The sequence below is a fragment of the Hemitrygon akajei genome, chromosome 12, assembly GCF_048418815.1.
Source record: "Hemitrygon akajei chromosome 12, sHemAka1.3, whole genome shotgun sequence".
Taxonomy (NCBI): domain Eukaryota; kingdom Metazoa; phylum Chordata; class Chondrichthyes; order Myliobatiformes; family Dasyatidae; genus Hemitrygon; species Hemitrygon akajei.
The window spans coordinates 67,345,874-67,589,535 of record NC_133135.1 but is presented as its reverse complement, the minus strand read 5'-3'; the positions used below and the strand labels follow the sequence as shown (position 1 = coordinate 67,589,535).

The 243,662-nt window shown below is 40.4% G+C and overlaps 9 protein-coding genes across 14 annotated transcripts; 5 read left to right on the top strand and 4 right to left on the bottom strand.

Annotated features, from left to right (window-relative positions):
* The first annotated feature begins 18,268 nt into the window (after nucleotides 1-18,268).
* Nucleotides 18,269-30,931, top strand: cdcp2 (CUB domain containing protein 2). Its single transcript, XM_073063362.1, is given in 8 exon segments — nucleotides 18,269-18,311; nucleotides 18,314-18,373; nucleotides 18,376-18,453; nucleotides 18,895-19,242; nucleotides 20,576-20,917; nucleotides 24,922-25,275; nucleotides 26,370-26,548; nucleotides 27,243-30,931. Coding segments are annotated over 8 exon segments (1,725 nt in total). The 3' UTR covers nucleotides 27,564-30,931.
* A 20,206-nt stretch (nucleotides 30,932-51,137) lies between these two features.
* On the bottom strand, nucleotides 51,138-57,359 carry tceanc2 (transcription elongation factor A (SII) N-terminal and central domain containing 2). The gene is made up of 4 exons (XM_073063363.1): nucleotides 57,147-57,359; nucleotides 54,259-54,400; nucleotides 52,927-53,120; nucleotides 51,138-52,369 (listed from the first exon to the last, which is right to left on the bottom strand). The coding sequence occupies exons 1-4, from the start codon at nucleotides 57,234-57,236 to the stop codon at nucleotides 52,178-52,180; spliced, it is 618 nt and encodes a 205-aa protein (XP_072919464.1). The 5' UTR covers nucleotides 57,237-57,359; the 3' UTR covers nucleotides 51,138-52,177.
* Nucleotides 57,360-57,565: 206 nt separating this feature from the next.
* Nucleotides 57,566-110,663, top strand: tmem59 (transmembrane protein 59). The gene is made up of 8 exons (XM_073063355.1): nucleotides 57,566-57,780; nucleotides 70,064-70,169; nucleotides 81,592-81,686; nucleotides 82,275-82,424; nucleotides 83,963-84,044; nucleotides 95,404-95,527; nucleotides 107,187-107,304; nucleotides 109,869-110,663. The coding sequence occupies exons 1-8, from the start codon at nucleotides 57,595-57,597 to the stop codon at nucleotides 110,019-110,021; spliced, it is 1,014 nt and encodes a 337-aa protein (XP_072919456.1). The 5' UTR covers nucleotides 57,566-57,594; the 3' UTR covers nucleotides 110,022-110,663.
* A 1,121-nt stretch (nucleotides 110,664-111,784) lies between these two features.
* Nucleotides 111,785-144,244, bottom strand: lrrc42 (leucine rich repeat containing 42). 2 transcript variants are annotated; one of them, XM_073063354.1, is made up of 8 exons: nucleotides 144,146-144,244; nucleotides 141,820-142,297; nucleotides 129,945-130,076; nucleotides 126,392-126,510; nucleotides 121,397-121,485; nucleotides 120,613-120,726; nucleotides 118,945-119,020; nucleotides 111,785-112,273 (listed from the first exon to the last, which is right to left on the bottom strand). In XM_073063354.1, the coding sequence occupies exons 2-8, from the start codon at nucleotides 142,284-142,286 to the stop codon at nucleotides 112,020-112,022; spliced, it is 1,251 nt and encodes a 416-aa protein (XP_072919455.1). In that variant the 5' UTR covers nucleotides 142,287-142,297; nucleotides 144,146-144,244; the 3' UTR covers nucleotides 111,785-112,019. The 2 variants fall into 2 exon arrangements, with proteins under 2 accessions (XP_072919455.1, XP_072919454.1); XM_073063353.1 differs by having other exon boundaries at nucleotides 143,883-144,175.
* On the top strand, nucleotides 143,450-147,728 carry hspb11 (heat shock protein, alpha-crystallin-related, b11). Of its 2 annotated transcripts, none has more exons than XM_073063360.1 (6): nucleotides 143,450-143,559; nucleotides 144,152-144,385; nucleotides 144,808-144,914; nucleotides 146,149-146,217; nucleotides 146,326-146,369; nucleotides 147,470-147,728. In XM_073063360.1, the coding sequence occupies exons 1-6, from the start codon at nucleotides 143,540-143,542 to the stop codon at nucleotides 147,575-147,577; spliced, it is 582 nt and encodes a 193-aa protein (XP_072919461.1). In that variant the 5' UTR covers nucleotides 143,450-143,539; the 3' UTR covers nucleotides 147,578-147,728. The 2 variants fall into 2 exon arrangements, with proteins under 2 accessions (XP_072919461.1, XP_072919460.1); XM_073063359.1 differs by having other exon boundaries at nucleotides 143,502-143,563.
* Nucleotides 147,729-147,823: 95 nt separating this feature from the next.
* On the bottom strand, nucleotides 147,824-156,813 carry dio1 (iodothyronine deiodinase 1). The gene is made up of 4 exons (XM_073063361.1): nucleotides 156,433-156,813; nucleotides 153,699-153,842; nucleotides 152,180-152,379; nucleotides 147,824-149,065 (listed from the first exon to the last, which is right to left on the bottom strand). Exons 1-4 carry the CDS (start codon nucleotides 156,761-156,763, stop codon nucleotides 149,000-149,002), a joined length of 741 nt encoding a protein of 246 aa, XP_072919462.1. The 5' UTR covers nucleotides 156,764-156,813; the 3' UTR covers nucleotides 147,824-148,999.
* Nucleotides 156,814-157,081: 268 nt separating this feature from the next.
* yipf1 (Yip1 domain family, member 1) lies at nucleotides 157,082-184,959 on the top strand. Of its 3 annotated transcripts, none has more exons than XM_073063356.1 (10): nucleotides 157,082-157,208; nucleotides 158,055-158,131; nucleotides 159,282-159,442; nucleotides 159,949-160,029; nucleotides 160,551-160,638; nucleotides 165,662-165,778; nucleotides 171,450-171,616; nucleotides 174,860-175,042; nucleotides 177,132-177,244; nucleotides 184,458-184,959. In XM_073063356.1, exons 2-9 carry the CDS (start codon nucleotides 158,101-158,103, stop codon nucleotides 177,234-177,236), a joined length of 933 nt encoding a protein of 310 aa, XP_072919457.1. In that variant the 5' UTR covers nucleotides 157,082-157,208; nucleotides 158,055-158,100; the 3' UTR covers nucleotides 177,237-177,244; nucleotides 184,458-184,959. The 3 variants fall into 3 exon arrangements, with proteins under 3 accessions (XP_072919457.1, XP_072919458.1, XP_072919459.1); XM_073063357.1 differs by having other exon boundaries at nucleotides 157,153-157,272; XM_073063358.1 differs by lacking the exon at nucleotides 157,082-157,208 and adding an exon at nucleotides 157,705-157,756.
* Nucleotides 184,960-196,859: 11,900 nt separating this feature from the next.
* Nucleotides 196,860-201,450, top strand: LOC140736592 (uncharacterized). Its single transcript, XM_073062412.1, has 2 exons — nucleotides 196,860-197,119; nucleotides 200,478-201,450. Exon 2 carries the CDS (start codon nucleotides 200,491-200,493, stop codon nucleotides 201,304-201,306), a length of 816 nt encoding a protein of 271 aa, XP_072918513.1. The 5' UTR covers nucleotides 196,860-197,119; nucleotides 200,478-200,490; the 3' UTR covers nucleotides 201,307-201,450.
* Nucleotides 201,451-213,140: 11,690 nt separating this feature from the next.
* Nucleotides 213,141-243,392, bottom strand: ndc1 (NDC1 transmembrane nucleoporin). Of its 2 annotated transcripts, XM_073063351.1 has the most exons (18): nucleotides 243,261-243,392; nucleotides 241,557-241,677; nucleotides 241,366-241,467; nucleotides 240,394-240,568; nucleotides 240,141-240,276; nucleotides 238,856-238,964; nucleotides 237,961-238,012; nucleotides 237,044-237,176; nucleotides 233,222-233,314; nucleotides 233,058-233,139; nucleotides 231,809-231,967; nucleotides 230,686-230,964; nucleotides 226,714-226,829; nucleotides 225,292-225,342; nucleotides 220,152-220,215; nucleotides 216,078-216,178; nucleotides 213,720-213,880; nucleotides 213,141-213,538 (listed from the first exon to the last, which is right to left on the bottom strand). In XM_073063351.1, exons 1-18 carry the CDS (start codon nucleotides 243,321-243,323, stop codon nucleotides 213,475-213,477), a joined length of 2,061 nt encoding a protein of 686 aa, XP_072919452.1. In that variant the 5' UTR covers nucleotides 243,324-243,392; the 3' UTR covers nucleotides 213,141-213,474. The 2 variants fall into 2 exon arrangements, with proteins under 2 accessions (XP_072919452.1, XP_072919453.1); XM_073063352.1 differs by lacking the exon at nucleotides 225,292-225,342.
* Nucleotides 243,393-243,662: the final 270 nt, after the last annotated feature.

Below are 243,662 nucleotides of genomic sequence, written 5' to 3'. Positions count from 1 at the left end.
AAAGTTGAATTTCCCCATGGGGATGAATAAAGTATCTATCTATCTATCTATCATTTAAAAAAAATTTATATAACCATATAACAATTACGGCACGGAAACAGGCCATCTTGGCCCTTCTAGTCCATGCCAAACGCTTACACTCACCTAGTCCCACCAACCTGCACTCAGCCCATAGCCCACCATTCCTTTCCTGTCCATATATCTATCCAATTTTACTTTAAATGACAATACCGAACCTGCCTCTACCACTTCTACTGGAAGCTCATTCCACTCAGCTACCACTCTCTGAGTAAAGAAATTCCCCCTCGTGTTTCCCTTAAACTTTCCCCCCAACTCTCAACATGTCCTCTTGTTTGAATCTCCCCTACTCTCAAAGGAAAAAGCCTATCCACATCAACTCTATCTATCCCCCTCATAATTTTAAATACCTCTATCAAGTCCCCCCTCAACCTTCTACGCTCCAAAGAATAAAGACCTAACTTGTTCAACCTTTCCCTGTAACTTAGGTGCTGAAACCCAGGTAACATTGCCCATATAAAATAAAACTTAGTATTATTTTTAAAGTTTTTTTTCTCAGTTAAGTTTCCTTTCAACATCACATTTTCCCTGAAAGGACCAATGCAAGAAATAAGATCAATGAGGCTCTCTAGGAACTAGGAATTGGTAAGTACTTCTGTTTGCAGGACAACAATACACTGTATATACTCTCTTCTATATAATAATCTCTACTTTGCATATGAGATTCCACATTATAGGATGTAATCATATATAATCAATTTAAAGTAACTATCAATAATATGATGTAACTCAGTTCTGAATATTATCTCTACTATATGTAAACATTCTTCCAATGCAGGAAATAAGCAGTTTTTATGGATTCAAAAGTATAGTGGAAAATATATTTTTCAGGTAGTTACTCTGAATTAGGAAGATTTTAGGATTAATTTACACAAAATTAGCTTATCTCAATTAGAATAAACCCTGGAATAATCCTTTGTGGCTGTCTGGGGAACAGAAATTGTTGGATACTACTCCAAAGTGGAAAATTCTAGAAAATATATACGTGGGTAATTTGCAGTCTGTGCAATAGGAGACAATAGGTGGTATTTAGAAGATAGAATAGTACAACATAGTACAGGCCCTTTGGCCCACAATGTTTTAACCTGCTCCACAAACAATCTAACCTTTCCCTCCCACACAGCCCTCCATTTTTCTTTCATTTGTGTACCTCTCAAAGAGGCTCTTAAATGTCTCTGATATACAACCACCCTTAACAATGTGTTACATGCACCTTTAAAGTGTGTCTTTCATATTAGCATTACCACCCTAGGAAATAGGTGCTAGCTGTCCACTCTCTTCCTCCTATCATCTTATACACCTCTATCAAATCACCTCTCATTCTCCTTCACTCCAAAGAGAAAATCCCTAGATTACTCAACCTCTCCTCATAAGACATGTTCTTTAATCCAGGGAGCATCTTGGTGAATCTCCTAAGGCTTCCACATCCTTCCTATAGAGAGATGCCCAGAACCATAGGAGATTCACCAAGAGGCGATGTAACAAGCATATGGTTTGAAAGGTCATGCTGCAAGAGTGGTCCAGAGTCTTATAGAGCTGAAACATTACCTCACTACTCTTGATCTCAGTCCCTCAACTAACAGAGACTGACACATCATACGTCATTCTTAACCATCCTATAACTTGCATGGCAACTTTGAGGAGTCTATGGATTTGGACCCAACGTCTCTCTGTTCCTCCACACTGCTAAGAATCCCACTGCTAACTTTGTACTCTGCCATCAGGCTTGACCTTTCAAACCACATGCTTGTTACGTGGCTTTTTAAAATTTTAAATTTTATTATAAGAAACAAAATATACAAACCCCATTTCCAGAAAAGTTGGGATATTTTCCAAAATGCAATAAAAACAAAAATCTGTGATATGTTAACTCACGTGAACCTTTATTTAACTGACAAAAGTACAAAGAAAAGATTTTCAATAGTTTTACTGACCAACTTAATTGTATTTTGTAAATATACACAAACTTAGAATTTGATGGCTGCAACATACTCAACAAAAGTTGGGACAGAGTTAAAATAAGATTGAAAAGTGCACAGAATATTCAAGTAACACCGGTTTGGAAGACTCCACATTAAGCAGGCTAATTGGCAGCAGGTGAGGTATCATGACTGGGTATAAAAGTAGCGTCCATCAAAGGCTCAGTCTTTGCAAGCAAAGATGGGTCGTGGCTCACCCCTTTGTGCCAAAATTCGTGAGAGAATTGTTAGTCAGTTCAAAAGGAACATTTCCCAACGCAAGATTGCAGAGAATTTAGGTCTTTCAACATCTACAGTACATAATATTGTGAAAAGATTCAGAGAATTCAGAGACATCTCAGTGCGTAAAGGTCAAGGTCGGAAACCACTGTTGAATGCGTGTGATCTTCGAGCCCTCAGGCGGCACTGCCGAAGAAACCGTCATGCTACTGTGACAATTATAGCCACCTGGGCTAGGGAGTACTTCGGAAAACCATTGTCACTTAACACAGTCCGTCGCTGTATCCAGAAATGCAACTTGAAACTATTACGCAAGGAGGAAGCCATACATCAACTCAATGCAGAAACGCCAGCGAGTTCTCTGGGCCCGAGCTCATCTCAGATGGACCGAAAGACTGTAGAACCATGTGCTGTGGTCAGATGAGTCCACATTTCAGCTAGTTTTCAGAAAAAAAGGGCGTCGAGTTCTCCATGCCAAAGATGAAAATGACCATCCTGTTTGTTATCAGCGAAAGATGCAAAAGCCAGCATCTGTGATGGTATGGGGGTGCATCAGTGCCCATGGCATGGGTGAGTTGCATGTTTGTGAAGGTACCATTGACACTGAGGCGTATATTAGGATTTTAGAGAGACATATGTTGCCATCAAGGCGACATCTCTTCCCGGGACGTCCATGCTTATTTCAGCAGGACGATGCCAGACCACATTCTGCACGGGCTACAACAGCGTGGCTTTGTAGACACAGAGTGCGTGTGCTTGACTGGCCTGCTGCCAGTCCAGATCTATCTCCTATTGAAAATGTATGGCGCATCATGAAGAGGAGAATCAGACAACGGAGACCACGGACTGTTGAGCAGCTGAAGTCTTATATCAAGCAAGAATTGACAAAATTTCCAATTGCAAATCTACTACAATTAGTATCCTCAGTTCCAAAACGATTAAAAAGTGTTATTAAAAGAAAAGGTAAACATGCCTCTGTCCCAACTTTTGTTGAGTGTGTTGCAGCTATCAAATTCTAAATTTGTGTATATTTACAAAATACAATTAAGTTGGTTAGTAAAACTATTGAAAATCTATGCTTTGTACCTTTGTCAGTTAAATAAAGGTTCATGTGAATTAACATGTCACAGATTTTTGTTTTTATTGCATTTTGGAAAATATCCCAACTTTACTGGAAATGGGGTTTGTACTTAATCTAAGAAATGAAATAAGAAACAAAATATACTTAATCTAATTTATATTGTTTCAGAGATAAAAATGTCCTGGCAATAACAAGTATCTTTCTCAGTGGGAAGCTTAATTTATTTGGAAGTTTTCCTTACTGTAATTAGAATTAACACTGAAGGCCACTAAAATATCACTGGAGCCAAGAATTACTGAAACAAAGTATTAGAGGCTGCCAGATATTTTTGGCACAAGAAAAGAAACAGAATAAGCCAGAAAAAGCTAACCAGATAACAACATCTTAGTATTTTTTAAATGCAGCAATATCTATTTAACAAAACCAGAGAAAACTTGTATGGACCCTCCAACCTGTATCAAAGGACAAGCTTCATACTTTGAAACTTTCATACCATTGAAAACAAGACCTGACAAGACGAAATTGGACAAATGGCCTTATAACACTGTGGACTCTCTATATGGATGAGAGTGCAGACCCCTGCAGGTCCACGTTTACTCTTGCCTTTAATAGAAGAAGTACACATCTCTCACAGTAGCAGAAGCAGTTTGCCATCTAACAAGCGTGTGGTTAAAGCAGCTGTGGGATACTCCCTGCTGAGAACAATGTCGGGCAATCTGAAAGCAGTTCTAGCACAATATCTTCTTGCCCCTCACTACATTATCATAGCTACCTCCATAAAACAGAAATTCTGGAAGAACTCAGCCAAGTAGGCAGAATCGGTGAAAAGAGGAAACAGTTATATTTCAAGTGGGTAACCTTCCCGAACTGAGGGAGGAATGAAAGGTTTCGGGTTTTCAAAGCAGAGCTGAGCAGAGGAGTAAAGTCTTGGATAAAAGACTGTTTGGAGATGGGTTAAGACAGATCAGTTGATCTCATTGACATAATTAGTGCTTTCACGCTGACCATTAGATTGCCAGTATACGCAAAAAGGGTGCGAACAGGATATAAGCACGATAGTGGAAAATGACAAGAGAGGACTGTTTACCAGAACTTTAAGAAATAAATTCAGTAAGGCAAGAGCAGGCTGAAACAATAGGCACAATGTCTGCTGGAGGCTGGAGGCTGAAGAAGATGGCCTGTTCTGGGGACTGTGCATGTGAGCCGGGGGGAGGGGTGGGGGGGGGGGAGCGAGGCTTGTTTTGCTGTTGTTGCTTTTCTCTTGGCATGTTCTGATCTGTTGTGCCCTGTGTTGTGCTGCTGGACATTGTGAGGATGCTTTGTTGGCGCTGGAATGTGTGGTGGTGCTTGCAGGCTGCCCCCAACACATCCTCGGACGTACTGCTTCAATAGATACAATGCATCTCACTGTACGTTTCAATGTACTGCACATGTGATGAATTAATCTGAATCTGAGCTGCAGTAAGAGTGAGAGTAAGCGTTCAGCACGGACTAGAAGGGCCGAGATGGCCTGTTTCCGTGCTGTAATTGTTATATGGTTATATGGTAAGGCATCAGCTCTGAGTTCTCCAGCAATCAACAAACGCCATGTTACTAATCCAGCTGAGAAGCCGGTCACATTAACTAAGGCTCAAACTGTGTATCTCGAAGCAGTTTTATTGATTTTATAAACATTTTGCACAGCATTTAAATTTAATAATTAAATGAAATGTAAAACCTTTTAAAGATCATTTCTAAAGACCCTATGTTCAGGCAAGGAAAATAAACATGTATAAAATAATTTTTCAGGTCCAAATAATTTGCTAAAAAGTAATTATTATAAACTCTCATCCCTGATTATATGTGATGTAAATAAGTTTGTGCGCTACTAATGGCCAATTACCTAGTAAATATGTTAAATTTACTCCCATTCAATCTATTTCCCAAATATTTGAACAGTGCAGACTGTGTGGGGACACTATCACTGACAACTTTGATCTTTGCGTTAAGATTTGTATTTGCAAAAATTCTGAAGTTGCATTTAGTTTTACAGAGCAGTGATGGCACTTGCCAATAGATTCATTATCATTATTATAGTGAATTCTTGCTTCTCATATTGCAATGTACTCCTACAAACACTATTCAAAACAATATGTATTTTGATTAAATATCTAAATTTAGAGTTGTGAAAATATTGTAAATAAGTACAGTATCTGAACCTGTGTACAGTTTAGAGCTTTGAAATTACAGACAGTGCTTGGTGCTACTTTATGATTATACTATTTCCCACAAATTTTGGCAATTTTATTTATTGATATGAGCATCAGCTGTCTATGAGCTGCGTGTCCTTGGCGCCTGATCACTTCGAATAGTAGGATTAATAACCATGACACAATTATTGCAGTTCTTCAGGGAATCAGTCTGTAGCTGATAACCAGGAAATGACGCATTGACTAAATGTTGTACTCTGTTACACAATCCTCCAAATCAATAGAAGGCTCTTTGTCATCCCTGGCTGTTTGCCATCAGTTTTCATTGATCTGAACTATAAACGAGAGCAGCTTTTGAGCTCTGAAATAAAAGTCAAAAACACTGTAAATACTAAGCAATTCAGACTGTATCTGTGGAGAGAGAAACACAATTAATGTCTCAGGTTGATAACCTTTCATTAGAACTAGAAAGTGTTAGAAAACTAGCATGTTTTAAATTGCTGGGAAGGAGAGGACAAAAGCACTGAATCATGACAATGGAGGTGGCAAAGGCTATTAAATGCAGATGATCTGACTTTCATTAATTGCTTCACATTCCTGCAGCAGTTCCTCAAGGGAGTCTCCCAGCCTGAATCATCTTTCACTGCTTCGCCTATCACCTTCCTTTAATTACAAAACCAGAGGTGCTAATGTTCACTGATGCGTTGTCCGACATTCATTTACACTTGCAACTCTTCAGCAAGCGAAGCAGCCTATGCTACATGCAGCAAGACCTAGAGAACACTCAGGCATGAGGGAGCCCAATGAGACAGGAGCTAACTACTTACATAAACACACGCTTCTGGCTTTTTCCCTTTTCATCTCCAATTTTGATGAAGGACAGCAGCCTGTACATCGACTATTTATTCCCCTCCACAGACACTGCTAGGCTTGTTGAGTTCCTCCAGCATTTTGTGTGTGTTGCTCCTAACCAACTATCCTTGACATTCAATGGCATTGACACTGCTGAGACATCCCATGTATCTCTATCCTGGGGATCGCCAGGGATCAGAAGCTCAACTAATCCCACCACATAAATTTTGTGGCCACCAAAATTTGAGTATCTAGTGGCAAGTGATTCATATGCTGGCATCCTGAAATCTTTCTGCCATTTGCATGGCACAAGGCAGGAGTGTAATGGAATTCTCCCAACCTGCCTGGATGAGTGCAGATCCTACAACACTGAGGAGGTTTGACCATGTCCAGGATAAAGTTGTCCACATGACTGCTACTACAAAACTGAGGAGGCTTGACTCGATCCAGGATAAAGTTGCCCTCTTGATTGGTGCTCTATCCACCACCCTGAATATTCATTGCATGCACAGTGTTTGCACGTGCAGCCTCTACACAATGTACTACAGTCATATTCCAGTAGCATCTCCCAAATCTGTGATCTCTATCACAATGAACAACAAGGGTTTCAGACGCACAAGAACACAGTAACTTGGCCTGGGAATATGTCATTCTTTTATCAACACCATATCTAAATCTTGGAACATCTTCAGCACTGGGGAAGTACTTTCACTAAAAGTGGTTAATTAGATTGCCATCAATCTCAAGAAGCAAATTCCGGAACTAACTAAAACCGGATTACTAACTACATAAACACAAGGAAGTCTGCAGATACTGGAAATCCAAAGCAACCCACACACAAAATGCTGGAGGAACTCAGGAGGTCAGGTAGCATCTATGGAAATGAATAAACAGTTGACTTTTTGGGCTGAGACCCTTCTTCAGAACTGAAAAAGAAGTGATAAACAGGTGGGAAGAGGCAAGAGGCCAGAATGGGAAACAGAGGAAGAGATGAAATGATTTTGTACATCGCTGCTTATCGTCAATACGAACAAAGTAAATTAGTATGAATAGCCTTGCTTTGTGCAAGAGTGTGGTTTAGCATACCTAATATTATTGCCTTGAAATTCAATTAGAATATTAGAAAGTTTTTGACAAGAACAGACCATTTGGCCCAACAAAGCTTGTCAAATTCCTATTAACACAGTGTGTTGAAAATACTGTCAAGTTTAGATTTGGGAGTCTCTAAGGTACTTCTCTCAACTCCACAACTAGACAGTTTGTTTCATGTGTCCACAGCTCCCTGTGTAAGGAAATGCTTCCTGACGTTAGTCTATTTCCCGTTAACCAGGCTCCACCTATGGCCCCGTGTCCTTGTTGATGGATTAATTTTGAAGTAGTAGCTGGCATCCACTCTTAACAATTCTGAACACTTCTATCACGTCTCCTCTCATTCTACGTCTACTTAGGCTAAAAAGATTTAATTCTTTCAATCTTTCTACATTGCTCGTACCTGCAGACCTGGAATGAGTCTAGTCGCCCTTCTCTGGGCTGTCTTCAGTCTTCACACCTCTCACACAGTATGGAGACCAAAATTGAACGCAGTACTCAAGGTGTGGCCTCACAAGCGCATTACACAGCATTACAGAGAATGTCTCTAGACTTGAACTCCACTGAGTGCATTATATAGCCCAATATTCTATTAGCCTTCCTAACCTCTTCTTTGCAGTGTCTAGACATTGATAGTGAAGAGTCTACCAGGACAGCCAAATCCTTCTCATACAGTGCACTTTCTAACTCAAGATCTCCCATGGTATCTAATATTATATCTAATATTTCTACTTCCTCTATGTAATATTTTACATTTTCTTATATTAAATTTCATCTGCCATTTATCTGATGACATCCAGATTTTGTTTAGATCTCACTGTATTGATTCTGCTGCCTGAATGTTATCAGCCCACCCCTTAATTTTGTGTCATCGGCAAACTTTACTAGTTTACTTGTTATGTGCTTATCCAAACCATTAATGTAAATTAAAAACAGCAGCAGCCCCAAAATCGATCCCTGCAGAACCCCACTTTTAACATTTTCTAATTGTGAAAATGACCCTCTCACCATAACTCATTGTTTTCTGTTTTTGCACCCATTCGCGCACCTTACCCTGAATCCCTACCTCTTGTAATTTGATTATTAACATCTTGTGAGGTACCTTGTCAAAAGAAATCCGAAAGTCCAAGTAAATGATATCAACTGCTCTGTCATTGTCATAAGTTACACAATTGGTGTTAGTGAACAATGTTGGCCTAGAAGTTTCCATCAGCATGTCCTTGTGCTTGGTCCTTTCTATCTTCCCTATCTGATACTCCACCACTACCTCCACACCCCGATTAACACTAATTCAAACCAGCATTCTGGCCTTAAGATCTTTCAATACCTACTCAATCTGTTTGTCTAATTGCCCGTGTATTTGTTGTTGCTTTCAGTCAGCCAGCCTAGAATGCAGCCGTTCATGGATAAACCATGCTGTTTTAAGGCTCCAAGACTCAGAACTGCTTAATATCCGAGAACTATCTGTAGCCCTTTAGTGGAATTGAACTGCCTTCTATCAACCAGACTCAACAAGCATTGCAAGAGAATAGTATGTAATACCCTGGGAAAGGTTTCACTGCTAATGTAATGGTCTTTCTGTAAAGCCGTGTTTGGGTTATGGCTAGAGATAACGGGTGCTTTGGAATGTGAGCAGTCCAATGAGGGAGTGTGTTTTCGTGCTGTGTGCCAGCACAGGTCTTTTGTTTGGTAAGAGGTTGAGAGAGAAGACACCAGAAAGGAGTGGACTTGGAGTGGAGCCAGGAGTCAACGAAGCCCGGGGAAATCGATGGAGGATCGGCGAAAGGGAAACCACGAGCTCCAGCCTGTGCACATCACACTGTTTCATTAAAACGGGCCCTTTTCTTTTTTTCTTTACTAACCCTTTAGTCAAATTAAGAATTATAAAGCTCAATTGTTTAATTGTATATGGTGTATAGTCTGTTATTTCATGGTACCGATTTGTAACAGGAGAACAGCATCCACACAAACGGGAGGTTTTGCACTCAATCTCACACATTTAGCGGGACCAGAGATTGTCTTCCCTGGACTTACGCAGTGGACAGAACCTGAAGATTAAAAGTAGAACAGGCAACATCCTGCAAAATTTCAGTGCTGAGAATTTGCACAAGAGTGTTTTAAGACTGTATGTTTAACCCTAGAAATCTATTCCTTGCAGTTCAGGAATGAGACACGGCAGAAGTGTTTGAAACAAAAGGCAAGTGTACGACAGATAGAAGTGAAAAGCAAACAGGAACTGGAGATTATTATCAGCAGCTGTCACTTTGAACTGGTATTCGTAAATGATGTAGAAGTAGCTTTGCTGTCCAAATTGCGGAACAGTGGGATTCGCAGTAATCGTGGGCTCCTGTAACCTGCAAAGAAAAGTAAAGGTGAGTTGGTGCTAGTTAAAAAAATATGCCAGATATTTCTGCTTCTCTGCCATGGTCTGCTTTATAATAATAACGTGACAAAATGGGCAAACGTGACAAAATGGTTCTTCTTTCCACCTGGAGAAATGGCCTCCTTTAATCTGTCAGGACAGAGCAATAAACATTAATCATGAAGAGTGCAGGTATTGAAATCAATTGGAGGGAAGACAGTGATTATAAAAAAAACTAATGACTGGAATTAAAGAGTCATCAAAACTAGTGACCATTAAAAGAAACCAGCATGGACACAGAAAGAAGGCAAAAATTAGAGAAGGTATAAGTAGAAGAGATGATTAGTTAAGAAACACTACAGGAGAGAAATAGAAAATAAATTGGAACTCATCTAAATTGGCTACGTGGAACAGTCCATGTTCCAAGCCCTCCCTGGTAATGCTCCCCAACTCCTTCTGGGCTACATTGACAATTCATGCATTCACCAACTTTGCCTCCAATTTCCACTCTGACCTTAAATTCACTTGGTCCATTACTGACACCTCTCTCCCTTTTCTCAGTCTCTCTGTTGCCATTTCTGGAGTCAAACTGTTTACCAATATCTTTTATAAACCTATCGTTTCCATGGCTATCTTGACTATACTTCTTCCCACGCTGTATCCTGTAAAAAATTCCATTCCTTTTTCTCAGTTCCTTTCTGATCCCACCTGTTCCCAGGATGAGGATTTCTTTTCCAGGACATCAGACATGTCCTCCTTCTTCGAAGACTATTCCTCCTATTGATACTCACTGGCATCTCATCCATTTCCTGGACTTCCATGCTCACTCCATCTTTCTGCCATCTTAACAGGAATAGAATTCCTCTTGTCCTCACCTACCACCCCATGAGCCTTCACATCTAGCCCATCATTCTCCCCAACTTCCACCATCTTCAACAGGACCCTAACACCAAACACATCTTTACCTCCTCCCCACTCTCAGCTTTCCAAGGGGATTCCCTTGTCCATTCATCCCTCTCCACTAATCTCCCTCCTGCACTTATCTCTGCAAGAGGCTGAAGTGCTACACCTGCCATTCACCTCCTCCCTCACCTCCGTTCAGAGCCCCAGACAATCCTTCTAGCTGAGGCAACGCTCCACCTGTGAATCTGTTGGGATCATCTACTGTATCCAGTGCTTCCGATGCAGTCTCCTCTACACTGGTGAAATGCAATGTAGACAGGGGGACTGCTTTGTCAAGCACCTCTGCTCAAAATGCAAAAAACAGGATTTTCCAGTGGCCAAACATTTTAATTCCGCTCCCTATTCCTGTTCTGACATGTCGATCCATGGCCTCCTCTTCTGCCAACATTCTTATTCTAGCATTTTCCCCCTTCCGTTTCAGTCCTGATTAAGGGTCTTGGTCCAAAATGTTGCCTGTTTATTCATTTCTACAGATGCTGCCGGACCTGCTAAGTTCCTCCAGCATTTTGTATATGTTGCTCTGGATTTCCAGCATCCACAGAATCTCTTGTTTGGAATTCAATTCCACTTCTGACCTTTCATTGCCAATCCAACAGTGGTTCCCGTATTTTGTTGCCATCTAACTTTAGCATGGAAATTTTAGCATTGATCTTTAACTGTATGAGAAACAAGGGAGATAGGACTGAAGACCTGAGCAGGGAAAAAAACAAATAGAAGGCCTGACAGGGTGAAAAGGCAGGAGGATCAAGTATAGGGTTCAACAATTTCAAATAATAATTGTGTTCTTGTGGCGACCCACTTCCCAGCGCACTCGAACCAGCTCACAAAGCAGCGCGCGCCGGCATTGAGGCCGGTCCCAAAGAGGGCGCCAAGCCTGCTTCACCAGCAAGGGGAAAAGCCCGCGCGTGGGATGGGACTGTGAATACGCGCCCCCCCCATAGCATTCCCGCCCGGGGAGGGCGGGATCAGGAAGGCTTTAAAGCGAGGCCGCGAAGTTTGAATAAACCTCTTTCACAACTGCAGCTCACCGACTCCGTGCCGTTATTTCAGCGTTGCGTGTAGCACACCGCTACACTCTTTTCTTTCTCCTAGAATCATCTTCTGTTTTTTTTTCTTGTTCCATTACCATTCACTTTTGTCCAGCCTCATGGTGAATTGAAATGAACAGTGAGTTTCTTAGCTTGTACGTTGTATTCTCAGAATAATCAAACTGCAGGAGAAAATGGTAAACCAGTGAAAGGCCAAGTGTAACTGAATATTTCTGGATCCGCAGATATGAATTTTGGTAAACATATTTTAACCAAACACACTTCATTTTTCCTTGTCAGAAACGTGCAGAGAGAATTAGGATATCAAAATTCAGATTCAGATTCAGTTTATTGTCATTTAGAAACCACAAATGCAATGCAGTTAAAAAATGAGACAACGTTCCCCCAGAATGATATCACAAAAGCATATGACAAAACAGACTACACCAGAAAATCCACATAATGTTTGGCAAACCCCAATCCAGAGTCCGGACAGGCTGCTGTGTATTAATATCGCGCTACCATCTAGCGCATTTCCCGGAAAGGAGCTCCAAATCCACCAGACAAAACAAGACCAAAAACTAAAGCTACAAGACCTGCACAAGACCACATAATTAAACATATAGTTACAACAGTACAAACAATAGCATAATTGATAAAAAACAGACCATGGGCACAATAAAAATAGTCCAAAGATGTTAAAAGACTATAAGTTCAAAAGAAACCACCACACAGTTTCCACAAATCCTCAGGGTCCCGAGAGACTCGTCATCCCACGCCGGCGGCAGAAGGGGATACCCCCGCTATGGACTTCCACGGCGCCGCCCGACTCAGCCTCTCAGACGCAACACACAATGAAAGCTCCGTCGAACCCAGCCTCGCAGACACAGCACACAGTGAAAGCGACCTGACTGCAGCAGACTCCGAGTCCGTCGAACCTCTGAGCCTCCGACCATCCCCTCCGGCACAGCTTCTTCGAGCACCATCCACTGCCGAGTGTATTAAGACGCCCCACCAACGGCCATCGGCAACGCGATCCTAAGGACTGGGGCCTGTTCCTCCCAGCAGAGTCCCAGATCTCACAGCAGCAGCAGCAACGAAGAAGGTCTTCCTGGAGATTTCCAGATGTTCTTCTGTGCTCCCACGTCCATTACAGAATTCCCAAGGGTCAGCTGCGTTTACAATGTTTTATGGTACCACAAATCAATTTTACCTTCTGCTGAAGCCAAACCAAATCCATTCCCTTGTCGTCTAGATTACGTCTTATCCTTGTCAACACTTTGTACATACACCAGTCTTCATTGAGGTATCAGTGGTGGAAAGGGTGAGCAGCTTTAAGCTCCTGGATGTCAACATCTCAGAGGATCTATCCTGGGCCCAACACATAGATACAATCATGAAATCGGCACACCAGTGACTCTATATAATTTGGAATTTGAAGAGACTTGGCATGTCACCAAAGACTTTCGCAAACTTCTATAGACTCACAGTGGAAAACATTCTGAAGTGGTTGCATCATCGCCTGGTACGATGGCTCCAAGGCCAAGCAGAGGATTGCAAGGAGCTGCAGAGGGTTGCAAACTCAGCCACCAGGTTACTGCTGCTGGTCTCAGAATCAGGTTTGTTATCATCATCTTATATGACATAAAATTTGTTGTTTTGTGACACCCTCCCTACCAACGAGGATGTCATGAAGAGGAAGGCATCATTAAGGACCCTCACCATCCATCACAATCCCTCCTCTCATTACTAACATCAGGAAGGAGGTAGAGAAGCCCATGTACCTGCAATTAATGGAAACCATATAACAATTACAGCATGGAAACAGGCCATCTCGGCTCTTCTAGTCCGTGCTGAACGCTTACTCTCACCTAGTCCCACTGGCCCGCACTCAGCCTATCCAATTTTACTTTAAATGACAATATCGAACCTGCCTCTACCACTTCTACTGGAAGCTTGTTCCACACAGCTACCACTCTCTGAGTAAAGAAATTCCCCCTCATGTTACCCTTAAACTTTTGCCCCCTAACTCTCAACTCATGTCCTCTTGTTTGAATCTCCCCTACTCTCAATGGAAAAAGCCTATCCACATCAACTCTATCTATCTCCCTCATAATTTTAAATACCTCTATCAAGTCCCCCCTCAACCTTCTATGCTACAAAGAATAAAGACCTAACTTGTTCAACCTTTCCCTGTAACTTAGGTGCTGAAACCCAGGTAACATTCTAGTAAATCTTCTCTGTACTCTCTCTATTTTGTTGACATCTTTCCTATAATTCAGTAACCAGAACTGTACACAATACTCCAAATTCGGCCTTATCAATGCCTTGTACAATTTTAACATTACATCCCAACTCCTATACTCAATGCTCTGATTTATAAAGGCCAGCATACCAAAAGCTTTCTTCACCACCCTATCCACATGAGATTCTACCTTCAGGGAACTATGCACCATTATTCCTACATCACTCTGTTCTGCTGCATTCTTCAATACCCTACAATTTACTAGGTATGTCCTATTTGGATTATTCCTACCAAAATGTAGCACCTCACACTTATCAGCTTTAAACTCCATCTCCCATCGTTCAGCCCACTCTTCTAACTGACCTAAATCTCTCTGCAAGCTTTGAAAACCTACTTCATTATCCACAACGCCACCTACCTTAGTATCATCTGCATACTTACTAATCCAATTTACCACCCCATCATCCAGATCATTAACATATATGACAAACAACATTAGACCCAGTACAGTTCCCTGAGGCACACCACTAGTCACCGGCCTCCAACCTGACAAACAGTTATCCACCACTACTCTCTGGCATCTCCCATCCAACCACTGTTGAATCCATTTTACTACTTCAATATTAGTACCTAACGATTGAACCTTCCTAACTAACCTTCCGTGCAGAACCTTGTCAAAGGCCTTACTGAAGTCCATATAGACAACATCCACTGCTTTACCCTCGTCAACTTTCTTCGTAACCTCTTCAAAAAATTCAATAAGATTTGTCAGACATGACCTTCCACACACAAATCCATGCTGACTGTTCCTAATCAGACCCTATCTATCCAGATAATTATATATACCATCTCTAAGAATACTTTCCATTAATTTACCCACCACTGATGTCAAACTGACAGGCCTATAATTGCTAGGTTTACTCTTAGAACCCTTTTTAAACAATGGAACCACATGAGAAATACACCAATCCTCCGGCACCATCCCCGTTTCTAATGACATTTGAAATATTTCTGTCAGAGCCCCTGCTATTTCTACAGTAACCTCCCTCAAGGTCCTAGGGAATATACTGTTAGGACTCGGAGATTTATCCACTTTTATATTCCTTAAAAGCGCCAGTACTTCCTCCTCTTTAATCGTCATAGTTTCCATAACTTCCCTAATTGTTTCCCTTACCTTACACGATTCAAATTCTTTCTCCTTTGTGAATATTGAAGAAAAGAAATTGTTCAAAATCTCCCCCATCTCTTTCGGCTCCACACATAGCTGTCCACTCTAATTCTCTAAGGGACCAATTTTATCCCTCACTATCCTTTTGCTATTAATATAACTGTAGAAACCCTTGGGATTTATTTTCACCTTACTTGTCAAAGCAACCTCGTATCTTATTTTAGCTTGTCTAATTTCTTTCTTAAGATTCTTCTTACATTCTTTATATTCCTCGAGCACCTCATTTACTCCATGCTGCCTATATTTATTGTAGATATCTCTCTTTTTCCTAACCAAGTTTCCAATATCCCTTGAAAACCATGGATCTCTCAAACTTTTAACCTTACCTTTCAACCTAACAGGAACATAAAGATTCTGTACCCTCAAAATTTCACCTTTAAATGACCTCCATTTCTCTATTACATCCTTCCCATAAAACAAATTGTCCCAATTCACTCCTTCTAAATCCTTTCGCATCTCCTCAAAGTTAGCCTTTCTCCAATCAAAAATCTCAACCCTGGGTCCAGTCCTATCCTTCTCCATAATTATATTGAAACTATAATTCAGGATTCAGGAACAGCTTTCTCCCCTCTGTCATCAGACTTCTGAACGGTTCATGAAACTGTGAACACTACCTTATTATTAACAAGAGAAAATCTGCAGATGCTGGAAGTCCAAGTAACACACACAAAATGCTGGAGGAATTCAGCAGGCCAGGCAGCATCAGTGGAAAAGGGTACAGTTGGTGTATTGGGCCGAAACGCTTCAGCAGTTCTGAAATGTTGTCTGTACTCCTTTCCATAGATGCTGCTGGCCTGCTGAGTTCCTCCAGCATTTTGTGTGTGTTACGACCTTATTACTCCCTTTTTTCACTATTAATTCTGTACTTTATTGTAACTTTATGTCCTTGGACTGCACTGCTGCCTCAAAACAACAAATTTCATGTCATATAAGACAGTGAGAAAAAACCTGATTCTGAGACTAGCCTGGTAACCTGGTAGCTCACAGTTTCTTCACTCTGTGGCTATACACTGGCGCACTCCAATAATTGGCTGCTAATGTGATAGTGCAGAGCATCTGTATGTTGAATCAACACTCCTGGTGTCTGCACCACCCTGGCAGAGCCCAGCAATGCTCGGTAGGTCAGGTGTCACGATCTGTGGTAGTCTGCATGGCTTTGGCACCATGCAGTGGGCAGCTGGAGACCAAGAGCATGAGCGGGGAGGACAAAACCAAGAAAGACTCTTTATTTCCTGCGGCTGTTCTTGAAGAACTGATCATCATGTGTGATATCAGTTATGCAATGATAATCCCTCACATTGTGCTGATTTCTGACTGCACCGTGGGAGGAAGGTAAAGCAGTGGCATTTCCAGTGTGATACTGAGGAACACTGTCTTTCTGAGAGTGTCCAACCCATTAAATGTTCAGCACTGCTCTAGGGCTACACCTCAACAATACTGGTACTTCAGGGCATGACAGATTGCTCTACTATTAGACACTGCAAGTGCATTAGTTATCTGTAATCAAAAGCCATGAAAGCAAGAGCCTGTAATTGCCAGTGATGAGAGCTCTCTTTCACTACAGTACTTAGATCCTGAATGGTTGCTGCCTGTGCTTATCACTCCTGATTATGCCACACACTTTTGTAAACTTTGTAAGAGGGAAAATCCATTTCAGAAAAGAATATGGTTCACTAGCATTGGAGAACATTCCACATTCCACTTGTGGAGAATGGAAAATATAGAGAGACCAACATCGTAGTGTTGAGGAGTAGCGTACAAAGGTGCAACAACAAGATTATGCTGAGTAGGATCCTCAAGGCCGATAGATGTATCATCAGAAAATGTTAGAATAGAACTTCTTTGGGAACTGACAACGATCGAATTAGTTGGAATCTATCAAGCGATCATTAAAGTACATGACATGGAGTGAGTATGTCAGTTACAGCTAAAAGTTAAATAATTGAAGTAAGATTAGTTACAAGTGGATATCGTATTACATTTCATCTTTAATTGAAGATACTGTGCTCCATTATTCGAAGACATTTCAATGGAATGTGGTAGATTCTCTATTTAAATATACTAATTTCAGTAGTAAAATATCTTCTGCTAGATTAAGGAAGCACAACAGATTGCCAACTATTGCCTGAAAAAAAAACTCACAGATTGTAGTAGGGAACAATCTACTCATTTTATCTAATTTAATAAACAAGAAATATTTCACTATTAAAAATTATTAAGAGAGCTAACTTAAATTGCAGCACTTTTTTAAATCTTTCACATTACTTGCTTGTACTTCACTATTTTTCTGGATGACAACAAATCTTTCTTTTTCAACTGAAATAGATCTAGCCCAAATATTCTTTGTGCATGGGTTTAGAATATGAGTGTCAGTAAACTTCTCAGCCATAAATTTCTTCATAACTAAACAAGATCCTAAATGTCCCTCCATACTCTCTCATGTAATTTAGCTTTGAAAAGATTAGGTAATTTTGAAATTCAATTCAATGACTTCTTGAGACAAATATTTTTGTTTTTCAATATAATTGATGTAAACTAGTTAAAAACAGAGAATTCTGGTGTTGGGAGCTAGTGAACAAAGAGTCTATTGATATCCATGGGCTTCTAGTTACAGTCCTTAAACCATGCAGCTTTGTAGCTTTCAAAATCCATTTTGGGTTCTTTTGTGCGTACTAGTTTTGAACTGCCCCACCATCTGTTAAATGCATACATTTTTAATCTTAAATTGTATAAATTTCTGTAGAATAATTAATGAATATAGGACCATCCCTAAATTCATGAAGGAATATTTATGACTTTAGCAAATTAAATATTTAGATCATTTTTTGCAAGAATGTATAACAAGTTGTATAGTGCAGTGTGGAGAATGAAGACATTGGATCCAGCTCATTAATATTTACTGAAAGGAACCAGAGATGGGTTAAGTTACTAATTCAGACTTGTAGTGAATTATTAATGCCACTATTAATTCTACAACCACTGTGTGTTACTTCATATGTCACTGTAAAGGATGATATAATTTTGCCTTCTTGTCTGTTTTTTTTAGTTTTCTTGAGCACTCAGCATGCAAAATATAGTAGGGCAGGCTGCTGTAGGAGTGCTGTTTCTGTGGACAACCTGCAGAGTCACAGCCAGACCAGGTAAAGCTTCTATTTCTGTGCTTTTAACTGATATATTTTGCATGGGTTACATCTCTCTTTTTCTCCCTCTCCATGCATTTTCAGGAAAGTACCTTTCTGAACATTAATAAACCAAGTTCTGCTTAACTTACGGCCAATGGAACCAAAAGTACAAATTTTAGAGTATATTGACCACAAGTGTATGATGTCAAGGAAGATATCCCAAGCATGAAAAAAATAGATATAAATGGAAGTTCTTTTCATTTGATTGTAAAAGGAATAATGTCTGTTAGTTGCAATAAACCAAACTGAGCACAGGAAAAATGAAGGAACTTGCAATCTTCTGAAAGGCTTTGATAGCAATAGCACTTGGCCATTTTAAACATGATTATCATGCTTTGTTAACGTCGAAGCAATTTGTGCGCATAATTATATTTTTTTGCTTTGTTTTTGTCCTACCAGGAGTTAAATGTGGTGGGATCCTATCCGCAACAAATGGGAATTTCTCCAGCCCTAATTTCCCAGGATATTATCCATATGAGACCGAATGTACTTGGCTGATTGTTGTTACAGAGGGCTCCTCCATTCTGCTCACATTCCAGCATTTTGACCTTGAATTTCACACTCACTGTGAATATGATTACCTCAAAATCTATAATGGAGTATCTGGGGATGAGGGAAATCTCCTGGGCAAATTCTGTGGAAAAGCTTCTCCTCCTCATTTCTCCTCTTCCTGGCATGTGATGTCGATCATTTTCCGCTCAGATAGGCATGTGGCCAGCCGCGGATTCACTGCTTCATACAGCAAAGGTTTGACCAATTTGTTATCTTATTTGCAATGTTTAACTTCTAGATTTAAATGGTGAACATGTCTTTTGATCTAGTATGTCAGAATTTCAACTACGATTTTGCTAGATGGTGATATAGTGAACATTAGACCAATGATATCCCAGAATTTACTGAAAAACAGATGTTATGAATGTGTGTTGCTGATAAACAGATGTTGTTATGAATGTGTCTTGCCAGCAATCTGTGGAAAGGAGAATATATCCATTGAACTTCAAAATTGCACATTGGTCCAGTATCAACTATTCTGCTATTGACTTTCTGAACTTTCCTGTTATATTTACACAGTAATTTGATTTTAAATCTAGCGATTAATAGGTAAGATCACTGTTAACAATATAATGATAGTTGACAATTTAAATTCAGAGACACTTTGTGGAGTCTCATTTCATCAGGTTATGAAGATATCCTAGAATTGTTTAGAATGTCAAAATTTACATTTGCTGTTTTTTCTTACATTTGCTTTCCACCTCATTTCCTTAAAATCACTTTTTCCTCTTGTAAATTTATTGATGCATCTTAATTTACACATAGTTCAATGTAGCTTGTATCTCAGTTCATCCTTTGTTTATTTCACAGTCCCTAAATTTCATCAGTTTCTCATCAAAGATCCCCATGCCCCGTTCCCCTTGCTATGCTGTGGTTTTTCACTTTTCCAATAATTTTACGGACAAAATTTGTTCTGATATGAATGGTGCAGAAATGAATCAGATTATGAGATGTTTACACCACTGGCCAGTATCTAGTGACATGGAGTAGAAGGATCTAGTTTGAAGAATTTACTCTGCCGCTGGACTCCTGTCCACAGCACTACTTTGTAGGGTGCAGAGTGGAGCCCAAAGAGCAGAATTAGTCAATCTTAGTCTTTTATGATATATTTAACGGGAAATTTTAGAGAAGTAATTTGACTGTTACTTATATCCACACAAACCCAATAAGTAAATCTTTGAGTAGGTGAGACCTTTTTGTCATTTCCTCTCTCCAAACATGCAGAATTCCACTCCAATATTCATATAGTTTTAGCAGTTCCTGATGTTGGAATGCCAATAAACAAAAAGGTGGACTACAAACCTACTGCAAATTACAATCAGGTGTCCAAGTTCTCTACCCTTGCTCCTTGGGCGGAACCAAACCAAGCATTCAGTTGGTTATTTCTCCAAGACAGCAGTTGGATGGGGCCTTGATACGGGATTGAGATAAAATATCAGGAAATGATTTGCATGAACAAAAATGAAATATTGAATGAACTTTAAAATTTCTTGGATTCACATTGATGTTTCAGTTATGCTGCTTACAGATGTATGCGGAGGAGTGTTAACGGGTCTGTCTGGAGTGCTGTCTAGCCCGGAGTACCCAGATAATTACCCTAATAATGCAGAGTGCCGCTGGGTTATTCGCGTCTCTAATCAATCAGTGATCAATCTGATCTTCTACGATTTTCATCTGGAGAGTAATGAGGATTGTAGCTTTGACTATGTGGCCATGTTCGATGGATCCAGCATGAATACCAGACACTGGGGTCATTATTGTGGTGGGACAAAACCTCCAGCTATCATTTCCAGTGCCCATGAACTACTTGTTGTTTTTAAATCAGACTTCAACATTGGTGCAAAGGGCTTCAAAGCATTTTATTTTTCAGGTAATATGTATACTGTATATAAAAATGATAGTTGTATTTAAGAAAGTTTCAAACTATTTTGATAATGGACCACTTTTTAGTATTTTCCTTCTTTTCAAGTTCATTTTAAAGCCTGTTTAAGAATTGCCTATTGAAGGCCTTTAGAGTGATTATTAGTTCCCTTTCCTTCTTCCACTCTATTTCCACTGATGTTAGTTGTGCTTTGAAAGCTCAACATAATGACAAGTTTTAACGTATGATCTTGTCAACATCTACATTTTTAGCATCCCTCAATATTGAGTGACATATGTAACTGGAGTAATATAGTAAACACTGGGAATTTAATCTATAACTAGGGGCAAACCAAACTAGCAGTAATGGCATGAAGAATAAATTTATGGAGTGTATATAAGATAATTTTCTAGATCAGTATGTTGATGGACCAGTGGAGTAGGTGCTGTTTTAGTTCTAGCATTGTGCTAAGAGATAGAGTTAAATAACAATAGCAGCTAAAGGACTTTAAGGTAATAGTGATCATAATAAGATACAATTTTAAATAAGGTTAAAAGTGATTTACTTCTATCCAAAACCACAGTCCTAAATCTAAGCAGAGCAAACAGCAAGGTAGTTTGGCTGTACTAGATTGGAAATCTGTCCTAAGAATATAGCAGTAGAGAGGAATAGTTAATATTTAAATAAGTAATAATCTGAAGAGATATTGCAGATGCTGGAAATCTTGAGCAACAGACACAAAATGCTGGAGCAAATCAGTAAGTCAGGCAACATCTTTGGAGTGAAACGAACATTCCCTGTTATGGGCGGAGATGAAGGCTTTCATCCCAAAATGTCGACTGTTCATTACCCTCCATAGATGCTGCCTGACTTGCTGAGTTTCTTCAAGATTTTGTGTGTGCTGCTAAAAAAGTAATACATTGCTTATAGCAAATATATATCCTTTTAAAACACAAAAGAAGAGGAAATGTACATCAGCCACAGGTGACTGGAGATGTAAAAAAAACAGTTTAGATTAAAAGAAAAAGGTTATAATGTTGCTGAAGGGTCTTGGCCCGAAACATTGACAGTGCTTCTCCTTATAGATGCTGCCTGGCCTGCTGTGTTCCACCAGCATTTTGTGTGTGTAAAATGAGGAAAATGTCAGAATTCAACAGTGGAAGGGAAAGGTAGAATATGAGAATAATCCAGTGAGAAACATGAAAAGGGACCATAAAAGCTTCATAAATATGTAAAAGGGATGAGATTACTGTAGGATAATGTTGATCCTTTGCAGAATGAGAAAAGAGAACCTTATATTAGAAAATAAGGAAATAGCAGAGCACTTTTGCATTTGTTTTTATAGGAGACATTAAAAACATGGAAATATTGGAAAACTACAGGGCAATAGAGAATGGGAGGTAAAATAAATCAGCTTTAGTGAAGAAAGGAATGGAGAAATCAAAGAATTCACATCCCTGAATCCACGTCCCAGAATTCTAAAAGAGGTTGCTATGGAAATAGTGGATGCATTGTTTGTCATCTTCCAAATCTCCACAGATTCTAGAATGTTTTCCACAGACTGAAAAGTTACCTTGCTACTTAAGAAAGAAGGGAGAAAGAAAATGAGAAATTGCAGACCATTTAGCTGACATTGGTGGTAGAGAAAATGCCAGAATCCTTTAAGTCATAACATTCAGCAGAGTCAATATAAATATGTGAAAGGAAAATCTGTTGAATTTTCCTGATGTTGTGACCACCAAAATAGCCAAGGGAAAACCAGTGAATATTATTTATTTAAATATTCAGAAGGCCTTTGTCCAGGTACAAGTGATTATTAAACAAAATTAGTGCAGCCGGGGGATTGAGAATTGTACATTAGTCTGCATTCAGAATTGATTAACCAATGGATAACTGAATGTAGATGGAAATTGATTATTTTTAGTATGTTCTTCTGTAACTGATAGTACATTCCAGGAGTTGGCATTCATACCCTGGCTAATTATAACATACTTAAGTGATTTAGATGAAGGGTCCAAGTGAAATGTATTCAAGTCTTTGCCAGCAGAGAAGCGGAAAGGACATTGGATAGGGACGGTAGATGGAACTCTTCAGATATCTTTCATTCATAAAACCGCCTTTCAGCAAAGTTGATTCTTGCCTTCCTGATAAACAATTTTTCCTTTAAGATTTCTTAACTCAGAACAAAATTCATTTATCAGTTCAACGACAACTGTTCCTGCTTTAGAGAAGCCTGTCCTAACAACTCTCTCAAATTGTTCAAAAAATATGAGGAGTCTTGCCTGTTTAGCAAACTTTTCCAACCGTTCTCCTACTTTTTCTATCAAGTTCTGCAAGATATCAGAAAAGAAACATATTTCTACACAACTTACTGCTACATTGAATCTTCGCTACAGTAAGCTATTGAAATAAACTTAATTTCATAAAAGAAAATTTAAATACTTACATCCTGTAGTATTTCTTTCTTCTTATAATTTCAGGGTTTTAAGATTTCTCACCTCTTGCTGTATTGGTATTACCCTCAATAATTTGCTCCCACATTTATATTTTCCAAGGCTACAAGGAATGATGCCGTGAGAAATTTAAATGTGACTTGTTTCTGGGAGTAATGTACCGAGGTTATTTTTTTTTCTCAGCTTTTCACAGTAATTCTGGAAAACACCAGCAGAACACAAGGAGAAATAGTGGAAATCCAGCTTTCAAAAGAGTGAACATTCCTCTTTCTACTTTGAACACGATGACCTAACCAAAAAGTGGGTTGGAACTTAAAAAAGGTTTGGTAGCATTAGCTCCTTGGGATCCAATGCACATAAAGCAGTTTGCAGCATGAGTGAGACACACTAATCTCCAGAAGGTCAGATATTGGATACTCTTGGAGAGCAGAGACAGGGATAGAAGATGGGTGTCAACAGGTTAGGCCAGTAGTTAAGACCTTCGAAGAGATCTGTATGAATAACGTATGATTGTAATTGGTTTATTATTGTCACATGTAACAAGATACAGTAAAAAGCTAATCTTTCATCCTGTTCATACAGATTACACAGTGCACTGAGGTAGAACAAGAACAATGCAGAATAAAGTGTAACAGCTTTACAGAAAGTTCAAAGCAGGTAAAGGATAAGGTGCAAGGTCATAGCGCGGTAGATTGTGAGGTGAAGAGTCCTTCATACTGTACAAGGGAACTATTCAGTAGCTTTTTAACAGTGGGGTAGAAGCTGTTTTTGAGCCTGGTGGTACCTGCTTTCAGACTTTTGTATCTTCTACCTGATGGAAGTAGGGAGAAGAGAGAAGGTCTGGGGTGGGTGAGGTCTTTGATCATGCTGGCTGCGTTACTGAAGCAGTGAGGAGTGTAGACCATAAGACAACAAATCAGGATGGCTGCTGTATTCAGGAAGCTGAAAGGAAAATGACCAGAGGTCGACGTTGGGATGGCAGGGAAGGAGTGGAAGGTAATGTTGTGGTCAAAGGATGTAACTTTTGGGTTCCAATATCTATACAACCTCTTTTTAGTAAAATTCCTGCAGGGCCTGCCTGATCACTTGGTGCTCCTCTTCCTCTCCCTGACCCTTATTCTAATGCAGGCAACCTTCAGGGAGTAACAGTGAGAGGTAGCAGAACTGGATCATCAGAAATAAACAGTTAGGCTACAATACTTGATGCTCTAAAAACATATAGTGCGTGATACTTCACTACATGACAGTAAAGTACGTGATGCTTTACTGCCCTACTGTGATATGCAAGTCACAGGACTAATTTCAATGTTGACATAGGGAGTTCATGCTGGGAAAGCAATTAACCTTATTTAAACAATCCCTTACCTTAAAAGTTTACCAACCAATGGCTCGTCATAGGGCTAATCCTTCCTATTCCCAGATACAACAGTTTACAGTATGTCAGTACCAGGTAGTAGCCAGGGTCTGGTTTTGTTCAGTGTTGAAGTGTATAAAATGATGATTTATTTGCAGTTTCTATTTTCTAACATTTATCATTTATGTTTGTCATATTTATTCCAGGTGAGTGTCAACAGGTCTTCACAGCCATTAAAGGGAATTTCTCCAGCCCTCGCTACCCAAACATTTATCCTAATAATATCAATTGTCACTGGACAGTCCAACAGCCTCTAAGTTACAGGATCAAGGTTCACTTAATTGATTTTGAGCTGGAGGACAGGGATAGCCTGAGTGATGCCTGCGATTATGACTTTCTGGCAATCTTTGATGGAGACAGTGAGACTGACACACTGCTGGGAAAATGGTGTGGTCGTAACTCACCTCCTTCTCTGTTGTCCAATGGGAACAGACTTTTGTTTGTGTTGTCCGCTGACAGGAACACAGCTTCTCGTGGCTTCCACGTATCCTACAGTGGTGGTAAGTTAGGAGTTCGTCATGGCACAAAGTCGTTAGCTGTGTGCAATCTGAGTTCTGATCCAGTATTTCTGGCTTGTAGGTTTACTTTGCAGTCGAGACAATCAGGCATGGAAATTTTTGGTGACACTCCTCGGCACCTTTGTTGTGATGTGTATATTTCCACAATTTAATACAAAATACTGTAAATGATACACTATGATGTATAATAAAAATGCACTATGATTAGTTTTCTTGGTTACAGATTCAATCTAATTATTATTGGGTCTGCAAACCTCTAAAAAAGAGTCCCAAATTTTTACAAGCAATAAAGCTGTAACAAGAAAAGAAGATACAGTAGACTAATACTAATATCTCTTGAATCCATGGGAACTGGTACACAAAAGTTAACAATAATAAATTACATTGTATCAAGTATTTTCATGTCTCCTTATCACTGCACCTGTGGCCAACACCTTTTTTTCATATTGTACTCAATTGTTTGAGTTTTTGAGGCTATAGTCTTGTGCATTTTTTAAAAGAATGTCAATGTTTTAATTTCTCTCTGCTTTTCTTCCCCATTCATGTTGTGGTATGCTCCAGCACAGGCTACCCTCATTTCCTAACCTAGGTATTCACTTTTCAGATGTGCACCTGTGGAAGAGAGTGGAAAACTTTACAACTGTGAGTGAATCATAACAGAGCACGATCTGTCCTTTCGTCTACACTTCAGGCTGCGTGTGTACGCTTTCCAATTGTACACCAAGCAAGAAAGGGAGAACTGACGACGTATTTTACTCCCTGTGCTACATTATGGAATACATTGAGGTCAAGTGTAGTGGTCCTGCTGGGTCCTGGCAGAGATGAACTGATGTCATTGTGATTGGTCCAGGGACCTTCTTGGTTTGTACAGCTCATTTGCCAACAGAGTCAATTGTCCTATTGGCACATAAAGCAGGACATTCAACAGATGTAGGTTCACTGGACAGTTCGTTTACCAACTGAATGACTGAGTATAACAGGCAGAGTCGTCTGTCTTTTTTGAGGATTATACTATGTAACAGATGCAACCATAGCTACTTAATATTAACTGACTTTTTATCTTTTACTTATTTTAGTCGTTCCCATGAACGTCAGCTGCTCTAGAACAGATTTCCAGATTCTGATAGCTGTGCAGGCTCTTCCTTCGCTCAATCGTAACAGCATTTATCTTGGAAGGCCCGGTTGCATGGCACAGGTATTCGGCTCAACATTCAAGATAATTTCACGGTTTGATGCCTGCGGAACAAAGACACAGGTAATTAATGAGAATAAACTGAGCCGATGGTCAAATATACCTTTATGTCATATCAGAGCATTGAGCTCTTTGCTAGTGAAAAGGAAGCCTTATTGAATAATCTCACTTCCCAACCCTTTAGGTATAAACCTTAAATTGGTCATCCCAGAAGATTTTTCACGTGATGAGAGTTTCTGCCTTAGGGTACCTTTTCAGGAAAGACTTCCAGATTTACACTACTTTCCTGAATGGCTTGCTAATCCTTTTACCAATTAACATATCTGTTTCCCCTAGTTATTGAAATCTCATCGAAGAGGAACAGATCCTTCCTTTTCACCGTGTCAATATCACTTATAATTTTTTATGCCTCAGTTTTAGCCTGGACTGTCTTTCTTCATAACTATCTTTCTTCTAGTCCTGTTAAGATTCTTGCAGAACTCTTCCTTCTCAAGTGTCATCACATTCTTCCCTAAGTATGGTGACCAAAGCTGTACACTGTATTGTAACTTTTACCTTACATAGCTTTAGCATGATGTCCTTACTCTTGAACTGATAAAAACAAATATTCTACCTGCCTTTCCATCTCTCAACATCTGATTATATGATGGAATGGGTTTGAGTGGCTAGTTTTTGCTCCTAGTTCAAATATTCATATCAGTGTTATCTACAGAAAGTAGTTGAAAACTTGGTCCTTATTTCAGTTTTCACTTTGCAGAGAATTAAGAATGCCACCATTTTTGTGAACATTTTGTATATACGTTTTCCTGATGGAACACGTGGTGACACCCAGGAATATAAGATGCAGTGTAATGTCAAAACCAAAGCAGCTTCGTACAACATCATCACAGACACCGAACTGTATCAACTCCAGCAGATGGCCGTGAATTTGGAGGATTCAAATTCTGAAGAATCAAAGGTGGTAGATGGACCTGATGTTTCAAGGATACAAGATACCAGTGACATTGTCTTCATTGGTATTTGTGTTTTGGCAGGACTTCTAATGTTGATTGCTATCATAGGACTGGTTCTGCTGTAGGGGTATGAGGCAATCACACGAGAAATGGGTGTGAACAAGCCTTAGGAGAGCAACCGTAAACACAGGTGCTGGAAATTTTGAGCAAGACACACACACACACACACACACACACACACACACACACACACACACACACACACACACACACACACACACACACACACACACACACACACACACACACACACACACACAATGCTGGTGGAACTCAGCAAGTCATGCAGGGTCTATGGAAGGGAATAAACAGTTGAAGTCTTGGGGCCAAAGCCCTTCATCAGGACTCATCAAGTCCCGATAAGAGCCGGGAACATCAACTGTTCATTCCTCTCCATAGATGCGGTCTGACTTGCTGAGTCCCTCTAGCATTTTGTGTGTGCTGTTCAAGATAACAACTATTTGAAATGCAAATATTAATTTTTTCTCCCTCAGAAGTGCAGGACATCAGTAATTTCCACTTTCCATAAAGCTCTTCTCTGTTGCTCATTTCTAAAATTTTGAACAATGCATAAAGAGGATGGGTCTGTGTAAGCTGCTTTATAGAGCATACTGGTTGTTTTTTAATTCTCATTCTTGTCTTTCTTCTCATATCCCTTCAATATCTCTTCCTTCAATTACCTCTCCAGATCCCTTCTGGATATGTGCTGCTTCAGGCAGTACATATATTCAAATCCTAATCACTCATTTTGAAAAAAAATCAGTTGCCACATGGTTCTTTTAGCAATTACCTTATATCTATGCCCTTTGGTAATCAATTCTTCCACCATTGGAAACAATATCAGAAACAAAACTGTTCATGGTTTTAAACTTTGCTCTGTGTCTCCAAGGATAGCAGCTCTTTGGTTTATTTCTCATTGAAGTGGGTCAATTTTTCACTCAATAGCCTGAATCAGATCTTACTGAAAAGGCAGTTAAGATTCACCCACATTGGAGTCATATGTTATGCAGACCAGGTATGGGAACAAGATTATTTTCCTTGCAAGATGTTAGTAAACTGGACAGAATTTTACAACGATCCAATAGTTTCATAGCATATGTTACAGAGACTATCTTTAATTCTGGACTTGGATATTGCTTGAATTTACTATAAATTCTCCAGCTTCTATAGGGAGATTCAAACCTGTGTCTCAAGATCAATGTTCTGGAACTCTGACCTCCAGTCCAGTGGTTTAACTACAGTGTTCATACAAACATATAACAGATACATTTGCAATTCTCCTTTTGCAAGGAACAATGAGGCAGAGTTGCAGCTATAATAATGGGATCATACTGTAAGTGCACAGAGAAACTTCTTCAGCAAGTTTATTCTGTGTGCCTTGCATTACTTTATAGCGGTCATTAAATTGCAAAAGGATTCAGGAAAGTTTAGTAGCACCTCCACATAAATGACGCTGGTCCCTTCGAACAATTGAGACTGCAGCAGATGCATTGCACTGTTACACCAACTTTTTTATTTATTCCCCTGGGGACAGGTCAGCTAACAGCCTTTGTTACAAGCTCTGATATCCACTTACTTGAAAGCATTCTGTTGTAACCTGTTTTAATCATACCTGTAAGCGGACATATGAAAAATGTATCTAACACAGGGGTGGCAGTCTTCCTTTCTGCTTTTCACACCACCACTATTTTATTTTTGTGACACCATCTGAGCTGGTAAATTTTGAATTTAATTTTGTTGTATTGAAGAGGAGGAAGATTTAACACCTTGCTAATGTTTTTTTTAATCAGAACTGTATTTGCAATGTTGTTGAAGCTTGTTTCTTGTTTTTACAGATTGACCTCCATTTGCTTTAGTTTTTATTCTCTGGAAGAACATTGCTTTTATGAAGTTTGTAGCCTTATAGAATGCACAAATGCCGTCTAGACAAATAAGATTCTGTTAACGATGGAGATCTAACGTAAATGTAAATCAAAACTAGAATACTCAGCATTTCAGGCAACAGTTGTATAGAGAGAAACAGACTTAAAGCTTCTGGTGAGACCTGACGTAGATCGGGAGAGCACTTCGCCAAGCACCTACCAGAGAAAAGTGGGATTTCCCTGTTGCCATTCACTTCCCATTCCCATTCCAACATGTCAATCCATGTCCTCCTGGATTGCCACAATGAGGCCACACTCAGGTTGGAGGAGCAACACCTTATAATCCATCTGGGTAGCCTCCAACCTGATGGCATGAAGATCGATTTCTCAAACTTCCAGTAATTGCTCCCTTCCCACCCCACCCCCATCTTCACCATTCCCATTCCTGTGTCCCTCTCTCACCTTATCTCCTTATCACCTCCCTCTGGTGCTCCTCTCCCTTCCCTTCTTCCATGGTCTTCTATCCTCTCCTGTCAGATCCCCCCTTCCCAGTCCTTTATCTCTTTCACCTATCAACTTCCCAGCTCTTTACTTCAACACCACCCCCTCCCGCTTTCACCTATTACCTACTACCTTGTACTTCTTCCTCCCCTCCTCCACTTTCTTACTCTGACTTCTCATCTTCTTTTCCAGTCCAAAACACCATCTGTTTACTCTTTTCCATAGATACTGCCTGGCTTGCTGCATTCCTCCGGCATTTTGTGTGTGTTGCTTTGGATTTCCAGTATCTGCAGATTTTCTCTCGTTTCTTAAGGCTTCCGACAAATGACCTAAAAAAATAGAGACGTGAAGGAAAGGGAAGGACCGCAGCAATGAGAAAGAGGATTTGAGGGAAGGAGACTGAAGGATAAAAGTGATTCTTAAAGTAGACACGGTGAAGGGGATGATAGTATGGCTTAAAAGAAATAAAGAATGGGTCCAGAAAAGATATAAACAGCAGAGTAAATATTTGATATTGTCGAATTCAATATTACATCAGTATTGAAAGATGCAGTTCAGTATTTTGATCTTTTGTTGTAGTTCATTGGAACAGAATGTGAGGTCAAAGAGAGAAAGGTCAGAGTAGGAGTGGGACGGAGAATTAAAAATGATGGACTGCTGAAGGTTTGGGGTCACTTTATGGTCACACAGTCCAAAGGTTAGTACACAATGAGCAGTGAACACAGTACAGGTCCCTCGGGTTACGAAAGCCAGACTTATGTAGACGAGCTTCTGTAATATTATTAAATTCAGAAGTCCAATGTATATACGTACATTTGTTCCTGTGAATGGCAGAATTATTTTTCCCTCCCTCTCCACTTCTAGTAATTATTCTCCCTAATGGGTCTTATGTGGTTTTGATGCCATGCATTACTACACTGTGGAAGTATTGTCATGTGTTTGATATTTCAGTAGTATTTGAGTACTATGGTGAATATATTGTTTGGTTGAGCATTTGTTGTCGTTTAAATAATTCATTATGTGTTATATGTAAAGGTATGTGAATGGCATCCATCACCACACCACTACATCATTAGTGCGCACCCTGCTAAAAGTAAAACAAAACTAAAACACACATTTCTCGGCTCCGTGTTTTTCTTTCAATTAATTTTATGATTTGGAATTACAAAATGAGTGGGTCCAGGAAGAAAATAAATATGGTTACCACTTTGACTGTTCTTTTCTGTCTACGGACAACATTGGCTTATGAACATCTATAAAAATGGAGCTTGTTTGTTACCTGGGTACAGCCTGTATTCTAAGTTAAATGTACAGGTAAGGGTTTTATTTTGAAAGGGTATTTGGGATCAGGGAAGGAGGAGGTTAAAGTGAAACTAATTGTACAGAATGGTGTCATGGAAAGTGAGGAGCTGTGTTTTTCTTTAAAGTCATTCATTCCCTGCAAAGGCCAACATTTTTGCTAAATGCTAATAGATGTAGGAGGCTTGAAAAATTGCATAGTTGCTTTGTTGGGATGTCCTCGGATCGATAATATAGGTCTCTGAATGCCAATCCAGTAATTTAGCCTCTATGTTATCACACTTAGAATCAGAATCAGATTTATTATATATTGTGAACTGGTTGTTCTGTGCTCCCAAGTGCTTGCAAGATGGATTGAACATACTTGGCAAAAATGAGAGCTTTACTGGAAATTTTTCTTAGTGTGTCGCACCAGACAGTCAGCCATTCTTGTCTGGTGCGTGATGTCAGGATTGGTCTCCTTTCGGATTAACTGGGTCATGGTATGAACGTTCCTGACTCGACCCTTGTTTTTTTTTAAGTGGCTATCTCGAAGCTCGACCCGGCATGGATGGACAGCGTGCTCGGGGGTGGCCCGACTTGGATTTGAACTCGGGAGCCTTCGCTCCGGAGTCCGGCACTGATGCCATTGCGCCACCAGCCGGCCACTGGGAAATTGTAAACTATTCATGTGACAGCTGACACAGGCATTATCCATTGGAAGCAAATAGGAAAAGATTGGAAAAGGGGAGAAAACAAAAATGAATTGGTACCAGGAAGAAAACAGTTTCAAAGCATTGCTGTGAGAATGGTTCTACAAGAATAATATTGCTTGTGGAGTTTGGGAAGAAAGCAAATATGGCGACATGAAGTTCAAATTGAGGTTAGAGGCAACAGACAGATCTCTAGGTGAGCTGTGAAGGAGTACCTTGACTTTAGCTTCATATATAGTCTCAGAGTCATTGTACAGAAGAGATATGAAGAAGAAACAAAGTCACATTCCCACCAGGATGTGATCTGACAAAATTAATGCCACTCTGTTAGTAGGTTTAATGTTAAATAAATATATATGTATAAATGGAGAAGTGTGAGAAATAAGTTGATTGGATTATAGCCCAATTCTTTTGAGAAATAGTACATCATGTGTATTTCAAAAATTCAGCTAGATATGGATAATTGGAAATTGCTCACAAACAAATACACTTAGGTATAAGCACAATTTAGGACAACAAACATAATAATTAAAACAGCTGAGAGATTAATTAGGAAGAAGATTTCTGCTGATTGTCCAACTAATGGGAAAGGCTTTTTCAGTTGACAGTCTTGGCAGAAAATTAAAGTATTTTAGGACAAATTGAACTGAAATTTCAGGTACAACTGAATTGATGTTTACTGTAAACTCTGGTGGTTGGTGCCCAATCATTGGATGTATGTTTGTGGAAAAAAAACTGTGTTCTTTTTTTACAATAAAATAGAAGGAAAGAATATCAGAATAATATTATTTCTGATTTAAAATAGATTGTCCGCAAGTAAAAAGGCCCGGCTAGATCATATAGAAACATAGAAACATAGAAAATAGGTGCAGGAGTAGGCCATTTGGCCCTTCGAGCCTGCACCACCATTCAGTGTGATCATGGCTGATCATCCAACTCAGAAGCCTGTACCTGCTTTCTCTCCATACCCCCCCCCCCCCCGATCCCTTTAGCCACAAGGGCCATATCTAACTTCCTCTTAAATATAGCCAATGAACCGACCTCAACTGTTTCCTGTGGCAGAGAATTCCACAGATTCACTACTCTCTGTGTGAAGAAGATTTTCCTCATCTCGGTCCTAAAAGGCTTCCCCATTATCCTTAAACTGTGACACCTTGTTCTGGACTTCCCCAACATCGGAAACAATCTTCCTGCATCTAGCCTCTCTAATCCCTGTAGAATTTTATACGATTCAATAAGATCCCCCCTCAATCCCCTCAATCTTCTAAATTCCAGTGATTATAGTTTTCAGGATGCTTGCTTTAATTTTTAAGAGCTTGCTGGAGTTGAGATTATGCCCTTGGACAGAAGCCAGAATCAAAAATTTCTGAGCTCATCAAGTTAATATGTATTATGATTAACTATGTTCTCCTGGGCAGAAGGCAGTATATCCACTTTGGAGCACCAAAAGAATAAGACTTGGTTCATTACTTTCTGCCACAGTACTTCTCAGATTGCCAACATGTTTCGAGTGATGGGGCTGAGGATAGGGCAGTTGATGTACAAGAAGAGGCAGTGTGTAGTGAGACTCAGGAACGACAGGCAGATGATAGGGCAAAACTGCAATCAGTGGAATGAGTTGCAGTGTAACAGGGGAGAAAGTTGAAAAGGGTGATGAATATAGAACTGAAGGTGTTATATTTGAATGCATACAGTTTACGGAATAAGGTAGATGATTTTGTAGCACAATTAGAGACTAGCAGGTATGATGTGGTGGGCATCACTGAGTTATGGCTGAAAGTAGATTATATCATCCAAGGATACACATTATATTGAAAAGACAGGCAGGTAGGCAGAGGGGATGATGTAGCTCTGTTGGTAAAAAATTAAATCAAATTCTTAGAAAGAGGAGACATAGGATTGGAAGATGTAGAGTCGTTATGGGTGGAGTTAATAAACTGCAAAGGTAAAAAGACCCTGATGGAAGTTATATCCAGGACTCCAAATAATAGGCTGGATGAGGGCTACAAATTACAACAGGACATAGAAAATGCCTGTCAAAAGGACAATGTTACAATAGTCATGTGGGATTTCAATATGCATGTAGATTGGGAAAATCAGGTTGGTGATGGATCCTAAGAGGGAAAATTTGTAGAATGCCGACAAGATGGTTTTTTTAGAGCAGCTTGTGGTTGAACCCACTAGGGGATCAGCTATTTTGAATTGGGTGTTGTGTAATGAACTGGATTTGATTAGGGAGCTTAAGGTAAAGGAACCCTTAGGAGTAGGTGATCATAACATGAGAGAATTCACCCTACAATTTGAGAAGGAGATGTATCAGTATTACAGTGGAGTAAAGGGAATTACAGAGGCCTGAGAGAGGAACTGGCTAAAGTTGATTGGAAAGGGACTCTAGCAGGGATGACAGCAGAGCAGCAATGGTTGGAATTTCTGGAAGCAATTCGGAAGGCACAGGATATATACATCCTAAAGAGGAAGAAGTATTCTAAAGGCAAGATGACAGAACTGTGGCTAACAAGAGAAGTCAAAGCCAGCATAAAAGCAAGGTCCTATAACAGAGCAAAAATTAATGGGAAGTTAGGGGATTGGGAAGCTTTTAAAAACCAACAGAAGGCAACTAAAAAAGGAGTATAAAGATGAAATGCGAAGTTAAGCTAGCCAATAATATCAAAGAGGATACCAAAAGTTTTTCCAGATATATAAAGGGTAAAAGAGAGGTGAGAGTGGATATTGGACCACTGGAGAGGTATTAATGGGGGCCAAAGAAATGGCGGACAGGCTGAATAAGTATTTTGCATCAGTCTTTACTGTGGAAGACATTAGCAGTATGCCAGATATTCAAGGATGTTGGGGGAAGAAGTGAGTTCAGTTGCTATTACCAGGGAGATGGTGCTTGGAAAGCTGAGAGGTGTCATGAGCCCTGCAGGGCTCTACAGTGTGCCAATGAGCACTGGACTTGTAGATTTCTTGAGCACCTGTGTTTGTTAATTATTGTTTTAACAAGAGCCATTAATCCCTTATGCTTCCTGTTTAATCTTGTCAAGTTAATTGCCACTGGTACAGGTTTTCTGCTTTCTGTGATTATATAATAGACCCGTTTAGTGCTGATTGCAGAGTCCTTGTATGGAGAATGATTTGCTCATGGTGTCATATGGTTGTGCCACCAATGCTCTGTTGGAATTCCTATGTATAACTTCTTGCTTCTGTCTCTACATGGGAGTCTGCTGTTCCTCCACATCTCCATTCAATTGATACCACTGCTCACTGTGACAGAGTCTGCAGTTCCTTTGCATTTGTGTTTTATTGTTGCCAGCCCTTACCATGACAGAGTCTGCTGTTCCTTGGCACCTGGGTTCAGTCATTGCCAGCATTCACTGTGGCAGAAGGACTCCACCATCTATGGACCCAGTGGAGATACAACAGCAGCTTGGACATCAGTCTGCAAGGATGCCTTTACTTGGTTTGTGTCCTGAATCTATGTTCCGAGTGCCCTGAGTCTATATTCTGAGCTTCTCCAGTTTACATTCCAGAATTTTTCCAAGGTTCACTAGGTCAACAAGGTTCATTAGGTCTCCTATGATATGCAATGTTTCTGGGGTATATGCAATTTTGTGACCTATTTGCATTGTTCCTGAGTTATATACCCAATGCTCCTATTATATGCTCTATTCTGAATTTTCCAGCCCTGGCTTGAGAACATCAGGTCTGTTTCTAATTTTCCAGAATGTCTCAGGTTCTACCAGCCCAGACCCAAGTTTTCCAGATCTCTATGGGCTGTCAGGTGCCAGCCTTGGGGAAGGAGGTTCTGTCAAGAGCCCTGTGGCTTGCTGTACAGTATTGGGCTTCTTGGTTTCTCAAGCACCTGTATTTACTAATTGTTGTCTTAATGAGAGTGGTTTAGCCCTTGTGATTTCTGTTTAATCTTGCCCAGTTAATTGTGATTGGCATGGGGGTTTTTCACTTTCTGTGATTATTTAATGCAGACTCTCAGTCAGCACTGGTCCTGGAGTCCTTGTGTGTAGAGTGATTTGTCCTGTGGTGTTACTTGGTTGTCCTACTCATGCTCTGTTGGTATTCCCATGTATAATCTCTTGGGCCAGTCAGCATGGATTGTTTAAGGGAAAATTTTGCCGGACAAATCTGTTGGAGTTCTTTGAGGAAATAAGAAGCAGGATACACAAAGGAGAATTGGTGGATGTTGTGTACTTGGATTTTCAAGAGGCCTTTGACAAAGTGTTATACATAAGGCTAGTTTGCAAGATTAAAAACCCATGGTATTACAGGAAAGATATCAGCATGGATGAAGTATTGGCTGGTTGGTAGGCAGTAATATGTGGAAATAAAAGGAGCCTTTTCTGATTAACTGCCAGTGACTAGTGAAGTCCTGCAGGGGTTGGTATTGGGACCACTTCTTTTCACGTTGTATGTCAATGATTTGGATGATGAAATTGATGGCTTTGTGGCCAAGTTTTCAGATGATATGAAGATAGGTGGATGGGCAGGTAGTACTGAAGAAATAGGGAGCCTGCAGAAGGACAGAAACAGATTAGGAGAATTGGCAGGGAAGAGGCAGATGGAATACTGTCAGGAAATGCGTGGTCATGTATTTTGGCAGAAGGAATAAAAGCATAGGCTATTTTCTAAAATGGGGGAAAAAAAATCAAAAATCCAAGGTGCAAGGGGACTTGGAAGTCCTAGTGCAGGATTCCCTAAAGGTTAACTTGCAGGCTGAGTCTGTGGTGAGGAAAGCAAATGCAACATTAGTATTCATTTTGAGAGATCTAGGATATAAAAACAAGGATGTAATTCTGAGGCTTTATAAGGCACTGGTGAGGCCTCACTTGGAATATTATGAGTAGTTTGGGCCCCTTATCTAAGAAAGGATATGCTAATATTGGAGAGGGTTCAATGGTGGTTCACTAAAATGATTCTGAGATTGAAAGACATCATAAGAGGAGTGTTTGCTGGCTCTAGGCCTATACTCGCTAGAATTTATAAGAATGAGAGGGAGTCTCATTGAAACTTATTGAATGTTGAAAGGCCTAGATAGAGTAGATGTGGAGAGGATATTTCCTATAGTCAGGGAGACTAGGACTGGAGGGCACAACTTCAGAATAGAGTGATGTCCATTTAGAACGGAGTTGAAGAGGTATTGCTTTAGCCAGTGAGTGGTGAATCTCTGGAATTCAATGCCAGAGGCGGCTGTGGAGGCTAAGACTTTGAGTGTATTCAAGGTGGAAGTTGATAGATTCTTGACAAGCCAGGGTGTGAAATGTTATGGGGAGAATACAAGATTGAGAGGGAAATGGATCAGCCATGATCATCAAATGGTGGAGAAGACTTGATGGGCTGAATGGCCTAATTCTGCTCCAATATCTTGCGGTCTTAACTCACTGGAGTTAATGCTATCATCTTTCATGGGCATATGATTGTACAGTAATCAGAACTTAAATCTGATCAGTCAGGTTTAATTTATAGTCTTAGAACACTATAGCACAGAAACAGGTCCTTCAGCCCATCTAATCTGTGCTGAATCATTAATCTACCTACCATTGACCTGCACCAGAACCGTAGCCCTCCATACACCTCTCATCCATGTTCCAACACAATTTCTCTTAAATGTTGAAATTGACCCTGTGCTGTCAGCTTGTTGCACAATAAGTAGCCCCCATGTTCCCTTTAAACATTCCACCTTTCACCCATGACCTCTGGTTGAACTCTCATTGAACCTCAATGGGGAAAAAAGCCTGCTTGCATCTACCCTATCTATGCCCCTCATAATTTTGTATACCTGTATTATCTTCTACATTCTAGGGAATGAAGTCCTACCCTATTCAACTTTCCCTATAACTCAGGTCCTCCAGTTCCGACAACATCCTTGTACATTTCCTCTGTACTTTTTCAATATTACAGCTTTCCTGCAGGTAGGTGACCAAAACTGCACACGATACTCCAAATTAAGCCTCACCTATGTCTTATACAACTTCAACATAACATCCCATCTCTTATACTCATTTCATTGACTTATAAAGGCCAATGCGTGAAAAGCTTTCCTTGACTCTACCTACCTGTGATGCCACTTTCAAGGAATTATGGATCTATACACCTAGATGTCTCTGTTCTACTGTACTCCACAATGCCCTGCACTTGTCTGCATTATATTCTATCTGCTGTTTTTCAACCCATTTTTCCAGCTGGTCCAGGTTCAGCTGAAAGCTTTAATTGTCTTCCTTGCTGTCTACTACACACAAACTTGGTGTTAGCTGCAAATCTGCTGATCCAGTTTATCATCTTATCATCTAGATTGTTGATATAGATGACAAACAACAATGGACCCAGCACCGATCCCTGAGGTGCACCACTTGTCACAGGCCTCCAGTCAGAGGGGCAACCATCTACAACCACTCTCTGGCTTCTTCTGCAAAGCCAATGTCTAATCCAATTTACTACCTTAGCTTGAATGCCAAGCACCAGAACCTTCTTGACCTTGTCAAAGGCCTTGCTAAAGTCCATGTAAACATCAACTGCCTTGCCTTCATCAATTTTCCTGGTAACTTCCTTGTAAAACTATAAGATTGTTTAGATGTGACCTACCGTGCACAAAGCCATGTTGATAATCCCTAATCAATCCCTGTCTATTATATATCCGGTCTGTTGGAGTACCTTCCAATAGCTTTCCCATTATTGAAGTCAGGTTCACTAATATATACTGTAATTTCCTGTTTTCTTTTAGAGCCTTTCTTAAACAATGTAACAACATTAGCTATCCTCCAGCACCTCACCCATTGCTAACAGACAGACAGGCATACTTTATTGATCCCGAGGGAAATTGGGTTTTGTCACAGTTGCACCAACCAAGAATAGTGTAGAAATATAGCAATATAAAACCATAAATAATTAAATAATAATAAGTAAATTATTCTGAGTGGAAATAAGTCTAGGGCCAGCCTATTGGCTCAGGGTGTCTGACACTCCGAGGGAGGAGTTGTAAAGTTTGATGGCCACAGGCAGGAATGACTTCCTATGACGCTCAGTGTTGCATCTCGGTGGAATGAGTCTCTGGCTGAACGTACTCCTGTGCCTAACTAGTACATTATGGAGTGGATGGGAGACATTGTCCAAGATGGCATGCAACTTGGACAGCATCCTCTTTTCAGACACCACCATCAGAGAGTCCAGTTCCACCCCTACAACATCACTGGCCTTACGAATGAGTTTGTTGATTCTGTTGGTGTCTGCTACCCTCAGCCTGCTGCCCCAGCACACAACAGCAAACATGATAGCACTGGCCACCATGTTTTGCATATCTCTGCTAGAGCTCCTGCAGCTTCTGCACTAGACTGCCACAAGGTTTGACAGAACACTTTGTCGGGCTCTGGGGATTTATCCACTCTAACTTACCTCAAGACAGCAAACACCTCCTTTCTAATCTTTTTGGGCCCATAACCTTGCTGCTGCATTGCCTCACATTTATAGACTCTGTCCATCTTCCAGATTAATACAGATCCAAAAAATCCATTTAAGATCTCCCCCATCTCTTTTGGCTCCACACGTAGAATACCACTCTGATCTTCAAGAGGACAATTTTTGCTCCTCGCTATGCGTTTGTTCTTACTGTACATGTGGAAGCCCTTAGGAAATCCTCACTTTGTTGGCCGGAACAACCTTATGTCATCTTTTAGCCCTCCAGATTCACTTTTTAAGTGCTCTCTTGCATTTCTCATGCTCTGGGATAACGTTGGTGTAATTATGTGTCCACACAGGTAATCACAATGGAATGAACATGGACAGGGTAAATACCAAGCATAATTGCACAGTAAATTCTGCCAATTCAAAATTGTAACCTTTCAGAAGTATTTAATGTATCATGATCAATATTACAAAGCCATAGTCTAAGTAAATAGATTACTAACATCCACAAATAGAATTAATAGATATAAAACAAAGCATCTTGTCTTTGTACAAGATACAGGTTAGACCTCATTTGGAATTTTAATGCATTTTGGATTTCTATTTGATCACTATAGAAAATTTGAAACTTATCAAAGAAGGGCCATGGGGATAATAGTTTAATAGTAAATCTGTAATGCCTAAAGCATTAGTTCTATTCCTTTTAGAAATGTGTATAGTTGGATGATTTAAAGGTTTTACAAAATTATTAAAGATTTGGTTGTATTATTGTTTAGGAATTGTTCCGATAAGCTGAGGATAGTCAGATATCATAAGTCCCGATGAAGAGTGTTGGCCGAAACATTGACTGTTCACTTTTCTCATTAGATGCTGCCTGATTTGCTAAGTTCCTCCAGCATTTTCTTTGTATTGATCCAGAGACCATAAGTTATATCATTTTCAGATGTTGACGAGTTCACATTTGTATCAATGAACTGTTGTGTGACTGTCTTTCTGTAATTGTACATGTAGATGTGGACTGCAGCAAATCACCATCAATGTGGAATGAGGAGACTGTGGTCAATAGTTAAAATCAACCTGCCTCTATAAATTAGTCAGAACATATTCTACCAAATATGTTACAGAGACAGCTAGATCGAGATTGCTTCCTTTGAGCTATCTCAGTGGAGCTGATTCATTCAGAAGATGTGTTAAATCTTGTTTAGAAATGTTTTAACTTATTAAGATGCAGTTAATATTAGAATTATGAACAGAAGAATAAACACATCAGTGTTTTAATTGTATTCAATGTTATCATTATAAAATTACTGTGTCTAACATGTCAAAACAAGCTTAACTCTGATAATTTTAAACTCCATTTCGTTCTACCACATGCACTGTCTATGGCATGAAGACAAAAGAGGCTGCTGATGTTATATCATCCACTCTCTATTTGGGTCCAGCTCACAGCTGTCAGTCTCCATTGCACCCACACCCTCTCTCAACCATCTATATACTGGCAATCTTGCCTCTTCCATCTTGGTCTTGATGTAGGGTCTAATCAAAGCAGTAACTTGCACTTGTTTCCTACACAGATGCTGTTTGATCCAGCGAGCTTTATGAACATTCTGTTATTTGATGCATTATCTATAGTTCATACTTCAACCACTATGTCAGCTTATCTGTCCGTTTAGCAGAAGCAAACCTTGAACGTTAAATTCAAGCAGAAGAATTAATAATTCTGCCAATTACACTTTCATTTTGTAAAACTGCTTAATTTAGTTGGGGTACACTTACAGGCACGTGGAAAGCTTTCTGGCACATTGTCCAAATAATTGTTAATACTGTATGAACCATTGTTTTTCAGTGACCCCTTGTGGAGAATGTAGATATGAATAGGATAACAATAAATACCAGTTCTCTCAAGGATTCACATCCCCGCTTTTCTGAAGGAAAGCTGTGACATTTGGATGCATTTAGCAAGCACCTCAAACCTACATTCTCCTCCCTCCTCCCCCCCACTATTTCCATAATATCTTTGATTAACAGATATTTATAACTACTAACTGCCTGAGTATCAATGGCCATTTATAGAAGAAAGTTCCAAGTTTGGAAACATCAATTTAGAAGTTTTTCGCCTTAACTTTTGGATTTAGAAGTTCTGGGTTTAAATTTTGACACATGTACCCTAGTTATGAATTCCCTTAAATAGCATAATTAGTTTATTTCTATAGTTATCTTGTCGGTTCCCTTTAATGAATTGATAGCAAAAAGGAAATAATGGATATAGTAGCAAACTATTCATCTATTTGAATCTGTGCCATCAGGAATACAAATCAATTCTGATATGGGTACAATTTTCTAGCAGGAATGACCACATCAATTTTAAATTTTCCCTTCTTTGGATGAGGGCATCAGCTGTCGGTCCAGCTACATTCAGATATTAGCTAAAACATCTTCTTATATTGAGGGATATATCAAATTCAGGTCTATATAGTGAAAGGTAATCAATACTTTGTGGAGCTAGGAAATACATTATGTTGAAAACAGTCTACTCTTCAAGTTACCTTTTTAAATCAATTATTTATGGGGTGCAGGATGGAATCTTTATCTTTTTACTCTATAGCACCGACTTTTGTTGAGTCAATGTCCTGTAATGTAATAGGTTGGTGCATCAAACACCACATACTTTATCACCAGTTTCTGAATGACCTTATCAATGCTTGAAATTCAGGTAATATTCACTCAATAAAAAACAAAGGTAGAAGAGGTATTTAATAACCTCAACAAAAACAGTTCTTGGCTGTATGTAATTCTGTTTGATGAAGCAACAAATAGGATGTAGTCTATTTTAATTGTTCATATTAACCAAATACAATGTTCCAGTAAAGTGATTTACCATTAGTAATTTAAATGATCATAACTTAACAATTGTTTGTTGATGATCCTCTCCACGCCTTGTGGACCATCTGGCACTAATCTTTGCCAATTCCTTAGCATTTGTCTGTTTTTTTTTATTATGAGGCCGAGTTGCTAACTTAGCTCAACGCTCAACCCAACAGAGAGGGATAGCATGCAAGGAGCCGGCTGGATTCGAACCTGGAACTACTTGCTTTGAAGTCTGGTGTGGATGCCACTACACCACGACCAGCTACTTCCTCTGATAGCTCCTTCCATATGCTCACCACACTTCCTGTGGAAAAACTTAACCTTCATATCTCATTTAAGTCTCTCTACTTTCACATTAAATCTATCCACTCTAATTTCCTATCCTGGGAAGATGACTATATTTAACTTATCTATACCTCTCATGATTTTATAAACCACTACGATGTCACCCCTTCAGCCTTGTTGGTTAATTATCAATTTCATTGCAGGAAGCTGGATGGGAAGGTTGTTATTAAGTGTTGTTAATTACCAACTCAGTGGTGAAAGAGGTAAAAGTGGATACCCACTAGCCACTACAACAAACTAAAGTGGTACCCAATGGAGACAACAAGAACTATGGTTGATGTGTTAGTAACCTCTTAGTCACAGTTCCTTTGTTGCTGGGCTATGGAGGGTTGGGAAACGTAACAACAGAAATGGTTGCCATGCGTAAGATGGTTCTAGAAAATCGTATGGCATTAGATCTTCCCTTAGCAATTAAGAGGGAAACAGTTATAAGCAAGGAGTGTTGTACTTACATAGACCATAAGACATAGGAGCAGAATTAGGCCATTTGGCCCATTGAGTCTATTCCACCACTCAATCATGGCTGATCCTTTTTTTTTATCTCCTCCTCAACCCCAGTTCCCGGCCTTCTCTTCGTAACCTTTGATGCCATGTCCAATCAAGAACCTATCAATCTCTGCCTGAAATACACCCAACGACCTGGCCTCCCCAGCTGCATGTGGCAATAAATTCCACAAAATCACCACCTTTTCGCTAAAGAAATTTATCTGCCTCTCTGCTTTGAAAGGGTGCCCCTCTATCCTGGGAAACATACTTTCCACATCTACTCTGTCTAGGCCTTTCAACTTTCGAAAGATTTCAGTGAGATCCCCCTCATCCTTCTGAATTCCAGTGAGTACAGACTCAGAGCCATCAAACATTCCTCGTATGATAACCCTTTCATTCCTGGAATCATCCTTGTGAACCTCCTCTGGACCCTCTCCAATGCCAGCCCATCTTTTCTAAGATGAGAGGCCCAAAACCGTTCACAATACTCAAGGTGAGGCCTCACCAGTGCCTTATAAATCCTCAGCATCACATCCTTGCTCTTGTATTCTAGGCCTCTTGAAATGAATGCTACTATGGCATTTGCCTTCCTCACCACAGACTCGACCTACAAGTTAACCTTCAGGGTGTTCTGCACAAAGACTCCGAAGTCCCTCTGTATCTCAGATTCCTGGATTTTCTCACTGTTTAGAAAATAGTCTGCATGTTTATTCCTACTACCAAAGTGCATGACCGTGTATTGTCCAACATTGTATTTAATTTGCCAATATCTTGCCCATTCTCCTAATCTGTTCTTCTGCTTCCTACCTGTTTCCTCAACACTACCCGCCCCTCTACCAATCTTTGTATTATCTGCAAGCTTGGCAACAAAGCCATCTATTCCATCATCTAAATCATTTATACAGCATAAAAAGAAGTGGTCCCTACACTGACCTCTGTGGAACAACACTAGCCACTGGCATCCAACCAGGAAAGGATCCTTTTATTCCCATTCGTTGCCTCCTACCAATCAACCAATGCTCTAACCATGATAGTAACTTTCCTGTAGTACCATGGGCTCTTAACTTGTATGGCACCTTGTCAACGGCCTTCTGAAAGTCCAAATATACAACATCAACTGCAAACCCTTTATCTATCCTACTTGTAATCTCCTCAAAGAATTCCAACAGGTTCATTAGGCAGGATTTTCCCTAAAGGAAACCATGCTGACTTTGTACTATCCAGGACATCTTTAGGGAGTGGTATCTCAGAAAGACAGTGTCCATTATTAAGGACCTCCAGCATCCAGGGCATGCCCTTTTCTCACTGTTACCATCAGGTAGGAGGTACAGAAGCCTAAAGGCACACACTCAGTGATTCAAGAACAGCTTCTTCCCCTCTGCCATCCGATTCCTAAATGGACATTGAATCCTTGGACACTGCCTCACTTTTTAAAAATGTACAGTATTTCTATTTTTGCACATTTTTTAATCTATTCAGTATACGTATATTGTAATTGATTTATTCATTATTTTATTTATTCTTTTCTCTTCTACATTATATATTGCATTGAACTGCTGCTGCTAAGTTAACAAATTTCACGTCACATGCTGGTGATAATAAACCTGATTCTATCTTGTGTCGCCAAGTACTCCATCACCTCATCCTTAACAACCGACACCTTCCCAACCACTGAAGTCAGGGCAACTGGTCTATCTCTATAATTTCCTTTCTGCTGCCTTCCTCCGTTCTTAAAGAGTAGAGTAACATTTGCAGTTTTCTAGTCCTCTGGCACCATGCCAGAGTCCAATGATTTTGGAAAGATCATTTCTAATGCCACCACAATCTCTAATGCTACCTCTTTCAAAACCCTAGGGTGCAGTTCCTCTGCTCCGGGTGACTTATCTACCCTTAGGTCTTTCAGCTTTTTGAACACCTTCTCTCTTGTAACAGTAACTGCACCCACTTCTCTTCCTTCACACACTACAACATACTGCTAGTGTCTTCCACAGTGAAGACTGATGCAAATACTCAATTATTTCATCAGCCAACTTCTTGTCCCCCGTTATTATTTCTCCTGCCTCATTTTCTAGTGGTCCTATGTCCACTCTCATTTCTCTTTTATTTTGAACATACTTGAAAAAATTTTACTATCCACTTTGATATTATTTGTTAGCTTGCTTTCATATTTCATCTTTTCCTTTGTAACGATTTTTTTAGTTGTTCTCTGTAGGTTTTTAAAAACTTCCCAATCCTCTGTCTTCCCACTAATTTTTGCTTTGCTGTATGCCCCTTCTTTTTCTTTGACTTCCCTTGCCAGCCATGCTTGTACTATTTTACCATTTTAGTATTTCTTCATTTTTGGAATACACGTCCTGCACCTTTCTCATTTCCCCCAGAAATGGACGCTATTTCCTCTCTCATACCACTGTAATTTCCCTTACTTACAATACTGCTACATCAAACTTTACTTTCTTTTTATCAAATATCAAGTTGAACACAATCATATTGCGATCACTGGTTCCTAAGCTCCCTAATTGCCTCCGGTTCATTACACAACACCCAATCCAGTATAGCTGATCTCTTAGTAGGCTCAATGACAAACTGCTCTAAAAAGCTATCCCTTAGGCATTCAACAAACTCACTCTCCGGCTCTCGTCTCTCTTTTATTTTTACACACTTGAAAAAGCTTTTTCTATCCACAACAAGCTAGCAACATTGTTTGCTAGCTTGTTTTTGTATTTCATCTTTTCTCTTCTAATGATTCATTTAGTTGCTTTTTGTAGGTTTTTAAAAACTTCCCAATCCTCTATCTTCCCACTAATTGTTGCTTTGTTGTATTTTTTTCTCTTTTGCTTTTGCATTAGCTGTGACTTCCCTTGTTGGCCATGGTTGTACTGTTTTGCCATTTGAGTATTTCTTTGCTTTTGGAATACATCTATCATGCCCCTTCCTCATTTTCCCGATAAACTCAAGCCATTGCTGCTCTTCCATCATCCCTGCCAGCATCTCCTTCCAATTTTCTTTGGCTAACTCCACTCTCATACTGCCGTAATTCCCTTTACTGTGAAATACTGCTATGTTAGACTTTACTTTCTCCCTATCAAATTTCAAGTTGAACACAATCATATTGTGATCACTTTCTCCTAAGGGTTCCTTTACCTTAAGCTCCCAAATTGCCTCTAGTTTGTTACATGACACCCAATCCAGTATAGCTGATCTCCTAGTAGGCACAATGACAAACTGCTCTAAAAAGCCATCTTTAGGTATTCAACAAGTTCACTCTCTTGAAATCCATTACCAACCATTTTCCCAATTGACCTGCATGTTAAAATCTCACATGATTACCATAATGTTGTCCTTTTGACTCACCTTTTCTATTTCCTGTTGCAATCTGTGGTCCACCTCCCAGCCACTTGTTTGGAGGCCTGTATATAACTGCCATCAGGGTCCTTTTACCCTTGCAGTTTCTTAACTCAGCCCACAAAGAGTCAACATCTTCCGATCCTATGTCGCATCTTTCTACTGAGTTGATGCCATCCTTTACCAGTAGAGCCACACCACCCCCTCTGCCTACCTTCCTATCCCTCCAATGTAACGTGTAACCTTGGACATTCAGCTCCCAACATCAACCATCCTTCAGGCACAATTCAGTGATGACCACAACATCATACCTAGCAATCTGTAATATTGCAACAAGATCATCCACCTTAACTCTTATACTACACACATTTAGATACAACACCTTGAGTACCCTATTTGCTATCCTTTCTGATTCTGCATCCCTAATGATTTGATACTCAGCCTGTTGGATGCAACTAAGTCTCATCACCTGCCTGCCCTTCCTGACAGTTTGACTGCACATGATCATTACTTTTTTACCATCTGTCCTACCCTGAGTCCCTTCAATCTTGTTCCCAACCCCCTGCCAAGTTAGTTTAAACCCTCCCCAGCAGCTCTAACATACACGCCCCCAAGAATATTTGTTCCCTCTCGGGTTCAGGTGCAACCCATCACTTTTGAACACTTTTTGATAGGTACATAGAGGTTAGAAAAATAGAGGGCTATGGGTATCCCTAGGTAATTTCTAAGGTAAGGGCATGTTCGGCACAGCTTTGTGGACTGAAGGGCCTGTATTGTGCTGTAGGTTTTCTATGTTTCTAAGTTAGGTTATACCACCCCCAAAGAGATCCCAATTATCCAAGAACCTGAAGCCCTGCCCCCTGCACCAGCTCTCAGTCATGCACTTAGCTGCCAAATCATCCTTATTCTACCCTCACTGGCGTGTAGCACAGGCAGCAATCCAGAAATTACTACCTGGGAGGTCCTGCTTCTCAGCTTTCTACCTAGCTCTCTAAATTCTCTTTTCAGGACCTTATTGCTTTTCCTTCCTATGTCATTGGTACCCAATAAGTACGAAGACATCTGACTGCTCTCCCTCCCTCTCCAAAATGTTGTGGGAACGATCTGAGACATCCGACCCCGGCACTTGGGAGGCAACGTACTATCCGGGTGTCCTATTCATGTCCACAGAATCTCCTGTATCAAGTCCCCTATCACTACCGCTCCCTTCTTCTCTCTCTTTTGTCAGTGCCTGTAACCCAGTTGCCGTGTCATTCTCCCGGGAGGTTATCCCCACAAAGGTATTCAAAGCGGTATACTTGTTTTTGAGGGGAATGGCCACAGAGGTGCTCTGCTCTAACTGTCTATTTCCATTTCCCCTGGCAGTCACCCAGCTACTCGCCTTCTGCAACCTCGGGGTGACTACGTCCCTGTAACTCTGATCAATTATCTCCTCGCTCTCCTGTACAGCCGAAGGTCATCCAGTTGCTGCTCCAGATCCCTAACACGGTCTTCAAGGAGCTGTAGCTGGATGCACTTCATGCAGATGTAGTTCCCCGGGAGACTCCAGGTCTCCCAGTTCTCCAACATCCGGCTCGAAAAACACACCACAGCCATTTAAATGGTACAGTAAGAGGGAAAAAAGAAACAAAAAGGAAACATTAACAGTTTACACACCTCTTCCAAGCCAAAGCTTCCTTTGAGCCAAAGCCCATTGCTTCTAATCTTGCCACTCCCGACAATGACCACTCCGTTTATCCCTTCTGTACTTTTATTTAATCCGTAGAGCACTGTTGACAGCGCTGATAGGCCTGTACAATGGACAAACACCCTCAAAGTTCCCTTTTTAAAATAACTGCCACCAACCTGTGAGAAATACCTCTTGGTAGAGCTCTGAAGAGTCACATACCTGAAGAGACTGCAAACATAACTAATTTAGCTATTCATATCCTTAAAGAAGCAACAAAAATCCAGCTGATGGATGGAATTTCTTTGACTGGATCCATTCAGGTCTCGGAAGCTGGGGTTACTTAACATTATGAGTCATATTATTTATAATTATGCCTCATCATAATTTATGTAATTTTTATTTGTTTAAAAGCAATCATAAATAGAATAGTTGAAACTTGTGCAAGTATACCTACTAATCTGCCTAACCATGATATAATCTTATGAATACTTTGAGGAATATATATCCTTTGATATTTCATAACCTAAGTGGTTTTTTTGGTTATACTAGACAACAAAGGTTTTGCTTCCTGAATACTTTTGGATGTATCTTATGGATTTTGGGATGCAGATCATGGAAATCACCACAAAATTTCCCTATCATGCACCATTTTGTTTAAAATCACCTACATTTGTTATCTCAATTCATAATTCAAGTCAGAATAACTGAAGCCAAGGTTAAGGAAGGCAGTTTTGTTGGTCCACAAGTCATCAATGACAGGCAATTCAAAGAACTTCCAGTGGGACTAGAGAAAATGACATGAAAGGCATTCAAGGATGTTGTTGAAAATTTTCTTGGCAACTACAGAGCACCAGACTATGTGCAGCTGATTGACAACATGCTTCACCCATGAAGTACAACATGTCACTAAAGATTTGTTTTCTGCATTTCCATTTGTACTTCTTCCCTGCAAATCCTGGTGCTGTCAGTGACGAGCATGGTGAGAAGTTTCACCAGGACATTGGAGAAATATCAGGACAACTGGAATCCATCAAAGCTGACTGATTATTGTTGGAACACTTAACCTAGAAGCCTCTGATACTGAGCGTAAACAAAATCATCAACAAAATATTTTTAACTTAGTTGAACTATTACAATGTGTCAGCACTGTTATGCAATTAAAGTAATTATATTCAATAAAAGTTAATTTCTTGTTTCTCCAAATTCCTACGATACAAGTCTGAAATTATATTTGTTCAGCTTCAAGCAATCTATCAAAACAAAAATTTGAGGAAGCAATACTTTAGAAAAATTTTGATGTCCAGCGTTATTTTATACATAATGTAGATACCACAAGATTTTCTGGCTCTGAATTTTCAGTTGTTAAGATTCTAAATATGTGATTTAGAATCAAACATATTTTCTTTGCAGTTCAACAATGATCTGCTTGTAGTCTATAATTCGGTTTTGTTCAGGAGGTGGGTTTGGGGGCTGATGATCAGTATGTCATTCTTTTTTGTGGGGGGGGGGTGGGGAGGTGGGGTTGGTGTTTCTCTCTGAATAACTTTTGTGTTTTTTCTTTGTTTGTGGTTATCTGGAGAAGATGAATCTCAGAGTTGTATATAAATACATACTTTGACAATAAATGAATCTTTGAATTATATACAAGTATCTGCTTACTATGATTCCTAGTAGGTATAGTATGCATAACAGTTTAATGTGCCTCTAGTGGCTACAAAAAGTATAATTCTGGAGCTTCTTTGTACTGCATTAAGTGAATGTTGTTCTCATTGGTTAATTTTTACTGCAGTATTGACTGAGTGCTTTCTAACTTGTTAATTTTAACTATAGATTAGAATGAAATTTTTCTTATCTCTGTGGGTATAAAACAGCTGAACGCGAAGTAGCACTATCTTAATCTTTTTAGTATCTCGTCTGTAAGCCTTCTGCTCCTGTTTCCGTTGTTCCATCAACCCTTCGTAAAATAATTGTGAAGCAATAAGTCTTGTGCCTCTTTCCAGACTTCTAAAAGAACCTTCGATTAAAACACCAAAATCCATCAGCCTCTTTTGCTCCAAGGAAAACTGTCTCAGTCTATCCAATCTTTCCTTATAACTCAAGCCCTCCATTCCAAGTAACAGCTTTGTGAATCTTTTCTGCATCCTCCTGAGTTTAATCATATCCTTCCTCTAGGGTTGTGACCAGAACTGTGGTCTAAACATTTTGTATAACTGTAACATGACTTCCCAAATCTTGTCACTGTATGTGATTATAGGAGGCATGAATCCCAAGTCTGCAGAAGACATTAAAACTGGTGTTATTTATAGCGTGGCAGATAGTCATAGGCTAGAGAATGATACTGATCAGCTGTTAAGATGGGCAAAACAATAGCAACTAGAAATTTGGAATGACACACAAGTCGGGGGGGGGGGAAGGTCTTAGAGAATACTGTGAAACAGATGGACTTTGTGTACAAATCTAGAGATCACTGAAGTTGGCAGCAAGGTAGATAAAGTGGAGGCAAGATATGCTTCCAGAAAGACGGCTGCATGCTTGTACACAGTGGCTTCTACGGGGTTAGCCAAAGGTGGTATTGTCTTTTTTAAATGTACTTTTTACGACATTAAGAACTTATAAGTACTGCAGGTTTACCCCATCAGCAAGTTGCTTGTTAGCAAGAAACTAATAGAGCTGGACTTGGTGCAGATCACGTTGCTACCTGTGTCAGGAGGTGTTGGAGTGGATACACAAAGGTGTTGTGCAATCTAAAAGCGAGTGATTGTCTTAAGTCTCTTTTCTTGTAGATTGCAAGACCTTCTGGACATTGTTAATGTGGAATGCTGAAAGTCCCATTCATTGGTGAATGGTGGGAGAGCTGCGTGGTCTCTGTCATACTGAGAACTAGGCCTCAAGCTGTGGTGTCACCTGCTTGCAACCACCCAGTAGTGAGGTGTCAGAGTTGGTGCGCTCCACTGGAGGGCCGGAGATGTTGAGGGGTGGCCTACATGCTGGAGTCTGTGCTGTCCTCTAGTGTTCATGTGCAGAAGACAATGTATTATGTGCAACTGCAGACTGCTGCAACATTCATGAACGCAGGGACTTGGAATATATTTGTTTTGTGACTGTATTTTACTGCTGTCTTATATATGCTATGTGGCCCTTATTATTAGATGGAACAGAACAAAGTTAAATGGAACAAACTGCTTTAATAGAGAAAAACATTATGATTTGTACAAATAGTTTATTCTAACTAATTATCACCAGCTCCAAGAGCTTCTTTTAAGAGAAGCTAAATGTTACATTATTATTAACTTTTTGAGATACTTTATTCAGGGCAATGCTATTCAATTATACGGTGTATTAATTATGTTTTTCCCAATTCTTAAACAGGATTTTTGGATACATTCAATATTTTTGTTCTTTGCTAGAAGTTGACTAAATTGAAATGCATTTAATATCGTACAAACACAGTACAGGTTGCCTTAAATGCTTAGAGCTGCAAGTGTTTTGGATTTTTCTGTATTTTGGAATATATAACGAGATAGCATGACACCAATATCATTTCTGACTCTGAATTTATGTGCTACCTGTAAGCAGTCATTGTCTTACACTTGTTCATCACACTTATATACAGATGCAGCCATTCAGCATTTTAGATTTCCATTGGTGACAATCTTGGCAAACTCATCAATGAATTTCTCTGCTGCTTCATGATCAGCAGACACTTTATTACCACAAATCTTTAAATATATATTTAAAGATATATATCTTTAAATGACTTTCCTTAAATTTCTGCAACCCAGTCTGCTGAATATTGAATTATCCTCAGTTTTCAGTTCGTCTTTGCTGGTTTCATGATCAGCATACCATTATGCTCTTTCCAATGCTGATGAATCCACTCTATAAATACATGTTTCAGGTCTTCATTTTCTGCTTTAAGGAGTATTTTTCATTAACTTGTCAGCACTCAAAAAAAAGTTTGGATTTCAGGTTTTCAGATTTTGGATTTTCAGATACTCAAATCGATGCAATGTCAATTTCCTAATAGTCATAAATCAGATCTAAAGAATGCTCCGGCATCTTGGTACAAATCCAGGTATTAAATGACAGTGTTTATACATTTTGACTTTGTTACTGCGTCAAAAGAAAAATTAGGTGACAGTTTAAAAAGGCAAAGTACTTCTGGAAGTTCACAATTTATGTATACACATTTCTTTAATAAAAAGTCAACATTTCTTGTGATTTTCAACAAGCTGCTTCACTGGGAACTTGTAGGTTTTAACCTGCTCTCGGATTTCTGGTTTGTGTTTTAAAGTAAAGATTAGTGCTCGTATTGTCCTCCGATATGAAATGTTGATCAAACGGGAACACTGGTGAAAAACCTCTCGTTCTAAGTTTTCAATCAGAGGATGATCCTTCTATATCAAATACATAATAAAATAATACATTAATTATTACAGGTAGTAACAATATACTCAATTTATACAAGCTAATGACCTGGATTATGCCTCTCCTTAGCCTCCAGTTCCAGAGAAAGCTGCTGGCTGACATCATTGTGTAAATTAATGTTTCCAACTACCATACATATGGAATGAAAGTGTGGAAGCTCCTGCTGAAGTGACAGATCAGCACCAAGCCCAGAGGTGGAGCTCAGTGTTCTGAGTTGAGAGGCTGGATATACATAATATCTCTGATCACCTTACCAGTTATGGCCAGTGTTTGGAAAGAACATCTCTATTTTAATAAAATAGTGGATCTGGCCTGAAAAGTGAAGACAATCTTCCAAATTATGAGTGTTCCCTTAAGCCAATCAATATTGAAGGTAGTTTATAATAAAAGTGTTAAAGAAGATAAGTGAATTAGTCTTACACATCATGATTGCCTTCAAGACAACGGACAAGAGGCTGCAACACAGTTTATGTTTGAAAATGAGTTTTACAATCTAAAACTTAATCAGCATTAAAAAAAAAAATACCTCCAGTTCCAAGACTTCAGTGAACATTTTTCGAGCATTACTCCTGAGACTCTCGGTCTTAGAATCACATCGCACCTCGATGGATGACTTATTTTTATTTTCTTTTATAAAATCTCTCCAGGTTTTAAAAATGACTTTGGCAAGCTCAGCAACTTCAGGGTCTGAGTTTTTCCGCATCCTATTTACAGTGTGTCCTAGAAATAGGAAGAATATTTATCTGAAAGCAGAATGCAATAAGAATGATTTGTACAATCTCAGACTAAATTTAAAAGAACATGCTACTACTTGTGGAAAGCAGTCTCTGTCACCCAGCACACTGAATCACATTTTTAAGGCGGAAGCATATTTCTATTTTGTCCAACAATTCACAACTAAAACTACAAAAGTAGCTCTCAAGGCTTCAACTTTAAAAACCCTTTAAACTTGAATTTTACTGAAAAGGTAGAAAAGAGAGCAACACACACAAAATATTGGAGGAACTCAGCAGGCCAGGTCGCATCTATGGAAAAAAATGAACAGTTGACATTTTGGCTGAGATGAAGGGTCTCAACCTGAAATTTCGACTGTGTACCCTTTTCCACAGATGCTGCCTCGCCTGCTAAATTCCTCCAATATTTTGTGTGAGTTGCTTTTGATTTCTAGCATCTGCCGATTTTCTCGTGTTTGAGATACATGGTATAAACTTCTTTTAAAAGCAGAAAGAGAACTGATTTATAGTATAAGCATTTCTATGCATTATATAGTTAGTGGTGAGATACTGTAAATATTCAGCACTGCTCTGGTTCGCCAACTTAAGTTCACACTGGGTACCCGCAGGTATAAGTTTCATGCCCTAGGCAATGCAAGAATGATTTTTGTTTGTAAATGAATTTCACAATTTTTAAGTTTGTCCTGGCAACATTAAATCTTTTCAAAGCATGCCCAGATTTCAAACTGTGATTCAAACCTAGGCACTCAAATACATCCATTTTCACCCCTTTGCCTGCATTCAATAAAGACCATAGCTATCCACCCTTTGCTCCCTTCCGCTTTGCCCTGAATCTTACAATTTTCACTCAAGAGAAGCCAACCTTTTCAGCTTGGTGTTATCAAATATATGCACCAAGTTGCAAACGTCATTTTCAGTCTGTAAGTTCCTCACTGTACTGTATTGGTGGTTCAATCAGACTTTGATTAATGAGTTGAGTTATGAAGGGATAATAATAAATTATTTGTGCAATGTGACTGGAGACCACACCTGAAAACAGCTCTGTTTTTGTCAGTTACAAGGTTTCCATCCTCCCGTCAGTTTGTGGCTCCATCTTGCAAATAACCATAAAGTACAATCTTTACCTATTTTTGTTGAGACTAGAACTTCCTGAGAGGGTATTTTCTTCTTTAGTTCCAGCAGTGCTTCAATTAAGTTTTCCTTTGTTTGATTAGGGAGTTCCAGAATGGATTTACATCTTTTAATATCTTCAATCACCACAACTCTCTGTTTAGAGAATTAAAACAATCGTTAATGTTCACTCAAATTGTACTTGAAGTATTACTACAAAACATGTTTAAGGTTTTGAGTAAGAGTCAAAAGAAGTATTTAACATCTCAGAAACCGTATCTTGGATTAAATTTTTAAAAAACCACACAAATGCAAGCATAGATGAAAAAAAAACCCACATACAGTGGAATACTTCCATCATCCAGTTTCCGCTACATTAAAAGACTTTTAATTGTTTTATTTCCAACTTTAACATTATTTCAATTGTTTTTCACCAATTCATATTTTTGTACTTTAAAGGGTTAATCTTTGTGATTGTCCATTGCCTCACCACTATGGTGGCCTTAAACATAACAGAATTAGCTTAGATTACTACTATGTGAATAAATGCAATATACTATGGAAACACAGCCATTGGAACGTGAAAGTTAGGTGAACACAAGGGTGGGACTTATGAAGAGTGTGATAAGAGATGGCTGGTTCTGGTTCAGCGGTCTGAGTTGGTGCTACTGTATTGATAAACTTACTGCAATGTTCCATATCAGTGCAGAGGGGATAAAATAGAGCATTTGGCTTTGGGGTAGTCCTTTGATGGGCTAGTTGTGAACAGTGCCACGGATCAGCAGAATGGGAGATGTGCTGCAGTAAGAGGGGCCTGCACATACCTCAATAAATATTTTAATGGTTGCTCTGTCAAGTTTTGTAGTTCTAAGTAGGTAACACTGGACAACAAATTTTTCCAAGAGTTGCTTCCTCAGAATTTTTTTTGTTTATGATAGACTGCTTGAAGATGAACACAAATATAAATTCAGACTGCTTGTATCACGTAGGAATTTGGAGAAACAACTAATGAACTTTTATTGAATATATTGTATTAAATTGCATAATGGTGCTGATGCTTTGCAATAGTTCAACTGTTAAAAATATTTTGTTAATGATTTTCATTTGTACTCAGTGTCTGAGGCTTCTCGCTTAAGTGTCCAACAATAATTCGCCAGCACTGATGGATTCCAGTTGCCCTGGTATCTTTTCCCCATGACTGCAATGTCCTGGTGAAATCTTTCACTATGCTCGTCACTAACAGCACCAAGATTTACAGGGAAGAAGTCTAAATGGGAATGCAGAAAATGCATCTTTAGTGACATGTTGCATTTCATGGTTTTATATGCTTGAAGCATGCTTTCAACCAGCTGCATGTAGTTTGGTGCTCTGTAGATGCTGAGAAAAATTTCAACAACTTCTTTGAATGCCTTCCAGGTGAGTTTCTCCTGCCCCACTAGAAATTCTTCAAATTGCCTGTCATTGATGACCTGTTTCATTTGTGGACCAACAAAAATGCTTTCCTTAATCTTGGCATCAGTTATTCTAGAAAGTATCTGTCTCAAATATCAAAATCCTTCATAGAAATTTTTGTGCCTGGTGATAGCAAATTCCATCTTTACAGTCCTGAACCCAATAATTATTACTAAAACCTGTCCTGCTATGCTGCAGCTGTGCCGCCTAAGCATGCCTGGACAAATAGGAAACTTACCAGCTTACATTGTTGGCAACATTTTAATTGACTTGAATTATGAATTGAAATAATAAACATAAATGATTTCAAAAAAATGGTGCATGATAGGGAAATTTCATGGTGATTTTCATGATCAGTAGCCCAAAATTCATGAGATACACCTAAAGGTATTCAGGAAGCAAAATCTTTGTTGTCCAGTGTAATTAGAGGTTGTGTCTTGCTGCCTGACCTAGCTGGTTCAGAAACCTATTGGTGTAAGAAAACAATTATGGACTGGTCTTTTACCATAAGCCTTATTCACATTTTAGTTTTACATTTGTAAACAATAATTTTGTTGTATTTTTAAAATTGGAATGACAGGTTGAGATTTTTAATTAACTAAATGACCTGGGTATTAAAAAACATGTAAAAATATGTTAACAAATATATTTTTATTATTTTTGTTTATTTAGCGATGCAGCGCGGAGTAGGCCCTTCCGTCCCTTCGGGCCATGATGTCCCAGCAACCCCCGACAAACCTGATTATCCCTAACTAATCATGGACAATTAAACTACGCGCTGTACCTTTGTACTGTGGGAGGAAACCCACGCATTCCACGGGGAATGCTAGTCTCCTTGCTGGAATTGGAACTCGGAAACACACCGAGCTGTAATAGCATCGCGCTGACCGCTGCGCCACCGTGGTACAGTACCCTCTCGAGTACTTCCATTCAGGAAATTGTGGATAGACAATGTTCTTCCTCCCAATGTCTGCACCCACGTACAACTGTTTCTCCTCTCCAAAGTACTACTAATTTCAATCTTCATCCATGCCAGACAATATTTGGATCATTTCTTTTAGGATGCTGTATAAATTTAATTGCTCTGCAACAAGAATTAACTCTTATAACTCGACAGACCCTCCTAAATTGTCATTTTAACCAAAGCAAAAAGGAAACTTTTGACTGACCATGAATTACTTTGCCTTCTTTGCAGGGAGTACGGCCCCACACTCTCAGTGACCTGGGTTCAATCTTGACTTCCAGGGGGAGGGAGGGATTGTTAGTAATTTGGAGAGCCTGAGGGGAAACAGTGGGAGATTGGAACTGATGGGATTAACGACCATGTGTCTTTAGAAATGGGCAAAGGTTTGATTAGAACTAGTACACAGAACAAAAATATCTCGAATGCCCTTAACCCACAGTTTCGCGTGAACTCCGGAAAACCCCCCACAAAGGGGAAATTCTCTACCTTCAAAGACTCTAGAGTAGTCTGACGGTAAACCTTGGGCTGGGGCTGTGCTGGGCTCGCCGCGCAGCCCCGCACTACGAACCGATCCATGGATGACCCCAAGCTCACGGCACACGACGATGGGTTCTCGGTAACGGAATACAACACAAGTCCACCGTCGACGACAGGAAGCCAGTGTCCACTAGCGCTGCCTTCACACACACAACTACGCAAACCGATGGCAACTACAAGTCCCAGCCACCCCTGCGCCAGCAGCCGGCGGTATTTTTTTTTAAAAAAGCATGATATTTACATCTAACACAAACCCAACGGCGGAAAATTTGTATAGTAAATCGCTAGGATCACATGTAAGATGAAAGTTGTATGAAAACCAATTAAAGTGAAGCAAGGTATGACGGCGCATGCGCGGTGAGGTGAGGGATTGTGGATCACAACAAACAGGCGGAAGATGGCGATGGCAGCGGGCGGTTCTAGTCGCTGCGGCTCGGTCTTCGGCTTTGCACTGGTCGCGATATTGGCTCTGTTTTTCAGTAATGTGTCGCTGGCTTCCGACGCGTTCGAAGCTGTTTTGGGAGATACATCGTCGTGTCAGAAATCCTGTGAGATGACCTATACGCTGCACACTTATCCGAAGGTAGGGCTGGCCGGCTGGTATTTTTATGTAAAACCTTGTTGTTCTGAGGCTTGAGGCTTCTCATTATTTTACTTTAACAACGCAATCTTTTTTGATTAACTGATGTGTATTATTCATTTTCAGATATCTAAATTGGTGGATCCTGTGTATTTTGTTAAAAAGCTCACATATTACATCATAAGACCTAGGAGCAAATTAGACTGTTCGGCCCATCGAGTTTTTTCCGTATTCCATCATGGCTTTTTTATTATCCCTCTCAACCCCATTCTCCTGTCCTCTCCCCGTAACCTATGACTCCCTGATTAATCAAGAACCTATCAACCTCCACCTTAAATATACCTAATGACTTGGCCTCCACAGCCGTTTGTGACAAAGAATTCTACAGACTACCCTCTGGCTAAATAAATTTTTCCTCATCTCCGTTCTAAACGGACGTCTCAATTCCGAGGCTGCCCTATAGTCCTAGACACCCCCACTATAGGAAACAGGCTCTCCACATCCACTCTATCCAGACCTTTCAATTCAATGTTCGGTAGGTTTTAATAAGATCCCCTTAATTCTGCTGAACTTCAGCGAGTACAGGCATAGAGCCATGAAAAGCTCCTCATATGTTAAACTTTTCATTCCTAGGATCATCTTCGTGAACCTCTTCTGGACTGGAATTTCTTCAATGCTAGCACATCCTTTCTTGGCTAACGGGAACCAAAGCAACTCTCACTACTCCCAAGTGTAGTCTGACCAATGCCACAAAAACCCTCAGCATTATGTACTTGCATTTGTATTCAGGTCCTATCAAAATGAATGCTAATATTGCATTTGCCTACCTTGCCACTGACTCAACCTGCAAGTTAAATTCTGTATTCTGTGCAAGTAACTTTGAACAGTTGAATCATGACGTTAATAGGTTGTAAATCATGAGAAGGGTGCAGGAAAAATATATTTGGGATCTTAATCATTATCTAAGATGTAAGTTTTCTGGCAACTATCTTGAAAGTATCAAGAGCTGGAGGTAATAGTAATTGATTTAAATTGAGAGTGTGGTTTTGAATGATGTTCAAATAGCAATGATCCGCAGGAAATGTCATAAATTTTTAAGTCAGATTTGGATAATGGAGGTCTGGATTACTTACCATAAATTAGAAAATGTTTGACCTTTTTACACTGCTGGATTTTTTATGGGAGAGAGCTGCTCAAACTATTACAATTTGTAATTTGATTCCTGCAGCATTTTCTGAGATTGTTTATGAAGTTATTGTTCCAGTCTTGAGAGAAAAATTTATGGTTATAGTTGATTGTGCTGAACTGTGGAGATTATGCCAACCTGTTTCTTAATTTTGGTTTTGGGAATTAGCATGCAATCCTGCAGAGTAAGCATGTGTCAGTGACTAGGAGAAGCTCTTACCTCTGAGAATGTGTTACTGGTTTTATCTGGAGAGCTCTAAAGTGAGTGATAGATACTGTATCAGAAACCTGGTTAACCATAACTTTGGCTTTAAACTGAATTTTGAAGTGAGATTTGTGTTCAAGCATTGATAGTGATGATTTTGAACTTGATCAAACAGTTGGCAAAATCTGTAGAATATTATTTATGTTGCCAATTTCTATGGTTAAATGGTTGAAAATTGAAGGGATTTTGTAACATTGCTCTCATTGTGATGTCACATAGGAGAAATTAAGGTGAAAGGTTGAGATCCATATTTGGACTTTGTAGAAAAAAGTCACCAGTAACAAATGTTTGTTTTTGGTATTAAAATTAGTAATCATAATTTATTTGATTTGAAAATAGTTTGCTTGTGTTTTTTCAGAGACAAGTTTAGAAAAACAACAACTTAATTTAGTATAATGGATTTTTAAAATCATTTATTGAATTCTCAGCATCAGCCTTACCCAGTAAAATATATTTTGCAGATATTCTACATTAATAGTGTTGACTGCTGATTTGGAGAATTAATACAATGCATCAAGTATTGTATTAAAGTGTTGCATCAAAATTTTGAAACTACTGGGTTTATTGTGTGAAGCAATTCTTCAGAAAATTGAGTTCTGAAATCAAAAGTCTGATGGTATAGGTAGGAGGGATGGTGTTTTTGATTTGCTTTTCAGCTGGTTTGGTGAAACAATGGCCTGTTCCCATGCTGTAGTCTTCTATGTTTTAGGTGATACAACTCCACATTGCTAGGATTGCAGGAGGGCTGAGCTGAGACAGGATTGATTGTATTGGATGTTGTCAAGTTTGTAATGTATATGACATGTATAAGCAATGGAATAAGAAATATTTTACGACTGAGAAAGCAATTAGATTTGTCAGTTATGCATGGAAACCTGTGGATTTTATCCTAGGGTGGAAATACTTAAAAATAAAAGTGGAGGTTGTGGAACTATGCAATAATGGAAGATGTTGGTCATTGTACATTGTCATGTGCTTAGGCTATGGATAAATAAGTGGGTTGCTGGGGGGTGGGTGCAGTTTGTTGGGCCCGAAGGGCCCGTCTTGTGCTATTTTTCTAAATAAATAAATGTGAAGACAAACCAAGTATTAAACATTATTGTAGGGTGTTATTTGTGCAGAAATGAGCTACAGTATATCTCAACCTTTTCTCAGGACTGAGATTAAAAAAAAAGTCAAAATAACATCCAAGGATACACATTGTATTGAAAGGACATGTAGGTAGGTAGAGGGGGGTGGAGTGGTTTTGTTTAAAAAATGAAATCAAATCTTTAGAAAGAAGTGACATAAGATCAAAAGATGTAGAAATCTTGTGGGTAGAGTTGGGGAGAAGCTGAAAGGGTTTAAAAAAAACCATGTTGGGAGTTACATAAAGGCCTCAGAACAATAGCCAAATTTTCAACAATTGGCATGCAAATTCCAATAGAAGATATAAAAGGCTTGTAAAAACAAAAAGAGCAACGTTATGTTGGTTATGGGGGATTTCAATATACAGGTAGACTGGGAAAATCATGTTGGTACAGGATCCTGAGAGAAGGAATTTATAGAATGCCTGCGGGATGGCTTTTTAGAGCAGATTATGGTTGAGCACACTTGGGAAAAGGCAATTCTGGATTGGGTGTTGTAAAAGCACCAGATTTGATTAGAGAACTTAAGGTTACGAAACACATAGACAGTGATCATAATGTGATAGAATTCACACTGCAGTTGGAGAGGGAGATAAAATAGGATGTTATTGGTATTATAGTAAAGTTAACTACAGAGAAGTTAACAAAGTTAACTACCAGATGAACTCAACGCTTTCTATACCCACTTTAAAGGGAGAATATAACTGCTGCAGTTGATGATCCCGTGATCTCTGTCTCAGAGGACAATGCTAGGCTGTCTTTAAAGAGAATGAACCCTTGCAAGGTGGAAGGTCCTGATGGAATACCTGGTAAGGTTTTGAATTCCTGTGCCAACCAACTGGCAGGAGTATTCAAGGACATTTTCAACCTCTCAGTGCTATGTGCTGAAGTTCCCACTTGTTTCCAAAAGGCAACAATTATATCAGTCCCTAAGAAGAATAATGTAAGCTGCCTTAATGACTATCGCCCGGTAGCACTCACATTAACAGTGATGAAATGCTTTGAGAGGCTGGTCATGACTGGACTGAACTCTTGTCTCAGCAAGGACCTGGACCCATTGCAATTTGCCTATTGCCACAATAGGTCAATGGTAGATGCAATCTCAATGGCTCTTCACATGGCTTTAGACCACCTGGATAACACACACACCTACGTTAGGATGCTGTTCATCGATTATAACTCAGCATTTAATACCATCATTCCCACAATCCTGACTGAGAAGTTATAAAACTTGGGCCTTTGTACCTCCTTCTGCAATTGGATCCTCAACATTCTAACCGGAAGACTAGTCTGTGTGGATTGGTGATAAAATCTCCTCCTTGCTGACAATCAACACTGATGCACCTCAGGGGTGTGTGCTTAGCCCACTGCTCTACTCTGTCTATACGAATGACTGTGTGGCTAAGCATAGCTCAAATATAATCATAAATTTGTTGATGATACAACCATTGTTGGTAGAATCTCAGATGGAGACAGAGGGCGTACAGGAGTGAGATATGCCAACTAGTATAGTGGTGTCGCAGCAACAACCTGACACTCAACGTCAGTAAGACGAAAGAGCTGATTGTGGACTTCAGAAAGGGTAAGACGAAAACACATACCAATCCTCATAGAGGGATCAGAAGTGGAGAATGTGAGCAGTTTCAAGTTTCTGGGTGTCAAGATCTCTGAGGACCTAACCTGGTCCCAACATATCAATGCAGTTATAAAGAAGGCAAGACATTGACTATACTTCATTAGGAGTTTGAAGGGATTTGGTATGTCAACAAATACACTTGAAAACATTCTGATAGGATAGAAGCTGCAGAATGTTGTAAATTTAGTTGGCTCCATCTTGGGACTAGCCTAGAAAGTACCCAGGACATCTTCAGGGAGTGGTGTCTCAGAAAGGCAGAGTCCATTATTAAGGACCTCCAGCACCCAGGGTATGCCCTTTTCTCACTGTTATCATCAGGTAGGAGGTACAGAAGCATGAAGGCACACACTCAGTGATTCAGGAACAGCTTTTTTCCCTCTGCTATCCGATTGCTAAATGGACATTGAACCCTTGAACATTACCTCACTTTTTAAATATATATATATATATAATATCTGTTTTTTGCACAAATTTTAATTTACTCAATTTAAGTATACCTTAGTTTATTTACTTATTCATTATTACTATTTTTTCCTTCTGTGTTATGTATTGCATTGAACTGCTGCTGCTAAGTTAATAAATTTCATGACACATGCTGGTGATAATAAATCTGATTCTGATCTGAGAGGAGTAGGTCAAAGTAAGTCAAGTCACTTTTTATTGTCATTTCGACAATAACTGCTGGTACAATACAAAGTAAAAATGAGACAACCTTTTTCAGGATCATGGTGCTACATGAACAATACAAAAACTACACTGAACTACGTAAACCAACACAAAAACTACACTAGTCTACAGACCTACCCAGGACTGCATAAAGTACACAGAACAGTGCAGGCATTACAATAAATAATAAACAAGACAATAGGCACAGCAGAGGGCAGTAGGGTGGTAGTCTGATGGCTTAGGGGAAAATCTGTTGCATAAATAAACAGCTGAATGGCGGCGTCCGGGATTCCATTCGTTTCTGTACTCCCACTGAGTAGTTTGTTGCCACAGATGTAGTCCCATTTAATGTCCATTGGAGAGCAGAATGGACGGGAGAGCCGGCTGGCTAGGGCTTACTTTTTTCCTGGCATGGACTCCTGCCCGCTTGCCTTGCTTCCACTTCCTCGCACACCGCTTACGACGTCCCCACCTCCGGCCACCGGCATCAGGCGACTCTTGAGGACTGTAGGCCCGATTCCCTCAGCAAGCAGACATTGGAGAGCAGAATGGATGGGAGAGCTGGCTGGCTAGGGCTTTTTTCCTGGCACGGAATCCTGCTCGCTCGCCTCGCTTCCTCGCACACCGCTTATGACGTCCCCAACTCCGGCCATTGGCATCAGGCGCCTCTGAGGTCTACAAGCCCAATTCCCTCAGCAAGCCGAGGTCGCGCAGATTTTCATGAAGGTTTGTTTTTGAGTGATCTCTGTATTGTAGCAGTATCTGGCGATGGTAGATAGTCGCTCTGTTACCAACTGGCCTAAACCCTAATTGTGCCCTAAAGTTTAAAAAACTAAATTAAATTAAAGTAAACTAAATTAATGTAGCACCAGATCTGAAAGGCCGCTGCTGCCATGTGTCGCACCACCTACTGGAGGACATTAGCAGGGATGACAGTAGAGCAGCAATGACTGGAGTTTCTGGGAATAATTCAGAAGACACAGGGTTGGTTCATCCCAAAGAAGAAGCAGCATTCTAAAGGGAGGATGAGGCAACCATGGTTAACAAGGAAGGTCAAAGATAGCATAAAATCAAAAGAGAGGGCATGCAATATTGCAAAAATTAGTGGGAAGCTAAAAGATTGAGATGTTCTTATAAAAAAAAGTAAGAGAAATGAAGCTAGCAAACTGTATAATAGAGGACACCAAAAGCTGTTTCAAATTTATAAGATTATTAGACATGAGAGGAGAATTAGGTCATTCAGCCTATCGAGTCTGCTCTGCCCTTCAATGATGGCTGATTTATTTTCCTTTCAACTCCATTCTTCTGCCTTCTCCCTGAAACCTCTGACATCCTTAATCAAGAACCTATCAGCCTCTGCTTTAAATATATCCAATAACTTGATGATTTAAAGTATATGGGAGGATGTGCGTAGGTTACTGTGGATTGGGATTGAAAAGAAAATTGGAAGTTCTCTTACTAAGTAAGTCGGAACAGGTACATCCGGTATTATTTAGCATCAGTTAGTCAAACTTTTGTCTTAGTATATAGTATATATTTTACCTTTCTATGCATATAAAACACTTAAGAACGTATGTTTCAGCGCCGGGCTTGGGAACCATATCCTAGCGCGCTCGCCATCCGTGCCTGGTTGATATGGAGGATCAAAAACCCACAACCCAATAATTAAACCACTGCGTTGCTTAGTAATAATTGTAGCTTTCATCGGGGCAGGGCCTTTCTCACTTTATCCTTTACAATTGTTCCGATCATTGACCAGTTGTAGCCTAACACATTTCCGATGACCGACGGCATTTCACCTCTTCCCGATCGCTTTATTATTTCCACTTTATTTTCAATCATAATCGTGATTATTTTCGTGAACAGAAACACTGTTGATTCAGAGCTCCAACATCGGGTCCTAATGTCCACCGCACTGAGACAGGTTAAATGAGACCTGGGGTTCCGCTGGGTCCTAAGTCCACTGCATTGAGACATGTGAATAAGGGACTTGAGCATCTGCGTTTTTTGGTATCTGCGAGGGGTCCCGGAACCAATCCCTCGTGGATAAGGAGGGCCGACTGTAGTATATATTTTACCTTTCTATGCATATAAAACACTTAAAGAAATGTGTGTATTTCAATAATTAATCCACTGCATTGCTTAGTAATAATTGTAGTTTTCATCGGGGCAGGGCCTTTCACATGCTCCATTATTCTCACTTTATCCTTTAAAATTGTCCCAATCGTCGACCTACTGTAGCCTAACCCTTTTTCAATGACCGATGGTGTTTCACCTCTTTCTGATTGCTTTATTACTTCCACTTTATTTTCAATTGTGATCGTTTTCCATCAACGGAACAGAAACACTGCAAGTGGTGGGTCCCAAGCTCCATCAGGTCCTAAAGTCCACCACACTGAGACAGGTTAAATAAAGGACTTGAGCAACCACAGGTGGGTCCTGGAACCCCCCACGGATAAGGAGGGCCGACTGTATTCTTGCAAATCACCATCTGGGAAAGAGAATGCCATGCTTTACATGCAAGGAAATTGAGAGGGCATTCTTCTTCCAATGTTTAGTGTACTGTTACGTATCCGTGACAAGTGACAGTGGTACCCTTGTCACGTGACTGGGGTTGAAGTTATACTGGACTTGAGGTAATGGTCTTGTGATGGTGGAGTGACGTCATTTTCCCGCCAGTAGAGGTCATGTGACAGGTTTTTTTTACAGGGTATAAAAGGAAGACCCACCTTGTCAGGTGGGGCAGTTCGTGGCGGGATTTGCCAAGCTGACTTCATGTCCCTGCGTGATTTAATGTGATGACGCAGTTTAGTTAAAAATGAAGTTTTATATAATGCCTAAAGTTTAAAAGGTCATTGCCAACAGTTTCTTTACTGTGGAGAGTGAAGATAAAAGTTTGGAAGATAAAAATCGAGGAGAATCGATTTTCGACGGTGGATTGGTCTCGACCTTATTTGATCCTCATTTGGAAGGATTTTGTTGACTGTTCTCGTGTTAATCTCCGCTGGGATAGCGGGAGATTGAGAATAGTGTGGAAGGAAGGTCAGTACCTTTAAGCCGTTATATTTCATAAAATTCTTCGTGGGAAAGTTCGACACCGGGGGAATCGAAGGACAACGACGTGGAAGAGAATTTAAATCGCTTTAAAAAGTCTCTCCTTTTTTGAAAGGACTGTGAGCTTTTGAACTTTCGGCATACCGCTTTAAAGAACTTTTTTTTCAATACCGCTTTAAGAACTGTTTGAACTGCAACGCTATTAAGAACTGTGAATCAACCGCACAGCAGCTGAGTTCCGGTTACGCTAGTGTTTGTTTACTTTTGGGGGGTTTGTTTTCAGTGTTTAATAAACGTGTTATTTGTTATAAAAACCCTTGCCTAACTCATATATATTTATTGTTGCCTGAATACGTAACAGTACAGTCGGCCCTCCTTATCCGCAGGGGATTCGTTCCGGGACCCCCCGCAGATACCAAAAACGCGGATGCTCAAGTCCCTTATTTAACCTGTCTCAGTGCAGTGGACATTTGGACCCAGCGGTGCAGCTCTGAATCTGCAGTGTTTATGTTCATGAAAATAATGACGATCACGATTGAAAATAAAGTGGAAATAATAAAGCGATTGGAAAGAGGTGAAACACCATCAGTCATTGGAAAAGCGTTAGGCTACAGTCGGTCAACGATCAGAACAATTTTAATGGAGCACGTGAAAGGCCCTGCCCCAATGAAAGCTACAGTTATTACTAAACAGCACAGTGGTTTAATTATTGAAATACATACGTTTCTTAAGTGTTTTATATGCATAGAAAGGTAAAATATATACTATATTTTAAGACAAACATTTGACTGAAGCTAAATAATACTGGATGCACCTGTTCCAACTTCAAATCCGACTTAAAGACGGAGTCAGGAATGGAACTTGTTCATAACCTGGGGACTGCTTGTACTTTAAAATCATCTCTAGATTACTTATAATACCCAATACAATGTAAATAGTTGTTATACTGTATTGTTTAGGGAATAATGACAAGAAAACATAGTCTGTATATGCTCAAATGACGAATGCTGGAGAGAGAACTTCCGGGTTTTCCCAATCTGCGGTTGGTTGAATCCACGCATGTGGAACCCATGGATAAAGAGGGCCGACTGTACAGACAGTCCCTGAGTTATGAACGTCCGACTTACGGACAACTTGTACTTACGAACCGAGGAAGGAGAACACCGTCCGCCATTTTAAGTTGGATCCCAACGCCGTCCGCCATTTTAAATTGTTGCCGTTGACACTGTGTTGAGTGTTTAGCTTTGTATTTGGTTTTAAATTTTCTTAGTAAGATTCACCCTGACCCCCCCCCCCCCCCCCCCCACCCTGTGGTGCAGTGAGATCAGCGCCAGGGTGGAGAACGGAGGTTTCCGAGTTCAATCCAGTGACAGACCACTCCCGTGCCGGGTTGATGTCGAGCTCACAACTTGACCTTGTAAAAGAAAACACTGCCACCTCCAGTTTAAATTCCTACGCGGAATATTGTGGAGGATCAAATACCCAAACCCAGCACAGCCCCCACTTGTCCCATTTAACCTGTCTCAGTGTGGTGGTCCTTAGGACCCAGCGAACCTCGGGAGCTGGTGGAGGTCAGGACCCACTGCCCGCAGTGTTTCTGTTCCATTGACGGGAACCGATTGAGATTGAAAATAAAGTGGAAATAATAAAGCGTTTGGAAAGGGGTGAAACGCCATCGATCATTAGAAAAGCATTAGGCTACAGTCGGTCAACGATCGGAACAATTTAAAAGGATAACAGATAAAGTGAGAATAATGGAGCATGTGAAAGGCCCTGCCCCGACGAAAGCTACAGTTATTACTAAGCAACGCAGTGGTTTAATTATTGGAATACATACGTTTCTTAAGTGTTTTATATGCATAGAAAGGTAAAATATATACTATATACTAAGACAAACGTTTGACTAACTGACGCTAAATAATACCGGATGTACTGGTTCCAACTTAGGTACAAATCCGACTTAAAGACGGACTCAGGAATGGAACTTGTACATAACCCAGGGACTGCCTGTATATATTTCCAATTTTCCGATAAAAGTGGACACTTCCCTTTTTTATCTGGATTAAATTGAAATTCTCACCCTGCAGGTTCATATTTAGAATGTTTATTTTGATTGGCTAGGTATGCCACATCTCCAAGTAGAAGTTCAGTCTTGTCTCCAAAGCTCTTGTTGACTTTGAGCAAAAATTCAACCATGGTGTCAAAAAGATTAAAGAAACATTTTAAGAGTCATGCTTGAAAAAAGTCACTGGCTGAGGTTTTTGGTTGTGAGATATTGACAAGAATTGCACAATGGACTGCAAACTGACTTGGAATTTTTTTCATAAATGCCACTAAACCGGCATGGGGACCTGTCATACATGGTGCTCCATCTGTTGCACAAGAAACCATGTTCCTAATTGGAATACTTTTATCCTCTAAATACATTTTGAGTTCATCGTAGATTGATTCTCTGTTGGTATTTGTTTTTAACTTTTTGCAGAAGAGAATCTCTTCAGAAACTTTTCCATTTTTGATGAGCCATACATATGCCATCTATAATGCCTCATTGTCTCACGCTGTTGACTCATCTAGTTGTATTCCAAGTTCTGTTGATTGTAGTGCTGTGCATAGTTCATTCTCAATATCTTCACTCTTTTCGTCAATATGAGGGACTATAGAGTTATTACTCAGAGGAATTGACATTAAGATACTGGTAAGCACTTCTGATACAGCAGGCGTTATTAATCTTTTTCCAATTGAATGAGATTTTCTGTGCTTTGCCATCATTTTGGAAATGTTATAAGATCCACTATCAAGGTAAATTTTCGCTTTCTTGGCAAATGACTCGAGTGTGTATCGCTTTTCGAATGCTTCTTTCATCTTCTGGAACTGAGCCATACCGTAAGTAGCCTTTTAGGGAAGTGTTCCTGCAATTTTGATGGTTTCATGGCTTCATTAGACAGTACAGTATTACAAATAAGACAAATGGGGTGTCGCTGATCTGACAGGAACAGTATAACCCCATACTCCACGTATGTAACATTGTATTGACGCACTTTCTGTAGTTTCTGTTTCTTAGCAGGATTAGAATTAAAGGCTTCACTGCCTTCAGGCTCAGAGATAGAGCTATATGTATTTATCTATCGTTAACGGGGCTCAATTAAAATAAAAAAATTAACACAAACTGGGAATGCCTATCAGATGTTGGCAATGGCAAGGAGTTGACACGATCAGCCAGATCTTGTGCCTCAAGTTAGGGTGTTGCTTACGCACCCCCCCCCCCCCCCACCCCGCCTCAATGTCTTCTATTTCCTCTAACATAAGCACCCCTGCTGGGAATCACTGGTATATCGGAGATTCTATTTTGATAGTATCATAAGTACAATTATTAATTATACATTAGTCCTAAGGCTTCCACTCATACAAAGATTTGCAGCGTGTTTACATTAGATCTGTTAAGTCAAATACGATTGGCGTTTCAGTTGTATCATGCATAGGACAAGGGATAAGCTATCTTGCAACCTTAATAATATGCTCAGAGTCAAATAAAGTATTCATTTTTAAAAATTTGATTCTGCATTTTTGATCAGCTAGTAACATGCATGCCTGAATAAGCAAGTTTCACTTCAAGCCTTACTTTAGAAGTCTGTCTTAAAATTGTTCTTAGCCAGTGTAATTTTATTTTGAAGGCATTAATTTGTATCACTTGTGTGTTGGCTTGTGCAATTTTAACATATAGTCTTCCTTCTTGGCCACCTGCCAATTGTAGACCATAAGATGTAGGAGCAGAATTAGGCCATTTGGCCCATCGAATGTTTCGTCATTTCATCATGGCTGATACATTTTTCCTTCAGCCCCAATCTCCTGCCTTCTTCTGTCCTCCCCCATATCCCTTCATGCCCTGACCAATCAAGGATTTATCAACCTCTGCCTTAAATATACATTAAGACTCGGTCCCCACAGCTGCCTGTGGCAACGAATTTCACAGATTTACCACTCTCTGGCTAAAGAAATTTCTCCTCATCTCCATTCTAAAAGGACGCCCCTCTATTCTGAGGCTTTGCTCTCTGGTCTCCCACCATAGGAAACATCCTATCCACATTCACTCTTTCAAGGCCTTTCATCATTCAATAAGTTTCAATTAGGTCACCCCGCGTTCTTCTGAATTCTAGTGAATACAGGCCCAGAGTCATCAAATGCTCTTCATATGACAAGCTGCTCAATCCTGGTATCATTTTCATTAACCTCCTTTGAACCTTCTCGGTTTCAGCACGTCCTTTCTAAGATAAATTATGACTTTGAAATTATATCAGTTGTTGCTGGTAGAAGTTCATTACTTAAGCATTTTTCTGTTTTTTTCCATTATGGCAGGAAGAGGAACTCTATGCTTGTCAAAGAGGCTGCAGGCTCTTCTCGATCTGTCAATTTGTGGATGATGGCACTGAATTAAACAGAACCAAGAATGAATGTGAATCTGGTAAGATCGCAAACTTGTGTGCCATGATATGCTTTGGTGCTATAGAGAACTTTTTTGATTAAACAACCAGTAATAGAAGATGACATGCACTAAGGAAGAATCTTTTGCATGGTTAGGAAATTGATGGAATCAGATATATTAGCTCACACTGCTAGAGAGGCTATTAACAGCAATGGGATAATTCTGTAGTACAGCTAACATAGTAATCATCAGTACTTTTAGCTTAGTAGAGACTATAGAGACTTGCATATCAAAGTGCAAAAGAGTTTTGACACATGCATTCATAAAGTGCATCAGGAGCAGCTTTCTCAGCTAATGCAACCAGGAAAGCAGTTATAAAATATTACTTTAGATCTTATAAAATGATAGCAATCTTATAGGAAGGGATTCTCAGTAGCATTTTTATTGAATTGGAAAGTGGAACGCTTAGCAAAACGTTGTTTGTAAAATTTAAAGACTTCCACAGGGATCCTGTTAATGCCTGTGGAGTGGCTTATAGATTTGCTAATAGTTTAACAATGACAAATCTAAGGAATAACTTCATAATACTAGATGATTATATGTTGTTTTGAGAAATGAAATTTCCATGTGGAATTTGAGTATGACAAAAGCTGCTAAGGTTTTAAAAGTTTGTGAAATTGCGGAAAAATTAGTTAGCCTGAAAATTGGAAACATTAAAACATGATCAAAAACACATAGAATCTGTTTTTATGGCTTGCTAGTTTATGTTCCTAGAGGTTCTGCATGTACTGTATGTTTGATTAAAAAGTATGTAGTTATAAATATGGGATCCTTGGAGAAATGGGAAGAAATGATCCATTGGTGGGGAGAGGGGAGGAGGGAGGAAATATATCCATTTTCATAGCAGTAGAAACATTAAAAATAAACAATGAGAAATGAACGTAAAACAGAATTGTAATAAGTAGGTTATTTTTGGGTTAGATGACTCTAAACTGTAGGGTGCAACAGGAATTGGTGATGGGCCCTACATCTTCACTGTATATTTTGATGATTTGCATAGGGGAACAAGTGCAATATATCCAAATTTGCTGTAGGTGTAAATTTAGATGGCTTTCAATTGAGTGGGGGGGGGGGGGGGGGGGTGGAATTAGAAATTTCAAGGGGCAGGCTGAATGAAAGGATGAGGTCATAGGAGATGACCATTTGGCATACCTGCACAATCAGGAGGTAAATTTAGCAGTCTGCCAGGGAGAAGCTAAAGTCAGATGTATCGGTATTACAGTGGAGTAAAGGGAATTGCAGAGATACGCGAGAAGAGTTGACCAAGATTGATTGGAAGGGGGCATGAGAGGGATGACGACAGAAAGCAATGGTTAGAGTTTTTGAGAGCAATTCGGAAGGCAGAGTATAGATACATCCCAAAGATAATAGACAATAGGTGCAGAAGTAGACCATTCGGCCCTTCGAGCCTGCACCGCCATTCTGAGATCATGGCTGATCATCTACTATCAATACCCGGTTCCTGTCTTGTCCCCATATCCCTTGATTCCCCTATCCATAAGATACCTATCTAGCTCCTTCTTGAAAGCATCCAGAGAATTGGCCTCCACTGCCTTCCGAGGCAGTGCATTCCAGACCCCCACAACTCTCTGGGAGAAGAAGTTTTTCCTTAACTCTGTCCTAAATGACCTACCCCTTATTCTCAAACCATGCCCTCTGGTACTGGACTCTCCCAGCATCTGGAACATATTTCCTGCCTCTATCTTGTCCAATCCCTTAATAATCTTATATGTTGCAATCAGATCCCCTCTCAATCTCCTTAATTCCAGCGTGTACAAGCCCAGTCTCTCTAACCTCTCTGTGTAAGACAGTCCGGACATCCCAGGAATTAACCTCGTGAATCTACACTGCACTTCCTCTACAGCCAGGATGTCCTTCCTTAACCCTGGAGACCAAAACTGTACACAGTACTCCAGGTGTGGCCTTACCAGGGCCCCGTACAAATGCAAAAGGATTTCCTTGCTCTTGTACTCAATTCCCTTTGTAATAAAGGCCAACATTCCATTAGCCTTCTTCACTGCCTGCTGCACTTGCTCATTCACCTTCAGTGACTGATGAACAAGGGCTCCTAGATCTCTTTGTATTTCTCCCTTACCTAACTCTACACCGTTCAGAGAATAATCTGCCTTCCTGTTCTTACTCCCAAAGTGGATAACCTCACACCTATTCACATTAAACGTCATCTGCCAAGTATCTGCCCACTCACTCAGCCTATCCAAGTCACTCTGAATTCTCCTAACATCCTCATCACATGTCACACTGCCACCCAGCTTAGTATCATCAGCAAACTTGCTGATGTTATTCTCAATGCCTTCATCTAAATCTTTGATGTAAGTCGTAAACAGCTGTGGTCCCAATACCGAGCCCTGTGGCACCCCACTAGTCACCACCTACCATTCCGAGAAACACCCATTCACCGTTACCCTTTGCTTTCTATCTGCCAACCAGTTTTCTATTCATGTCAATATCTTCCCCCCAATGTCATGAGCTCTGATTTTACCCACCAATCTCCTATGTGGGACCTTATCAAATGCCTTCTGAAAATTGAGGTACAGTACATCCACTGGATCTCCCTTGTCTAACTTCCTGGTTACATCCTCGAAAAACTCCAATAGATTAGTCAAGCATGATTTGCCCTTGGTAAATCCATGCTGGCTCGGCCCAATCCTATCACTGCTATCTAGATATGCCACTATTTCATCTATAATAATGGACTCTAGCATCTTCCCCACTACTGATGTTAGGCTGACAGGACGATAGTTCTGTTTTCTCCCTCACTCCTTTCTTAAAAAGTGGGATAACATTAGCCATTCTCCAATCCTCAGGAACTGATCCTGAATCTAAGGAACATTGGAAAATGATTACCAATGCATCTGCAATTTCCAGGGCCACCTCCTTAGTACCTTAGGATGCAGACCATCTGGACCTGGGGATTTGTCAGCCTTCAGTCCCATCAGTCTACTCATCACCGTTTCCTTCCGAATGTCAATCTGTTTCATTTCCTCTGTTACCCTATATCCTTGGCCCATCCATACATCTGGGAGATTGCTTGTGTCTTCCTTAGTGAAAACAGATCTAAAGTACTTATTAAATTCTTCTGCCATTTCTCTGTTTCCCATAACAATTTCACCCAATTCATTCTTCAAGGGCCCAACATTGTTCTTAACTATCTTCTTTCTCTTCACATACCTAAAAAAGCTTTTGCTATCCTCCTTTATATTCCTAGCTAGCTTGCGTTCGTACCTCATTTTTTCTCCCCATATTGCCTTTTTAGTTAAGTTCTGTTGTTCCTTAAAAATTTCCCAATCATCTGTCCTCCCACTCACCTTAGCTCTGTCATATTTCCTTTTTTTTTAATGCTATGCAATCTCTGACTTCCTTTGTCAACCACTGTGGCCCCTTTCCCCCCTTTGAATCCTTCCTTATCTGGGGGATGAACTGATTTTGCACCTTGTGCATTATTCCCAAGAACACCTGCCATTGCTGTTCCACTGTCTTTTCTGCTAGGATATCTGTCCAGTTAACTTTGGCCAGCTCCTCCCTCATGGCTCCATAGTTTTCCCTGTTCAACTGCAACACTGACACCTCTGACCTGCCCTTATCCTTCTCAAATTGCAGATAAAAACTTATCATATTATGGTCACTACCTCCTAATGGCTCCTTTACTTCAAGATCGCTTATCAAATCCTGTTCATTACACAAGACTAAATCCAGAATAGCCTTGTCCCTGGTCGGCTCTCGTACAAGCTGTTCCAAGTGCATCCCGTAGGCACTCTACAAACTCCCTATCTTGGGGTCCAGCACCAACCTGATTCTCCCAGTTCATCTGCATGTTGAAATCCCCCCATAACTACTGCGACATTACCTTTGCCACATGCCAATGTTAACTCCTTATTCAACTTGTACCTAATATCCATGCTACTGTTTGGTGGCCTGTAGACAACACCCATTAGGGTCTTTTTGCCCTTACTGTTCCTCAGTTCTATCCACACAGACTCATTTCTCCTGATCCTATGTCCCCCCTTGCAAAGGACTGAATCTCATTCCTCACCAACAGGGCCACCCCACCCCCTCTGCCCACATTTCTGTCCCTACGATAGCACGTATACCCTTGTACATTCATTTCCCAGGTCTGATCTCCCTGCAGCCATGTCTCCGTTATCTCAACAACATCATAGTTACCCATTCGCACCCGAGCTTCAAGCTCATCCGCCTTACTTCTGACACTTTGTGCATTCAGATATAGAATTTTTAGCCCATTTCTCCTCTCTCTGTTTAAATCGCTGCCTATTGTGCTTAACCCAGCTCCCCGAACTCCCATCGGGCTATATGCCCCTTGAATTTTGTTGTCCTTCCTAAATTTACTTATTCTTTCTGCACATTTAACTCCATGTTCCGTCAGACCATCCCTCTGTACATGTGTCCTCCTTATCACTTGTTCCACCTCACCTTTCTCTACTACACACTTAATATTCCAGAACGTGTAGTCCCCACCTGTCCTTTGATCTTCATCTTGAAGAACTATTCTATGAGGAAGATAATGTAACCATCATGACAAGGTAAGTCAAAGACAGCATAAAAGCAAAAGAAAGGGCATATAATATAGCAAAAATTATTGGGAAGTTAAGATTTTGGGAAGAATTTTAAAACTAAAGCCATAAGGAGGGTAAAGATGAAATATAAAGGTAAGCTAGCCAATAATATAAAATAGGATACCAAATGTTTTCTTCTGATATATAAAGAGCAAAACAGATGTGAGAGTAGATATTGGACTGCTGGAAAATGATGCTGGAGAGGTAGTAATGGGGGCAAAGAAATGGCAGGTGAACTCAATAAATATTTTGTGTTACTCTTCACTGTAGAAGACACTTGCAGTATGCCAGAAATTCAAGAGTGTCATGGCAGGAGTGTGTCTAGTTGTTTTTACTAAGGAGAAAGTGCTTGGGAAGGTGAAAGGTCTAAAGATAGATAAGTAATCTGGACCATATGGACTATACCTCAAGGTTCTGAAAGAGGTAGCTGAAGAGATTGTGAAAGCAGTAGTGATGATCTTTCAAGCATCGGTAGATTCTGGAAATTTTCCAGAGGACTGGAAAATTGCAACTGTCACACCACTCTTTAAGAAGGGAGGGAGGCAGAAGAATGGAAATTATAGGTTAGTTAGCCTCACTTCAGCAGTTGGGAAGATGATGGAGTCCATTCTCCATTGGGGTACTTGGAGGCAAATGATAAAATAGACCAAAGTTTGCATGGTTTTAAGTGTGAATCTTGCCTGACAATCCTGAAAAATGCATGTCTTCTTCCTACAAGGTGAATCCTAACATCATGAATGGCTGTGATGCTTCACTCCTAGATGAGATTAATGTGTTTTATGCATGCTTTGAAAGGGAGAATAAAACTACACCTATGCAAATCTCTACATCTGGTAACCCTTGGAGGCCGACATTAGGATATCTTTCATGAGGGTGAACCCTTGCAAGGCCTCAGACCTTGTTTGTACCTGGTAGGACACTGAAAACCTGTGCTAATCAACTGGCTGGAGCACTCAAGGACATCTTCAGTCTCTCACTGCTACTGTCAGAGGTTCCCACCTGCTTCAGAAAGGTGAAGTGCCCAAGTGGAGCAGGGTGAGCTGCCTCGATGACTAATGCATAGTTGCATTCACATCTGCAGTGATGAAATGATTTGAGGGATCGGTCAAGGCCAGAATCAATTTCTGCCTATGTGAGGACTTGAACCGGTTGCCACAATAGGTTTACAGTGGAGGCAATCTCACTGGCTCTCCACTCAGCCTTGGATTACCTAGATAATAGTAATACATACAGTTGCAAGAAAAAAGTTTGTGAACCCTTTGCAATTACTTGGCTTTCTGCATTAATTACTCTTAAAATGTGGTCTAATATCTAAGTCACAATAATAGACAAACAGAATCTGCCTAAACTAATAGCATACAAATAATTGTACTACTTCTCATCAATACTGAATACACCATTTACACGATCATAGTCTAGGTTCAAAAAAGTATGTGAACTCTGGGGTAATGCCTTCTACAAAAGCCATTTGGAGTCAGGTGTTCCACCAATCAATGAGATGAGCTGGGAGGTGTGAGTTGTGGTGGTGCCTTGCTCTATAAAAAAGATGCACAAATTCAGGTTATAGACAGAGCCTGCTCTTCTCAAGAAAGATCTGTATATGTACACCATGCCTCGATCAAAACAACTTTCAGAGGACCTTAGAAGAAGAACTGTAGAGATTCATAAAGCTGGAAAAGACTACTAAAGCATTTCTAAAGACCTGAGTGTTCATCAGTCCACAATAAGAAAGTTTCTACAAATGGAGGAAATTCAGTACTGTTGCTACTCTCCCTAGGAATAGGTGTTCTGCAAAGATCACACCAAGAGCACAACATGCAATGCTGAAGGAGGTGAAAAAGAACCCGAGGATAACAGCAAAAATCCGGCAGAAATCTCTAGAACTTGTTAACGTCTGTTCATGTGTCCACTCGGAAGAAAAACACTCAACAAGAATGGTGTCCATGGAAGGACACCTTTGAGGAAATCACTGCTCTCCAAAAAAAAACATTGTTGCATGTCTCGGGTTTGCAAAAGACCACCTGGAGTTCCATAATGCTTCTGGGACCATGGTCTGTGGGCCTGTGAGATAAAGTTAAACTTTTTGGCAGAAGCACCCGCTGCTATGTTTGGAGGAAAAAGGGCACTACACACCGACACCAAAACCTCATCCCAACTGTGAAGCGTGATGGAAGGAGCATCGTGCTTTGGGGCTGCTTTGCTGCTGCTTCAGGGCCTGGACAGCTTGCAATCGTTGAGGGAACAATGAATTCAAAATTGTATCAAGACATTTTACAGCAGTGCTCCACCACCTGAAGCCTACTAGAAGCTGGATGATCCAAAAAGACAATGATCTGAAAAACAAGTGTAAATCAACAGAAGAATGGTTTAAAAAGGAGAAAATGTGTGTTTTGGAATGACCAAGTCAGAGTCCACACCTTAACTCAATTGAGATGCTGTAGTGTAACTTGAAGAGGGCTGTTCATGCAAGGTATCCCAGAAGTATTGATGAACTGAAACAGTTTTGTATGGAGGAATAGTCTAAAATTCCTCCTCGCCATTGTACAAGTCTGATCAGCAGATGCAGAAAACGTTTGGTGGAGATTATTGCTGCTAAAGGAGGTTCTACCAGTTATTAAATACAAGGGTTCACTTACTTTTTCCAGCTTGTAATGTGAATGATTAAACAATGTATTCAGTAAAGCTCTGAAAAGTATAATTGTTAGTAGTTTAGGTGGATTGAGTTTGCTATTATTGTGACTTAGATAAAGATCAGACCACATTTTATGAGTAATGTAGAAGAGCAGGTAATTGTAAAGGGTTCACAGACTTATTCATGCAACTGTACATCAGGCCGCTAATTATTGATTACAGCTCAGTTTTCAATACCATCATATCCGCAGTTCTAATCAACAAATTCCAAAACTTGGGCATCTGCTTGTGCTATAGCAGAACTGCCTGTATTGTGAACAAGCAGGTTTGTGGGGGGGTGGGGGAGAAGGGTGTGGGTATGATTTGTCCTATGAGGAAAGGTTATGCAGATAGGCTTTCACATATTAGAAAAATGATAGGTGATCTCCTTGAAATATAAAATTACTTGTGTTTGATGGGGTAAATGATCATATGCGATGAAATATAGGGGCATAATTAAGCAATTCAGCCCATTGAGTCCACTTCACCATTCAACCATAGTTGATTTTACTTCAGCCCCATTTTTCTGCTGTCTTTCCATTACCCTTGAACTCCTCCCAACCTAGACTCTCCTGCTAACAGAAGCTTTCCATGTTCACTTATTTAGGCCTTTCGGTATCTGGAAGGTTTCAGTAAGATAGAGTCGTAGATTACTTCAGCTAAGAAATGGGCCCTTCAGTCCATTTTGTCTGTTACCAGAGTTATAGGGAAAGGTTAAATTGGTCAGGAATTCAGCTGGAGTGCAGCAGAATGAAGGGAGATCTTATAGAGCAGGACTTCTCAATTTTTTAATGCCATGGACCTATTACCATTAAGCAAGGGATACCTCTGTATACAAAACTACGATGGATATAGATGGGTAAATGCATGCAGACAGACTTGAAGTAGAAGGAGGGTTGAAACATTCAAGGGGAACCTGAGGGGGAAATTCACTCATACGGTGATATGTGTGGAAGGAGCTGCTAGTGAAGTGGTGAATATGGGTTCAATTGTAACATTTAAGAGAGTTTTGGATAGGTATATGGATAAAAACTTTGTCACAATATCATTGACCATTTAGGACATAGAAGTTTCTTCACCTTCATGTAGGGAATGAGAATTCTCTAAGATGACAATAGAGGCTTGAGTTACATAGAATAATCAATACTGACTTTAGAATTATCAGAGCAAAATGCTGTTGAATTTTAATGGTCAGCCATGATCTTATTGATCAGTGGATCAGGCATGGGAGGCCAAATGGCCTATCTTGACTTCTTGTGATGTGTGTGTTCAAAATAAAGGATAATTTTGTTAAACTGTTATCAATAGGGTGTTACAAGGATTAGCAATAGAGTATCTGCATTAAACACTTGAAAAACTTTGCTGATGATGTAAGTCTGAATGTAGGCTATGTAGATAATGCAAAGTTTTGTAGCGAGATATCTTTGCCTTAGTGTACACAGAGAGTGTGGAAATTTGTTTATTAATTTTAGTAGGAAAAATTTTAAAATCAGACGTTAAACCTAACAAATACAAGTGTACAGAGGCATCTGAGTGCGCTTATGCAGAGAATGGGAGTGTTAGCGTAAAGGTTTTCTTTTTTTTTATGGTTCTTGCTGGAAAGGCCAGCATCTATTGACTATCACTAGTTGAAGATATGATGAGCTGCCAATTTAAGCCTTTTGGTAAAGATACTGCTGTTGGGTACAAATCCTTGTCTGGGTGTAGAAGGTAATTTACTGGTAGTGATGTTCTGTTGCAGCTTTTGCCTTTGTCTTCTGTGGTATACAAGAATTTGTAAAAGGTTTTGTTAGTGTAGAGGTAGGTAAATTGGTACATTTTGTTGTTGGTGGTTAATTTTGACCTGATTATGCTATCATTCCTTGTCTGGGTAACTGGAAAGTATTATATCATGTTCCTGACTTGTACTGCAAAGTTTGTTTTTGGTATCTGCAAGGTGGGAGATACCCAACCTATGACTTGCATTTATATTTATGTGATTGGCTCATTGAATTTCTGGTCAACAATAACTGATTTTTTTATTTTAGATTTCAGATGGTTGTGGTTCAGATTTTGATGATTTTAATTTTTTTTTAGAATTATAGTGATGGTTTTGGGGACTGAGGGGAATTAGGGATCAGGATACAGTTTAGGGAGAGGGATGTGGGGAATTAGAGGTCAAGCCAGAGTCTGAGCCTCTGCTCCATGTTGAAAGGCCAGCGACACAGAGGCAGGAGGACGTCCAGTGTGAATGAGGCCTGGTGCCCCCCCTGCCCCACATTGGTGAGCTGTCGACAGGTTCCAGAGTTGGAGTTCCCTGCAAGCAGAAGAAAGAGGGTCCTATGATTCCCTGAGTATGCAAATCGGTTGAGACCGGAATTTGAGGCCTAGTGTGTTTGGGGGTCCCGTCATTAGCCTAGTGTGTGGTGATTGGCTAACGATGCTAACGATAATGGAACTTGATAATGGTAGGGGTTGTGGTGGTATTGCGGTTGAAAGTCAAGGATAGGTGATTAGACTTACTTTTTCAAGCTGCTCATTGTTTGACTTTTGTATAGGTTTTGCTCTGCCAACTGCAGCAAAAGAAGATCACATCGGCTATATTGAGATTTTTGCCATGAGTGTTTAATGCTCTGATAAGATCAGATTTGGAGAAGTTGACACAGATTTCATTATAGTACCTAAGGGACACTTGTTTCTGTCTCTCAAGGTAATCCCAGACAGCATCAAAGATGTTGCGATCAGGGCTGTGAAGGCTATACCATCTGTTCCAGAACTCCTTGTTCTTTGCGGAAGATAGTACTTTATTACCTTGGCTATTTGTTTGTGCTCATTATTCTGCTGTAGAATGAAATTGGGACTGATCGGAGACACCTCCCTGATGGTATTGCGCAATGGATGAGAATCTGCTTGTACTTCTCAGCATTGAAGATTCTATTAATTCTGACCAGATCACCACCTCCATTTGTAGAAATACACCCCCAAACCTGCAGGGAACCTCTGCCGTGCTTCACTGTTGGCTGCAGACACATCCATGTTGCGCTCTCCAGCTCTTCTATGGACAAACTGCTTCCTGTTTCATCCAAAAATGTCAAATTTTGGCTCGTCGGACCAGAGCACGCTGCTATTGTTCAGCACCCCATTCCTTGTGTTTTTGTGCATAGTTTCTTGGCTTTGCTTCTTTTTTGGAGGTATGGCTTTTTTGCAGCAACTCTTCCATGAAGACCACTTCTGACAAGACTTCTCTGGGTTGTAGGGGGATGTACTTGGGTTCCAGTGGTTTCTGTGAGTTCAGAGCTGATAGCAGTGCTGGACTTCTGATTTAGAAGGGAAGTCTCTTGTCCACTGCACTTATATGGTCGATCACTGCACTTCTGATCCTCAACCTTGCCCATTTCTTCATGTTTCTTCAGAAGAGCTTGGACAGCACATCTTGAAACTCCTGCCTGCTGCAAAATTTCTGCTTGGGAGAGACCTTGCTGATGTAGGATAACCACCTTGTGTCTTGTTGCTATGCTCACCCTTGCTATGGTTGAAGGTTCAATTGTCACACCTACCACACCCTCACTTTTTAGTTGGTTGTCCTTCACCCAGATGGATTCCTTCTAGACTAGTTTCTGTTTCAGTTAATCCTTTAAGTTTATTAAACTCATTATGCCATTAATCATTAGTACCTGTTTGCTATCTTTGTTTAATCATGCACGGCTATATACCTAGAAAATAGACAAGTTTTTATTTGAAAAGTTACTTAGTATGTTATTTTTTTTAATGAAATACAGAAATTTCTGTAACATTAATTTTTTTTGTAAATTGAATGTTTGGAAATCTCTTGCTTTTTTCTACTGATAAAGTAATGCAGAAGGCAAAAAATAAACATCTACAACAAAATTTGTATTAAACAATCTGTGGTGTATAAGACTTTTGCATAGTACTGTATGATGTTGTTTAATTCTTCAGCTGGAATTGCTTCGAGTATCAACAGCTGAACTATAACTGCCAGTACCTATCTTGTGTCACACATTTCTGAAGTGTGTAGCTTAAAGAGCACCCTGGCTGTCTCACTGACTACTCTGGAGATAAAACTTTGCTGTGTATGAAATTGTTATAAATCTGATTTTCGATACATTAGAAATGTTCTTTTTTAATTTATTCCTTCTTAGCCTGTGTTGAAGCATATAAACAGCAAGATGAGCAATATGCTTGCAACTTGGGATGTGAAAACCAACTGCCGTTTGCTGAACAGAGACAGAAACAGGTAAGGCAGAACAAAGGAGGAAACCTGTTAACTCAAAAACACAACATTACTGTTGACATCGTTTTCAACTTCTCTACCTGTTGCACAGAATTTCTTCTGGTTATTTAGATACAAGGTGATCATTCTTGTGCTACTGTGGGGTAGATAAGTGATAGCACTAGAGTAAATCTGGTCTGACTTTCCTGGCCACAGTCTCATGGAAAATTAACAGCTAAAGGCAAAGAAAACTGTTGCAGTGACACTTGGGAGGGGGGGGGGGAACACAACTCTTTTTAAAAATAAATTGAAGTAATAAGGAAATGGCAGTATTTAAAGGTATGAAGAGAGAACTAGGAAAGCATCGTAGACCAGTAAAAGATTTTTATTGCTTTTTTTTCCATAATGGAAGACCTGAGAATTTTTGGTTTTGAATTGTAGTGTACAGTTTAGCAGATAGAGAAAAAAAATCATGTTACATCAGTCATATTGCGTGACAGCAATTAGGATTTATTAACAGGTGCTCACTGTTAAGTATTGTTCCATTTTAATTTGAGTTTAGGGAATTACCAGGTTATAGTTTGGATGATAATTATCCTCCCTTTTCTACAGCTCATGGCTATGGTGCCCAAAATCCACTTTGTTTACCCAATCAGCATAATGACAACTTTCTGCAGTGACTTAATGAATTCTGCTCAGAGCTTTTTCACTTCGTGGACCTTCTACCTGCAAACTGATGATGGCAAAGTAGTTGTATTTCAGGTAACAATATTGCACATTTTGCACTTTATGTAATTAAATGTGGGGCACACATAAAGGCTAAATGATCCTAACAGGTACTACCAGCAACCAAAAGGAGGCCAATGACTTTAAATAAGATAAGATAAAACTTTATTTATCCTGAAGGGAATTATTGTTGCAAGGTTGCTCAGTGAGAAATATATACTTTAAAATACAAGATGTAAGCATTGAGGTACCGAAAAAATACAAAATGTGCATTAAAAAGTTAATAGTGCAAAATACAGATGTGCAAAGAAGCCATATACTTGTGTACTTAAGGAGGAGGAGTTGTAGAAACTTATAGCCACAGGAAAAAGAGGATCTCCTGTGGCATTCAGCGGTGTACCTTGGTGGAATCAGTCTATTACTAAAGGTGCTCCTTTGTCCAATATGTCATGGAGGGATTAGAGGGATTGTCCATAATGCTCCATAGCTTCTGCAGCATCCTCCTCTCAGAGACAACCACCAGGGAATCTAGTTCCGCCCCAAGAACAGAACCAGCCTTCCTGACGAGCTTATCGATCTTACTGATGTCAGCTGCTGTCACCCTGCTGCCCCAGCAGACTACAGTGTAGAATAGAACGCTGGCCACCACTGAGTTGTAGAACATCTGCAGCATAGTACTGCAGATGTTGAAAGACTGGAACCTCCTCAGGAAGTACAGTTGGCTCTGTCCCTTCTTGTACAGAGCCCCAGGCAAGTGCAAGACACACGAAGTGCTGGAGGAACTCAGCAAGCCAGGCATCATCTATGGAAAACAATATGGTTCATGTTTCGGGCCAAGACCCTTCAGCAGGAGATGCTAAATTGAGAAGTTGCTATTTAAAAATAAGGGATTACCCATTTAAGATGATTGGGGCTAGTTCAGAGCCTTGGAGTGCAAAGGAATGTTGGAAGCGGAGTATTTGAATACTTTGAGGAATGTGGGAAGATTCTTGTTGAGCGTAGTAGTGAAGAGTTGCCTGCTGGGATGTAGATTTGAGGTTACAATCCAGTTAGGTTTCATGTTATTTAATTAAGTAGCAGACAACGGCTGAGTGCCTGATTTGCATATACATATGTGAACATATAAAACTGGAGGATTAAAAGAGGAGGGGAAAAGAGTCCTCTTAATTTGTCTGAAAATTTCTGAAATATGAGTTTTGTAACTGGATTTTTTTTCACATTGATGTCATTTGCATAATTTGAATCTAGCTTGGCGCACGATGCATTTAGATGCAAGTGCAACTTGCTTTAAAAGTAGGCCTCTAGGGAAAAAAATTGGGCAGAAAGAAAAACCTAGATAAGGTAAAATAATTTTGTATTTTGTGCAAAATCAGTTAAAACTAAAAATGATAATGATAATTGATAAAGAATCCTAATAATTAGGTTACCTTATCAGACTACAGAGAGAGAATATAGGGAAAAAATTGATCACTAAAGTCCTGGTTAATATTTTTGCTTGTCTTTCATATTGGCTTTATGGTACAAAATTATTTATATTTACTTTCTATTCCTGTTGCTTTTCTGTTTTCTTTAAGTCTGAACCAGATGTGCGATTCATGGTTCCACAACTTGAGCTGCAAACAGACAATGTTCAAGAGACATCTCAAGCACTCTCAGGTAACCAGTTCTTAATCCGTGGACTAATGCTTGTTCCATGATGAGACGTGGAATTTTTAGGAGGGTTTATTTACCGTAGCACATTTTTTGGCTACTCAGCCTGTTAATAAAGCAGGAGTTTAGAATAGTGAAATGTTTTCTGATGATGTTCAAATCTGACTTGCAGAATTTTTCATTCAAACCCTGAAATGTAACATGCCTCAGATGAAGCAGAGGAGAAGCCAGGACCTGCAGACAAAATACCTTTTAAATAAAAATGGAAAAGTTAATAATAAACTTGGGAAGCTAGGCAGCATTTGAATGTTATAATTTTTATTATCACAACCTGTCATGGTCCGGTCTGTGAAATCTGTGTTCCAGTTCACAGTCTGGTCCGTGGACTCCAGACTCCAGGTCCCTTGTTTCATTTGGGCTTAATCATAGGTACCTGATTCTCGTCTTGGGGCCGGGAATATAAGTGGCCCTGGGGTCAAGTGTAGGTGCTGGTTCGTCTTGTCAGTATCCTGTCCTCGCCTCTGTAGGGTAAGTCGGGTCGTCTTTGCCGTTACCCTGTGGTTGGATCTGTCCCTCCCTGTCTTTGCCTCCATTGGGTAAGACAGGCTGTCTTTGCTATTACCCTGAGGCTTCCCCTTCCCTTCCCCTTCTTTCAGCAACCCACGCCTGAAGCCTTGCCTGCAACCTCGCCTGTATCTTAGCCGCTGGAGTGAGACTGGAGCCTTGCTACGCCAACAGAAGGAACTATCTATTGTTGAGCTTGGAACTGTATCTTTGTGTCCCCGTGTTTAGTGTCCGTGTATGAGTCCTGGTCCTATGTCCTGTCCCCAAGGAGGGGTCCTGACTCTGTGTAAGCCCTGGCCCTACGTCCTGTTCCCAAGGAGGGGTCCCGGCTCTGTGTTCAGTTTTCCCGTGCTCGAGTCCAAGGCTCAGTAGGCAGGCCGTTTTCCGCTACTCGAATGGACTGTGGTTATTTTGTCGTCTTGTATCCTGCTCAGTAGGCAGGTCGTTGTTGTTTGTCGTTCTGTGTTCAAATCCAGTCCAAGTCTCAGGCTCCGAGGAGGTTCCAGTCCATGTCCAAATCGTGGCCCAGGCCCTGAGTCCTGGTCTCGTCCAGGGCCAGTGTCTGTGTCCAGCTATGCCTCTCCCCACTTCTGCTTTGCTCCCCCTCGACCAAGGCCTAGTCTGAGCTTCATGTCCTCGTCCAGCCCTGGAGTCCTGCATCCTGCCCCCACGTCCAATCCTTGCCTGGATCCAGAGTCCGAGCTCGAGTCAAGACCCAGGTTCCAGGTCCCTGTCCAGTCTCTGGCTCGGAGTCCTTGTCCAGGTTCCAGGTTCCTAGTTCCTTGTCCAGGTCCCTCTTTCCTAGTCTAGTTCTAGCCCAGGCCCTGTATCCTAGTCTTGTCCAGTGTTGTTTCTCCCCCACTTCTCTTGCTTTCTGACACACCAGGTCCCACTTTCCCTAGTACTTCAGTGTCTGTGTCTTGAATTTGGGTCTGCTCTCAATGCCTACCTTATGACACAACCAATAGTTTGAATAGGTGCAGCACTTGCTCACCAGTAATCTATTCAACAACACCCAGTTTGGGTTTTGTTAAGGAAGCTCTCTTCTTCTCAGCATGGCCTTGTTCTAAGCATAGGCCAGGGAGCTGAGTTCCAGAGACAAATTGAGTGTGACTGCCTGTGTATCAATGAAACATTGCAAAAGTTAAGTCAAAAGCATCATCACTAAGGACATACTTTGCACCTAGAAAGATGACTGTGGTTGTTCGAGCTCAATTATCCTATCTCAGCATATTACATAGAACATAGAATAGTACAGCACATTACAGGCCCTTCGGCCTACAATGTTGTACTGACCCTCAAACGCTGCCTCACATATAACCCCCCACCTTAAATTCTGCCATATACCTGTCCAGTAGTCTCTTAAACTTCACTAATGTGTCTGCCTCCACTGACTCAGGCAGTGCATTCCATGCACCAACCACTCTCTGAGTGAAAAACTTTCCTCTAATATCCCCCTTGAACTTCCCTCCCCTTAACTTAAAGCCATGTCCTCTTGTATTGAGCAGTGGTGCCCTGGGGAAGAGGCACTGGCTGTCCACTCTGTCTATTCCTCTTAATATCTTTTACACCTCGATCATGTCTCCTCTCATCCTCCTCCTCTCCAAAGAGTAAAGCCCTACCTCCCTTAATCTCTGATCATAATCCATACTCTCTAAACCAGGCAGCATCCTGGTAAATCTCCTCTGTACCCTTTCCAATGCTTCCACATCCTTCCTATAGTGAGGCGACCAGAACTGGACAAAGTACTCCAAGTGTGGCCTAACTAGAGTTTTATAGAGCTGCATCATTACATCGCGTCTCTCAAACTCTGTCCCTCGACTTATGAAAGCTAACACCCCATAAGCTTTCTTAACTACCCTATCTACATGTATCCCCAGATCCCTCTGCTCCTCCACACTACCAAGTATCCTGCCATTTACTTTGTACTCTGCCTTGGAGTTTGTCCTTCCAAAGTGTACCACCTCACACTTCTCCGGGTTGAACTCCATCTGCCACTGCTCAGCCCACTTCTGCATCCTATCAATGTCTCTCTGCAATCTTCGACAATCCTCTACACTATCTACAACACCACCAACCTTTGTGTCGTCTGCAAACTTGCCAACCCACCCTTCTACCCCCACATTCAGGTCGTTAATAAAAATCATGAAAAGTAGAGGTCCCAGAACAGCTCCTTGTGGGACACCACTAGTCACAACCCTCCAATCTGAATGTACTCCTTCCACCACAACCCTCTGCCTTCTGCAGGCAAGCCAATACTGAATCCACCTGGCCAAACTTCCCTGGATCCCATGCCTTCTGACTTTCTGAATAAGCCTACCATGTGGAACCTTGTCAAATGCCTTACTAAAATCCATGTAGATCACATCCACTGCACTACCCTCATCTATATGCCTGGTCACCTCCTCAAAGAACTCTATCAGACTTGTTAGGCACGATCTGCCCTTCACAAAGCCATGCTGACTGTCCCTGATCAGACCATGATTTGCTAAATGCCCATAGATCCTATCGCTAAGAATCTTTTCCAACAACTTTCCCACACAGATGTAAGGGTCACTGGTCTATAATTACCTGGACTATCCCTACTACCTTTTTTGAACAAGGAGACAACATTCGCCTCCCTCCAATCCTCCGGTACCATTCCTGTGGACAACGAGGACATAAAGATCCTAGCCAGAGGCTCAGCAATCTCTTCCCTCGCCTCGTGGAGCAGCCTAGGGAATATTCCGTCAGGCCCCGGGGACTTATCCGTCCTAATGTATTTTAACAACTCCAACATCTCCTCTCCCTTAATATCAACATGCTCCAGAACATCAACCTCACTCATATTGTCCTCACCGTCATCAAGTTCCCTCTCATTGGTGAATACCGAAGAGAAGTATTCATTGAGGTCCTCGCTCACTTCCTCAGCCTCCAGGCACATCTTCCCACTTTTATCTCTAATCGGTCCTACCTTTACTCCTGTCATCCTTTTGTTCTTCATATAATTAAAGAATGCATTGGGGTTTCCTTTACCCTACTTGCCAAGGCCTTCTCATGCCCCCTTCTTGCTCTTCTCAGCCCCTTCTTAAGCTCCTTTCTTGCTACCCTATATTCCTCAATAGACCCATCTGATCCTTGCTTCCTAAATCTCATGTATGCTGCCTTCTTCTACCTGACTAGATTTTCCACATAACTTGTCACCCATGGTTCCTTCATCCTACCATTCTTTATCTTTTTCACCGGGACAAATTTATCCCTAACATCCTGCAAAAGATCCTTAAACATCGAACACATGTCCATAGTACATTTCCCTGCGAAAACATCATCCCAATTCACACCCGCAAGTTCTAGCCTTATAGCCTCATAATTTGCCCTTCCCCAATTAATAAATTTTCCTGTCCACTCTGATTCTATCTTCTTCCATCACTGTCCCCCAGATGCTCACCCACTGACAAATCTGTGACCTGACCTGGTTCGTTACCTAATACTAGATCTAGCATGGCATTCCCCCTAGTCGGCCTGTCAACATACTGTGACAGGAATCCATCCTGGACACACTTAACAAACTCTGCCCCATCTAAACCCTTGGAACTAAACAAGTGCCAATCAATATTAGGGAAGTTAAAGTCACCCATGATAACAACCCTGTTATTTTTGCACCTTTCCAAAATCTGCTCCTCGGTATCTCTGTTGCTACCAGAGGGCCTATAGAATACCCCCAGTAGAGTAACTGCTCCCTTCCTGTTCCTTACTTCTACCCATACTGACTCAAAAGAGGATCCTGCTATCCACCCTTTCTGTAGCTGTAATAGTATCCCTGATGTAATGCCACCTCTCCTCCCCTTGTCCCTCCTCTCTATCCCTTTTAAAGCACTGAAATCCAGGAATATTGAGAATCCATTCCTGCCCTGGTGCCAGCCAAGTCTCTGTAATGGCCACTACATCATAATTCCATGTATGTATCCAAGCTCTCAGTTCATCACCTTTGTTCCTGATGCTTCTTGCATTGAAGTACACGCACTTTAGCCCTTCTACCTTACTACCTTTACACCCTTTATTCTGCTTCTTTTTCATCAAAGCCTCTCTATATGTTACATCTGGCTTTACTCCATGCACTTCTTTCACTGCTCTATCGCTCCGGGTCCCATCCCCCTTGCAAATTAGTTTAAACCCTCTTGAACCATGCTAGCAAACCTACCTGCAAGGATATTGCTCCCCCTCGAGTTCAGGTGCAACCCATCCAATCTGTACAGGTCCCACCTTCCCCAGAAGAGATTCCAATGATCCAAAAGTCTAAAACCCTGCACCAACTCCTCAGCCACGCATTCAACTGCCATCTTCTCCAATTCTTACCATCACTATCACGTAGCACTGGCAGCAATCCTGAGAACACCACCCCTGAGGTCTTGTTCTTCAGCCTTCTGCCTAGTTCCCGAAACTCACAGTTCAGGACCTCATCCCTCTTCCTGCCTATGTCGTTGGTACCAACATGTATCACGACTTCTGGTTGCTTTCCTTCTCGTAACAGTATGTCATGCACCTGGTCAGCGACATCCCGCTGCCTTCTCACATCCACAAAATCTCCTGTCTGCTCCCCTGACTATAGTCTCCAATGACAACAGCTCTCCTCTTCTCCGTCCCATCCTTCTGCACCACAGGGTCAGACTCAGTGCCAGAGGCCCTGCCATCATGACTCACACCTGGTTGGTCATCCTCGCCAACAGCATCCAGGATGGTAAACTTATTATTCAGGGGAATGGCTACAGGGGTGCTCTGCACTACCTGTCTACTCTCCTTCACTTTCCCCCCTCGGACTGTCACCCAATGACCTGCTTCCTGCAGCCTAGGTGTGACTACCTCCCTGTAGCTCTCATCTATGACTGCCTCATTCTCCCTTATGAGTCAAAGGTCATCCAGCTGCTGCTCCAGATTCCTCACACGCTCTTCCAGATCGCCCAGCTGCAAGCACTTCTGGCAGATGTGACTCTGCGGGAGAGGGGAGTTCCTCCAAGACTGCCACATCTCACAGGAGAGGCACATCACCGTCTCAAAAGGCATTGCAAAGACTAACTGGGAACAAACTCGTCCTCCGCCTCTTGTCGTCGAAGCCTCTCGAGTCAAAGCTTCAAATCTCCACTCCTTCACAGGCCCACTCACTCACTGGCCGCTTTCCACTGTATTGTCATGTATTTTTAGCTTGGGTCTAACCACCTTAAGCTACAGTAATCAATTCCATTGCAATTCCTCAGCAGAATAAAGCAGCCCAAGTATCTAATACAACATCCAGGCATAGGCTGTTAAGTAACAGTCCCTAGCACTTTTGCACTATCTAAAATTTTCACCACCTAGCCACGACGTACACTGGCTGTATCATTGTAGGGACGCCAAGATCAATATCCTGAAGGTTACCATTAACCAGAAACTTGCATACTACCGTAGATTTCGCACTACAGAGCGCACCTGATTAAAAGCCGCTGGCTCTAATTTTAGAAAGAAAATCAATTTTGTACTTGTACAAGCCACACCGGATTTTAGGCCGCAGGTGTCCCACGTTGTAATATGAGATATTTACACAGAAAGATATTACACGTGAGGATTTTTTAACTTTTAATTAAATCCATATGGTAACATAAACAAATACATATTGCAAATGCCTTTAACTTAAAAGCAGTGTTTTCGCTCAGGTCTAATGTGCTCGGGTCTAACGTGCTCGGGTCTAACGTGCTCGGGTCTAACGTGCTCGGGTCTAACGTGCTCGGGTCTAATGTGCTATCGCAAACCGGTATTTCCCACAAGACGCGGCAAAACCGGATGTGATGTCATAGTATCCCGGGATGTACAGAAAACAAATAGATAGATAGATACTTTATTCAACTAGAAAATACTAACAAATGAATTACTAAGCGAAAATATTATAAACTAAATAACTGCCATAAAGGCAGCACAATGCTTTTCTTCGAGTGTTTTCCATGTTGATGAGGGTGAGTACAAATGACTGATTTACAATAATTTAATTGTGAAAGTGCGCTTGATTTATCGTACAATTTCATTGGACCTCTGTGAACTACTCATCAATTTTATTGGTCTACTGTTACGAGGCAAAATGTTTTTGGCGGCATGAAAAAAAATCATGTATTAGCCGTACCGTAGTAAAGGCCGCAGTGTTCAAAGCTGTTCAAAGCGTGGGAAAAAAGTAGCGGCTTATAATCCGACATCTACGGTATATTATTCTAAGAATACCATAGCCTTGAGCAGATCAGAAGCTGAGTATCCTGTGGTAAGTAACTCATTACTTGACACTCTAAGCCTTTTCGAATTGATAAGGCACAAAAATGAGATGGTGATTTTCCATTTGCTGCGATGAGAACAGTGTCAGCATCTTGAAAGACACCATTCAAGACACAGAAACCAGCGTGATTAGTACCCTACCATTGGCACATTGTGCCTGAATGTGTATCAGTTACAAAATGAGCTGCATTTCTTGCTCAGGCAAGCACCCCTCAAGCCTAGAAGCTTACTCCCATTGTCCACCTTGGTGATAAGTGGTACATCACTGTCTGCATGTTCCCTCCAGGTGCACCCTGTCCACATTTGGAAATGTATCAAGAATCTTTCATTGCTGGTTCCATATTGTGGAACTCATTACCCATCAGCACTGTGGGAGTATCTTCACTAGAAGCACTGCAACATTTTGAGAGGTGGCTTTTTGATGGTTTTTGCAGATAAATGACATCATTACCAAAATCCCAAAAACAGTCCCTAGAGTTTTTTTTAAAAGTCCATTACTAGATGGAACCTCAAAGATAGGAACAACTTCAGCATATTTATTGCAATTGATTGCAATAATTACAAACTAAAATATTTTAATTCACAAGTTCTTCATTTTGCCCAAATTCTTTGGTGCCGTCACTTTAGTAAGCTGTCTTGCAGTTTTCTTTTTCAAATTTCTTCAAGCTAGTAAACTTCGAAAATTAACAAACAATTGATGCTTCAGGCTGAGATCCTTCTTGGCCCAAAATGTTGCCTGTTTATTAATTTTGCATAGATGCTGTCTAACTACCTGAGTTCCTTCAGCATTTTGTGTATGTCCAGTAGGAGTAAAGATCTGAAGATGAGCTGATGGCATCAAACTCAATTATTTGTGCAAAATGTATGAGGCCTTCTGTATTTCTGTAGTAGTCTGAGGAGCTTGGAAATATTCCAAAACCTAACTTCCACTTTTACCAATCTGTGATTTCCTTCCCTAACAGATCCCACTGTTCTCAGCCAGATTTCAAGCAGCCCTAGCATCATATACCAACTCCTGTATGTTTCTGTTGTGCAACAATTTTATTGCTTTTTCACAGTAATTTCAACTGAAATGATAACTGGTACAAGGGAGTATGAGAATAGAGATCTAGTTGGACTCTTGATTCTTCTCTTCTGTAATCAAACTATCTACTAACATCATCATAGACTAAATAAAGAATGGATGTTCAGGCAACTGCATGAGGTCTGCTGGCATTCAGGGACCTTTATGCTGATCTCTTCTCATTTTAATGGTAGAAAGGAAGCAGAAAAATGGGGTAAAATTCTAATAATCCAACACACTTAGGCTTCTGGCGCTGAACAAGACTATCAAGATCTTCTAGAGTTTAGCCTATTCACTTTATTCCCAGCACACTTTTTTTATAAGATGTCACATTATTATAATAATAATTTTATTTATCCCAGTAAATTTGAATGCAGCATGGGGTCCTGAAAGTTTAGAAAATGTGGGAACTGGAGCTTTAAGGAGTACAGTAGGTGCGTCACCTCACAAGCTAAATGCCAAATCATTGAGATTTCTGAATAGTTCGATGGCAGATTATCAAAGTTGTGCTACACACTGCCATTTACAGTGGCATACAAAAGTTTGGGCACCCCAGTCAAAATTTCTGTTACTGTGTATAGCTAAGTGAGTAAAAGATGACCTCATTTCCAAAAGGCATAAAGTTAAAGATGACACATTTCTTTAATATTTTAAGCAAGATTACTTTTTTTATTTCCATCTTTTACAGTTTCAAAATATCAAAAAAGGAAAAGGGCCCAAAGCAAAAGTTTGGGCACCCTGCACGGTCAGTAGTTAGTAGCACCCCCTTTAGCAAGTATCACAGCTTGTAAATGCTTTCTGTAGCTAGCTAAGAGTCTTTCAATTCTTGTTTGGGGGATTTTCGTCTATTCTTGCAAAAGGCTTCTAGTTCTCTGAGATTCTTGGGCTTCTTGCATGCACTGCTCTTTTGAGGTCTATCCACAGATTTTCGATGATGTTTAGGTCGGGGGACTGTGAGGGCCATGGCAAAACCTTCAGCTTGCACTTCTTGAGGTGGTCCATTGTGGATTTTGAGGTGTGTTTAGGATCATTATCATTAACCAGAAATTTCATAGAAGCCATCCTCTTTTCATCTTCAGCTTTTTTACAGACGGTGTGATGCTTACCTCCAGAATTTGCTGGTATTTAATTGAATTCATTCTTACCTCTACCAGTGAAATGTTCCCTGTGCCACTGGCTGCAACACCAAGCCCAAAGCATAATCGATTCACTCCCGTGCTTAACAGTTGAAGAGGTGTTCTTTTCATGAAATTCTGCACCTTTTTTTCTCCAAACATACCTTTGCTCATTGTGGCCAATAAGTTCTATTTTAATTTCATCAGTCCACAGGACCTGTTTCCAAAATGCATCTGACTTGTTTAGATGTTCCTTTGTAAACTTCTGATGCTGAATTTTGTGATGAGGATGCAGGAAAGGTTTTCTTCTGATGATTCTTCCATGAAGGTAATATTTGTTCAGGTGTTGCTGCACAGTAGAACAGTGCACCACCACTCCAGAGTCTGCTAAATCTTCCTGAAGGTCTTTTGCCGTCAGATGGGGGTTTTGATTTGCCTTTCTAGCAATCCTAAGAGCAGTTCTCTTGGAAAGTTTTCTTGGTCTTCCAGACCTCAACTTGACCTCCACCATTCCTGTTAACTGCCATTTCTTAATTACATTACGAACTGAGGAAACAGCTACCTGAAAACTTTGCTATCTTCTTATAGCCTTCTCCTGCTTTGTGGGCATCATTTATTTTAATTTTCAGAGTGCTAGGCAGCTGCTTAGAGGAGCCCATGGCTGCTGATTGTTGGGACAAGGTTTGAGGAGTCAAGGTATCTATAAAGCCTTGAAATTTGCAGCAGCTGGCCTTTCCTAATGATGACTATGAACAAGCCATACCCCTAACAAGCTAATTAAGGTCTGAGACCTTGGTAAACTTTATCTGAGAGCTCAAATCTCTTGGGGTGCCCAAACTTTTGCATGGTGCTCCTTCCCTTTTTTTCACTCTAAAATTGTACAAAACAAAAATAATACACTAATCTTGCTTAAAAAGTTGAAAAGAATCTTTCATCTTTTTAACTTTATGACTTTTGGAGATCAGTTCATCTTCTATTTACTTAACTATTCACAGTAACAGAAATTTTGGGGTGCCCAAACTTCTCCATGCCACTGTATGCTTATCATAAATATGAAACCTGCTTTGTTTTCTTCAAGCTATATAGTTCCTATAATGCCTAAAAGTGTTAGCAATCTAACAGACAAAAAAAGCTGAATTGATTTGTAAAATGTTTACCATTAGATAAATAAAGTGGGAATAAAGGGCCTCCAAAAAGTTAACATTTGAGTATGATCCCTGTTAATAGGTATCCCAACTCGTGTCTCTTGGTGCTTTAACAATTTCATATGATGAGGAACAGTAACTTGGGTATACTAAAAAACATTAAGTGCAAAGCTGATTTTGCAGCGAAGTGTGGTACCTATAATTGCTACTATACAATATTTGATTTGTGACTTTTCTCTAGCAATTTTGCTTTTAAATCTTACTCTTTATAATCTCATAGTATTTATATATTTATTAGTGCATAATACAGATTTTCCTTTTTTATATCTGTTATCCTTAATTTGTTTTGCTTGTCTAATTGTGTGTATGTTATGATCCTGTTCTTTTCCAATAATATTATACAATTCTATTTTCAGTTGTTTAAGGAGAAATAAGTTTCAGCCTATTCAGCCTGCCAATAAAATATTTTTGCTTATTGTTTTTCCCTTATCGATGTGTTGGATTTCAGATCCTTAAAGTTTAAAATTCACGTTCTTGTTTAAATCCTCCTTATTGCCAACACTCTCACCTCAAACTTCATCCCTGCAGCTTTTTTGTGAAATTTCCTTCAGCTTACAAATCTTCAAACTGACATTAAATATAATTTTGGATCACTTTCTCCCCCCATTTCAGCAACCGTGCCTTCTGCTGTCCATAAACATATGGTGGAATATGATACCTTATGAATTTTTTCTCCTTAAAACCCATGTTTTTGGTCAATAACTCATGAAATAATCTTGGAGTTCCTCATTAAATATGAATGCCATTTATTGTGATAGCTTTGAAATGGGGATCCTTTTTCGTAATACACTAAATTCTACCCTTTGCATTCATGTACAGTAGGTGATGCTTTTCCAATGCCTAATTCTTTAAAATTCATGAAAATTAATTTTTCAGTATATTTTTCTATTTAACTTCATCTCTGTTATGTTTGAAACTGCAATTTTTCAGAATTTTATCTTGTTCACCTTTGTATTTATGGGATCATCTTCCCTCAGTTTGGCTCACACACTTCATACCACCATCAGAACTTATTAAAACAAAGCTATTTGCTTTATTTTAATGTCTTCAGCCCATGAGAATTAGTTCTATGAGGTTTATAATAACAATATTAGTAACAGAGCTTGAGGCAGGCCTGTATCTAAAATTTCTGTTGCTCTTATCAACAGATCACATATCCAAGGCTCTTTATGATGACACTCGCAAAGCTTTCAGAAGGGAGCCTGGGAGTGGTTTGTATTTGAAAGAGGGCCGTGAACAGGAAAATCAGAGTGTCTTGGAATGTTTGTCAAGGTAGGTATTTTGAAACTTTGACTCCAGACAGAATATTTATTTGATGCACTAAGTTGCAAACTTGTAAGGATGTAGAGTAGTCCAGTTAAAATAATTCTGTAGTTACATACTGGATGATAATGGATTACCTCATATAAGCAGTTAGTTAAGTTTTGACTGTTTTCACTACGATTTCATTTGCATTGTTTGAATGCAGAGTAACATTAATAACTTGTATAGTGACCCCTTCATACAAGATGCTTCTCAGACTGGAATTGGATTCATTTAGAATGATTTCTTCAGTCCAGAGATGCCAGCACTGATTGTAGCAATGTCCAGCCATCCAGGCTGAGATGCTTAAAAACCTGGGTGTTAATTCAGTTCTACTGCTTACAGCTGCTAAACTGCTTAAAACTGTATCCATTTTGTAATATGACAGGGGCACAAGCAACTTATTTGAACTGACAACCAGCAATTCAGCTGCATTAAATAATGGAAAATATTATCCCCATGACCGCATGCCGTGGAGCTCCTGGGCATTGTCAAGTGGTCCAGCAATCCATGGGTTCCCCCTTTTCGTGCAAAACCTGGGGGTGGGAGGGCGGGCGGGTGGGTGGCGTCCATGTGGCAATTACTGCTGCCTCAACAACGCCACAACCCCTGACCGATACCTGATCCTGCATACCTAGGATTTCTCTGCCCGCCTGGCAGAGAAAATTATTGTCTCAAAGGTGGATCTCGTTCACAGTTATCACCAGGTCCCTGTCTATCCGACTGACATTCCTAAGACTGCTGTTATTACACCATTTGGTTTGTTTGAGTTCCTCCGAATGCCATTCAGGCTGGAGAATGTGGCCCAGACCTTTCAGTGCCTCATCGACAGTGTTCTCAGGGATTTGCCATTCCTGTTTGATTACCTAGATGACATCTTGGTAGCCAGCTCTTCTAGGAACAAACATCTCTTACACTTGAGAACCCTTTTTGAATGCTTTAGTCAGCACAGTCTTATCGTCAACCTTGGACACTGTGTCAATGCAGCAAGAGCAGTCCCCCTGCTGGCTAAAGTTGAGGCCGTTAAGTGCTTCCCTTGGTCAGCCACTGTTAAGGTCCTTCAGGAGTTTTGGGCATGGTGAACTTTAATCACCATTTTGTCCCCAAAGCAGCTCAGCTTATGCACCCACTCTACAAGGCTCTTAAGGGGCAAAGCATCCAAGCACGTCGTGAACTGGGTGGAGGAGAGGTCTAGGGTGTTCTTGGACACTAAGCAGGCATTGTCCAATCCAACACCGCTGGTGCACCCCCTCCCAGACACATCTGATTGCACGGTCATCGCGCTGCATGAGCAGTCGGTTAACAACATTTGGTAGCTTCTCACCTTTTTTTAGCTGTCAGCTTCGCCCCTATGAGAACAAGTACAGCATGTTTGACAGTGAGCTTCTCGGCCTGTACTTGGCTGTGCAGCATTTCCGTTTTCTCCTAGAGGCCCATCCATTTATGGCTTTTATGGATCATAAGACCCTTAACATTCGCTATGGCTAAGGTCTCTGAACCTTTGTTTGCTCAACAGCAGCACCATCTTTCTTTTATTTCAGAGTTCACCACGGACATCCAGCATGTCACGGAGAAGCGTAACCTCGTGGCTGCCTGCCTTTCCCAGTCCTTCACAGGTGCCGTCCATTTGGGTGTGGGCTACACCCAGATGGTGGCAGACCAGGTTTCAGACTCGAGCGTGCAGGTGCTGTGTTAACAAGGTGCAGGGTTGAAATTGATGGATGTTGCTTTTGGTGAGAGTGGCGTTTCGCTACTGTGTGGTGTGTCAATGGGGCAACCCAGGCCAGTTGTGCAAGAGAGCTGGGAGCAGCGCATTTTCTAAGTGGTCCACGGGCTCTCTCACCCGGGTCGGAGGGCATTACAGAAACTGGTGACAGAAAAGTTTGTTTAGCACGGGCTTAAGAAGAATGTCAGGGACTGGGCTAGTGCTTGTTTGGCATGTCAGTGCCCGAAGGTGCATTGACACGCCAGGACTCCTTTGGTGGTCTCTGAGCGGTGTTTCAACCATGTGAATGTGGATTTGGTTGTTCCGTTGCCCCTGTCCTGCGGGTTTACTCACCTCCTCACCATCGTTGATAGGACCACGCATTGGCCAAGGCAATGCCACTGTCAACCATTTCAGCCGTGGAGGTGGTGTGAGCGATTGTTGGCTCATGGATCACTTGGTTCAGCGTCCCGTCAGATATCTCTTCTGACCGAGGGATGCAGTTTACATCCGACCTTTGATGTGCAAATGCTTATCGTCTGGGGGTCAAACTGCACTAGACCATGGCATATCACTCTCAGGCCAATGGTCAGTGCGAGCAGTTCCACCGTTCAGTGAAAGCCGCTCTTCATGTATGCCTCAGTGATGGTTGTTGGGTGGGCAGACTGCCGTAAGTCATGCTGGGCCTAAGAACAGCCCCTAGGCAGACCTTCAGTCCTCTTCTGCAGAGCTAGTTACCAGGCAACTCCTACAGGTGCCGGGAGAGTTTTCCCAACATCCACGGTCCCATGGTCTGCAACAGCGGTTGGCTTTTATGGACAGTGTCAAAACTTTCGCTCTGGTGCCCATGATGCAGCAAGGCCTGCAGGAGGCAGAATGTGTTTGTGCGTTATGATGGCCATCGGGGTCCCCTGTGGCCCATTCCAAGTGTTGGAAGCAGGGGATAAGTTTATTACGCTGGACTTTGGAGGTATCCAGGACAGTATTTCTGTGGATCGTCTCAAGCCAGCCCATTTGGACCTGGACTCTCCAGTGGAAGTGGCACAGCCCCTGTGGATGGGACAGCCTCCCATCTCCTGACCTTCTGACATTGACTGTTCTTCCTACCTGGCACCTGCCCATGAAGGCAGGAGTAGGTTCAGCCGAGTTTTGCGGGTCCCGACTTGTTTGACTTTGTCTGCTAGGGTGAATTCTGGGTATATGTGTTGTTGGGCTTGAAATTCTGCCCTGTGTTCTTTTAGGAAGAGAGACAACTAACACCGGAATATAGCAAAACGTGGCTTTATTGCAGAATTCGTAACTGGCACAGCGAATCCACGGAGTCGCTGGAGAAGGCGTTCTGTTTTCCCCTTACAATCTGCTCTTATTTATACCCCTTTTCCCCCCAGCACAACCCCGCTACATATTAGGTAATATCGGGCACTTGTGTCCATCTTATTGGCCCGCAGCCATATGCTCACGAGTTACCTGTTTCTTTTGTTTACTGAATCGCGTGACACTAGTAGTTTCGATGTAGCGGGGTCCCCAGTTTCGCTCCCCCCTCCCTCGCATTCCAGCTTCCTAACATGATGTGCGTTACGTGAGCCACTCCTGACCTGTAATGGCGGTCCCGAATTAACCCCAACACGAATTAACCCCGACACAAATTAACCCCAATACTAATTAACCCCAACACTCCCTCCCTTGGCCTCCCAGAGGCCACATCCCCACATCCCTTACAATCTTTTCCGAGGCTGCCGGGATCAGGCAGGGAGGTGAGTGTCCCCCAGCACTCTTTGACGTGTCCTCCCTATTTGCACATCCTGATTTGTCCGACCTAGGGTCACAAAATATGGGTAGGGGTTCCCTAAACATTCGCAATTTTTACAAGTAGCATGCAACATTTCAGAAAACTTATTCAAAAACAACTCTCAATTTCCTCCTTGGTATGGCCCATTCCAGTCCGTGTTCTCCCATAGTGTGTCTGCTTTCGGGAGGGCCTCGATCGCCCCTTCCACCGGGAACAAGGGTGCCTGGTACGCCGGTGGAGGTCCATCCTTTCCAGTCAAGGCTCGATCTATAGTTCGGACCACTAGGGTCCTGATGCAGGGTATGCAACAACAACCACACGTGATAAAGATAGCAATTGAAATAAGACAGTCCCAGTGCCAACTGTCCAAGTAGGACCCCCCATTCCCCAAACGTACGTTTCAACCAATTCAGCACTGGGTTATTGACTCCTGAGTGTTGCTTTAGCTCATTGGCCAGGGATCGCAATTTAGTCAAGCCCTTGGTTAGTGATCCGTCCGGGCCTGTATTGTTCGCTATGGACATACAGCACATGTCACCAAACAGGGCGCACACTCCGCCCTTCTCTGCTAAGATCATGTCTATGGCAATTCTGTTCTGCAGGGTCATTAGGGACGTCTGTGATAGCTGCTCGTGGACGGCTTCCACGATGTCCCTGGTTAGATTAGCCAGCCTCTGAACGTTATAGTGGATCAGGTTGATCCGGTTGACATTTTTATTGGTGGTGATTGGGAATATGGCTGAAAAAAGTGGAAAGCTCTCAAAGCCTGCAGCTACCTCGTCTGCCAGTTTATATTCGTCCGGGATGTTTCTAGCCTGACCGATAGCATCAATCCATATCCCATTGGGGTTCCTTTCCCCCCTTTCAGTGAGCGCCCTCTTGTTCCTATACCACCTCCCGATTTCATCAGGGATTGGGTTGAGGGTGTAGTCCCCTGGATTCTTTGCCGCAATGAAAAGAGGTACATTTAGAGTGATCAGGGTGTAGTCCCCTCCCAGTTTACAGGTAGCCAATTATATAGGACCCGTTTCCCACAGTACCACCAGAGGTCCGCTCTGCTGACAGTCAGCATGGTGGCGTTTTCGGTGCCAGTAAGACTGATCCGGGTAGAACACGCACTGTCAGGTAGGTTGCCCACTCTGTAGGGCTGATCCGACGGGGACAGATTAGTAACGCAAGTGATGTTCCTGATCGGGTCCACCCTAAAGGCTGGTGGGGTCACATTGGCCGGGGCCATGGGGAAATAGGTTTCCCAGGACTTACACCCGGCAGAGGGGTTGGTTAGTGACATGAGTTCGAGGGCACAACGGAAGGTGTCGTTTCCTTCCTCGAAGGGGCTGGGACTCATGAGGAGTGTGGGTTTCCCCGTAGCACATACCCAGCAGTCCCCTATCGCTGCCTGGGTGGTGTATTGGACCACTCGGTCAACCCAGGCGTTTGCTTCCACGTACCCTGTCTCAATTGCAATATACTCCCGGGGAGTTATCTTATTCGTGTCCGAACTCTTTACCAGAACAGGGCTGGCTGTGGGACCCAATCCTGGGTCTGTGTGGGTTCCCAGATTGATCCGGATAATTCCCCATGGGTCTCGGCCCGTCACGTCCACCCTTATGATCAGGTAGAGCACGCCCCCTGCCCCCTGTTCTTTGACCCGCGATGAGTGGAGCAGGTCTGTGACGACCATCCCTTCATACTAAAAGGGTTGTGTATTTCTTCCTTGAGTGTCAAGATTAACGGATTCACTCCCTGCTTTCTTCCCCAAACAGAGCCCCTGTAAAGGCTCACCTTCCTCTTAAACTCATAGTAGGGTTTGGAGGACCCTCGATTGTTTGGCCTCTTATCCAGCCAGGACTGGTCTGGGCCTGTCCACCACCATACATTTATCCATGCGCTACACTCCTTTACCCCTGGGTTCGGGTATCCCAAGGTGAATGGACACATGTAGACATTATACCCAGTCCAGGCTTTCTTGTCGCCCCAACAGTAGATCACATCGCACAGGTCGAACTGGAATGTCCTACCTGTATGAGGGTCCGCATTAAGGATGATATTCGCTCCGCACGCATCTCCTCCCCTTCCCGCTTCGGCCATCGGCGCCTTACCTAGGAGCATTACTCCTACCCATATCAGGGTTTTCCATGGCGTCATCTTCCTCGGCTTCCTCCTCCTCTATGTCGGAATCGGGATCAATCGGTCTTCCTTTCTTTGTCCTAGAGCAGTGCGAGAAATGGTGCCAGTTATTGTCCCCCTCCCTTCCTACCTTGAGTGTATTGTTTGAAATTTCTGTAACAGGGTACGGGCCATGCCATCGCTGCTCGCTCCAGGAGGAGCGCCCTGGCTGCCGCAGGTAGACCTCATCTCCTATTTTTAGCGGCAGCTCGGGGGGTGCGTCCTCAGGGTGGGCATTCCTGACTTGCTTAGCTATGAGCCTCACCATCTGGCCCAGGACTCTCATGTATTGGGTCATGTCCTGATTCATTGTCTCCCAGTTTTCCTCCCACCGTGGTGATGTGCGCGGTCCGGGCATGGAGCGCCCTGTCAGTATCTCGTGTGGTGTTAGAAAGGTTTCCCCATTCTTTTCTTGCCGCATGGACATCAGAGCCAGAGGGAGAGACTCCACCCAAGTGAGCTGGGTGCCTGCCATTACCTTTGCAATTTTGTCTTTTATGGTTCGATTTGCTCTTTCCACTAGGCCCTGGCTTTCTGGGTGGTAGACACTGCCGAACCGATGGGTTATCCCTAGAACACCCTCTACTCTGGCCAAGTGTTCGTTTTTAAAGTGGGTGCCATTGTCTGTACAGACTTTAGTGGGGACACCGTATCGGGGAATCAGTTCCTGGGTAAGGATGTTGACCACCGTCTCACCATCCTCCGCCCTCGTGGGGAAAGCTTCTACCCATCTCGAGAATCGGTCCACTACAACTAACAGGTATCGGTCGTTCTTGGGGGTCCTTAATCTTGCTCCCATGTCCGTGAAATCCATACAAATTTCCTGCCATGGTCCCGTGGGGTTGGGGAATTTGAGCATCGGATGAGGCAGTGGTTTCCGGGCATTGTGTTCATTACAGATTTTACATTCAGCTCTCAAATTTTCCATGTGCTCCTTCAATTTTGGAGCCCACCAGTGATTCTTTATAAGTTTTATTACCTTGGCTATCCCTATGTGGGTGGGCCCATGGATCTCCTTAAATAGTGACGGTAGTAATGCCCTGGGTGCTACTATCTCCCCTCCCTCGGACCGCCATATATGGTGGTCCGTATCTCCCATAGTGAAGTGTTGTCGAGCAGCTCCCTTGTTAATCCACCCCTGACGCTCTGCTTCCGATGCTGCCCCCTGTAACTCAGCAAGGTGGAGCAGAGCATCCGCTTGGAGCAACGGAGCGACCTGTAAACCTTGGGATTCCGGCTGGGCCAGCGGGCGGGGTGAGCCAGGAGGTTCACAGTCTGAGGTGTCCCTCCCTGACCTCAGGGTGGGCATTTGAATTGCGGCTTTCGCCGCCCTGTCGGCTGCATCATTACCTCTAGCCTCGGGGGTGTTTGAGGAGCTGTGGCCTGCCACCTTTATCACTGCGACCTGAGTCGGCAAGCGGACTGCCCTTAACAACCTGCGGAGAGGTCTCTCATGCTTCACCGGGGTACCAGCCGCGGTCCTGAAACCCCACCGGATCCAAGTTGCTCCCTCTATATGCACAGCCCCCCACGCGTAGTTAGAGTCGGTGTAAATATTGACTCGCAAACCCTCACTAAGCTCTAAGGCGCGCAGGAGGCCGTAGACCTCGGCCAGCTGGGCTGAGGCTGGTTGTGGGATCTCGGTCACCAAATGCTAGTGGCGGCAGCTTTTTTATTAACGTGTCCAGATCAGTACGGGCCCAGGGGACATACTTCACCCCCCCCTCCCTGTGTGGCCAATAGGGGACCCTGTAGACCCCGCCAGGAGACACCATCCCCCGGCGTGCTATCCCCGTCCTCCAAGGGGTCGGGTTCGTTAGCCTGACCTATGGACGGGCTGCCTTTTACCAGTGTGGCTCGCAGTCCAGACCCTGTGATTACTACCGAGTCCTCCTCAGGAGGCTCGGTCTGTCGCCTCAGCTCAGGGTCTCTCTTGCCACCTAGAATCGTGAGGGCGGCATGCTGGAATGACTGAGTGGGGAGGTTCGGAGGGCAGGCACCAGTCCGGCCAGTCCTCCCCTACCTTCGGGAGGGCGGCATGGGCTTTGTGTGCCCTCGCCGCCTCCTCTGTCAGGGCAGTGAGTTCGTTTAGTTGCTGGCTGTGCTGCGTTAGCAGGGTGAGCATATGTTCTCGGATGGGGTCCTCTACGTCAATAATACCACCTTTTATTTCCATCATAGGAGCTTGGACATTCTCCTGTGGGGCTGACGGGACTGATGGTGCTAGATCTGCTTTGGGTGGCTGGGGGGGCTCTGCATATGGTGGAGGGGCCGTTACTGGGATATTGTGATGCGGGGCATGAGCGGCGTTAGACCATCCGGAGGGAAATGGTGGGTAAAGAGGCTGGTGGTCTATGATCCACTCTGGGTCTGCGGGGTCAGTCTCGGGGTCTGGACACGTGGCTGACTCCGTTGGTGTGGGGCGCGGGAGCACGGAGTTCCCCGGCGGTTTGTCCGCATGCGCCTGGAACCGGGACAGGAATTCCTTGAGATACACATCCTCATCCTCTAATTTGGCTACGGACTTGGATTTCCCAAAAAACTTTCGTTTTGCCTCCCCTCGTCTGTTTTCCATATCATTGAGGACACGAAGTTGAAATTCAGCCAGTAAGGAGAGGATCAGAAATGGTTGGTCATCAGCTGGGAACCATCCTTTGTCTCTCCACGCCTGAAGGCTTTTTTCTAACATGTGTAATTTCTTTTCACCTTCCTTTACTGTATTGTTATGGGAGATCGAGTGTCTGACGCTCTGGAGCACCTCTCCAGTGCGTGGTCTATTTGCAGCGACAGTGGCGGGGGCCACAGTCGCGGACTCCTTTTGGGTGAAGTCTGAATCAGGGGGATACGTGAGATGGACTGCCACAAACCCCAGTTCCGCGGTTGTACTTGCCGGATGGGTGGTGCCCGATAGGGGCACGGTTGTTAAAGGTCCAATGCCACGCGGAAAGTTTGATTGCATTGATCCCTTCTCAGGCCAATCCCGAGACTCCCACTTTGGGGTCAGACTCATTGTGAGCTCCGTCTTCCATTTGTGTGGCGGGGCCTGCTTTATTCCCTCCCAGGCAGGGGGCGGATTACCTAATTTTATCACTGTTCTGGCAGGTGTTTGGGGATTCGCTGCCAGGTTATCCAAAATTTTAGCCATGTGAACGGGGTCTACAAGGGTGCGTCGAACCTCACTTAGAAGGTGGTCTTTCTGGTGGGGTGCCTGGTCTAGTACCTTAAGTACATTGTTGGGGTCCATAATGGCATTATCTAACAATAGCTGCGATGTAAGATTAGTGCCGTGGTTTAGGCTCAGTCGCCACCACGGGACACCAGGTTGTTCAACACGCAGGTGTCTGAGTTTTGGTCACTTAAAGTTGAAGTGTTCCATGGCTCCCCAGTGCACAGAGAGGATCAAAATGTGGGACAGTCGCCTTTCAAAACCTGACCTTCGCGTGGGAGATTTCTCCTCTTAACAACCGGTCTAAGGTAGGCGCAGTCAAAATCCCCGTGCACTAAGGTGTACCACGGAACACTTTCTCCTCCTCACTTCTTACCTTTTAATGCCCTGTTGGAGACCTCGGCGACAGGGTATGGACCATGCCACCGTTTTCCGTTCCAGGTGAGCTTCCCCGGGCCTCGGAGGAACACTTCCACTCCTACCTTGATGGTGTCCGACCCCTGCGGCTGCTCACTGTTAGTTTATTGAACTCGCACAGTTATCAATTTTACCATATTTCTAAAAACTCTCATATACTCTGTTACTCAACACACCAATGTCTGAGTTTTGGTAACTCGAAATTGAAGTGCTCCATGGCTCCCTAGTACACAGAGAGGATCAAATGTGGGACGGTCGCCTTTCAAAACCTGACCTTCGCGTGGGAGATTTCTCCTCTTAACAACCAGTCTAAGGTAGGCGCCGTCATTATCCCTGTGTACTACGGTGTCCGCAACTTAATTCTCCTCACTCCTGAGACTTTTATGCCCATCGTGGGCGGCGGGTACCCTCACTCAGAAGACTTTTTCACGGGCGGAGAATCTTCCTAAAAACAGATTAAGAGTTAGTACTTACCAGTCACGATTCTGCACCGGGAATGATCTCTCCCAGGGTAATTTGGGGTTGGTGAGGATCCGTCAGCAGACAAGATCTAACTCAGTGATTCAACTATCTAGTGGAAGTCTTCGATATAACAGGCACTTCCTGACCTTAGTCGAGCTTGCGGCCGCAAGTTGTCTGCCGTCGGACCCGCCAGCCTGTGTTGTCTCTCCCTCCCCACGTCGGGGTCACCAAATGTTGGGCTTGAAATTCTGCCCTGTGTTCTTTTAGGAAGAGAGACAACTAACACCGGAATATAGCAAAACGTGGCTTTATTGCAGAATTCGTAACTGGCACAGCGAATCCACGGAGTCGCTGGAGAAGGCGTTCTGTTTTCCCCTTACAATCTGCTCTTATTTATACCCCTTTTCCCCCCAGCACAACCCCGCTACATATTAGGTAATATCGGGCACTTGTGTCCATCTTATTGGCCCGCAGCCATATGCTCACGAGTTACCTGTTTCTTTTGTTTACTGAATCGCGTGACACTAGTAGTTTCGATGTAGCGGGGTCCCCAGTTTCGCTCCCCCCTCCCTCGCATTCCAGCTTCCTAACATGATGTGCGTTACGTGAGCCACTCCTGACCTGTAATGGCGGTCCCGAATTAACCCCAACACGAATTAACCCCGACACAAATTAACCCCAATACTAATTAACCCCAACAGTGTGTAGGGACTCCTTAATTTCATCAGGCAGAATTCACCCAGACTGTTAAGGGTTAAGTTTGCCGTGCATGTTGTGTTGTATGTTATTATGTTTTTTTTGGGTGGGGGGGTTATATACACGGTGTTGCCATTTGCTTTTGGGAATAAGGTGTACATTAGAAGTAATTACACTCGTGTTGATTTTTGTCAGCAGTCCTACAGCAGCAACTAAGTACAATGAAAATGGGAAATTATATTGGTTTTAAAGATGCAGGGTTCTGTTTCTGTGAACAGTTCACAAGTCAGTTATGCAGCTGGGAAGATCCCTGCAGCAGTCAGCAAATTCATACTATCTGCCTCTCAAACACTTGATCAGGTCTAAGGGCTGTGCATAAGCTGGACGTTCGTAACTATTTCTGCATTCCTTAATCTATTCCTTTGAAATTGTATTTGGTTTCTTCCAGTTACTTTGACTCTTGAAGTTGAAAAATTAACTACATTTAATCTGACAGTAATGCTGCACTAAGTCTTGCTTAATTTTGCTGGGTTGGAGTTTTAAAGGTTAGAATTGAGGCTGGTACTTATTAAATATGGATCTACCGGGATCGATTTGATTGGTAGAATGGTTCTACTTCCTGGTGATATTAAATATTAAGACTTGTCTGTTAATGCACTTGATTTACTGGGATTGCTTTCCGTTTCTCTTTATGGGAAAGTAGTAGATGTTAAAATCTTCTATGAGGAGACTGCTGGTATTGTGCATTTGAATCAGAACTAATTGGCTAGGTGAGCAGCAAAAACTAGAATATGATACCCTATGGGGATTAGGTGGGGTGGGCAGAATTTTGTAAGCACAGAACTAATTACAACATTGTTGAAGTGAGTTTTTTGATCTGTTGACTATATTACATTGAATTTATTTTGCTTCAAAATTTGTAACAATTTTCTCCTAATAAGCACCAAGTTTTGATTCCATGTGGTATACAAATTTTTACACTCCCATTACACAAAATCAGACACTGGGTTGTCGTTCAAAGGAAGGCAAACAGGATCTGTTGTAAGGATGTTCTTGAAAAATCATTGGTTAAAAACTTGAGTAGATGCCTGCAGTTGGAATGGTGTACAGAAGGATTGACTGAATGAAGAGCAGAAGAAATTGACAATCCCTTTTTCAGTAACCTATAGAAGTGCTACTGATTTGTAACATGCAGGATTACTGGACATTAAATGGTTTATTCCAGGAATGCAGGGATTCCTCGTTGGATCTTAACTACCACTCTGGTTCTTTCTGTGTTGGTGCTTCTGTGGATCTGTTGTGCTACTGCTGCTACAGCTGTGGAGCAGCACATTCCATCAGAGGTAAGACTAACTTTCTAATTCCACCATTTAACAAAAGTACTGTAGCTACAAATTGAATGTGGTAAACTAAAGGTTTACCATTTAAATGGTTTGCAAACAACGAGCCAAGGTCTCCAAGAATTATTTGGAGCCATGTATCTATCATGTTTGTACATTGGCTTCATAATGTACATCCATTTACTACCTTCTGTTTCCTCATCTGTGAATTGTCAAATGTATGATACATTTACTGCATACTGACTTTATCATCTTTTGATGCAAGTGTTGTGAAGTTGTAAACTTAATGTTTTTAAAATGTATGCATTTCTACAATTGTAAAAACTCAATACAGTGCACCATTCACTTGGTCATAATTACCTGCTCTTATACTCTTTTGCGGTCAAAATCCTGTTGCAACAGTTCTATGGACACTGATTTCCTTTATTTCCTTTTATCGTATCTTTGAATTTGCAGTTCACACTGGATAGTGAAAGCCTCTAGGGGATTTATAATGGGCAATAGCATGGAATTATACTACAAACACACTGGAGAAAATTCAGAGCAGTCCATATCCATTTAGATCACTTAGAATGAGCCTCTGGAACAAAAAGAAAATGCTAGAAACACTCAGCAGGTAAAACACCATGTGTACAAGGAGAATCTGGTAATGCTTTGGGCCCAGAATTTTTGTCAGAATTGGGAAAGAAACAAATAGTTTCAGAATGAGAGAAGGTGGGATTATCTCTGGGGGTAGTCCAAATGGTTTAATTTGCCAGTTATCAAATCTATATCCCTCTGTAGCCACCTATGACATCTTTACAATTCCATACTTATTTTTGTGTTATCACTAACTTTAGCAACTACTCCTTTTGGTGTCTTCATCCAAGTTGTGTATATACAAATTAGAAAATTTTGAGGCGCCAGAACTGAATCCTACCCTACATCACGCTTTCATCTTGCCAAAAAAAAAGCCAATTTACACCTACCCTTTCCTGCTAAGCCATAAGCTTTTATTTTCCACAGTAACCTTCAATGTGGCACATATATTATTTCCTTCTGGAAATACATAGACTACATCTACTGGTTCCCCTTAATTCACAACATGTTACGACATCGAAGAGCCCCATTTGGTAAAATATGATCCTCTTAGGAAATCACAACTTTACTAGATTACTTTTAAGAAATTTTTGTGCCCGTGATAAGTTTTTATTAATAGTCTTACCATTTCCTCAATGACAGATGTTATACCAACTGACCTGTAGTTTCTTGTTTTGTCTCTATCTTTTGAATGAATAATTTAAATTTGCTATTTTCTAATTTAATAATGTACCCTTCCATGAAACTGGGAAACTATGGAAATTTAAATCAATCCTTTTTTTTTTTAAGAACCCTGGATGAGGTCCATTAGGAACCAGAAATCTGTCAGCCCAAAACCTGTGTGTTAAGTACCATGACAATTTTCTGAATTATTCCTTCCCAATGTCCCAAGTTGGGTATCTTTTACATAGTATTGTATCCTCTTTAATGCACAGTACCTCCTCTGTTCAGCTGGCATTTCCTTTTCTATTATTAATTCACTTGACTCTATAATACCAACATTTACTTTAGCATTTAAAATATCTATAGAAGCTGTTACTATTTTTATTTAATAGTCTGTTTCCTTTTTTTTAATTCATTGCCTTTTCATTATCCAACTGACCTGTCATTTGACTTTGTAGAATAATGTTTTTCTTTAAGTTTGATATGATCTTTTAGTTAACTGCAGATAGTGGGTCCTTTACTCAAAATTTTCTTTTTTGTTGAAATGTCTCATTTTCTATGTTGTATCCCAAGAATTTATCCCTAAACTCAATTTGACAATTCGTCTTTAGCCTGAGTCTAAAGTTAACATTTGGTCATTACTTGCTAAGTACTTAATTTCTTTATACATTTGTATATCTTAATTTTCAGCCCCCCCAAGAGTATCAACTTCAGTTTATAATTTGATACAGTGCAAATACAACTTGGCAGTTTCATTGAAAACAATCATAATGCAGTCGCTGAAGTTTCTCCTGTAGCTTGGATAAACACACATTTGAGGTAGAATGTTGAATTCAGCACAGAATTGAATACCTTAACAATAAATTTGGAAGAAGGGTTTTTCTTATTTCCATCTTCCTAATTTGTTCTGAAGATTTTTGTATTGAACTTGTATATCAACACTGGTGGCCTTGCTTTAAAATACAATTAAAACATTGTTCTTTAATGAATAAGATTCGATTGTTTTGTAAATAATGTACTGGGTCACGTGTACTCTGATATTTAGTTGCTCAGCCAGTTTGACAAAGTTGCTGGGTGCCAGGACCATTTTGAACTGACAGTGACCAGATATTGCAATATTCATGCAAAATATTTGCAAAATCCAATACTGTAAATGGATTGTAGTTTATATCCATAATTGACAGATCATTCCATGGCACTTTATTAAGGAAGAATTTACAATTATTCCTCATGACCACTCTTGTTTTATTCACTAGAAGAAAATTTTTAAATATGAAGGTCTGCAAGGGGAATGACAGTTCTAAACATCTGTGTGACTTTTACAGAAACTGAGCATATATGGAGACATGGAGTTTATGAATGAATTGAAGCTAACTTCATATCCATCGTCATCATTGATTGTTATCAAATCCAAGGATGAAAAGGAAGTGGCTGGACCTTTGCCTACTAAAGTTAACCTAGACCAGTCAACAATTTAATCAATCAGGATTAAACTTGGATTCCCCTTATGTTCTGGAATTTGAAATGGTGGTCTTTGCCAAATGTCTGCTTGAGGTGAATTTTCAAACTTAAGATATCACATTCCTAGATATAAATAATTCAACTTGATCTTGGGTATGGACTGTTTTATGAAAGTTATGAGCTATAAAACAGTTGTTTGTTGCACAACAATTTCTGAGAATGTCCAAACTTATTAGCAGCTGAACTTCTCAATCACACTGGTGTACAGATTGTGTCATTGCTTGTAATGTTTAATATGATGCATTTCCTATTCAACTGTTGAAATGGACATTGATTAAAACTTCAATTAAATTTATAACTTAATGTATTGATCTCCCTCTGCATCATGACTTTACATGCTTTTTGGCAAGAGATGCTCACATATGCATTATGTAAATACTGAGTCACAATCTTCAACAGTTTAACTTAACAGTAACTCATTGATAAATCTGTAGCTCTTATTTAGTGCATTTATTTTTTGCTGAGTTACTGTGAAATTTTTACGTTATTGTAATCAAACTTAAGCTTTTGTAGTTTTTCATCCAAAAGTACTATCTTCTTCATGGGTTTTGTGGACAAGATTTTCTTTAGCTCAGAAATAAATATTGATTTGTACACCCTTTTCTGGTTATGGCATTTCCTCTTTTCTTTCACAGTAGTCAGTGAATAACCTACTCCAGAGACGAAGCTAAATTCTGATTTGTGTGATGGAGAGTGGAATTACCATCAAATGATAATAGAATATTGGAAAATGAATAAACTACCTATTGTAAAGGTAGCACAAAAGCTGCAATGACATTAAACAAGTTTTCTATAGCTAATATTCTTAGGATAAACTTTAAAGGCAAATAAAATTTCATGCACTGATCTATGAAATTATTCAAGGCCAGGACGGACTCCTAATTTGCTAATATTCAAAGGAAACTTTGGTTAGCCAGGTCATACCTTTGTAGGTTTGCCTTCAATAAATATCAGTAACAGGATGGGATGGTGATGGGCTCAGGGTTTCTGAACAATGTCAAATCTTTAGATATTTACAGAACAGTGAAAATTCAGTTCTTGTGATTTCTTTAAACAGAAGCAGATTTCCTTGCTAAGGTACCCAAAGATTTTCTACAGAAAGTAGGTATCAGAAGATAAAATTGTCATGCAGTAAAATAGTTTCAATGAACTAAATACTTAATCATCAACCAGTACCATGTTATATTGGGAAACACTTAATTTGCCTTGTGAGAATAGGTTGAATGAACTTGGCCTTTTCTCCTTGAAATGACAGAGGATAAGGGGTGACCTGATAGAGGTGTGCAAGATAATGAGGCATTGATCGTGTGGATAGTCAGAGGCTTTTTCCCAGGGCTGAAATGCATGAGAGGGCATAGTATTAAGGTGCTTGGATGTAGGTACAGAGGAGATGTCAGGGGTAAGTTTTTTTACTCAGTGGTGAGTGTATGGAATGGGCTGCTGGCGGTGCTGATGGAGGCAGAAACTGGGGTCTTTTAAGAGGCTCTTGGATAGGTACATGGAGCTTAGAAAAATAGAGGGCTATGGGTAAGCCTAGGTGGTTCTAAGGTAAGGACATGTTCGGCACAACTTTATGGGCCGAAAGGCCTGTATTGTGCTGTAGGTTTTCTATGTTTCTACTTCACTCATTTTTCTGATAATGTTTATTTGCCATAATGGATAAGTGTGTGACAAATAGAGGGATTCTCAGAATAAATCAAACACTGTGATGACATCGAACTTGCAGAACCTAAAAAAAAAAGTTTTATTTCATTATCCATACAATTCAAATAAATTTAACTCCATAATGAGAATGAACATGGTCAGAAACAGTGTAAACTGCTAGTTCAGTCAGGTGAATAGCAAGTGCTGAAAAGTTTTAAAACACATAACTGGGCTTTGCTAATGAAGGAATCTTCCAAAATCCTTAATCTTGGTTCAAGTTCTCTCTTTCTGTACAAGTTTCGGTTTCCTCTTCAGTAACAGTTCAGTAACTCCCAGTCATCCAAGGTCAGCTCAGCATGTTTGGATTTCACAGGAGGAGAGGAACAATCAATCTCATAAGTTCGGTCGGGTCCTCTCTTACGGGGTCCAATTGTGGAACAAGTAGCTGACTCTACAGAGAGATCCTGATTGGGTTTTCTGTGAAACTGCATTTTGAAGGAGTCCTTGATTTGCACTGTATTTGAAAACCCATCAGTGCCTAAATTGGTGAATTTATTCAGCCCGTCTTTAAAAAAAAAACAGAATTTAAGTATTATTGTAAAGCAAACAGAACTGCAAGCTATTTTATAAAACAAGTGAACTAATTGGTCAGATAGAATAGCACTCCAGCAGATGCTGGTTGAGGATTAGTCTAGTAATTAGTTACAATCAGAGCAACTGCCACTGTTGCAAGACCATTCACAGATCAGCCTGCTGACATTCACATCCACATTCACTGCTTAAGCCAATATTTCGCATGACTCACTCCCCCACCGAGAGTTTGTTTATTTACTGAGATACAGCGCAGAATGGGCTTTCAAAAAGCATTCATATTAATCTTATAAAATAAGATAATAGAAAAATAAATATCCATGGAAGCACTAACAAATGAAGAAGAGAAAAATATAAGCAGAGCAAAACCAATGTAAGTTGACCAAACCTTTTACTATCCAAATACTGATATGTACACCAAATCTGTGAGGATTTCAAAACGTATCATTCAACATCACATGTTCTTACAACTGTAACTGGCACCAAGACAGCATGAGACATTTCTTTGGAAACATGACACAGACTTGAGTTGCTAAAAAAAATGTTGTTTCATTCTGAGTAAAAAATCATTATGTATCATTTTTTACTATGAGTGGTGTTTTAAAATGGGATTCTCTTCATGCAATGTTCCAACAAAATTTGCTTTCACATGGCATCTTAAGCCTGCGTGCCACATGTTTGCCACAAGGATAATTTTCGCAAGGTTGGGGGAGATGAGAACTAGAGATCATAAGTTAATGGTGAAAGGAAATACTTAAGGGGAAGTTCTTCACTAAGAGGGTGGTGCAAAGGTGAACAAGAGTAAGCTAGGAAGCATCTACAAAGACCTATAACTTCAAGGAAATAGTAAATAAAACCAGTTGGTCAATTAGTAATGCTGGAAGCAAAAAAAATGTGACCAAGACCTTTAGACAGTTCATGAAACCACGTCTTCTATCTTTTTCCAATGTGGTTCTACTACTGTTGGAGCCTGTGATCTACATTTTGGTAGTGTGTTATTGAGCCTATTGAGTGATCTGGTGCTTTGCTGTCTTCAATGGTGTTCTGTGAGGCTTTGAATGAAGTGTGCAGTCTTGAAGCCAAGAAGCCTGGAGGTGGTGGTGGGGGGGGGGGGGGGGGGGGGGGGGGTTATAAGCCCATGATCAACTCCATTTATTGCCGATGTGTAGCTATCTGTAAGGAAGGTGAATCTCAGGGTTGTATCCTGCATACATACTTTGAATCTTCAGTTGAAGCTGACTGACCAACACAAGACCTTTCACCATCAATAATTATATTCACATAAAACAGACATTTATTAAGTTCATACACCACCTCCACCACCAGGCTTGGAGTCATGTGCCAGCCCTATTTATTGGTAATTGAATAAGGAGGACTGTCATATTTATTGACTCTCACTCCCAGTAAATACTACCAAGCAATGTACCAATTGCTCTAATAAAAATAGAAAAATGGAAACAAAAGATCAGTAAACAAAGTAGAAGTGAGAATATTAATGAGTTAGGATGATGTATATCTCACTCATTTACATCTGTAAAATCTATAAAGTTATTCATAGAAGACTTAAGAAAAAAAGAGGGTAGGTTATGTGGAGATGGCTTTTTAGAGCAGCTCATGGTTGAGCCCACCAGGGGATCATCTATTCTGGATTGTGTGTTGTGCAATGAACCAGAATTGATCAGAGAGCTTAAGGTAAAGGAACCCTTGGGGGAGAGTGAACATAATATGATCGAATTCACCCTGAAATTTGAGAAGCTGAAGTCTGATGTATCAGTAATACAGTGGAGTAAAAGGAATTACAGAGGCATGAGAGAGGAGTTGGCAAAAATTGGTTGGAAAAGAACACTGGTAGGAATGAAAGCAGAGCACCTATGGCTGGAATTTCCGGAAGAAATTCAGAAGGTACAAGATGTATACATCCTGAAGTATTCTAAAAGGCAAGATGACTCAACCGTGGCTAACAGAAGTCAAAGCCAACATAAAAGTCACACAGAGGGCATATAATAGAGCAAAAATTAATGGGAAGTTCTTAAAAACCAACAGAAGGCAACTAAAAAGTCATTAAGAAGGTAAAGATGGAAAACAGAAGTAGGGTAGCCAATAATATTCAACAGGATACCAAAAATTTCTTCAGATATATAAAGTGTAAAAGAGAGGCAGAAAAAGTGGACACTGGACTGTTGGAAAATGATGTTGGAGAGATAATAATGGGAGATAAGGAAATAGTGGATGAAAATAAGTATTTTACATCAGTCTTCACTGTGGAAGACACTAGACGTATGCTGGAAATTCCAGGGGTCGGGGGCATGAAGTGTGTGAAGTTACCTTCACTAGAGAGAAGGTTCTTAGGGAACTGAAAAGCCTGAAGGTAGTTAGGGCACCTGGACAGATAGTGTACACCCCAGAGTTTTGAATTAAGTTGCTGAAGAGATTGTGGAGGCATTAGTAATGATCTTTCAAGAATCACTAGGTTCTGTAATGATTCCTGAAGACTGGAAAACTGCAAATGTCACTCCACTCTTCAAGAAGGGAGAGAGGCAGAAGAAAGGAAACCATAAGCCAGTTAGTCTGTACTCAGTGATCGGAAAGATGTTGGAGTTGATTATTAAGGATGAGGTCTCAGGCCACTTGGAGGCACATGATAAAATAGTCTGTAATCAGCATAGCTTCCTCAAGGGAAAATCTTGCCTGACAAATCTATTGGAATTCTTTAAAAAATAACAAACAGGATAGACAAAGGAGAATTGATTGATGTTGCGTATTTAGATTTTCAGAAGGTGTTTGACAAGGTGCCACGAGGCTTCTTAACAAGCTATGAGCCCATGAAAAGATTCTAGCATGGATTCAGTGCTGGCTTTTTGGCAGGAGGCAAAGAGTGGAATAACATGAGCCTTTTCTGGTTGGCTGCTGATGACAAATGGTGTTCCACAGGGGTCTGTGTTGGGACCAATTCTTTTGACGTTATATGTCAATGATTTGGATTACATATTTGATAGCTTTGTTGCAAAGTTTGCAGATTATATGAAGATAGGTAGAGGTGCAGGTAGTTTTGAGGAAGTAGGCTACAGATGGACTTAGACAAAATGGGCAAAGAAGTGGCAGACGGAATACAGTGCCGGAAAGTGCATGGTCATGTGACTTTTCTAAGTGGAGAGAAAATACAAACAACTGAGATGCAAAGGGACTTGGGAGTCCTTGTGCGGGATTCCCTAAAAGTTAATTTGCAGGTCGAGCCTGTGGTGAAGGTAAATGCAATGTCAGCATTCATTTCAAGAGGACTAGAATATAAAAGCAAGGATGTAACTTTGAGGCTTTATAAAGCACTGGTGAGGCCTCATTTGGAGTATTGTGAGCAGTTTTGGGTCCCTCATCTTAGAAAGGATGTGCTGAAACTGCAGAGGGTTCAAAGGAGGCTCTCGAAATGATTCCAGGATTGAATGGCTTGTCATATAAAGAGTGTTTGATGGCTCTGGACCTGCCTTCACTGGAATTCAAAAGAATGAGGGATGATCCGAGTGTTGAATGGCCTTGACAGAGTGGATGTGGAGAGGATGTTTCCTATGGTGGAAATGTCCAAGACCAGAGGACAAAGACTCAGAATAGAGGGGCGACCTTTTAGAACAGCGATGAGGAGGTATTTCTTTAGCCAGAGAATGGTGAATCAGTGTTATTCTTTGCTACAGGGAGCTGTGGAGACCAAGTCTTCATGGATATTTAAACAGAGATTGATAGATTCAATAGACCTAAACAGTTAACCCTCCACCAACACTCTTCTCTGCCTAGCAGAACTTGTCCTCACTCTCAATAATTTCTCCTTTGGCTCCTTCCACTTCCTTTAAACAAAAGGGGTAACCATGGACACTCGCATGGGTCCCTGCTATGCCTGCCTGTCAGCTATGTGAACAGTCTATGTTCCAAGTCTTCACTGGTGACTGTACCACACTTCTCCTGTGCTACATTGATGACTGCGTTAGTGCTGCTTCCTGCACCCATGCTGAACTCATTGACTTCATCCACTTTGCCTCCAACTTCCTCCCTGTCCTCAAATTCACCTGGTCCATTTCTGACAGCTCCCTTCCCTTTCTCGATCTCATTGTCTATCTCCGGAGACAGCTTATCCACTGATGTCTATTACAAACCCATGGACTCTCACAGCTACTTTGACTACACCTTGTCCCACCCTATTACTTGTAAAAATGCCATCCTCTTTTCTCAATTCCTCTGTCTCAGCTGCATTTGCTCTCAGGTTGAGGTTTTTCATTGCAGATCGAAGGAGATGTCCTCCTTTTTCCAAGAAAGGGGCTTCCTTTCCTCCACCATTATTGCTGCCCCCAACCACATCTCTTGCATTTCACGCATATCTGCTCTTACCCCTTCCTCCCGCCACCCTTCCATAGATAGGGTTCCTCTTATCCTTACTTACCACCCTACCAGCCTTTGTGTCCAGCACATACTTCTCTGAAACTTCAGCCACCTCCAATGGGATCCCACCATCAAGTACATCTTTCTTTCACCCTCCATTTTCTGCTTTCTGCAGGGATGGCTCCCTACGCGACTCCCTTGTCCATTCGTCCCTCCCCACTGATCTCCCTCCTGGCACTTACCCACACCTGCCCCTGCATCCCCTCCCTCACTACTATCCAGGGCCCTAAACAGTCCTCCAGGTGAGGTGACACTTTACCTGCGAGTCTGTTGGGGTCACTTATTGTGTTCGGTGCTGCCAGTATGGCCTACTGTATATCGGTGAGACCCAGTGTGGATTGGGAGACCGCTTCGCCGAGCATCTACGCTTCATCCGCCAGAACAAGTAGGATCTCCCAATGACCACCCATTTTAATTCTACTTCCCATTTCCATTCTGATAATATGTCCATCCATGGCCTCCTCTACTGTTGTGATGAGGCCACACTTAGGTTGGAGAAACAACACCTTGTATTCCATCTGGGTAGCCTCCAACCTGAAGGCAGGAACATCAATTTCTTAAACTTCCGGTAATGCCCCCCCACAAAACCCCCTCTTCCTTATTTCCCATTCCCCTTCTCTCACCTCATCTCTTTGCCCGCACATCGCCTCCCTCTGGTGTCCCTTCCCCTTTTTTCTTTCTTCCATGACTTTGACTCTTTCACTAATCAACTTCCCAGCTCTTTACTTCGTCCCTCCCCCTCCAGGTTTCACCTATCACCTGGTATTTCTCTCTCCCGTCCCCCCACCTTTAAAATCTACTCCTCAGCTTGTTTTTCCTCCAGTCCTGCTGAAGGGTTTGGCCCAAAACATCAACTGTACTTTTTTTTCCATACATGCTGCCTAGCCTACTGAATTCCTCCAGCATTTTGTGTATGTTGATAGATTCTTTATTGGTCAGGGCATGAAGGGATATGGGGAGAAGGCAGAAGATTGGAGCCAAGAGGAAAATTGGATTAACTGTGATGGAATGGCAATGGGCCAAATTCTGTTCCTATATCATATGGCCTTATGTTACTTCTAAACACAAACTCTATGGCTTGGGCTGAATTACTTTAATGTTCTGAGAATTATACCTTAGAAGGAAATATAGGCATTAAAACACTATTGTAGGCCTAGCAGATTGATACTTTGTCTCCAGAGATTGTTACTAAAAGAGATCATGAACACTGAAATTGTGCTCCTGGTAAGGGATGATTTAATTGAAGCTTTGAAGACAGTGTAGACTGATGGAAATTGCCTATTTTGGCTGGGAAATATAGGACAAAAGTTAGAATCTAAAATTTATGAGCCAGATTGTATTAATACAGAGAAAAATTAAGAGAATGAATTTGCTGAAATTAAAGCCTTCTTAATGCAAATCCTCAACCATGTACTAATTGTTGCCTGGTTAATTGTTACTCAAATCTGACATTTATACATTTTGAAAGCATTTGGAATATGTGGAGTTGGGTCACATTCCCTATTATACTTCCTATGCTCGTAAAGATACTGAGATCTTAATTAACTAATATTCTCTTTGTAAAAGATGGGGAATCTTACCTGGAATTGTATGCTCTCCTGTTCAGATACAATGATAAACAATGCAGGTATCAAGAATACAAGTCATAAAAAAATAAATTAACAGTTTTTCTATAGAATTTCATGAAGCCAATTTATATGAATAATTAGAGTTGAGGTGAAGAGCCTAAATACCAAATACTGAGATATGTTGAGGGGGACATAATTGATTTTGTGGTGCTATTGGAATAGGGTGTTCTGTTTGTGATGCGTAATCACTTTGCAGGCTCTCTGTGTGGAACTGGATACACTGCAGGCTAACAAAACTTAAGTGTCAACACTTCAAAGGCAAAGCAGAGAAATCCTGAGGAAAGGCATGTATTTCAAATGTGAAGGAGACCAAGAACATGTTAAAAACTATGCATGGAATTATGATATTTTAAGCAGACTAAATGTACGACATAGACAAAGATTTTGTGAAGACATACCGATTGAAATAATGGTCACAAAATGGGTAGTGGGAATTCATCGACCAAAGCTGGATAAGCTTGTTAAACCAAATTTGTTCCTTAATAATTATGGAAGCATCGATTCTAGTCGTACAAGACAGTTTCACATCGATAGCAGGCAAACTTAAGCTGATTTTACAACGTTTCTCAAATATTGCTTCTTGCAAACAACTTACAGAATCGCTGTGCAACTGTTCTGCTGTCAACTTCTTCAAGATGTCTGTTGCATGAACGTTCCCACAGATAAACCACCTAAAATATATTAAAAGTAAGTACACCAATTGTTTTCTGGGAATAAAAGTACACAAAGCTAATTTTATCACTTTTAACAATTGAATGGCCATGGAAAAAAATCAGTGAGATGATGTAACACTATCAAATGCAAACCAGTCTGGAGACACATTTTCCCTTTCTAAAGGACAATAAAACAGACGAGTTTTCAACAACAGTCCCAAGCTATCTTTTCAACAAGAGTTCACCTGGTTATTGAATTCGACTTCACAATTTAATCTTAAAACTGCTAATATGGTCTGTGTAATACAACCACTATAACATCAAATTCTTTATGGAGGAACTGTTTTCATAAACAAAGCAACACTAAATAAACAACAAAAGGAATTAATGTTCACAAGTTGAAGAATTCCAAAGAATGATTTATGTAAAAAAAATACATCGAGTTTTAAAAAAGGTCAATCAAAATATCCGTAACTTTGTAACCAATTGATAGGAGTGAAATTGCCTTAATTCTATTTCTCCTCATGAGAAGTTCAACACTGTAGAAATTTAATCTTGCATATGACTGACACCACTCCAGTTAAAGTAAATTCAAACATTAAGGGAGAAATTCAAGGCAAAGCCTCCTCTATGCTGTTGATGGAGCCTCTAAGAAATTGTAGAAGAGTCAAATGTTATCACAGGAACAGAAATAACTTCCTAATACAAGCTGGTTCAGGTGGAGTAATAGTTTAAGTTCTGGATAACATTCCTTTTAATCTGCCTAAAACATACGTTTTAACATCACTCTGAGAGTAGAGCCCATAGTGTTATATAGCTTTGCCAAGTTCATCAAATTTATGATAACATAGCAGTAGCTTTGTGCAGTGAGCAAAACAAAATCAGGAAGGCCTCAGTTCTCATAGGACTCTGTAACCAGCCATAGCAGGAAGTTGGGTTGGGTGGCGTTAGAAAACAAAATATGAGATTTTAAAGATTGAGGCATAAACTTGAAGCTCTGAGGAAAAATAATTGTACAACCAAAAGAACTGCTGGACATGCTTGATCAAAATGTGGATGCAAGATAATTCTAATCAATAAATTTGGACACTAGATTTGTATTATTCTATATTTACACTGAGTTTTTAAAATTATTTTTCAAACTGATGTATAAAGGGAGCATTTCAAACAAATGATTGGGACAGAATTTAAACCAAGTTTCAGAAAAGTAATACAAAACATCAACCATCAGGCTCCCGAACTTCATTTGCCCCATCACTGAACTCTTCCTGCAAATTATGGACACACTTTCAAGGACTCTTCATTTCAGGCTCTCAATATTTATTGCTCATTTAATATTATTATTTTCTTCTTTCTTTTTGTATTTGCAGTCTGTTCTTTTTTGCAAATTGGTTGTTATCTGTCCTGTTGCGTGTGGTCTTTCACTGATTCTATTGTGTTTCTTGTACTTCTGAAAATGAATCTCAGGGTTGTCTACGGGTACATTTATATATGCACTTTGATAATAAATTTACTTTGAATGTTGAAAACACTGTAGTCCCTAAAAATTATTTAAATCCAGTTCATATTTCTCACATGTAGAATATTAGAAATTTTCTGCCACACTGTACCTGCTCTGCCCAGCCTTCTGTCCTGCAGCAGGAATGCTCAAACTCCTCCAGAGGTTCTCCAGCAGGAAGCAGTGACAACTTGCTCTGAATCATTTGGATCGATGAGCAATTGGGCTAATATAAAAATAAAGTTAAAACTAATGAAATGTTCAAATTAACTTTCCAAAATAGAGAAAAAAAGATGGCCTATCTATGCTTTGGCTCAACTGTGATAATATACACTCAGTGGCCACTTTATTAGATATACTTGCTCATTAATGCAAACATTTAATCAGCCAATTATGTGGCAACTCAATGCATAAAAGCATGGAGATATTGTTAAGAGGTTCAGTTGTTGTTCAGACCAAACATCAGAATGGGGAAGAAATGTGATCCATGTGACTTTGACCATGAAATGATTTTGGTGCCAGATCACAACCAGACAAACAAAGGTAACAGTTTATAGAATGCCTCTATTTCTGTGGTACTTCATATCAATAAGACATAAAGCACAAGGATGAGCTGACCCCCAAGGTAGGACATAAAGAGTGGCCAATGAGGGGCAAGGAAGATTTGGCCCATTATTTATGGTTCACATTCTTGATTCAGTTTTAAATATGTTCTTTGTTGCCAATCCACTGTGTTTTGTAATATTACACATACAGGATAGAGAATATTGTGTTTTATGAAACCTAGGGAATTTGTAAGAAATCTTGTCACAAATATAGAGTATGAAAAGGTTCAGTTTTGGTTTGAATGTCATCATGAAAGCTGTCAGATTAATGTGAAAGTTATAAATCCTCACCGAAACACCAGTCCCAGAGATATTCAATGACCTCAGTTTTGTAAAGCAACACACATACAGCAAACCACGTCCACTGATTTTAAGGTTACCTGTTTAGAGGAAAAAAAGATGCAGGTAATAACTGGTTTCTGATTAAGATTCTTACTGCAATAACTCTGAAAAGTATCTGCTTTGGTGATTACATATCTTCCTTGAAAATAGTAATCATCTCAACTATTTAACGATTTGCAGCATCTCCAGATAAAGAAGTTATTTTGGAAATCCTTAGTAAAATAAACACATATCAAGTGACAGCTTTCATTTTCAATATCAAATCATTGTTTTTAAATCAGAAGAATAATACTACACGGAAACAAGTACTTGATCCATGCCAACCAAGCTCCTCTAAGCCACTCACATTTGTCTGCATCCCACTAAACCCCACCTGTCCAGGTACCTATCCAAATTATTTTTGTATCATTGTATCTGCCTCAATTACTTTCTCTAGCAGCTTGTTCCATGTATGCACTACTCTGCGTGAAGGAGTTGCTCCTCAGTTCCCTCTTAAATCTTTTCCCTCTCATCTTAAGCCTGTGCCTTCTAGTTTTTTTGTTTCCTTTCCCTGGGATATGAACTGCGTGCATTGACCCCATCTGTGGCCCCCATGACTTTGAACGCTCTTATACAATCAACCGCCCCCCCCCCCCCCCCCAAGTCTCCAATACTTCAAGGAATACAGAATTTAACTCAGGCACTCAAATCCTGTCAACATTCTCCTGTCAACTCTTCCCAATGATGCCCTTCCATAACAGGCTGACCAAAACTTCAAACAAAGATCCAAGTGCAGCCTTGCCAATGGCGAGTATAACTGCAACAGAACACCTCAACTCTTATACTCAGTTTCTAAAGAGGCCAGCGTGCCAAGCAGATTTTTCATCATCTGTGATGCCAGTTAATGGGAACCATATACCTGTACCCTTAGGTCCTCGTTCCACAACACTCCCCATGGTACTACCGTTCACTGTACAAGTCCCAAACTTTATTTGATTTCCCAAAGTGCAACATCGCACATCTCACCTATTCTTAGGCCACTTACCCAGCTGATTAAGATCCCCCAGTAATTTTTGTTAACTTCCTTCAATGTCTACAATTCCATCTACTTTCTAACCATGCTATGCACATTTTGATCTAAATTGTTTTAACAAAAATCCCAGCACCAATACCTGTGGCACTGGGAGGTTTGCACTGGAAGATTGCCACATTGTTGAAGTTAACTGATAATATTCTAGATTTTTGCATATTCCTGTTATTGATGGGGAAACCACCCAATGTTGTGATATGGATTACTGATGCTTATTGGACATTTTAAGTTACTAGAGGTCCTTTACCTCTTATGTTTCATAAATGAGCATCAGCTGCACTTACAGGACAATGTACACTTGTGTTTTTACAGTATGACAAACTAAAAAGTATTTTCTCCCACATTGTTGGCTCTACTGTTTATCATGGTAGGGAATGAGTTATAACTGCTAATCCACAACCAATTGCTATTACATCCAAGTTTAAACAATTCCATAAGTTTACAGCACAGTTTAATGTTTGTGCAAGCACATATGCAGTAACAACTTCAACATTTAATTTTTTTTTTTTACATAGAATATGTTGCAATACAAGGAGGACATATGTTCCAATCACTCCAAGGAATTCATGGCCTATGTGACCTCTATACCACCCTTCCTCAGTTAACTGCTCAGCATAACTTGTCACCCGCTTCTTTTTCAGCATATCAAAGGATGAACTTCAAGGTACCAACTTCCCAAGCTATTGCAATTATGGGCAATGGCCACCATTAAGTAATTTCTGCACCGGTCAGAAATCTTCACAGAATTTCATTATCACTGTGGATTTTCCACTGAATTAATCAGAACGAGTCAGCTTAACTGGAATATTAGTTCATGCTACAGTGCCTATAAAAGATATTCGCCCTCACCCCAGGAGTTTTCACGTTTTACAACGTTGAATAGCAGTGATTTAATTTGGCTTTTTTTTGACATTGATCCACAGAAATACTCTTTCGTGTCAGAATGAAAACAGATCTCTACAAAGTGATCTAAATTAATTACAAATATAAAACACAGAATTCACCCCCTTCAATTCAGTATATGGCAGCAATTACAGCCTTGAGTCTGTGTGGATAGGTCTCTATCATCTTTGGACATCTGGGCACCGCAATTTCATTCCCCCCCATTCTTCTTTACAAAACTGCTCAAGCTCTGTCAGATTGCATGGGGATCGTGAATGAATGGCCCTTTTCAAGTCCAGCCACAAATTCTCAATTTGATTGAGATCTGTACTCTTGACTTGGCCACTCCAGGACATTATCTTTGTTGTTTTTAAGCCATTCCTGTGAAGTTTGGCTTTATGCTTGGGGTCATTGTCTTGCTGGAAAACAAATCTTCCCCCAAGTTGCAGTTCTCTTGCAGACAGCAACAGGCTTTCTTCCAGAACTTCCCAGTATTGTGCTGCATTCATTTTACCCTCTACCTTCACAAGCCTTCCAGGGCCTGCTGCAGTGAAGCATCCCTATAGAATGATGCAGTCACTTCCGTGCTTCATGGAAGGGATGGTATGTTTTTGATGATGTGCCGTGTTTAAACTTAGTGTTTAGTCTGATGGCCAAAAATCTCAATTTTGGTTTCATCAGACCATAGAACCTTCTTCCAGCTGACTTCAGACAAACTCTAGCTGAGATTTCATAGGAGTATTTTCCTCCAACAGTGGCTTTCTCTTTGCCACTCTCTCATAAAGCTGCAACTGGTGAAGCTCCTGGGCGACAGTTGTTGTATGCACAGTCACAGTCATCTCAGTCATTGAAACTTGTAACTCCCCTAGAGTTGTCACAGGTCTCTTAGTGGCCTCCCTCACTTGTGCCCTTCTTGCACGGTCACTCAGTACTTGAGGACAACCTGTCCAGGCATATTTATAGCTGTGCTGTATTCTTTACCTTTTTGATGATTGAATCAACTGTACTCCAAGGGATATTCAGTGACTTCGAAATTTTCTTGTATCCATCTCCATATTTGTGCTTTTCAATAACCTTAATGCAGAGTGTTCTTTTATCTTCATAGTGTAATTTTTGCCAGGATACTGACTCACCTGCAGTCTGACCTTCCAGGTACACGTGTACTTATACTACAATCAATTGAAACACCTTGACTGCACACAGGTCTTCAAAATATTAATTCCCTTATATTGTGACACATGCAGATAGAAGCAACTGTATCAACCAGTCTTAGTTTAGTAGTAAAATTGTGGATTAAAAATGTACACCAGAGTTCTAACCATATATGGATTGTGTTTGTCCATTATTGTGACTTGGATGAAGACCAGATCATAGTTTACGAGTAATAAATGCAAAAAACTAGGGAATTGCAAAAGGTTCACAAACTTTTTCTTGTACCTGTAGTTTAATACACGCACATACAGAGTCTATACCTGTCCAATAGACCCTAATCTCCAACCATCATGGACCATCTTGTCTCGGGACCAGGACATCACATTGTCACAGTTGTATGGTAATTTGTTGTGTAATGCTTACTGCACTAACTCACATTAACAAAAAATCCATGCACATGTAACTTGCATTTCTCAATATGGAGTCTGGGTTCTCCCAGTGGAGAAGAGCTGCTCCCCAAATCACAGTGTGTATTCCATCCTCTAAAGCAGGGGTGTCAAACTCATTTTAGGTCACGGGCCGGATTGAGCAAAATGCAGCTTCATGTGGGCCGGATCAGTCGGACGCGTGTGAACGCAGCTTTCGTTGCCTCCGTTTTTTCAGCCTGCTCTCATGTGTCTCAGTCTCTGCTATAACTACAAAGTGTTTCACTTTACAAATTCTGTTTCTTATGAAGAAGACTGCCGAATAAACACTAAAAACCCTGAAAACCTGGTACCTGTATAAACTCAGCATTAGCCATATCATACGCCATAGGCGCTTCGATTACTGGGGCCAGCTTTAATAGTAATTAGATATTATCTCGCGGGCCAAAGATAATTCCACCGCAGGCCGGATTTGGCCCGCGGGCCTTGAGTTTGACATATATGCTCTAAAGAAACACTGAGCATGATCTTCACCATGAGCAGCCTCAATCACAATACCTGGGAGCTGCTGACCTCACAAAAACCTTTTTCTCCATCAGTCCCTAATCTAAATGACCACAAAAATCATATGCACTTTGTCTGTTTAATTCGTAAAAGTCATGATCTTTACTGACTGTCCACAGTAGACCCAATTCTCAAAGCAGACTGGTGTCATGTGCCCTCAGCATCACAGTTCTCTCAAATTTTCCTCACTTCCAACAAAATGTCTGTCAGAGTGGAGCCACAGGACAAATAGGAAACCGTTCAACTCTTGTAATCTTCATTCCAGAACCAAGGTCACTTCAGATTTGGTTTTTCAAGCTGTAAATGTTCACAGTCTGAGCTTCATGTCATCATCCATTCTTTCACTGAAGCATATGAAAGAATTGCCCTTACATTTAACAACTAAGAACAAAGTTCCTCAACAACCCAACACTGCTCCACCCACCCAGGCTCTACTACACAAAACTGCTTCCTGACAGCACAGGTAAAACGAGATCCTGGAAAACATGTACCACTTCCCAAGCTTGGGAGTCACCTACAATAAAGGCAAACATTGAAAATTACATTCATTGCCATTGATAGCCTTTGGATATCTGGGCAAAGCACTGTTTGAAAATCAGGAACTCAGACAGCAGGCACGCAGCTCATGATATAATACTAAGTAATGATAATTGGCCACCTCCTCACCCCAACCCATATATTCCTGACCCATCGAGTTCAATGCACTGTGGAGATACCATCAGTACCATCTCTACAAAATCCTGCAGATCTGATGGGCTATTTCCTTGTTTTGGCATTGCACTTAAAGTCTTTTTAAATTCATATTGATGATGAGAAGTATATCAGAATTATGTGGACTGGCCACAAACTTACCTGACAGATCCAGCACCTCCAAATTTCCTAAACCCTTCCTCATCACTCGGACCGGTGCTGTCATTCTCTGCAGACCACAGTCAGACAGGCCATTATCTCTGAGGTATAAGAGGACGAGACTGGAAGAAATGGGGTGAAGCTCAACTTTCGAGAAGTGGAAGGGGAAAAACATATTTTGCTGTTAGAACCATTTAATTACCTTCAGGCACACAAGACCAGCTCCTCAAGAAGGGCCTACAATTAGACTTCGAACAAATGGATTATTGAGTTGGGTAAGTTGCAAATTCTGTATCAGCAGTTCCTTGAATTCTAACCAGAGTTTGATAGAGCTGCAACATTAAGTGGCAGCTCTTGAACTGAATCCCCTGGATAATGAAGGCCAACAGACCAAATGCCTTCTTAATAACCCTATAAATTTGCATAGCAATTTTGAGGGATCTATTGATGTGTACCCCAAGATCCCTCTGTTAGTCCACACCGCAAAGAAACCTGTCATTATCCCTGTAGTCTAGATTAAACTCCATCTGCCACTTCTCAGCCCAGCACTATATCCTACGAACGTCGTGTTGTAACTTGCGATAACCTTCTACATTATCCGCAACAATACCAACCTTCATGACGTCTGCAAACTTACCAACCTCCACTTCTATTCCCTTATCCAAGTCATTTATAAAACTAACGAAGAGTAGGCGTCTCAGAACAGATCTCTGTGGATCTACAATAGTCACCAACTCTAGGTAGAATACGCACCATCTACTACCACCCACTGCCCTCTATGGACAAGCCGATTCTGTACCAACACAGCCAGGTTTTCCTGGGTTCCATGCCCCCTGACTTTCTAAATGAGTCTACCATGGGGAACCTTGTCAAATCCCTTATTAAAATCTATATACATCATACCTACCTCTCTACCTTCAATTTATTTTGTCATTTCCTCAAATTCAATCAGGCTCATGAGGTATCAACTTGTCGCTCACAAAGCCATGCTGACTATCCCTAATCAGACTATGCTTCTCCAAATGCTCGTATATCCTGTCTCTAGGACATTTCTCAAACAGTTTTGTAACCACTGACATAAGACTCACTGATCTATAAATCCAGGATTATCTCTATTACCTTTCTAGAATGTAGGATTAACATTTACCACCTACCAATCCTCTGGTACTACTCCTGTACCCAAAGGCAGAGAACCTCTTCCATTGCTTCCCATAGTAACCTGGGATATTCATACCCTATCTGGCCCCAGGAACTTATCTACCCTAATGTTTTTCTGAAGTTCCAGCACATCTTTTTCTTAACACTGACATATTCCAGTATATCAGCCTGTTTTACATTGTTCTCACATTCATCAAGGCATCTTACTGGTGAATACTGAAACAAAGTATTCATTAAGGATCTTTCCTACCTCCTCTGACTCCAGCTACATCTTTTCTCTTTTATCCCTGATTGGTCCTAACTTGACCCTAGTCATCCTCCTGTTTTTCACACACATTTTTTTTTCTTAATCCTACTTGCCTAGGCCTTCTCATGCCTCCTTTTAGCTCTCCCAAGTTCGTTCTTAAGCTCTTTCCAAGTTAACTTATAACTCTGTAGAGCCCTGCCTGATCATTGCTTCTTTCTTCACCCTACCATCCTTTCTCTGCCTCAACGAGACAAACCTATCCAGAACACTATGCAAGTGCTCCCTTGACAACCTCTACAATTTGGCTGTGCATTTCTCCAAGTACATCTGTTCCAAAACTATGCCAAATTCCTGCCAAATAGCATTATTCACCCTCCCCCAAATAAATACGTCCATTTATTTGGCATGTGAGAGAGAATAGGTTATAAGGAAATAAAAAGGAAAAATGGGACTGATTCCAAAAACCTGATGGACCAACAAATACGAGGCCCACCATAGATTGGGTGATCAAGTAGAAATAGAACAAAATTTGAAACCAAGGGATTACCTTGAAATTGTGACTGATGTGACAAAGTCCATAATGCAGGAAAACACAAATACTAAACGCCACAAGAGAATAAAAGACTGAATTAACATATAATACAGGGGTGTGGCCTATGGTTAGGCCACACTTAACCCCCTCCAGTTCGCCTATCAGCCCTGACTAGGAGTTGAGGATGCCATTGTCTACCTGCTGAACCGTGTCTACACCCACCTGGACAAGCCGGCGAGCACTGTGAGGATCATGTTTTTTGACTTCTCCAGTGCGCTCAACACCATCCGTCCTGCTCTGTTGGGTGAGAAGCTGACAGTGATGCAGGTGGATGCTTCTCTGGTGTCATGGATTATTGATTACCTGACTGGCAGACCACAGTATGTGCGCTTGCAACACTGTGTGTCAGACAGAGTGGTCAGCAGCACTGGGGCTCCACAGGGGACTGTCCTGTCTCCCTTTCTCTTCACCATCTACACCTCGGACTTTAACTACTGCACAGAGCCTTGCCATCTTCAGAAGTTTTCTGATGACTCAGCCATAGTTGGATGCATCAGCAAGGGAGTGAGGCTGAGTACAGGGCTACGGTGGGAAACTTTGTCACATGGTGCAAGCAGAATCATCTGCAGCTTAATGTGAAAAAGGCTAAGGAGCTGGTGGTGGACCTGAGGAGGGCTAAGGCACCGATGACCCCTGTTTCCATCCAAGGGGTCAGTGTGGACATGGTGGAGGATTACAAATACCTGGGGATACGAATTGACAATAAACTGGACTGGTTAAAGAACACTGAGGCTGTCTACAAGAAGGGTCAGAGTCGTCTCTATTTCCTGAGGAGACTGAGGTCCTTTAACATCTGCCAGATGATGCTGAGGATGTTCTACAAGGCTGTGGTGGCCAGTGCTATCATGTTTGCTGTTGTGTGCAGGCTGAGAGTAGCAGACACCAACAGAATCAACAAGCTAATTTGTAAGTCCAGTGATGTTGTGGGGGTGGAACTGGACTCTCTGACGGTGGAGTCTGAAAGGAGGATGCTGTCCAAGTTGCATGCCATCTTGGACAATAACTCCCATCCACTCCATAATGTACTGGTTAGGCACAGGAGTACATTCAGCCAGAGACTCATTCCACTGAGATGCAACACTGAGCATCATAGGAAGTCATTCCTACCTGTGGCCATCAAACTTTACAACTCCTCCCTCGGAGTGTCAGACACCCTGAGCCAATAGGCTGGTCCTGGACTTATTTCCACTTGGCATGATTAACTTATTATTATTTAATTATTTAGGGTTTTATATTGCTATATTTCTTCACTATTCTTGGTTGGTGTGGCTGTAACGAAACCCAATTTCCCTCGGGATCAATAAAGTATGTCTGTCTGTCTATCCAACCTGGGGTCTGTGGACCCCTCAGTTAATGGTAAAGCCCCATGGCATAAAAAAGGTTGGGAATCCCTGGTATAATTAGGTGATTGATGGCTGGTATGGATTTGATGGGCCAAATGGTCTGTTTCCCTGTCATATTTCTCCATGAGTAAATAAAATTCTCTATACAAAATTAAGGATTTCTCATGCATGAAATTGGTGATTTCTAATAGTGAATACAACTAATACATACTGTACCTCATGAGGGGTTCAGATGTCAAGTGTCGTAACAGTTCATGGTCATCGCCCAGTTTACAACTTGACAGATCCAGACACTTCAAACCACGAAAAGATTGGATTTCCTTTAACTTTTCTGATACCAACGTAAATCTGAAAGAAATATTAAGGCAGCTTTGTAAAATATCACTATAGCAACTGTCCTGTAATGCAAGAGAACTGCATCACATCAGTGGCCCCGATTATAGCTCTCCAAAACCATTATCAGCATGAAATCAGCTACAATGCAGATTCAATATTAGAGTTTCTCAACCATCTTTGAATTAAGTTTTAATTACAATAGACCCAATATGGGATTAAGTGTCCCATAGGCTGTGTTGTCTATCTGGTGCAACTAGGAACTAAGTTAAAATGCAGAGCCAAAAAGCTAATAGTGGATTCCAGTTAACCGGGTCAGCCACTTATTTGAGACAACACTTAAAGAACTAAAACAAATCAAGAAAATTATTTATTTGGGACAATATGCCACTTAATCAGGGCAAGAAACTTGCCACATGTTTTCTAATTAGCGTCAGTCATGTGCATGTTATGTGGCCGGAAGACACTACACCGTAGCGTCAATTATGTGTGTTTGTATTCAAAAATCAGGCTTCCAAGGTAGAGAGAATGGAACTGCTCCAGTGTAATGCCTTTTCCACTTTGAAAATACTTCCGCACAAGTATTGGTAGTGATTTCATTTGTTCTGTATTTCATTTAAATACATAATTTGTTACTCAGTTAAACGATAGTATGTTTTTTTAAAAATAGCTTTTTTACTATTTCCACGAAACTTCAACTACTTGAGCCAAAAGGTACTGGTCCTGGTGTGTCCCAATCAACCAGAGTTCACTGAATTCTCTCGATTGACCCATGCCACATGCAAATTGGCACAGCGTTTCCAAGATCAGAGAGCTAAATCGGGCCCATAGATTGGTGTGGGAGAAGTGGGTTTGAATTTGTGGGGAAATGGCACCAGAATTGGGGATAAAAGGGAATAGTTCAGATGGTATGGGCTCTACCTGAACCATGCTGGGATCAGTGTGCTGGCAAATCACAAAATTAGGGCTGTGGATAGGACTTTAAACTACATAGTAATTTCAACAGCTTGGAAAGTATGGATAACGTAAAAGAGAAGGAAATTTTTTTTGGGGGGGGGAGAGAGAGCAGATATATCAGTACTACAGTTGAGTAAGGGAACTAAAGGCATGAGAGAGATGCTGGCCAAAGTTGATTGGAAGCAGACTCTAGCAGGAATGACAGTAGAGCAACAGTGGTTGGAGTTTCTGGGAGTAATTCAGAAGATGTAGGGTTGAAGGGAAATTGAAAATCTGGCCGAGTGGTGTCATAACAACAACCTCTCACTCAATGTCAGCAAGACCAAGGAGCTGATTACTGACTTCAGGAGAAGAAACGCAGAGATCCATAAGCTAGTCCTCATCGGGGGAATCAGAGGTTCAGAGGGTCAGCAACTTTAAATTCCTCAGTGTTATCATTTCGGAGAACCTGTCCTGGCCCCAGCACACAAGTGCAATTATGAAGAAAGCACAGCAACACCTCTTGGAGTTTGCAGAGATTCAGCATGACATCTAAAACTTTGACAAACTTCTATAGATATGTGGTGGAGAGTGTGGTGATTACTGTATCACAGCCTGGTATGGAAGCACCAATGCCTTGAACGGAAAATCCTACTAAAAATAGTGGATACAGCCTAGTCTATCATGGGTAAAGCCCTCCCCACCATTGAGCACATCCACATGAAACACCATCTCAAGAAAGCAGCATCCATCATTGGGGACCCTACCACCCAAGAGTGCTCCCTTCTTGCTGTTGCCATCATGAAGAAGGTAAAGGAGTGTTAGGACTCACACTACCAGGTTCAGGAACAGTTATTACCTGTTAACCACCATGCTCTTGAACCAAAGGGGATAACTTCACTTGCCCCATCATTGAAATGTTCCTATAAACTGTGGAGTCATTTTCAAGCACTCTTCATCTCATGTTCTCAATATTTATTGCTTATTTATTTTTTATTATTATTTCTTTTTGTATCTGCACAGTTGTTATCTTCTGCACTCTGGTTGAATGCTCATGTTGGACGGTAACTCATTGATTCTGTTACGGTTATTATTCTGTTGATTTATTGAGTATGCCCACAAAAAATAAAATTTGAGAATAAATTTACTTTGAACTCTGAAGAAGCAGGATTCTAAAGGAATGATGAGGCAACATAGCTAATAAGAGAAGTCAAACACAGCACAAAAGCAAAGAGAGGGTGTAAATGATAGAAAAATTAGCGAGAAGCTAGAGGATTAGGAAGCATTTAAAAACCAACAGAAGATAACTAGAAAAGTAATAAGAAAAGATGAAATACAACAAGAGAAGTCAAAGCCAACATAAAAGCCAAAGAGAGGGCATATAATAGAGCAAAAATTAGTGGGAAATTAAAGGATTGGGAAACTTTCAAATACCAACCGAAGGCAACAAAAAAGGTCATTAAGATGAAAAATAAAGATGAAATACAAAATATTAATATTAATACAGTAATATTAAAGAGGATACCAAAAGTTTCTTCAGATACATAAAGTGTAAAAGAAAGACAAGAGTGGCTATCAGACTGCTGGAAAACGATGCTGGAGAGGTAGTAATGGGGGATAAGGGAATGGCAGATGAACTAAGTTTTTTGCATCAGTATGGTGGAAGTTCCAGGTGTCGGGGGGAGGATGAAGTTGTGATGTTGCCACTACTAGGGAGAAGGTTCTTGGAAAACTGAAAGGTCTGAAGGTAGACAAGTCACCTCAACTAGATGGTGTACACCTCAGGGTTCTGAATGAGGTGGCTGAGGAGATTGTGAAGGCATTAGTAATGATCTTTCAAGAATCACTAGATTCTGGAATGGTTCCAGAAGACTGGAAAACTGCAAATGTCACTCCACTCTTCAAGAAGGGAAAGAGGCAGAAGAAAGGAAACTATAGCCCAGTTAGTCTGACCTCACTGGTTGGGAAGATGTTAGAGTCGATTGTTAAGGATACTTGGAGGCACACGATAAAATAGGCCATAGTCAGCAAGGTTCCCTCAAGAGAAAATCTTGCCTGACAAATCTGTTGGAATTCATTGAAGAAATAAGAAGCAGGATAGACAAAGGAGATTCGGTTATGTTGTGTACTTGGATTTTCAGAAGGCCTTTGACAAAGTGCCATACGTGAGACAGCTCAATGAGCGCATGGTATTATAGGAAAGATTCTAGCATGGATTAACCAGTGGCTGATTGGCAGGAGGCAAAGAATGAGAATAAAAGGAGCCTTTTCTGGTTGGCAGCTAGTGGTGTTCCACACAGGTCTGTGTTGGGACAGATTATATGTCAATGATTTGGATGATGGAATTGATGGCTCTGTTGCAAAGTTTACAGATGATACAATGAAAGGTGGAAGGACAGGTAGTTTGGGGGAAATAGACAGGCTACAAAAGGACAAACAGATAAGGAGAATGGGCAAAGAAGTGGCAGATGGAATACAGTGTTAGAAAGTGTATGGTCATGCACTTTGGTTGAAGAAATGGTTGACCATTTTCTAAATGGAGAGAAAATACAAAAAACTGAGAGGCTAAGGGACTTGGGAGTCCTTGCGCATTATTGCCTAAACGTTAATTTGCAGGTTGAGTGTGGTGCAGAAGGCAAATGCAATGTTAGCATTCATTTCAAGAGGACTAGAATATAAAAGCAAGGATGTAATTTTGAGAGTTTATAAAGCACTGGTGAGGCCTCTTTTGGAGTATTGTGAGCAGTTTTGGGTCCCTCATCTTAGAAAGGATGTGCTGAAACTGCAGGGGATTCACAGGAGGTTTACGAAATGATTCTAGGATTGAATGGCTTGTCATATGAAGAGCGTTTGATGGCTCTGGGCCTGTATTCATTGGGATTCAGAAGAATGGGGGTGACCTCATTGAAACCTATCGAGTGTTGAATGGCCTTGATAGAGTGGGTGTGGAGAGGATGTTTCCTATGGTGGGAAACAGCGTCAGAATAGAGGGGTGCCCTTTAACAATGGAGATAAGGAGGAATTTCTTTAGCCAGTGAAATTGTGGAATTCACTGCCACAGGCAGCCGTGGAAGCCAAGTCTTTATGTATATAGGTTGATAGATACTTAATTAATCAGGGCATGAAGAGATCCGGTGGGGGAGGAGATTGGGGCAGAGAGGAAAATTGCATCATCTGTGATGAAATGGCAGAGCAGACTCGATGGGCCAAAAAGCCTAATTCTTCTCCTATATCTTATGGTATTGTAAAGGTAAGCTAGCCAATGATATAAAAGAGGGCACCACAAGTTTTTACAGATATATAAAAAGTAAAAGAGAGATGAGAAAGGACATTGGTCTGCTGGAAAATTATATTGGAGAGGTAGTAATGGGGACAAAGAAATGGTGGATGAACTGAATAAATATTATATGTCAACCTTATCTGTGGAAGACAACAGTATGCCATAGATTCAAGCATGTCAGCAGCAGAAGTGAGAGTATTACTAAGGAAGGTACTTGGGAAGCTGAAAGGTCTGAAGGTAGGTAAGTAACTGGACCAGAAGGGCTACATGCCAGAGTTCTGAATGAAGTAGCTGAAGAGAATGTGATCTATCAAGAATCACTAGATTCTGGAATGGTTCCAGAGGACTAGAAAGTTGCAAATATCACTCCACTCTTTAAGAAGGGAGGGCGGCAGAAGAAAAGGAAATTATAGACAAGAATGCCCGACTTCAGCAGTTGTCAAGATTTTAAAGGCATTGGTGAAACTGCACTTGGGACTATTATGAACGGTTTGGGCCCCTCTTTTAAGAAAGGACGTGCTGGCATTGGAGAGAGTCCAGAGGAGGTCCTGAGAATGAAAGGATTAGCAGATCAGAAGTGTTTGATGGCTCTGAGCCTGTAGTCACCAGACATTATTTAGAGATATCCAGCGATACAGTTCCAACCCAATGAGCCGCACAGCCCAACAACTCACCTATTTAACAGTAACACCAGCCTAATCACAGGACAATTTACAATGACCAATTAACCTACTAACATGTTTGGGAGGAAACCGCAGCACCCTGAGGAAACCCATAAACTCCTTAGACTGCATTAGAATTGAACTCCAAACTCCGATGCCTTGAGCTGTAATAGCATCAAGTTAACTGCTACGCTACCTTGGCACCAAGAATAGGGGGTCGGGGGATCTCATTAAAACAAGTATTGATGACATAGATAAGAGTGGACTTGGAGAGAATGATTCCTCTAGTGGGGGAATCTAGGGCTTTAGAATTCAAGGATGTCCCTTTAGAACATATGAGGAGGAATTTCTTTAGCCAGAGGCTGTTGTGTGAATCTGTAGAGTTCATTGCCACAGGCAGCTGTGGAGGCCTAGTATACTTAAAGCAGAGGTTGACAGATCTTGATTAGTAAGGGCATCAAAATTTACAAGGTGAAGCAGAAGAATAATATATCAGCCATGATAGAATGGGCCAAATGGCCTAATTCTGCTCCTCTGTCTTAAGGTCATGTGGAATGGCAATGGAGGACAAACATTTGCAAAAAACAGTCTACTCTTTAAGAATGGAGGGAGGCAAAAGGCAGGAAATTATAGGCCGGGTAGCTTGAAGTCTGTGATTGGCAACATAGCAGAGTCCATTATTAAGGATGAGCTTTCCGGGTATTTGGAGGCACTCGATATAATAAGCCCAAGTCAGCATGATTTCCTTAAGGAGAAATCTTGCCTGGCAGATCTGTTAGAATTCTTTAAGGAGATAACAGGCAGCATAGCAAAGAAGAATCAGTGGATGTTGTTTACTTGGATTTCCAGAACGCCTTTGACAAGGTCTTGCACATGAAGATGCTAAAGAAAATAAGTGCCCATGGCATTACATGAAGATACTAGCATGGCAGAAGATTGGCTGACTGGCAAGAGGCAAAGAGTGGGAATAAAGGGGGTCTTTTCTGGTTAACTGCCATTGATTAGTGGAGTTCTGCAGGAGTCAGTGTTGGTCTGCTCCTTCCTTTACAGGTTAATGATCTGCATGAAAGAATTGACAACTCAGAGGCCAAGTTTGCAGATGATACAAAGATAAGTGGAAGGGCAGGCAGTGTTACAGAAGCAGGTAGTCTGTAGAAAGACTTTTACAGATTAGATGAATCAAGCAGATGGGTACAGCATAGGGAAGTTAATGAGTTATAGAAATCATAGGTTAGCTGTGCACTTTGATAGAAGGAATAACAGTGTAGACTATTTTCTAAACAGGAAGCAAATTCAGAAATTGGAGTGCAAAGGGATTTGGGAGACCTCATGCAAAATTCCCTAAAGATTAACTTGCAGGTTGAGTCGGTAGTAAGGAAAGCAAATGCAATGTTAGTATTCATTTTGAGAATGCTAGAATATAAAAGCAAAGATATAACAATGAGGCTTTATAAGGCAGATCATATTTGGAATATTGTGAGTGATGTTGGGCCCAATATCTAAAAAAGGATGCACTGGTGTGAGAGGGGTCCAGAGCAGGTTCACATGAATGATCCCAGAAAAAAAAAGGTTAATATACAAGAAATGTTTGATGATTCTGGGCCTGTACTCACTGAGTTTAGAAGAACGATGGGGGAAATCTCATTCAAATATACTGAATATTGAAAGTCCAAATGGAGTGGACATGGAGAGGATGTTTCTAATAGTGGGCAGTCCAGGACCAGTGGACACTAGCTCTAAAAAAGGACAACCCTTTAGAACAGAGATGAAGAGGAATTTCTTTAGCCAGAAGGTGGCTAATCTGCAAAATTCATTGCCACAGACAGCTGTTAGTACATTTAAAATGAAGGTTGATAGGATCTCGATTTGTAAGAGCATCAATTTTATGAGCAAAAGGGATTCAGAGGGAAAATAAATCATTATTTGATTTATTTGGGACAGGTTGCACCTTAATTGGCGGGGGACCAGCATTCTGGCAGGCAGGTTTGCCACTACAACACGGATGTATTTAAACTAAGTAGTGGGGGGAGGGGATGAACTGGAAATATAAAGATGGAGTTAAAGGGAAAGTGAAAATAAGAAAAGTTAAAAAGGACAACAGAATCAATGGAGCAGAAAGCTCAAGAAGAGATCATATAGTATGGCCAAGTGAAATAGGAATTGATATGAAAGGTGAGGGGAGTAACGAATTGAAAGTATTACATATGAATGCACGAAGTATAAGGAATAAGGTAGATGAGCTTGAGGCTCAGTTGGAAATTGGCAAGTACGATGTCATGGGAATAACAGAGACATGGCTTCAAGTGGACAGGGCCTGGGAAATGAATATTCAAGGATATACGTTTTATCGAAAGGATAGAAAGGCAGAGGGGGTGGGGTGGCTCTGTTGGTGAGGAATGATATTCAGTCCCTTGCGAGGGGGACAGAGAATCGGGGGATGTAGAGTCAGTATGGATAGAACTGAGAAATTCTAAGGGTAGAAAAACCCTAATGGGAGTTATCTACAGGCCCCCAAACAGTAGTCTGGGTGTAGGGTGTAAGTTGAATGAAGAGTTAAAACTGGCATGTCGCAAAGGTAATGATACAGTTGTCATGGAGGATTTCAACATGCAGGTAGACTGGGAAAATCAGAATGGTACTGGACCCCAAGAAAGGGAGTTTGTGGAGTACCTCCGAGATGGATTCTTAGAACAGCTTGTACTGGAGCCTACCAGGGAGAAGGCAATTCTAGATTTAGTATTGTGCAATGATCAGGGACCTCGAGGTAAAGGAGCCATTAGGAGGTAGTGACCATAATATGATATGTTTTAACCTACAATTTGAGAAGGAGAAGGGAAAATCGGATGTGTCAGTATTACAGTTGAAGAAAGGGAACTATGGAACTATGAGGGAGGAGCTGGCCAAAGTTCAATGGAACAATACCCTAGCAGGGAAGACAGTGAAACAACAATGGCAGGTATTTCTGGGAATAATACAGAAGGTGCAGGATCGGTTCATTCCAAAGAGGAAGAAAGATCCTAAGGGGAGGAAGGGGCGGCCGTGGTTGACAAGGGAAGTAAAGGACAGTATAAAAATAAAAGAGAAGTATAACATAGCAAAGATGAGTGGGAAGCCAGAGGACTGGGAAGCTTTTAAAGAGCAACAGAAGATAACAAAAAAAGGCAATACACGGAGAAAAAATGAGGTACGAAGGTAAACTAGCCAAGAATATAAAGGAGGATAGTAAAAGCTTCTTTAGGTATGTGAAAAGCAAAAAAAATAGTTAAGACCAAAATTGGGCCATTGAAGACAGAAACGGGTGAATTTATTATGGGGAACAAGGAAATGGCAGATGAGTTGAACAGGTACTTTGGATCTGTCTTCACTAGCAAAGACACACAGAATCTCCCAGATGTAATAGTGGCCAAAGGAACTAGGGTAATGGATGAACTGAAGGAAATTTATATTAGGCAAGAAACTGTGTTGGATAGACTGTTGAGTCTAAAGGCTGATAAGTCCCCGGGACCTGATGGTCTGCATCCCAGGGTACTTAAGGAGGTGGCTCTAGAAATCGTGGACGCATTGGTAATCATTTTCCAATATTCTACAGATTCAGGATCAGTTCCTGCGGATTGGAGGGTGGCTAATGTTGTCCCACTTTTCAAGAAAGGAGGGAGAGAGAAAACGGAATTATAGACCAGTTAGCCTGACGTCAGTAGTGGGAAAGATGCTGGAGTCAATTATAAAAGAGGAAATTACAACACGTTTGGATAGCAGTAGAAGGATCAGTCCAAGTCAGCATGGATTTACGAAGGGAAAATCATGCTTGACTAACCTTCTGGAGTTTTTTGAGGATGTAACTATGAAAATGGACAAGGGAGAGCCAGTGGATGTAGTGTACCCGGACTTTCAGAAAGCCTTTGATAAAGTCCCACATAGGAGATTAGTGGGCAAAATTAGGGCACAAAGTATTGGGGGCAGAGTACTGACATGGACTGAAAATTGGCTGGCTGACAGGAAACAAAGAGTAGCGATTAACGGGTCCCTTTCGGAATGGCAGGCTGTGACCAGTGGGGTACCGCAAGGTTCGGTGCTAGGACTACAGCTGTTTACAATATACATTAATGATTTAGATGAAGGGATTAAAAGTAACATTAGCAAATTTGCCGATGATACAAAGCTGGGTGGCAGTGTGAAATGTCAGGAGGATGTTATAAGAATGCAGGGTGACTTGGACAGGCCAGGTGAGTGGGCAAATGTATGGCAGATGCAGTTTAATGTGGATAAATGTGAGGTTATTCACTTTGGTGGCAAGAACAGGAAGGCAGATTACTATCTAAATGGTGTCAAGTTAGGAAAAGGGGAAGTACAACGAGATCTAGGTATTCTTGTACATCAGTCAATGAAAGCAAGCATGCAGGTATAGCAGGCAGTGAAGAAAGCTAATTGCATGATGGCCTTTATAACAAGAGGAATTGAGTATAGGAGTAAAAAGGTCCTTCTGCAGCTGTACAGGGCCCTGGTGAGACCCCACCTGGAGTATTGTGTGCTGTTTTGGTCTCCAAATTTGAGGAAGGACATTCTTGCTATTGAGGGACTGCAGCGTAGGTTCACAAGGTTAATTCCCGGAATGGCGGGACTGTCATATGTTGAAAGATTGGAGCGACTGGGCTTGTATACACTGGAATTTAGAAGGATGAGAGGGGATCTGATTGAAACATATAAGATTATTAAGGGATTGGACACACTGGAGGCAGGAAGCATGTTCCCGCTGATGGGTGAGTCCAGATCTAGAGGCCACAGTTTAAGAATAAGGGGTAGGCCATTTAGAACAGAGATGAAGAAAAACTTTTTCACCCAGAGAGTGATGGATATGTGGAATGCTCTACCCCAGAAGGCAGTGGAGGCCAAGTCTCTGGATGCTTTCAAGAGAGAGTTAGATAGAGCTCTTATAGATAGCAGGGTCAAGGGATATGGGGAGAGGGCAGGAACGGGGTACTGATTGTGTATGATCAGCCATGATCACAGTGAATGGCGGTGTTGGCTAGAAGGGCCGAATGGCCTACTCCTGCACCTACTGTCTATTGTCTATTATGATCAAATGACAGAGCAGACTTGGTGGGCCAAATGTCCTAATTCTGCTGCTAGATCTTACAGTCACAAGGTAGAGATTGGTTAAGAGTTATTTATTTAGTGATACAGTGTGGAATAGGCCCTTCAAGGAACACTGCAACAGCTACCCTGATTAACCCTAACCTAATCATGGACAATTTCCAATGACCAATTAACCTACCTGGTATGACTTTGGACTGTGGGAGGAAACCGAAGGACCCAGAGGAAACCCACACATTCCTCTGGGAGGATATAAAGAGACTCCTTATAGAACAATGCCAGAACTAAACTCTGAAGCCCAGAATACCCTCAGCTGCAAGTGTTGTGCTAACTGCTACGATAAGTTCACACAATTGGGACATTGTTAGTTTAACTGTTGTTTTTCTTCCATTTACAAAAAGTGGAACTGGTCACAGATGCAATGAAATGAGGGAAAGTGGAGAGGAAGGGGGAAAACAAAGATGGGAAGTTGAGAGGGGATGGAATGGAGGTGTGGAGGGGTGGTGAGCAGGAGTGCTAAATGACACAGTGGACAATAGAAGTGCGAGAGCTTATGCCTAATTTTACTTGAGCAATTTCAGCTCAAAGCCTCAATGATGTACTTCAGCCCACAACTTTTCCACTCCAACTGAAGCCATGTCTTTGAACAAATAGAGTTACAAAGCAGTCCTGTATCGTAGGTTCTTGTATGAAGGTAAATTAATTAAGACTGCCCAAACCAGGCACACCTACTGTATAGTAGTTAGAAAACACTACGTACCATTTTACAGTATATATCATGAATGAAGTATATTTTAGAAATAAAACAAGAGATCTTCAGTCTTTCCTGGACTCAAGACATTGACTACAGGTGTAAAATACCACTGCCAACAACCAAGATCATGCAGTTCCTCAGATTTGAGAGACTTGTCAGAGGACAGTGATATAACTTGCATCACAATCTCCAGTGAAGGTAACCAAACTAGAATGACATGACAGAGGCAGAGAGGGATGGGGCTATTGGCTTATTAGTCTTTCCTGAACCTTAACAGGGTGATGTTAAGCTGACATTCTGCATCTAAACAAGATCAGGGGGAAAAGAAAGCATGGAGATATCTACATGCATGTCGGAAGGGCATATCAATAGCTAGCAACCTTACAGGCATTTCATCCACCTACTCTCTCCGCTGTTAGGAGGCCTCTGGTCTGAGTGAAAACAAATGAAGTGGATAACAGAAAGGGAATGCATGCAAGTTCTTGTTAGAAGAACAAGTACCAGACTACATTAATTGTATAATTGAAGTCCAAAGAGAACATGAAGGACTATATAAAGGGGTGTTTGTAATGTGAACAAGGAAATACTTTTGCTCCAATCAACTTTAACACTTTACTTGAAAGCAAATTTTCAAATTGGGGAACTTGAGAGCTCTCAAAATTCCATCCTAAATGGTCATTCTTTATGCACCAGGCATTGGTTATCATTAGACTATTTGACCAGAGCTATGCAAGCACAATGCAGCCAAATCTAAATGTCTTCAACTGGGATCCACCTCAAACACCATTCAGGCAAAATCTCTGGATTGCAGCCAAGAACATGCAACTCATTCACAACCTCCCCCCCCCCCCCCCCCCCCCCAGCCCTTGACCAATTTCAGCAACGACTGAATATGTGGGAAACAAAGTAGTTCACCCAACATCTGTGGATGGAATAGTAAAGCCAACATTTATTCCCAAATGCCAGTCTGTTTTCATTGTCTCAACAGTATCGCATATGGCGTCTCATATCACATCAAATTAAAAAAAACTGTACCTTTCTCGTAAACACAGGGACTGGAGTACTAGACTTCCATAGGCCTCACTGAATATAAAGAGAGCCTTGGCGCTTGTGCTGGGATCAACAAATTTCTTTCTTGCTTCCACTGCAGTGAAAAGTTTCTCAGCAATCTGCTCTGGGAAGCCAATTAGTGAGTCAACATGTTGAATATTGTCAGCTATAAAAGCAAGTACCCCATCAAAAAGTGACTTGGGAGAGTAGCGAAGATTTCCTTCTTTTGTGTAAGTGAAGACAATGTGATCAGTCCGGTAAGTACTAGGCTTGTCCCCATCTTCAATGCACAGATTAACAGTGAATCCCTTTTGAAATAGTCGCACTGACTTGGATCTTCCACTGGTTACATTTAAGCTTGATGCTCCATTTAACAGACGCAGCCGACCCTGTTCACGCACATAAATAGGTCCAAATTCAAATGCAGGACTTGTACTGGTGAGCAAAGACATTGGAATGCAATCTGAAAAAATGAGAGATATTATTCTTTTACAACCTGTATTTCCATATTTCCTTAAGATACAGAAGAACATTGAGTCAATGCGAGTTGTCAGTGGTCCTATCAGTTCCATTCCACAACTTATTCCACCTACAATTTGTTCTTTCACAGTTATGTCCAATGACAGCCCTTCACTCTCCTAGCAGACAAGTAACTCACCCATCATCACATCGTTAGAACATGGAAAGAAACTGCAGCACCTTGGGGAAACACATGTAATCACACAGAGAATGTTCTATGCATAGTATTGCTCTTACTACACACACAGCAATAGAGGGCAGAGTTAAGTCTATGCTGCTGGAGTGCAAGACATTTTCAAGTTTGATCTTGAAGCACAAAGAAATTGAACCCCAAAGTTCAAGCTCAAAATTCAAGGCAAGCTTTTAAGAAATTATATCTTATCAATTTGATTCCATGTAGCTGAAACCTATTAGGAGTGGGGAATTGAGTGTCAGTCACCGAAAGTCAAGATATGATCAAGTTCCTCTAGTCTAACTACGCCATAGTGACACACACTAAAGCTCTCTCTGCAATGCTTAATAAAAAAACCTAGACCTGAATAGTAGTGCACTTTGGAGCCATGGAATGTCTCGTCTGTTCCCCTATCACTATTGCTCTGCCTTCCCTGCTGAACCTCAGATTCAGCCACAATACCATTGACCTGGCTACGCTGCTGTGCCCCGATAGGTCACCCCTCCAGCAGTATCCAACGGAGTAAACATTACTGGGAGGAATGACCAAGGGCTGTCGCTTCCCTTTACCTCTCCTGATGGTTGTCCAGCTATGAGCAGCCCGTACCTTAGGTATGATGAGTTCACTAACATTTTTGTCTTTGGACAATTCTAACTATGTCCAGCTCCAGCTCCTTCAAATAATCAGTCAGGCTGGGTGCACTTTGAGGCCTCACTTGGGAGTATTGTGAGCAGTTCTGGGCCCCTTATCTAAAAAAAAAGGTGTGCTGACATTGGAGATTGTTCAGAGGAGGTTCACAAGAATGATTCCAGGAATGAAAGGATTATCATATAAGGAGCATTTCATGGTTCTGGGCCTGTATTTGCTAGAATCTAGAAAACTGAGACGCAATTCCACCAGCCGGAGGATGGTGGTGGTGGAGGAAAACTGGTCAGGTCTATTGTTAAGAAAGAAGCAGAGAGTGGGGGGAGGGGGAGGTGAAAACATGTTTGGTGGTAGGATCCCATTGAAGAGATGCAGAGGCTTGTGCAACGGTGGGTAAGAATTCCTCTTTTCTGGAGATCTGGGAGTGGGGACGGGGGTAGCGGGAGGTGGAGGCTGGGACGGGGGCAGCGGGAGGTGGAGGTGCGGACGGTGGGAGGGTTGAAGAGTTAGGGCCCAAAGGCTAAAAGGTGCAGGAGTATGGTAAACAAGGAAGGCGATAATAAAACGGTGCCAGATGGATGTTTTGCGGATTATGTATGCGAGTATAGTAGTAGCTAGATAAAGGGAGAGTGAGGAAGTCAGGAAAATGGGGCTGGAAACGGGTTATATAAAAAATAAAAAACAATTACAGTGGCGGTGGAGTAAAGCTTACCCAAAAATGGAAAATTCAGTGTTTATACCACGGAATTGTAGACTACGCCTTTAGCCACACCCTGGCAGTGGAGAAGGCCGAGAATCGACAGGTCAGCATGGGAACAGGGAAGGGGGTTGAAATTGGATCCAACTGGGAGCACAGAACGGCCATTGTGGACGGAGCGATGGCGCCACTTCACAATCTGAAAGAAACTCCTGAAAAGATTCAATTTTTCCTCTTTAATTGCTCGCCTTGCAAACAACATTCAGGTGTCTGCTTACTTTCAGGATATCCCAAGGCCAAGCTGCAACCACGACTCCTTCTGTTAACAGGGGTCCGGAACCATCAGTCTGCTGTCGGGACGGGCGGGCAGATTATTGGAAAGGACCGGAAGTGCATGGTTGTTGTGGTAACGGCGAGAGAGCGATGAGGCAGGACTTTGGTGTGGCGGATGCGGGGACGAAGCTGGTTTTAGCGACATCAGGCGATGAGAAACATCCGCCGGAGAACATTATCGATGGGTAAGAAGTGTACTTGTCACCCTGGGAAGAGAAAACTGCGGGCAGCATCCAGGGTAAACTTCTGAGCATCGAGTGACGACTCCATCAATCCAATCTGCTGCTCACCGTCCCCGGAGCTGCACTTCGCTTGCTCTGCGTTACCTGATCGGATCTGGCCATATTCTAACCAGAGTCTCTAGCATGTATCCTTAAAAACCAAGCCAACGCCGGTCGATTTGCTTTCCTCCATGTAACTATGCAGGGAATTTTCAACCATGTTGAATTGCTATATCTATAATTTGATCTTGAATATCCTTGAAGTACTGCCTCTAGGGAAGAATCGAAGGGTAATCCCCAATTATATTTATAATTTCCTAGCAATTATTGCAAACAATAAAAAGTATGGTGTTTGGAATACCTACTATTTCTCATTTTACTTGCAGTAATACAGAAACGTTTTGGATTACAACAGGAATGTTCCCACAAGAATTCATCATACGTTTTCCCGAGGTTGTCCAAATAAATTGTGTAAAAATCCACTGTTACAATGGTAAGATCTTTATCTTAGAATCAGATTTATTATTACTGATCAATGTCGTTAAATGTTTTATGGCAGCATTGCAAGACATCAAAAATTACTATCAGTTACAATAAAAAAAAGTGGAACGGTTCAAAGGAGGAATAGTGAGGGACTGTTTATGGGTTTCTGGAGAATTCAGAAATCTGGTAACCGAGGGGAAGAAGCTGTTCCTAAATGTTGAGTGTGCGCCTTCAGGCTCCTGTACCTCCTCCCTGATAGTAGTAATGAGGAAAGGGCATTACAACTTTTATGTAGCCTCATTTGATCCTCAGAATCAGGTTTAATATTACTGGCATATGTTGTAAAATTTGTTATTTTGTGGCAGCAGTACATTGCAATATATAATAATAACTATAGATTACAATAAATATACATTAAAAAAACTAATGAAGTAGCACAAGAGAGGGGGAGGTATTGAGGAAGCTTCATTGGTTTATTGTCAGTTCAGAAATCTGAAGGCAGAAGGGAAGAAGTTGTTTCTAAAACAATGAGTGCATGTCTTCAAGCTCCTGTACCACCTCCTTGATGTTAGCAATGAGAAGAGGGCATGTCCTGGCTGATGCCGATCCTTAATGATGGATGCTACCTTTTGAAGGTGTCCTGGATGCTTGGGAGGTTAATGAGAGGGAGGTACTTTTGAAGCTTCTTCACGTACTGAGATGATTATATTTAATGCTGAGCTGTAATCAGTAAACAGCAGCCCAACGTACCTATTGCTGTTGTCCACGTGGTTCAAAGCCAAGTGGAAGGTCAATGAGTTTGCATCCACTGTAGATCTGCCGTAGTGCCAGGCAAATTGCAATAGGTTCAGGTCCTTGCTCAGGCAGGAGGTAACTCTAGCCATGATCAACCTTTCAAAGCTCCATCACAGATTTTTCTGAAATCACAACCCTACGAGTAATTTGTCGTGTGTGCTGTAGGTAATTTGTTTTGCACCTTGGCTACAGAGGAATGCTGTTTCATTTGGCTATATTTGTTTATGCTTGAATAATAATTGGACTTGAACTTGTCTGTTACCAGATGATATTTTTTGCAATGAAAAGACTATTTAACCCAAATTTCTACATGTGTGCGGTTTAGTTGGAGAAAGCTTTTAACACATAGTCCTTAACTGAAAATTAACTTTCTTGTATTTTTCATCGTGGGTGGCAAGTAATTTCAGATCCTCCAGGATAACAAATTTCAGTTTGATTTCCTATTCCAGTCCGCAGGCTTAGTATCGAGAAAAATTCAGAAAAGGATCCTGTGGACTTTGAACCTTTAGCTAAAAGTGGTAAGGGCATTCAATAAACCTTTAAGTCATTAGAGTTATGAGAATAAATTGTTCTATCCAATTCACCTGGTAGGTTTCATCTTTTGGTGATTTATTTTGTCTAAATAGAACTTGAACATGCTGAGGAACAGCTTCAATTAGAAGAATTTGCTGTAAGTACTTTTTCAAGTTGCTGTATTGCTCAATATGGAATGATTATAGATCGAGAGTTCAACAGAGAAGAAAGGAGCTGTGTCAACCTCAGATAATTTCCCTTTAGGCACAACCATTCAGGTTACTATTGTGGCATTATATGAAATTATGGGGGGTGGGGGGAGAGTTGATTTGCATGCAAGAGAGAATAGATTACAGAGAAATAAGTTCAGAACATGACTGACAGGAATGCTTTGACATAAACACATGAGCTGAATGACTTACATTTTACAAGAAAATATGAGAAGCTTATAATAAAAAAACTATAGCTCTCCCAGTGGTAGAAAGTGTAGTTTGAAGAATGCTGTACTGTGATGTTATTACTGAAATGTTACACTGTGTTGTAATAGCTGTTGAATGGTTCAGAACAATTTAAGCAAGTTCTACTGCTCACCAAGATGAGAAGTATATTAAAACAAAGATCCCAAAATCTAATAAATATAAATGACTCTTTCCCCCCCCCCCAACTTAGAACTTTGTGGCTGTTTGAGTAATACTAGCTGAAAAATTGAGATACAGGGTAAAAGAATAAAATACACTTGGAAAATATGAAGAAAGGTAAATAAACAGATGTATTTACATTTTATCTATGTCTTGTTTCTTGACATACACAGATAAAGTGGCTTTATTTTATCAAAATGTAATTTCATCCCTCAGTAATATAGGGGTACAAGAGTTGAAATGCAAAATATTTAATTGAAATACTGTTGTTACATTAATTTACAGGCTTGCTCTTAAAACCAATTTGGTTTTACTCTTATGAAAAGGTGGATTATGCTGTGCATCAGCATTCAGAATCTAGCTTCTTTTACAATCATTAGAGATAGTCAACTTTGAAATTTGTTTTTACCCTGAACATGAATTTTCTGGTATAGTTCAATAGACTGTAACAGGAACTCCTGGCAGCTTGCACTAACTAGATTGTTGTTTCTTTTGTTGTACTAGTTGTAACAAACTAATTGAACATAGAAAAGGGCTCATATGTAGTTTTCTGCACTTGACTTAAGCTACTGAAGCAGCATCTTATTTTAAAGTGAATTAAAGAAATTTTTCTTTGCAGCTGGATGGAACAAGGGCAACACATCTACGATTTGTTATTAAATCAGCTTTTGACCATTTTGTATCAGTACACAAGGTGACAGTAGAAGGTACAGAGGAAGTCACTTAAGTCCAAAGAACACAACTGTTAACTTTGTAAAGGGGAAAGATTGAATTGTGAAGTCCAGGTTTGTTAAGAATGTAAATACCTTCTATTGTATTTTAATTGTTAATTGCTTATTCTTCTGAATAAACTTATTGCCTTTATTGGTCAATCTGAATGGCGCATTGAAACAGCTTTATAATAATTTGGATATAACAACAAAATTTCACCCCTTTTAAATGATCTGTTAAATACATATATATGCAAAGTATGTGTGGAGTAATTGTTTAATAGTTCAGAATAAAAAAACTTCATCCACAGATTTAAATGTTCTTAGCCATATTTCACAACATTAGACTACAGCCTTAATTTTGGCAGCAATCTTCATAAATAACATAGCTAAAATCATCACACCTCTTGTGGCTGATGTTCCAAATTCCTTAAATGCTAAGTGAAGCTGAATAATCGTTATGATTGGGTTTTTAAATTCTATAAATTTGAAAAATGGATGGAAAAGAAACAGGAAAATAAGATTTGTTAACATGAGAAATGGGTAAAATGCTAGAAGGATGAGATAATGGGCACTTAAAATATGAATGCAATTAGACAAAGTTGGCATGGATTTCTGGAAAGGAAATCATCTGACTAATGTACTAGATTACACTGCAAACTTGTTTAAAAATAAAAAGTAAAAATAGTGGAAAGCCAATGGATGTGCTGTACATTAATTTTCAGATCATTTTTGAAGGCAAAGGTTAGAATGTAAAATTAAAGAGCATAATTATTGGAATAATGGCATGATCAAAAATTGGTTGACAAATGTCACAATTGGAATAAAATGACTGGCAATAATACGGTAATTATAAATAGCACCATGATCAGTATCTGGGCCTTAGCTCCACAATATATCAATGATTTAGAGGAGGGACAAAATTGTGAATTGCAAAGAGGCTCGAGGTGATTTAGAGTTTGAACAAGTGCACAAAGAATTGGCAGATGCATGCAACATTCATAATTCTGAAGTTGTCCACTTTAGTTAAAGAGAAAATGGTGGTGAATTATGTGGTAAGAGGTAGCATTGGGGATGCAGGGATACAAATAAAATTCATTTTCAGGAATCTTTTTTTTCATTTGTTAGTATTGTCAAATTGAATGTTTCAGAAAGCAGTAATTTATCAAGCATATCCCACCACCAGCTTTAACTGAAAATTTTCAGTTTAAACTTTTAGAAAATTAGTACAATTTATATTAAAACATAAAATCCAAAGTTACCTTTCCTCATTTTCAAACTATCATATCCCAGTCACAGCAATTCAAACTGAGAAAATTATCAAGATGGAAATGAAAACTATTCAGATCAATTTACAATTAGGCTTGATTATTTGAAAAAGTCAAAGAAATCTTTCTCAGTAGATTATACCAGTACTGAAAACTCTGCCAACACATGGTTTAACTTAGGTTTTGCAAAATTAATCGTACTTCTTCTGGTTTGTATCCCGAAGGTCCCATGTTGCCCTGAAATACATGTAAATATATGGTTATGAGAAATTAAGCACCATTACTGCCAAAGATTGACAGTGTTTTGATCTGCCTTGTCTGATTCATACCTGTGACAAATCAATTTGTTTCACTCTTCTCCTCAGTAACATTTTATTCCATGATTACTGCTAGAAACACATGTCTTTTCTGAGTCTGTAACCCTGAAATTCCATTTTATGACAAATTAATAGAAAATAATGGCAATTTAATGTGCTGGGTGGGGGGGGGGGGGGGGTGGTGTTATTGGGGATAAGTTTCCACTACCTATTAAATGCTCCTAATGGTTTGCATCCCAAATGGTCTCTGACAACTAAGTCCAGCTCCTGGCCTTCACGTGTGGCTTAGCTACGAAGCCGGGTGGAACAGTTTCTAATGGCAAGAGAAGTGGCAAAGGCGGGTTACTGGTGCCTTAAAACCAGTTGCTCTGGGCAGATAGGGCTCGTTACCCATGGTTAGCATCTCACCTAGAAGGAAAACCCTGATCTCAAACCGCCTGTGTTGTGGCTACGCCCACTCATGGGGAAGGCTTCGGGAATAAACCCCAAAGAGAAATCTGAGGCTGAGGTCCCTAAGGCAGTCCTATGTTGAGTTCAATACTGACTAACAATTCCTGTGATGCAGCTGGTGTCAAGCTGTATCAGTTTCTGCCGTTCCTTTGGATTCATCAGCTGCATAGAGAGGGGGAGCTGCTGCGTGGACAACAGCTTCCTCTCCATATTGTACTGTCCTGGCTTGTGTATCATGTAGACAGCTAGGATGCAACATCCATGGTCAGCCTTGACCAACGAAGGCCTCACTCACTGTATATTCATTGTGACAATAGCATTAACAAAATGCAAAAGCCAGTTATTCAAAAGGATTTTGAAACAGTATTTTGCTATTTGGTACAGTTTTCTTTATACTTGAGCAAGTTAATTCTACTGGTAAACTAGGATTGAAAACAAAACAACTTTTATTAGAAAAACACATGTACAGAACCACATAACATAGGAGCAGAATTAGGCCATTAAGTCCATTGAGTCTGCTCCAGCATTCCATCTTGGCTGATTTATTATCCCTCTGAGCCCCATTCTTCTACCCTCTCCCTGTAACCTTTGATATCCTTACCAATCAAGAACCTATCAAACTCTGCTTTAAATATACAAAATGATTTGGCCTCCACAGCCATATAAAGCAATAAAATTACAGTTTCACCACTCACTGGCTGAAGAGCTTCCTCCTCATCTCTGTTCCAAAGGGACAATCTTCTATTCTGAGGCTGTGCCCTCTGGGTCCTAAAGTCCCCCCAATATAAGAGACATTCTCCCCAGTTCCACTCAATCTAGGCCTTTTAATATTCGATAGGTCTCAATGAGATCTCCCCCCATCATTCTTTTAAAATCCAGTGAGTACAGTTCATCACATTTTTTGACAATTTTATTTTTGGAAACCATTGACTTTATTTTCCCCTCACCTTTCTCATATTTACACAATCTTCCCTTTTCAGTTTTTCATTCAATCACAAAAGACATGCACAAAATGTAAAATTCCATGTTTATATTTTCCCCAATTTAGAAAGATCAATTGTGAATTTTCTCAACTGTGCTATTTCAGGCTTGCTAGCTTCTGGCACCATGCCAAGTCCAAAGACCATCCCTTACCTTGCTTACATCCTCCTCTAATCAGAGAGAAAATACAATCAGTTGAGAAGCAAAGGCACTTGGGAGTCCTTGTGCAGGATTCCCTAAAGGTTAATTTGCAGGTTGAGTCTGGTGAGCAAGCAAATGCAATGTTAGCATTCATTTCAAGAGGACTAGAATATAAACGCAAAGATGCAGTGTTGAAGCTTTATAAAGCATTGATGAAGCCTTACTTGAAGTATTGTGAGCAGCTTTGGGCCCCTTTTCTTTGAAAGGATGTGCTGAAACTTGAGTTCAAAGGAGGTTCACAAAAAGGATTACAGGATCGAATGGCTTCTCAAACTAAGAGTGTCTGATGGCTGTGGGCCTGTATTCACTGGAATTCAGAAGAACGGGGTGGGTGGGGGGGGGATCCTCATTGAAACCCATCAAATAGTGGAAAGGCCTTGATAGACTGAATGTGGAGAGGATGTTTCTTATGGTGTGAGAGTCTTAAGACCAGAGAACACAACTGCAGAATAGAGGGGCATCCTTTTAGAATGGAGATGAGGAATTGCTTTAGCCAGAGGGTGGTGAATCTGTGGAATTATTTGCCACAGGCTGCTGTAGAGGCCATCTTTATATATTTTTAAGGCAGAAGTTGATAGATTCTTAATTGGTCAGGGCACGAAGGGATATGGGGAGAAGACTGGAGATAGGGTCCGAGAGGAAAATTGGATCAACCATGATGAAATGGTGGAGCAAACTCAATGGGCCAAATGGCCTAATTCTGCTCCTATATCTTATGGCCTTATCAATTTTTTAAATTTAATTAATTTGTTTGCTTAGTAGGCCTTCCGGCCCTTTGAACCATACCACCCAGCAATCCCCCAATTTAAACCTATCCCAATCATGGTACAATTTACAATGACCAAATACCCTACCAACTGGTACATCTTTGAACTGTGGGGGAAAACCACGTGGTATGAGGAGAACGTGCAAACTCCTTGCAAGCAGCAGTGGGAATGACGTGGATAAAAACCAGACTTTTTATATTTGAAATTTATTTTCATTAGGGGCAGCACAGTGGCTTATAATTTAGTGCAACACTGTTATAGTGCCAGTGATATGGGATCACTTCCTGCTGCTGTCTGCAAGGAGTTTGTACATTCTCCCCATGACCATATAGGTTTCCTCCCACATTCCAACGATGTGTCCAATTAACCACCCAACTGGGTGTTACTGTGCAGTGCGGGTTGTTGGGCAGAAGGGCCTATTACTGTGCTGTATCTCTAAATAAATAATTTAGCTGATCCAGTATTAACCAACTCCCTCAGGAACAGGTAGGGTATGAATTACAGTGCATTAGCCTTTGCATTGTACTTGGGTAAACAAAATGTCTGATAAAAGACTAGCAGTGAAGCTACTAATTTTGGATTACGGATGGATTTAACATACAAAGTAACCCTTGAGTTTCAGGATATTCAGTTACCTTGTAAATGATTTTGCCATTGAGCACCACGTATAGTCTCTCTGGCAGGGCTCCATATTTAGCACAAGTCATATTATCCATAGAGTCAACTACCATTGGACAGCGAGGCTCCTCTTTTAGCAAGATCTTTGCTGCACTGATACGATCATTTAATGTTTGATGTTTTTTAATATCCACATTGTTCTTGAATGCCCAGCCATCTGAAACAAGTAATAAAATTAAGCAATCAATATAAAGGACCTCACAAAAATTGTCATTTTTGTTTGGAGATAAAAACAGAGGATGATTTATAATGAAACATTTGCGAAGGTGCTAAATAAATGATTGAAAAGCCAAGGGTATTATTAAGGTAAAAGATAAAACAGGCAGTAATAATAGTAAGATGACAAAAAACTTGGTTTTACATTTCCACCAGTTATAGATTTCACTCACATCTCTAAGAAAGATAGTTGTGGTTACAAATCATTTTAACACTTGGACTAAAATACAACAGCCATACCTCAGCAGTGTCCCCAGCCCAACCATCTTCAACAGCTTCACTTATGATCTCCTTTCTATGAGATGGTTAGTGGAGATGATTGCTGGCAATTGTACGGTATTCAATTCCATTTACAACTTCAGTAAATAAAGTAGTTAAGATCTGCATGGAGCAAGACCTGGACAATGTGCAGGTATGAGTTGATAAGTAGCATGTAACAGTCACACCACAAAAGTGCCAAGCAATCACCATCTCCATTTGAGAGAATTGTCACTATTGCAGGGTTCCACACCATCAACCTTCAAGGGAGACTGACTAAAAACTTAGTTTTTAAATAAATTGTGTGGCTCAAGGAGCAACTCAAAGACAGGGGATCCGAGATGCCAAAGCTTTTAAACATCTGCAAGGCCCAAGTCAAAAGAGCAATGAAATATCTTACCTCCTTTGATGCAAGCTCAGTATCATACAGGACAAAGCAAACTACTTAGCTGACGTACCTCTGGTACCAAAATAGCAGTACAGTGCCATCTAAAAAAATGTTCTGCAGTTACTTGCCTAATCTCACCTGAAAGCAGCTCCAAAACATATGACCTCTACCACTAAGCTTGACAAGAGTAGCAAGCATATGAGGACACCACCTGCAGGTTCCCCTTTAGGTCACACATATCCTACCTTGGAAGTATATTTTTAAAAATGTCATTTTCAATATGCCAGAAACCCATGATCACTAGAATGGCTGGTTCAGGGAGCTGAATAATCTTGCCGACAAGTGTTTGTGTTTTCACTTTAACATTAAAATTATGTACAACTTACATTGTCTGAATCTACATGCCTATGATGCTGCTGTAAGCTTTTCACTGTTCTCGTACCTCACCATACTTGTGCATAGGACAACAAACTTGACTTGACCACCACCTTCCCAAGAGTAATTGGTGAGCATGGATAAGCAGCTTTGTGCATACCGAAGATACAGCTTTAAACTGGTATGCAAGAGTAGCAAAACACAAGAAAGGCTGTCTTTCTCTGGAAATCTATTCATACCTGTAGCATGTGCTTCTTCAATGTAGACAATCAGAAAATCAGCCACAGATTTGAAGTCTTTGACAAGTTTTTTGAACTCATCAAATTGGAAAAGAAATGGGGGTCAGGAGCAACTTCCAAAATTCAACACTAGTGGTCGATTATCTAGGGGGAGAAAGTAAATCTATTTAAAATAAAGCTCTGGACATACAATTTATAAATGTTACCTGTCAAAGAAGATCACATTGGATGGATAATATGAAAATAATACATGATGAGACCATAACCAAAGAACTCAGAAAGGTATTTTGCATTTTTCAGAGATTCAGAACAATTGGGAAATACAACTGAAAGAAAAAAGTATTTATTCATCTTATACATAATGAATTACCTTGCTCTTTCACAGTTGGCGCACAAGTTATGAAAGAATAGGACATACAGAAAACAATCAAGGTTGTGGAGAATACAGCTGAAAGTGGGATTAATTGGACAGTTTTTAAGGTGATATATTTTAAAGCATCAATTTAGAGACAAGAGAAAGTCTGCAGATTCTGAAAATCCGAGCAACACACAAAATGCTGGAGGAACTCAGCAGGCCAGGCAGCATCTACAAAAAAAAAGCACAATTGACAGGACTGGGGGGGGGGGGGGGGGAAGTTTATTAGATTTGAAAGATGGGGAAGGGGAGAGAGAAGTGCCAGGCCATAGGTGAAACCTGGAGGGGGAGGGATGAAGCAAAGAGCTGGGGAGTTGATTGGTGAAAGAGAAGACCCTAGAAGAAAAAAAGGTGGTGGGGGGGGGGGGGAAGAGGTGCACCAGAGCAAGAAAATGGGTGGGCAAGGAGATAACATGAGAGGGCAAAAAAGGCGATGGCAAATTGTGAAGGGGCGGGGAAGAAGAGGCATTACTGGAAATTTGAAAAATCGGTAGTCATGCCACCAGGTTGGAGGCTACCCTAACGGAATTCAAGGTTTTGTTCCTCCAACGCAAGTTTGGCCTCATCCTGAGAGTAGAGGAGGCCCTGGATGGACATATGGGAATGGGTAGTGGAATTAAAATGAGTGGCCACTGGGAGATCATGCTTGTTCTGGCGGACGGAGCGTAGATGCTTGGCGAAGCAGTCTCCCAATCTACGTCGGGTCTCACTGCTATACGAGAGGCTACACCGGGAGCATCGAACACAGTAAATGACCCCTACAGACTCACAGATGAAGTTTTGCCTCACCTGGAAGGACTATTTGAGGTCTTGAATGGTAGTGAGGGAGGAAGTGTTGGGGCAGGTGTAACACTTGTTCCGCTTGCAAGGGTAAGTGCCAGTGGGGAGGGACGAATGGATAAGGAGTCGCGCAGGGAGCCATCCCGGCGGAAAGCAGAAAGTGAACGTGTGGGGGTGGGAAAGATGGAGGAGGCGGTAGTTCCGGAGAATTATGTGCTGGACGCGGAGGCTGGTGGGGTGGTAGGTGAGGACAAGAAGAGCCCTATCCCTAGTAGGGTGGCGGGAGGATGAGAAAAGAGCAAACGTGCGCTAAATGGAAAAGATAGGGTCAATTTCGGTTTATGATTCCATAAGTATAAAGATATATAATCAAGCATGAGGAAAATTGCTAAAATAATAATTCCTCCAAAGCAAATCACTAAGGAATTTAAGTTATTGTAACAACCACATGCAATTACCTCAGACCTGGGTAACATACAAAAATGGAGATTTGTGCCCACAGAGTATTTACTGGAGATTGTTGCTACATATTTTATGGGCCAATTCAACCTCCATGTAATAAAAACACCATTGGCCCAAGGAGGAATCTTAAGAACAACGTTCATCTTATTTAAACTTAAAGCCTTTTTATATAATCTAACACGACAAAGTAACAGAACCTGTTCCAGTTTTAAGTGAAGATACTACCGCCATCCTTAGCTCTTCCCATTTATTTGTTCTCCTTCAACCCTGTAATCGTCCAAAATATACAATGTTTCCAATTTTTAATTCAATCGCTCAAAAACATTGATGGATCTGTCTTCAGCGCCTAAACTCTGGAACTACCACTTTGAAATTCTCCCTCACTTTCTTGCTCCAAGACATTCTCTGCAACTAAATGCTAATGTGGCTGCCTGAGATTTCGTTTGATCTTGCTCGTTTTTAGCGCCTGAAAGGCACTCGAAATACAAGTTTTTGTTTTTAAAAAAAATATAGAGCATGCTCCATTGCTCAAAGCTAGCGAAATGCAGCTTGGTTATAGCTACTGTATTCTATAGAGGGAGGAATTACTCAAGACAGCGGTTCGGCAGTGAAGAACAGGACTTTGTTGCATAAAAACACGCTGAGTAAGGCTTGTATTTTGATAAATCTGATAAAGAGAAAAGTCGAACATGGAATGGCGCACCATTTGGTGGAGCCCTGTTGGACAACAAAAGCCTTAAAGTAATTTTCCTTTCTTAAAACCAATGCCCCAAATTACGTTTTTTTTGTTTGTCCCATTGAAACGCTTTTGAACGTTTGTCTACACATAAACGAGCTGTTATTAGAAAATTCAGCTTCATGTGTTTGACTTTTGGCCACCAACAAGATACAGTTTAGATTTACGTGTTGTCTGCCCTTGGGTATTTCGAATCCAAGCCAGTCAGAATATGCTTTCAATAAAGAATTACGTAACATTTAAAATACATATTACAGAGATCAAATGCACTTGTTGAACTCTCAAAAATACATTACTGTTTTCACAAGCCTTTAATGCAATTACGTATAACTGATACAAACCCTTCGAGAAATCAAGCAGTCGATGTTCTTTGTTGTCGAAGTCAATAACTCGTGTATTGGGAGCAAAGGCGCCTTCGAAAGCTTCATCTCCAATATTTGTCAATAGATTTTTGGCCACTGCTTTCACAGTGTTGAAACTGAAAAATGTTGGACCCCAGTCTTCGTATTTGAATTTTGGATTTTGAGTCATGGATGTTTTCAACCCAAATTTCAGCATCACCTTCTTCACGGTTTCAGGAAAGAGAAGCATCATAAATTTACCAATTAATGCTTGCAAACAAAAAAATATTAGCCAGCCCAAACTCTTGGCGTACACAACTAATTTCCTCATATCTGCACAGAGCTAGCTGCGCCAGCGCACAGAAAATGCTATGAGAGCGGGTATTTATACTTACGCAAGATATGTCATTCTCTTTGACCCTGGCTGGGCGGAAGCATTTAAAGAGATTTCAAAATCTAAATCAATGTATTGAAGATCAACGAAAAAAATAGTAGAATATACTACTTCATTATAAGTAAGTTTTAAAAAGTAGAGCCCAGAAAAAAAACAGCTATTTTGTCTGTTGCACTTTGAGACGGTGCAGGAGTATTGTTCAGGTGTAGGTGGTGAATTATTTGTCGGCATATTAAAGTCTGTGAGGAGTGATTTGAGTGACACTGCCTTTAAGAAGGAGTTGACGCTGACGCGTCACTGCGGCCTAAACTAAGCTCAAATTCGACCTGCACTGCATGGTGGCTGGATCTTCTTCGGCTCGGCTCCTGGATTCCGAGCTAACGTAAGGCAGCGAATACAAATACGGTCGTTGTCAGGAGGGGACTGTGTGTGAACTTCTGCCCGCGGTGAGGGAGGCCCGCGCCCTGTCTCCATGGCAAAGGAAAGGGGTGGGGGTTGTTAGTGTCATCACCATCGTAGTTATCTTCCCCTTGAACTAAATACTTTTACGTAAATATTGGGAATCGGTGGCAATCTCTATCATTCCTCATCCATCAGTTATTCAGCTCCACAGCTGTTTTGCTAGTGCTGCTGACGTATTACTTTATCTGAATCCTGGACTATCAGGTTGACAGACTATTTGATCGTAAACGATCTTGTCACAACAGTAAAAGGCATCACAGTCGAACTGGAACTGATCATCATAAAACGCCCCACTCAATTTCCAGCATGGATTATGGATCACGGAACCAAGCCATTTACCTTCCTCATAATTAGAGGTGCCATTTTACTGAAGGGCTCCTTTTCTGTCCAGCACCTGCAACCTTTTTTGATCTGTTTGTCGCATTCTTGATCATCATTGCTGATACCGAAAATTGTCTGCATTAAGTGGTGTGGATAACTCTAGGACGTTTAATTAATTTACTATCTTATCCATTGTTGCAGTAATGCATGAATTCTTTAGCTCGTGTGCTATATAAGCCCAGAATCTTAACATTTAATCATACGTGCCTTTTATTATCAATTTATGATACGGTTAATTTTAACATTAACTTTTGTGATATTCCCTTTGATTATAAAATAACCTAAGTACTGTACATGCACTGTAAGTAACTAGATTTTGTTAAGGTGAAGCTTCATCAAGGCCTCATCTCTCACAAAGCTGATACGTCGTTTGTTAATGTTGCAGAAACTAAAGATCTGTTCATAAGTTGATAGTTCTGACAGTCACGTAAATGGCAGCTGCAGATGATTTGCAGTTCCGAGGTAATTTAATTTAAGATTTTTTTTAATGCAGAGATGCTTGTTTTAATCACAGTAGCTCTCGAATTCATCAATACCTTAAACTATTAATTTGTTTCAATTGTCTCTTTCTGACAAGATCTGCCTTTGTGCTGCTAATTTTGAAATATTTTTGAAACAATTTATTAACATCTGATTCTCTGAACAACATTTATCAATCTTGATATGCTGATTATATCTTTGACGTGTTTGTACGTTTTTCATGTGACCCAGTAGGTTTCCTTCTGGTTCTTTGCTTTTCTGTCACATATCCCAGTACTGTAACATGCCCCTAGTGTGTAGGTGAGAGGTATAATCTGGGGTAGTTGTTAGGTACAGAATTTGAGATACAAGGTGCATAATGGATGGCACAGATTTGGTAGGCAGAAGGACCTGTTTTGGTGCTGTATGACTCCCCCACCCTTCACCCCCCCAACCTACCACCAGTGCTCATGTTTTTAAGTAACTCCTTTTTGCAGTTTCTTGTAGTGTACTGTAACATAATATTTAATTGGCAAATTATAAGTAATTCAAATAATGAAATTGTTTAGCTTGTTGATAAATGCACAGATGAATTGAAGCCCTTTGCTGAAGCTAGTTTATGCCTCTTTAGACAGAATCAGAATTAGTTTTAATATCACTGACATATGTCGTAAAGTTTGTTTTGCAGCAGCAGAACAGTGCAATACCTTAAAAATACTATAAATTACGTAGAAACATAAAAAACCTACAGCACAATACATGCCCTTCAGCCGAATATGTACTTGTGTTGGAAATTACCCAGGATTACCCATAGCCCATACAATGGGTAAGATATTAAAAATTATATAAGTAGTGCAAAAATAGTGAGGCAGTGTTCATGAATTGGCTCATTGCCATTCAGAAATCTATTATCATCCATTCTCAGAACTATGGTAGAATAAATAAGAAGTAATTTGTTAATGCCTATCACAATTATTTTTGTATTGTCCCTGGCCCATTTTATTAATTTAGTGATGAATTTAGCGCAGTTAGTTTGCAACAATAATGACTATTTGTAGAGCTTTAATGTAAATAAATTTTCCAGTAACATTAAGATTATTCAGATGGTATATAATACTTTGATATTCTTTCATTCATCTGTGTTTTAATGTAGAGTTTGATGACGCTACAAACCTTTTGGCAGCAAATCCTGATGCTACAACAATAAGCATCACGGATCCTAATGATAAACCTAAAAATCAGAGAGGTCCATCAGATGAACTGGGAAAAGATGAAGACGAAGATTTGGAGAATGAAGACTCTGACAAGGCAGAGGTGAGTAATTTTGTAGTAGTAATTGAACAACAAGTTCAATATCTGTTATGTTCCCCAAAATATATAATTACTACAATAATGTGCAAAATTTTTAAAAATGGGTTGAAAAGAATATTGTCAAATAACCCCATTTTTATCATTATTAATCAACTTCAGTACACCTTAAAATTAAAACTTTCCATAAAATTTCTTATTGGAAATGCATCTAGTTGTGTTTAAATTTGTGTTATTCCCTTAGTTTACCTTTTCATTACTTTCTTGGCATCCTTTTTTACACCACAAGTGAATGTGGTTCTTATTCTATATAATATAGGCAAATTAAGAGCGGATTATAATATTGGTTGCTTTTAAATGAAATTTTAATTGAGTTATTGCATCATCCCTGTTATGTAGCAACTTCACTATTTCTTAATGAATTTTCTTACCTCTATTTTGTAAAGCAAATCTATCCACATTTAGAATATTGATGATCAAGTTTTGTGGTTAATATTTGTTGTTTTCTTTAGTTGCTTGCAGGACAAAAGAAAAGTGCTCCTTTTTGGACTTTTGAATATTATCAAACATTTTTTGATGTTGACACCTTCCAGGTAGGGATGGGATTAAGTTTCTTTACCATCTTTGATTCATATATAATAATGAAACAGCAAGACTTAATGATATTTTCTTACCTTGTCTCCATCTTGTCATTCTGGGTATCGATTTACATCATGTTTTGATTGTGGCTAATACCAATTTACTAGTATCGATGCACACAACCCCTTCTTCCCAAATGACCATTCCTTTTGTGTAACCATAACAGTGAATGGCAACAGAATTCTGCACAATCACAGAACCTGATCCTGTTTTATCTCTTGTAGGCATACATTAATGTTCAAATAATCAATGATTTGGTAAAGTAATCCAAACCTGTTTGTTTTTCCAATCTTGCACAAGCTATTATATTCAAATTTAGTATCCCAGTTGCCTTTGTGCATGAAGTCATCTATCTCAGCAGTTACCTGGGATTTTTTTTTGAACTTGCTAAGAAATTAATTAGGAAGTTGAAAATTCTGACATAGAACAATAATTAAATGAGTGTAAACTCAAATTTTTCCTTTCTGCGTTGTAGGTATTGGATAGAATAAAAGGTTCCCTTTTACCACTTCCTGGAAAAAACTTTGTAAGGTTATATATCCGCAGTAATCCGGATCTGTATGGTAAGAATATGTTTTATTATAATTATCTTAAAAGCAAAGAACCCTTAGGGTTAGGGTCCTTTTTTTCCCCTTTCATATTACACTCAGCAGCCACTTTTTTTTTAAAGGTATTTCCTGTACCTATTAAAGTGGCCACACAGTGTGTGTTCTGCTGCCTTCTGCTACTGTAACCCATCCACTTCAAAGTTCGACATGTGCATTTAGAAATGCTCTTTTGCATACCATTGTTGTAACATGTGGTTACTTAAGTTACTGTCATCTTCCTGTCAGCTTGAACCGTCTGGCCATTCTCCTCTGACCTCTCTCATTAACAAAGTGTTTTAGCAAAAGAGAGGGCATACAAGAAAGCCGGAGCTAGTGGGAAGTTAGAGGATTAGGGAGCTTTTAAAAACTTGTAGAACAAAACTAAGAAGGTCATTCGGAAGGAAAAGATGAATTATGAGAGGAAGCTAGCGACTAATATCAAAGAAGATACTAAAAGCTTTTTTAAGTATATTTTTAGTGTGTATATATATTTAAAAAATTTATTTAGTATTTTTTTTAGTAGATCTAAGTATATCTTTTTTAAGGTAAAGAGAGTCGAGGGTAGATATAGGACCAATACAAAATGACGCTGGAGATATTGTAATGAGAGGTGCAGAGATGGCAGAGGAACAGAATGCGTATTTTGCATGAGTCTTCACAGTGGAAGATGTCTACAGTATATCGGACATTCAAGAATGTCAGGGGAGTGAAGTTTGTGCAGTGAAAATTAAGACTGAGAAGGTGCTCAGGAAGCTTAATGGTCTGAGGATGGATGAATCTCCTGGACCTGATGGAATACACCCTTGGGTTCTGAAGGAAGTAGCTGGAGAAATTGTGGAGACATCAATGATGATCTTTCAAGAATCGATAGTTTCTGGCATTGTACTGGATGACTGGAAAATTGCAAATATTACTCCGCTATTTAAGAAGGGTGGGAGGCAGCAGAAAGGAAACTATAGACCTGTTAGCCTGATGTCAGTGGTTGGGAAGTTGTTGGAATCGATTGTTAAGGATGAGATTACAGGACACCTGGAGGCACATGATAAGATAGGCCAAAGCCAGCATGGTTTCCTGAAAGGAAAATCTTGCCTGACAAAAACCTACTGCAATTCTTTGAGGAAATTTCAAGCAGGGTAGACAAAGGAGATGCAGTAGAAGTGGTGTACTTGGATTTTCAGAAGGCCTTTGACAAGGTGCCACACATGAGGCTGCTTAGCAAGACAAGAACCCATGGAATTACAGAAGTTAATAGCGTGGGTGGAGCATTGGCTGGTCGGCAGAAAACAGAGAGTGAGAATAAAGGGTTCCTATTCTGGTTGGTTGTTGGTTACTAATGAAGTTCCACAGTTGTCTGTGTTGGGACCGCTGCTTTTTATAATGTTTCAATGATCTGGACTATGAGATTAATGGATTTGTGGATAAATTTGCCGATGATACAAAGTTAGACAATAGACAGTAGGTGCAGGAGTAGGCCATTCGGCCCTTCTAGCCAGCACCACCATTCACTGTGATCATGGCTGATCATACACAATCAGTACCCCGTTCCTGCTCTCTCCCCATATCCCTTGACCCTGCTACCTATAAGAGCTCTATCTAACTCTCTCTTGAAAGCATCCAGAGACTTGGCCTCCACTGCCTTCTGGGGCAGAGCATTCCACATATCCACCACTCTCTGGGTGAAAAAGTTTTTCCGCATCTCTGTTCTAAATGGCCTACCCCTTATTCTTAAACTGTGGCCTCTAGTTCTGGACTCACCCATCAGAGGGAACATGCTTCCTGCCTCAAGAGTGTCCAATCCCTTAATAATCTTATATGTTTCAATCAGATCCCCTCTCACCCTTCTAAATTCCAGTGTATACAAGCCCAGTCACTCCCTTAATAGCAAGAATGTCCTTCCTCAAATTTGGAGACCAAAACTGCACACAATACTCCAGGTGGAGTCTCACCAGGGCCCTGTACAGCTGTTGGACTCAAATCGTGGAATCGGGAACGTGAGTTCCCCGTTGTCAGTTGGGAATCCTTTTCGGGGTTATTAGCCACTCGATTCTCTAGCTAGGGGAACCAAATCATACGTGGCTCCCGAGCAGCTTCCCGTTCTTACGGGAGCGATCAGCGATGGTGTCTCCGTCTGGTGTGTCGCTGGAGTACCGCCTCCTGCAATCTCCGTTTTATCATGGCTGGCAGATTTGTAAATGTCAATCAAGGTAGGGTGATACAATCCCCACCCCCACATTGCCCGAGGGCGTCCATGTCCCTGATAGCTGGCACGTACTATAGAGTTGCAATTCAGACAGGTGCCTCTAAGAACAATGGTCAAATCCGTTGCATTGTCTCTCATTTCCTGGGTCCAAGACCCGAATTAATAGCGATCTTGCGATTCTCCGGAAGGAGGTGGCTGGTCCCGCACCCTTCGGCCCCTCAGAGCTGTGGTACATTCATAACACCTGTCAGCCAGCCAATTTTCAATCCATGTCAGTACTCTGCCCCCAATACCATGTGCCCTAATTTTGCCCACTAATCTCCTATGTGGGACTTTATCAAAGGCTTTCTGAAAGTCCGGGTACACTACATCCACTGGCTCTCCCTTGTCCATTTTCATAGTTACATCCTCAAAGAACTCCAGAAATTAGTCAAGCATGATTTTCCCTTCGTAAATCCATGCTGACTCTGACTGATCCTTCTACTGCTATCCAAACGTGTTGTAATTTCCTCTTTTATAATTGACTCCAGCATCTTTCCCACCATTGACGTCAGGCTAACTGGTCTATAATTCCCTGTTTTCTCTCTCCCTCCTTTCTTGAAAAGTGGGACAACATTAGCCACCCTCCAATCAGCAGGAACTGTTCTTGAATCTATAGAACATTGGAAAATGATTACCAATGCATCTGCGATTTCTAGAGCCACCTCCTTAAGTACCCTGCGATGCAGACCATCTGGTCCCGGGGACTTATCAGCCTTCAGACTCAACAGTCTATCCAACACCATTTCCTGCCTAATATAAATTTCCTTCAGTTCATCCATTACCCGAGTTCCTTTGGCCACTGTTACATCTGGGAGATTGTGTGTGTCTTCGCTAGTGATGACAGATCCAAAGTACCTTTTCAACTCATCTGCCATTTCCTTGTTCCCCATAATAAATTCACCCGTTTCTGTCTTCAATGGCCCAATTTTGGTCTTAACTATTTTTTTGCTATTCACATACCTAAAGAAGCTGTTACTATCCTCCTTTATATTCTTGGCTAGTTTACCTTCGTACCTCATTTTTCTTGGCGTATTGCCTTTTTTGTTATCTTCTGTTGCTTCTTAAAAGCTTCCCAGTCCTCTGGCTTCCCGCTCATCTTTGCTATGTTATACTTCTCTTTTATTTTTATACTGTCCTTTACTTCCCTCGTCAGCCACGGCCGCCCCTTATCCCCCTTAGGATCTTTCTTCCTCTTTGGAATGAACCGATCCTGCACCTTCTGCATTATTCCCAGAAATACCTGCCATTGTTGTTCCACTGTCTTCCCTGCTAGGGTATTGTTCCATTGAACTTTGGCCAGCTTCTCCCTCATAGTTCCATAGTTCCCTTTGTTCAACTGTAATACTGACACATCTGATTTTCCCTTCTCCTTCTCAAATTGTAGGTTAAAACATATCATATTATGGTCAAAGATAGGTGGAGGAGTGGGTAGTGTTGAGGAAACAGAGAGCCTGCAGATATACTTAGATAGTTTAGAGGAGTGGACAAAGTAGTGGCAAATGAAATATAATGTTGGAAAGTGTATGGTCATGCACTTTGGTGGAAGAAATAAACGGGCAGCCTATTATTCATATGGGGAGAGAATTCAAAATTCAGAGATGCAAGGGGACTTGGAAGTCCTTGTGCAAGATACCCTAAAGGTTAACCTCCAGGTTGACTCAGTTGTGAAGTTGAATGCAATGTTGGCATTCATTTCTAGAGCTATAGAATATAAGAGCAGGGATGTGATGTTGAGGCTCTATAAGGCACTTGTGAGACCACACTTGAGTATTGTGTGCAGTTTTGGGCTCCTTATTTTAGAAAGGATATACTGGTGTTGGAGAGGGTTCAGGGAAAATTCTCGAGAATGATTCCAGGAATGAAAGAGTTATCATATGAGGAACATCTGGCAGCTCTTGGGCTGTATTCCCTGGAGTTCAGGAGAATGAAGGGGGAATCTCATAGAAACATTCCAAATGTTAAAAGGCCTGAACAGATTGGATATGGCAAAGTTATTTCCTATGGTAGGGGATTCTAGGACAAGAGGGCTTGACTTCAGGATTGAAGGATGTCCTTTCTGAACTGAGATGCGGAGAAATTACTTTAGTCAGTGGGTGGTAAATCTGTGGAATTTGTTGCCACAAGTCATTGGGTATATTTAAGGCAGAGATAGATAGGTTCTTGATTAACCAGGGCATCAAAGGGTATGGAGTGAAAACAGGGGAGTGGGGATGACTGGAAGAAATGGATCAACCCATGATTGAATGGCAGAGCAGACTCGATGGGCTGAATGGCTCGCTTCTGTTCCTTATTGTCTACAAAACTGCTGCTCACTGGATGTTGTTTGATTTCTTTTGCACCACTCTCTAAAAAATCTAACGACTGTTGTACATGAAATCCCAGATCATCAGTTTCTGAGATTCTCAAAGCACCTGTCTGGCACCAACAATCATTTCATGGTCAAAGTTACTTAAATCACATTTCGTCCCCATTCTAATGTTTGGTCAGAACAAATGAACCTCTTGACTACATTTGCATGCTTTTTTGCATTAAGTTGCAAGGTAATACCTTTAATATATATGATTGTATAAAAGTTTTCTTTGGTTTAAAAAAAAAGTATACTGGTTATCTTTGAGGAAGTCTATAGTATTTCTGAAAATTCCAAAACTGAAGTGAGACTTTGTTCTATAGTATGAAAAGGAAGGTTACAAATGTTACATTTATTTGTTACTTAGAAAAAGAAACAAATGCTTTATTTTAGAAATTTGTCTTTGTCAGGTCCCTTCTGGATCTGTGCCACTCTGGTGTTTGCAATTGCAATAAGTGGAAACTTTGCCAATTTCTTGACTCATCATGGTCAGCGTGGTTATCGTTACGTACCTGAGTTCCATAAAGGTAGGGAGGAAATACTTCATTATTATAGAAATATAATTTAATTAAAATGTTTTCTTCAGATGGCACAGCAATGTAACAAACACCCTATCCTACTGAAGAACAAGAAAACATTGCCCACCATTTTACTCTGACATGAATGACCTCACCAGGCACATTGTATATATTTTTCAGTATTGGTCTCACATAAAAAATGGTGCAGGTCAAGAAGCTATCTTTTAAATGCTGTCGTTTGTAGATGGAATCTGATAATGTTACAAAACTAATTTCATTTTCTTTCAGAATTATAGAATCTGTAATAACATAATAGATTTTAATTGCACTGATGGTGATAATGGTATATATTAAAGGGTTTAATGGGGATTTAAAAAATCTCCATTGGAAAGTGACTGTAACCAGACCGCATAAATTTAAAAGTTCCAAATGCAAATTGTTGTTTGAATGTGGAATGCTGTTATCAGTGGAAACAAAATCCATACAGCTTTTTGCTGGGATGCAGATAAATATCTGAAAATGAATTTTGAAAGGGCACAGGATATGTTCTGAAAACTAGATATACATTTGCTTATTGCTGTCTTTCTGTGATGCAAAACTCTTGAACCACTTTGCAATAATGTGCTAAATAATACAGTGGATTCTGTCTAATTGGACCATTGGTTAATCAGGGCCACTTATTTGGGACAACTCTTTAAAAAAACAAATACTAATCAAGAAAATAGCCAAGATTCCCTTCACTTATTTGGAACACCATGCTGCTTAATTGGGACAGGAGACTGTTGCCATATAGCTTCTCTTTAGTTTCAGTCATGTGTATTTGTATGTCCATTAAACACTCATCATCATCATCGTCAGGTGCCATGCCCAGTTTGAGCTTTGACTGCCATGGCCCACACACTCCTGTTTCGGGTCAAGTGGATCAATTCATTGGTATTCATTTCCAGTTCCCTAGCTGCTGTCTCCATCATCGTTTGTCTTTGCCTTTCTCTTGCTGTCTTCCCTTCAATCTTTCCCATAATTACCGTGCATTCTAACTCCTCTCTCCTAATCATATGTCCAATGAAGTCATGTTGTCTTTTCATGATCTCATACATGATTTCTCTTTTTGTGCTTGCTCTGTTCATGACATCATTAGATATTCGTTTCGTCCATGATATTCTTTGCATCCTCCTCAAAAACCAATCTCTGCTGCCTCAATTCGTTTCCTCATGTTACTAGATATTGTCCAACATTCTGAACCATATAACATAACTGGATAAACGTAACATTTTAGTACTTTGAGGCGGGTTGTCATACCTAGTTTAGTGTTGGTCAGTATACTCTTCATTCTTATAAAGGTGTCTTTTACCATCCCTGTTCTTCTTTTGATGTCCATGTCACACCTGCCATCTGAAGTCACCCAGCTTTCTAAGCAGCAAACTTCTGTACTTGTTTTATGCCTTCCCCATTTATTCTCAGCTTGCAGATAGGATTCTTCTCCTTTTTGGATATCACCATATATTCTGTCTTTTTGCAGTTGATAGACCCATTTTTGCACTTTCGTCAACAACTATATCAGTTAAATTTTGTATTTCTTCCTCCGTACTTGCAATTAACACAGTGTCATCCGCATATCTGAAATTACCGATGTTTTCACCACCTACTTTAATTCCTAAGATGTCTCTTATTTTTTATAATATTGTTTCACTGTACACATTAAACAAATCAGGGGAGAAAACACACCCTTGTCTAATCCATTAGATACTACAATGTGCTTAAAGTGTTAGTTGTGTGTGCTTATGTTATCCATTTGGCTGACATGCCAATTCAAAAACCAGAGATTTTTGATAATTTTGTTTTTTATTTTGACTTTTAAAAATTCAGACTCTTGCCAAAGAGGCAAGTTTGAAACAGGCAGTATAGTTTGTCACTGATACTTGGCAAGAAATAAGTAGTATGACATTTCAGAACTGTTTTGCTCACTGCAGTTTTGAGCATTCAGACTTGGAGATGCCAGAAATGGCCAGCAGTGAAAATGAAATGATTTCACTACTTCAGCAAGTTAGAAACTATGAAGAATTTGAAGGTATTGACAATCATCTTGAATGTTATAATGAAAATGAAGATTTGGAAGATGCAATTGTCAAGATCATTATATCAATACACAAAGTTGGTTAATAGAAACATAGAAAATAGGTGCAGGAGTAGGCCATTTGGCCCTTCGAGCCTGCACCGCCATTCAGTGTGATCATGGCTGATCATCCAACTCAGAACCCTGTACCTGCTTTCTCTCCATACCCCCTGATCCCTTTAGCCACAAGGGCCATATCTAACTTCCTCTTAAATATAGCCAATGAACCGGCCTCAACTGTTTCCTGTGACAGAGAATTCCACAGATTCACCACTCTCTGTGTGAAGAAGTTTTTCCTCATCTCGGTCTTAAAAGGCTTCTCCTTTATCCTTAAACTGTGACCCTTCATTCTGGACTTCCCCAACATCAGAAACAATCTTCCTGCATCTAGCCTGTCCAATCCCTTTAGAATTTTATACGTTTCAATAAGATCCCCCCTCAATCTTCTAAATTCCAGTGAGTATAAGCCTAGTCGATCCAGTCTTTCTTCATATGAAAGTCCTGCCATCCCAGGAATCAATCTGGTGAACCTTCTCTGTACTCCCTCTATGGCAAGAATGTCTTTCCTCAGATTAGGGGACCAAAACTGCACACAATATTCTAGGTGTGGTCTCATCAAGGCCTTGCACAACTGCAGTAGAACCTTCCTGCTCCTGTACTCAAATCCTTTTGCTATGAATGCCAACATACCATTTGCCTTTTTCACTGCCTGCTGTACCTGCATGCCCACCTTCAATGACTGGTGTACAATGACACCCAGGTTTTGTTGCATCTCCCCTTTTCCTAATTGGCCACCGTTCAGATAATAATCTGTTTTCCTGTTCTTGCAACCAAAGTGGATAACCTCACATTTATCCACATTAAATTGCATCTGCCATGAATTTGCCCACTCACCTAACCTATCCAAGTCACCCTGCATCCTCTTAGCATCCTCCTCACAGCTAACACCGCTGCCCGGCTTTGTGTCATCTGCAAACTTGGAGATGCTGCATTTAATTCTCTTGTCTAAATCATTAATATATATTGTAAACAACTGGGGTCCCAGCACTGAGCCTTGTGGTACCCCACTGCTCACTGCCTGCCATTCTGAAAAGGTCCTGTTTACTCCCACTCTTTGCTTCCTGTCTACCAACCAATTCTCTATCCACATCAATACCATACCCCCAATACCGTATGCTTTAAGTTTGCACACTAATCTCCTGTGTGGGACTTTGTCAAAAGCCTTTTGAAAATCTAAATATACCACATCCACTGGCTCTCCCCTATCCACTCTACTAGTTACGTCTTCAAAAAATTCTATAAGATTCGTCACATGATTTTCCTTTCACAAATCCATGCTGACTTTGTCCGATGATTTCACCTCTTTCCAAATGTGCTGTTATCACATCTTTGATAACCGACTCTAGCATTTTCCCCACCACCGATGTCAGACTAACCGGTCTATAATTCCCCGGTTTCTCTCCCTCCTTTTTTAAAAAATGGGGTTATATTAGCCACCCTCCTTAAGCACTCTGAGATGCAGACCATCTGGCCCTGGGGATTTATCTGCCTTTAAAAAAGGAAATTAATAAAGGTGACACATTGGAACTTGAGCTAGTGACTACACAGGATGCCAGGAAATTTATTGTTGAATTATGACACTACTTCATGCAGAAAGACAATGAAGACAGTCCATTATCTACATTAAGTGTCTTTGGTGATTTTGTTCATTTACAGTCAATCAGAAGAACATGACAGAGCAATCTGGATAAATTCCTCTGTTAATAACTATTAGGAACTAATACACAGTTTTATAGTACTGTTGTATTAATAGAGTTCTAATTCATTCTGTATTTCATTTAAATACATAATCTGTTAATCAGTTAAATAGTAGTTTTTTACCTATTTCCATGAAACTTTGGTTAATTGGGGCAGCTGCTTAATTAGGCCAAATTGCACTGTTCCTGATCTGTCCCAGTTAATTGGCATCCACTGTATATACAAAAACACTTGTTTTCCTGCCTGATTCTCTCCTTCTGGAGGTCCTTAAATTCTTCTCTCTAATGGAATTAAAATTCTTACATTTTAAATAAGCAATATCCAAACACATTTTGCTTTTATTCAGGAAACTGAATTTTGCTTGCCATGGCAGGTGGCTGTCTGGGGCTGCCCACCTTCAAACATGTAGCACTGACAGTTTTGATTGAGGACACTCATTAGTTTTGCCTTCTGTTAAAGCTGTGAGGGGTATTCCAATATATATATTCCAATATAACTCAGAGTCCTGCCATGTGCAGAAGTTCGCTGATGACACGGCCATAGTGGGGTGTGTCAGGAATGGACAGGAGGAGGAGTATAGGAAACTGATACAGGACTTTGTGATATGGTGCAACTCAAACTACCTGCGTCTCAATATCACCAAGACCAAGGAGATGGTGGTGGACTTTAGGAGATCTAGGCCCCATATGGAGCCAGTGATCATTAATGGAGAACGTGTGGAGCAGGTTAAGACCTACAAGTATCTGGGAGTACAGTTAGACAAGAAGCTTGACTGGACTGCCAACACAGATGCCTTGTGCAGGAAGGCACAGAGTCGAATGTACTTCCTAAGAAGGTTGGCGTCATTCAATGTCTGTAGTGAGATGCTGAAGATGTTCTATAGGTCAGTAGTGGAGAGCGCCCTCTTCTTTGTGGTGGCGTGTTGGGGAGGAAGCATTAAGAAGAGGGACGCCTCACGTCTTAATAAGCTGGTAAGGAAGGCGGGCTCTGTCGTGGGCAAAGTACTGGAGAGTTTAACATCGGTAGCTGAGCGAAGGGCGCTGAGTAGGCTACGGTCAATTATGGATAACTCTGAACATCCTCTACATAGCACCATCCAGAGACAGAGAAGCAGTTTCAGCGACAGGTTACTATCGATGCAATGTTCCTCAGACAGGATGAAGAGGTCAATACTCCCCAATGCCATTAGGCTTTACAATTCTACCTCCAGGACTTAAGAACTTTTTAAAAGCTATCAATGCTTTTTGAGACGGTGATTTAGATGCATATCATATTTTTTTTACTGAGTTAAGTATTGTATGTAATTAGTTTTGCTACAACAAGTGTATGGGACATTGGAAAAAAAGTTGAATTTCCCCATGGGGATGAATAAAGTATCTATCTATCTATCTATCTATCTATCTATCTATTGAGAAGGTCAAGTACAGCAGTGAGGTCTAGATAGCAAACTGCCCTGAGGTTGCAAAGGGCCAGTAAGGTGGGCTGTCCACATTTGGCCCAGGTCAGAGCAGAAGTGTGAAGAAGATGGCCAACAAAATGTGGCCCAGCATCTATTACAGTATGTGATTCATAGATTTTAAAACATTATTGGCTTATTTTTGTACTCTTAGTAGTTATTCCTGATCATGTTTAGGACAGAAAGCAACAATTGCAATTCATAAGATGTTCATATTCAGAATTTATAAATGGCATTGTACAGACACTGGTATTATTACAATTATTCCTTTACAAATTCTCAATGCTTTTAGGTTTCAGTGTAAAAATGTATTTATAGTAGCTATTGGAGCATAACTTTGTTTTTATTTGTAGTTTCTATAGCAGCGACAGCAATCTACACTTACGCCTGGCTTATTCCTCTTGGAGTCTGGGGCTTTCTGATGTGGAGAAACAATAAAGTAGTGAACATTGTCTCGTATTCATTCTTGGAGATAGTGTGTGTATATGGATACTCACTATTTATTTACATTCCTACTACAGTAAGTATGACCTTGATTTCGGTTGGGCTAAATTCATTGGGATGGTGTGACAGATCTTAACTCCAGTACTAGCGCCAGAGGAATGTATGTGTAGAACAACACATTAGGAACTTAGGAGGAATACTATCTGTAAATAGTTCAAAGTAAATTGATTATCAAAGTGCATATATGTCACCATGTACCACGCTGAGATTAATTTTCTTGCGGGCATACTAAATAAATCCATACTAGAATAATAACCATAAATGAATCAATGAAAGACTGCACCAACTTGGGTGTTCAGCCAGTGTGCAAAAGACAACAAACTGCAAATACAAAAATAAATAAGTAATAATAAATAAACAATAAATATCAAGAATGTGAGGTGAAGAGTCCTTGAAAATGAGTCCATAGGTTGTGTGAGCATTTCATTGATGGGGGTAGGTTTTGTTGAGTGAAGTATCCCCTTTGGTTCAAGAGCTTGATGGTTGAGGGCTAATAACTGTTCCTGAACCCAGTGGTGTAACTCCTGAGGTTCCTATACCTTCTTCCCAATGGCAGCAATGAGAAGAGAGCATGATGATGGGTGCTGCTTTCCTACGACAGTGCTTTGTGTAAATGTGCGCAATGGTGGGGAGGGCTTTGCCTGTGATGGACTGGGCCTCATCCACTACTTTGTGTGAGATTTTCCATTCAAGGGCATTGGTGTTTTTATATCATGCTGTGATTGAAGTATTCAGTCAGTATGTTCTCCACCGCACATCTGTAGAAGATTGTCAGAGTTTTAGAAGTCAAACCAAGTCTTTGCTAACTTCTAAGGAAACAGAGGCATTGCCATGATTTCTTTGTAAATTCCTGTACATGCTGAGCCGAGGACAGATCCTCTGATGAACATTGACTTATGGACCTCTGATTTCCTCCTTCTGATGTCAAAAGTCAGCTTCTCAGTCTTGCTGATATTGAGTGCGAGGTGGTTGTTATTTTCAGTTTCCCTCCTATGTGCTGATTCATCACCACCTTTTTTTCGGACAATAACGGTAGTGTTGTCAGCAAATTTGAATATGGCATTGGAGCTGTACTTAGCTACATAGTCATATGTGTAAAGCGAGTAGAGCAGGGGGCAAATCACAGCCTTGTAGTGTACCTGTGCTGATGGAGATGGTGGAAGAGATGTTGTTGCCAATTCAAACTGACTGAGGAAACAGAGGATCCAGTTGCACAAAGATGTATTGAGGCCAAGGTTATTGAAGCTTATTGATTAGTTTTGAGGGGATGGTGGTATTGAATACCAAGCTGTAGTCGATAAAGAGCATTCTGATGCATGCATTTTTTGCTGTCTAAATGTTCCAGGGTTGAGTGAAAAGCAAATGAGATGGCATCTGCTGTGGCTTGTCGCTCCAGTAGGCAAATTAGAGTGGATCTAAGTCGCTTCTGAGGCAGGAGTTGATATGCTTCATCACTAACCTCTCAAAACACTTAATCACCGTGAATGTAAGTGCTACTGGATGATAAGTCATTGAGGCAGATTACTATTTGCTTAGGCAATGTTTAAGTAAAGTCTGCTTGAAACAGATGGGTACCTCAGACTGCCGAAGCAAGAGATTAAAGTGAACACTCCATCCAGCCCAGGTCTTTAGTACTCGGCCAAGTACCCCCGTCTAGGCTGGATACTTTCCATGGGTTCACCCTCCTGAAGGCTGCTCACACATCAGTCTCAGAAATGGGCATCACAGGATCATCGGGGCTGTGGGAGTTCATGATGGTTCCTCCATGTTTTTTGACAGTCAAAGCGAGCATAGAAGGCATTGAGCTCATCTGGAGATGAAGCCCTGTTGTCACCAATGTGGTTTGACTTAACTTTGTAAGAGGTGATTGTATTCAAACCCTGCCACGACCGTCAAGTGTCCTTCGATGATTCAAGTTTTGTCCAGAATTGCTACTTTGCCTGTGAGATGGCTTTCTGGAGATCGTACCTGGATCTCTTTAACTTTCTGGGTCATCAGACTTGAATGCCTCTAATCTGGCCCTCGGCAGATTTTGAATCTCATGGTTCATCCAGGGTTTTCAATTGGAGAAGGTCTAAATGATTTTGTGGCTACTCAAAAAACAGAGTAAAGTAATATGGATTGTTAACTTTATGGTATTTGGGTCTGTTTGAAGTTGATACTGACTTCTCTGAAAGGTGAAGGAAATGCAGATGGAAAATTTGGAAAGGTAATAAGAGTTGTTACTGGGATTAGGTGTTCCTGGGGACGCTTTGCCAGCCAATAACTTTAGTGGCTTGGGCTACAGTTCAGGTAGCCCACTGATATTAGGGTATCTAATCCTGCTGCGGTTTTTTTTAAGGAATTGGTGATAGATGATTCAAAGATCACAGAAGCATGTTCATCTTGGTTTGTAGTGTTTGACCGTGCTATTTGTAAACAAGAGAAGATCAAAGTGAAACTGTTCATTATTTTAATCAAGCTACAAACAAAGTGACAGATGCGCTGAGGTGAGGAGCAGGACAAAATATAGAATGTATTGCAGGGCTGGTGCCAACAGTGCAAAGGTAATAATCACTGAGGATTCTTGCTGAAAATCTACAGAAAGAGCCTCTTGTGTATCATCACATTTCAGAGAAATTCAGTAATGTAGCCATGTACTTTCAGAACTACATTTATGAAACAATGTTTCTAAGAGTACTGTGTGATCATGCTTTTTTTCTGAGATGAGATGCAACACTGGAATTTTGGGGCACTGCTTTATTATACTTGTGTTAATGAGCCATTCTTCATATCGGATGTTCTTAGAATCATACAACTATCAGCACAAAAACAGGCCTTTACCCCCCCCCCCCAAGTCTGAGAGAACCATGAAGCAGCCATTTATACTAATCTTACACTAAACTCATTTCCTCCTCTACACATTCCCACCACTTCTCCCACATATGAATTAAATAATCTAATGCCTAAAGCAAAGTTAAATTGCTGAGGTAAATTAGATCTCGTGTATTCTAAACTGGTCTCTTGCAACTCAACAAAATTTTTGTAGCAGTGCTTGCTCAGCAGTCTCCTGATATAATGGAGGCCGCTCTGACTAGTGGTGGAAGCTCAAAGTGGGTAGTTTTTCTTTAAACTGCTCACCTGCCAGCTCTAGCTATCCTTCACCTACTAACCTCCAAGCTCAAACTTCCACTGAGTTTCTTTTCCTATGTTTTGTATTGACACGGACAGCATAGATCTTGTATGAGCATGTAATACTTTTTCCCTTGTTGTGTTGCAGATGCTGTGGATTATTCCAAGTGAGATAGTACGTTGGCTGACAATAGTATTAGCCATGTGCCTTTCAGGCACCGTTCTAGTGATGACCTTCTGGCCAGCTGTCCGGGATGATAATCGGAGAATTGCCATAACAACTATTGTAGTTATTCTGATCCTTCATGCCCTGCTTGCCGTTGGCTGTAAGGTACATATGGATTTGTAATTCTGATGATGTGTCAACTTGAAATGTTAACTCCCTCTTTTCACAGATACTGCCTGACATGTTAAGTTTCTCAGATTTTTTTTAACTTTATAATTTACTTGCTTCATGGAACTAACTAATACAGTATATTGACATTCTAATTATAAGAACATTATGTTTTGTCAATTTTTTTCACTAAATTGCACATTGGGAAAGAATTAAAATCAGGATTATTTTTGTCTTGTATTTATTTTCCTTGATCTCCATAAATCCACTGAGCAAATTCCATCAGCCCCTTTTCAATAGTTTCAATAGTTCCTTTTAATGTCAGAGAATGTACACAATGTACTACCTGAAATTTTTTGTTCTTTGCAGACATCCATGAAAAAAGAAGAGTACCCCAAAGAATGAGTGACAATAAAAGCATGAGAACCCCAAAGCTCCCCTACTTCCCTCCCATGCACAAGCAGCAGCAAAGCAATCACCCTCTCCCTCCCCCAACCCATTACTTCAGTAAAAACATCAGCACCTTTCACCCACCGAGGAAAGCCCCCAGGAAAGACCATGATCTGCAGTACCACAAAAACTAGTCATTCACCTGACACTTTGACATTTCACAGGCGCATGCCCTCTCCCCTCTCCCTCCCCCAATGAGTTCAAAGAAGTTGCTGTCAAGTGGGTTAACGAGCCAGCAGAAATGGACTGATACGTTGGAGTCTGGTGGTACTGTAACTAAAGGTGTTTATTAGTAAACTAAGTAATACAGTATCAAAAATGCAAATATACAGATAAAACAGGTTAGCAATAATAAATACAGAAGTATAGGAATAAGAATCAAAAACCAAGCTCTATCAAAGTCTAGGGGTAAATGAATAATCTTAAGATAATGCAGAGTTCAGTTCAGTTTAAGTCAAGGTAGTTGCTGTTGTGACATTAGAGAGAGAGAGCGAGATGTGAGCCGCTGCAGCAGGCAAACCTTCCGTTGTCTTCTTGTTCCATTGTACTGATGTGGTCATACGGTTATGACCCCTCCGTTCCTGGCTAGACCGTTCTTCCGTGGTGGGCTCGTCACTCTGGCACGAGTGGACACATACACAAGCCCCCACCAGTCCTGCCGTCACACTGTGAGCCTTGCGACCGATCTCCTGATTCGGTCCTCTAAGCCCCCACCTTCCTGTGGGTGCACAACACTCTTGCAGTGTCTCGTGGCGTGTCTGAGGGTGTCTCCGCAGACCCGTCTTTTATCCCCACTGACGGGGTATCAGCCATCCATTAACTCTATGTCCATCAAACTGACCACTCCCTGCTGTCTCTGCAGGAATGTTAACGAGCAAAGAAGTGTCCTTGTAGCAAAAGGTAAATAATCAGTGAAGAAGCCATAATACTAAATCATGTGTGTCTCTCTCTCTCTTACCTGCATCAGATGCCTCTCCCTCTGTTCCCCATCTCTCTCTCTCTCTCTCTCTCTCATTAGCAGCATGGTTCACGGGGGAAGGGGTCAGCTCTGGACCCCAGCTCCATCTGGTTCTCTCATCACACACAACAATATATTCCAACAGTTTTATTTTCCTAATGAACATAAAACTGATTTAGAAAGACAAAATTGATTCCAATATTGAGCAGTCAGTAACTGAGGTGAAAGTGAGTGCAGTATACAGCTTAGAAGGATTTACAAATACTCTTTCAAAAGATGGAATGTATTCCATTTTTTTTACTCTAAGTAAATATGTTTTTTTTTGTTGGGCTCCAAATTCAAATTACCTGTATTTCTTTATTTGAAAGTATCCTTATTTTCCAAAGCATGTTGGAAACCTTGTTGAAACAATTTTTAAAAAGTTTTACTGATAATGGATTTCTTGTATTGTTCAAGCTTTCACTATTCTTAATATATATTTTCTGATTTTACAAGTTATTTTTGTTTGTTTTTTTTGTACAGTGAATGCAGTTTTTAATTAACCACAATCTGAAGCCAAGTTTCTTTTCTTTTGCCTTAAGGGCCATATGCACACATCTGGTGTGCATTTTCTTGGGAAAACTTACTTTAAAATACCATTGGTCTTGGTATTATAATGTTTTTATTGCAATTCCCCAGGCCTATTTCTTTGATCCACCAGAAGAAATCAAGCCTTCTCTTGTCACGACAACTATTACTCCAACTCGTAATGGAACTTTGGTGACAAACCATGCTGCAGCATAACTTGTCAGGTGAGCATTTCCATGAGCAGGGTATGAAGGACAAATAGGAGAAACAAAGTTCTTAATCCCAATTTAGACTTTGATTGTTTTAGGTTTAATTTAATGGGTTTTACATTAGATTCCAAAAACTAGTTAGCATATTGTCATAAATAAGAGACTCGACAGATGCTGGAAATCCAAAGCAACATGTACAAAATGCTGTAGGAGCTCAGCAGATCAGGTAGCAGTATTGTCAGTTAATCATATGAAACAGCATGCCTCTGACCCATGCAGAACAGGAAGTCTCAGGATTAGCTCCAATCTGTGAATATTTATCAGGGTTACATTTCAAATGGTCTTGAATGAATACGATAGTGTAATAGTTAAATTACTTGATTAGCACTCAGGGTTCTGAGCCATTGATCCAGAGACTGAATCCTCTCCACCATAGCAGGTGGGGAACTTAAACTCAAATACAGCTTCTGAGGTATTGGTACAATTTCTCTAAACCTGTCCCTGAGCCATGCATTCACTTTTCAGATCTTGTTGATCCAATGCTATTTGCACATTGTACAGGTAGTACTCCAGGGATTATTATCTTCTGTGATTCTGTTTCTTGAATCTAGAACCAGGCTGTTCATGCTCCCACAGTAGAACCTCCTTCCTAGTTCCACTTAAGATCTGCTAAAGCTATTGAAGAGAGCTTAAGCTAGTATTGCCGGGGTATGGGATCTGAACTGAAGAGACGGAGGAAAGGGCATTTGGCTCACAGATAGAGAAAGCTTGGAGACAGTGTGAGAGGGAGGATAGGCAGATGATAGAGAAGGGACATGCTCAGACTGATGGTTTGAGATGTGTCTATTTTAATGCAAGGAGTATCATGAACAAAGCTGATGAGCTCAGAGCTTGGAGCAGTACTTGGAGCTCTGATGCTGTGGCCATTACAGAGACTTGGATGGCTCAGGGGTAGGAATGGCTACATCAAGTGCCAGACTTTAGATGTTTCAGAAAGGACAGGGAGGGAGGCAAAAGAGGTGGGGGTGTAGCACTGCTGATCAGAGATATTGTCACGGCTGTAGAAAAGGAGGAAGTCATGGAGGAATTGTCTACTGAGTCTCTGGGTGGAAGTTAGAAACAGGAAGCGGTCAATAACTCTTCTGGGTGTTTTTTATAGACCACCCAATGGTAACAGGGACATTGAGGAGCAGATACGGAGACAGATTGTGGAACGGTGTAGAGGTGTAGTAATAACAGGGTTGTTGTAATGGGAGATTTTAATTTCCCCAGTATTGATTGGCATGTCCCTAGAATAAGGGGCTTAGATAGGGTGGAGTTTGTTAGCCTACAAGAAGAGAGGCTGTACTTGATTTGGTATTGGGAAACGAACCTGGTCAGGTGTCGGATCTCTCAGTGGGAAAGCATTTTGGAGATAGTGATAATATTTCTATTTTCCTTACAATAGCATTGGAGAGAGATCGGAACGGACAAGTTAGGAAAGTGTTTAATTGGAGTAAGGGGAAATATGAAGCTTTCAGACAGGAACTTCGAAGCATAAATTGGGAACAGATATTCTCAAGGAAATATACGGCAGAAATGTGGCAAATGTTCAGGGGATGTTTGCATGGCGTTCTGCACAGTTATGTTCCAAGGAGACAAGGATGGCAGGGTTCAGAAACCGCGGTGTACAAAGGCTGTTGAAAATCTAGTCAAGAAGAAAAGAAAAACTTACGAAAGGTTCAAGAAACTAGGTAATGATAGAGATCTAGAAAATTATAAGGCTAGCAGGAAGAAGCTTAAGAATGAAATTAGGAGAGCCAAAAGGGGCCATGAGAAAGCCTTGGTGAGCAGGATGAAGGAAAACCCTAAGGCGTTCTACAAGTATGTGAAGAGCAAGAGGATAAGACACAAGAGAATAGGACCAATCAGTGTGACAGTGGAAAAGGAAGGAGGAGGTAGCGGAGGTACTTAATGAATACTTTGCTTCAGTATTCACTACGGAAAAGGACCTTGGTGATTGTAGGGATGACTTACAGTGGAGTAAAAAGCTTGAGCATATAGACATTAAAGATGATGTGCTGGTGCTTTTGGAAAGCATCAAGTTAAGTCACCGGGACCGGATGAGATATATCCCAGGCTACTGTGGGAAGCAAGGGAGGAGATTGCTGAGCCTCTCGCAATGATCTTTGCATTATCAATAGGGTTGGGAGAGGTTCCGGAGAATTGGAGGGTTGTAGATATTGTTCCCTTATTCAAGAAAGGGAGAAGTGATAGCCCAGGAAATTATAGACCAGTGAGTCTTTAGTGGTTGGTAAGATGATGGAGAAGATCCTGAGAGGTAGTATTTATGAACATTTGGAGAGGCATAATATGATTAGGAATAGTCAACATGGCTTTGTCAAAGGCAGGTTGTGCCTTTCGAGCCTGATTGAATTTTTTGAGAATGTGACTAAACACAGTGATGAAGGTAGAGATGTAGATGTAGTGTATACGGATTTCAGCAAGGCATTTGATAAGGTACCCCATGCAAGGCTTATTGAGAAAGTAAGGAGGCATGAGATGACTTGTGGATCCAGAACTGGCTTGCCCACTGAAGGCAAAGAGTGGTTATAGATGGGTCATATTTTGCATGGAGGTCAGTGACTTGTGGTGTGCCTCAGGAATCTGATTTGGGTCCCCTTCTCTTGGTGATTTTTATAAATGACCTGGATAAGGAAGTGGAGGGATGGGTTAGTAAATTTGCTGATGACACAAAGATTGGGGGTGTTGTGGATGGAGGGCTGTCAAAGGTCACAGTGGGACATCGATAGGATGTAAAACTGGGCTGAGAAGTGGCAGATGGAGTTCAACCAGTTAAGTGTGAGGTGGTTCATTTTGGTAGATTAAATATGATGGCAGAATATAGTATTAATGGTCAGACTCTTGACAGTGTGGGGGATCAGAGGGATCTTGGGGTCCGAGTCCATAAGACACTCAAAGCTGCTGCTCAGGTTGACTGTGTGGTTAAGAAGGCATACGGTGTATTGATTTCAGAAGCCAAAAGGTAATGTTGCAGCTATATAGGACCCTGGTCAGACCCCACTTGGAGTACTGTGCTTAGTTCTGGTCGCTTCTCTACAGGAAGGATGTGGAAACTATAGAAAGAGTGCAGAGGAGATTTACAAGGATGGTGCCTGGATTGGAGAGCATGCTTTATGAGAATAGGTTGAGTGAGCTTGGCCTTTTCTCTTTGGAGTGACGGAGGATAAGAGACGATCTGACAGAGGTGTATAAGATGATGAGAGGCATTAAACACGTGGATAGTCAGAGGCTTTTTCCTAGGGCTGAAATGGCTAACACAAGAAGGCACAGTTTTAAGGTGCTTAGAAGTTAATTACAGAGGAGATGTCAGGGGTAAGTTTTTTTTAACACAGAGAGTAGTGAGTGCGTGGAATGGGCTGCTGGTGACTGTAGTGGAGGCAGTAACTCGAGGTAATTTCTAAAGTACATGTTTGGCACAGCATTGTGGGCCGAAGGACCTTATTGTGCCGTAGGTTTTCTATGTTTCTATGAATACACATGAATTCAGCCAAATCAAACAGCATTACTCCAGGGAAAAACACAGTACCAACAGTCAAACACAGCACAAGGCGCATATAGCACATAGCAGTGAGTACATGTTTGGCACAGCATTGTGAGCCAAAAGACCTGTATTGTGCTGTAGGTTTTCTATGTTTAAGATCCCAGATGCCTATCAGATCCAGGAACACAGGATCTTTCCCTTTGAGCTCCCTTCCATTTGTAAGAGAATGACCCTCACATAACACCAAGCAACCAACAGAGCCTTCTGGATTTGTACTTAAAACTACAAGGAACGTTTATCACCCTAATCATATCTGACCTCTGTTGCTGCTGCATTTTACTTTACTCCCGTAAATTGTCTCTGGCGCTAACATCAGTTCACTTATTTTCCCTTATGTCAGCAAGAACCTGGGCTCCTTCAACAAATGCAAAGGCTAAAGTCCTTCCAAAACTACTTCCTGGACTTCATATCTAACAGTGGTAACGACCTCTGGCAAACAATAGCCAATTAACTGATTTCCTCTCTGAAATGTCTGAAACTCTAGCTCAGCGTTTCCCAACCTTTTATATCCCATTGCCCCCCAAAGCACTTTCATACTTGCCAATGCTCCCCCAATGATTCTGTTTTAAATTTTTATTTGCCTTTAAACCCAGATTGCACAGTACCTGTGTATTGTATAGCAGCTTCAATATCAATTTGATTCTTGAGCCTGACAGGTTTTAGCAGGAGTTGAATTTATCTTGTTCAAGTTGTGACCACCAATAAAAGCTGACATTTTTGAAAAGTATTTTTGCATCTTCATCGTTCTGAATATCGATAATTACTTCTTGCAATTTCTCTTCCTGTTCTTCCACTTTGCAAAGAAATGGGCTGATTACCTAGTCCAAAATTTCCAGATCATTCAAATCCTTGGATCGATTCTGAAAATTCTTCAGTGACTGCAAGTATAAGCATTACTCTTGCAAATCACCGTCTGTGAAACAGAGTGTCGTACTTCTCCTGGAGGGAAACTGTGAGGACATTCTTCTTCCAATGTTTTGCTTATATATTTCCAATTTTCCAATAAAAGTGGACACTGCACTTTTTGCCTGGTTTAAATTGAAATTCTCACCCTGCAGTTTCATATTTAGAATGTTCATTTTGTCATAGAGATAGGCTTGGTATGCCACATCTCCATGTAGAAGTTCAATCTTGTTTTCCAAGCAGCAGCTTTTTGACAGCCAATGAACTTCGTGTGAAGAAGCAAGCGTTCAAACTCTTCATTGTTATCTTGGCCTAACTGGCAAAATATTCTGCTATTTAGTAGATTAGCTTTAATTTTGTTAACAGCAGATATTACAAGAGTCATGCTTGAGATGTTGATGATGAATTACAATGTTGAGAATGTGTGTTTCACTCGTACCATGCCACAAGACAAGAGGAACTGTTGGGCATCCTGGTTGCTAATTTATGCATCCCCAGTAATGTCTGTTCAGTTGATAAGGTCAGATGAGATTGCCGAATTTCAGATGCATTCTGACGACAAGTGCTCACTACTATGGTTCTTCCTCTGTTCCAGTGTTTCATCCTTTTTTCTGGAAGTGCCTGCTCTATTAATGGTCAGGTCTTGTCCTCAAGTTAGGGCTGCTTACCCACTCCTCCCCCCCCCCCCCCAAAGAATCTTGAATGCCCCTGATGACTTCTATTTCCACTAACACCTCCTTGGGACACATAACTGCCCCCACTGGGAATCACTGCTGTAGCTTATCAGCTTTGTAGTAAATCTAAGGTTGCTGCTATGGATCAGTAATGTTTCCTAATTCCAATGTGATAGAAACATAGAAAACCTACATACAGCACAATACAGGCCCTTCGGCGCACAAAGTTGTGCGGAACATGTCCCTACTTTAGAAATTACTAGGCTTACCCACAGCCCTCTTTTTCTAAGCTCCATGTACCTATCCAAAGATCTCTTAAAAACCCTATCGTATCCACCTCTACCACCGTTGCTGGCAGCCCAACCCACGCACTCACCACTCTCTGAGTGGAAAAACTTACCCCTGACATCTCCTCTGTACCTACTCCCCAGCACCTTAAACTTGTGTCCTCTTGTGGCAACCATTTTAGCCCTGGGAAAAAGCCTCTGACTATCCACACGATCAATGCCTCTCATCATCTTATACACCTCTATCAGGTCACCTCTCATCCTCTGTCGCTCCAAGGAGATAAGGGGGGAGATAAAATATACTTTATTTACTTTATTAATTTATTGTCACCAACAATTGATACTAGAGTGTATTATCATCACAGCGGTATTTGGTTCTGTGCTTTGCGCTCCCTGGAGTACAAATCAATAGTAAATATAATAAAAATTTAAATTATAAATCATAAATAGAAATAGAAAGTAAGGTAGTGCAAAAAAAACCCAGACAGGTCCGGATAATTGGAAGGTATGGTCCAGGTCCGGTCAGGATCCATTCAGCAGTCTTATCACAGTTGGAAAGAAGCTGTTCCCAAATCTGGCCATATGAGTCTTCAAGCTCCTGAACCTTCTCCCAGAGGGAAAAGGGACAAAAAGTGTGTTGGCTGAGTGGGTCATGTCCTTGATTATCCTGGCAGCACTGCTCAGACAGTGTGCGGTGTAAAGTGAGTCCAAGGACGGAAGATTGGTTTGTGTGATGTGCTGGGCTGTGTTCACGGTCTTCTGCAGCTTCTTCCGGTCTTGGACAGGACAACTTCCATACCAGGTTGTGATGCATCCTAGAAGAATGCTTTCTACGGTGCATCTATAAAAATTAGTGAGGGTTTTAGGGGACAGGCCAAATTTCTTCAGCTTTCTCAGGAAGTAAAGGTGCTGGTGGTATACCAATAAACCAGTTACTTTTCTAACTTCCTGTCCAGTCACACTTCAGTAAATTCACCTTTTTTTAATGAATTCTTGTTTGTGTTCTGGTGCTGGTGATTTTTACTGATTCAATACATTTTTTTCTGTCTAAAATACAAACACAGTATCCACCACTCACCATAATCCCAAGAATTTGCTGAATTCTCCAATGATTGAAGGTTTTCATTAAGTAATTGTGGAACCACTTTTCGTTTTGTTTCATTGGCCTGGTTTAAAATTAGTGAGAAAGAGTAACTGCTAGAGAATGCTGGAGGAACCCAGCAAGTCAGGCAGCATCTATGGTAGGGAATATCAAGACCCTTCATCAGTATGCTCCAGCATTTTGTGTGTGTTGCTCAAGATTTCCAACATCTGCAGAATCTCTTGTGTTAATGAAAATGAGTAGGTCTTTTCTATAAATTGCAAAATATGATGCAAAACTTAGGAAATTTAAATGAAACCTTTTAAAATAAGCCCATTTTACTTTCATTTATCGTGTTCATCCTCCCTGTCATAAATACTGTTCACATGCCTAGATTACATTTCTCTCTGCTAGTATTCCAACCTAATCTTGTTATTCAGTCAGTTTCAGTACCGTTTCTGAGTTCACCTTTGTCTGTTTTCAGTTTGGAAAAAAGCAGATTCTTCTGGATGTATTTCCAAAGTATTTATTGAACCCAAGTTTGAAATAATTAACTCATCTTTAAATTATAAAGAAGCTGTGCGTTTGAGAACTTTGTGAATTCGTTTTTATTTTATAAATTTCAATTACATCATATCTCTGCATTCTAAATAAAATGTTTCTTTTTAATTTTTTTTAGATTTGTTCTCTGATATATTGGTGTGCAGAAAGACTCTTCAAACTAAACAGCCAGTGTAACATGGATTAGTTAATTAGTCTACAAAGATATATGCTGATTTATTTGACTATGGTGAACATCTAAACCAATTAAATCAGGTTTTGGGATTTTTGCTTTGTGGCTAATGTTTTCCTGTTCTACTTTTCCACTGTCTAATGAAAGGTGTACATTACAAATTGTAAATACTCTTTCTCATGGTTTGCTAATTTAGTTTGGGGAAAGATATTGTTTGTAATCTTTAATGTATAGATAATTAAATTACAATTTTTGAACAGCTATACTTTATTTAAAATATGCCAATTGTAAAATGTACATAAGTTAGTTTTGTTTCATAGTTTTGTGTAGAATTTGACAAAAAGCTGAAGTCCATTGAATGTATAAACACATGTCATATGGAAATATTACAGCCATTATAATGAGAATCACTGTATGCAAATGAAGAATTGCCAATTTTGGGGTGAAAGGTTTGCTGTGTCTTTAATGTATCTTTCTCACTTTCAGGAATGGAAACAAAAGTAATCATCAAACCATAAAGCATAGGAACAAATCCTTTTGACCCGTCAGGTTCGCTCTGATCATGGCTTTGATTTATTACCTTCCTCAACCACATTCTTCTGCCTTTTCCCAGTAATCTTTGATGCTCTTACAAATCAAGAACCTTATCAATCTCTGCTTTAAATATACCAATGACTTGACCCCCCCTCCACATCTGTTTGCAGCAGTGAATTCCACAAATGGCTAAAGAAATTCCTCCTCATCTCTGTTCTTAATGGATGTCCTTGTATATGGAGGCTGTGCCCTCTGGTCCTAGATTCCCCTACTTTAGGAAACATCCTTCCCCATTCACTCTGTCTGAGCCTTTCAATATTTGTTAGGGTTCAATGAGATTCTCCTTCAGCTTGACATCATATTCTAGTCCTCTTGAATTAATGCTGATATTGCATTTGAGAACATAAGAAGTAGGAGCAGGAGTAGGCAATTAACTTGTTGAGCCTGCTCTGCCACTCAACAAGATCATGGCTGACTTGGCCATAGACTCATCTCCACCTACCTGCCTTTTCCCCATAACCCTTAATTCCCCTACTATGCAAAAATCTACCCAACCTTGTCTTAAATATATTTACTGAGGTAGCCTCCACTGTTTCATGGGCAGAGAATTCCACAGATTCACCACTCTCTGGGAAAAGCAGTTCCTCTTCATCTCCGTCCTAAATCTACTCCTCTGAATCTTGAGGCTATGTCCCCCAGTTCTAGTCTCTCCTACCAGTGGAAACAACTTTCCTGCCTCTATCTTATCTATCTCTTTCATAATCTTATATATTTCTATAAGATCTCCTCTCATTCATTTGCTTACCTTACTACTAAATCTACTTGCAAAGTTAACCTTTGGGGAATCCTGCATAAAGGCTTCCGAGTATCTTTGCACTTCTGATTTCTGAATTTACCCTCCATTCAGAAAACAATTCTATACCTTTATTCCTTCTCCCAACGTGCATTGCCATACACTTCCGTATACTGTTTTCCATCTGCCACTTCTTTACCCATTCTCCTAATTTGTCTAAGTCCTCCTACAGACTCGCTGCTTCCTCAACATTACCTGTTCCTTTACTTTATATAATCCACAAACATGTCCACAAAGCCATTAATTTGGTCATCTAAATGACTGACATTGACATGAAGGTAGATGGCCCCAATATCGACCCCTGCAGAACATCACTAGTCACAGGCAATCAACCAGAAAGGGCCTTCCTTTATTCTGAATCTTTGCTTCCTGCCAGTCAGCCAATCTCTTATCCATGCTAGTATCTTTCATGTAATATCATGGGCTCTTGTTTAACAGCCTCATGGGTGGCACCTTGTCAAAGGCCTTATGGAGATCCAAGTAAACAACATCCACTGATGCTCCTCTGCTTATCCTACCTGTTATTTCCTCAAAGGATTCCAACAGATTTTTCAAGCAAGATTTTCTCTTAAGGAAGCCATGCTTGTTTCAGCCTATTTTATCATGTCCCTTCAAGTACCCAGGAAGCTCATCTTTAATCATGGACTGCAACACCTCACCATCCACTGAAGTCAGACTAATTCTCTTTTTTCTGTTCCCCCTCCCTTCTTAAGGAATGAGCAACATTTGCAATTTTCCAGTCCTCTGGAACCATTGCAGAATTTAGTGATTCTTGAAGGATCATTACTAATGCTTCCACAGTCTCTTCAGCTACCTGTTTCAGAACCCTGAGGTGCAGTCCATCTAGTCCATGTGACTTATCTACCTTCACACCATTCAGATCCCAAACACTTTCTCCTTAATAATGGCAGCTGCACTCACTTCTCTCCCCCTCCCCTCCCCATATACAGTGGCATGCAAAAGTTTGGGCACCCCTGGTCAAAATTTCTGTTACTGTGAATAGCTAAGCGAGTAAAAAATGAACTTATTTCCAAGAGGCATAAAATTAAAGATGACACATTTCTTTAATATTTTAAGCAAGAAAGCTTTTTTATTTCCATCTTTTACAGTTTCAAAATAACAAAAAAGGAAAAGGGCCCAAAGCAGAATTTTGGGCCCCCTGCATGGCAGTGCTTAGTAACACCCACTTTGGAAAGTATCACAGCTTGTAAACGCTTTCTGTAGCCAGCTAACAGTCTTCAATTCTTGTTTGAGGGATTTTCGCCCATTCTTCCTTGCAAAAGGCTTCTAGTTCTATGAGATTCTTGGGCTGTCTTGCATGCACTGCTCTTTTGAGGTCTATCCACAGATTCTCAATGATGTTTAGGTTGGGGGACTGTGAGGGCCATGGCAAAACGTTCAGCTTATGCCCCTTGAGGTAGTCCATTGTGAATTTTGAGGTGTGTTTAGGATCATTGTCCTGTTGTAGAAGCCATCTTTTCATCTTTTGTTTTTACAGACGGTGTGATGTTTGCTTCTAGAATTTGCTGGTATTTAATTGAATTAATTCTTCCCTCTACCGGTAAATGTTCCCCGTGCCACTGGCTGCAACATGATCGATCCACCCCCATGCCTAACAGTTGGGGAGGTGTTCTTTTCATGAAATTCTTTTCCTCCAGACATACCTTTGCTCATTGTAGCCAAAAAGTTCAGGCATCGGGTTTGCTTAGATGCTCCTTTGAACTTTTTGAATAGAACTTTTTGGAACTAAATAGAAACTTAATAGAACTAAATTGCTTTTTCATCTTTCTATAAGATGGATGGGTTTGGTGCAGTGATATGCACTTCTCAATATCGATCTGAATGTCACTCAGGAGTTCAACATCCCATGTTCAGTAATTTGCAGTCTGTTTCATTCCTTTGAAAGAAGTTGGGCAGCTGTTGGAAAGGCAATTAAAAACATCTTGACCTTTTTCCATAGTGTGAGATAGTGTTCAGAGATTTCCTTCTGCAACCAAAAGTCTCAATATGAGTTTTTGAACTGTGGCTTCAGTTTAAAGTCATTTTGTAGCGATATCAGTGCTTTCTGTTAATTCCTCATTAGAAGTGTTTAGGAATGGGTTTATTACCCAATCTGGAATTTGGAGCATGTGAAGATCCTGAAATCTCTCTGATATTTCTTTATTCAGCTCATAAATTTGACGCAGTATACTTGAAGATCATCATATGATATTTCTTTTTCTTTCAATTCAGAGAGGAGTGGAAATTGGAAAAGTTGTGACGGCCAATGTTGCACTTAAATAGGGTTAACTTGGACAGAAATGTGGAGACAACTGATTTGACTAAGATTCACATAATTTCCTTGCAACTAAAGTATTACTACATTAAATTTTGCAAATAATTCTGATAAATAAGCAAAGTCATGCCTAATATTCTGGAGTTGATTACTGAATGAAGAGTTCAAGTCTTCAAAGTATTTAGTCACTGTTTCAAATATCTCAGGCAGTCTCCTTTTGCAGAGCCACCTCACTTCTGTTGCGCAACAGCATGCATTCAAACTGTTCATTGTCATTCTCAATGCAAAGCTCTTGAGATAGTTGAGAGCAAAGAACTTGATTTTATTTACTGCTGTGATAACAGTATTTAATGATTTGTGCAACCAATATTAGCTACAGCTTTTTTCAAGAAAGTAATAACTCCACAGTGGCATCCTGTCATTGTTGGTGCCCCACCTGTTGGACAAGCGAGAATGTTGGCGAGCAGAATGTCCTCTTTTGAGAAAAATTACCCATCAACCTGAAATCTTGACTTCCTTTCTGTACCTGTACTAATCCCCTTGCAAATAACTACTCCTGAACTATGCTTTCATCTTTTATGAAGTAAACCTAAACAAGAAGCAAAGTTACTTTGCTTGGCAAAGTTGACTCATCCAACTGCAGAGCAAATTCTGTTGTTGCATAATGGGTCTTCCACATTCTCAGACATCACATTTATTCATCTTTGAACAGAGTTGTCGCTTAGCAGAATCACTTTAGTTATTTGGTCTGGTGACCTATGCAAATCTGTACACAGAGGCTTCCTTACTGCTGGCAGAAGCAGTTCTTCTACAATTGTATAAGGCTTTCCAGATTTAGCAATGAGCAATGAAATATATAAAGCATACAAACCATCAGTTTTGTTGTGAAGTGCTGACAATCATTTTATAGTGTTCTCCATTTTAAAAAGTTTTCACGAAGTGACTGAACATCAACCAAGTACAAACAAATCCACAGATGCTGGATTGTGTGTGTTGAACATAATCTAAATTCCTGTTTGCTTTATCAGTGTATTCTCTTCAAATGTTCATGGAGCCTGGATGGTTTCATTGCCTCATTTGACAAAAAATCACACAACAGACACATTGGCTGCTGTTGGTTGGTGTTGGTATAAATCCACCTTTCAGATACTCCACCCCATATTGTCTACACTTTTTGTTTGGCCTGCTTCTGACATTTTTGTTATAGATCAACAACCACAGGTCAATTGCCTATTATTTAAGTCCAACCTCAAGTGCTGTGATAAATAAGCGGGAAAGTTACCACATCATCATTGCTCAGGCAAAATGCAGGATAAAATCCATATTCATTTGTCTTGCTCTAGACCAGGGGTGGGCAAACTTTTTGACTTGTGAGCCACAAAGGGTTCTAAAATTTGACAGGGGGGCCGGACCAGGAGTAGATGGACGGAGAGTTTTGGTAATACACCTCATAAGAGAAAATAAAATATCATGGGATATGTAGAAAACATGTGCTTTAATTTCAATTGAAAATGAACAAATGCATTACAACAAAATATCTGTCTTTGAAGTCCCATGGTATTTAGCTATTTATTGAAATGACTTTTAAAACACTGAAAATTAAATGAATAAAATACAGCTTTTTTTAATAGTAACAGTTATTATTTTAAAGCACTGAAAATTCTGTTATCCTTCAAGATATTATCATCATCACTCTCCTCCTGACTGTCTTTATTTCAAAAACGGTAGGAGATGCAGGTCTACTTGTCCTGCTCCTTCTTATTCAATTGTCCCCTGTGCCAAAACTCAACAACGACCAGCACAAGGACAGAACAGTGACAGCGCGCCAGTATGCGGAGTGCATTATTTGATCTGGAGCGCATTTTTAATTTTGAGAACGTACGTGCACCTGCGCAATACTCATGTCCATCACTTAACAGAAATGACATGTAACATGTAAGGCTTATTGAAAAAAATATTTTCAAATGCATTTTTTACAAAACACAACGAAGAAACTTATTTTTAATTTCAGTGGGAACAGTGTTGTTGGTCTCCCTTTTTAGCCAGCGCATCAAAGTCTGGATTTAGTTTTGTTGTGGCGATTCTCAGGATGGATCTGAGGTGTTGGTCAGTTAACTTGGATCTGTGGCTGGCTTTGTTGATGTTCATGACGCTGAACGCCTGTTCACACAAATAGGTCGAGCCGAAAAATACCAGCATCTGTGCCGTCCTCCGGAGGTTTGGAAACACCTCTTTACCAAGTGAAGCATAAAAGTCATTCAGTTTAAGAGAGTTGAACTTCTCTTTTAAGACGGGGTCAGACTGAAGGTCGATCAGTTCCAGCTGTAGCTCCTCTGGTGCTGTTTCAGGATCTTGTGACGGGACAGGCCACCAACTGAAGTGACTTGTCAATTTTTTCAAAATCAGAAAAGCGACGGCAGAATTCTCTGTGCAGCGCATCCAGTGACTCGCTGTATTTTTTCACATTTGCGCCGGCCTCTTCCAGTGTGGCTAGTGTGGGAAAATGAGTGAATAACTTATTCAAAATTTGCCTGGAGAAAAAAGCCAGCTTGGATTTAAAGGCTTTCACGTTTGTGTACATGTCATGCACAAACTGATCCTTCCCCTGTAGCTTCACGTTCAGTTCATTCATGTGTGAAAATATATCCACAGCAAACGCAAAGTCACAAAGCCAGCTCTTGTTGCTCAGCTCAGGAAATTCGCCGGCCTTCCTCAGTAACTCCAAAAATGCACCGATCTCCTCTTTGAGCTCCCATACTCGTTGAAACACTTTGCCCAAACTTAACCAGTGGACACGGGAGTGATAAAGTAGGTCCTGGTGATCCGCATCAGTTTCCTCCAGGAACGTGATGAACTGACGGTGCTGAAGTCCCCTTGCACGTATAAAGTTGACAAGTTTTACGACAGGATTCACAACATGATTCAGCTGTAAATCCGATTTACATAGAGATTCCTGGTGGATGATGCAGTGAAGGAAAATAACATCCTGGTCAAGATTTTCATCTTTCACTTTATTCTGTATTCTCCTCAGCAGGTCGACATTTTTCCCTGTCAAATTAGGAGATCCATCTGTGGTGACGTTGATAAGTTTACTCCAAGGGAGCTTCATATTTTCGATGACAGCAGACACCCGGTCATACAAGTCCTCTCCCCGTGTTTTTCCTTTCAGAGACTCCATTGTCAAAAACTCCTCCGTTATTTCAAAAGTATTGTTAATTCCTCGGATAAAAATGAGGAGCTGAGCAGTGTCTTTTACATCGTTGCTTTCATCCAGTGCTAATGAATATAACGTGAACGACTCTGCCTTTTTATTTAAGTCGCTGGTTATATCTTCATCTATCAGTTCCACACGGCGAGTCACTGTCCTGCGTGATAAACTGATTTTTTCAAATTTGTCTTTGCTCTCCGGACACAATACACCTGCTGTCTCCACCATACATTCTTTTAAAAACTCGCCTTCAGACAGAGGCTTGCTGGCCTTTGCTAATTTGAATGACAGCATAAAACTCGCCTTGGTACTTGTCTCATGTACGGCAGTTTGACGGTGAAAAAATTTTTGTTGAGCCTGTAAATTAGCTGCCAACCTCTGAGCATTAGCTTCCCGTTCTTTCGTTGACTGGTTGCTAGCATAGTTGGCATGTTTTGTGGCAAAGTGACGGCTGATATATTCTTTAAAAACCGCCACAGTCTCTCGGCATTTCAGGCATACAGCAGTTGATCGGTGTTCGGTAAAAAGATATTTAGTTGTCCACTCCTTATTAAACACCCGACATTCTCTATCTACTTTTCTTTTCTTAGCTCCACTCATCTTTACAGAAGGGGTGAGAGGTCAAAGAGTAAAGCGCAAATGTGGAATAATACGCTGCACCTCAACAAAGGTCAATGTATATAGAGTGCGTCATCTATTGGGAAAATGCCAGAATTGCGGGGAAAAAACGTTAACAAGGTTTATTAATATAATTTCATCAAGTTCTGCGGGCCGAATTAAAAAGCTTAACGGGCCGCATATGGCCCCCGGGCCATAGTTTGCCCATGCCTGCTCTAGACTGAACTTTCTATTTTTCCAAATCTCTTCTATAGACTGTAACCTACATTTTAATCATTTGGACTAAAATTCTGCAAAAGATTGGGAAGTTCCAGAAAAGCAATTGAAGCTATTAGAATATTCGTCCTCACATCTTCAGAATTATCTCTGACCTTCAGACATAACTTTCTGCTTCCCCAAATCAGCTCATTCCTGACCCCAGTTGCAGATGACTGATTATGTTCCTGGTGGTTTGAAGGACCTTTTTGTGAATACAAAGCTAGATACTGAAAATCTGAAGTCAAAATCTTAATTGCTGGAAATACTCATAATGTTTCAGGTCAAAACCTCTTATCAGAACTGAAAAAAAGAAAAAAAAGTTGTGTTAACTTGCAGAATGTGGGTGGGAGATTGACAGGAAAAAGGGAATATATCTGGTAAGCTAAAGCCAGGATAATCATGAGGATATGTTGTAATGTGGTCATCCAGTTACAGTTAATGGAATACCTTCATCAGAAAGATAATCTTGTTTTTTTTTTAACCTATCCATACCTTCTCCACAATTTTTAAAAAAACTTGTTTTCTCTTTCTTTCCAGTTCTGATGAAGGATCTTCCATCGTAAATATTAATATTTCTAATGGAAGTCCCTTCAACAGAACTGGAAAAAAACAGCTTTTTGTACAGCTGCTGTTTGCAGTATTTTCTGGTTTTATTACTGTAAGGATCTATATGTATGCCAATATACAGCAAACATGGTCATCAGCAACCACTATTGAAGGAAAGATTTTAAAATGTTTTGTGGGCAAGCTAAGAAAGAGAAGCATATGGATAGTTTAAAAATGCTTTCTCTCAACCTATTTTCTTTACCTTTTCAGGATCTGGGCATGCAAAGCCAACAGTTATAGCCTATCTTCAAATGCCTAGGTAGTGGTGAGCTTCCTTGTGGACCTCTACGGTTCTGCCTTGTTCTTTCTTGGTAATAGGGGTGGGCAGGTTTGGGAAGTTCTCAACGTTGCCAGAGCAAGTAACTAGTGCATTTTGAAGTTGGTAGACAAAGCAGCCATGAAGGAAGGAATATTTAGGATGATTAATAAGGTACAAGGTAAACATGTTACTTTCATCTTTTATGGCGTTGAGATTCCTAAGATACACTGGCGTTGCATTCATCCTGACAGGCAGAGTGGCTGACCTCAACATCAAGTCAATATTTGACAGGTGCAGCATCAAGGCATCTCGGTAAAAGTGGACACAGTGAAGGAGTGGCACTGGACCTAAACTTCAAAACTCTATGGAGTCAGTGAACAAAGGGTAAACTTTCCAGTGGTTATAGTCATACTTACTCAAAGGAAGAAGCCTGTGGTTAGTGGAAGTCATACATCTTGGCTCCAGATATCAAGAGAGGATATGCCTGTGGAAGTATCCTAGGCAAACCTCTGACTTGTTCCTTGTATGTGACTGGAAAAACCTTAGGTTATCAGGAACAGAGTCACTCACTTCAGGATACCCACACTCTTGACTTACTAACAACAGTATATATGAGGCTGGTCCAGCTGAGTTTCCAGTCAATTATGATCCCTAGGTAATAGATGGGACATGGCAGTGGCAATTTCTTTCAGTGTCAAGGATAGGTAGTTAGACTGTTTTGTTGGAAATGATTATTGCCTGACATTTTTCTGGGACAAATGTTATTTGTAACTCATCAACATGTATCTGCACTGGACAACAATTCTTTTCAATAGTGTTGCTTCCTCAGGATTTTTTGTTTGTTTATGATTGACGACTTAAAGGTGAACACATATAATTTTCAGACTACTTGTATCACATAGGAATTTGGAGACACAAATTATTTTTTATTGAATATAATGTGTTCAACTGCACAATGGTGCTGCCATTTTTCAATAGTTCAACTAAACTAGATATGTTTTATTGATAATTTTCATTTGTACTCAGTGTCTAAGGTTTCTCACTTAAGTGTCCAACAATAATCAGCCAGCACTGATGGATTCTAGTTGCCCTGATACCATTTCTCCATGACCACAATATCCTAGTGAAACCTTTCACCATGCTCATCACTGACAGCAACAAGATTTGCAGAGAAGTCCTCGAAATGGGAATTCAGAAAATGAATCTTCAGTGACATGTAGCATTTCATGGTTTTGTATGCTTGAAGCATGTTGTCAACCAGCTGCACGTAGTTTGGTGCTCTGTAATTGCCAACAAAATTTTCAATAACATCCTTGAATGCCTTCCATGTGATTTTTTTTTCTGGTCGCACTAGAAGCTCTTTGAATTGCCAGTCATTGATAACCTGTTTGATTTGCAGACCAAAAAAAGACTTCCTTAATCTTGGCATAGTTGTTGTAGAACACACCTCTGGTGCTACTTGGACACATTATTCTGGGAAATATCTGCCTCAAATATTGAAATCCTTAAATAACCTTTCTAAAACCTACCCTGCCTAAGCATGCCTGGACAAGATAGAAAACATTTCAGCTTACATTGTGGGGAACATTTTAATTGACTCAAATTATGAATTGATATAACAAAAATAGGAAATTTTAAAAATATGGTGCATGATAAGGAAATTTCATGGTGATTTTCATGATCAGCAACCCCAAATCCATAAGATACCACCCAAAATATTTAGGAAGCAAAATTGTTGTTATCCAGTGTAATCTGGTGTATTGATGAAATGAAGATAATTGGTGAATGTATTTGTGAAGAACATTTGGGACAATTTTCCACATTATCAGGTGAACACCAATGTTGTAAATGTACTGGAGATGCAGCTTGTTCTGAAATACAGGACCAATGCTACAACCATGATATTACCAGATCCAACCCCTTCACTATATACAGCCATTTCTTGATATCACATGGAATGTATCAAAGGAAAGAGATTTTAAACCATTTTGCAAGTAAACTCATAAAAGTGACTGGATCAGTTGGCAGTTTGTTAAAAATAGCTTGAACTGAAGTGGTTACTTAACCCAATAATTGTTAATTGCCATGTGAATAAGCTATAGAGAAAATGAGAAAGAAGTGTGAATGGGAATGATGGGATTCCTGTGCTAGGAAGTGGCATAGACTTGAGGGGTTGAATAGCCTCTAGTGGTACTAAGATAGTCACCAGATATTTAAGTACTCTTGAAGTTCCAATTTTTAAAGTAGGAAACGTACCAACTAATTTGCAAACTGCAAGGTTCTACTAATATGAAAATTATTCCTTATTTTACTGTTATTACCTTATGTCTTAAAGTATTTGATGACTGCTTGTCTTTTTGAATAAAACCGTTAGACATCTGATACATATACAGCTGAGAAGTGTGATAGGATGCCAGAAAGGTAGCTTGTTAATATATAAACTAATTTTCTGTAATTGAGTTGCAGTTGGCTTTTGTTTACAATTTGGCTCGGATCAAGTCTTGTATCTCTACTCTCCTTGAAAATGGAACCTAATCCAAGTTTCTGTTGAATGTTTCAGTAGATTTCAAACTCATTGCCTTTGGTTAGCAATTCTGGGGGGGAAACCCTGCTCTTTAGCAACAAATGTCAGTGGTAGTATATAGTGCAGGTGGGTCTACATAAACTTATACATACAGTATATATTCCATTTTAAGTCTTTCCTATGTGTCTTAAAGCAATTAAAGAAGAACTTGGCTTCAAACTAGGTAAGCAATTTTAGTAATGCCTTTGTGGTGTTAATCCCACCAGAGTCAAAAGGTTGAGTATTCAACTCCAAACTCCAGAGAACAACTTTTAGATTGGCATTGCAATGCAGTCCTTAATAGTTCAGCACCGTCAGAGGTACTCTTTGCAAATGAGAAATTGAACCATTTACTATGTCAACTAGAAACAGGATCCTGTAGCATGTCTTTAAAGAGTAGGGGATATTTCTTTGTCTTGGTTAATATCACCTCAAAATAATGATCTGATAATTATCAACTTTGTTATCAACTAAGCACTTGAAGCACATTTGCTTTTACAGCTATCCAGTCACGATAAAGGGTCCTTGATCTGAAAGACTGACATTTACTTGACCTGCCGAGTAGCTTCAATATTTCCTGTTTCTGATTCTGGATTCCAGCATCTGCAGTTTTTTTTGCTCCAACTGCTGGTTATCATCAGGCTACTTGTAGTATATAAGTCACTATCTATTACCTGGTCCTAGTCATACAACAGTCCCCCAACATTTGACCAATATCCAGTCAGCACTGCTGGAACAAGATGCATGTCAACAATTGTTCAGGACAGTCTGAAAATATCATCCCCACCATCTGTATACTAACTAGCTTCACAACTTGAGAGATTACTCATAATTCAAAGGCTATATTGATTATTCATCCAGGATGCCTTGCTCAGAGGTTTTTGAGTTTGGGTTTGGAATCACATTAAAGCAGACTGCTGGATGGGGATTAAGATTCTCCATGCCAAGTTATGAACACATTATTGAATTTTACAGTTTCCCATAGAAGAATGTAAGCAAGTGATTAGTATCACTCAACCCTACTCAGCAGTTTATGGTTATGAAATAAAGACTGCACTGAATGACACATCTTAGAAAAATTGAGCTGGAAATGAGAAATTCAGCTGTTATTGATTTGCAATTCCACTAAACACTGATTATAATGTCACTATAACCTACTTTTACACTTGAGTATTCTATGTGTTGTAACTAATACATCTTGATTAATGGCTGCAATTTGAGCTGGACATGTTAATGGCAAAGGAAAAGATGAGCCTAGTGTTATCTCGGTTACAACTAAATAGGCTTCAGTACCTTTACTGCCTGATCTTCCATGGACAGCAACTGAACTCCAATCAATCAGGAGAAAAACAGGACAGATTCTGTCCACACAAACAAAGTGACTCCCTCTAAAGACTTTTTTAACATCCTGGACCAAACACGAACGGGAATAAGGTATGAAAATACTTAAACTTTTTCACTATTTTATACAATGATCATATTGCATGCTGAGTAGCAAGTTGCAAAACAGGATTCTAGAAAATCGATTTGTCAAAATGTTACAGGTAAATAAAACATGAATGTAGATTTAAGAAGCATTTTACAGATTTACCAATATCTGAATATTTTAAAATCAGGAAATATTATGAATTTTGTAATTAGTAATTAACTATAAAACATGCCTTAGTATACTGGGACGGGGAAAAAGCATCCTTAATTTTAGCTGAGCATATCCTGTTACAGTTAGGAAGTGCAGTTTCATGGATGGTGGGCACAAAGTGGATTTGTTTTGTTGACCTTGTAAAGATAGAACTAAAATGCAGAAAAGCTGGCAAGCCTGCATCCAGCCTCCATCAAACCATAAACAAAACAAAATATGCAGGTTCTGGAAATCCAAGAAATACACACAAAATGCTGGAGAAACTCAGCAGACCAAGCAGCATCTATAAAAAAAGTACAGCCAACATTTCGGGCTGAGACCTTTTCTTTTTCCCTCTAGTCCAGCTAAAGGGTCTTAGCCCGAAATATTGACTGTACCCTTTTCCATAGATGCTGCCTGGCCTGCTGAGTTTCTCCAGCATTTTGAGTGTGTTGTGTGTGTCCATCAAACCATGCAAGAATGCTGTATTTGTGGGCTTCAGAACAATGCTGAAGGTGCACAAAAGAGACAAAGTGAGACCAGATCAGATGGGATAAGGCAATCAGCAGACATTAAACATGCTTTTGCAGATGGGCTAATCTAGGCAAGTGTTTATGATAATAAAGATGTCAGATAGGATTGAGCTAGAAAGAATATGGGTTGATTGCTGAAATTAGCTATCACACATCTAGTGTTATTATCAATAACCCAATAGGGAACTCAGAGAAACATTTTTACTCAAAGGATTGTAATGTGGTGACTGCAAGTACAAAAAAAAGAATCAAATAACAAATGCATTTATGGGAAACTGAATGAAAGAGAAAGAACTAGAAGGAAATCCTGATTATAGTTTTTAAGAAGTAGTGTGAGAGGCAGCTGTTAAGCGCCATAATGGATGGCAAAGACCAGCTGAGTAAATGGTATTCTCAACTTGACTCAATAAATGCCTTTGAAAAATGGTCACTTCATGGACCTAAAGCAATCTGCACACGGTTGTGGGAGGGATATTTAAACATTAGAAGTAAAAACCTAAAATATTCAATTAGGTATTTTAAGTAAAAGTTAACACTACCAATATAACTGTAGGAGAGGTAATTCCAATAAGAGGAAAGCTGTTTCTTTTTTCCCTAAAGTGCAGATAATTGGGTCTCAGTAAGAAATACTCAATACAAGAACTCTGGAACTAAGCATGTCACAGTTCTGGTTTATATTTATTACCAGCTGACCAGAGAATAGAATCATACAGCAGGGAATTAGCCCCTTTGGCCCAACTGCTCATGCCACTGAATCAGAAAAACTTGTTTTAATTCTAGTTTGAGTTTGTAGTTTAATTGTAACAATGAGCATTTGCCTATTTTCTTGTGTTCAATATGAGGATCTTGAGTAGTTCTCTGCTGTCTTTAATAGTAGTATAAATACAACATGGGTATGGAGGCTTGATTAATGCTATTGTATGTTAATATATAGAGACTATACACAAGCCTCATTATACTGCTGCAGATTGACATTCTCTGCTGTATAGGTCCTCAGTGGAAAAACATTCACCTGAACCCAGATATCAACTGTAGCCTCTAAGCAACTGGTAGGAAATGAGTGGGAACTTAAGAACTTTCTTCACCTACTCAGAACTGATTTTACACAATTTGAACTGAATAATTTACAAGATGCTTATGGTACATCAGCTGATATACATTTCAAATAGGCTAAATAAAGAACAGTGAAATAAGAAGCAATACCAGCTGGGATGCTGGTACCATCAGTTAGAGTTTTATTTACTTTTTAAAGCTGTGTCCAAGGTTCACTTTTGAAGTCTCTTTAAAAATACTGGAAATACGATGTATCTCTCCCTGAAATTGTTACCACAGTAGACAAATCTCATTTTCATCAAGAAAGCAGGCTTCTCAATGAAGGCACAAGAAAAAAGCCTTTCTAAATAGGAAAAATATGAAGGTTGTGATTTTTGGTTAATGTGCAGGTATAAGACTGGCCACTGGGCCTGGGAAACTATAGTACATGAGGAAGATTTAGCAGTTTTTAAATCATAAAACTGTAGAAAGGCCAAGCAGAGGGAGAGGCAAGCAATCCTCTAGTTTTAAAGTGATGGGAAAGGAATAATATTCCCAGGAAGAAACACTTTAGAAAGTGTTGACATGAACACCATAGTTAGATCAAAATATGCCAAAGAGTGAAATGAGTTGCTAGGTTATCAGTGACAAGTGTCGTTGATTTTTGGGGGCGGGGAGGTGAAAGAAATGGAAATGGAAAGAAAATGGAAAGTAATGGCCTCTTTCCATTTGTGTTATTTTAGGTTCAGCTATGATTGAAGAAATTATTTCAATGTACTAAAGTTATCATAATTTTCTACAAGTTGTTTGGTTAGTAACCAGATAGCATAAATTTTAGTCACTTGAGAAGGTGGAAGTCTTGTTTTCAGCTATGGGGATGTTCTTGGGAGATGGATTCTGAATCAGAAGTCATGTTTGAAAGAACAAAAAACAATGTTTTGCTGTTTTTTTTTAAAAAGCAGCTGTTTGTTAAAACAGGAGCAGAATGTGGAAAGGACACAGAACAAATTCAAGAGCCAGAGTAGAGAAATAGATGAATCACTGAAAACTTATTTCTGATGAACAAGAGCTAGTTTTTAAAGAATAAATGCCTACGGAACAAGCTTGGCTCTGGTTTTTGCCAAGCAACTACCAGAATATAGCTGCAGAAACTAACAGGATTGCCATAGTAACTGTTAAAAAAACTGATTCTAGTTTGAAATGTCACTTATATACTGTAGAGCCATTTGCCCCTTAGTGCTCGTGTAAGAACGTTGATCCAACTTCCCTGCTTCCACCATCACCTTACAAAGACTTTTTTAAAAGTCCTTACCCAATTCCCTGGCATAGTTTCCACACACTTTTAGAACAATGTATCAACAAAAATAACAATCTTCATCTCCCAGTTTAAGTCTCTCTAGCTATCACTCCTCCTGATATTGAAGACATAGTAGTCAATTGTACCACCAATCACTTATGAAAGGGCAGATGTATAGTATTGTACAACAGCCGTTGCTCGTTTTACTTCAAGTGCCACCAGGATTTCTTAATCATTGATTTTAAACTAGTAACAACATTAGGAATGGTTGATATGTAAAATGCATGAAACCTATTTGTGTGTTTGTCCCAGCCTCAGATTAAATATGTCCAACCCAAAGGGGAAGATCTGGGACTCATCTGCACAGAGAAACACATTGACCAAGTATGAGGCCAAGAAACTCTTACTGAAATACAGAAAAGAGCGAGATGAAGCATCAAAAAAGGGGGAAGTGAACCGAGATAAATTGCATGTGATTCAGACATCCATGGGAATGCAGATCCGTGAATTGAAGGAGAAGGTAAAAGTGCTGAACTCGGAGAACAAAGATTTACACAAAACCATTAAGAAGCTCCAGCCAGAGTTACAACTGGATACCAACCCCAAACTGAGGAGCAAACTGACCAAGGAGGTGTTAAAAGAACTGAAGGAGAGGTCAGAACGATGCAAGAACCTGCAGCAAGAAAACACCAGGTTAAATCAGGAAATAGATAATCTGACTTTGAAGTTGGCACAGACAGAGAATGTCAGGAAGGTTTTAGAAGACCAACTCGTGGCTGCACAGAGTCAGGTGAGAAGTCTGAGCAACGAACATGACCACGTGGTAAAACTGTGGGAAGAAGCCGAGATACAGAGAGAAAAAATCCTGCAAATTAAGCACCTCTTCAGACAGTCTCTCTTTAGTAAACAGCATTGCCACCAGACCATGGATAAATGCATTCAGACCGTCGTCTCCATCCCCGTCTACAGGCGCTTTTACATGAGAAAACCCGAGGGGACAGTCAAGCAGCAGGTGGTTTATCAGGAAAAGGAGAAAGTGAAGCAAAGGTTTATAAATGAGGCACCGGTAACCCCCAAAGAGAGAAGAGGCAACACTTCAAACAATGCATTGACTAAAATCTATAGAATTACCCCAAACTGAGACCCATTGCATGGAACACAAAGGGGGAAAATCTATATGAATAAAGGCAGAGGAACTCCTCAAATAGTCAGTACTCCTCGTGGTTATGAGATGTATTTACATCTTCTGTGTGTGCAGCATTAAAAATTCACCAAATCTCAGAAAAGCAACTAAACATTGCAATAGGCTATGGGAAAATCACTTTATTATCTCTTGTCTGTATATTTTAGTCTTTAACAAGAAAATAAATATCCTTTAAGTTAAGGCCAATTAAAATGTTTTCTTATTAAACTGATTAATGTTTTTGTCTCCTCACCCCTAAAGTGATGGTGGATATTTGTTAATGGTCTAATTAGAGTCCATAGGATGGTACAGGCAAAGCCTACCACCTTTCTACTGTCTCTGGGTGAGCATGTGGTGCAGTTCTTTATTAGCTGATGGGCCACAATCTAATAATGACCTAATTATGAACCACTTACATAAATCTGCACAATGCCTCACTTCTTAATTAAATAGAATATTCAGCAGATCTATGAACATAATATAATTGAGCAGGTTGCTTGGCCCTCATTGCCAGGCCAAGCAGCTACAAGTACAATGCCGACCTTTTACCTCATTGGCACTTTCCTATTCTTGAATGCACGTGGCAACTGGCCTAACACAGCTTTCATGGTAGAGAATTTTAAAGATTTACTACCCTGTGGGTGAAGAACTTCTTTCTCATCTTTGTTCTGAATAACCAATTACTTATTTTGAGATACTTTCCCTGTCTCTAGACACTTCAGCCACCAGAAACAAACTCAAGAGAATTTTATTCAGTTCAGTGAGAACAGCTTTCCTTCCAAGATCAAGAGTGGACAGGCCAAATCTGATTAATTTCTCCCCATTCCCTCTTCATTGCTAGTATAGCTTCCATTGTGTGCTGTGTCTGCGAGGCTGAGTCGGGTGGTGCCTTGGAAGTCCATAGCGGGGGTATTCCCTTCTGCCGCCGTTGTGGGATGGCAAGTCTGTTGGGACCCTGGGGACTTGTGGAAACTGTGGTGATTTCTTTTGAATTTACAGTCCTTTAACATCTTGGACTATTTTTACTGTGCCCATAGTCTGTTTTTTTTAATCAATTATGCTATTGTTTGCACTGTTGTAATTATGTGGTTTTGTGCAGGTCTTGTAGCTTTAGATTTTGGTCTTGTTTTTTTCTGGTGGTTTTGGAGCTCCTTTCCGGGGAACGTGCTAGATGGTAGTGCGTTATTAATACGCAGCAGTCTCTCTGGACTCTGGATTGGGGATTGCCAAACGTTATGTGGATTTTCTGGTGTTGTCTGCTTTGTCATATGCTTTTGTGATATCATTCTGGGGGAACGTTGTCTCATTTTTTAACTGCATTGCATTTGTGGTTTCTAAATGACAATAAACTGAATCTGAATCTGAATTGCTAGTATGTCCTTCCTTAGCTAGGGAGGCTAGACCAGTACAAGAATGGTTCTTAAAAAAAACTGAAGTAAGTTATGTCCACTCATATATTTATACCCTTTGTGCTGACCTTTAAACTTCGCCCTTCATTGCCCTCCATTTTTCTTTCATCCATGTGCCTCAGAGTCTCTTAAATGTCCCTAATCATGCATTTGCCTCTACCAACACCCCTGGCAATGCATTCCACTCACTTATCACTGAGTAAGAATGATACCCCTGACATCCACAACCTCAATATTTTCCTCCAGTCACCTTAAAGTTATGCCTTCTCATATTAGTTAAGGGTCCTTGATCTGAAAGACTGACATTTACTTGACCTGCCGAGTAGCTTCAATATTTCCTGTTTCTGATTCTGAATTCCAGCATCTGCAGTTTTTTTGCTCCAACTGCTAGTTATCATCAGGCTACTTGTAGTATGTAAGTCACTATCTATTACCTGTTCCTAGTCATACTCTGTGTGATACTCTGGCTCCAACTAGAGATGCAGTCATTTATTCTTTATGTCATTCTTATGATTGCAAGGCAATTCTGAATATTAAGAACACCAAGTACTGCGTCTACCTCAATGGCAAGTTGTTGAATAGCAGATGAGCTCTATAGCATGGGCTTGTAGTGCATTGTGTTGTCACCTAGGGGAGACACAATCAGAAGCGGTGTGCAACCAAGCAAAAGACAGGAAAGCACGCTGGTATTCAAGTGAGACTAAAGGCAACACCCTTCAGGCCATCTGTCTCGTTGACTCTGCTTTCAAATGTTCGATCACCAGAAAATACATTAGATTACATGTGTCTGAGACTAAATCAGTGTGAGATGAAGGATAGCTCCTTCTGATGGATATGTGCCTCCACAACCATCCTTGAAGCAGTTATCCAGCCAGACTCTGCTGGGGGTAATCTATTGTGTCCGGTGCCCCCGGTATGACCTCCTCTACATTGGTGAGACCCGTCGTAAACTGGGGGACTGCTTCGGTGATCACCTCTCCTCCATCGGCCAGAAGTACAACTTCCTGGTAACCAAACATTTTAATTCTGATTCCCATTCCCATTCTGACATGTCAGTCCATGGTCTCCTCTTGTGCCAAGACAAGGCCACCCTCAGGGAGGAGAAGCAATGCTTTATATTCTATCTGGGTAGCCTCCAACCTGATGGCATGAATATTGATTTCTCCTTCTGTTTAAAAAAATCCCTGCTCTGGCCTCTTAACTATTCTCACCTGCCTATCACCTCCCACTGGGTCCCTTCCTCCTTCCCTTTCTCCTATCATACATTCTCCTCTCCTATCAGATTCTTTCCTCTCCAGCTCTTTGTCTTTCCTACCTACCTGGCTTCATCTACCACCCTCTAGCTAGCCTCCTTCCCCTCCCCCCATCTTTATATTCTGGTGTCATCCCCCTTCCTTTCCAGTCCTGAAGAAGGGTCTTGGCCCAAAATGTTGACTGTTTATTCATTTCCATAGAAGCTGCCTGACCTGTTGAGTTCCTCCAGCATTGTGTGTGTGTAGCTGCTAGCAGGTTTCACCACTTTTCAAGCCAGCAAAATTCCCATGATCTCTGGCAAGACCTGCAATAGAGGTATGTACATCTACATTAACAAGAACTGAAGCATGAATGCTTCAGTAGTGATGACCCACTGTTCGCCTGTGGTAGAGTTCTTATCATGAAGTGCAAGCCCTTCTGTTTACCGAGGGAGTTCATTGCGATTGTGATTGTGGCTGTATTCATCCAACCACATGCCAATGTGGGGGAAGCTTTTCATGAGCTCTATAGTGCCATCAGTGACGTGCAAACCGCACACTTGGAAGGTTTTATTGTTGGCGACTTCAACCATGCCTGCCTAAATTCCACCCGCATGTTGACTTTGCTAGAGGTGATAGCACGTTAGACCTGGTTTATGGCAACATCCCTGGTGCTTACAAAGCTGCTACTTCTCCCCACTTGGATTCTCTGCCCACTTACCTGCTATGCTAACTCCCACATTCTGCCCACTGATGAAACAGTTCAAACCAGTTCAAAGGGAGATGAAGACCTGGCCAGAAGGAGCAGCCTCGGTGTTGCAGGATTGTTTTGAAAACATGGAATGGGATACGTTCAGGGAGGCAGTTACCTATGACCATCACATTAACATTGAAGAACATGCGTGATTTGTGACTGACTACATAGAAATACACTGAGGATGATCATTAAACACGTCTATGTGAGGGCAAATCGGAAGCCGTGGTTGTTGGCAGAGGACTGAGTATTGCTGAGAGATTGCGATGCTGCCTTCAGATCAGGGGATAAGGCAACTCTCAGGTTATCAAGAGCCACATGTTCCCATGCCAAGGCAAAGACAGGATTATTCGCAGAGAATATACAGCCATTTCTGTGACACCAGAGACAGGAGGTGCATGTGGCAGGGCATTCAGAGCATAACGGACTGCAAGTCCACCCTGTGTGTCATCAACAGCATCTCTTCCCGTTAGGCTGAATGTCTTTTATGCTCAGTTTGATGCACATAACGGTGTGCTGCCGAGGAAGGCCACCCCCTCCCCCCGAGGTGCAGGTACTGTGTCTGGCTGCACTGATGTGAGGAAGACCCTAGCCAGGATCAACCCATGCAAAGCTGCAGGACCTGATAACATACCTGGCCGGGTGCTGAGGGGTCGTGCAGCCCAGTTAACTGAGGTTCTAACAGACATCTTCAAAATCTCTCTGGAACGGTCCCCTCAGGCTACAAGGCAGACACCATCACTCCAGTGCCCAAGAGTGCAACAGTAACCAGCTGCAACGACTACCATTGCCATCCAATGGCACTGACCTCAACAATAATTTAGTGTTTTGAATGGCTGGTTATTGATCAAATTAATCCCATCTTCCTGCTGCCTTGGACCCTTTTCAGTGTGCTTATTGCTCAAATCAGTCCACCAATAATGCCTTATTCTCTGCACTCCTCTCTGTCCTGTGCCACCTGGAAAGAGGTGCCTCATGCTGTTTATTGACTTCAGATTGGCATTCAGTATGACCGTACCTCTGAGCTGATGGGTCAACTGTCCTCGATGAGTCGTAATACCTCACTAAGTGGAGCTTGGACTTCTTAATAGAAATGGAACCGTCAGTTGGTGTTGGCAGAAACATCTCCAATCTCTTTGCCCCCTACCATCAGGCAGGAGGTAGTGTAGCATTAGGAGAACTGTTAGGATGGGAAACATCTTCCCTTAGGTCGTAAGACTACTGAACTCCCTGCCACCACCGAGGCCTCATCATATATGAAGGGCCAGTAGCATTATACTGTTTGCTTTTTAAACTGGTTTCATATATGCACCTTATTATTTGTGGTAATATTACATTATGCATTATGTGAGTTATATGTACAGTGTTGTGCACCTTGGTCTGGGGGAATGTCGTTTTGTTTGGTGGTTACATGTGTACAGTTGAACGATGATAAACTTGAACTTATTCTCATAACACATGCTCTCTATTACAGGGAGTATTCTGGTAAATCTCCTCTGCAACCTCTTTAAATCTTCTGCATCTTTCCCATAATGAGGTGAACAGAAATAACAATATAACAATTATGGTCTAGCCAATGTTTTATAGAGCTGCAACATTTTCTCATGGCTCTTGAACTCAGTCTCCTGACTAATAAAGGCAAATACACCATATGCCTTCTTAACCACTCTATCAACCTGTGCAGCAACTTTGAGGGATCCATGGACATAAACCCCAAGATCCTTCTGTTCCTCCACACATGAAGAACACTGCCTTAACTTTGCACTCTCCTTGCAAATTCAACCTTCCAGAATAGATCTTTGTGGAACACTAGCTCCTGTCCCTGTTCAAGGCTATGCTAAAAGGTCAAGGAGCTGTGGTCACCGTCTCTGAAATGTTCACCCACTGAAAGATTTGATGCATGACCATGTTCAATGCCTTGTCTAAATTGGGTATGGCTTCTCCTCTAGTCGGCCTGTCTACATAGTGTCATGAATCCTTCCTGGACATTGACAACAACCCAATTATTTTTGTAACTTTCCAAAATCTGCCTCCTGATGTGCTCATCAGTGTTGGACCAGAAGTGTTTGGAAATAGGCCTATAGAATACTTCCAATACAGCGATTTCTCCCTTCTTTTTGCTGACTTCCATTCACACTGACTCAGTAGACTATGACTCCATGATATCCTTCCTTTCTGCAGCTGAGATACTATCCCTGATTAGCCTTGTCATTCGACCCCCACCACCTCTTTTACCCCCTCCTTTTCCCTTTTGGAACATCCAGCAGCTATTCCTGCCCTTGTGACAGCTAAGCCTCTGTAATGGCTTGACCATAACACTTCCATGCTCCAACTGCATCATCCTTGTTCCTGATACTTCTTGCATTGAAGTAGGCACATTTCAGTCCTTTAAGACATTGAAGCAGAATTAGACCATTCAGGTTTCTCCAGCATTCAATCAAACCTAATGCACTATATCCTCTCATTCCCATTCTCCTGCCTCCTCCCTGTAACCTTTGACACCCTTACTAATCAAGAACTTAACAACTTCTGCTTTAAATATGACTGATGACTTGGCCCCTACCAAGGCCATCTGTTGAAATGAATTCCAGATTCACAACCTTCTAGCTAAAGAAATTCCTTCACATCTCTCTCTTAAAGGTAAGTCTTTGTTTTCTGAGGCAATGCCCTTTGGTCAGATACTCCCACTATAGGAACTATCCTCTCCATGTCCACTCTATTTAGGCCTTTCAATAGGTTTTAATAAGATCCCACCACATTCCTCTAAATTCCAGCGAGTAGAGTCATCAAACGCTCCTCATATGTTAACCCTTTCATTCCCAGGAACCTCTTCTCGACCCGCTCCACTGCCAGGGCCTCAAAATGCCAAATGCAGCCTTATAAAGTCTCAGCATCCATTGGATTGTATTTATGCCTAATCCCCTGCCTATCCCTGTATACATTGCATCCATCCTGACATACAATTCTGGTTCCCAACTCCCTGCCAACTTAGTTCAACCCTTCCCAACAGCTCTAGCAAACCTGCCCGCAAGGACATTGGTCCCTCTCGAGTTTAGGTGTAACCCATCTTTTTGTATAAGTCATACCTTTCCCAGAACAGATCCCAATGATCCACAAATATATGTCAAACCTTATCCCTGCACCAATTCTTCAGCCAAACATTTATCTTCCATATTATCCTACATTTACCTTCATGTCCAGAGATTACTACCCTTGAGTGTCTGCTTTTTTAGCTTCTTACCTAGATCCCTATATTCCCTCTTCAGGACCTCATCATCTTTCTATGTCATCAGTACCAATGCGTACAACAAATTCTGACTGCTCATCCTCCCCCTTTAGAATGCTGTGGACTTGATCTAAGACACCCCTAACCCTAGTACATGGGAGGCGACATACCATCTGTGAGTCTCTTTCACACCCACAGAATCTCCCAAATGTTTTCCTAACCACTGAATCCCCTATAACCACTACTTTTCTCTTCTCACCCCTTTCCATCTGAGCCACAGAGCCAGAGACCTGGTTTCTGTGACTTTCCCCTAGTAGCTTCCAACCCCCAACAGTATCCCAAGTTGTATTCTTATTATTGAGGGGCATGGTCACAGGGGTACTCTGCACTGTCTGCCTATTCCCTTTCCCTGTACATCAATGCTACTGAGGTCAAGAGGGCTGATAGCTTTAATTTTCTAGGAGAGAACATCACCTGTCCTAGTCCAACCATGGACATAGAAGATCACCAACAGCTCTACTTCCTCAGGAGGCAGAAGAAATCTGACATGCCCCCTGTTAACCCCCAATTTTATCCTGTCTGGATTCATCACAGCTTGGAATGGCAACAGTTCTGCCCATGACTGCAAGAAAGTGCAGTGGTGGGCACAGCTCAGTACATCAGAGACTAGCCTTCCCAGCACTGACTGTCTCTACCTCTGGCTGTCCTGTACTCCGCAATACTAAAAGCAGCAGCCTGTGACCTGAACAGATCAGAAACATTAGCCTATGACCTGAACAGCAAGATCAGAAACAGCTGGTCTAAAATTCAAAGTCTTCATGGGCATTATGAAATTGTCAGATTTGATAGGAGTACAAGAAGCACAAACTACTTTAAATTTTACTCACTGTCTGCTTCTTGGCATTTGAAGGGATTATTCCTAGGAACCCAACCACACATCACACTTACCTGCCTAGCAGCAATCCATAAAGTCAGAGTGTTATTAAGTCGAAGCAGAATATCCTGGACAATTGAATAAAGAACATTTAATAATCATCAGCTTTCCTATTACTGGCCTTTTTGAGGCTTCAATTTATGTCTCTACACACCCACTCCCACCCCACCCAGTTAGTTATTGCGGTTGAGAATCATCTGGGCTGGGAAGAAGACAAGAAAAGTTTCCACTGCAGATGGTGATGACGGTGAATTTAATCAGGTAAAGATGGCACCTGCGTACAACACTCCCTTGGTTGACAACTTCTGAATAAAATGATAAGATATAGGAGCATTCAACCATGGCTGATCCATTTCTTCCAGTCATCCCACTCCCTTTGATGCCCTGGCTAATCAAGAACCTATCTATGTCTACCTTAATTTCACCCAGTGACTGGGCCTCCACAGCAGCTCATGGCAACAAATTCCAGATTTACCATCCTTTAACTAATTTCTCCGTATCTCTGTTCCAAATGGATGTCCTTCAATCCTGAAGTCATGCCCTCTTGTCCTAGACTCCCCAACCCTGGGAAATAACTTTGCCGTATCTAATCTGTTCAGGCCTTTTAACATTCAATGTTTCTGTGAGATCCCCCCTCATTTTCCTGAACTCCAGAGAATACAGCCCAAGACCTGCCCAATGTTCCTCATATGGTAACCCTTTCATTCTTGGAATCATTATCATGAATCTTCTCTGAACCCTCTCCAATGTCAGTATATCCTTTCTAAAATAAGACCAAAACTGCACACAATACTCCAAGTATGGTCTCACAAGTGTCTTATAGAGCCTCAACATCACATCCCTGCTCTTATATTCTATACCTTTAGAAATGAATGCCAACATTGCATTCGCCTTCTTCACAAACTCAACCTGGAGAGTATCTCAACCTTTAGAGTATCTTGCACAAGGACTCGCAGGTCCCTTTACATCTCTATGTTTTGAATTCTTTCCCCATATAAATAAGTCTGCCCATTTATTTCTTCCACCAAAGTGCATGACCATCCACTTTCCAACATTGTATTTCATTTGCCACTTCTTTGCCCATTCCCCTAACCTATCCAAGTCTCTGTTTCCTCAACACTACCTTTTCCTCCACCTTTGTATCATTGGCAAATTTAGCCACAAATCCATTAATCCCATAGTCCAAATCATTGACATACATTGTAAAAAGTAGCGGTCCCAACACCGACCCCTGTGAAACTCCACTGGTAACTGGCAGCCAGCCAGAATAGGATCCCTTTATTCCCACTCTGTTTTCTGCCCATTAACCAATTCTCCACCCATGCCATTAACTTCCCTGTGATTCCATGGGCTCTTATCTTGCTAAGCAGCCTCCTGTGTGGCACCTTGTCAAAGGCCTTCTGAAAATCTAAGTACACCACATCCACTATGACCACAATACTATTTATTTCACTTCTTTTACACCTGTAAAGGGTTCTTGAATGCATTTCTGGAACTGCTGGAGCCTACGATTTGCAGTTTGGATGATCCAGTGCTTTACTGTCTCCGAGAGACAGTAATTGCAAGCCTCGATTCTTCACCCATTAAATCAATGAGAGAAATTGAAACATCGAGGCAAATGCAGAGGGTGAGCGCCAACTGCCTGCCTTCTGATTGCTGGTGGGATCACTCTGCTACTGGAGAGGGGAGCCAGTGTGGCCTGTTGCAGCACTGAAGATGTACAAAGGATTTCTGTGTTTATTGATATTGATACAGATTTGGATTTAGACTGTGGACTTTCCCCCCCATTTTTGATATTCTATGTTTTCAACTGTTCTTTCTCATTTTTTTGTATGGGGGGGGGAAGTGGGATTTGGGTTCAATGTTCCTGTGGTATTTTGTGCAGGGGGCAGAGGGGTATGTTTGTCAGTGTTCTTGTGTTTTACTAGCTTTTTGTGCAGGGAGAGGGATTTAGGGGTTGACGATCATGTTGCTGTTCTTTTTTGTACAGGGGTGTGGTTGCTGTTTCTCTCTGAACTGACCTACATGGTTTTTCTTGGTTTCATGCCTGTCTGGAGAAGAATCTCGGAGTTGTATACTACATTCACACATTGATAGTAAATGAACTTTTGAAATACAGGGGATGCACAAGGCAGTGCTGGGACTGCAGACCAAGAGCACTACTGTAAATCAACATTGTGCTGTATCAGTCCATTAAAAAGGTAGCTTTGTAGCAGAAATGCTTTCTTCTTTCCTCCCGTCCCCAACCTATAACCATGCTTTGAGATTTGAATCTCACAGATATAAATCATGATGTGGTAGAGTTAGCAAATATTCAGCTTCTGGATTTTAATCTTGCTAAGATTGTTGGGTATGAAGTCTTCGTTCTCTCCTACCTGTAAGATACATCTATGAAATTTATTTAAGGCATTGTTAATAAATTTCTAGTAATATTAGTGTACACTTCAAAACTGTTCTGAACAAAGAACCAAGTTTTCAATTTCAATTAATAAGGCAGCTAGAAAATGGAAATGCTGGTCTTAAGGCTCTATACATCTTCAGATACAATGTAACCCAGAATAAATAAGTGTATGTAGTGGACTTCAGCAAACCAGAAAATGCCAATTCCCTGTTGGTTTAAAGCATAATAACATTAAATCACTTTAACAAAACATACATCAAAAGTTTACTCAGATCCCAAGAATAACAGCTATTAGCATAGTTAAAACAATTGCACTGTTCCAAATATAAAACTGGTAGCCTAGCAGGAGCTTCAGGATAGGCACTAAGAAAACGGGCGGAAAAAGTCCGACCATTTTATTCTGGATAAACTTAATTTTTACAAGCATTTACTTTTCAATGTAGAAATTGATGACCAGGCCATATTCCATGTGAATACAATGGATTCCAGTGAAATGGGACACATCCCGACCAGTGCATTTTGGCCCAATTAAGTAGCTGCCCCAATAACCCAAAGTTTCATGGAAATATCTTAAAAAAGCCAAACTACTGTTTAAAAGAGTAACAAATTTTGTATATAATTGAAATACAGAACAAATTAGTACACTACCAATACTATTACAGTACAAAAAACTATTAGTTCTTAATAGTTATCGATGGAGGAATTCATACAGTGTACGTTGCCCTGTTCTTTTGATTGATTGTAAATGAACAAGATCTGCAGACACCCAATATAAGTAATGGACTGTCTTCTTTGCCGGTATCAAAAATCACCGCTTTTTAATTTGGTATTGGTCAGCCCAAATGAATAACATAACACAAGCATACACAACTGAGGCTATTTAAAAATTGTTTTGCTCTAAGCATGATGTAGTGAATAATGGCCACACAAGTGTGCGTGATTGAAGCTAGTTAGAAACCGTTTGGCAGCAGTGTCCAGTTCCTATTAAGCGGCAGTGTCCCAAATAAATGAAGGAAATTATGGCTATCGTCTTGATTAGTTTTTGTTCCAAGAGTTGTCCCAAATAAGCAGCTGTCCTAATTAACTGATGGCCAATCAACCTGAATCCACTGTATTTGCCAACTAGATTTGCATCCGAAAATTGATAAAAAAGCCTTTGTTTACTGGGATCATATTATGTAACCTAGTTTAGAATACAGATTCGCATACAAAATCTTCTCCAAATACAAATAATCAAAAATATTGCAAACAGTAGATTAGTTTTAAGCAATTAATGTTTTAAGTTGATATCTTTTCATTGATACTAGAAAACAAGCACATTTTAAGTTGCAGAGAAGGGGACGGTTACAAAGAAGTGTATTAGGGCAAAGACCAAGAGAAACTGAATGATACAGATGGTGGTACCAGTTGAGAAGAGGAAGCTGGAGTCTGGTTAATCAGTGCTGATCTGTCTGAAGGAGGTGCATTGAGATAAAGCACTGAAAAATATTTAGCTGGTCAGGCAGCATTCATGGAGAGAGAAAAACATTTAACTATCCAGTAAAACTAATGTTACTGGCCAGTTCTAATACAAATATGGTATTCAGGTCATCTTAAATTTCTATATTCACCTTCACCTGCTCCAGACAGAATAGACAGAAACAGAAACCCCGGCCATTCCATTAAATCTCACTTGGTCTCCATTCAAACCATTCTCTATAACAAACTCTCCAAAGATGCTGAACATTTTCTGTATTTTATGGTTTACTTCCAGATTTGCAACATCAACAGTTGTTTGTTTTCTTTCCCAACATTTATCTTGTAATATAGTCTATTGTAACTTGTATTAGTCAAAGGTTCAGTAAAGTTGATCATTTATTTAGATATGCATAGATACAGATGTCAAAAATGTAGAAACTCAGATACAAGCTTGCTCAATTCCAAACAGCACTTCAAGAAATACATTATTTTTTTACAATCATACACAAAATTTTGTACTGTACAAAAGCAAATTTTCAGCTGAGAAGTCTCTTCCCATGAAATTTTAGGATTTCTCTTAACAGTTTGAAACAAAAATCCTACATTTGTCAGGATATAAAAGGGAACTTTAGAACAGCAAACGGACAATGCTGGTAGTGTGTTATAAAGTTTTGACCCTATGAGCACTAGGACTCGAAGATTTCAATTCATTTCATTCCTTGTATTCCAGAAACTGTTGTAGCCTTTTTCTGTGTTCTGATGATAGTTGGACAGCCCTTAAATTAAGAATATTTAAACATTACACATCATATGAAAAAATAAATTAGCATTAAATGAAATCGAGGGTTTTGTTACTATTTCAGTAAAAGTACTTAACATGGTCAACAGTGGAAGATTCTGAAATTGCACCTTTCAGTATTACAGAGAATAAAGGGCAAATATAAAACACAGACTTACTTTAAATGCTCTCCAAAGGTAGTGGTTATCCTGTAAATTGCAGTTTTCAGGGAAGCACGAAGGGCAAATCTCAAAGTCTTGTAAGAAGAATCTATCAGAGTACCTGTGGATCTTGCTGGCTTGCTAGAGGCATGAGGTAGCTTAAAATGTTTGTCAACAGCCTGTTTAACATAAAATAATAATTTCAGGAAAAATGGAACTTGATTAAACACTGGTACAAGCAGCCTCCGTGTTACGCAGGGGCTGTGTTTCAAGAAAGCAACCTGCATTGCGATTTCTCTAACACAAAATCTTACTATCGAATCGCATGTTCTTAGTGCAGGAGAATACCTTTGAGAGTACCTTTGCTTTCAGTAGTAATGAGTACCACAGCTACTGGTTTGAAGTGAGCCCATTTAAGAGATTTGCTTTAGAAACTGACAAGTGGACAGCAACACACACAACATGGTGGAGGATCACAGCAGGCCAGGTAGTATCTATGGAAAAGAGTAATCAGTTGATATTTCAGGCCAAGACCCTTCAACAGGACTGGGAAAAATGAGGTTAAAGGAAGAAGGTGGGGGGGTGGGGGGGGAAGAGAGGAAGAAGCATAAGGTGGTAGGTGATAGTTGAAACCGGGAGAAGAGGAGGAGGGGTGAAATAAAGAGGGGTGAAGCTGATAGGTAAAAGAGATAAAGGGCTGGAGAAGGGGGAATCTGATAGGAGAGGATAGAAGACATGAAAGAAAGGGAAGGAGCTCAAGAGGGAGATGATAGGCACGTAAGGAGATAAGGTGAGAGAGGGAAATGGGAATGGGAATGGTGAAAGGGGTGGACAATTGCCAGAAGTTCAAGAAATAGATGTTCAAGTGGCCAGCAGCTGTGTTTGGAGAGACTACTTTTAAAATAAAATAGAAAATATTGCTATCAATTGAAAGGATATTTTTTCCTGATCTTAAATATGTCTTTCTCTTAGCTTTATTTCATTTTACAATTCTCAATGCATTCAGAACTGAAAGGTGTAGTAGATTAATGTGTTTTTTTTTCCTCCCACAATATTCTACTATGTCATATAAATTAGTCTAAGACAGCTTTAAAGTAACCCTAAGTGCCTAGTATAAACTGACAGCTGCAATTATTCTAACAGTGGGATGTGACTTAAATGTGCCTAACACGTACAATAGGCTCCACTGCCTGTTGCATATACAGCTTTGCACTGATAATATTGAAACTTTGCTTGCTTCCTAACAAGAACTCTGCAACCTCTAATGTTCTATAGTGGGAGTTTCACTTGTGCTATTGGTGCAAAGCTGTGCTTGCAACAGACACATTTAGTGGAGCCTATTTTGCATGTTAAGCACATTTCAGTCAACATGCGCAGTTCTTTTGTACCTATACTAGTGAAACCTGGTCCTGATTAAAGGGACTTGGTCCAAAATGTCCTGTTTATCCCTCTTCGTAGATGCTGCCTGACCTGCTGAGCTCCTTCAGCATTTTGTGTGTTGCTGTGGTCCAACATCTGCAGTGTTTACTGGCGAAACCTCCTGAGACTAAAGACTGCAGCTTGTCAATTTGAATGCAATATATCTCTGCACCCTATCTCCCCCGTTCCACATGACTGTTGGTTCAAGATCCTTTTGAGGCATCATCTTGTAGTGCGAGGTCCTTATCAATGTATCACAACTTTCATGCTGTCTGACAGTCTTCTTAATTTGTCTAATCACACGCTCTAAGGCAGAGGTTCCAACCTTTTTTATAATGCCATGGACCAATACCATTAAGCAAGGGGTCTGTGGACCCCAGGTTGGGAATCTCTGCTTTAAAGTATTCAGCCAGCACCATTCCAAGCCATTCTTGTCACTTAAGTTATTCACACATCTCACTCAGACAATGGATGAACCCAGAACTCACATAATCAATGCAATTTAAAAGGCAAAAAATATCCGAGTTGCAATTCTAGAAGACAAGCCAAATATATGTACTGACTATATTACGTGGGAAGTGACCTGACAGGTTGCCGAGCCAGGCCATTTGGCAATCAATAAGCTGAAATTGAGTTCTTCTCCAAAGTGAGAGAAGGAAGCATCTCCTTGAGCTGAATTCCAGCTGGACAATGAGGTCCTTAATGGTAGAGATGTACTGCTAATGTACACGAGCCACCAAGTTAATTTCGGGACTCTTCATGTCATGTCGGTTAATTCAATTAGAAAAGGGAAGGGGAAAGCAGATGAACTCTTAAAAGGTGGTGAGGATTGAGGGATGCTAAACATTCCTCATCACTCACAATTTACCATGATAATCTAAACACCACAGGGAAAGTATTTTTAAGTCAGGATTGTAGTGCTTGGCAGAGCCTAGAAAGAAGCTGAAAGATCCTTACCTCCTGGAGAGAGAGCATGGATGACAGAATAGACGACAGCATTGTTTGCACTACACCATATCTGTCCTCTGTAAATGAGGCCGTCACAAGATGAGAAAGGGCTATAAATAAAAAGAGGACAAGTGAAATTAAATTGAAAAATATTAGATCGAATTCGATCAATCCTTACTGGAATGATCTAGTGGAAAAAGTGTTCCATCTAGATTGATGCAGGTCAATTAACATTGAAAGTTTGTCAAAGTACAGAAATTTCTCGCAAGGATTGATGAATGAGGAAAATACTTTTGGTTTATTCTGGAACCTGGAGATTCATATTTATTAAACACTATTTAGATTACATCAGTAACATTTTGATCCCCAGAAATTTAGTCCAATTCACAGCTCTGGCATACTTTGCAGAATTAATGGTAAAGGCCAGTAGGGCAACCCCTTGTTTATTTGAGATTTTAGTCATCCAATATACCACTGATTGATTATAACAGTTAGGTGTAATCAATATAATCAGATCAGCACAATATAAACACTCAGTGGCAAGCAATGGGGTAATATTTAAAATCTTGACTCCCATATACAACCCTATATAATTAATGCCTACGAGATTGTACAGACCTTCAACATGAAAATATATAAACGTTCTTTCATTTCCTGTGGCAGTATTTATGCAGATTCAAAGAATGTGTTATTGCCCCTTTCCAGCACAATGACTTTCAACATTTAGCCAGCTACTTCATCCACTTCTGTGGGAGGGGTGAATAATAGATAATTGAATGGTGAGGCAGGAAAGCACATTCAAAAAGGGTTGTTTGGAGGCAGTAGATTAGTGGAGTTAAAACAGCTGACAGTCCAATTCAGATGGAAGATACAAAGATTAGGAATTCAATGACATCAACAACAGGCGTAGGCTCTGCAATCCCTTGAAGCTGGTACATATTCCACAAATTCCTGGCTAATTTACCTCCAGTCAACCTCTCAACCTTTAACCATGTCCTTTGATTTGTGTGATCTCCATAAGTATATTGTTCTAATTTTGAAAAGGCGTAACAGGGCATCCAGCTGAGAATTGCAAGTGTCTGGGGGAAAAAAATTCTTGTCCTCTATTCTAAATAGTTCTTATCCCGAGTTTGGATTTCTTTAATTAAATTTTCCAGCCTTAAGTAACAATTGTTTAGGATATCAAAATTGTGTACAGTGATCCCTAATTTCCAGCTGCCTGATTTGCTGAGAAGTTCCAGCAGCTTGAGTGCACTGCTTAAGATCTCCAGCATCTGCAGAAACTCTTGTGTTCTTTAATTTTCAGGATTTTGTGGTCGAAATCCACCGATACACTAGTCCAAGTGACAATGTTGTAGAATGAGCACGTGGAGCATCTAATATCACTTCATGTCCTGCATAGCCACCAAGTTTATGCCATGAGTTCTCCTCATACGCCTAAAAGGGACAGACCAGACAGATTGCACACTGCTCCACCTGAGCTATATAACAATTTACTGGGATAAAACTCAGTGATGAAACATCTTTAAAATGCTAAACATTCATTACATCACAGCTCCCCTCATGTTCAAAGGGAATCTATAACACTGCTCACTCCACTATTTATATTCCAATCATATCCAGGTAAAATTTCTGATCATAAACTCAAGAGCTTCTGCAGATGCTGGAATCTTTAGCACCGCACACAAAATGCTGGAGGACCTTAGAAAATCAGGCAGCAACTATGGAGGGGAAAGTCAATGTTTCAGGCCAAGGCCATTCACTAGGACGGGGAAGGATGGGAACCGGAGCCAGAATAAGGTGGGCAAGCAGGATTGAACTAAGAAGCTGGGAGGTGAAGGGTCAAGAGGTAAAGGACAGAAGAAATCTATAGGAGAGGGTAGTGGATCATGGAAGAAAGAAAAGCGGGTGGGGAACCAGAAGGCGGTGACTGGCAGATGGGGGGTGGGGGTAACCAGAATGGGAATGGAAAAAGAGAGAAGGGTAAGGGAGTTTAATTATCAGGTTACAGAAATTAATGTTCAATCCATCAGGTTGGAGGCAACCCAGATGGAATACAAGGTGTTGCTCCCCCAACCTAAGTCTGGTCTCATTGTGGTAGCAGAGGTAGCCATGGACAGACATGATAGATTGGGAAGTCGAATTGAAGTGGGTGGCCATTGAAAGATTCTGCCTGTGGTGGTCTGAGCAAAGCTGCTCAAAGCAGTCTCCAACCTGTGTCTGGTCTCACTGACGTGGAGACCGCACCAGGAGCATCAGCTTCAGCAGAAGACCCAAGACTAGCAGGTGAAATGTTTCCTCATGTGGAAGGACTGTGTAGGCCCTAAATGGCAGTGAGAGAGAAGATCAGTTGTCCCTCCCTCCGGTCTTCTCTGGGCACATATCCCTGTAAACATGACAAGTGCTACACCTCCTCTCTCACTGCAATTTACAGTGATCCCTATGGAAAATGGAAGGGGAAAAGGAAAGATGCGTTTGGTGGATTTGGGAAAAGTTACAGTGAATGATGTGCTGAATATGGAGCCTCTTGGAATGGTAGGCAAGGACAAGGGGAACACTATCCCTGTTACTGTGGCAGAACAGGGTGAGAGCAGATATGGCGGACACAGGAACTGAGAAGGGAACAACATTTTTTTTTGAAATAAGTGTCAGGTTAGGAAGAAGTATAATCATGATAACTAAGAGAGTCAGGAGGTTTGCAAAAGATGTCACTAGATAGTTTGTTTGCTTCTTCCTAACCTCTATTTTACCAGGAATTAAATTTTTACTGCTTTTTAAATATTTTTTATTTTGATTGCAAGTTAATATCCATGGGCTTAGGTTACAAGCATGAAGTCATGAAAAGTTACAGGACGAAAACATGCCTTGCAGCCCACTAAAACCAGACTGACCATTAACCACCCAGTTACACAAATCTAGTTTGGAGGTTAATTTGGACTGTTGTCACCCTCTGTCAACTCCTTAACCCAACAAATCAATGTTATTACCACTGACTCCTATTGCCATGGCTGCAAACACACACAAAACAAAGTCCCTACTTGCTATACAATATGCAAGTTGTCTCTGGAACATATCCCTGCAAAACGCAATGAGATCATGACTGTTCCATTTGATTGCGAATGCAAGCCAACCTATTAAACCTTTCTTGATAGGACAATTTTTCACGTGAACCAGAAGGACTCAATATTGCCTCACAATGATTACATGTAATTTAGAAGCTGAAATTGTGATAAAATTGTGACAGAATGGAGTCATTAAGGGAAGAAAATCTGAAATATTTGACTGAAAGTTGACTTTTCTTGTTGAATTTTCATCACTTTTTGGTTTCTGCTTTTCTCTCCACTCCACCAACTGAAGTGGGCAATGCTACGAATTAGTCAATGATTCCATGGAGAAGTACTGGATAGCTGAAATAAACAGGTGAGTTCCTTTAGGCCACATCTCCTCATTGCCACAGAAATTTGGAATTCTCTGGAAGTTTGACTTTTAGCTATGCCAGTAGATTAAGTGCTAAATATAAGAGCAGAGCTCTGTTATCTTATGATGAAAGGTAGTAAGCACTCACCATTTGGCCTTTAAGCTGCGTCCGCTACAGACAGTCCATGGTGCTATTCTTTAGAATGGAATTGAAGCCAGATTGAAGGTGTGTGTCTGGTAAGTGATTTTTAACACTATTTCAAAATAAGTCTGAATATTTTCAATGTCTATAAATTAAAATGTGCTTCAGTGGATGTGCAAGTCTGTTTACTACTTGAATCCTGTTGAACTTGGGAGTATTCAGGTCCACAGCTACACCTGCAGAACAATTAAATTCTCCCCTTCCTTATTTCCCTACAGCCCTACAAATTATTCTTGCTCACAAGCCCATCAAATCTTCTTTCATCTTTTTGCCATAAATTTACATTAACAGGTGAGGAAATGCGCACAACTATGGGAAGCTGAGAGGCAGCAGCACTAGCAGTTCTGCCACAAGGTTGCTGATCTCAACTGCAATACATTCTTCATGTAAATGGATTAAAAATGTTTCAAATAACATCAGATAATTGGTTGGAAGCAAGCCATATTTCTGACATAAGTAATTACCTTCAAGAGCCCAAATATGTGCTTGACTGTTCGCAAACAAGGCCTGACTTGAAGCTTCCGGAAGCTGGAAAAAAACTGTAATTAAATCTAATCTCTCTTAATTATTAGAAAAAGACGTGCAGTACGTGCAAGATTGACAAGTTAGGCTAGCTGAGATTGTGAAATACTATGCAGTGTCAGTCACTCACATGCAAAGCCACTCAGCAGGAGCACATTTGAGCCATTAGTCTGGATTATTTCATAAAAGCTGATTGATTTTCAAAATTGTTCATTCAGTATTTCATTTCAAAATTCCATACATGCATAATGGAAAGAAGCCAAGTTAAAGATCACATGCAAAGTAAGCATTTAAGTTCTGAACACAACTTACTTTTTAAAATATGATGTAATGCAGAAATTTCTCAAGTGATAATAAGTTACAAATGAATAAAAGCTCTCTGATACTTTGTTGTTGGCTTTATTTAACAATGCCACTTGCAGTAGTCAACTGCAGATAAAACTTTGAAATTAAATAGAGGCGAATTAATGTTGCTCGAAAAAGTTGAATAAATGACTGCCTCAGCTATCTGCCTCATGATATCTGTATCGAATCAATAACAAATCTTTGAACACTGTTAATTATATTTAAGAGTACATCTTGTTCTCCTAAAATGGAGTTCAGTAACTCCGGCAAATCGGAAACGTGGAGATTTTGTATGGATTTTTTTTGCATCTTTATTTACTTGGTAGATGGACACAGAGACTAAAGAAGTGAGGTCATGGACTATGTACAGATTACAGAGGAGGTGGTGGTTGCTGATGAGGCAAATCCCCAGGGCTTGACAATCCCTCGAACCGTAAGAAGCTAGTGCAGAAATTACAAGGGACCAGGCAGAGATATTTACAACATCCTTAGCAATGGGTGAGGTGCCAGAGGATTGTAAGATAGCTAATGTTGTTCCATTGTTTAAGAAAGGGTCTAAAAATAAACTAGGAAATTATAGACTGGTGAGCCTGACATCAGTAGTGGGCAAGTTATTGGAAAGACAGGGACTGATTAGGGACAGTCAACACGGCTTTGTGCATGGTAGGTCGTGTCTTAACAATCTTGAGTTTCTTGAGGAAGTTACCAGGAAAGTTGGAGAAGGCAACACAGTGGATGCTGGATGGAATTTAGCAAGGCCTTTGACATGGGAGGTTGGTCAAAAAAGGTTCAGCTGCTTAGCATCCAGGATGAGGTAGTGAACTGGATGAGCCATCGGCTTTCTGGGAGAAGCCAGTGAGCAATAGCAGATGGTTGTCTCTCTGACAGGATGTCTGTGATTAGTGGTGTGCCAGAAGCATTAGTGCTGGGTCCATTGTTTATCTAATCTACTTCAACCACCTGGATGATAATGTAGTAAACTGGATCAGCAAATATGCGGATGACACCTAGACTGTGGGGTATAGTAGACAGTGACGAAGGCTATCAAAGCTTGCAGTGGGATGTAGACCAGCTGGAAAAATGGGCTGAAAAATGGCAAACAGAATTTAAAGCAGACAAGTGTGAGGTGTTACATTTTGGGAGAATAAAGCAGGGTAGAATTTACAATGAGCTATAGGGCACTGATGAGAGCAGTAGAACTGAGGGATCTAGGAATACAGATTCATAATTCCTTGAAAGTGGTATCAATGGTAGATAGTGTCGTAAAGAGAGCTTTTGGCACACTGGCCTTCAACTTAAAGTATTGAGTACTGGAGTTGTGATGTTATGTTGAAGTTGTACAAGACTTTGGGGAGGTCTAATTTGGAGTACTGCATGCTGCTCTGGTCACCTACCTACAGGAAAGATATCAATAAGATTGAAAGAATGTAGAGAAAATTTACCAGGGTGCTGCTAGGACTTGACCTGAGTTATCAGGAAAGGATGAATAGGTTAGAACTTTATTCCCTGGAGCATAGGAGAATAAGAGAAGATTTGACAGAGGTATATGCAAATAGGCTTTTTCCACTGAGGTTGGGTGCGCCCAAAACTAGAGATCATGAACTAAAGCTGAAAGGTGAAATGTTTAAGGAAAACATGAGTGGGAACTTCTTCACTCAAAGGGTGGCAAGAATGTGGTATGAGTTGTCAGCACAAGTGGTAAATTTGAGCAACACCCAAAATGCTGGAGGAACTCAGCAGGCCAGTCAGCATCTAAGGAAAAAGTGCAGCCGACATTTCGGGCCAAAACCCTTCAGCAGGACTGGAGAAAAAAAGCTGAGGAGTAGATATTACAAGGTGGGGGAGGGCAGAGAGAAATACCAGGTGATAGGTGAAACCTGAAGAGGGAGGGATGAAGTAAAGAGCTGGGAAGTTGATTAGTGAAAGAGACAGAAGGCCATGAAAGAAAGAAAAGGGGGAGAGGAGCACCAGAGGGAGGCGATGGGCGGACAAGGAGCTAAGAGAGGGACAAGGGGATGGGAAATGGTGAAGGTGGGGGCTATTAGCGGAAGGTTGAGAAATCGATGTTCATGCCATCCCCTTTTCCCTCTCTCACCCCATCTCCTTGCCTGCCCATCACCTCCCTCTGGTGCTCCTCACCCCCTTTTTCTTTCTTGCACCTTTCAAATCTACTCCTCAGCTTTTTTTCTCCTGTCCTGCCAAAGGGTTTCGGCCCCAAACATCGACTATACTTTTTTCCCATGGATGCTGCCTGGGCTGCTGAGTTCCTCCAGCATTTTGCGTATGTTGCTCGGATTTCCAGCATCTGCAGATTTTCTCTTGTTTGTGGTAGATTTGGGTTCAATTTAAGAGAAGTTTGGATTGGCACATGGCAATGGTCCGGGTGCAGGTTGATGGGACTAGGCAGGTTAATATGGACTAAATGGGCTGAAGGTCCTGTTATTGTGCTGTAGTATTCTGTGACTGTGGAACAACCATGTGTTAAATATCCTGAATTACAGAAAAATTGCTGCTTTTAAAATAGCAATTCTTTTCAATTACACAGACGTTTCAGATTCATATATCCATGTGTTAGCTGTAAATCCCAGTAAATCTCCAGTGCTATTGCTTATGATTGCATTTGTCTCAATGACAGTTACTTTATTTAACTACTAATTCATTATTCTAAGGCCAGAAATTTGACTCAATTCGGCATTCACATCTATAAAGTCAGAAGCTGATCAGCATCTATCTTCTGAGAAAACTGCCAATGCATGCAAAATTATTTTTATGGATCAAGTCAGCAAACCATAAAATTTCAATTATTTCCAACAGTCCAAAGTTTGTAAATAACTGAAGATTTTGCTAATTTGCCAACTGTTGCTCATCATAATAGAGAAGCTTACGAACAGTGAAGAAAATCACTAACAGCGGCTTCCACACATCACAAGTAACTGTGTAACAGCACACCTCAGAATTTGCCATCACATTTGCTCCAATAATGGCAACTGTCATTCTCAATGTAAACTCCAGATCAATATATTAAATCCCTTTGAAATGTTAACATGTTATTTGGTCGAAACAACCTCTCCATGTTTGAGAAACCGCTGCACTAAAGGCATAAAGCAGAAGAGATTGCAATATATAGAACGACAAAAAATTTGTAATGTACGAAACATGAACTAAAGTAATTCTGACAACTACCTGATATACTTTGGCATTACGACTATATTCTATTTTGACCATATGCAAAGGTCAAAGGATATTTGTAATGGTGAATTGTGCTCATCCACATAATTTCTCAATGGAAACACTTCAACTGCCTTTTATTTGACAAAATGGCACACTGAGTTTGGCAAGATGGATGGGAAACAGAGCACCAGCTGAGAAAGTGGAGGGAGGGAGAGAAAATGAATGTTAGGGCCAGTAAAAACAGGCAGGAGCAAAGTAATAGATATGATGGGACACAGTTTGGAATATGTGTATTTTAATGATAGGAGAGATCAATAAATCAGAGGTTCCCAACCTGGGGAACACGAGCCACTCAGTTAATATAATTCTCTAGCATAATTAGTGGACAAGACCCTTAACAGTGTTGATGAGCAGAGGGATCTTAGGGTCCAAGTCAATAGCTCCTTGAAAGTGACTACACAGGTTGATAGGCAGGTTAAGATGGCATATGGCATGCTTGCCTTTATTAGTCCAGGCATTGAATTCTTAACTCAGATGTGTAGCTTTATAAACCTCTAGTTAGGCCTCACCTGGAGTACTGCACACAGTTCTGGTCAGCCATTATAAGAAAGATGTTAAGGCTTTGGAAAGGGTGCAGAAGGTGTTTATCAGGATGCTGCCTGGACTAGAGGGTATGTGTTATAATGAGACACTGGAAAACTTGAGTTGTTTTCTCTGGGGTGACAGAGGTTAGGAGGAGATCTGATAGAGGTTTTTGAGATTATGAGAGTCATCAATAGAATAGACAGAATCTTTTTCACAGGGTTGAAATGTCCAATACTAGAGGGCATATATTTAAGGTGAGAGGGGGCAATTTCAAGAGAAATGAGGGTCTCAGCCCAAAATGTTTCTGCACTTCCCCCCCCTCCCCCAACAGATGCTGCCTGGCCTGCCAAGTTCCTCCAGCATTGTGTGTGCACTGCTTGAATTTCCAGCATCTGCAGATTGTCCCTTGTTTGTCAGGTGTGAGGGGTATTTAAGAAGAGACTGGTGGTTATGCTGGTTGAAGTGGTGGTAGAGGGAACTACTTTAGGGACTTTTAAGAGATGTTCAGATAGGCACATGAATGTAAGGGAAATAGAAAGCAATGGACATTGTGTAGGCAGAAGGGATGAGTTTAATTGGCCATTTGATCACTAACTTAATTGGTTGGCACAACACTGTGGGCCTAAGGGCCTGTTCCTGTGCTGTACTGTTCTATGCTTACGAGAAAATGATTTAAGGTCAAGTCCCTAAACTAATTTCACCTAAATAAAGTCAGATGGACACATTAGTATCATCCAGTACCAACTGAAACAAGAGCTCCTTCTTGGTTAAAGGAAAGGTTCCAGGAACAGAGCAAATTAACAGAGTTTGTCAGATGTACTTAGCCAATCAAGAAGCTGCAGAATGAAACTATTGCACAAGCAAAAGGAAGACAGCAACATAAAGAAACCAGCCGCTGAACAAAGCATCATGTAAGATTTCCAGGAAGGCATAACCTTACATGCTGTTAATCTGATGTGGCTTAAATGACATTCACAGTACCTTGTTAAATAAATACATTATCTGCCCCCGTTTCAACACAAAAGTTTTGACCTAAATGAACAAAGCATAATTTCAAAGCCATATTAATACATATTGTTTGAACTTTTAAAATGCTGGATGGAGGATACAAATTATATTAAACAAAGCTACAGGATAATAATGCAAGGCAGATGGGTCATTGTTCTATGCTTTAAGTGAAATTTTAATCATCCTGTACCTTTGTTAAAAACCATTGCTACTAGTAGTTATCAGTGCAATTTCACAGTTAACATCAGGTAATCTTGACAAAGTTTCCAAGCTCAATTTCCCCTCCAAGTAGCTACCTGTCCTGCATTTCCACCGCTCTTTGCCTCCAGATAGTTTCTCATCTGAAATCTGCACAGCAATACAGGCCGAGTACCCCCTCATTCGAAATGTTTGGGGCTGGAAGTGTTTCAGAGTCCTTTGGATTTTGGAACACCTAATGAGATAGCTTGGGATCACCATCCCTTCCGATGAAAAGACTGGTAAGCAGTCTTTGTCTTACACTTGTTCATCACACACATGAACTGAACAGTAAAAATTATTACAGACCATCAATAAATATAACATGTGCAGGGCAAAAGCAGCACAGCAACATTGGGAGAATACCTGAATCAGCTGTTGAACAACATCAAACGGTAGACTTTCAGTCTCATCTATGATGCCAAGCTTTGATTAAAGGGTTACAGTACACTGTATTTGTATTTTACTTTTTAAAGTTTTATGTAAGGTATAAAAACAATCAGCATTATAGACTTGTTCTGGTGTTAGATTTTCATGAACAACAGATGCTTTAGAATTTTAATGCCGTGCCTTTTCTTAAATTCCTGCAACCAGCCTGCTGAATATTCACAATTGCCTTCAATTTTTGTTTCATCGTGATAGATCATTGCTTGTCTCATGATCAGCATATCATTAAGCAGCACATGTTCAGTCCAAAGCTGACAATACATGATCGGGATCTTAATTTTTCACTTTATGCAGTGTTCTTCTATTTTTTATTAACTTCAGTTCATTACATATGTGAGGTCACTTCTTGCCTGGGAACCTTCCCAGTGTCTTGTGGAATTTTCCATTTGTGACCTCAAAGAAAATGTGGATTTCGGAGTTTTTGGATTTTGGAATTTCAGATAAGGGGGTACTCAACCTGCAATTAGTACAAAGCTACAAGCAAAATTACTCAGCTACAGGGGAAACAAGTTTCTAATGAAACATGACTTTTATAATAAGTTACAAGTTGAGATGTTGTTATCACACTGTCAAATAATCAAGGTTCCAGGAATGCATCTAATACAGGACAACCTGCAGGCTGCAAAAACTAACCTATACAGTGAATAAATTGATGTGGCTGAGAAATGCAGTCTCTTTACTCAATGACCGGGCACAATCCATGAGTTTTACCTGTTCTTGTCTCTGAAGTATCCAATCTGAAATAGGACTGTGCTTGGTTACTTCAGGAGTTCTGCTGCCAACCTGGGCAGCTTGACCAGCAAATTGACTTGTGTTCGCCAAGGACTCTGAAAACACAGGCATTGTTAACTCTCAGTAACAACAATTCAAACAAAATACATACAAAAATATGTTTGAGTGATGTACAAACAGGCCATTCAACTTTTTTTAAATGGCAGAGCAGTCTTAATGGTAAAACAACCTACTGTACTCCTAGCAAAACATACTGTTTTATACAATTTTAACCCACTGGTAACACAGGGTCAAACTAAAAAGCTATTAAAATTACTCAGGATGTGTGCGTTTGTTTAGTTAATTAATGGTTCCAAATACTGAGCCAAAGTAAATTAAATTATAAGAGGCAGTTGGCCAGCTAGGAAATGCAGATGTGATGGCCTGAACTCTGTAGAGATACCTTAACTCCAAATACACGTATAGTTCAAGCTCAGAGAATGGCCAGAATACTGATGGAATACAGAAATATTTCAAGGTCTCTTAAGGCAATGCTGAAGTTATGCTATTAACTATTAGCAATATTGGTAAAACCCAGATTCTTATTATAACATCACTTTGATAAAAGGAATAAAGGCATAGACTTATTTTATAAATCAGAATCAGGTTTATTATCACTGGCATGTGATGTGAATTTTTTTAACTTAGTAGCAGTTCAATGCAATATATAATATAGAAGAGAAAAAAAAGTAATAAAAATAAAATAATAATTAAACAAGTACATCAATCACAGTATATGTATATTGAATAGATTATTAAAACATGCAAAAAACAGAAATACTGTATATTAAAAAAAAGTGAGTTAGTGTCCAAGGATTCAATGTCCATTTAGGAATTGGATGGCAGGAGAATTTATGGGCCAAATGGCCTAATTCTACTACTATGTCTTACGGTCTTAAAATACAAATACAAAAACTCAATTAATACGCAACTGGTAGAAATATAATTTGCAAACATAAAAAAAAAATCTGGTTTTATGAATAAAAATAAGTGACAGAATGATAGAATATGGCATATAAATGAGGCAAGGCAATTAGAGGGGGTAGTTTGCACCCTAGACAGTGAGAGGAACTCGCATTGATAGGAAAGGGCATACCAGAATTAACATAGCCAAGATAATGGCATTGAATAAAACAGCGGAACAAAATAAGTGTCAATACTCCAGGATCAGATGAGTTTTCATCTTGGATTTTAAAGGAAATAGTTGAAACTCTGAAAGATCACAAGTCATTTACGAGTTCTCTTGATTTTGGAATTATTGCTTATTTTGGAAAATTGCACACTAAGTTGTGGAAACAAAGTGTTGAAACAAGCTAATTATACTAGTTAATCTAACATCTTTTGATACATTATGTTTGCCTGTAATTAATTGGTAATTGGATTATTATTGTCAAAAGTAATGCAGTACAATGCAAAGAAGAATCTTTCTCCATGCCACCCACACAGATCACTTCAAAATACATTAAGAGAAAAGCAATAACAAAGTACAATAGTGTTACAGAGTGAACCTTAGTAACTTTCAGCTAATCAGCCAGTACTACAAGGATTTGTAAATGATAGATCATGCAAAATATGAATAAGTTTTTAAAAGAAATTATTAAAACAGTGAGCAGGAAAATGTTTATGTATATTTCTATAGGGTTCCAGGAATAGTTTCTTATTGCTGGGTTTTAAAAAGTCTCCCAATCTTCAGACTTACTACTCTTAATAATATTACAAGGCTTTTAAAACAAGATATATAAACCTAAACAACCTGAGCCTCTTTTACTTGCCCGGAATGGTCACATCTCCCTCAAAGTTTTTACTTCTCAACAGAAAGTACGATATATTCATTGAGAATTAAATATTTTCTTTTCAGTGTCTGATACTGTTAATCTCCCAGCAATTTAATTGAATTTCACAGTCAACATTATGATTCCTGTGGAATTATCAATTTCAAGATTAACAAGATGCATTCCTAGAAAACTGTCCATATCGTGAGTTTACGTGATGCAAAACTATCATTAGCACATATCAAGAAATGTGTGTTGAAAATTCTATTTACTTACTTCTTGCACTTCTTCCCAGATGATTTCTATAAAAAGCAAATTTTAATTCTGTGTTTCAATTTATTTTTTAAGATAGTGATTTGTGACTTTTGCAAGGGCAAATTGCTGTTACCATATGGCTGTAATGCAGGGGTCATCTGTATTACCTTTGTTACAAAATTAATGATCAAACTCAATTAGTTGATTAGCTGAGTAATCAATTAATACTCAGAGGATAGCTGCTATTAGGGGGCCTTAACTTTAATTCTTTACTTTCTCTCATTAGAATCTGTATGGATAGCACTTCCTGAACTGTGTATTTGTTCATCTACTTTGTTCACAAATAAAGGACGTTTAATATCATTTTATCTCAATTGGACCAAATTTACTGATACTACATTCCTTGCTAAACAAGGTACAGCGATGGAAGCTTGATGTCAGCAAATAGTTGCCAATTCCAGAGTTCTCAGATGAGAAGTGAATTTAAATAGAGAGGTAATAGCCAGCTTTGTGAAATAACCTATTAGACTTGTGAAACAGCTAATGTAAGGCTATACATGTTCAATTAAACCAAAAGGAGAAGTCACACAACTGGGAATTATAGACCTTCAAACAGTCCAAAGGAAACACAAAAAACCAGATTTTTGGAAAAATAAAAGATACTGTGGCAGTAACAGAGTGAAATTTCATAATTGGGATATCATCAATGAGAAAAATATGAAGGGTGCACAGTTCGTAAATCGGATGCAGATGAAATGCTTAGCTAGTATGTATTAAATCCAGCAATAAGAATATGGGGGCAAGAGGATCAATGCTGAGTTTTGTTTTACGCAATGAAATTGGGGTGTGGATTTGGATTAATGGTCTTCTCATAGTGACAGTTATAGATCTCCTATAACTGTGCAAAAAAAAATCAAGTACAAATTCTAATTTGGAGAAAGGTTAACTTCAATGGACTGAGAGTGATTTTGCAGAAAAGGAATGAAAACAACTCCTCGAGGGTAAATCATTTTCACTAATGAGGCACTCAAAGGGAATTCAAGAGATTTACATCAACATTTTCTTACAATAATATGGAGTTGCAATGTATAAATTTAAAGTGCTAGAGGGCAAGATAACTAATAGAAACTTAAGGCACAAGGCAGAAAGAATTCAATAGCATAGAAAGCCAATAATATAAAGATTGTAGGACTGGAATTAAAAGTTATTGAATAAAGTACAAAAAAAACTAACTGGCCCACTCTTGTTCATCAGCCTTTGCAGAGATGCACTTGGGAGGATCCTAATATGCTGCATCACTGTGGTACAGAAGTTGTACTGTAGCAGACAGGAGGGCCTGATAATGCTAAGTACCTCCAGCATTTTGTGTGTGTTGCTCTAGACTTCTACAATCTGCAGGATCTCTCATGTTTATCATAGTTCATTGTATTTTATATGACTACTTTTATATTTAATGTACCTTTTTATTGTATTCTTTATGCTTGTATTTTATTTTTATGCTGCTTCAGATCCAGAGTAACAATAGTTTTGTTCTATTTTATACTTGTGTACTGAAGAATAACAATAATCTTGAATCTGTCTCTAGAATTCCATATTTCTATACAACCGCACAAGTGCAGGTAAATCACAGAAGTTAACAGTGAAGAAAGGCAATAAATGGATGCTCAAAAAAGACAGCAATTATTAACTTGTTGAGGAGTAAAACCTTACACATTTTGATCAATTTATACATTACCATATTACACTGCACAATATTCAATTTGTAAAGCCTCTTACAAGATTAGTTCAATCTCAGTGAAAACTTTACTTTTAAATTTTCCATAAACAAAAGCTTCTAATAAGGCTGTTTCACTTTTCTGTATACCAAACTATAGCACAGACATACCAGTGGAACGAGATGCCGACGACCAAATTTTTGGTCCCCGCTTCAGTAAACGAGGGCTCCGCACTGAGCCATAGTAAGGCGAACCCAAGTCATTCAAGTGGGTCACGGCAGATGAGTCAAAAGGACTGCCCAAATTTGGTGTAAAGGGGAGGCTGAGGAGGCTCTTCAAGGATGAGGACTTGTTCATTGGTGAATTCAGGGGGCTTTGGGGAAAAGGAGTACAGAATGGCATCTTTCGGGAAGGCTGGTAGCTGGCAGGCTCTTCAAGACAAGATGTTTCTGCAACAGAAGGAAAGATGACAATGAAGGCATGCCTATGACAGGGCTGATACACAAAACTAGATTGCTGCAAGTTTAGGTCATAAATAGGATGGCTACTGAAAGATCAAAAATCTAATTAAAACATTGATTTATAATTCACGTGTTCAAGCTCCCTTATCTCTATAAACTTCTCCACTCTAAACTCTGCATTCCACTACTTCTAGCACAACACTGATACCCACTTCACAAATGACGACAATTTGGCCACAAGGGCTGGCGGATATGTGGGTAGCGGGAAGAGAGGGAACAGGACTAAGTGAATGGTGGAACTTTATATCAGAAGTTTCTTCTCCAGCTTACAGCTCCATTCATCCCAGTTCCTGATCCTTCACTTCCACTCTCCTCTGCATCTTATAAACCTACTTGCTCTAACTTCTTTCAGAATTGATGAAAGGCCACCAATTTCAAATGGCTACCTTGTGCTTGGTCTGCTGTGCATTTAAAACACCTTCAGTTTTTATTTCAGATTTTCCACAGCTGTTTATTCAAATAAAAATTTTATCTAGGTCAATTTGTTATTGCTTAAAAAATGCCAAAACACATTGTAGCAATTCTGGACTGCTTTTTGGAAGCAAGTGATAGATTTCAGGTATTCCATTGCCGACAAATTATTGTAACTATGAAATGGAGAAACAAAAAGGAACATTAGATTGAAGTTTTGGTCTATTTTATGTCCTTTAGTCTTATATCCAAAATGTCCTGTGCAGCACATCAAATAAATGCTGTCCATTAGTAACCTGACACACAATGTACAAAGAAAAATTACATAGCATCTATTAAAAAATTAAATTTGAGATCTGACCTGATGTACTTGACTGGTGACCCTCTCCAGGAATGGGATATGGTTTGACTCGACCATTGGCAGCTATGGCTTCCTGATACTCGATCAGCTTGTGTGTTAGGTCATTTAGCAAGGCTAAGCATTCGCCTGATATGGCTATCCAATTATGAGGATGGCCACCTTAAATTAAGAACAAAAGTGATCAACTACAGTCATTAGGTTAAAATTTAAGCTAATATTTAACTTATAAAGCACTTTCTCAAAAGCACAACCTAAAACACGGAGTGAAACAAAAAACAGAAAAAAAATCACAAAGTTTAAAGGAACATTGGAGGGGGGGGGGCTTCTTCACACAGTGAGTGGTAGGAGCGTGGAATGAGCTGCCAGATGAAGTGGTAAATGTGGGCTCACTTTTAACATTTAAGAAAAACTTGAACAGGTACACGGATGAGAGGTGTATGGAGGGATATGGTCCAGGGCAGGTCAGTGGGACTAGGCAGAAAAATGGTTCGGCACAGCCAAGAAGGGCCAAAAGGCCTGTTTCTGTGCTGTAATGTTCTATAGGATTGAGTGGAACCTGAAACAGAGACTTGCATTAAAATCTCATCAAGGGTGTCCTCACATGATTCAGTTCATACACTCCAGATGAAGCACCTGAACTGAAATCGTATTGACTTTCTCAGCAAGTAACTTTTCAAACAACAAGGAGTTTACAGATTTAAGTGGATTAGAATGCTGTTAAGAATTAAACTCATTGGGAAATCTGTGACAAAGGATCTGATAGGGATGGTTGAGAGACAATTTTAGAAAAAGTGAGTTGTGATGGAGAAAAGCAAAAGTAAAATGAGATTAAAATGAGTGACACAGACACTAAGATAAACAATTTTCTTGAAATTGTGATTTGTTGCACATTTCCAGGATGATAGTCATAGTAACTAAAATACTAACTTCCACAAGAGACAATTTCAAGAAATTCCCTCAGCTTGTGCTTACTAAAAAGTGAGCTCTATAACCACCAAAATTAATACATTTATCAGTACCCCAAAAATCAATTGAATGATTCTGCAACCACACCACTGTACAAAAACTGACAGTAATAAATGCACTCCTAGTAAATAATGCACAAGGATCAGGATTATTACAAATGGCTGCATCTTCCCACCCAATTCCTAAAAATCAACATCAATCCATGCAGAATATCAACTCTTCAAATCAGTACAATCTTGCATCTAATATCCAAGAGATTTTGTAATGAGGAACTTGGTCATACCTGGTTGGCTAAGGCTGAATACTTCTTGTCTTCGACAGGGTGAATATTGAGAAAGCAAGGCCAAATCTTGCAATGCAAGGTACTGCAAAACAGATGTGCACATGTAGTTAGCAGCTTGCTAGCACTGTCTAGACAATCAACTGCAATTATTGTGACCGTTTTACCTTTACACAAGGGGAAACATTGGCAGTTAGAATTTTAGGAAGACACTGATCGGCATCCTCTCCAAAAGTGGACTGCACAGAAAATTGGAATACCTGAATCAATGGGACAGAGAAAAACACAATACATGATGGAACCTTCAAACCACAAGCAAGCACAATACTGTAAATGAATTCTGAACTTTTCAAAAATTGTCAATAATCTAAATTTGTCCTTATTCAAAGATAGGACCGAAACAGGAACTTTCTGATATTCTAATACAGGGACACATGACTCTTGACAAACACAGATGGACAGGAAGAACATCAGCAGCTAAAGCAGTGACACTCTATAATGTGGACAGCATTTAAGTTGGCTAATCTATTTATGTTGATATATTGATAAAAATATTTCTTCTACATTTTAAAGCTAGTAATAGAAAATCAAGATTCAAACATGATTTGCTCATCCACAATCAAGTTTGGAAATCGCAATTACTAGCAAACAGCCAATGCCTTTTAGTGGAAAATCCTAGAAAAGGTAGTGGATTTGGCACAGTACATCACAGGTAAAACCCTCCCAGCCATTGTCCTTATCTACATGAAATGCAGCATCCATAATCAAAAATCCACACCGCTCAGGCGGTCTTCTTTTCTTGCTGCTGCTATCAGGTAGAAGGTACAAATGCTTCAGGACTCACAACACCAGGTTCAAGAACAGATATTACCCTCAGGCTCTTGAACAACCAGTGGTCTCAGTTTATGGACTTTTTATCTTGACTTCTCTAGTGCCTTTAACACCATCCAGCCCAAGATCTTAAGGCACAAACTAACGGAGATGGGAGTAGACTCTCACATGGTGGATTGGATAGTGGACTACTTGACAGATAGACCTCAGTATGTGCGGTTGGGAGACTGTAGGTCTGACACGGTGGTCAGCAGCACAGGAGCGCCACAGGGAACCGTACTCTCTCCGGTCCTGTTCACCCTGTACACATCAGACTTCCAATATAACTCGGAGTCCTGCCATGTGCAGAAGTTCGCTGATGACACGGCCATAGTGGGGTGTGTCAGGAATGGACAGGAGGAGGAGTATAGGAAACTGATACAGGACTTTGTGATATGGTGCAACTCAAACTACCTGCGTCTCAATAACACCAAGACCAAGGAGATGGTGGTGGACTTTAGGAGATCTAGGCCTCATATGGAGCCAGTGATCATTAATGGAGAATGTGTGGAGCAGGTTAAGACCTACAAGTATCTGGGAGTACAGTTAGACGAGAAGCTAGACTGGACTGCCAACACAGATGCCTTGTGCAGGAAGGCACAGAGTCGACTGTACTTCCTTAGAAGGCTGGCGTCATTCAATGTCTGTAGTGAGATGCTGAAGATGTTCTATAGGTCAGTTGTGGAGAGCGCCCTCTTCTTTGTGGTGACGTGTTGGGGAGGAAGCATTAAGAAGAGGGACGCCTCACGTCTTAATAAGCTGGTAAGGAAGGCGGGCTCTGTCGTGGGCAAAGTACTGGAGAGTTTAACATCGGTAGCTGAGCGAAGGGCGCTGAGTAGGCTACGGTCAATTATGGAAAACTCTGAACATCCTCTACATAGCATCATCCAGAGACAGAGAAGCAGTTTCAGCGACAGGTTACTATCGATGCAATGCTCCTCAGACAGGATGAAGAGGTCAATTAGGCAATTGGGTCAAAAAGGCCCAATGCCATTAGGCTTTACAATTCTACCGCCAGGACTTAAGAACTTTTTAAAAGCTATTATTAATGCTTTTTGAGATAGTGATTTAGATGCATATCATATTTTTTACTGAGTTAAGTATTGTATGTAATTAGTTTTGCTACAACAAGTGTATGGGACATTGGAAAAAAGTTGAATTTCCCCATGGGGATGAATAAAGTATCTATCTATCTATCTTGCTATTTCATGCCCCTTATTTATATTTGCAGTTTGTTGTTTATTGATCCCGTTTAGTTACTGTTCTATAGATTTGCTAAGTACTGTATGCCTGCAGGAAAAAGAATCCCAGGGTTGTATGTGGTGACATGTATGTACTCTGATAATAAATTTTACTTTGAACATGTCATAAGCCCGCTGGAGCCAAGTCATGTCATTTCATAGGTTAAATCAGATCCTGTATCTCACGTCCATTTCCCAATCACTGCTCAAAAATGTGCATTAAACATTCCAAACCAATGAGCACCCACAGCCTTCTTAATATGTACAACTGTATGAATAAAGAAATAATTTATCAATTCTGCCTTAATAGGCAAGCTCCTAACCCCAAGACTCTGATGTTAATTTAGACTTCGGAGCTGTATGTAGTATCAACCTGTCAATAACTCTCAGTAATTTATCTTGCTTCCAATATGGTCAGTTCTTATTCTTTTCATTTCCAGTAAGTCCAAGTTCATTCTGGTAACTATCAGATGAATCCACGCTGCACTGCATCCAAGTCCATTCTACTTCAGGACAGAAACCAAAACTGACCCCATAGTGTACATCAGGCGGCCTCACTAGAGCCTTGTTCCAAATGCAGCAAGACATCTTTCCTGTTGTGCCTCAATCCTCTTGCCACAAATCCCACAGTGTCATTTGTACCCTAACTGTGTTGCAGCTGCATAATAACACTGTGCTTCATGAACCATCACATCACATCTTACATTTGTCTCTTGCCATTAAAAAAACTTTTCTGTTACTTGTACTGATGTGAGTAACCTCACCTTTAACCATATTATTCTCCACCTGCCAAACTGCTATCTGCCCATTCCACCCTTCTGGATTTAAATCCTTCTGCAGACTCTTTGCACTCTCTCCAGATCTCTTTTTCATTGCAGCAGCAGCAACTTTAGATATGTTATACTATATAGATTGTATTATACTATAGACTGTAATGGTAATGATATGAATAAAAGATCATGATATAACATATCCAAAATTGCTGTTAGTACAGTGGAATCTGCTTCACTATAACCTTCACTAAAGATCTCTGCTCAGACGCAAGAATGAGGTCGTTGCTACGGTCAATCTGAAAAAGACTGATTCATTCCTACTGTCTTCAGCTATTTAGTCGATCTTCTTATCCGTGCTAAAATCTGAACCGCAAGCCTGTTCCTTTTGTTTGTGTAGCACCGTATTAAGAGACTTCTAAAAATTACATATCAACACAGTTATTCTTTATGTATTTGGTTGTCATTATAGACCAACTGGCATAGAATTAACCATTTTTTGCCTCTTGTTTTTGAACATCATTCTTCTAATTGCTACCTTTCCATCTGCAGGGACTGAGAATGTTGGGAATTTTAGAAAAAAAAAATCATCTTCTGTTCACTATCTCAACAGCCATCTCTTTCAGAATCCTATAAGCTGTCTCAGGTCTAGAGGATTTGTCAGCTTTTAGATGTCTATTTTCTTTATTCTCATTATATTCTGAAGTTCCCACTATTTTTGGTACCTCAATTGCACTTGAGAACAATGATTTAAGACTTTAGTCATTTCTGTGCTTCAAGTTCATGATTTTTCTCTTACTAATGTACAATTATTTCTGTGACAATGTTTTGTTTTTACCAGAATGTAAAATATTGATAAAACAACATTTTCCCCTTTTACATGGACCACATATGAAACCTTCCCCCCCCCCCCCCCCCCACCGCCACTCTCACATGTAAATATTTCATGTTGGTTTATGCTCACATCTTATCTTCTCTCCTCATCAACATTGTTTACCCAAAGGTTGCTTGGTGATAGTATGTTGGCAATTACAATATCTTTATATTTAGAATAACTGTAATTCAGGAGATTTTATCTGAACAGATAACATATGTATTCCATACTCACCTCTGTGATGAAGATTTTAAAGAACACCCATGTAATGTACCAGGTAACCAAGAGAAATGTACCACTTAGCCAGGTCATGTAGAGCAGCGGCAAGTCAAACAGTCCAGTCAGGGTATCCAGGGAATGCTGTATGCTTCAGAAAAAGTTACAGATAGTTTTATTTTCCAAGTGCTCATTCACAAATCAGCACTACTTCTGGAAATATTGGATCTCATCGTGGTCATCTGACAGACACACCACTTTCTAAAAAGCCACACGGAAGTTAAGCATATACCTGAACTGCTTCACTACACTCTTTGGCAAAGATCACTGCTCAGATGCAAGAATATTGAAGTAAAGCAGAAAATAGTTTTGCATGATTAAACTCAGGGTACATAATCGTTACATTAATCTTTTGAACTGTTTATCCCAACATGCTTCTTTGTCCTAGGTTTTGGGGAATTGCGAATTTCGTACAATGCCACAGATACCTTATAGAAAAGGATTCAAATTTAAATTAAGATCTGTGGTAGGGGAAGAGGCAGAAGAAAGGTTTATGCTTTGGACAGAGCCAGATTTTAAATTTGTGCTCAACCTGACCTGGCTAAATTCAGCATTTAGAATTAGGATGCTTAAAATCATTTTCCTTACCAAAAACTACTTCTGATCTACAAGTCCCCGATTTTTTGATAGATGATATTCAGTATCTCCAGTCTATCTCAGTGGATAAAATACACTGGTGGATTGCCAGAGGGCAAAACAAACATAATAGATTTAAACCCAGGAGGCCTTATGAGTTCAACCCGATCCTAACCATTTTGGCTTCGATGCCCTTGGCCAGTGATAGAGAAAAAGAAATAAAACAAAAAACTTCAAAATAATTAGTAGGTACCATATCAAACATCATTGACTGAATACTTAGTATTCAGCTCACGAACCTGTCCTTTTGAAGGGTCGTTGAGGCACTTATCCAAGCTCTTGGCACATAACCTAGGGATTAAAATAAAAATATAACAGAAAAATCAAATTAAGGACCTTCAAGATTAATTGGTCCAAAATTAATTGAGTCGATTTTGGCTACAAGGCAATACCGCCAATAAAAAATTAGTATTGAAATTTAATATTTATGAATAAGCTCATTGCACTTTACCTTTCAACATTAAGAGCAATAAACAGAGGCTACAGATGCATGAAAGTAAAATACACACCCACCAAGATCTTTAATTTGTTTTCAAAATCAAAGTTCATGGTTGTAGCCATGAGAATAGAAATGAAATGATAATCAGAACATAAGTGCTGATGTTATTGTACACCAAGTTACTGCTAAATTGCAAGACAGGCTAGAAGAGCAGAAATTTGCAAAGGCAACTGCAGAAGTCTATACCAAGATTATGAAATATTAACCAGACTTTAGTAGATTCATACAAAACATTACCTATTATAGTTATTAACTCTTTCGTCTTTAAACATAAGTTTATTCAGATTATTTCCCCTTATTGTATTCACCTCTCTTCTCCCCATCCCTATTATGGATGGACAGCGTGTGATGTCAAGAATCTACCATAACTGAACTCCTTCACAAAAACATTTTATGTTTGTATTCTAATTTAGTAATCAAAATAATTAACAAGTATTCATTGAGAAGTATTATTCGTATTCTTCCATTGTGCACTGCTATTGCTTGCATCTGGTCACCCAATGAACATTCCAAAGTAGTAACTCAATGGATATATTCAGTGGAGCAGAAAGAATGGAGGACAAGCAGAGGCAATCATTGCATGAGAGCGATACAATCTTATGAACCTGGACTGACAATTTTTAAAAAAAAGTTACCTAGAAAGTAGTAAAGGATGCAGTAGTTCCTGAGGAAATACAATGACTGCACAGCACTGTACTTAATGACCAGTGGCAGGTTTGCTTTAAAACGCAGGTACTTGAATTGCTACAAAAAAAAAAGATAGATTACTTTTTCCCTTTCCTTAAATCTAGCTCATTATGATATTGCACTTTAACGTTTACCTGCACTGCACTTTTTTGTAGCTTTTACACTTTATTCTGCATTGTTATTATTTCACCTTATTCTACTTTGATGCACTGTGTAATAATTGATCTGTATGAACAATATGCAAGGCAAGATTTTCCACTGTATCATGGTACACCTGGCAATTCCAATGATAAACCAATAAATTATCTCCCTTCCTCTTACTAAAGCACCATTCACAGATATAGAACACCAGTGTAACCCATTCAAAAGGCAGCCTGCACACTGCATACTCTAAAGACAATGGTAGCAAGGGAATTATCAACACTGTGCCCTGTACCATTTTCAGTCTTTAATGTCCCGACTAGTTTTTGCTCCGTCTAATCCAGCAAAAAAAGAATCATTTAACAGCACAAATCAAAGTCCCACCACCTCTTTTTAGTTCCACAATGATTAAGCTATAGGTACTCAGAGGGTCCAGATTAGCTTTAACTGAGATTACACACCTGAATTGCTATTTAAATATTATACCTAGAAGATGCGGTTTGTGGCTGTCTAGTTTCTATTTTATTCATCTCCTGTTAATGGGACCACAAATCAAAAGCCCTGTAAGACACTTGCAAAATTTTAAATTGAAACAATGCAACCAGCATGTCCATAAACTGCAAAAGGATGACCTCACTTTCCTTCTACACGTTAAATGTAGTGTTACAACTTGTCACAATGCTAAGCAAGAAACACATTTCCATTATTCATGCCAGGGTTAAGCACCACTTGCAACTGGGCTACACAGTAACTGCCACTAGGAAGGAGGTGAGGAACAGAGGTATGAGCAGAGGTGCAGGAGCTAGTAGATCGTTACATCAGCTGACCAAGATGCCAAACCAAACAAAAAAGTTACAATTTAAAAACATGGACACAAGGGCCGAGGCCAGAGAGGACACCAGAGGGAATAGAGCAGAACCAAAAAATAGACGCCTAAAGAGGCAATGGGCAGATGGCAGCAAGCTTGCTTTAGAACGGGGCTTTGAAGTCTGGACAAATGACTTCAACGTGCTGCTTTAAAACAAATATTTAGTACAATAGAAATTGATCTGCTTTTAGAATATTTGAAGTAGAACTTAACAGTAACCTTACCTGCAGAGTTGGGAAAGATAAATAATTTAAGTTGTTAATAAAATAAAGCAGACTGTAACTGTATCCTATAAATGCTCCTTCCATCAATAAGAAAACGTGAAACTCATTCAGGCACATGCTGCCACTGGATGTAGAACTGCAATGAGAAGATCAAAGTTAAAAGGTAAAAATACAAGAGAAAGGACAAGGCGCACAGAAACTACGAACAAGGATATTTTATAGGTGCCCTCATTGTGATCAATGCCATGCTTACCTGTCCTGAGACGAACAAGGTACACTGATCATCTGGTAACGCCCCCCAGCTATGACAGCAGCACACCAGGCCATCAGCATCCCGATCACTGCATGGACCACTGAATGAATGAACCGATGAGGATGGAACACATTCCCTATGAGTGCTATCCGACTACACGGAATAGAAGGCTCCACTGGAAACGAAGGACAGAATTTTCTTTTAAAAAAAAAGTTCAGCAGGTTTGAAACTCTGCTAGGGCTTATTTGTTTGGAAAAGTAGATAAGGAGGCAAATCATTTGAAAATGTCCCTTGACCAACTTAATGCATTTTAAATTCATGGATGCTAACGTCTCAAGATATCATATCTTGGATCCAGCACACAAACGTAATCATACGAAGGCACTCCAGCACCTCTACTTTATCAGAAGCTTGAGAAAATTTGGCATGTCACCAAATACTCAAACTGTAAAAAGTATCCTGACTGGTTGCATCATGGCCTGGGGTATGACAATTACAATGCAAGAGGCTGGAAGAGTAGTTCTCACAGTCTGATCTATCACAAGCACAACCCTCCCCACCATTGATAGCATCTATTGGAGGCAAAACCTCAAGTACGCAGAAATTATCATTAAGCACCCCCACCATCTGGATCATGCCCCTTTCTCACTGCTACCAAGTACAGAGGCCAAGTGACACTGTCAAAACGAATACAAATTTCAATCATGTAGCTTATGTGAAAAAATACACTGTCGTATAAAAAAAATACAATAAATACAAGTCACTTCCTCTTGTTTTAATTGATAATTGACTAAAATTTCTATTAAATTAAATTACGTTGAAAAATGCCAATTATAAATCATAATTCATGATTTCAAACCTCAAGTGTGAAACTTGAGCATCAAAAAGTTATCTGAAAATCAAACAAGAGATTGAATTAGAACATCAGCTTTAAAAATCAGTAGCCAAATGAAAAGAATAAAATTCTAATACCTGTATAATATTCCATATTGAAGATTCCAATGATCACCGCAGCTCCACAGAGCACCAGGAAAGAAAACATTATATAAGAACTATTCAGGTGGTTCCATGTCTCTAGAAAGAGATATAGGACACAAGATGTCATCAGCGAGACTGCATTTGGAGAGGGAATTCTGGCCCCAATCCACTAACATTGTGATTACCTGTAATCCATTGAACAGGGTGGAACACATTTGGTCGACTAAACATTACAAACACAGTTGTGGAGACAGGCAGCAACAGCACAGACCATGCAATGGCAGCTGCTGCTCGCCAACTGAACACCTGCAAGGCAAGATGACAGAACTGAAATCAACACTTTCACAGGGCTGGGGCAAATTCTCAAAAACAATTATTAAGACATATGACTGCTTTATTCCAGTTCTACCCCAGCTGACTTTCGCTATTATTTCAATCGACTCTATTTAGGCAACTATCTTTCCACATTTTGGTGAAATTTCTATTCACCTTTTCCCACTCTGAGACACTGCAGCATTTTCACACTCAGTAAGAAAATGAGAGGTAATCCGGTTGACACCAAACCAAAGTTCATCACACTCTTACCTGGCAGGATTCTTGAGAATTTTCTCTTTTGAATCTTTACTGTTAGTTGCTGACCAGAACTGTATATCTTTTTCCAGCTATAAAAACACAAAATGCTGGCAGAACTCAGCAGGCCAGACAGCATCTATGGGAGGAGGTAGTGACGACGTTTCCGGCCGAAACCCTTCATCAGGAGTGAAGTAACATGGGATGGTCGAGGGGGGACCCCCCCTTCTTATCCCCCCTCGACCATCCCATGTTCTTATTATTCCCCCTCGACCATCCCATGTTCTTATTATTCCCCCTCGACCATCCCATGTTACTTCACTCCTGATGAAGGGTTTCGGCCCGAAACGTCGTCACTACCTCCTCCCATAGATGCTGTCTGGCCTGCTGAGTTCTGCCAGCATTTTGTGTTTTTATTTATTTCCAGCATCTGCAGATTCACTCGTGTTATCTTTTTCCAGCTGTGGGGTTTGTTTTTCTGCAGCCAATGAAGGAACGCCTCACATGATTTAACTAATGTACCAAGCTGCTCAGTAGGGAACTCTGGATATGCAGTTTCAAGGCTCTTTCTAAATGCACATTTCTTATATCCCACCTTCATTCTGGGCTTTCTCGCCTAGTTTGGTGTCGCACATTTTCCTGCTTTGAGTCTAATTTGCCAATTTTCTGCTCATCTGACAAGTCCATTGATATACTTTCTTCCCCACACTGAGGAATACTTGTGTTATTGAAACAAAGGATCTTCTCGCTTCATCGTGATAGCATGATAGTGGTTTTACAATAATCTGATCCAGCTTTCAAGTCAATAAATCCTAAACTCCCCTTCCCAATCCCAACTCCAGCCTCTAATAGCAACTACTAATACAAATTGGGATTTGGTTCCGCCAGGACCAGTAACCCTCCAAAACTGCTCTAACACCTCTTCAGGAAATCATTAGTGACAGCAAGCTACTAGACCCTGACAGGCGAAACACCCAAACACTAAATGAAAAATCGGAGAAAACTGCAGGTGCTGGGAAACTAAAATAAAAACAGGAAACATTGTAGAGTTGGGAGACACAGCAGGTCAGTCAGTGTCTGTCGAAAGAGAGACAAAGTTCTACATAAAAATATTACCCTGATGACTTTCCACAGTCAGTTTCACAGAAACCATCAGCCTTACTGGCTTCCTATCTACCTTTGCAAGAGAATTACCGGTTGAAGGCCGGCCAAGCCTTGGCCTTTCCAGCTTCAGTAACGGAATCTGAAGCACAACCTCGTGGCCGAGGGAAAACTAAGGCACAAGCGGGCACCTTCCGGCAAGCGTAGCCATCTCTCACCTTGCGCATGAACCAGAAGTCTGGCGGCCGCTGTATCTCCCCATCGCTGTCCGCACTCCGCATGCCTGGAAACACTGCCGCTCCCGCACTTTCCAATTCAAAGACCGGCGCCAGGCCGCCGAACACCGATACTGCGCCTTCCTAATGACGTCACGGTGACGCAACTCACCGTGACCACTTGATCGGCCCGACGCCATATTTAGTACTGGCATTGCTTTCGCTCCCCGCGCAGGAACGTGTATGTGTGCGGCGCTCAGACTTGGAAATCAGTTTTTTTCATCATTCACGAATGTAGTGCAATTTGTTTTTTTTTTAACGACTGAAAATTACATCGATTACAAACTAAGAGTGCAAAAGACGAATGACAAGATACTGTTCATGATTTCATAGTGATGCACCATC

Bases quoted from the DNA above. Each gene is read 5' to 3' on its own strand.
- tceanc2 (XM_073063363.1), bottom strand. From the start codon at position 57,236: ATGGATCGGTTCGTAGTGCGGGGCTGCGCGGCGAGCCCAGCACAGCCC. The intron at 54,401-57,146 runs GTAGAGAATTTC...TTCTCTAAACAG, and splicing joins CTACTCTAGAGTCTTTGAAG to AGAGTTGTGGTGATTGAAGA. The intron at 52,370-52,926 runs GTATTTTTTTTT...TATTTGATATAG, and splicing joins CTGAAGTCTTGGAACTGGAG to AAGGATCATCCTCTGATTGA.
- LOC140736592 (XM_073062412.1), top strand. From the start codon at position 200,491: ATGTCCAACCCAAAGGGGAAGATCTGGGACTCATCTGCACAGAGAAAC.
- ndc1 (XM_073063351.1), bottom strand. From the start codon at position 243,323: ATGCGGAGTGCGGACAGCGATGGGGAGATACAGCGGCCGCCAGACTTC. The intron at 241,678-243,260 runs GTGAGAGATGGC...CTTGCCTTGCAG, and splicing joins ACTTCTGGTTCATGCGCAAG to GTGTTCAGTTGGCGAGCAGC. The intron at 237,177-237,960 runs GTTCGTGAGCTG...CTTTTTCTGAAG, and splicing joins ACGACCCTTCAAAAGGACAG to CATACAGCATTCCCTGGATA.
- tmem59 (XM_073063355.1), top strand. From the start codon at position 57,595: ATGGCGATGGCAGCGGGCGGTTCTAGTCGCTGCGGCTCGGTCTTCGGC. The intron at 70,170-81,591 runs GTAAGATCGCAA...ATTCCTTCTTAG, and splicing joins CAAGAATGAATGTGAATCTG to CCTGTGTTGAAGCATATAAA. The intron at 81,687-82,274 runs GTAAGGCAGAAC...CCTTTTCTACAG, and splicing joins CTGAACAGAGACAGAAACAG to CTCATGGCTATGGTGCCCAA.
- lrrc42 (XM_073063354.1), bottom strand. From the start codon at position 142,286: ATGTCTTTGCTCACCAGTACAAGTCCTGCATTTGAATTTGGACCTATT. The intron at 130,077-141,819 runs GTACAGTTTTTT...TATTTCTTTCAG, and splicing joins TCCCTGTGTTTACGAGAAAG to ATTTACGTTGGTATCAGAAA. The intron at 126,511-129,944 runs GTACAGTATGTA...CATTTCTTCCAG, and splicing joins ACATCTGAACCCCTCATGAG to TCTCGTCCTCTTATACCTCA.
- yipf1 (XM_073063356.1), top strand. From the start codon at position 158,101: ATGGCAGCTGCAGATGATTTGCAGTTCCGAG. The intron at 158,132-159,281 runs GTAATTTAATTT...GTTTTAATGTAG, and splicing joins AGATGATTTGCAGTTCCGAG to AGTTTGATGACGCTACAAAC. The intron at 175,043-177,131 runs GTACATATGGAT...GCAATTCCCCAG, and splicing joins TGCTTGCCGTTGGCTGTAAG to GCCTATTTCTTTGATCCACC.
- hspb11 (XM_073063359.1), top strand. From the start codon at position 143,511: ATGTTTGGTGGTAGGATCCCATTGAAGAGATGCAGAGGCTTGTGCAAC. The intron at 144,915-146,148 runs GTAAGATCTTTA...TTCCTATTCCAG, and splicing joins AAAAATCCACTGTTACAATG to TCCGCAGGCTTAGTATCGAG. The intron at 146,218-146,325 runs GTAAGGGCATTC...TTGTCTAAATAG, and splicing joins TGAACCTTTAGCTAAAAGTG to AACTTGAACATGCTGAGGAA.